The 245,986-nt window shown below is 32.6% G+C and overlaps 6 protein-coding genes across 11 annotated transcripts; 2 read left to right on the plus strand and 4 right to left on the minus strand.

The window, feature by feature from the left end:
* Positions 1-37,837: 37,837 nt before the first annotated feature.
* LOC124355847 (phosphomannomutase) lies at positions 37,838-62,915 on the plus strand. Its single transcript, XM_046807002.1, has 4 exons — positions 37,838-37,904; positions 53,432-53,595; positions 54,124-54,391; positions 62,349-62,915. The coding sequence occupies exons 1-4, from the start codon at positions 37,838-37,840 to the stop codon at positions 62,561-62,563; spliced, it is 714 nt and encodes a 237-aa protein (XP_046662958.1). The 3' UTR covers positions 62,564-62,915.
* A 15,894-nt stretch (positions 62,916-78,809) lies between these two features.
* Positions 78,810-136,920, minus strand: LOC124354886 (pregnancy zone protein-like). Of its 2 annotated transcripts, XM_046805660.1 has the most exons (29): positions 136,765-136,919; positions 134,905-135,090; positions 130,812-130,972; positions 129,272-129,504; positions 127,858-127,977; positions 123,303-123,460; positions 122,821-122,920; positions 117,681-117,908; positions 112,058-112,258; positions 110,779-111,000; positions 108,401-108,640; positions 105,786-106,005; positions 104,781-104,884; positions 104,491-104,560; positions 100,700-100,765; positions 100,462-100,570; positions 99,006-99,234; positions 97,240-97,436; positions 94,676-94,758; positions 93,822-93,940; positions 93,534-93,684; positions 91,222-91,460; positions 87,277-87,538; positions 86,110-86,261; positions 85,573-85,794; positions 84,654-84,876; positions 84,112-84,284; positions 82,583-82,664; positions 78,810-79,016 (listed from the first exon to the last, which is right to left on the minus strand). In XM_046805660.1, the coding sequence occupies exons 2-29, from the start codon at positions 134,967-134,969 to the stop codon at positions 78,901-78,903; spliced, it is 4,545 nt and encodes a 1,514-aa protein (XP_046661616.1). In that variant the 5' UTR covers positions 134,970-135,090; positions 136,765-136,919; the 3' UTR covers positions 78,810-78,900. The 2 variants fall into 2 exon arrangements, with proteins under 2 accessions (XP_046661616.1, XP_046661617.1); XM_046805661.1 differs by lacking the exon at positions 100,700-100,765 and having other exon boundaries at positions 136,765-136,920.
* Positions 135,142-182,975, plus strand: LOC124354887 (cytochrome P450 CYP12A2-like). 4 transcript variants are annotated; one of them, XM_046805663.1, is made up of 13 exons: positions 159,772-160,019; positions 164,142-164,296; positions 165,755-165,888; positions 166,451-166,560; positions 170,744-170,860; positions 171,823-171,899; positions 172,720-172,918; positions 173,309-173,462; positions 175,030-175,169; positions 176,333-176,411; positions 178,570-178,770; positions 181,946-182,085; positions 182,830-182,975. In XM_046805663.1, the coding sequence occupies exons 1-12, from the start codon at positions 159,976-159,978 to the stop codon at positions 182,060-182,062; spliced, it is 1,527 nt and encodes a 508-aa protein (XP_046661619.1). In that variant the 5' UTR covers positions 159,772-159,975; the 3' UTR covers positions 182,063-182,085; positions 182,830-182,975. The 4 variants fall into 4 exon arrangements, with proteins under 4 accessions (XP_046661620.1, XP_046661621.1, XP_046661619.1 ...); XM_046805664.1 differs by lacking the exon at positions 159,772-160,019 and adding an exon at positions 135,142-135,226 and having other exon boundaries at positions 181,946-182,975; XM_046805665.1 differs by lacking the exon at positions 159,772-160,019 and adding an exon at positions 159,664-159,756 and having other exon boundaries at positions 181,946-182,975.
* On the minus strand, positions 139,706-154,328 carry LOC124354888. The gene is made up of 6 exons (XM_046805666.1): positions 154,147-154,328; positions 152,681-152,830; positions 146,593-146,692; positions 145,545-145,766; positions 142,762-142,943; positions 139,706-139,843 (listed from the first exon to the last, which is right to left on the minus strand). The coding sequence occupies exons 2-6, from the start codon at positions 152,813-152,815 to the stop codon at positions 139,811-139,813; spliced, it is 672 nt and encodes a 223-aa protein (XP_046661622.1). The 5' UTR covers positions 152,816-152,830; positions 154,147-154,328; the 3' UTR covers positions 139,706-139,810.
* Positions 182,976-185,215: 2,240 nt separating the features above from the next.
* Positions 185,216-189,216, minus strand: LOC124354889 (facilitated trehalose transporter Tret1-like). 2 transcript variants are annotated; one of them, XM_046805668.1, is made up of 3 exons: positions 189,101-189,216; positions 188,652-188,786; positions 185,216-186,825 (listed from the first exon to the last, which is right to left on the minus strand). In XM_046805668.1, exons 2-3 carry the CDS (start codon positions 188,692-188,694, stop codon positions 185,525-185,527), a joined length of 1,344 nt encoding a protein of 447 aa, XP_046661624.1. In that variant the 5' UTR covers positions 188,695-188,786; positions 189,101-189,216; the 3' UTR covers positions 185,216-185,524. The 2 variants fall into 2 exon arrangements, with proteins under 2 accessions (XP_046661624.1, XP_046661623.1); XM_046805667.1 differs by lacking the exon at positions 189,101-189,216 and adding an exon at positions 189,030-189,096.
* A 1,245-nt stretch (positions 189,217-190,461) lies between these two features.
* LOC124354890 (ras GTPase-activating-like protein IQGAP1) lies at positions 190,462-242,606 on the minus strand. Its single transcript, XM_046805669.1, has 34 exons — positions 242,292-242,606; positions 238,390-238,486; positions 236,829-237,063; positions 235,670-235,814; positions 234,871-235,028; positions 234,149-234,283; positions 232,292-232,376; positions 231,004-231,098; positions 228,367-228,523; positions 227,333-227,517; positions 226,065-226,187; positions 223,312-223,468; positions 221,845-221,987; positions 219,641-219,740; positions 219,085-219,230; positions 218,092-218,238; positions 216,069-216,239; positions 214,930-215,091; positions 211,661-211,780; positions 209,742-209,855; positions 209,243-209,379; positions 205,947-206,099; positions 205,074-205,203; positions 204,877-204,971; positions 203,382-203,607; positions 202,154-202,318; positions 201,827-202,006; positions 201,615-201,741; positions 197,232-197,355; positions 195,534-195,707; positions 194,802-194,955; positions 192,143-192,267; positions 191,778-192,006; positions 190,462-190,947 (listed from the first exon to the last, which is right to left on the minus strand). The coding sequence occupies exons 1-34, from the start codon at positions 242,299-242,301 to the stop codon at positions 190,831-190,833; spliced, it is 4,821 nt and encodes a 1,606-aa protein (XP_046661625.1). The 5' UTR covers positions 242,302-242,606; the 3' UTR covers positions 190,462-190,830.
* Between the last annotated feature and the right edge of the window lie 3,380 nt (positions 242,607-245,986).

The following is a 245,986-nucleotide window of genomic DNA, read 5'->3' on the forward strand; positions in this document are numbered from 1 at the left end:
CATACTGAATGACTGGTGATTTAATCATTCTTCTATTGCACTAGTCCCTGAGTGAATCCTTTCATGCAAACTATTCAAGCCCTTTTTTATGGGTTGATAATCTCTTCAATAACTGATATGATTAGCTGAACAAATGTATATAAACGTACTAGATTTCAAACATATTTAAGTGATGATTTTAAAATCCATTGCACTTATTAGATTAATTTTTTGATGTACTGAAGACTCGACTGATGCAAAACCCTATCTGATGTAATGCAGATAAGGGAATCTATCAGCCAATCATGTCAACGCGTCCATATTGCATGCACACGTGGCAGTTGAAACCACTGTACTGCTACTGCTTGTATATCGACATTCCTATGTTGTATATGTATGTATTCGTTACAGAATATTAGGTACTAGTGAACCCTCATCTCTGTTATTTCGCATATGTCGTTGAATCATTCATTGAGCCCAATTTATTCCTTATTGCAACTCAGTGTACTGTATAAAGCACGGTCGCTCGTTTCAGTTGTCTGTATGTGTACATTACGTAGTATTTTCATATGAAGTGTTCAGCCTATGCGCCCATAGACTCTTTGGAGTTAGATGAAAAACTATGTCAAAAAATTGGGAAAGTTTTAGGGTTGTGTTTTATAGCTCATTTCCGGTTTTCTCTTTTATTCTAAGTCTGAAATAAGAAGTTAAATGTTAGAAAGGGTTTGATAACCTCTTTAATTATGGCATTTTTATGGCTTCATTAATTCATCTTAGTATTCATTAATTTCTTAAACTTGAGAGAGATTGGGGTTACTGCGTAGCTGATATATACTCAATGCCATTTTGATACTGAGTGCTAGTATATTTTAAATAATAACATGAGACAGAGAAGACAGAATTGTTTTAGTTTCACTGATTAGTTTTCACAAATATTTTGAGAGCAACAAAAAATAGATAACGTTCTATATTTACTGTGCTAAAGGTGATTAAACTGTCTAGGAATAGGCACAAGTTGGTACTGCTGAAATAACGGAAGAAACCTTGTACCTTTTGATGTGTAGTGCTAGTAAATTTATTATGGTTTGTATTTTAAGTACAAAATTTAGGAATAATCTGTGAAAAACATTTGAACGCATACGTAAAAGCACTCGTAAGTAATTTACGAATTAATTACGTAGTAATTAATAACTACAGTTAAAGTGGTGTATTTATTTCACGTTTTAGATTTACTGTTCAAAAAATTTCCCACATCAAAAACTAGATAAACGGGCGTTTAATTGTGTACTAACCCTCCCATGTTAAATAATATTGAAAATATGTCAGTGTCAGGAGAAATTTAATTAACAACATGCGTAGGACATTTGGTATTGGGATTTAGCGAGTATAGTTAGTTAAATTATTTATTTCAACAATATTACATAATTTTATTCATTATTGTTTGGCGTTGCATTGAAGTTTAATGTATAGTTTTTGCATATATTTTCGATCATCACAAAAGGAAACAATACTTATACTGTAGGCACAAAAAATAGTAACAATATTGTAATGATTCCATACTACATTATTTAACTAAAAAATTAATGATATTTTTAACATAAGTTGTTGTTTATTTCAGGTAAGGCTCATCAGTACGACTGGATATGATGCATTGTTGTAAGTTACGTTTTCACGTCTTAATATGTGTATTATTAATACCAATATTCGTTCTTTATTCAGATATTAGTGTAATATGTGAAAAGTTATAGTATCTAATGAATAGTTTTCTTTGAGGATTTGCTTCTAGAGATTCAGAGTTTATGATTGTAAATACGTATACACTAGTACTTTATAGTCACTAGACTTTATTTGAACCATGCAATTGTGAGTTAATTTGATATCCCTTAGAACGGATATAAATACTCTAAAGTAATTGTATTATACAGAAATAGAGTTAGTCTCTACTCTTACAATGTAATAGGAAGATTGAAGATGAAATATATAATACGATGAACTCTCTTTGATGAGATCATGATACCGGAGAGAATACATCTCTAGAGAGGAGACGATATTGATTGGTCGATGTTCGGTATTAATTACATAACTCAGATATTTGATGGTGACAAGTACTTGAGCCTCCTCAAAGCAGTGTTCTCTCAGACCGCAGAGTACGTGATCAAAGTTCACTGCATTCGTACCTTTTGTATACACAACCTTAAAAACATTTAATCCCTTTTACAAACGAAAGTACTATAACAAATATTTCAATATTTCATATATTTTAATATTTCAAAGGTTATCTTAAGTATTTTATACATGGAGGAAAGAAATATATTTTTAAAATAGGTGGAATACTTTAGAACACTCAGTCAGAGGTACGAACAATGAAACCTCTACGTTGAAATCTTTTTTTTCACATTAATTACATAGTATCAATAGTTGTAGAATAAAACACAGTAAATCTATCAGAAATGAAAAATCACAATTAATTATGTGTTACTTGACGACTGTACAACTGCTGAAGTATGCAGGTGCGTATAAAACAGTTAATATTATTTATCTAATATTATAGTTATCCGTAAACAGTTAACAATTAATTTCTGTTAGTTAAGCTTAATGCGTATGCTAGAGTGAGAGTTGTGCCAGTTCAAGATTGTGGAACTAACTTCAGACTACACGTTGTCTGTTTATTCACTGTACCTGTGTATTTAATACTGTTCTTGTCATATTTTACGCTTTGTAATGAGACATTCAATAATATTTTTGACGCGGGAAGAATAAACTACGTTATTTAATATATGACGGATAAGAAAAGGGAGTAAAAAACAAGAAAGTAAATTTAGATTTCAACAATTTTGGTACCTAGCAGAGTAGGATTATCTGAAATCCATGATAAGGAGAGTCCTAGTTGAGATGTAAATGATGTATTGAGGAGGGTTGGCGCAGTATATCTGGATCATATCTTGGGTGGTGTTGTCTTATATTTTGTTATCAGTACAGTACACAGCATGATTACAGTCTATTATCACTTCAAAAATCTTGGAACATAGCAAATTAGGATAAATTAAATCAATGATAGGAAGAGTCCTATTTCCTATGTAGATCATGTATTGAGGCAATATAACTGGATCGTCTTAGTACTGGTAGTGTTGTCTTATATTGTGTTATCAGTACAGTATACAGCATGATTACAGTCTATTATCACTTCAAAAATCTTGGAACATAGCAAATTAGGATAAATTAAATCAATTATATGAAGAGTCCTATTTCCTATGTAGATCATGTATTGAGGCAATATAACTGGATCGTCTTAGTACTGGTAGTGTTGTCTTATATTGTGTTATCAGTACAGTACACAGCATGATTACAGTCTATTATCACTTCAAAAATCTTGGAACATAGCAAATTAGGATAAATTGAATCAATGATAGGAAGAGTCTTATTTCCTATGTAGATCATGTATTGAGGCAATATAACTGGATCGTCTTAGTACTGGTAGTGTTGTCTTATATTGTGTTATCAGTACAGTACACAGCATGATTACAGTCTATTATCACTTCAAAAATCTTGGAACATAGCAAATTAGGATAAATTGAATCAATGATAGGAAGAGTCTTATTTCCTATGTAGATCATGTATTGAGGCAATATAACTGGATCGTCTTAGTACTGGTAGTGTTATCTTATATTGTGTTATCAGTACAGTACACAGCATGATTACAGTCTATTATCACTTCAAAAATCTTGTAACATAGCAAATTAGGATAAATTAAATCAATGATAGGAAGAGTCTTATTTCCTATGTAGATCATGTATTGAGGCAATATAACTGGATCGTCTTAGTACTGGTAGTGTTGTCTTATATTGTGTTATCAGTACAGTACACAGCATGATTACAGTCTATATGACTACATCAATGATTGTTATTGTATATAAACCTTACAATACTGAGGCTGTAAACTAATAAAGACTCTACGACTTCATATCAGTTTATTCTAGTGAACTTGTAAGTTTTAACTGACTACATGTGAATTCTATATATGAAAACAGAACTATATATCTAAATGTACACATGCATACAAGTTTTTTGGTTGGGATGAACTTTCTTCTATTATAGAATATGGCTTGTTATCTACACTTAAATAAACAAAGTTAGGTCTTGATTATTTCAGTCAGTTATTAATTTTTAACTTTCTACTATTTTACTAAATTTAGTTCTAGTTTTAGTCTTATTCTAGGTTAGTCTTATCGAATCGATTTCAGAGTTCATAAAATGTTTATGAAAGTGTAAAGTAAAACTTCATATTGTATGAGCCATATATGAATGTAATTTTGTTTATTTAGATTTGCAGGTTATTCTCCTATGAAGATTCGTATAAAATCCATATGACAAGTAAAAAATCTACGATATTAAGTGTAGTAAGTGTTAAAATACGATTGTGCATGAAGGTTTTCATTATCCATGCATAATGCACTTTTTATTCAATGTTGGGATCAAGATTACAGGTATGCAGGTAACATTTATAGGGGTCACAATCCAGATTAGTGACACGATATCGAACCCCTTCCTTCAAGTGTTACACTGGCTCTACAATAAGCTAACACTCTTAATGGAATAAGCTTCACTCACTTGTGTTCAATTGTAGAACTTAGTCACCTCTACGTGCTTGTTTTGCCAACCTTGTCGCTTGTGCTAAGGTACTAAAACATTTCAATAAATATGATATAGTTTTTGATCCTAAATATATGTAGTTTGAATAATATTTTGATGAATACAATTTGAAACATCTGATAATACGAATGTCGTATCGCGGAATCCATAGGATAATACGATCGCTGTTTGATATCAAGTCAAATTAATCATACCACTCAATCGTGGTTCGTAAAACAGATAAAGAATAAAATTAAGATAAACTTAAAGACATGACTTTGGTGTGGAAATTTGAAATAGAAATTTATATCTTATTTTTGAACTCATTTATGTCTCAAATATCAAGCTTCAGATAACAGACATTACTTATCTGATCCTTAATGTAATACACGACACCTAATCTCGTCAGGAAAGTGTTAAACTGGTTCGTAGATTAAGAAACCAATTATAATTGGAAAACTGGTCTCATTCACGTTCACCTAGGTAGGGCTTTCTGGTAGAATTAAAAAATCATTCATTAATTAAGTTTGTAATTTCCTCTGCTTGCTTCTTGTGTTAATACCTCTCGTAATTGTTGCTCCTGAACGTAGTTAGTTTCTATTTCTGATGTTCAATGCCTAAGCACTTCTTATGGTCAAAGAATATATGTAAATAAAAAAAAAATCAATAGTAAATAAACATAACTTCTAAATTATTAGAAACGTATATTCTATTAATTTACTGCAATACAATGACCCACATTTGTTGGGGTCGTATACACATTCAAAATAGTTTAAAATAGAACATTACAATTTTTAAAATATGCTAAATCTTTGATAGAAGAATGGAGTAGTACGAGTATGCATATTTAAAGTAGCATGAATGTGCACTTGAAATGTGCATACTCATGTATGCATCATAACATGTTACTAATATTTCAAATATAAGGAATGTTCAGTGAAATAGTTTTGAAACCTTATTAGTTACACGTGCTGAATGAATATTAAAGCATTTTTTATTCACTTATATTTTGGCATTAGCAATTAAAAATAGAAATTGCTTTATCAGTATAATAATTTTACAGTTTTATTGAACTGAGTACTTTTGATAAACTATTTACATACATACATACATACATACGTACATATATATAGTTTGTATATATATATATATATATATATATATATTTGTATATATATATGTATATATATATGTATATACATGTATGTATATATATATATATATATATATATATATATATATATGATTTTATTTATTACAGATACAACATGACTTATTTATAGATAGTAAAATTATCCAGTAAAGAATATTTATGATCTGATTTTCAAATCTTCAATTCAATGTTAAAGCTATCTTAATTCTTTAGCAATAACCTTCACAAAAATACGCCCTGAATACTCTTTCCATATTGCCAGAAAGATCACCTCCTAGTCGATTCACGGGTTAGAATGCACCTAGAGACATGTAAATAATCAAACTTTAGGCCATTTAGAAGGTAAAATCTGAGTTTTTAGTGGGGATTTATGTGATTCAGCTCCTGAATTTTTTTGACAAATTTATAATGTTAAATACTTTTCGTCTTTAAATACTTATAAGTATATTTTACGTGAAATTATATGCCAGATGATTATGAAATTGTATTAATATTATAAGTTCTGTTCTATAAAGAGTTTATCGGAACATTTATCGAATTATAAGATATTACAAAAAACTCATGTAGGGATGTAAATAAAAGTTATAGTTAGAGTTTAGTAATAGACCAATAATATTGTTGTCTAGGATATTAATACTGTCCCTGTCTCGAACAAAAACTATAATTTTTTCTTTATATTTTTTGCGTTGTCAATGAAGTGAATTGCCTCAATTAAAATTTGATTGATCAATTAATTAAGAGCTCTCTTCATCCAATCAGTCAACAATTAACCGTCACGCACGCAAATTAAAACATGAATGCCACGTAGCGAACTCATCAAAGTTAATGAACATCAGAGTAGGAATATTTTTCAAATTAAATTGCAATGTTACTAGCACGAACTTGAAAAACAGTGTTGCACATCATTTATGTGGGGGTTTTCATCTTTTAGTTCAGCTGTGTTGAGTAAGCACTTTAAATATAAGCTAATTGAAATATAATGGGTGTTTAGTTACATGGACATTTGGACAGATTTTTTTTGACACTGAAACAACTATTGTGGCATGATTATGCAATTATTCACAAGTGTTCTGGCTACTCAACAGTTAAACATTGCGTACAGTCTATTACTCTATACTTCGAAATTTTAGTACATACAGTCAGTTTCAATATCGTAACTTTTAAAATTACTAGAAACGATAATTAAGATAATTTGAAAATGAATTACATTATGAAATACTGTTACACAATAATACCAGAAGTCAGACCTTAAATGAACAGCCTTTGTACGCTACTTCATTCATTTTGTAAACAGAAAAACATGTTTGAAAGTAAAACAATACTTTTTAAATTTGTTAACGGATTGTTCTGTTCTGAAGAATATAAAGATCGAATAAAAACGTTATAAAACTGTTATTTTAATATAGTTAAAGAACTCGATACATTTTTGAATTTTAATTGAATATTTAATTAGACTCCAGCGATTACGGAGTTCCTTGCTATCAGGAATTAATGAGTGCGCTTAGTTTTTTGCGCTTGTTGAAACAAATTAAAAACTATAGATAACAGAAACAGTTTAAGATTATATCTGAGGCGTAGGCTGTGTTGGTGGGGGTGGGGGAAGGGGTGTTTTGTAGGCAAAAGAGAGGCAACACAAGCACTGTATAGTGAATAGAGTCTCTATCTAAAGTGAATCTTGTGTCACAACATGGCTCCTTTCTGTGCGTTACATGCAGGTGCTTGCTCCGTCTTGTAGCTTACTTAGTACTTTACTTTTGTAGTCGGCAGGAGTTTTTCAATTTACTTTGGCCAACATTGATATATTTTATTATATCCAGACGAAAAAGTCATATCATAGTTTATATTAATTAGAAAACAAACACTCCAATAATACAATTTTTATTTGAACTTTATGTATAATTTTTATTTTAAAACCATAGGGTTCATATTGTTTTAATTTGTCAACAATAAGGTGTGGATTATTACTGTGCAACTTAAAATACCTACACTGATTTAGGATGTAATGATTGCCTCAATGAATGATTACTATTCTCATGTATCCGGTTCTTGTTAGTAGCGAAATATTATCGAATGTGTTTCATAAAATTGTTGATTACATAATTTAGAGCGGTATGATCAAAGAGAATATTCTACACGAAACTTATCTGTTGACGTATCGTAAAAGAGTATTGATAAACATTAAGCTAAATACGAGCAGCGTTGTTTGCCTTTGAAATAAACCAATACATTAACACTGTGGAATGCATGTACAAAAGTGAAATCAGTATTACGTTGATGGAAATAAATCTTTAATCGGAAACTATAAAATAATGAACAACTTTTTTAATTGAGTTGTATTGAATATAACGTTTTTATGTAAAACGTGTGTTATATAGTAAACATTTATTATTCGTATAATAAATACAACAAATATAAAGTTACATCTACGTCTTAGTAACCGAGTATCAATAAAGAGAGATCATCTTTTATAAAGCCAATATTCCCCATGTTGACCCAATTAGAAAAAAGCTTTTGTCTATTGCCTCAGGCATTACCTTTTTTACACTATTTGGTGATTTGAGAAATGGACGTGCCAATTACGGAGCCCTAAGTATGACTAACCACCTGATAACAGAGCGGGTATTCTAAATCATCACTTCACCTGGGAAACTTTGATGAAGATGATATGTGCAAGACCTCTGCTGGATGTCTGGACACCGAGTTAGTTTCACAAAATTATTAATATTAAACTCAGTTTTTTAGAGCATCACGGTCAAAAACCTTGTTCTATACTAAACATTGAGGTTGGATATGAAAGAGTATAGGGAAGATAGGCAAATGGAGAGAATGTATTTCCAGCTGCTTTCTTGAGGAAATCTCTAAACTCGGCCTTACCATCTGAAAAAATTGCATTGCTTTTGATTAGAACGACAATGGAAAACTCTCAAATAATACTGTAATTTAAACAACGAACATTTATCTGTGAAAATATTGAATCTAGATCCTCGCCATACAAAGTTAATATTCCAGAGACTATACTCACTTTGGCATTTCTTAAATCATCTGTACTTCTTATTTCATCTCATTTAGTTGTGTTCTTTCATGATGGCCATGCACTCATAGTTTTAAAGGCTCTTGAGCATCAAAGTAAGCGAGATGTGAAGAAAATAAGGCAGGGATGGTATTTAGCGAAAAGCGTTCGGTCAAGACATTCGAAACCACCGTGCGGACACCTTTAAAACGTAATTTTCTTCCTACATAACTGGCCTAATCGATTACGAATGTGTTTGGGGGACATCATAGCAGCTACTGGCTGAGCCATCCATGTGACTGCCTAAGTCCATCAACTAGTATACATTTGTGTAGGGATGACAGAGGCGTAACCTTACCGGAAGACCGTATTACACAAAATTTTTGAAAGTATAATACAATTTTTACGTTTAATTGCATGGAGAATGTTAAGTTTTTATTGCCATAAAAATGTTTGAAGACGGTCATAGAACAATAACCTCATATAGCTATTGTTACTAAACCTCTCGTATGAAGAGTTACAAAAGTCAATATATACTAATGAGAATCGTCATGTGCAAACCAAATTTACGTTCAAATATAAAATACATTCTGATCGGTTTTACTTTATAAGGTATTGTGTTGTACAGTTAGAGGTAGGATAACGTGAGGTAAATACAGCACACAAACAATGTAGAGGATTTTTCCAAGTACATCCTCCACTCCAGGAGATCGTACCGTTTGTTTATTTTACGTCACACGGACAATCTCGAGGAAATATCTTGAATAAAACATATATCTCGGTTCTTTTTGACAGTAACAACACACAAAACTGTTGGTGATTAGGTTATATAGTTTAGAACTAGTTATTTATTACTCATTAGAATCCTATTATTTATTATAGAAATAGCCAACCCAGAGCCTTATCATTTGTAGAATTTTAGTTATAAAAAGAGTGTGACGGTTTGAGAAGGGCCTTCCTTCGAGAGCCCTAATTATAATTACGCGTCGGCCCTTCGTAGTTTCACCCTTCCGGAAATAATCTCAATTCACCTCACCCAAGTAAAGTAGATTAATAGTTGATCAGCCCTTATTGAGTTCTGAATAATTAGAACATTGGTCGGTAACGCAGGGGGTTGTGAGATAGATACAGATAAGTTCGTTCTGGTAAAAGAGTAGGCAAGTTTGGAAATTGGTTCTATTTAAAATGCATAGTGATTAAGTTATTTTGTTCAGTTTACTAAGAACTAATTTATGTTAGTTAAAACTGATGTAAACTGTGATTTAACACGGAAAACATTGATGTGTTTATTATAAAATAGAAATCTATTTTAAAATTTAAATTAGTTTTCTTCGTCTATAAACGAGTAGGCCTGTATAAAAGCTTTTTCAATCGCTGGGTAAGTTTAAACCATCATAGGTATAACGCAGTCACCAGAACATAATCAGCTGTTTCAAAGCGCAGCTGGTAACTTTATTACTGTGCTAGTTAGTGGCTTGTTATTCCTCCAATACGTTTATCTTCCTACTTTATATTAGTAAAATAATATAAACATAAATTTAGTTACCTATTTTATGTTGTAGATGCATTCCTTATATAATTTCCTAGGAAGTATTTCTATAAAACTTTTAATTCTAATATCTAGGAAGGTAACGAAAAAGTGCAATTCGTAATAGTGTTAGTTTATTAAAAATACACTGTGGTTGAAAATAAATCCAAAAAACTGATAGTAATATACATATATAACGAATAGTTATTTATTTATTTATTTATTAATACATACGGCAATCGCCATTTTACAAAAAATGTTTACAACATAGTGTTCGAAATATTGATAATACACTTTTCATGCATAGCCACTTACATGCGATATTAGTACTGCTGGACTAGCCATGGCTACAGAACAATTGAATATGGTATACATTTAAAGTTAATAAAGTAGAACATCAAAGACAAGATACAAAAAGAGATAACAATGGTCAACAAGATGATTACATAATAATGTACATGCTAAGTATATGCAACTTGTGCATCAAAGACAAATTGAAAACAAGGTAACAAGATAATAACTACATGCTTCATGCTAAGCGTGTGCTAACTCTAGTGCATGGGTCAAGCAATATACAAGACAAAAATCAACAAAACAACCACATGCTAATACAGTTAGATCATTAATTACCCGAAAAATCGTCATGCTTACTGACTCACTGATAGCCGTAACATGAAAAATTAAATGTCCAATTAAAAAAGGCTGCATAGAGTATACAAACACTATGGATCTTTCCAATAGTAAGTAGACTTACTAAGGAAAAAGACTTACTTTATACAGATTGCTAGAAAATACCTAAGGGTATAGCCAGATAGTACTACGTAAGTCATATCTAAGTGGCATATCTTAGTGGCTGTATGTAAAGAAGTAAGATGAATGATGACTTTCTATCATCTGATTTCTAGTACAATACAGAAATACTTGTGACTACGTTTTAAGCAATGTAAGTATAGCGTTGTATTAAATGTATAAAAAATATAAAAAACTAATTTAACTTAAATGCTACTTCATTAAAAAAATATTTTGTTTCACCTTCAACATTCCTTTTCCATGTACAAGGTAGAAATACGGCACACTGCGTAACAGGCGTCGCTGAAGTTGTATGCAAACTTTTAAATCTACTCGTATAGTCAACTTCTGTCTCGAGTCCTGCGGATAGATAGATGGAGGGACAATCATAAAGAAATTGTTATATTTTCTCCAGGCAGGCATGAAAAATAGAAAGTGTCAGATTACTGAGTCATAGCCTTCTATGACGCTTAGCCAAATTCCTTGGCTGGACATGATACACCATTATGGGACAAATTCTTGTGTATGTCGAAAGGTTCACCCAAAATTTAAAGCCAACAGATAAAATCCCTCTCAAGATATTTTACCAAATAATGCGTACCCATTTTTGTTCATTAAATTAGTTTTAATAGCTATGTTAAAACGATAAAATTTCCGGTGAGCTATGGAGGATACTACAACGCCCAAAGTGTGTTGAAATCAAATATTGTCACGGAGGTTTAACATTGAATTCCCACTCTCTTTCTTTCTACTCTACGAATAAAAGTCACACGTTGAAAATCGAAATGATTGGATTCAGTTTGTTTACACATTTATTTTTTTATAATTTTTCTAGTTCCGTTTATTCCGGTTACCCATAATACCAATATAAAAATATTCACATCACATGCACAATCATCGAACTTAGTGTTGCTAATTTATAAATGAAGATCCATTAACTTTTCAAGTCTATTCGTTTTAGATATATTGTCCGGAAAAACTGACAGAGAGACAGACAAGAGATTTCTCCAGCCCCACAGCTTTGCTAAAGCTCAGCCAGCATATTATATAAGCCTAGTTTAAAACTGAAAAAACATTTTTATATCATAGTCAATGAGGGCATATGTTGGCTAACCAACACCGCTTTAGTATGATTGCAACCCTGTGAATACATCTGTTTCTATCAATCCAATATTTATCACTCTGCAACGTTTGCCAACCTTTGCATATAGCGGCTGTTGTGTCAGCAAAACTGGGTTCAGTTGGCAGACTCTGTTTGCATTTCACATTCATACGTGTAGTCCTTTATGAAATAACAAACCTTTTGGTTTTCCAATACTTCGTTACATGGAAGAAGAATATTCTATTTAGTGATCTTTGCGCAATAGTTACTTTTGACAATATCTTAGGTTGAAGTTGAATATCCTGTTATATTACTTCTTTTAGTCATGAAATCTGACAGCTACTTTCTTAGGCGCATGCTCATTCTTGCTGTAGTTCACATAACGAGATGTTATTATGATTGTTATAAGACTCTTCAAAATGCTATTTTAAGAATTAGAATACGTATTTTATTTACTTAAAACAAATTCATAATATCTAATCTAATATGTCGGCTCTTGGAAATTTTATTGCGTAGTCTTAATATGTGGGACAACTATTCGGCATGCTTGCAAGTTTAGTTACTACTACTATGTGAGAAATTACAATTTTATGAGACAATGCTAATTGGGGTTTAGCAAGTAAGCGTTGGAGGGAGCCATGGCGTTCATTTTCAAGGAAACAGAAGTTTATTTCCCCGGGGCACCGCAGGATTCTGAGCGTTTTAGCCGAAAAACTTATTAAATTTTAAACTAGAACATACGAGTTTTCTGGTACTACATATTTTGTACTAAAGTAAGGTATTGTGTTTTAGTACAGAAAAAAATAACTACCTTTTTGAAAACATAAATACCTCGTATAAGAAATACTTACATAATGAGTTTATAGTTCGTAACTTTCGCTGTTCAACCTTTTTTCACTTAATTATGATACATAATTTCAAAAATACTCAGTAATCATGTACAGCTAGTCATACTTTCATTAAATATCAGTGTCTAGTCCTTCCGATCACTGTATTATAGGTATTGTTATAGATTTTCATATAGATTGAGCATTTAAAAATAATTTCAACTTGTCATCAGGGTGTTCGGCAAACAAATGTATGTATATAAACAGAAAAATATTAAATTATATTTATTATTTTTATATTTGTAACTGAAATATCTAGAACTTAGTAATTATCAATAAATTAGTTCTAAAATGTAATAACATTTTTTCAGGTTAGAATAAAGTAAATAGGTTACAACTTTTTACTGTGGAAACATGTTTAATTAGTTTTTGAGAATACAATTACATTCTCTGATACTCTATAATCTTATTTACGCAGTGCATAACTTTTGTTCTATAGAATGAACAAAGTCACAAAGTTATTTGATGTTTTAATGTGTTTGGTTTTACCCTTATTTGTAATTTTTATGAAATCAAATCTTATTTTCGTATATTATTAGACGGATACATGGCCTATCTTGATGGATAACGCTGATGAATTTAGTAAAACGATGCTAATGTTATTTTTTCTGACCAGATTCATTTGTGTTACTAGAAGAAAAGATAAAGTAGCTTTTTTCAATAGTATTCGTATATACTTATAAACAAAATTGAATATGTTTGATGAGAGTAGGCCGCACTATGTGTCACGTAACAGGCTGATGCAAATTTACAAGTCCGTAGCTGATTTCTCGAGTTGGTTATTTGGTGGACAGACGATCGGACATATACATGTTTGTAGCCCTACTGTAGGAATAATAGGATATCTGAAAGCCTACGGATTGAGAGGCTTTCTTTCTTGAGATATCCGGCGTAGAATAGGCGGATACACAAACAGATATACAGAAGTGGATTTTTTCCAGAACCCTTAAAGATAGCTAAGTAAAATATATATAAATTGAAGTTTATAGTTTAATTGATTCTTCATATATCGCCCTGGCTATAGGCTTTGTTACGCTCAGCCAAATCTCACGAAGAGGCATGCATCATACTTGAACTATCTTACCTACATACAAATACTCTGGTGCAATGGAGTATCAAAGAGCCAAATAGAATCTAAAGAAATTCTTACCAACCAATTTTAACATAACATTTTAAAATGGTATATGATTGTCAAGTAGTGTACAATTTTGTTTATTCTCTGATTTTATCGTTGCCATCTTGATTACATATGAGATCAACGTAACAGCCAAATCCATGGAGTGTCATATACCATTTAATTTGATGTTCCTTAAGAAGAACTAAAGCTTCATGTAAAATTTAAGCTCTATAGGTCTGAATATTGGGTGGACAAACAGACAGAAATGACATTTTTCCAATCCCTCAAGTGACAGGTTTGCTCAAACAAAAAGAGATTGGTTGAAAGAATAGTCTAGTAGCAGATACATAAAATAATTTGTGCTTTACTGCAACAAAATAGCAACTTATAGATTGTTAATTATTATATACTATAATTTGAATGACAGCCAGTGGATTATATTTGGTAAATACGAGCTACCAAAGCACGAAGGTATTTCTGAAATAACGAGATCGTCCGACTATCGTCGTCACACTGAATAAACATGCTAGTAATCTAGTTGGTACGTCACAGGTCTGCTGTGGTCACACGTCACTACAACGTAACATAGGATTATTCTATTGGGTAAACAAGTAAAGCCAACTACCAATTACTGGTAACATATTGTGTTCTGGATGTTATTGTCAGCTCATAATGAGGAGGTTCACTGCCGTTGTAATACTACATGAGTATATTCTGCTTATTAATTTATGTGTAGGAATGGAAATGTAATAATTCCAATTACCAACCACAACTTAAACAGATCTTCTATTTCATTCGTTTACGCTCCTCCGATACTTGCACAGTAAATCATCTCATAGCGCTGAAAAATGAAACACTCAACCCGACATTACTCGCGCTGTTAAGCTGCACCTAACACCAATCAAATATGTACAATATTACTATTCAAAATTACTATACTTTCTTGCTCTTCCGTCTATTCCTCGTTGAAGTGTCTTTAAGTTTTTTTTTCGTGGAAACGTGAATTCCTGTTGGAGGCTGTTGGAAGGAATGGAGTGAGGCCATGCGCAATCCGTTAGTCATAAGTGCCACCCTGCCACACGAGTAATGATGTTAGTGTTATGGTTGTCTTGTTGCATTTAATATTTTTTAAAGTTAAAATGAAGAAAAATATTTTGCGTTGATTGGAAGAAAAGATCAATTTTTGCATGATGACTAGTCGAATTTGGATGTATCAACTAAAATTAGTGACCACAAAAGCGACCCAGACATCGAGGATAAACCAAACACAGTTTCTGGAAGGACTTTTATTTGTGAACCCAGTGTTCCAAAATTTAAGCCTAATATACCAGTTGTTTCTATTTGTAACCTTTAATATTGGGGAAGAGATGAAAATTGCCAAAAGGAATGTGCATGAACCTCCCAGTTCCAGAACATATAGACAAAATACAACACTGCCTGGAGTAAAGGTTAAGGCACGTAATTCTACCACAGTTTATGACACGTGGAAATGGTGTTTTCTCGACAAGGTGTAATCGATGAAATAGTACGTTGTGTAAATAAATAGTTGTTAATCTTGAGCCAAAGAGTCATAAGCGGAAAACAATGGAGGACAAGACGAGAATAAAGACGGAAGAGCAATAGCAAACTAAGGACAATATAGAAACTACGCCTTCTGAAGCTACCTCAAAATCTGCCTGATGCATGCACCTGCAGTTGTCACTATATAGGAAACCGGATCTAGTAACTCACAAAAGAACGGGGTCCTAAAAACTGGAAACTTAAAAAATAATTAACCAACAATAAGACTGTCTGTTACAATAATATAACATAATACTCAATATATAGCAGAACTAACCTATAACCGGAGCGGCTGGACAAAACGCTCTACGTTTGGCAAAACGGCTCGGCCAAAGACTGTCACTGGTCACAAGGTGGAGCTTAACCAGGTAGCAGAAGAAAAATGGGCAGTACCCACACGCCAAAAAAGTATTATATCAGACACGGTGGATGTTACTATCCCACTGAAATTTATAATACCACTTAATTGATCAATTACAGCTTAGTATCCACGTTTTAAATTATCCCTAAAAATATTGAAATTTTCTTGCTCTTGATATTTCAACACCCTTCCATCTCAGATAAGTATTAACGAAACGAATGCGTGCCATTCGTTTATTTCCGCTGTAAATCGGATGGAGGCGAACGCTCCGCGAACTTCCGGAACATTCTGCACGATCGTCTAGTCTCGGTTAGGGCAGTCTCTTGTAACTATAAACTCCGTTCAGGATTATTTATTGGATTTTTTGATAACCAACTGGTAGGTGCAGCCTCATAATTTCAGTTGATTTGTAAAGTATGTACGTATTTATGATTACGGTTTTGTAACAAAATTTAGATGTAGAACTTGCAATATTTTATAATAAAAAGTTAAATAATATTGCATTTCTTAAAAAGACAATTACAATTAACACCAAATTTTATCTGATCAAATTATATGTGAACAGAGCTGTCCTTGTCTGCCTTGTAATGGTCTTTCATGGTCTTTTCATGGTCTTTGTTCATTTCTCATATCTACGACATGTCTACACCTAACGAAGCTGAGGTGGGAAGGGTTTATTCAATATTAATGTTGAGGTTAGCTCTATTTCACCTTCCCTCAGTGCGACGCGACGTCTGAAATCTTGACACTGGCATAGGCATGACTTTTGGAATCTAGAGTTCATGCCCATCTGATGAGACAATTAGAATACCTCTGCATATTTTTACCACTGGATGGGAGGTGACTAAACCAGGTAGAGCTCTTTTTTAGTCAGTCTCTGTGGTCGAAACGATGCAAAGAATCTTCACCGCCAACATTTTTTGGATCTTTTCAGACAAACGTGTACTTCCAGATCCCAGGAACCAAGCCTGTGACAGTCTCAGATTTCAGATGCTGCACTGAGCATACATTTCAATTAAATTAATATATGATATTACTATTAATACCTAATTTAATAGTTCGCTGGCCTTTTTTCTGATATAACGCAACTAGGCTGTACTCATATCACGATTGCCACCTTATAGTTACTTTCTTTGTGAGCTTTTCAAGCATTTATGTAATGATTATTCTTTTCAAATTCACAGTATAAATTGTTCAAAACCATTCAAATAAGATCCGTTTTGATGTTTTTTTGATTTCAATTAAGTTATTTAAGTTAACTAGTTAAGTTTCAATAGATCAGTCTGTTGTGATATAATGAAGAATGTGCTGCCAGACACACGCCTAAAGGAGGAAACTACAAAGCCATTCCTACCCACCATTCCATATTGCACACACGTCACTTGACACTGGTCTACTGCTACTGCACGTATATTGACATTTTGTGGTGCAATATGAGGCCTTTATGTGTTGCTGGTATATCTTTTTCTGTGTGCAGCTGACATCCACTGAGCATCGTTTATTACATCTTATGAACGTTATTTATATTATTATTTATCTTCTTTGTTATTATAATATATTATCAGTATCTATCTATTATATTCTCTTATTATTATTTATCTTCTATGTGGTTATGAATAAAGATGATTAATGAACAGAAAGTAATCGCTCTCGCGGAACCTGAACCCGAATCTCAGACTTGCCCAGTGAGAACACTTATTTTCCATAAATTATATTAAATTAAGTTTTTTATCTGTCACAAATGAGTTTAGCAAACTATACATGTGGTAATAAGCATTATAAACACAAGCAAACTAACATAAGTATGGAAGCCAATTATCATTCAAAAACGACTTTTAATAATTATTAATATTGTATAAAAACAAAAATTGCAAACGACTGATTAGGAATATTCAATATTGCATGGAGCAATAAAATACCTAGTAGAAGGTGAGTTGTACATTGGGTGTTGAGTGAAATTTTCCATTTAGTTTCTTTTTCTGAGTTTGACTATTTAATATTCCTACTGTGTAAAATGTATTTTTACGAAATCATGAATAACTAGCATAAGTATTTTAACTTTCAACAATTTTTTTACGAAACTTCTTATGGGAGGCGAAACTATTTTGTCAAATAATCCTAACGATTGATGATTTTGAATATTTCGGTTATGTAGAAATTGTATTCATAGCTACACTTTCGACAACAAAAAATTATTATGTGTGCTTGTGTGTTTTTATATATATATATATATATTATATATATATATATATATATATATATATATATACACACACGCACACGCCAATTTAGAGACACAACGTATATTTATGGCCATTCATATTTAGTATTCCTTCTATCTTAGTATTTTTCTTTTCCATTCTTCATTTAGCCTTGTTTACCGATCAAGAAAATAAATATACATACACAGATCTGAGAAGTCTACTTTTGTCAAAAGATTACTAAGATGGGTTTAATAGCAGTTTTTAAATATATTGTATATTGATAGAGATATAGTAACTTTGTCTTTGATATCTGCATTACAGCACTGATGAAGTACTAAGCACTTAATATTCGCTAAAATATACGGTAAAAAGTATATTTGTACTAACCCTTTTAATTTATTTTCGGGACGTTTACTTAGTCTATATTCAACTTACTCTATGGTTGCAGAACAGATTGAAATAAGAAGTGTCCTTACTATCAATCTTACCCTATGAATTTTCACTCTAAATGTAAAAAAAATTGAAAATTGTGATTATATTAATTAAACATATGGTTTTGCTGTCAAAAAACAATATTTAAACAGAACAGTATATAAAAATTTAACATACTCTTTTAATTAATACAGTTGGTTTACTGTAATGTAACTTTAGAGATCTGTGGGTCGGAGCCCGGAGGGATTTTATAAATAGGAGTATGCCCTAAAAATGACCATTTAATTACTCGTCAAAGTAAAATAAGCACACAAAGTCACTTTCACATTTATTATATTATTTTTAATGTTAAGCTAAACTGAATGTATCCTAGTATTATTATTATAATGATGTAGTGTTTCACAATTATCTTTATTGCTGTTGTGAACTTATTATTTCTTTCATATGTAAAGGTGGATTGAATTATTTGAGAGTCTGAATAGATTAATTAGCTAATTTTAATTTTATGAATTAACAATATTTTTCAATATATTTCATTGTTTCAGGTAAGTTTAAACAATGGGGCTGAATCTGCTGCATTGTCAAGTCTTGGTAAACATGTTCTAGTAATTTATTTTCTTAATAGTTAATTATTGTGCATTTTGCGTTACAGTATTAGTTTCTTCTTTAAAATGTATAGTATTATTTAAATTAATATGACTGTATAAGACTAAAGTGAACTCAAATTTTCATTATTTGAATATTTATAAGGTAATGCTTTAAAACATAATAATATAAGATTAATGTTTAAATAACTAAGAAATATCAATATGGTTTATATTAGATCAAATAAACCTAACTGTACTTGAGTTTACTAATACATGAAGAGGACATCACTGTCGAAGAAATCATACTGACTGATCATTATTTAGTTGTAATTATATATCTTATATTTTTGATCCTGACGATCACTTCGAACCTCCTCAAAGCAGTGTTCCCTCAGAACGCGGGAAAAGAGATTAAATATTACAATATTTTTATTTATATCCTTAATATTTAACTATTAGTTACCTATCATGTCTAGTTAAATGTATGAGTTTACTTTTTGGCAAAAAGCACTTCGTTATTAGTTATTCGTTTGATTTTCTGAAGTGTTCAATAGTACCCTAAATATAGCTCAAAACAAATACACGTTTACAAAACGTCCAGTACTTTAATATATTGTAAATAAATATGAAAATATTAAACATGCAATAAAAATTTAAATAATTTAAAAACAGTTGTTAATAGATAATTTACATAGAAATATTGTATTAACTAAGTACATACTCATCAATAACTATGAGTCATCACTTCCTTACAACGTTCTTGGCATCAATGAATATTTTACCATTAGAAATAATGGATATAAATAAAAATGAAACGTAGATTAAGAGTGTATGAGTTACGTAAGGACACTATATTTGTAGAATTATCATTTTTGTTTTAAATTTGTTAGAAAAAATAGGTTTGAAAAAATTTATAATGTTTTGTTTTTTGTTGCTATTGCATTTTGTACAAAATATTGAATGTTAACTAATCTTAAAAACGCCAACTTGTAGTAGAACATTGTAAGAAATACATGCCTGGCTAACCGCAATATCGCTCTGCTCTCTAGTCGGTAATGTGACATGTCAAGTGGTTGTGTAATATTCTACGTTCATACATTAACGTCTGTTTAGCCATTGTTTGGTTGAAATTATTCATGCAATGTTGTAAATTTTATTTCCATGTAGCCTATCTATTTTATACATTTTCATTGTGGGTATTAAAATAAATTTTAAATCCAAAGAACAGAAAGAGAAAAGATAATACATGAGAGATTTATGACACAATATTTGACCTAATAATTTAGGATTAACCTGAATCCGTAATGCGCGTGAAGCGGTCCTAGTTGTAGATGTAGAATGTAGATGATGTATTGAGGTGGGTTGAGGCAGTATAACTGGATCATCTCCCGGGGAGTGTCGGTACCGATTGTGTTATCAATACAATTCACAGCTCTCCCAGCACAATGACGGTCTGTAATCACTTCAATGGCTATTATTACAGATAAACTTTCCATAGTTATAAAGTAACAAAACGGGAAGGGTTCCACGAGTGTATTTCAATTTATACTGTCGAGATAGTTCGGTATATACTTTAAAAGCATTGCATTCGATTGTTATATTTCCTGATAGTAATACGTACATATATATATATATATATATATAGATTTGATTATTAATAACTGAAGAGGGTTTGAAACCAGTTGTATCTTCAAACCATTACATGTATAATTTAATAATATCTTTACTTTACGTGGTCTAGATTATATTCATTGTTCAATACAGGGTGCTTTACTAGAAGTTGGCACTACTTCATACAATAATAGTTGACACAGAGACAAGCAAAAAGTTCAAATGAAAGTTCATAGAATGGATTATTATTAAGTGCAGTGAATGGAAACCACTCCACTTTGTCAAGTGTCTGCCTGTTCGTATGTGTTAATTATTAGAAAATCATATCTTAGAAACGTATAATGTGAATACCTAGAAAGTTGTCAGTTATTACGCTGATCAAAGAGACATTAAGAGAAGTGAAGTAAATAACATAACTTTTTGTTTCAAACTGGCGCCCATTAAAAATGTTTCAAAATAAATATCTGGAAAACCTTTATTCCTACAAATGGTTTTGTATGATCAATTTTTTGTTACAAAAGTAATGCCAAATAAGGTGGTACTCTATTTCCCATTTGTAAAAATGTGTTGAGAAATAAATGAGCTACAGCAATGTTTGTGGTTTGATAATAGTTTATTCTGTCTGTACTAAGATTATTCATAGTTTAATTTTTTAAATTATTGGTTTCAGCACCATTAAAAGAGTTTAACTAAAACAGATTGTCAATGATCGGCTCTTAATTTTTACATACACCCAACCAAACAAAAACTCCTGATTTTTAACCAATTTAAATTAGATGGATACAATGGTTGGATTTGTCATTACATTTGCAAATGACACTAAATGAATGCACTGTATTGTTATTGGGCATATGTTAATATACACATTGTAGTTTTTTATGTCCACTGCCATCATTTGAAGTGGCGCCAACCTCTCGCGCGAAACACCCTGTATAAAGGGATGATAGTAAATATAACCGACATTAATCAATAATGCACTCTGTCTTAAAAAAAATAATATATTTTTTAAATTCAGTAAAAATAGTTTTGCGTATAATTATTTTAAGACATGAAATGTGCCATTACAATTTGATTTAGCTTTCATGAACTCGATATTAGTCTCATATTTTACGCTCTGCAGTTCCTGACCTCTACAGTTTGCTTAGTAATTAAATAACCACACTTCGAGCTAGCGCCAGTGATATTTAGTTGGAGAACTCAATACTCAGTAAAGTGCGCTTTTTATGAGACTCCTATTGAAATTTGATGTCAAAATAAGACCAAAATATTTCACTTAATTCAAACTGTCTAACAGTAAAATGTACGATAAGTCTGTCTCTGTTTGGATGTATGTCGCTTAGATAAACCAACAGCACACAATTATTTATAGACAGTAAAAACGTCCAGTTTTATTGGGATGGTTTCCAATTGTCACATACCCAACCTACCTTTAAATCAACCATGATTAGATGTGAGAAAATCAGTATACAATTAGGATATTCATTTTATGTACTCTTTCTATATTTGTCAGGAAGATGACATAAAGACCCAATAGAGCTTTGACCTACAAGTCTCTAGAGACATATAAATGGTGATAAAAGCTCGTTTTGGGAGTTAAATCATCTCGTTTTTTATATGAAAAATGAAGTAATTTTGGGTCCTGACTGGGTGTAACAATAATAATAATTACTTGATAATTTTAAAAATTTTTAAAATCTAATATTTAGGAAAACGTTTTTAAATAATTTTTGTACAAGATTTATTGAAATATATAGGTATTGGTACACTTAGTAGATTAACCACTAATAAATTTTTATTTATTTTAAAATCTTATTTTTTATTAATTAGCTTGATCCATCCGAAGCAGTTTACCATTAACCGTCACGTAACAAATTGATGTAGCGAAATGGAACATTGATGCTACATAGGCGAACTAATGAAAATAATTGAGCATGTAAATATGATAAATAATTAAATATTTGTTTGACTATAAAACTCTCTCAGCTTAAAGAGTACACGTGGTGTAATGGTATCCGACTGTATAATCAATTAGATGTAACGTACATTTCTCAAAAGGGCGTAATTTATCACTGATATTGTTTTCAAAAATTACGGAAGGATCACAATGAAAAACTACATCGAATTATTATTTTTTGTAAGGTGAATCACTCTGACGTCATGATTGTGTATAGGTAACAGGAGTGTTACAAAACAGGCATATTTGTTTTCTGGAAGTTGCATTAAATAAATACAATTTTGATTTGATGCGTTGAATACCTGTTTTTAGTTAATATAACGAAACCTTATGTTTTCAAAACTACCAATCAATTTTATATTATTCCTTTAAGAATTAATACATGGTCAGCTGTTGCTGAAATAAAATAAAATTAGAGATAACAGAAAAAGTTTAAGGATTAATATCTGAGACGTAGGTGGTGGTGTTGGGGGTGGAGGAAGGGGTGTTTTGTAGGCAAAAGAGAGGCAACACAAGCACTGTATAGTGAATAGAGTCTCTATCTAAAGTGAATCTTGTGTCACAACATGGCTCCTTTCTGTGCGTTACATGCAGGTGCTTGCTCCGTCTTGTAGCTTACTTAGTACTTTACTTTTGTAGTCGGCAGTTTTCTTCACTTTCAGTGACCTCAGCTGTAATCATGTGATATTGTGTTATAGTAATTTTAATTTTGGCTTAATTATTCAAAAGCATGTTCAATGTTTATCTTATATTTATCTTATGTGTGTTTATGTGTTTTGTCTAATGTGCGGAGCGGATATAGTGTAGTAAGGAAATAATTTTTGATGAATAGCAACTGATTTTAGCTTTTGAAATGGGACAAGCCTAGTAACATTGATGGTCGTTATGTACAAAAAAGACAGCGATATTATAATAAATGAAAGATTGTGATCATGTCAGGCCAGAAACGAAAACTACACCAAGTATTCCCAAAACAGCAGAGGTCGAGTTTTTTGTGCAGGGGTCGTGTGCTTCAATAATATTATTTCACCGAAACTATCGAAGGACTTTCAGAAATTTGTTGTGCGCGAACTTATATTATTAGCAGGTTTTATTTTTAAATAAAATTTAACCGGTCAAATTATTTTTTATTTTCCACGTCTACATAAAAAACACATGTGAAGTAATGCATTTCACAAATTATTTTTGATGAAATCCACATTTTTGTAAATAAATTTATTAACATAACCAAAAGTGGTCCAGTAGACAATCATTTTCATTTATTAATACAAAAGATACAATAATGAGGGTCATTATTTAATCTTGCCGTGTGGGTTCCACTGACCCAGTTTAAAATTTGCAAAGTTCATTATGTTACCTCAAGCATTAGCTTTGTTCGTTAAAGCGATAATTCAAAAGTTATAAAGTATTATGAACTCAAGCAAATTAAACAATATGTTTTTTATAATATAATTTGAATACAAATAAAAATGTGTTCAGAGGAACAAAGTAAAAGGAAGTCACCTAAACTAAGTTATTACCGTTATTGTGTTACGGCGGCCTTTAATCAATAACGTACATCTGATCCTGTCATAGTTCCCTCAGTCAGGAACGAATTAAGAATGTGACGTCTTTGATTCAAAGCAGGAAAGTCCCACTTAGTATTTAGCCTATTCCTGAGTTTATTAAAAACTAATTTCCTAACAATAAAGAGATATAGCATATAGTTTTTGGGCAATTTTTAAAAATTACTTTCCATTATCGTTATATTTGTGAACATTCCTGTAGTCCAGTAAAGATCTTTTTAACTTAAGGCATTTGAAATGAAAAATTGCTGTAGCGACAGTCCGCATAATTTATTCTTTCGTTAATACAAGAAATCTATACATCAAACACGGAAGTATCAAATTTTATGGAAATAAACAGACCACACAGTACAGAGGAATCGTTGTACGATTGTCACTCCACCAAAATGTTGTTGTGAAATTACACAAGTGCAGGGTTTCTGAACCGTAACCCATCCGTTGGTAAAGGGAGAGGAGATATTTATAGTTACTTTCCAGTTCCAAGTGACTGCCGTGATCGAGATTCTATACCAAGCCCTGTTCGGGACATTTCTAGCAGTGTCAAGGGAGACAGGATATTGATGCAATAAAAAGTAATGTATATTGTGCCACTGATGTCGGTGAGAAAATCTCCATCGTATTTTTCTTTAATTACAAAAGGGCTAACTGATAAAAGAAACCCCAATAAACGGCTTGGTACACCACCATATCCCATCCTATTTTGTCAACGAGGATATAGTTTTTATATTCATAGGAATGACATACCTGATGAACTGGTATATAGAATGACATACCTGAACGTATACATAAAACAAAGACGGTTTTTTGCTCAATCTCACAAAAATACAAAGTGCCAAATAAATCTGCGATATATTTAAAACGAAGTTCAGTACGCTCATCGTTAAGTACCTGAATAAATGTAAGTTTTCTTCATTGTCTTGAAAATTATTGGTGGAAATTTTATTGTCTTTATTCTTTATAGGCTTGGAAACGAGTATAGTTTGAAAAGTAAAAACTTTTTCCTATAACGTACTTTAATAAGGTTATAAATAGAAGAAGGAAAAAATTCGATTCCCTTTTAAGCCTTATTCTACCCTTCCCATGAGCAATTTAATTTGAATGGCCTTGTATAAACATGTTTCGCCCATCTAAGTTTAAATATAGAAATACCCATTTCTATCTAGAGGGGTGTTTGCCATTTATCAACCTTAGCTACATGCGCTTGCTTCACTTTTACCTAATCTCCTACTGAATTGTTTCGCTGAAAACACTGAAAATGATTTATTGTTTTTTATTTTACATTTACCTTAAACCTGTAATAAAACAACCTCTTCGCAACTAAATTTTAGATGCAAACATACCCTAGTTTAAATTCAGGTTGGTTGGCTGGTTAGTATAGTTAGAAAGGTTTGTTTTCCCTTCCATCAGCTTGAATACAAACACTTGCTTTACGTTTTAGCTCCACCCTTAATGAATTGTATATATTGCCGAAACTACTTGATAGTATTAAGTATAAACCTAACTTTAACTTAAAACAACATTTAAAAAACTATCTTTAAGTATAAATTTACGAATATATGCTGTATTGTAAAATAATAGTCTATCAAGGTGACTGAGTGTTTAACTGTGTAGATGAAACATAGTTTCCTGTTACTATCTATTCTCACAAGTTCCTAATCATAACCTGTTTAGATTTAGTGACTAATGTTATCGTTACATTCACGTCACTGTTAATACACATCTTGATACGTTGAAAGAAAAGCAAGATTAGGTTGTGCACAGGAGGCGGCCTCGTTGTGTTGTGGGTTTGAAGGAGGGGGTAAGCGCGAGGTAAATCCAGCCCACAAACAAATTGGTGGTGGCTCAAGAAACAGCTGGGTGCTTCCCAGTACTGCCTCTACTTTAGGCGAGCGTACCGCCTGTTTATTTCACATCACGCAAACAATTCCAGAGAAAAATGTCTTGAATAACAAAACATATCTTGAGAATGCCTTAATAATCCCAATAATCATAACATATGCCTATGGTATTAAGTAAATGATCGTTATTTGGATTGTATCAGTGATAAAGATCTTTAAGTAAATGTTTTCTTTATTTATTTATAATGATTCGATCCTATAAAAATTACAGTATATCCATTACTTGAAAAATTAATATCCTTTAAAAAACAATGTTCGCCTCATGAACGACATAAAACTTTCAGAATTAATTTGAAGGAAAATGTTTTAAGTTTTCTCCAATATTGAAATAAAAACGTAGCCTTAGGAAATGGGTTTGATATTGGATTCAACCTCCCTGTATACTACTCAATCTTCCTATACTTGAACGTGTGTATATAAAAAATAATGCATTTGGGGTTTTTGTAGGTTGAATGTATTTTTTCTGTCCTGTTACTTATTTTATATAATATAATATATATATATATATATAATATATATATATATATATATAATTTATAAGGAGGCGAAGAGATGGAATATGAGAGCCCTACCATGGTAAACTTTTGAAATGTTAACTTAAAAAACATAAATTATTTATTTGAAAAACTAAGAGAACCAAACATAATAACAATGTAATATAATAAAAGCCATATCAGGGGTAGTCAGAAGTCAGATTTTTTTTATGTGCGATTTACCCCTAAATTAAAAGCTTTGATGGTTAATTCATTCAAAATCAATGGTATGGTAACTTACGCTTCTCATAAAAATTAAAGCCCATCGTTTTGGAACCGTAAACGGTATCTAAATCTTATTGAGTACGAGTTGCTTTCAAAAATAAATTAAAAAACCCTTTTGAGTCACTTCATATTTGATTTACAGAGCACATAATGAGAATGAAGTTTGTATAAAAAAACTGTAAACACGTGTGAATTGAACACAATAGTATAAAGTGATAGCGTATATTGTGAGATAACAAATGCAAAACTTGAAATGGAAATACTAACAAATGCGTGCCAAGACTTTAATAGAAATGTATTGAGTGTATTTCTTCGGCCTTTCTTCTTGAAACCGGAGCTGCGAGTTTATGTACAAATTAAACTGTTGTAAATTGTTGTTAACTGTAGGTGGAAGGCTTCTGATAAAAGAGACGCAATATGTACACCCTAAATCTTCCCTGTTTCGACTGTTTAATTGATTATGGTATTTAAATCCAGATTTATGTGGTAGTAGATTAGGATATGCTTAAACTTTAGACCCCACAACAAATTAATCATAAGAATTTATTTACAGATTTATACAGAATCACAATAAATTATAAATTTTTCATATTAAATAAATTTGTTTCATTAAAAGAAAAAAATATCAAAAGCATATTAATATATCAATATCAAACTTTGGTTGCGACTCACATTCTTCAACAATATTAACCGTATATTCGCAAACATTGATCGTTCAATTTGAAATGTGAAAATTAATTGGTTCCACTAGAAATAGTTTATTTTCTTCTCGAGTTTCACAAAACAGTAAATTCACAAATGTGGACGTGACGTATAAACAGCTGATATAAGTCCATCATTGTCGCTGTTTATTTACCAGCAGTGTACGATAATTGTTACGAACATCATTATATTACTCCAACTGAGATAATGTGGGTGGGAAAATATCACTGAGAATGCATTCAACCCTGCGGTAACAGCGTGAATATTTTCATATCACCATAATGGTTTGATGGTATGAACTAAATACAAAACTTTTAATGAATAATGCATAATTTAATATTATTGTATGTATGAATATAGGAAAATTCATAATAAAAATAATTATAATAAAGTACTTCAAAATGTATTTCACATATCATATATCCACACTAATGATATGTTTAAATATGAAGCATACGTGTGTAAACGGTGAAAATAAAAAAAAACATAGTAAATGATTTTGTATAAAAATACTTTTTTTACCTTGTGTATAGACTACGCTTCAAGATATTTATATGTTACGTAATTTGACACAGAAAATTACCATCACCCAATAAGCTATTCAGATGCCTATTATTTAAAACTGGTATTTTTTAACTGGCACTCAAATACCTCGCATTATAATAACTGGTCATGGTTGTCACGAGAATTGACGAGTTTTGACCACACTAGTTCCGTTATTATTCATGGTGAAAATACTGGAGTACTGTATCAAATTAAAATTTACGTCACTCGAAATATCCCTGCAAATCGCTTGGAAAAAAGGTTAGTTCAAAGGAGAAAAGACAATTTCTGTTTAAGAACACTTGGAAATAGCGATGTGTTGTCTTTGTTGCCAGAAATGATGTGTTTTTAAAACACTTAATAAATATAATCTATCCGTATCAGGTTATATTTGTTACATAATTATATCTTGTAGAACGATTAGATTTTACTCTTTTATCTTCAAATATTAAACACAATGACACAATGCCTCTCTAGCATTGAAAACGCTTGTTTGATTAAAGATAAAATGCTAAAAATTTTAATACATCTATAAATACGACAAGTCTCAAAGTATGTAAAAATTATAATTTAATAAATCTTTTATCTGAATTTTTAAAGTAGTTTATAATTTTTTAATCAATCATATATTGTTTTGTAAATTTAAGTAATGTTAAGTAAATCTAAACGTAATAGATTTACTTACTCTCTTGTAGGTTATGAAATGTCCTCAATTACGCACATATTATAAGTTATTATAACAATTTATTTCTTGAATTATATTCATAAATTGGAGTAGGTATTTGGTAGACATTAATTTAATACTTTTTATAAAAATGCAGATAAAACAGTGTAATAGTTGAATTGCATTCCGTTTGAAGCAGTGGAATTAACCTACAAGAAAAATACCCAATTTTACGAAATACTAGGTTATAATTTTAACGTTATCAAAAATAAATTGTTCTCAGGATGAAAAAGCTCAATTGTTTTCTCTGCAATAACTGCATTTTTATCACATAGTTTGTTAAAGCACACGTAAACAAATCTCACAATAACATACTGACGTTGATTCCATACCCGTGTACACAGCTAGGTGTCCTTTGTGATACTTTAACAATTTTTCTGATTTTAAAACACACCCTTTCTGTTTCTCAGCTTGTAGAAAATATTATTAAAAAGCTTAGATATTCCTTAAATATTCACAACTAAATCACACGGAATACAAGTTTCTGAATTGCATTGTCTCCATTACACCCACAGAGCATATGGTGCAAAGTATAACAGTAGTGACTGTTTATCTCTCGTTGAAAATGACAAAATGCATGCAAAGCGTGAATGATGGAGACGCCTTTTCATAAGGACACTTCAGCATGAAAAGCTGTATACTCTGTTTACAAATAAACTCCATGCATGTTAGTGCTTCTCTTGCTGTGACCACTGCTACATTCACCTATGTGTTCTTTGTCTATAACATAGAGCTGCCCCTTTAATTGTTAGAGTTGTAATACATTAACCCAGTCTTTTTAATTAAAAATTCAATATAAGATAAAAACTTTTGAATACGTCTATGATCCAAATTATCATTAAAAAAATTACGACAAGAACGTTAATTAAAGCGTTCACTAAAATATAATATAATATAAACACATACAGTATAATTATTAAAAACTTTCTTGTAACTCAAAGTTTTAAATACCTCAAGGGTGCTCATGTGTTTGTAGACAGATATAACTACTCTTTTAAATACTATTGTAACTGGGATTTAATGAAGTAAAACTGTCAATCTTTTAAATGCTACGTTTTATAAACATGAAAGTTGATCTGAAACCAGTTGAAAACTTATATGAGGAATCTAGATTAAAGAATCATTATATCGTTATATCTTTGATATAGCATATGCCCACGTGGTTATAGATTAAATACAAAATTAAAACATCAGTAAAATTGAAGTATTGTCAGTTAAAACAGTAAAATACGAACCAGAATTTGAATGAAAGAAAAATAGTTTATATAATTTAGGTCACTTGGGAACGGTTTTTTCCTTCAGGCAATAAATACAGCTGGGTTTTTTAATCACTATCGATTATTTGTAATTAAAGACAATACATTAGTGCGAAACAGTAATACAAATTGTGTTCCACGTGCTCTTGTTGACTTTTTATTGCATAATTATGTTTTAAACAATCTCCTTTTTTATATAAAATGGTACAAAAATAGCTGACTTTATAAATTTGAACTGTAATCTTTAAATGTTATGTAACTAGTTAAAGGATTATGTTCGTAATTTAACATAGTTTTGATTTTCGGTTAGTGTAACATTAGTAACTAATTATTAATCACTGTCCTACTTTATTTTTTTTTAAATAGTTTATTATTATTATTTAATATGAATAATACACGTATTTAGATATTATATATAGGCATCAGTTTGAAAATTACAATATGCAAGTCTTATTTTTCCAAATTTCATCAATTTTAACATGGAAGTTTTACTATTCTGGTAATTGACTCCTAGATTATTATAGTATAATTCCATTAACGAGTGTTAATAAATGGCTATAAAAATAAACTTTTAGTTTATTTCGATTAGCCAAGTAAACTTTAGACTGCAAAAAAATAATTATAAAATCATTACATCCTAAAAGTTTAGTTACTAAATAATTAAATCTAACACTGGAGTAAATGAAATTAATTGTATTGTGCTTATTCTGAAGATTTATAATTTTCTAAAGTGCAATTTTACTTTTTACACAGCCGAATATATTTGTGTTTTATACAAGAAAATAAGACACACCATCGTCTCAGCTGTTAAGTTTTAAAAGTGCGTGCTAGTTTCGAGTTAAAATCGAAACATTATTTGTACTAAACTAAAATAATTTGGTGAAAAGATAAGATAGATTTGTATTTTCTTATTTTTAACGAGATAAGATATGTACAATTGTTTAATTTGACAATTTCGAGTTTGAGACCATAAATAATTGTATTGTTAAAAATGTTTTTGTATGAGGTGCAACATTAAATAAATTGTAAACGACTTTAGAACTTTAAAATATTATATAATTTACAATAGTTTTTTTGGGGGAAAAGGGTGGCAAAAAGGAGTGTCATTGGCTCAATGTAGATGTCATACCCGGATATAATGTTCTAGTACTTCCGTTAGTACGTATTTACGGTAAACGTTGCCTATCTGACACTAATTAAACAAAGTTAAGTTTTGTCGTAAACAGGTATAAAGTGTGTAAAGTTTAATTTAATTTAATCAAATGTTATTGTATGCAGATTTGTTGTATTGTATCGCGGGTAAAGTCATTAACGCCAATCGATAATTAATTGAAAATCATTCATCCACATTTTTGTCATAAAAAATGTCATTAATAACTGAATATCATTTTCAGCACTTGTAGTAAGCTCAGTTTCAACAGTTTTTAAGTAAATTTCTGTTGTTGCGGTTTAGTAACTTGACTGATAGGCAAACAACGGGAATTATAGCGTCTGACACTGAAGTGCCAAAACATTTGAATGTGAGTGATGTAATCCCTTCATTGTGTAATATTCCATTTAATTCCATCATTGTCTAATGCAACCATCTCCAATTAGCTGTAAAATATAAAATAAATTGTAAACAGATAGGCCTTAAAATACGTTCTTGCTTTTATAACTTTCGCTTAAAATTGTATTTACTGGACAAGATTTGTTATACGTGAATTTTTAGCAACTGCTTAGCTGTACAACAACTTAATGTATCGATTTGTATACATATTACTCAGTAATATAGGATAAACATATCAACTTGTTTTCCATCATAGGTGTCTCAAAACTACTAAATGTAAGGTAAAGTTCAAAATGGGGGTACTTTCACAATACTTTATTAATAAGTCGTCGACACGATTGTACAAAATATATAAGTATACTGTACAATGTAGTTTATCGGTCATGGTATTTCATTTATTTACACTTTGAATTGCATTTTTAAACTAATTAATTACACTTAAAATCATTAAAAATATTTTAATTTTAAATTTTTTAAATGTAAACTATGGTGAGAAGGGTTGTTTCAATGTGAATGCTAAAAATTAGCTCCAGTCCACCTTCCTCTCAGTGCAGAGTCTGGAATCTGACGCTATCATAGACCCGACTCCGTGGAATCTGGAGTCATTATCGTCTAAAGAATAAGTTTAGTGGATATTTAAACCGAGCTTTCTACGCACCACGTCCCTATGCGGGGGGTGGGGGGTTTAATCAGGTGAGAATGTTGGGTTTCGCTCCATTTAACTTTCCTGATAGTTAAGAATCTTCGTGAAGGGATTCTAGGGAAGTTCAAGTCTGAGTGACTGCGTCACATTCCAGACGCTGAGCACTCACTCAACGAGTAGTTTCTCTAAACGCAGTAAGATTAAAAGTAAAAATCTCAAGAGTAAAAAATAAGTTGAATGTTATGATAAAACTTGAAAGAAAAGATTAGGTTAGCCACACACAACAAAAAAGAATGGAAAAATATAATAAATTATTTCTAATGGTCTTTGACAGAGTTGGTGAATTCACCATCTATACATTAACTGTCAATTTAGTCGTCGTTTTAAAAGATATCGGTGGAGTAGCACAGTTTTAAATGAATACTGTTTATATATCTTTTCTTGTAGTAAAATTCACTTTTTGAACAAATTTGTTAAAACAGGTTTTTAAGAGCCGGTTATACTGTAAACCCTTGAGTTTTTACCCTTTAGGAAGCAATGAAAAACAAACCGTGAAGACTTATACAACCTTATTATTTATTCTATTAGAACTATTGGGAAGTGTTTAAGTTTAAAATAGTTACTCGTACTAATTCACACATTATTTAGTTTTTACTGGCAAAGTTTTAAACTTAAAACTTAAACTTACAGAATATTATGGAATATTCCCTTCCTAAATAACCAATGAAAGTATGATAAGGAAATTTATACGGCGTATAAAAATAATATCTTTAAATTGAGATACCTCTTAGTTTAACAATTAAAACAAGGGTGGGTAAACGTTGTTTTAATTTTAACATTGCCATTAAAGTTTAACATCCAGATAGCCACCAATAAATTCTGGATCTTAAACTATTTTAAAAAAATAACCTTGCCATTACCTTTTATGTATATATTTTGTTTTGTAATATTTTATGTGTAAATAACAAATGTACATTTGGTAATACTTGCAAACCATATTTTTAATAACAATTGCCTTAAGTAGGAAACGTGTTAATAAATATCTAATTGTGTCCTTGGTTTATTTACTGTAATCGTACTTGAAGGTTGGTGTTTCTAACGGGTTTAATAGACCTCTAAAGATGTTTTAACTTTGTATAATATAAGAGGAAAATATATATATTTTCCTGCGTGATTTGGTATTCCTCCATTAAGGTAAAACGTAAAAGGGAAGAAAGAAGCATCCTCGCCTTTATCCTGAGGGAACGCTGGGAACTCCACAGATGTTACTTACGCATCACAACTTTGTCTGTGGCCTGGATTTGCGTTACTTTTACGATTATTCTTAACTCAAAACACAGGAGAATCTTAAAAAAAATATTACGTCATTCTTCCAGGTTTGAAAGAAACCAAAGACATACATACACTAATCAAACTTTTTCAATATAAAATCATGAATTGAAACTCTTTCATTATTTTGATGTTAGGAGGGATTATATAAACAATATTACACATACTTTTGCTGCAAAATATATCACCGTACCTGTAATGTGTAAAGAAGTTTGGAATTTCTACAATTACGTGAATTGTTGCATTTAACTCACAGCAAAACCCCATCTTCTTATTACAATGAAAGCAGTGGAGGTTATACATTATTATTACCTTCGGAACTTCGGCTTCAGTTCTAAAGTAGGTCGGAGGGGTATACAGCATTGTCGATAACTAATACCAATTAAAGTTTATTGCTTCTTTGTAGTTTAGACAAGCTACTTGCATCTAATCTATGGTCCCTTGAGGAAAGTTAATTTAAAATGCTGCATTATCTGGAAAATTGGGAATAAACCACAGTAATATTGTAGCTCTGTCCAAACAACCGAATCAGTATATTAGGAGAGTTTGTATGTCCGTAACATCTGTTGTTGAAATAACTAGTAATCTAACAACCAACCACATTAAATCCTCACTGGGTATGGGAAAGCTAAGGGGTTAATGCGGTAAGATCCATATGTCGTATAATAATTGTATGGCTTAAGTCTGTAACGATAAGATAAAATCAATTTGTATGTATTGATAAATCAATAAGATTTAAAATCCGTAGTCAGTAATTAAAAATCACCGTTTATAAAAACCCAATCCGTTCTCTTAAATTCTCTTACTTTTAACGCACCTTAAATGTCATAGTAAAGACTATCAAAGTTTAGTATTGGATATAGCTGTGTTGTGTTTGGAATAATACAATTAGTGAAAAAACAATGAAGTAATTAACATTCCAGGCTTAATATTATACGCCTGAAATATTTCTTTAATTTTTTAAATTCTAAAATCTAATGTGAGAGCACAGGTTTGTATTTAATAGTACGTTGAATTTATTTTAAAAAATATTGTGCTATAATTTGTTTATAAAAAATTTTTGTTCTCTCTAACAATTTGTATTTTCAGAAGAATTATTATGATCCAAACCGTAAAACATAAAAATATACATTGGAAAAAAAATTACATTCCATCCTTTTGCCTTTAAATGTGGACGTTATTGTATTAATCAACTTTTGTGACGAGTGTAGTGTTGAGTTATAAAAATACAAGCTTAAACAATTTTCCCTCTCTTTAAATTAAGAACGTTTCAATGTTTTAATGTTTTAACAGAAAGAAAATGTCATTAGACGTGGAATTATAAAAAATTATTTTGCTTTTAATTTATAGTTTGGTGTTAAATTTAAACATGACGGTTAGAGTAATTTATGTATGCACCTTTTTTCAGGTTTTTAAAAAATCATAAAAATGCGTTGCGTACATAGTGTAAAAATAAAACAAATAGCGATAAACATACACGAGTGAACGGTGCCAGCATCACAAAGGTTGTACGTATAAAATTAAATACACTACTACTCAGTGAGACTCCTGTATAATAAAATTTTCACTAACATGTATAATTTATCAACTGTGTACATAAAATAACAAAATATGTTACGATATAAAGTACGTATATTACATATAACATTATATATATCCCTTTTATATATATATATCTGTATGTTATTGTGACTATTTAATACACCAATTTTAGTTTTAAAAATATTCTTTACATTCCAGATCACACAAAAGGACGTTATCCCCCATTCTGTAATATTTTATTACAATTTTAGGCAAATTATGATTAAAATAGTTGAATAAGATAGAAAAAATGCCAGTACGCATTAAAGTAAAACTTTTACGAGTATCTTTTTGATTCAGCTTTGAAAACTTCGTTAAAACTCCAAGCAATTGAACATAACGTTGAACAATACGTGCCAATACCCCTAATGTTTAAATTTTGAAATAATTTTCTGGTCCAGTCAACAATATCAAAACTCTCATCAAGAACGAAAAATAACCTCAGGCAAATATAGTTAGAGGAAGGTAAAATAAGTATGTAATGCACAAGAATCCATTCCTATAATACAGATTTAAAACCAGGACTGCGTGGTGATATTACATTTTGTTTGAATAGAGATGACACGACAATTTGAGGTGTTCTTCTGTCTCACTAGCTATGGACATCAAACCTTTATATACCCGATTGCATTTATAAATTAATATTAAAGAAGCTTTTAAAAAAATTCGCCTTCAATAGTTTATTTTAGATGGTTTTTGGTTCGCACAACTTCTGCCCATTTCCGCGTGATTTGCATTAAAAAACAGTGATTTATTATGATCATGATAATGGAGTCCAATCACCATTGTTCACTCAGTCCAGACCGATTTGAATAGATATTTTGAGTAATTAAAGTAAAAACAATCATAACGATCATATAGAACGTAATATAAAACAAATATCGCATCGTTTTCGGTCCCATATCGTATAATATTTGTATTACAATTTAAATTTTTGAGTATGTTTTTTTATATTATTACTGTTTAAAATCTTGTTTTAATTTTCATAGTCATCATAGGTTTTTCTTTTATTTTGATAGTTTAATAGAGAAATAAAAAAAACAACAAATGTAATTTACAATCTTGAAGCTCTTGTCTTATTGGACAATGATATATTAATATAAAACAAACTCTCCAATAATATAAAGTTTTTTTATTTTTGTGAGGCCTTTCGTACTCAATGAGTACATCTTAGGACTCATACAACTGATGTTTAAATGTAATGATATTTAAACAAATTATAGATACATAATAACAAGTTACAAAACTTCGTATTTAAACTTATTCTGACCTTCTGCTGGTAAACTTACTAACTTGCTGGAGAAACTTTAGTTTTTTAGAATTCTATGTAGTTTTAAAAATGCTTAGTGCTATGATGAGACAAGTAATATCTAGATTTCAATATCACTCATGGCCTGAGAATTGATAATTTGTTATATTTCACAGTTCAATAACAATATATGTAGAAAATTACTCTTTACAGTACTATTTTTAAGATGAGGAAGATCTACTAGGTGTATATTATCAGTGACAATAGGGAACCCATAAAAGGCAAGAAACACAATATGAAAGAAGGATGAGTCAGTAGCGAACAGATCAATAGGCGGTTGCAGTTATATCGGGCTTCCAGGACTGTTGCCCTGGGGTTAGTGGTTAGACGGAATGGGGGAGAGGTCAACAGGGGTAAATACGAGAAGGTCCTAAGTGTTTGAGGTTTGGCCTGAGTACAACTTTATATCAAATATAGATTTTCAGTAGATTAAGATTGCCTTACTGCTTAGTAAGATGTGTGAGTCTATTCACGAATGTAATAGTACACGAATATTGCAGTGAATTATTTCCCATCTGTTACATAATAGTTGTGGTGCTAATACTCTGTATAAAAGAAAGCTAATTTAGTCTGAATTGTTGTAAATATACACAAGTACAAAGAGGAAAAAAGGACGAAAATGGTAAATGAATGAATAATTTAGAGTGGTCCCTAAATTAAAAATCGTCCGTAATGCTGCTGACCTTCCATCTCTTCTGTAATTACTTAATGAAGAGGTAAAACTTCTCTTCTTCTCTTCTTACTCCTCTTCATTGTGAAATACCCATGAATTCAAAAATTCAAGTGATTTTAAAATCCTAATTCATTGGGAACGGGAAGCTTGTTTCTACTAATTATAGGTGAATACCAAGATTCTTCATTGTGGAAAATAACCCATGAATATCAAATTATCAAAGTGATTTTTGAATTCTAATTCATTCGGGAAAAGGGAAGATGTTCTACTAATTTATAGGTGAATACCAGATTTTTTAGTCTACCAAGGAATTCAAATAGCAACAGCCTAACATTCGTACTCCTAATAACAACAGCCAATTCTGTTGTTTTCAACAAGCCTTTTATTAACCGATAAAGATAAAAATGATGCCCCCACCAACCGTATTGGGTCCCAATCCAAACGGTCAAGTCCACGCGGAAGCAATGCTCTGTATCAGGAGCCGTATCTAGAAAAGCACACGACGGTGGGCCAAGATGTGTTTTGCCGGGCTCGAAAATATCTTAAATCTTATTTTTTTATCGGTCGATGCATGAGAAAAAACAATTGCAAGTAGCCCAATTGAAGGGGGTTTCTCTGTACCATCACCGTCTTTCCTTCTTGATCGCGAGTTTTCAGAACATCCTAGTTGCATACAAAAAGGGAAACTATCCAGCTCATTAAAAATATTACAATTAAAACAATTACTATTAAAACAATAAATGTTAATATATTTTTCCACTTAAAAATAAAAAAAAACAACAGACCATGAAGTAATTGTATGTAAACTTTACCTGACAGTTTGTGACTATGTAAAACATTGAATTTCTTATTAAATAGATTTTGCCTGTTAAATAACTTTGTGAAAAAAAAACTAAGTGTTAGTTTAAAATAATGACACCGGTGAAGGAAATCTGAAACAAAAGTGAAAACCCCCGTAACATACATACATGATCTCCACTTTGGTAACATTGGCAGACATTAAAAGTTTTTTAAACAGTTTTGGGAAATTATTTTATCAATTTTACAACCCAACTGCTGTTCCTGATCATCTATACTAAAATAGGGAGCCAAAAACTAATTAGATTTTTAAAAGTATACACACAAACCTCTATCAATTTTACGAAAGTCCTCTGCCTATAAAAAGCTATTTTAAATAAAAAAACATATTGAAAATGTGTGATAACTTAGAAAAAAATATCTTTATAAGATTTTGATTCAGGAACGGGAACATATTCACGTATAGGAGACGCCTTTTCCTTGGTCTTCTTAACAGTACGCCTTTCACAGTACATACTCGCTTAGACTAAATGCAAAATTCCAAGTGCACCTTCGTGTTGCTGTCAGATGTCCATGTGATTTAAACGCTGTTTTTTTTCTAAATATTTATTTATCAGTGACATTATCGTTGCCATCACTGTTATCAATCAGATCAGTGTAAAGTATGTTCACTAACGCTCAGCAAAATCCCATGGAGTGACATCCATATCATCGAACTTAACGTTTTCTAATATAGACACGGTCCTTCAAGCAAAATTTCAAATTGATAGCTGAAATTCGTTTTCGAGATACCTTGTGGAAAGATATTACATAAATACAGGCAGATAGACAGACAGACACACACATCACAACATTTTGCACATCCTCGATTATAGATTTCGCTAACGCTCAGCCAAATAAAATGAAAACTTTTAAAAAGAACCACAAGAGTAACACGTGGAAGTCAAGTACGAGTAACGCCCTCACGTGTAAGGTGGGAGTATCCCAGCCACATTCAGACAACATATTGACCCTGATTAGACGTTAATATTGCACAGCTTCTAGCCACAACCCGGGGTTCTGCCCCGCCTTGCCCGGTAAAAACCGGGGTTTTCTTATCTTGATGAAGAGATTTAATATTCTTACTTATCAGTAATATTTTTTATAGAATTTAGTACCATTCAACAAACTTATATTTTATTTCAATGGATTATAAGAGCTGCAGTATGGAGAAATACGTGGTGAAAAGGAAAAAGTCCTTTTTTGGTCAAACAATTTTTATTTGGAAGTCAGACCGTAACTTGAGTAAATATGCAAGATTATTCACTTATATAAATCTTTTTATATTATTAGGTTTAATAAATATAATAACAGAGAGATTTGAAAACTTCATTTATGATTACAGATTAATAATGAGTTTGATCTAACTTGTAAACAAATCTTAAATGTAGTGTGTGAGCTAAGGCGATGATACTCAATTGAGATCTAGAACAAATATGCGTGAATCCTATTCCTATGAGATCTGGGGACTAAAGTTATTTAACCTAAATAATAAAAAATCTTACAATAGCTTATAGACACTACTGGGACTATAATAAATAATGTTATAATAGACTGCGATGTGCATTTTTATGGTTACTATATCGTCTTGTTATAAGACAGTATTAGAGTATGAATACTTAAATTATTGTGGTAATCAAAACGTATGAATAGTAGTAAAATCAAAATAGGCTGAGCTTTAGTGAGACCTAACGACTCGTGGGATGTAAATGGAAACATTTTATTTTTGTCTGTCTTCTATGGTTTGGTTCACACGATATCTCGAAAACGAACTGACCTGTAGACTTGAAATTATGGCATGATTATTCTTCATTGACATATGATGAAACACCAGTGATTTGTGAATGGACTGTGCATGACACATCATTGGATTTGGCTGAGAGCGTTAGCAATTATGTTAGTTTACGTTTTAGCAATAACCAATAATGGCAACGAGAAATTATTAATAATTAATAAAATTTGTGTAAACAACCCTCAATACGCCCATAAAAGATCCAATCATGTGACGTATTAACACATTTCCCTAACAATGCCAGAATTACTTAAAAACACAAATTTTATAGTGACTAGGGTTTGTGGGATATACATATTATAGAACAATTTTCTACTGATTTACTTCCGTAATGGAATTTAAGTGATTTAATTATTTATAACCATTAGTGAAAAAAGAAATCCATTCCAAAATTATGAATTTGTCAAAACCAATAATTTTTTCTACAATAATTACTTTTATAATTTATTATATTTTTGGTCTTTACGGTTTAGTTTTAAATTTTTATTCTATTTGTACACATATGTGTTTTTCTGTAAACAATGTCCAAACTCATGATGCCTTAACCGAGCGAAAGCGCTTTTAAAAAAAAATTTAACGTAGAAGTATATAAAAAAAAATGTCTTTTTCATTTTATATAGACAAGAATTTAAATTTAAACAATAAAAGATGGAATGTATCACGTTAGCAAGTGTCGAAACAGATTTTCACATGTAGAAGCCTTTAAGTTTTGCATTAAAATGTCATTTCACTAAGAAAGAGTCTATATATGTGTTTATTTTTGTATAACTTTCTCTTTGTTTTGTATTTGAGTCTTGTCATCACTATCTGTCCACAGGACATCTCGATAGTTAAAATCAGCCCACAGATTTTCATGCAACCAAAGTGAAACCTCTTACGACACGTGGAGTGGCGCACTCAATATCTAAGTCACTTGTGGAGAGTGGAAACATTTTCATTTCTGTTATGTCTGTTTTAGCACGATATCGTTGAAAAAAAAAATAACCTATAGACATGAAATCGTGCATGGAGCTTTATTTTTCCTAATGAGGAAGCTTCGAGATTTTGGTCAATGTCACTCCCTGGGATTTGTAGCGCTAACCCAATACCCAATACGGTCAAAACATTATTTTTATGGAGACGTGGAGTGTAGCCTATTTGGTTGTTATTTAACACTTATTCATGTGACAAAATGTAACAAAAAATGCCTCAAAAGTATGAATGTGATAACTTGTGGCCCAAGAGATACTTCTGAAAGATTTCATCCATAGACTTGATATTTGGCCCTGGCAACCACTTAATTTCTTCATAGACAAGAATTAGTTCTATATTGTTTCGTGTCCAACTATGTAATTTCACCTAGCATTCATGTCCCCTCATTTACGCTGACAAATATTTCTCTTGTTTGCTACGGAATTTTTAAAAATTTATTTTCCATATCTGTCGTTACTATCTGAAATGAGTTTATCTGACTTGAAATTTTTGCAATCAACCTCTACGAGACCCTGTGTCTCAAAACACATTATTAATAATGAATATAAAATAATAAGAAAGTACCATGTAATAATTAAAACTATATTATTAATTTAATTAGTTAAATAGTTAATTATAATTAATCAACTTCACAGCGTATATTTTTATTTACTCAAATAATTGGTTTCGTTTTAAATACAGTGTTGTGAACGTAAACTTCGTAATGTTTAGTATGTTATCAACAAAGTACTAGCAGACAGTTGCCAAAGCTTTCTCTCGTCAAGATGTGCTTTCGGCCCGATGTTCATGTTTGTAAGAACACGTTTCTATGCCGTCATAAAGGATTGGCAAAGTGGTTCCGAACTATTTAAACAACTGACATTTCTTACGAAGTACATGTGTGTGTAGTAGTTTTTGTGTTTGACGTTGGTTTGTTTAATTTATTTATTTGGTAACAATTCATTGAGGTTTGAAAACTTTCTTTTTGCGTGTTATTTGATATAAAAATGTAAAATATAGTTAATAGAAAATAATTGAATAAAATAGCAAACTAAGACATTTTTATTACGCTATGGGAAGTAGAGATTTAGTATAGTAAACCTTGTTGGCTGAGCGTATTAGCGAATCCTTTTACATGTTCATTTTCTGAACCTGTAATATCAGGTGTCAGTCCTGTCGTCACGATAATATATCATTTGGACAAATTGACCCGTGGGATTTGAATTTAATTCATAAAGCTTCATTTCCTACATAGGCAACGCTAAGATTAATGTTAGTGTCATTTGATTCTACGGGGTTTGGCTGGAAAAAAAGAAAAAAAGAAAAAAAAAGAAAAAAAGGTTTGGATGTTAAAATTTTTATATTTATCTTAAGAGTAACCACAATGAAAATAAAATGAAAAATTTTATACAATACAGAAAATTTCCCAAACCAAAACTATGTACAACCGCTATATAAAAATTTTAACATTATGAAATGTAAGCAAAAAAAAAAAAACCTTACCCTTTAACCACATATTATCTTTACTGGCGACTTGGTGTGTCTAATAATGTTATTAATTTGTATTAAATACAAATTTAAATGCATCTCGTTTGAGTAGGATATCAACGAGAATCTATTTCATCCTATAATCTTGTCAATTTGGTCATGTTTCATATCAAGGGAATAGAAGGTGGGTGTCCATCCATGTTATATTGGCTGAGCGCCATTGAACCCTTATCCACTCGGTATATACTAGACACACCTTTTTTCCTTATGTCTGCACCCAGTGTTTGGGTTTGTAAAATGTTTTTTCTGTAAAACTGTTTTGATCTGTATCATAAGAATCTAAAAATGACAACATTTATAGTCTTTCAAAGCTGCCATGCATCATTCTACAAAGCTTGTTTGGCGGTGGACACTTGGGGTTTTGTTGTAACTACTTAACTTGTGTTTATAGCTAACTTAATACAGTTTATAAAGTACTTGTTTTTACCAGCTGACTGGGATATGAGCGAACAAATAATAATTTTAGCATAACACAGGTTGAGCTCCCAGTTAGAAAAAATATCTAGCTTCCACGGAAAGTTGCAGAAAACCCCCTTAAGTTGAATGCTTAAGATTAATTTTTAATTACTTTCTTTCCATTTGAAGAAACGTTAATACAGTAATTATTGAATATATAGAAGGGTCGTGTCCGTAGAACGCTATGAGATCCCATGACATTTCCTTGTTATGGTTTAAGCAGTTATTATTTACTTAGTTATTATTTCTAAGTGTTGTACTGCATCGATTATTAAGCCAATTAATTATGCATTGGAAGGGGGTAACCTAATTAGTACTAATTAGAGATGCTACAATACTGGCACACAACATTTACCTATATAGAATTGTAAAACAATTTATACCGTATCGACCAATCCTATTTGACATTTTTGTCACATGTAACTTATGTATTGATGATGAATGGAATATAAAATCTCTTTTTTACATCTCACTCATACAACAGAAATAAAAATGAAGTTGAAAAAAACGACATGAAATAAATAGTACTGCAAATGCAAACGTAGGCCGCTATGGAATACTCGATTACGAGTGTTTAAATATTAATCAAAAAGTATTGTTAATTATAAAACAATTAAAAACGTAGGTGAAATAACGAGGAATAATATATTATTAGTTTATAATAATGTGACAACGTTTAATATAATTTGTTGAACAAACAGGGACCTTTTGGGTGGAGTCCAAAGCCAACCTGTGTTACCGTCCCAATGTTGCCGATGCGGAGTACACAAAACATTGTTACGGACTGGTTGTGTGACACTCAGTGTTACGGACATTCGGACACCTCAAATAAATGTGTAGTTCAATAAACCCAATTGTGAAATCGTGTGATCGCTGACCCTCTGTAACCTTTATGTGAGTGCTCTTGTCAAGCATCACGACCAATTATACTTGCCTGAATTATATTCAGTTCTTTGGGTTGTATTTTAAATGTAATTTAGTATTCAACGAGGTCATGAAATTTTTGTAAAAATATTTAATTGTTTTCGTGCCTTGATTTTAATATATTAATATCTACAATGTGTGTTACGTAGAATCCTAACTAGGTGAGACTTGATTTTATGTAACAAATTTCTCCCTTTCTAAGTATTATATAAATATGTGATTGCATTGTAATTTTAGCGAAGAGGTTTTATATAATCTTAACTAAAATGTTTTTACATATTTTTCGTGTATTTTAACATATCTCTTGTTATTAGTAAAAAGTAGTCCAAAGTGGTTTAATTGTGAGTTATATGTATTAAGTATCAGGTTTTATTTCTTTTCAGTAATCAGTTTTCCAGTTGATTCTCACCTCTTATTCTTTACACATTCCTTATAGTACGCTCACCATTGTGTATGTGTATAGCCGCCTTTACGTTCGAAATATATCGCTTAATTTCCTTTACGCAAAATAGAAGGAAGAGCTAAATGGCCTGGATTCGTGGTTTTGGTTATTTTAGTATATCTACGGGTTATATCAACTGTTCATATAGTTAAGTCAGATATAAAATTAAAAATAACATTATTTTTATACATAAAATCCTTTATTTAATACAATAAATAATTACTGCTAAGCAAATTGAGCAAATGAGCAAGCGACTGAAAATAGAAAAAATGCTTTTGTTTAGAATCATTTAAAACATTCTTGAAGTATCATATAGAAAAATACCACTTCATAACAATCAGCATTCTTAAAAATATTTTTTCAGCTCAAACCCTTGAATTGAAAAATGGTTATACTTTAATAAATGTTATATAGAATCATGGTTTAATTGGTTTTATGAAATACACTGAAATCTATGTTAATGGTCAATCCTGTACTGAAAATAATCTTAAAAAAAAATAATACCAATTATTTGTTGTCAATAAGAATTAAATATTCACTTTTTCGTATTAAAAAATATAAATTAGTAAAACAATGTTATTTAGTTGTGTGTAATAATAATTTAATTTAGTTTATAATTACATATCAAATAAATGAGAAAAAAGTTATATAGTCACTAAATAATGTATATTCAAATTCTAGTGTATGTATTTCTGTAAGTTGTTACTGTAATAGCTTATGATATTTACTATGAAAATTCAAATAGCTTCAAAGCAATTTATCTCCTGCCTTTTAATTAGTCATAATTTTATGGCATAAACTCCGATCAGTAGTATTCGGCAATAGCTTCCATAACTCGAGATACATACACTGCCATTCCTGAAATGGGAATCAGTTTTTATTTCATCAAATATATATTTTAGAAAAACCAAATAGTAATATAGTTAATAATTATGTTATATTCGATATAACAATTTAAATGACTTACTTGCGTTCTTTAAATATCAAGGTTGAAAAATAGGATGATTTGTTTAAATAGTAAAATTAATTTTTTTAAAAGGTGCCACAGATTTATTTTGGGAATGTTTGAAACTTATTAAAAGTAAATGTTGTATATCCTTAAAACAATAATTTTTGCTTAATGTGATGAAGAAGAAATTTATCTTTGGGACATCAATTAAACGCCCGATTGGTGCATGAAATGGGGTTATAATCTACAGGGGATATTGACATTTCATCAACATATATAATATATTTAAAGTCACAATCTGTATTTACAACAGCAGTTATAAAAGACCTAAAGTTAAAAATGTTTTTATAGTGCAGTAAAAAGTTAGTTTTGTTTAATACAGGGAGTCCAGAAAGTCCCGGTCGGGTTTAAATATATTTTTCAAAATATTTTAAATAGAAACTATAAAAACCTTTCCACACAAAGTTTCTGGAAACTAAAAATCTAATTTATCACATATTCAGTGATCCACTCTTCCTCAGGGGGGGGCCCGCTAGGATCAAAAAAAAAAAAACTTAAATGTAACAAGGTTGATATGCATATCAAATGAAAGGCTTTATTTGTAAGTAAAAGCCCCCAAAAAACCCCAAACCCCAAACGGATGACCGAGTCAAAAAAGACAGCCGTTCAAAAATGGCTAGAGTTTTTCAACCCCCAAAGGTTTAAAGTTAAAAAAAAATACTTATGACTCAAAAAAAGAATATTTTAACATCTTTTCTATCCCCTATTGGGTTTCTTAGGTTTGGGGATGTGGTGTTTTTACTTAATACTGGATTCACCCCTTTCCCCTTTAACTACATTTTTCAAGCCTAACCCCATTAAAGGTAAAAAAAGGGGCATGGGTGTTTCCAAATGATTAAAGGTGGCTAGGGAATTTTTTCAACTTTAAGGGCATTTGAGAAACCCCCTCATGGGCCAATTTTTTTTCCAATAATGAGTTTTGGCTTTTTCCAAAATGTAGTTGAAGGGAAGGTGAAAACCAGTATTAAGTGAACACCACAACTCCCCTAAAATAACCAAGTATAGCAGATGTTAAAATATTCATTCCCTTTTTGGGTCATAAGTATAAAAAATTTTTTTTAAAATTAACCTAATTTCAAACTCTACCATCCTTTTTAACGGCTGTCCCTTTTTGACCGGGCACTGTTGAGGTCGGGTTTGCGGCTCTGTACTCTACTAATAAAGACATTTTATTTGATATGCATATCAACCCTTTGCTTTCATTTAAGATTTTCTTCTTTACCCTAGCGGGGCCCCCCCCCTGAGGAAGTAAACGGGTCACTGAAATGTGGGTAAAATAGGGTTCCCCTTTTTTCCCCGCCCCTTGTGTAAGGTTTTTTTAGCTCTATTTTTTTAAAAATTTTAAAAAATAAATTTTAAACCCACCCCCGGGGCTTTTTTGGGCACCCTTTATAAATCGTAAAATTTTCTACTCACTTTGCTGAACCCGGGTACAACAATAAAACACTTTTGTCAAATAAATTTTAAATAGTACTCATAGGAAGCTCAAGTTTTTAAAGAAAAGTTTTTTTTTCTTTTTTTTTTTTGTGCAAATTGGGTTTTTGGGTTTAAAAAAGTACATTTTTTTAAAACCCTTTTTTAAAAATACTTTTAACAAATTAAAAATAAACCTTGAAATTCTCTTGAAATGTAAATAAGTGGGGAAAACCAAAAAAAAATTGTCTTTTTTTCAAAAAAAACCCGGAAATTTTCCCTTTTTTTTTTAAATATAAAAATAAAATTTTTAAAATTCCCTTTATCTAACCCCCGAAATTTCATTAAAAAATAAATTGTTTAAAATGTTAAAAATCAAACCCTATATAAATAGAAATAATTTGTAGTAAAATGTGGGTATTTAAATTTTTAAATTTAAAAAAAAACCCAAATTTTTAAACCCCAAAAAATTTATCAACCTCTTTAACCCCCATTAATGGGAAATTTGTAAACACTGCATCATCAAATATCTTTTTAATCCCGGGGTTTTACATCCCTTTCAAAAAAAATTTTGGGAAATACAAAAAAAGTTAAAAATATTTTTTTCGTTTTCATTTCGTTTGTGTTCTTTTTTAATGATGTATTAATTATACCCCCTTTTCTATAAAAAATAATTTAAATATTTATTTTATATTCAAAAATTTATTTTATGTATGAATTTTATAAAATTCTTTCCAAAATAAATTTAAAAAAACAAAAATAAACAAGTAAAGAATGAAAAGAGTGCCCAATAAAATTCACCAAAATAACAAAAACACAAATTTTACCAAAGGGGGGCGTTGAACAAATTATTTGAGTGTTTGAATATCCCGTAACACTGAGTGTCAACGGTCCTTTACAATTTTTAAAGTACCCTTCCCAAACGGTACGCTCCATATCCCTAAGGGATAGTTCCCCTCAAAAAGTCACCCAAAAAGGGGGCGTTGAACTAACATTATTTGAGTGTCCCCAATATCGAAAAAACTGAAGGGCAAAGGGCCTTTTCAATGTTAACGTACTTCGTATCGGTACGTCCCTTAAACCCCAAGGGAGTAGTTTTTTCCCAAAATGGGTTTTTTATAAAATTTTTAATTTTTTTTAGTATAGTACCCTACTGCAGTTCCGAATTAAAATAATGCCAAAAGGACTAATGGGTTGTATATGTGTAGGGAAAGAGTTTTGGAGAAAAAAAATACATTTGAAAGGTTAAAAAACCGATAATCTTTAAAAACCGGGTTTTTTATTTAAAAATTACATTAAATTAGTCTACAAAAAGGGTCTTCCAAAGGGATTACATAAATAAACAAATGTACCTTGATATTAGACAGTAAAAAAAAACTGTGGAAAAAACAAAATTTTGGGAGTGTTTTAAACCAAAACCTTTTTAATATTTTTGGGGTAAACCAAAAATATAAGAGTTTTAAATTTAAAATTTAAACCTTTTTTCGTCATCTATCACCCTTTACCTTAACCTTTGGGTTTTTATCTTTTTTTGTATATCAATAGCATTTTTTAAAAGGTCAAAAAAAACGTGTTGCTATATTGGCTATATTTACTTTAAATTTTTATTGATGCAGTATTAAAATCCCCTATTCAGTTCGTTTTCGAGATATCGTTTTGGACATACAGACAGAAATAATATTTTCCCATCCCTCCCAAATAGTAGTCCCAAAATTTAAAAACAAGTTTAGTCTGAAATTTTTTCATTTTTTTTTGGGTAATAAATTTTATTTGCGGGAATAAACTAACGTTTTTTCCCTTTTTAAATTTTTTAATTTTAAATGATTAAACTAATTTTTAAATAACGATAAAACACATTTTTATTTTTAAAAAAAAAAAAAAAGGGGTAAAAAAAAAGAACTAGGGAATTTTCCTACATAGTTCAATTTTCAAAATAAGTACTGTTTCAACATAACCCAATAACAAGTGCAAAATTTTCTAATACAAATTTTTTGTGCAAGGTCTCCCCCCCCAAAAACAAAGATTTTTAATATTCAGGCCCACTTTCCAAAAAAAACTACATTTTTAAGTTTAAATTGAATTAAAATTTTTCTAATTAATATAAGGTATTATCATTTTAAGTTTTTTTATTTTTTAAAATAAAAAAATAAACTTGCACAATCAAACTTTGATTGAACGAAAACCAATCTAGAATAATTTTACAGATACTTTTAAAGACGAAAAAAACAAGATAATACACGATGTCCTGTTATAAAACCCGGGGGCAATACAGGGGGCCCTCGACCCTGAATGTCACGAGGTCAGGATCACAAAGTCCAAAGGGGTTTGGGTTGGGGCCCACCCGGAAATGTCGTCCATCTGTAACAAAGTTTTTTTGAAGTTCGTATCCTCCGGGGGTCACAAATTGGGGGTTTAAAAGAAGCTGGCTTTTTACTAAAAGATCATGTCAACATAAATAATAAAGCATTATCTCTTTTTATTTACTGTGAATAGTTTTAAACAATCAAACCCATTAACAGTCACCCCCTGTTTTTTGATTATATAAATTATCATTCCTTTTCATTACATTGTGACAATCTAAATTTTTATTTTTTTTTCACATTTTTAGTGTTTTAAAAAACCCAAATTTTCCAAAACGTTTTTACATGTTTTTACTTTTAATAAAGTTTTCCCCGACAAAAGTCTTATACCAATACTAAATACTGACTTAGAAAACTTTCTAATAAAAGTAATGATAAAAATAACATTAAAAAAAAACGATTGTAACCAAAAAAACAATTTGAATAACCCAAAAGTATAAAAAGAAAAACTAGCAAATAAAAATAATAACAGCTAAATTAGTAAAAAATAAAAAAAAATGGGGTAAAATTCGTAACAGCCCAAAGGGAAGAAGGGAAAAACGGTATTTGCCCAACCTAACAACCCAAAAAGAATAAAAAAAAATGATGAAAAAAATTTTTTAAAAATTAATATTTAAACCCCCACCCTTACAAAGATCCCAAAAATAAAAATTTTCACAAAAATGTAAAAAACAACACTGGGTGGGCGAATCAAAACAGCGGTGGAAAAGCATATTTGGCCCTTTTTCAAACGATGTTTTATCTAATCAAAACACTGGGGAGGCCCCGTATACCTTTTTACTTTTGGGTTTTATAACTTTATTTTAAGATATCATTTTTGCAATGCTTAAAAACAGGTAAAAATCTAGTTGTTGATTATTTTAATTTTGTGGGTTAAATTAAATTTTGGGGTTTAAAGGTTTTTTAAATTAAAATCCGCATGAGGATAATCCCCTTTTCAAAGAAAAACTATCTAAATTAAAAGTGGGTAAACATTTCTTTTAGTATTAAAAAAAACAAAACTAGACGCGTGGGTTTTATTGTTTGTCAAGGACCCCCTTCACTTCATATTAAACAATGGGGGTCCACTGTGCATTCAGCTCGTTTTGCCGGGTGTTTTCCCCTTTTTCGCGCTTAGCTTTGATATTGTTTTAAAATTTCCCCATCCCTTTAAAAAATTCAAACCATACAGCGTAAAACCATTGTTTTTCCCACAAAATTTGTTTTGCACAATACTGGTTCAAAGTTGTTACTTTATCCCAAATCAACCCGGGCTCATACAACTCCCGTTCTCCAAGAAATAATTCAAAAAATAATTCCGTGATTTGAACCACCCCCCCCCCCCCCCTCAGCAATTTTAGTATTTAAGTAATTAACGTTATAAAAGTTACAATAATACTTAATTTTTAAAATTTTAAAACCCACCCATGGGTTTTCTTTGTTGGCTTATTGTGAAATCAATCTTCAAAGCTTTTTTTTGGCTTTTTCCCTTTTTGGTTTAATTTTAAAAAGTCGTTTTAAACAAAGCCCAAAACTTGTTTGCTTCAGTGGTGAAAGAAAAAATTCCCTTTTTTCATATTAAAAGTTACACCCAAAACCGCTGAGTCTTTCAAAAGAGAACTACCGGAAATTTAAACTACTTGGGGAGGGTTTAATTTTTCTCATAAGGCAATTTCCAGCCATCAAAGGAAAGTAAGAATAACGGGATCAGCAAGAACTGTTTATACGGCCCGATTTTACCACTAACCACATAATTAAAATATTTTTGGTTTTCTAAAAACTCCTTTTTTCCCTGAAGTTTAAAATTTTTTATAAGGGGGAATATTGCCCCTAATAACAATATTTAGAGGGCATTATGTTGATAACAAATACGAGTAAATGTAAAAGTATTTAAATTTTTCAACACTGAAAACCTTTTTTAAAACGATACTAACCCCCATAAAATAAGGGAAATTTTTTTTATTATCAAAATAAAAACCCCAAAGAAACGTAGCACAAAAATGAAATATTCCTCTTTTTTTTTTATTTAAGGTTTTCCCAAATTATATATTTTCCGAAATATTTTTTTTTAAATATGGAAACTACAATCCATATAAAAAAACCCCCCAATGAATCAGAGTGTTAATGTCAATTTTGTCTTCTGATAAACCCTTTTAACAAAAATGTGGGGATAAGATGAAAGGTTTTTTATCCCATTTGCGTAAGCGTTGGGTTTTGCAATTTTCAAATAGTCGTAGTAACTAATATGTGGGAAAGGTTTTACACCAAAGGTTTTTCAACCCCCCCAATATAATTTTGAAGGTTAGATTTATCCACTCGGCCCCTATCAATTGAAAACAATGGGGCCCAATGACCCCTGATTTTGTAAAGGGGGTTTAGACTACAGAGAAGTCGATAAGGGAAAAGTTTGTAAACCACTGTATACGGCTTGAAGTAGTAATTTTATGAACTTTTATAATGAATTTAGTTTGGGTTTTTTTCCCCCACGAAATCTAACCAGGGCCCCAAAAACAATTTTTTTTAAAAATAACAAATTCGTTTTTTAAAAAACCGCGGCCCCCCTTCAGATAACAAAAAATTTACTGTGGATTTTTTTGTCTACATAAAATAAAAGGGTGGCCAAAATTTTTAGACTAAACTGTTTTTTTTGGGGAAAAATTTTTTTTTTAAATCGTTTTTAAATAACTGTGTACATCAAATTTTTATAACTAATAATTGTGTGTATAAACCCCCTTTTTCTTTATCAAATTTCAAAACTCCCTTTTGGGATGCCCCTGGACCAATTTTTTAAAAGTTCCTTTGATTTCTTCAAGTGGGAACCACACTTTTAAATTTAAATTAAAAAAATTCCCCAAGCCCCTTTACGTGTGGGCCCCCTTCTTCTTTTCTTCTTTTCTTGACAATTTTACCACAAATTATCATCTGGATTCAAAGTCAGGGGTTTACCTGGTCAAGGGAAACACACTGGTCCCGATTCACTGAAAATCTTGTTACGTCTTGGCTTTATTGGGAAAGGATCACCATCATTCTTTAAAAAAAAACCCCCCCCATTTGGGAAAACCCAAACTTTTTGTCTTTTGGGAATTTGTCTCCTTTGCAAACACATAGATATTTTATGACTTAATTTTTTTTCCCAAAAACTCTGTTTTTCCAATGGGCAAGCCTTCCCCCTCTAAACGCTTCTTTTTTCCATTTTTGGGGGGAAACGTGATCTTCGGGTTTTTCCTTTGTCCTGGCGTTAAGGGCCTTCGTGTTTAACAATTTTTTCTCATACTTTAGGTGAAATATTGGGGGCCAACTTTTTTATTTGTCCCCCATTTGGTTTTTTGGGAAGTCTCCTGTTTGTTGAAAAAATATTCCCTTTTGTTTCCTGACCAAAAACCCATCATTCCTTTTGGGCTTGCGGCCACAAATTTTTCCCAAATCGATGTTTTTCGATTACTTAGGTTTTGGGCACAGGTTCACTTGATCCCCCCACCCCCCCCCCCCCCCACCCCCCCCCCCCCCCACCCCCCCCCCCCCCCACCCCCCCCCCCCCCCACCCCCCCCCCCCCCCACCCCCCCCCCCCCAAAGGACTGAGTGGACAATCTATTGTTTACTTTTAAAGTACCTCATATTCTTCCATAATTTTACCAATGTATATTGTATTGTAGAATATATATGTAATGTCTAATGTCATTCCAATAATATTTCATACAATGTAACTTGTTTTTGATAAGCTTAAGATATTGGGACGGCTGTTGTGTCTTCTTTTGTTGTTTTTGTTCACTTGTCTCCCTAATTGATAGGCATTTTTGTTCACCCTTGTTTCTTAGTTGGCAAAAACTGCTATCCTTACTTTGAGTTTGCTTTATAATGTTAAGTTACTTTGTATAATGTCATAGTGCAAGTAGTAAGTGTGTTAGTAGAGAAAACATTGCAGATCATGGTTGTTAAGTATAATATTGTGAATTATTGCACATTTTGTTACAAATTCACTCAATTATTGTTTTATTATGTAGTAGATAATATTGTTATTACAATGTTTGTTTTTCAGACACAATGTGACAAAAACTAGTAAATATATAAATACAAATTTATTAGTCTAAGATCCCGCTGTATACACGGACCTCTCATTATTTTACCGGATGAAATAATTTTTTTTATTTTAAAATTAATAAATAATCACAAACCCGGTCAGTAGCCATATCATATCCTATATCCTATATCATATCATATATTAAAAATTATTTAATTAAAATTTTTACGTGGACACCATCATTATTTTCCATTTTAAACTACTGCAGTAATAATAAGTAAATACTTAAACTTTTATGTAATATATTATTTTTATGTATGCGTGAGTTTTGCTGAACTTTATGCTTTTGTTTTAGTCATAGACAAGTTTGATTATGTCTTCTCTGAAAATGGTCTGGTTGCAAAGACAAAAGGAATGGAAATTGAAAGAACTGTAAGTGTAATTATGTTTTAATAATGTTTAAATTGTTATAACTGTAATAAAGATTCATAGCTGAACTAATTGCATGATTATTAACCATGGTTGTAGTCTTTGAGCTCTGGGAAATATACATAAAACTAGATTACTTACATACCATTATTACATATCAAATATTCCTTGTATTTAGTAATTGAACCTGTGCCATCAGTGGCTCAACCCCATTCTTAACCAACTCTTCCCATCATCCACCAGCCAGCCCCGTACAGTAACAAATGCTTAACTAGAAAAGGTTCAATTATACATATTTTATGATTTCCAATTTAAACCAATTAAATTATCTATTTCCAATGTATTAAGCTATCATGATTAACCTGCAAAGTGATCCACTGCCTGTAAACTAAGATCTTGCTTAATTTCCAGGCCTACATTCAAAAATAATTTTAATTTTATAAATATTTTTCTTTTGTAAACAATTTCCTCAGAAATTGGTGCTGTACGTTACTTTTGGTTTGGTATTGATTCAATGTTATGTACTTTCAGTCGATTTTGAGCTACATGGGTGAAGAAAAACTGCAAACTTTCATCAATTTCGCTTTAAAATGTCTCTCAGAATTAAGACTGCCTGCTAAGAGAGGAACATTTATTGAGTTCAGGACGGGGCTGATAAATGTGTGTCCTGTGGGTCGGTCTTGTAGCCAGCAGGAGCGAGATGAGTTTGGGGAATACGATAAAGTTCATAAGATAAGAGAGAGTCTAGTCCAGAAATTCAAAAACCAGTTTCCTGACTTTGGCCTGAACTATGTCATTGGTAAGTTTGACTTTCAAAGAATCAACAGTCATAAATAATATGGTTTATTATTATACATTTAGCCTTGTGTATATGTTAACCAGAAACGTAAAATTAGGAGTCTCTGTCTGGTATTTTAAAGTTATTTTATATTTCACATTTTCTATGTAATTACATCAAAGTTTTGTTGTTCTACAACAGATCTTTGCTGTTTGGAGTTCTCTTATGGGCATATTCTGTTTCTCTTATTCATCACTCAATTGTCTACAATTTAACATACAAGCCCAGATGGCGTTATGAACATGATAACACATCCAGTTACAATGACAATATATTATATGTCACATGCATGTTTGTTAATACTGCAAAATCTTGACTATTTAATATAATATTTATATTTTAAACAAGTAATGTCTAGTGAAAGAATAGTAGGGATTGAGGCAATTGCAATCTTTTTTACCATATGTATAAAAAAGATTGCAAATGCCTCAATCCCTACTATATATACTGGTATATAAAGCAATGGAAATGTCCAAAATCTTATAATCCTTTCAAATCATCCATCATCAATAACAAGCTTAATGTATAGTAATTTATCAGTAGTTGCTTTTTTTACAAGTTACTTAACGATTTGACCAACCATGACAAAAGTGAGTATATATGTAAATTACTGTAAAGTTACTTACCAGTGCATGTTTTCATTGATAAGTTGCTGTGTAATATGGAATTGTATGTAATAATGTGTTGAGTAACTAATGAATTTTCATAATGTGGTATGAAGATGATAATATAATGATGTATTCTTTTATTTATTTTTTTACAACTTCAGATCACACGAGATTATTAAGACTGACTAACCATGCTACCAGTAATGTGGAAAGTTGAATGTACATTAAAATTAAATTTAGAGTTATATTATAAAACAATTCCAGCAAATTACAAAATTACAGATTTTATGAGCTCAGTTCATATTATACAACTTAATACAATTTGCTACATGTCACTCTCTGGGTGTCTGCCAAATTAAAATGTAGTTAGAGCTTGTAACAACAATAAACATCACAGAATAGAACAATAATAACATAAAAAAAATCCGCTAACAAAAACAATACTACTACAAAACAGGATTTTTCCGGACATTTGCCGTCGTTCAGTGAAACAATAAATCAGTAACACTACGTTTCGAGAAAAAGTTGAATCGGATCTCAGAAACAATGGATACCCTCAATTAGTAATAAATAAGTGCAAAAGAACCAGAAGAATCATTCCTGAGTCAGAAAAACAGAATTGTGATAAATTTGCGTTTATGTCAATCCCTTATGTGCCGGGATTATCGGAGAAAATTAGAAGAGTAGGTAGAAAGTACAACATTAGAACCGCGTTTAAAACACACAACACTCTTAGACAAAGTCTCGTAAAAACAAAACCAAAAAATGGCACACAGGATTCCAAAAACTGTGTTTACAGTATAAAATGTAGTTGCAATAGGGAAATACATAGGCGAGACAAAAAGACCACTAAACGTAAGGATAAAAGAGCACAAAGAAAACACGAGAAAGGGTCTAACAGAAAAGTCAAAAATTGCACACCATTGTTGGTCCGAAGACCATCATATGAATTGGGATGATGCCAACATAATACATCGGGAACCACATTTCTTCAAAAGGAAATTAATTGAGGCAACATACATTAAATTGGCAGACCAACCTATCAGTCAACCATCAGTCGAGATTAGGCCGCTTTGGTTGCCAATTCTAAAAAATGAACTAAAGAGAAAACCAAAAGTATCAAACGGATCAGATATTTGTAATAAACCAATGCGGTCACAATATGGTTTTAAGAAGTTCATCTCGCATGAACCAATAATAACGAAAGGGCCCATTCCTGTCCCCCTTCCTTTTTATTTCCGCCATCTTGTTTTAGTCTGCCGTCACGATTACCATTGGTTAGTCCCTTTGGTTAGTCGTAGGTGGTTAGTAGACGAATGAAGACGCATTGTGACCTGTATTCCGTAGTTCAGTTTTAATGATTAGTGTTCTGTATAGTTGTTTATTAAGTGCATGTTTATAGAATTAGTGAAGTTGACAAACAACATGTAGGTTGTGATTCCTGACTTAGGCGTGCCACAACGCTTTGGTAAGATTTGTTTATTTTAACCTAGTTTGTAATATTATGTATTAGGTTAGTTCTTTACCTGAAGAAGAGATCAGATTGCAGATCTCGAAACGTAGTGTTACTGATTTATTGTTTCACTGAACAATGGCAAATGTCCGGAAAAATCCTGTATCCTTCACAATCCTTCCATCGTCAAAAATAACCTTCAAACAAAGAACTACAAAACAGCAAAAATACAATCAAGCAAATATCAAAAGACCAATATGAGAAAAATTACATTTTTTTTACTTCGCAGTTCTATAGGACAGAAAACATACCAGAGCACATTATTTTTAAAAATCTGTATTTTGCTTTTCAAAAATAATTTTTTCAGTCTGGTCAGGAATAATTTAAAATTATTAATGTGTTTAATTTCCGTTGGTAGACCATTTACAAACTTTGGCCCAAAATAGAGGAAACACTGTCTAAAATATTCTTTACTGACTCTGGGAACTCTAAATCATTTACAACTTACGTTTCTTGTGCCATGCATTAAGGAGTGTATTTCAATCATTTCCGCTTCTCAAATAAAATAATTTAAGAACCTTGAAAACATAAAGATGTTGTATAGGCAAATTTTTGAATTGGTAATATAATTGAAACAAACTTTTCCTTTTTTATATAATATTATAGGTATTACTTAATTTTTAAGTACTCTTGGCTTATCTGTATTATTTAATTGTTAAATACTCTTAGCTTATCTATTAACACTATATGCACCCCCCTCACTCCAACAAATTAATCCGTACTGCAATCTTAAAAAGTTCTTAACTTAGGTCTCAGTTTTCAAAGAAGGTTCAAATTATGCTCGCTCAAATTTAATTTTTCATCGATAAATAAGCAGATATTGAAATTCAAAATTCCTATTGCCAAAATTGATGTTATTGTCTTTTTACGTCAATTTCCATTATATTATAGCTACACCAGTTCTGTAATAAATGTAAATCATAGTTGATTGTGCATTATCGTTTGAATAGAAAAGTGTGATGTCATCTGCAAACACATTAGCTAGTCGCAATAGCAAAGGAATTTATCAAATGGAACAGAAAAGGAGCCGTGTCTAGTTGAACGTTTTCAAACATATTATTGTAGATATAACTTTTAATTCTGTTGTAGAATAAAGGATGAATATCGAAAATACCGAGATAGATGTGGTCTGTTGCTAATCACAGATGTTGTTTGATCTTGAACAACAAGGTCATAGATACTGACACAATGTACATATTTATTTATTCTGTTTATTTATACCTTAATCTATTTTTTTCCGTTATACTGTTTCATTTTTCCTTATTCACAGTTAATCCCAATGGATTCACTGGAGCAGCCCGCACCAAAATAGTCTTAAATAGACATTTAATGCGGTCTTGTCATATCGCTGCTGACACCAACTGTTTCCACTCTGATATAAATCTATGGCCATTAAGCCGCGTTTACACTGGAAACAAAACATGTTTATAAACAGTTTTTCAGAACAATGTTCCTCAAATCGAAGAATAACTACTTGGAACAATGTTTATAAACAATGTTTCAGAACAGAAATTCGGTGTTTCTTCACATGTTTCTTGTTTCCCGTAGAAAGCGGTAAGATCAAAGGGTGTTTATAAACATTGTGGAATGTTTCGGAAACACAAGACGTTTAGATATAGGAACATTGTTGAGAAACGTAAAACATCAGGTCTACCAATAATTTTTTATGGGTTTTGTTGGTAGAACAAGTTGTCAGTATGTTTTGTTTCAATGGAATAAAAACAATGGTTTCATACAAAGTCAAGAATTCCAAAAATGTGTAGCTTCTATCGACTTGTCATGAAAAGCCATCAATTGAAAAGGACTCTAAAAAACCTCTAATCATTGAGACATACAACGCAACCAAAGGTGCAGTTGATACTTTGGATCAAATGTGCCATCAAATGACGTGCATCCGAAAGACGAGGCGGTGGCCATCATGTGTATTTTTTGACATGATAAATATCATGCTAGTAAATTCCTATGTTATTTACACTAGTAACATGGTGAAAATGGGCCCGAAACCGCTTTCAAGGAGATACTTTGCAATGCAAATCCAATATGATCTCATCACACCATGGCTTCAGCACCGTATGAATTACTCAAACTTGTCAAGAAAACTCCGCCAATCAATTGCTGAAATAATTAAGGCACCTGTTCAAACAAACAAAGTTAATGTCTCTCAACACCCCCGTTGAACAATTTGTGGAATATGTCCATCAGCAAAACGGAGGATGACGTCAATCTTTTGCTGCCGATGTGCCAAGCCAATCTGTGCCGAGCATCGCGGAAGATGCTGTGTCCATTGTATAGATGAGATTTAACTATAGACTTAGTTTTAAAAAGGTTTACTAAGCTGTATTATAAGTGTTTATACGCAATTAAATGGCATTTTTGTCAAATAAAATGTATTTGTACATTTTTTGAATCGTGTCGTAATTTTTACGATTCGTTAGCTTTAACGTAACTTTTTGAACAGCTCTCTAGGGTCTTTGAATAGGTCACTTCCACTATAAACACCTTGTGACGCAAGTGAAGGCCTTACCCAGAACCTCCTGGGTTCTCTGTCACATAACAAAACACAGGTAGCGGCAGCTAGAAGAAGAACATCCTCCTCGTCAGACGACATCTTCAAGAGTGGCTGTCCTAAAATGTTTAGGAACATTGTGTGCAAAATATTTCATGATAGTAGCAAAATATAAACAAAGTTCCAGGAACATTGTTTCTGGAACGAAAGTTCCAAAAACAATGTTTATAAACATGTTTTGTTTCCAGTGTAAACGCGGCTTTACAGTCGGTTTGATTTTCATCTTGTCTGCAAAATATATGAATGAAATCCAACAGTAATGAATGTTTATTTACGGTAACAGCTGATGATGTTTGTTTATTATAACATATGAGACTGATCAGTAACTTCATACACATAACACTGGCAACAGTGTTGGCCACAGGATATGAGGCTAAATTAAATATACTGTCAGACTATTTTGATGTGGCTGCTGTAGTGATTTTACTAGTATTTTAAAAATATTTTAAACTTATTTAGTCTTAGATAATTACTTTATTATTTTAAATGTAAACCAATTGCTATAGTTTAGTCCTTACATGTAGTATTATTTATTGTTGTTTTTATTTATTTATTTAATTGCAGGGTGAACAACTTTTTACAATAATTAACATAAACAGTATAATTAATAAACTCAACTCAGGAGGTACAGGAAAATACCCCTATGCAGACATAATAGTTTCATACTATAATGTACTACATATATCATTCTCTATGTCTATGTTGGTGTCACCAATAAATATCAGATCATTGTACAAACAAAACGGGATCAATATTGTTTCAAGTTCAACTAATATAGTATTTATCGGATAGACTACGCAAACAAATATAAATACAATAAGAATAAATTTTTATATAGACCTAAGACTATAATTATTTGGTAAGAAAGAAAAAGCTAGGATCGTTTCAGTCCGATCTCTTTTAAGTTTACAATTGCTAAGAAAATGTGAAAAAATGTATTCTTACCTTTATGAAAACGATTTTACTATTGAATATACTAGACTTAATTTCTTAAGACATTTCTTATGTTAAAGACTATTTCTTATCACTGTAATGTTCTTGTCACGCTTTCTTTTCCTAACCAACACACGGCCACCCTGACATGTAATCTAGTCTTTTTCTTGGTGTCTGTAAGTAGGGCTCGATAGAATGGACACAAGTTCTCGTTAAAGAAGACTCCCTGTATTCTCTCCCTTCTTTCAGCCTTCAACCAAACATCTCTCACTTCATCTTAGGCTTACCGTTCTTTCTGGCCTGCAGCCAGTGTACACAATGTATTATGTTCTTATCATAGGGCACTTTGATAGAGTCACCCACTTTTGCACACAGTTTCCTCAATGTCTTATGTTTTCTTTTCTCTATTACATCCAAGTCCGTGGATCTCCAAATTAAATCGTCGCCCATACTGATCCATTTCTGCAATCTCTGTTTCAAAGCTTCTCACTTATGGGGCTGGAAAAATTTCATTTCAATCTGTCTCTTCACACGATATTTTGAAAACAACTGACCTATATGTACACTTGAAAATGTACATAAAGCTTCATTTATATAATAGCAACACTGAGTTCGATAATGGTACATGTTACTCCATTGGATTTGGCTGAGCATTTGGAAATATTTAATAAACAAAAATATGAATTTTCTGATAATATTGATGAAAGAAAAGCCACAATTATCTAATAATTTTATTTTTATTGGATAATTGTGACTTTTCTTTCATAAATTATTACAAAATAGTGTATCCCAATAAGAAGAGCTCCTCCTTCAACAAAAAATATGAATGTTTCATGTGGCAAAATATCTCAATAAAAATCATTTGCTATATTTAAATGTTGTATCAAACCTCATTTCTACATGAACAAAAACAATTTCTATTATGGTGTACTGTATGTGATAAGCTGAGCACCATTTAAGCCTATCGCATACAGTGTAGGTTGACACAATTTCTTTTTGTCTGCCGGGGAGATGTAAAAATTTCTTTTCTGTATGTCTGTCTATCTGACCACAGGACATCTTGAGAATGAAATGAACTATATAGGCTTGAAATTTTTTATGCAACCTTAGTGAAGCTTGTTAGATGAATCGTGGTATTCTACCTTGTGTATTTATTTTGAATAATCATTCATATATTATAGTGTGAATACAGCATTTGCAATTTTGCTCTATGCCACATGAGACTAAATAACTTTCACCAGGCAAAACATTTAAACCATAATTGTTTTATTTAAATTTGAGTTCCCCCCCCCCAAAAAAAATTAACAAAATTAAAATGAGAAAATAGAAAAATTAGTTTGTGTATTCTTTTAAATCAAATTAAAGTTCTAGTCCAAAATAAATTCAAATTTTCCAGCAAAATTTCAATAAATGTGCTGTACTAGTATGTAGACTTTTCATATAGTCTACATACTAGTACAGTACATTAATTAATTAAATTATATCTACTACTATTATTATTATTATTAGTATTATATACTCTTTAATATAACTCTTTTCTTGATCAAACAAAAACCATAAATAAGTATCTTCTACAAGTCGAGCAAAATTAAATAAGTCCAAATCTAATTATAAAGTTCACTAAAATATTTGCTGTATGACAATTTTATTCAAATATTCAATTGTAAAAATTTCAGTAGAAGAATATTAAAATGTAATATAGATGTATGATGCTTTGTTCTTCTAGCATTCAACTCGTTCAATCAAGTATTTTATTATTAAAATCTTCAGTAATAAAATTCTTCAATATTGAATAAAAAAATACAATTTCTCTGAAGAAATCACTTTAACATTTCAAATACATGTTTTGAAAACATTGTACATACACTTTACCAGAAAAACTTGGTAGCATCGGCAGTCCTAGGAATAATATCCTACTCTCCTCCCCCTTCACACAAGACTCAACAGCTTTATTGGTTTCTCCTGACCAGTGAAACTTGTTTGAAACTGTAAAATCTAAGGCTCTTACCTAAGGCGTTGACTGTGACAGATGCCGCTCTAGTATCATCGTTAAAGAGACCTTAGTATAGAGCTGCTGTAAAAGGTGTTAAAAGAATGAATTGGAACAGCTAATCTTGTTCCACAATAAGTGACTTTAACCACTTCATAGTAGAAATCACAGAATTGCATTTTTACATTCTCACTTATATTTTTATAAAAAATTAGCTTTTATATCTTTATTATTATTAATAAATGGCACATATGTGTACAATTTATAGTGTATTAATATTTTTTTAAATTATTTTGTTGGCTGTCCAGGAGGCCAGATCAGTATTGATGTCTTTCCTCAAGGATGGGACAAAACCTATTGTCTGAAATTCATCAACGGGTTTGATGAAATTCACTTCTTTGGAGATAAAACCCAACCGGGTGGTAATGACTATGAGCTTTTCATCGACTCCAGGACCAAGGGATATACCGTTTCTGGACCAGATGACACTAAGAGACAACTTGAAAAATTGTTTGGATTATGATGATAGAAGCAAGAATATTAATCCAATCAAAAACGTATTAATTATAACATTTTGTTGATGACAATGTAAGTGATATCAGAGAGGTCAATAATAAATTATCTGAAGATTGGTCTATCTAATTAAAAATATACTATTTTGCATGAGATTGCATTTGCATCTTTGAACGTTAGACTTAATTAATTATGATTTATTTCAGTAAATGTTCAGTAGACCTTATGAATTCTATAAAATACATTGTACATGTCAAATTGTAGGTAATTGTTAAACAAGTCTGCATTGTATTAAAATGTGAAAACAAATGTATGAATGTATATAATAATATAATAAAGGGAATTGTCTCTATATTAACATATATTGTTCAGATTTTTTCCCTATTTCTTACAAAACACAGTAAATACATAGTATATCCAAAATGACACAGATGTCCACAAAGACATGCCACACGTTTAAATAATTTTATTTATTAAGTATATATAGCATAAGAATGAGATTAATATAAAATTAAAAAGAAAAGTACTTTAAACAGTTTTATGCCAATTTATCTGAGCTTGTCATGAGCACCATGAAACAAACCCTGCAGACATCCAAGCAAACTTTGATCTCATCTCCTTTTTCATCAGGACTTCTGAAGTAATTGTTTTTAACATTAGTAATATTTTATTACGCATTTCAGTTATTATATTAAATTTAAAATCTTCACAAAAGTTTTCAAAGTGACCTTCAAAAGTATATATTTGTTTTATTTATTGTAATACTAAAACAGCAAATCTTTACCTAAGAATAGTATTTTTATATAAGAATCATGTCATAAGTCATATATTTGGCCATTAAATACATATTTGTACAATAGGCTACGTCATACAGATACATACAAATAAAAGCAATTAACATATACAGATAAAACTACCTACAGACTAACTTTGGAAGACTAGACTAGATTATATCACTTTTAAAGGACTCGTCAATTTTGTAAAAAGGATTGTTCAACAGCCAATTGTATAAAATATTCCTAAAACTATTGAAGCTACTATAATGAGCAGAAATGTGCAGTCTATTAAATAGCCTTATGCTAACAATTTCATAAGAGAATTTAGTTTTACTTAACCTAGCAAAAGGTACATGAATTTGGTGATAATTTCTAGTAGCATAAGAGTGAACATGCTCATTGAGGACATAATTTTATTAACATTATTTTTTGCAAAAAGTAGACAAGATAAAATGTATAGATTTACAACAGTGAGTATTTTACTGCAAATAAAGAAGGGTCTACAGTGCTCAAGACAATGGGCGTTGTTGAGAATTCTGACTGCTTTCTTTTGAATAATCAATACTTCATTTATACTGCTACAGTTACCCCATAATAATAGACCATATGTAATTATTACACCTTGAAAAAGGGCAAAGTAAACCATTCTAAGATAGTGTTTGTCTACACAGTGCCTCAAATGGTACAAGAGATATATGACCCTGCTCAATCTTTTACATACATTATTTATATGAGAATGCCAGGTCAACTTTGAATCCAGATTGATAAGTCAAAGTCAAAGTCAAATCATTTATTGCCACAAACAATACAAGGATTGCACAGGCAGAGGTCAAATTAAAGTAAAATTATCTAAATTACTAAATTTAACATTACATACAGAACCAAAACATAACATACTAAAACTAGTCTTTCTTCTCAAGTAAGTAATCCTGGACACTGTAATATTCCTTTTGAATTAAAAATTCTTTCAATTGGCTTTTGAATTTGTTGGGCTCCTTAACATTCTTTAGATACTGTGGTAGAGAATTAAACAATGATATGCAGGAGGAATATGTTTTATTTCTGAAAAAAGTGGTGCTATGGCGAGGTAGGGTTATGTTATTGTTGTGACGGAGTTGGTATCTATGAGTATGTGTAATATGAGAAGTAAATAAACCAAAATTCTTGATTAGAAATGTCAGGCTGTTGAGGATGTATATTGATGGAAAAGTGAGTATGCCTTTCCCTCGAAATAGCGATCTGCATGACTGATTTCCGGCCAAGTGAAAAACTATCCGAACAGCTCTCTTCTGCAACCTGAAAACATACTGCGTCTTGGTGCTTTCATGGCCCCAAATTGGTACTGCATAAGATAAATAAGGGTAAAAACAACCATGATAAGCCAACAAGAGGATGTCAGCACTTTTGAAACAGGCAAGTCGAGACAATAAAAAAATACTGCTACTTAGCTTACCTGTAACTTTCTCAATATGGTTTGAGAAGTTCAGATTATGGTCAAAAACAACACCAAGATAATTGACAGTGGCTGACGGACTAAACTCGGTATCACCTATGATAATATTCAAACATTCATTATCCAACTGGTTTCTGATTGCAAAATCAACTAGCTTGGTCTTTGCTGTATTAATACATAAAGAGTTTTCCTCCAGCCACTGAAATAATGAGCTCCCGTCTATGAAAATTTGATTCTCCAGCTGTGGTTTACTCTTACTGGAGACTACGAGGGATGTGTCATCAGCAAATAAGTACAAGTGAGAGTCCGAAATACACCCGGCTATGTCATTTACAAAGAGGAGAAAAAATACAGGACCAAGGACCGATCCCTGGGGCACCCCGGTTCTGACAATTAGTTCTTGAGAAAGTTTTTTTTTTTAGCAGTCCGTCAGCATCCATATAGGGAATCTCAACCATCTGTTTTCGACCAGTCACATAAGAATGTATCCATTCAAACACATTGCCTCTCACCCCAAGATACTCCAGTTTCTTCAAAAGCAAAGTATGATCTACCACATCGAAGGCTTTAGATAGGTCTAAAAAGAGCCCATGCACATGTTCCTTGTTATCTAGAGCCTTTGTTACGTCTGATATAAGACTAAACATTGCGTTTGTTGTAGACAGACCCTCTCTAAAGCCATACTGATGTGCATAAAGAATATTGTTTGAAATCAGAAAAGAAGATAACCTTGCAAGAAAGAGCTTCTCGAATACCTTTGAAAACGTGGATAAAATAGCTATAGGACAAAAATTATTTATGTCATGATCACTGCCATTCTTTTTATAGAGGGATTTTACGATAGATAATTTAAGAGCTGTAGGGAATATTCCCTCCTCAAAAGAGCAATTAATCAAATATGTCAGTGGCCCAACAAGAAGATCAGCACAATTCTTCAAGAGATTAGATGATATTCCATCAAATCCCGCAGAGCTACCAGGCTTCAGCGATTTGATTACTTTAAGGACTTCTCCTCGATTTGCAGGAAAAAGAACCATCGACGAACACACTCTTTCAGCTGGGGAATAACGATAAGACATAGACCCAGATGAGTCAGCATGACTTTGAACTCTTTTGCCCACCTCAACGAAGAACGTGTTGAATCTGTCTGACACAGCCACTGGGTCCCTCAACAGTTTACCCTGCTCGTCTTTAACAAAAAGTTCTTTGAAAGCCTTTACTCTTTTTCCAGGAATCATGTCATTAACAATATTCCAAGATGCTTTTTGTTTGTTGGTGGCTTTTTGTAAATGGCTAGTAATTGCAGCAGCCTTGGCAGAGTGGACACGTCTTCTAAATTCCTTTCTAAGATCAATGAAAGATCTCTTGAGGGGATGAGTTGAGTCTAAATCCCTAGACAATGAGTAGAGGAATAACATTCTATCACGGAGGTTCTTAAGATCCTCATCAAGTTTTATCCTGCCACAATATTTCCTTGTCCTAACTTTGGATGTTTCTTCTGGGAAGGCAATGCTGAAGCTGAACTCCACAGCAGATAGGAAACCATCAAACTTCTCGCTCACATCCCTTCCAGCCACCATTTCTTTCCAGGATTCTCTTCGAAGAAGATTTGTGAAGATGCTGATGTTATTACTGGAAAAGAATCTACAGGTTTTAAACTTTAAATTAGTGTGCTGAGGTGAAACCGATAAAGAGATGCTCTCCAATTGTGCGTGATGATCAGAAATCCCAGTGACAAGGACAGTGGATGAAGCCTGCTGTCTAGGGATATTTGTAAATATGTTCTCAATAATAGAGCATGAACCGCCGTATTCTCTAGTGAACGAAGTAATTTCACTATAAAGGCCAAAAGATGAGACAAGTTCCACAACCTTTCCAGCACTCTCCCGCCGACAACTGAAAAATCCACATTGAAATCTCCGGTCAGAACCATCCACTCACCGCGCCGATTTACATGCTCCAAACAACGCTGCAATGACAGCAGAAAAGAATCATAATCAGCAGAGCCTCCACCGGGAGGTCTGTACAGACAGATCACTACCGAGGCATGATGACCGATCCCAATCCTCACTGCAGACAACTCGCACACACCCTCAACAGCAAAACCCGACACATCAAGAGGTGATACCTTGCACGAATCACGTGTTAAGATACAAACACCTCCCCTCTCCATATTGGCTCTACAAAATCCACCAGAGACACTATATCCAGGGAGACAAAATGAATCAAGTTCCGATTTTTTTAGGAAGTGCTCAGATAAGCATAGAATCTCCGGAGAGTAGAGTTCCAGCAATACTTCAATCTGGCACAGCTTGCTCTTCAATCCCTGAACGTTCTAGTGAATGATTCTGAAGCATATAGAAGGATTACTTAGGTCACCATTTCGTTTGCAGCACTCTTCTCTAAAAAAGGCTTGTCGGTTCTGGATGGGATGCGAGGGAGAGGCAAGGTATCCGAGTCATGGGAAGCCAGCTGGGGGGAGTTGGCCGAGGGGAGACAAGAGTTCTGGCCACTAATTGATACCGGAGTAGGGAGAGGCTGGGATACAACCTGACATTGAGTTGAATGTAAAGCATCTTGAGTACCCACATGTGTGGCAACAGAGGAAGTGGAGAAGCCCAGCTCAAGGACCTCTTGGATAGATTTGAAAAGAAGCTGGACGAACACTCTTTTACCAGTCAAATTGAAGTGTAGGCCCATTCTAGAGTAATAGGATGGTCCTCTGATAGGAGTGAGGGATAAGAAAGTTATAGTTTTCAGGGAGGAGACAAGGTTCTGAATCTGGGTGTTCAGAGATGAAATTAGATCATTCAAAGAAGGCTTATCATGTCTATATGGTAAACCCACTAAGACAATGTTAGTCTTTTCAGCCACCTTTAACATAGATTTGACACAGTCAAGGAGCCCAACGATATTTGTCTCTACATCATTTGTTCCTGCAAATAATATCAGGAAGTCATTAAAATCCATATCATCAGACACCCTGTCTATCTCCTCAATAACATCACACATCCTACCACTGGGCTTAACATAGCATAACAAATCAACAACATCATACAATCTGTCGTGTAACAAGCCACTCAAAGAGCGACCATGGCTGTCTGAGAAGACCCTGATTTTTCGTCTCACATTAAGATTAGATGTCAACTTGAGGCCAGCTGGTACAGAGAGAAAAGATTTATTAGAGATAGGCCTTTCAGTGGATGACTTAGGTTTAGTTTTAGTAAGAAGAGGCTTAGTCCCAGCATCAGTCTGTAAGGAAAAAGACTTCACCCTTGGACTGGGTCGAGAGTACCTGTGGCTGTTAACACTTTTGTGGTTACTAGTACCAGCCTTAGACATGCTTTTCTGACTTTGGTTCGAGTGTTTAATCCATTTACCAGAAGGGTTTTTGAAAGCATGTGCAGAGTTCAGATCAGAGTCCTTAAGCTCAGCCAATACATCAAATCCATTACTAATGTTTACAGTAGGCTTAGTTACAGAGAGTGCATTACTAGATGTCTTATGACGTTTCCCTTTACCCTGCACCACAGTCCACAACGGCACCATATTATGGTCCACCTCAGTCAGGTCCGTCTGGCTTGAAACAGTTCTACATGTTTGAGACTCAGCACTGGATTTTTTGGGTTGCTGGATGGTTTTACAAATAGAGGGTGGGTCACTGATGGGCTTAGGAGATAGCAAGCCAACAAACCAATCTCTGAGTGACAAGCCATCATACAAACGGGTTTTACAATAGCCCTCAACAATGAGTTTAACGTTTGTTAGGACATCAATACCACATTCAAAGCTATTCAGTTGCTTAAAGCATGGCATATCAATCAGATTGTACCCAATTTTAGCTCTTGACAAAAATATTTCTGCACTTCTCAAATTCATACCAGTAACAGAATCAAAATGGAGAGCATATTGGCTGAGCTTATCAAGAACTAAAAGGCTCCAATGCGATCCGGAGTCCTCCTTGCTAGCATCCAGGCTATCGCTAATACAACAGAAAGCAAATCTAAAACTAGAGAACTTAATAAATTCAAGTTCATGGTCCACATCTTTCTGGACTCCCTGCTTGATGAATTGAGTTATGGCTGGTCCGAGAAAAAGCACCAAGTTCTGGAGAGCAGGATCATTCCCAAAGGAGTTGAGGTACCCATCAATGATCGAATCACCAATCCATAAGTCCTTGGTTGAGGGGGTATGGTTCCTCGAATTAGGGCTGACCTGCTGAATCTCGTTGGCAATGGTCTGGGTTGAGACAGAAGAGCCGACTCTTGAAGAGAGGAAATCATCAAGTTGACTTCTCAAAACTTGTTTTTCCTTCAAAAGTTTAATGGCATCCGATTTTAGGCAGGCAACCTGATCGTTCAGGACCCTAAGCTCATCCTCGAGTTCAAGCCGTTGGAAGTCAGAAGTAGTTCTTGAGAGCTTAAGATCGTCCACCAATTTTAAAAGGGTTTCGTTACCAGCCCTCAACTCGCTCACCAGAAGATTGAGCGAGGCTATCTTCTCAGTGTACTTGTCTTCGACAGATTCCTCCATCAGAGAATAGCTGTTTCTAAGAACATGCAGTTCCTGCTTCAAGCTCTCATTTTCTGCAGTGACATTAAGCAGTTCAGGCATTGAGTCATTAGGGCTGACAATCAAAGAGTTCCCCTCAGAGACCACGGCACAAGGAAGACTGTCAGAAGAAGAGCAAACAAAATCTGGTATCTCCGGAGGTGTTATATTCGATTGTTCAGGCTCATCTCCAGTTGGTTTGGTAGAGACACCATTACAATAGTTTTCAGCCTCCGTTAGAGCGGCATTAAATGGCTTATTTCTAGCTTTCGGAATGCCATAAAGATGCCTAGTTCCATCGAAAGAAAACATACAGCGTGAGCTGCAGGTTGCAACTTCTCCCGTTCCAAAGAATTCAACCTCATATCGTGAATTTCCTCTGTCTGTCGCAACACAGTCATCAACTCTAGCGGGCCAATGGGGATAACCCTTGATCTTGACGAAAACAATTTCTCCGGTGGTAAAGAAGACAACAGGATTAATGTTCATCGTGAATTGAGTGCCCAAAGTATAATAATAAATAATACTGTCAGTTACAAGAACAGAACAATTCCATGGAAGTATCCATAAAATTATTTTAATGTCCAAGTGACAATAAATAAGAGTATTTTATTATGAAGAAAAAAAAATGCAGGTATTATTGTAAATAAAATACGGTGTCAGCATTTATTAAATAAATATGGAAACACTATTAGTGGCTGAGAAAGTCTTAATGTTATCTGCTGCACAACAATGAGGTTCAAAGTACACCAGTTGAGTCATTAACAGCTGATGACAAGCTGTACAGGTTATCCCTTCACTGCCTGTGTATGCTTGAAAATCCAATTGCTGAAGTATTGCAGGAAACAACCACTGTAGTCAAATTTCTGAGTTTATCTTTGTGAAATAAAATAATTTTTGATCACAAAACGTCTTCTTAGGTCACAGTCAGAAATACTTATTGAAAAAGAGTGCTTATCTTGGAGTTTAAAATGTGTTTTGCAAAGAAACAAATGAAAATGTGCAGTGATAAAAACATGTGCTTTTAGAAATTCTGTTACAGGTAATATTTATAATTAATTATTTGTTTGAAACTAGAATAAATGTTAACTTTTAACTGTTTCAAAAGTTAAGGATACTTTACCACAGATTTTCCCACAACTTCAGCACTGTTTTACTAAAATGTTCACTAAATAATAAAAAAGTTCTTATAGTGCTAAAACAGCTATATCACTGCATCACTAGAGCGTCAGTAGCTCTCCCCCCTAATGATACCTAATAAATTAACCACATTATCATTACAATCAGCTTGAAGTCTTAAGGAGAAAACCATATTTTGAGTTTTTTCTAAATTCAACAACAGAACATTTGACTTAGGACTGAGGACTGACTTAGGCGTGCCACAACGCTTTAGTAAGATTTGTTTGTTTTAACCTAGTTTGTAATTATGTATTAGGTTAGTTCTTTACCTGAAGAAGAGATCAGATTGCAGATCTCGAAACGTAGTGTTACTGTTTTCTTGTTTCACTGAACGATGGCAAATGTCCGGAAAAATCCTGTTTCCTTCAGAACATTTGATTTGTACCATTCATCTGCTTCATCAATCATACATCTTAGTTTAAGCTCTCTTTCATTCTGATTATTTACTGTTGTAAAAGAAGTGACATCATCAGCAAACATTACTGATTTATAACTCACATTGTACTCAAGATCGTTAACCATAATGAGAAATAAAGTAGGGCTCAGAACTGATCCCTGTGGCACGCCAAACTTTACCTCAGAAGATTTGGAAAGATTGCCATTAGTAAAAATGTTTTGTCGCCGATAACTGAGGTAGGATTTAAACAAAGAATTTTAAATGCCTGTTACACCATAGAATTTAAGTTTTCTCAACAGGATGTCGTGATCGACACAGTCGAAGGCCTTGGAGAGGTCGCATAGAACTGCAAAGGTGTCAAAGCCTGTATCGAAACCAGCCAAGACGCCCGAAACAAGTCCCTCAACTGCATCGGTTGTCGACATCCCGGCTCTAAAACCAAACTGACTACAACTAAAGAGATTATTTGTTTCAAAATATAAGTTAACCTGGGTTTTAATGATGGCTTCAAAGACTTTAGAAAAAACTGGTACCAGAGAGATAGGCCTATACGATTTAACACTTCTATGATCACCCTTCTTAAAGATTGGCACAACCTTTGACACTTTTAATTTATTAGGAAAGATTCCCTCTTTAAGCATTGCATTTAGACACATGGTGAGAGGGACATTCACTCCACTGCACACCAATTTCACTAAATTATTTGAAACATTATAAATATTACAGCTTTTGGAACTTTTTAACTTTAAAATTACTTTCACAATATCACTATACTCTATAGGCTACCAGGCGAGAGGCTGATGTGAGGGTAAGTGTTGCACCTCGAGGAGCTCATCTGGCTTTGTATTTCATCCACTACCGAAATGAAGTATTCGTTGAAAGAATCAGCATCCGGAGTAGCATGTTGTTGTTGTTTCGGTTGAGTCACGTTTTATAATTTGCCACGCAGCTTTGCAAGTGTTGCTTGAGGACTGAATAAATTCTTGGCTAGCATGAAATTTAGCTTGTTTTGCAGCACCCTTGTAATTGATCTTGGCCAATTTATAATTTTTAGCATCCCTGGGATCTTCAGTCGCTTGTGAAATATTAAAAAGTGACATAACCATTTCTTTCATTTTTGCCAACTGAGGAGTGAACTAGTTGCGCAGACCTTTAGGTTTATGGTAATTCTTGAAGTTATTTGTTCTTGAGTTCCTTATTGGCAAATAAATATTCATCCAGCCTATAAACACATTGTGAAACTTGTTATACATTTCTTCAGCACTTAATCCTTTAAGAGTTACACCCCAGTCAATATTCTGTAGACAAAGTTTAAAATCTTCAACTGCAGGCCCAGGTAATGGTCTGAAAGGTCTTTCAAGTCGTTGAACCTGTGTAACTTCTTTTGAAGCTGCCATTAGCTGGTCATAAATGTTAAAGGATAAAAAACTGTGGTCAGGTATATTAAAAGATCAAGGACATTAACATTGTAGTCTGATGGTCTAATGTTTGTTATTGTGTAGTCAATGCAGGCTAAGCCTCTTGTTGGCCTAAACTTGGAACAATAAAGGCCGGCAGTTCTCAAGAGATTATGAAGCTTTATAGTTGTAGTATTGTTCCCATTTGCTTCTATATTCAGGTCGCCACACAGCACTATGTCAATCTTAAATTTAATCAAATAATCCATTAGATTTTCCAATTTAAAAAAAATTGTATTGTTTCCACCACTGGGCCTATACAAGGATACTATTAATAACTTTTGGTCACTGAGTTTGACTGCAGAAACTTCGAATTGTCTCTCAACACAAAATTCTTTAACATCAACTTCTTTTACTTTTAGATCTTCTTTTACATAAATACCAGAACCTCCGTGACTACTGGAGACTCTGTAAAATATTGTAGCGAGTTTGTAACCTGTGAAGTTAAGGAGTTCAAAATTGTCTTCACTAACCCAGTGCTCCACCATGCACAGTACCGAGTAATTTATATCTTTTAAACACATTTCTATTTCTAGGACTTTGTTAGTTAAGCATTGAACATATCCAAATAAGATATTTAATGAATTTCTTGAGATCTTGTCATTATTTGGGGGTGCTAATATTAAATTGTGAACATCATTACTTAAAGTTCTTACATAGGTTGAATTGGCCGAGTTTAGGTTTCTTTCATCTTGTTGGCTACAGTTTCTAAAAAAGTTGTGGTGTACTCGCTGTAATGACTGGACTGGTGGACGATGGTAGGGGTGATGATGTAGGCGCTTCTCTGAGTACCTCTTTAATAGTCACTGGGCTGCTGCTGATAGGTGTTGAAATTTCCCCATGTACTTCCACAACAGCGTCACAAATTTGCTTGGCTAGCCATTTTTTCCCCTTTGAATTTAGATGTAATCCATGACGAGTGTGCAGCTGTCTCATTGCTTTGCTTACTTCCACAATAGATACATTATCATATTTACTGCATAGCTCTTTTATTGCAATATTAGTTTTCTTTTGCAGTTTGTTAACACTTGACCACAACGGGAGGTCACATCTAATTGGCAAGTCAACCAGAATAATTTTATTGTGCCCAGTTTTCTTAATTGTATTATCTATTGCAACATCAGCCTCATTTTTAGAGATGTCATTAGAGCCACAAACAATCACCAGGACATCATTCTTGGTTTTTAACTCATTTGTAATATTTCTGTGATTTAGAATTTCACTGCTCCTGCCTCCTGGCCTCACAAACCCAACAGCAGTTCGGGTTCTTTGATTCTTGTTAATGTACCAAGCCAAATCTCTCCCATGACTGTCAGAACAAATCAAAAATTTACTTTGGTCATTCATACTAACTCTATTTAGTGTATCGTCCATATTTGCTTGATAGTTACTATCAGTGCACTTCCTCGAAGGTACTTTGTTTTCCCTTGTACTTTTGTTTGAAGAAAGGATGTCTCTTGCCTCTTTCGCAGGCACCACAGTATTTTTTATGGCCTTGTGTTTGGAAGCTACTGCCCTGATAACATTTGGGATTAGTTTATTTTGTTGCGGCTTTCTGGAGATGAACTTAGGGGTTTGTAGAGGAGGGTAATCACTTTCTTGATAATCATAAACCATAAGAATCATAAACCTTCTGTTATAAAATATTATAAATTTCAAAATAGCATTACTTTACAGATGTATGGTTTATTATTGTATATAAATCAGTGGTACATAAAGGGTTTCAAAATATATGAGTTGGTACGGTACCAAAAATGTTTGGGAACTGCTGCTCTAAAGGTATCAAAAGACCCAGTAAATACCTTAACCGGGAGGTCTACTGAAAAAGAAAGTGTAGAGGCCAAGGTAAGACCAACATGCTCCTTTTTAAGAAGGGCCTTGGAAGGACCGTTGGTTTTAGCCAGGGGAAGGAAAGGGAGCACAGTCCCCAAGCACTTTAAAAGAACTTATAGGAGTGGACTATCTGGGAAGGTTCGAACTTAAGGCGGGAGCAGAGATGAACGTGGCATACAGGATTTCAATCTACTAACTGAAGAGGATATATAGAGAGACCCTAGCGGAAGAGTTATTAGAAATAGAACCCTACCAGAAAATCGAGTTTAAACTGGAAAGGTCAGCCCAAATGGTAGAAAATGCCATAATAAAAGCCAATGACCAAAACTGTTCTCTCAGAAACAATAGGCTAGAGAATGATGTGCCTTGGTGGACAAGGAGGCTAGAAACACTTAAAAACAAAACGAGAAAATTCTTTAAAAGGGCAAGAAGGATAGACGAATGGTTTTTATATTATAATGCTCTAAATGAATATAAGAAAGAAATCAGGAAAAACAACAGAGCCTGGAGAAACTTTGATCTTCACAGCAGAAAGAATTAAATGGGCTATTACATCCTTCAAGCCCATTTACAACAGGGGTTGGATATTTTCTTAAATAACCTTATAACACTGTTCAGATCAGCTATGCTTTTGGATTTATTCCAATGAACTGAAGGACGGCACTTGTGGTGTTTGTGCGGAAAAAAGGCAGAGACTCATAAAGGGCGATCAGCTCACCCTCCTTCATAGTGAAAATTATGGAAAAAATAATAGAAACATAAGGGATGAAACCTTATTGGCACACCAACTTAGTCTATATCAACATGCATATGTTCAAGGTAACTCAGTCACTACTGCTCTCCGCAGTTTAGTGGAGGTGGTGGAAGACACCTTTAAAGAAAAGGAAGCCCTAGTCAGTGCTTTTATGAACATTGAAGAAGCTTTCGGCCGAGTAGCATACGAATCCATGGAGGCAGCACTGAAAAGGTTTGAAGTTCCAACATATGCTGTCAAGTGGATTGTAGCCCTCTTTTATTTTAGGAAGAAAATCATTATAGTAATATTTATATGAAACGGAATATAAAATGAAACCTTGTTTAGATATAAACTTTTTTATTAGTTTACAAGAAAATTCAAAGAACACAAAAAAAAATTTACTTTCAGACAATGGAATGCAATGTAAAAAGTATAAAATCAAATGGAATCTTCATATTGAAAATAAAGGGTGGGGCAGAGTGGACTCCCTGATTTGATCGGTTAACTGTATAAAAACCATACAAGATTATTACAAAAGCTTTTTATTTCTGAAATCTACATACAATGCCATTTATTTTTTTATTAAGTTTTTAAAATGATATCGTCCAGGTGACGACCTTGACGAGCGATGCACATATTCAGCCGTTCAATTAAGTTTTCAAAAACTCTACGCAGCATATCTGGCGTTATTCCAGCGATAACATCAACAATTGCTTCCTTAAGGGCTTCCAAGGTCCTTGGTCGAACTTTGTAAAACCTCAGATTTGAGGTAACCCCAAAGAAAATAATCGCATGGGCTTAGATCGGGTGAGCGAGGGGGCCATGAAACATCCCCTCGTAATGAGACCAAGCGGCCGGGAAACCGTTCTTGCAGAAGATGGCGAGAGCGACGGGCAGTATGAGCCGTGGGGCACCATCCTGTTGAAACCAAAAGGCTTCCATATTATTTTCCTCACCATACTCTTCAATTCTGGAGAAGAAAAAAGTTCTCCAACATCTCACAATAGCGTACAGCGTTCACAGTAACGCACCTTCAGATTCAAAAAAGTAGGGGCCAATTATGCCTATGGAGGACACAGCACACCACACAGTCACTTTTGGTGAATGAAGAGGTTTTTGATGAAGAGTTCGTGGGTTTTCAGCTGCCCAGTAACGAAAGTTTTGCTTATTTACTGTGCCCGAGAGGTGAAAATGTGCCTCATCACTAGACCACAGAATAGTGCCGGGTTGTAAAGAAGCCAGTATTATTGCATTGCAAGCATCTGTACGTTTAACAAAATCTGCTTGCATCAATTCTTGAACAACCATCATCTTATACGGGTGTAAATGAAGGTCTGAGTGTAAAATTCGCCTCACCGTTCTGGCCGCCATTCCAAGAGCAGCAGCATGTTTCTGCGCAGAGCGCGATGGAGATTGATCAATAGACGCTCTCACCGCCATTATGTTCTCTGGTGTCCTCACACTCTTTGGTTGTCCGACTGGTTTTCTAGGCAGTGCAGATCCTGTCGCCCGTACACTTTTTAATCCATTTCCTTATGGTTTTAGCATCAGGAACACTATCATGACGATTCAAACCAAACCGTCTACGAAATGCACGCTGGGTCGCCACCACACTATCCTTATTTTTAAAGAACGTTTCGACTACAAAACCACGATGCTCGCCAGTCCACTGCATGGTGACTACTAAAAATGGCGTCTTTCCCCCCACCAAATGAAACCACTCCCACTCCGCTACCTCACGCGTGCGCTCTTCGGCGACTGATTGAAACTAGGGAGTCCACTCTCTGCCCCACCCTTTATTATATTCAAAGCAATAGACTCTTAGGGCCTGCAAGAGAATCTGGATATAAAGGGACTAAACCTAAGATTATACATTGGATCTTTGAAGCCATAATAAAACCAATGGTCACATATGCAGCTCTTATGTGGTAACTAAAATTAGAACAAAGTACATCAGCCAAGAGGCTATAGAGTCTGTAAAGACTGCTTGCATAAGCATTACCAGGGCAATGAGCTTCAACTCTAGCACGAATTGGTACTGGGATACAGTCCTCTGAGACTGGAGGTGAAGAATGAGGCTGCATTAAGTGCAATGAAGCTTCTGAGTAGAAATGTGACTAAGCCTACTTCCTAAGAAGGACATATAGTAATAACCCTGGAGTAATAACCCAGGAATTACCCTGAAGCAGAAATGATAACCTACATTTGAAAAACCATACCTCATCTCTATTGAAAATAGAGATAAATGAAGTAAAAAGGTATTCTGAAGTATTACTCTTATGGATCATGGGCCATCTTATGGAGTATATGCGCCAGGTGCAAAATTAGCAGTGCCCCTGGGAAAACATGCCACGGTCTTCCAAGCGGAAGTCATGGCAATAAAATCATGCACCAGAAGGATCAAATAAATTATGCCCAAAGGAGCAGAATATTTAATCTTTCAGGCAGCATTAAAAACACTCGCTGCCTGCTCCTTTGAATCAAAAGCAGTATGGAAATGTAAGAATGCACCAGTGGAACTGGCAAAGAGGAACAAACTTACCCTCAGTTGGGTGCCGTGCCACGAAGGTATTCAGGGGATTGAAACAGCAAACACCCTTGCCAGGTACTTTCTGATTCTGAGGGCCAAAATCTAAGTATGGGAGATGCAAAGGTCATTTCAGAACTACACTTGTCTCTTTCCCCCTAATAAAAACTAGTAAAAATTACAATAGATTATATTTCTTGGTGCTATCCTAAAATAAGTGCAATGTACATTTTACACTATATTATAATGGTTTTGTTTTTGTTGCACAGTAGAATGGCTGTTGAAAGAAGAAACCTTATAACATCTTCCTTTTCATAGATTCAGAAATTATATAGTTAATATGTATCTCATTTTTAAGTACTGATTCCATATAAGTTTCACTTCAATGAGGCCACTGATAAAAATAATGTTGTCTTCATAGTTAATTTCCCTAAAAACATCAATCAGGCTCTGGAAGAAAAGCCTGAAAGTTCAGCCTATCTTCTAACTTTTTTTAAATGGAACATTTTTAACCATATTACCTCGTTCCCTAAATTGTAGTCCAAGACACTTTGGTGTATCTTTATACCATTATCAATCACAGGGTGTAGCTGAAAGGCCAGTCATGTCACCCCTCACACACACACACACACACACACACACACACACACACACACACACACAGACACCCACATGAGTCCAAATGATTGGGGCCAGCTCAGTTCCTGCCCGAATCCATCCCACTAGGTGGGCCACTTGAAGCAGCAATTCAGTGTATTGTATACTACATAAGCCTATAATGGCTCAATCAAATATGGCTTTGAGGCACATCTAAATAATTTCCCCTCATCTGTCTGAATATTGCAATTACTCATTCAAACCATAACGTACTTACTAGTCTTTGTACAATTGGTGCATACATACGAAGTGCTTGTAACTGTAACTTTAATTTGAAGTTTATTTATAAACAGCTTGTTGCAAATGTTACATATTGAACATACACCAGTGACTGTCACACAATTGGATCAACATTAGTAATGTGACCCAGCAGAGTAGTGTTGTTATAAGAAGATATTGGTACTGCTTCAGATACCTTGTCTTTTTCTTCTGTTTCCTAAATGCGTGAAGCTGTATATCGTCACACAAACATTCTAATGTTTCCTCCTTTTAAAATTTATTTTCTATCACATAGTTTAATCAAGCACATACACAAACATACATAGCACATTATAAAAAACTCAACAATTTATTCTTTTAAATATAAATTTATTTGATAATTTACACTGTAAATATTTTATTTGTCATATTTAATGTTTATAATATTCAACATTAATACTAAAATCTTGTTATTAAATAACATAAACTATATTATGTCGCCTTTCCAATTTCTTTTAATCTGGAATTATAAAACATTAATTTGTATTTTAGAAACCAAATGATGACAAATAGCAAATTGAGACTAAGGTTTACAGTTGAGCAGAGTTGAATTTGGTGGGCAAGCATACACTGGTCGTGGACCTTCCACTCCTTCCGGAGTGTGAAGATCAAAGTCTACATTGTGGAAGTTACTGAATCCTGGAAAACAAAACATACAGGACGGTTTAAGGTTGAGCAGAGTTGAATTTGGCAGGCAAGCATACACTGGTTAAGGACTTTTATCTTCTTCAGGGGAGTCAAAGTCCAAGTTTACATTATGGAAGTCACTGAATTTAGGAAAACAAAACATACGGCTTGACATGGATCAAATTATTGTAGAATAGAGCCTCAAGTTGGTGGTGTTAAATTACATGGATCAAGTTAAATTTTGTAGAATATGTTGGAGTTCAAATTTATAGTTGGATGTATAAACACCCCGGGCCATGTGGATTGCATTAGGGTTGTAAGTCAGGTTATTTCAATAAGTCACAGCTTGGTGGTAGTGCAAAGTTTTGAAGATCAAATATGTAGGTTAAGTATGTTAAAAAATGTATCAAGTCGATTGCACTATTTGTCATAGATTAATACATTATATATAACCTACATTGTCTGTATTTTATACAGAATAAATTTAAAATAAAAAAAATTAAATTCAAGTACATTGCTATTAGTCAAAAGGAAGAACAACAATTTGAAAAGAAATGTATTTAGAGGATTGAATCTATGTTTGTAATTAAATGCTTATTTTATTATGTTCATTTTTAATCTTTATTAAAACAATTAAATGGCCTACTACAACATTGTTATTTTGCTATTATATTGTCCACATATTCTTTTAAAATCTGAATATATTAAGAAAAAACAAATTTGTTCGAAACTCAACCAAAACTCTCCATTCTTAAATAAACTGGACTCACTCCATTCTGTAAAACCGATCTGGCTAACCCAGAGATCCAGATAATCGAGGTTGTACTATACTTACTTTATTATACCCATCTAGAGGAAAAATTACAGTTTCCAGTTTAATTTGACTTTATTATAATAATATTGGTTATTATAACACTGTTATACTGCTGAAAACATTGATTGAAATTGGTTCTTTGGTTCCGAGTTAATTAAGTTATTCATTTTCTGCTTTGCATTCTTGGTGGAAGTAAGTAGGTTTTAATGGAAAAGACATTTTTTATACTTCCACATTAAAAATGTGACTTACTCCACTTTTAAAGCAGCTGCCACTGATATTGGATGATGTAGAATGGCAGGCTTTAGAAGAGGCTTCTTTCTTTCAAATGCCATATCAGCTTAGACAGTTATTTGCCTACATATGCATATCTCAGAGTTCATCACATGCCTTAAATTTATGGAATCTCTTTAGAAAGGCAATGTCTCAAGATTTCCTTATCTCTTACATGGCCGAGGTAGCCCATCATGGTTACTCTCTGCCATCCTTTGATTTACCTACTATTGACAATTTACCTCAAACTATGTAGGAAACTACGGAGGAGATTCAAGTTGATGAACTAAAGCAAATGATGGCTTGAGCAAATGAAGAACAACAATTGGTTATAGATTAAGTTCTCAACTTAATCCACAACACAAACAATTCTACAAGTGTTTGCAGGGCATATTTTATAGATGGGCCAGTTGGCACTGGAAAAACATTCGTGTATTGATGTTTCATCCAGAATTGTATGAGGTACACCTAAGAATGAGCACTGTGATGAGATCAATAAAGGGTTTTAGATCTCGTTTCAGCTTCATCCAGAACTTACATTAGTGTTTACAAATACTTTAGTAACGGAAGATGAGAGTGAATTACTACAATTTCCTACTGAGTTCTTAAACAACCTTAAAATGACTGGCTTACCATCCCATGAGTTGACTTTGAAGGAAGGTGCAGTTTTAATGCTGTTGAAAATCCTTAATTCAATGAAAGGATTACTAAATGGCACAAGACTAATTGTCAAAAAAAAGTGTTTGAAAACTGTTTGGATTTGGGAATTATTACTGGTTGAGAGGTTGAACAATGAGTATTATTACCTCACATTGACTTATAACCATCTGACACTACTGTTCCATTTTAATCAAAGCGAAGACAATTCCCTACCAAGTGGCATTATGCACGACAATTAATAAGGCACAAGGACAAAAAATCAACTGATTATGAGTATAATTACTTGTTGTTAGAATAGAGAAACAATTACTAACATGCGTGCCCTCCTCCCCACTAATTACAACATCAAGTAACGCTATGGAGCAGAACTTGTCCACTAGTAATTTATAACTAAATTCCTCAGAAGAAGAGTGGTGATGGTGTATAAATTAAGAACAGACTGATATTTACAAGATGTTTTGTTTAGTAAGGGCCATGTTTTTGTACACAGGAGTATAGTTTACACAAGCACTAGAATGAGCTGTTGGGAGCATCTCATTGCAGATCTGTAGCTAACTTTTACGGTCTGTTCTGTGTTTTTAAAATGTTCCAAGATTATGAAATTGCCCATTCTGTGCAAAGAACAGTCAGTGGTACAGTTTTTGTTGGCAATAAATCTATATTCTGCTGCAGTAAATTTCTGGTAGATTTATAAATTTTACAATGTTAATACCATGAGTGCAAGAAAAGTGAATACGTGTCAAAGACTTTAAAGAAGACCATGATAACATCCATGAGGTCCGCTATGATTGCCTATTTGATCACAGACAATTTGGTGGTTCAGTTGAATCAAAAATTAGAGGAACAAACACTTTAAAATAACCACTATTTAAAAACAAAGTTTTCTAAACAAGTAGGGCAGTGCTGTACAAAATTGTTTTGAAAATCTTAAACTTTGGTAATTGTGCTCCAATTAGGTCTTTTAATTCCTAACAGAAGTTCACATATAAAAAAGGCTAGATTTTTTGACATTTTATGATGAAGAAAGTGATGTGTTTAGTTAGATCATAGCTGGAGATAAAATGTGGATTTCACATTTCATGCCAACAAAACATAGAATGGACAATCTCCCATAACTTGATTAAGACCAAGCAGACTCTGCCCAAGCACTAAATTATGGTGTTTGTGTTTTGGGATACGCATGGTATTTGACTTCATTGAGCAACAGAATTTAAATCTATTTGGAGTTAGATTAGAAATAGATTTTTGTTTCAATATATGATTTTTTTCTCTGTATTTTACTGATCTTGCTTGTGAACATGAATGAAAAAGAACAAAATAGCAAGCATTTTTAAACACTTAAATTCTAATCATTCATTTAATCCTGATCATTATTACTCATGAGTAAGAGATCATGGCTGACAGATCATCTCTACTCCTGAGCTTTTCACTAAAAAATATTGTTATCACTTTGAAAACATAATTTTTGTCCTAAGCCAGCTTGTTAACTTGAAGTGTGTTCAAAAAGGTTCTGTGAGGAATTTTTTGAACACTTATATTTTGTTTTATGTTTAAATATTTAAAGGCAATAAGATGTTATGCACGAAAATAAAAATTTACAATATCGTTAAAGTATATTAGGTTTTGAATTCAAGTTAGTTTTAGGTTTCAAATCTTGAATGCAAGTAATATATTACTGCAACATACAATTAGTCACCTAAACAAAAAACCAAGTGTAGGATGAATTAATAATCAGTAATACTTATTTTAAAAAGAGGTGGGTTTAGTAATAGTTCCTCTGTTAAAAACCTTCTCATAGCTAACTATTACAAACTGATATCAGGTTTCTTACTGTCATCATTGTTTACTGGACTATCAGATAGCATCTCAGGATCTTCTAAAGGAGTAACAGAACTGCACTCCATGGAATAGCTCTGAAACAGAAACATGTGTTTGTAGTTAGTTTTCACTACACATGAATTAACTTCAGCTAATGTTTGTTATTGGTAGGTTAAGTGATGAAAGAATAAACTTGAATCCCAAGTCATTCCAGCAATGTATTTATCAGAGTCTTTAAATTAACAATTAATATTAAGAGCCAGTTGCTATGGTAACCAGCTCAAGCTTTGGTCAATAAAAACAGTGTTAGAACTATGAACCATTTATCTCCCACACTTTTGGTAGTAGACATGTCTTGTTTAACAGCAATACTTTATATACAACCTAGTAGCTTTTATTTTCCTTAATTGCCTTCCTTTCTATACAGGAACATTAAATTTGATGCAGTAAATGCCACTCAATGGGATTTGGCTGAGCATTAGCAAACACTTTTACATTGGTCTTATGGGTAACCATAAATGATATGTTGAGAAAGATTTCAATTTTGCACTTTTTTGCATTTTTAGAAAATTTTGCATGAAACTCTATCTCTACTTAGACAAGAATGAGTTCTATGATGGTGCATGTCCAACCAAGGGGTTTGGCTGAATTTCATTGAAGCCTATCATTCAGTACGCTAGCACAATTTCTCTTTTGTCTGCCGGAGGGATGTAAGAATTTCTTTCCTATATGATTGTTTAAACATCCACCGAACGAACATCTCGAGAATGAAATGAGCTATACACTTATTTTGCATGTAATCTCAATAATTGGTGTATTGCTGTCTCCTGTTTTCTATTACTTCTAGTCATTAAAGAAAAAGGCAAATCTCAAAGGTAATTGTATTTTTTATATTTACAAAATAGATGCAATATGAAATCAATGCACATACACCTAATTTATACACATTTTATAACAACTCCACAAAAGCATTTGGACAAATACAACATTATCTTTAAAATACAAAATATTGAAAAACTACAACCAAAAATGAGAGAGAAAAACAGTTTATTGTTTCAATATTGATCTTATATTACAAAACAAGCTTGTTTCAGTACAATCAACTCTTCTAGACAAACACTGAGTTAAACACATTTTCTCAATTCAACTGATGCATACCAACATCGAAACACTCTTAATGTTATAAAATAGCCCTAACCTACCACGTAAAATATACTTTATATAATACAATGTCAAAGATTATAATAATTGTCCAATGTGTTTGTCTCTTATGGTACAGAATTTTTTGGACAGCAAATTTAATGTGTGGCTTCACAACTCTCAGAAAGAGAGTGTGTGTAGAAGTTTGTCAAAGTACATGAATAAGGGGGCAGACACTTTCGGAATGGTACAGCATTTGGCCAAAGTACCTGAGTACAGAGAGCCTTCCCTTTTCTACATTACAGCATATCAAAGTTTCCTAATTCAGTAAATTTAATAATTAAACACTAATACTTTTCTAATATAAATATAGTAAGACATCAAAATGCTAGAAAGACAAACCTTAGAATTGGACACATCTGGATGGTAATAGTCAATCACTGTGACTTCAGCTGGGAGTGGATCTTCCACTTTGAACTTACGGTTCAGCAGCATAGTGAAGCATATCGGCAGATTGCTCACTTCTGTCAAGTAAAATGTTATCTGGTCATCCTCTTCCTCCCACTTCTTTATCTCTGCAAGTGAATCATAATTTTATAATTACAATTTATTCAAGTAATGTTGTTCTACATTACTTAAATAGAACATACACTGTTATGAATATTTATATACAATGGTCAGAAAATCCCATTGATTGTCCTCTTTGATGAATTGTGACTACTGTATTACTATGTCAAAATGTTATAAAGCTAAATAAAACAGTGTGGTTTATTAAAATTATTTAGTATACAGCTGAATTGTGTGATAAAATAGTTCATTGGCTTGGCTCAGTATACCAGTCATAGGAATAAAATCATCACTTATATTTTAAAAACTCACACCATTCTACTATTTAATTTAAAATACTTTTAAGTTTCATGGCCAATTTGTCAGAAACAACATACGTGGATGAGAGATCTTCCTGAGTTGCACTTGATCAGGAGTAAAGCCAGTGACCATGAGAACAGAGAGGAGAGCCATGTGAGTGACTGTGTTCGTATCTGCGTGGACACACAGTTGCAGCTCCCGTACACTACAAGGGTCTACAGTGGAAACAGGAGCAGTTGACACCTGCAACTCCAACTGGCTGCCCGGATTTGGCCTCAGTACGTGGTACTTCAGTACACTCTGTAGAACAAGAGTCCATTAATCAGATTTATAAATAATTTTAAAATTACACATATTCAGGGTTAACCAGACCACCTGTGCCACTGATTTTAGCGATATAACAAATAAAGATAGAAACTTCATTATAACTGAACCCCCACCCCATTTTGTAACCAAATTATTTTGAACCAATCAAAAAATCTGTAAGGGGTGTTTTTAGGTGGTAAGGGATTGTTTCTGGAAACTTAAATGTAAAGGTGGGGCATGTGGTACCTCATTTTAAAGGTCTTTTTACGCAGGTCAATAAAAGAAATTGTTCAATTTATCTTGCTATACATGTACAGGGTGTCAAAAATCTTTAAAAAAAGCTTTAGCAAGTTTTTTATTGAATAACTTATGAAACTCCAAATGTTACCCCAAAAAATAGCAATTTCAATTGATTTTTTTTTTCAAACCATCAACACTCTCTAAACAATACCCTTATAAAACTCGTACAATTGTTGCAGGTCCTCAAAGTCTTATTATTCTCTAATACAAAGTCCACCAGTCCAATTTCAATATCTGTCCATGAGATTGCAAGGCAATTTGTCTTTATGCTCTTAAGTTTTTAGCTTCTATGGAATTTTACCCTCAATCTTTGTCAGCTGATAAGGTTTTTTTAAAAAAAGGAGAAGTTGATCTCTCCCGTCCCTAATTCCCTTTATACGTCTTACATACCTGTACAGAAGCACAGCCCTTGCCCATCACGGTGGCTGTCAGACGTCTCGGTATGTCACTGGTGACGAGCTGTTGTTGGATTAACCTGTTGTTATTGTTTATGTAGAATGTTTTAGATAGAAATTCTCTAAAGCCAGTCACTACAACCATCAATTCCGTCTGATTCACTTGAGGCAATGAACTCATGTACTTCGATAGTGCCTCCAATGCTACAACTGTGTCCTGAAACAGTACATTTAAAACTTTAATGAATTTTTCTAGCTGAAATAATCACTTCTACTATATGTAAGTGTAAACTCATTTATTATCAAACAAAAATATTGTTGTGCTTATTTAGCTAACATATTTTTCAGTACAAAAATGGATTTGGTTTGTCTAATTGTTCCTAATGTGGGACGTATGTGACCATCACTTCTGGGGAGCATCTTCAATCACTCCAAGAGCTACCTACTAATAACTATACCCGAAGTAGGCTGTTAATCTAGTTTTGTCTTAGAAAAGTATTATTCAACAGAAAATACGCTAAACAAAGTTTACCTGTGTTGAAATAAATCCACCATTTTCATTACGGTGAGTAGCAATCCATCGGACAGCTTTCTGGGCAGTTATTAAATTCTGTGGAGTTTCCATCTCCACAAGACACAGCACTGCGTAGCTTGTAGTTACTATGTTGTGAGAAATTGAAGAGTCTGTGGAGGATATAAATGCATTAGATTTGAGTTTTGCTGTGATATGTGTTACAACAGTTCAGAGGACATCTGATGTATTGTCTCATCTATTTAATTAAAATTAAAACTGCATCACCAATCAATGAATTTCACTATAATTTCCTTAAGATATATGTACTACAAGGAGTCTTTTAGTAAGGGTTATCTTTTCAATAAACACCAAATACCTGCTCTAACAACAGTTCACAGCATTCACTTCCAGGATGTGTTAAGTCCTGGAAAAAGGTGGAAATGGCTTGGAGCAAGGTCAGGGATATAAGACGGGTGGATGGTTCATAACTTCCCAGTCAAAAGGGTAAACCATTTCCAAAGTCTGGACAGCAGTAAGACGCCTTGCATTGCCGTGGAGGAGCAAGATTCCCTTTATTATCAGGCAGCATTTTTTGTTATGAACTTCTTTGTTTGTGATGGTTTCTTGTGATATAAAGACCACCAACAAACCACCACGCCTTTACCAAACACACATACACACATGCCATGATCGCATGAGACAGCATTTGTTTCGCTTTGACCTTGAATATGTAATGTAGTAGAGGTTTATTCAACATCACTTTTTCCATCTGCAACCTAATTTATATCTGATAATCTGTTTACTGTTTTGTCTAAACTAAAAGGTTATTATTAAAAAAGAACACAAATTTTAGACTATAATACCGAGGCTATAAATGTGGATGATACACAAATACTTAATTTAGCTAAGATACAAACATTTTAAAAGTCTAATTTCTATAATGATATTATATTGAATATGAAATAAATATATATCTAGATAAAGCTGTGCACTCACATATTATCCATTCAGTACTTTAATCTTTGCATGTACTTAAATTCAGCACAGAAAGCTATTTAATATGTTTATTACGCAATATTTACATTTGGTGAAGATTCTTTATGAAATATGTGACCATTGGACAACATGTGTTAACATTATCGCCAACCACGTACAGTACTTATGTTATTGCCTGCAAATAACTACCTGGTGTTCCCCAGTAGACCACATCACTGCTGTAGACAGCCAGACTAAGTAGTGACTGTAGAGCCTGCTCTGCCTTCTGCCGCAAGTCCAAGCGTGCCAGAGCCAGTGTGGCAAGTGCCAATGTGTAAGGTTTGGTAGAGCTAATAGCAGAAGCAAGACAGAACTCCGCGTTTGTCCGCAGCGCTGGAGGCAGTACCAAACCTGAAGAAGCCAGGTTGGCAAGTACTAGAGCTGACAGAGTTAGTGTGGACCCATCTTCCTCCTGGGATCAAGGTGAGAAATTACTTATTAAATGTGTGTTCCTATCATGTTTTACTTTTGTACAAATTATAAGGAGAGTGTTTTATATTTTCAAATTTTCATGGCTAAAGGCAGTAGAAACGATAATATACTCTTCCCTCAAAATTAGCTGGAGTTTGAGATAAGGAAAAAGAAATGATCTAATGAAGAAGTACTAAAGGTTTGTGTATAAAATCACCAACCCTAGAATCAATTCTGCCTATACTTACCTTGTCTTTTTTGTTTGTATTTTGTTATAAAGTTAATACTAAGTCATACTAGGTTGATTATAGATTAATCCTAAATAATTTGATGTCTAATTATAGATTTCATAGCAGATACTTGTGGCTTTGCACCAATTTTGTAATTATTGTACCTGTATGATCACTTCTAGTTTGCATGAATTACGGTATATTTCCTGATTCCAATGTTGAGTTTTCCTTGTTGCCACGACCAATAAAATATGTAAAAAAGTGTATATTTATGACCATTTTAATTTACTCCAGTCTTAGTATTTTTTGTACCATATTCGACTTTGCTAAAAGTTAGATAGCAACTTTGTCTTTTAGTATTTGTTAAAAATGAACAGTTAAAATAGCATTGACAATGACACAATTTACTTGTTTGTTTCTTTAGAGACTGAAAATTATTTTTGATAGTTCAGAACATTTATCAATTGTGCAGCACACTCACCACCTCGACTATCCGTGACTCTCCTGTGAATTCTTAGGCTCAGTCATCTCGTCTTTGAATCTGCCCCAACGTTATGAACAACTGCCAAGGCCTTCTACGGCCCGCCCACTGATATCGATGAAAAGTGTCTTTTTTAAAGGCTACAACACTGTTTCTAACTCTGCTCAGCAGACCGCTGCCCACCTCCTTGGGCAAGTATTGGGGGAACTATAAAAAATTACTGTTCTGCTCCAGAATCTCTCAGGCTTTCTCATGCCCACTCGCCATGTCGACACTTTCGTCTCATTACTTAGAACTGCAGCTCAATCAGAAATAGACATCATGAACTTATCCATTTCCTTCATTACTATGATGTTGACATTATCTTTGTTCAGGAAACTCACCTTTCTCCTCGAAATTCCTTTACTATTCCAAATTTTGTTTTTTACAGTTATGATGGGCCAATTGAACCTGGTGCGCTTCCATCTGGTGGGACAGTTATTCTTGTTCATCATTGAGTTTTGCACCGCCACGTCTCTCACCTAAATTTTGTTAGAGAAGTCACTACGGTTGCTGATTCTTTCAGCGGATCTGAAATCCTTCTATCCTCAATTTATAACCTTCCTTGTTTACGGATTCCTCCTGCTGGACTTGATCAGCTTCTTCCTCCTGGAAGGTTATTTTAATAGAAAACATGTTGTTTGGAGCTGCAACCTGACAACCTTGGACACTTTCTAACAACCTGGAAGCTGGCTAAGCTCATACTTTTCCCAAAGCTGGTAAGGACTTGGTCCAACCTGAGAACTACAGGCCGATTTCCCTACTTACGACTCTCTCTAAGGCTTTCCTCCACCATCAGATACACAGTGGTAAGTACGGCTATCATCGGGGGCTCTCTACCACCCCCCAGCTTGCTAGAGTTGTCACTACCCTTGTTGACAACTTTAATAACCACTGCAGTTAGCCTGAATATTAGTAACCTCCTAACTGGACGCCACTTCTTGGTCTCTGTTGGAACGTCCACTTCCTCTGTGCTGGTGTGTCACAGGGATCGGTTCTTGGGCCGTTCCTCTTTTTGTGATATATCAATGACATGCCTCTCTCACGAATGATCTCGTGGGGAGGGGCGTCAAAGGGCAATTTAGATAAATTACTTGTAAAGCAAAAAAGAGCAATTAGATGCCTAGCCAACTTAAACTACAGGGACAGCTGCAGGGAGTCATTTAAGGACCTAAAAATACTCACAATAGTATCACTTTATATAAGGGAAGTCATCATTCACACAATTACAACAACACAGCCAAGACACCGAGACCTACATCAGCACAACACCAGACACGCAGCAAACTTCACCATCCCACAGCATTGCCTGAGCCTGTTCGAGCAAAAACCATCTTACAAAGGTGCCCTCTATTACAACAACCTTCCAGAGCACCTCAAGAGAGAACAGCCAAAAAACTTCAAGAGGCAACTCACAGCATGGCTTCTGGAACGGCCGTTCTACTCAGAGAATGAGTTTATGGACTTGCTCCAGTGAATTGCTGAAATTTATTATAATTTTATTTATTGACCATTTGACGTGTAACTGTTCTCAAAGAATATGTTAATAAAGAAATTGTCTAATTGTCTAATTGTCTAATCTCCACTGCACATTCTGTGATACCTCAGGGCATTGCTGGACGACCCTCCCTAGGAGCTTCACTCATCTAGACTTGCCATCTATCCTCAAACTTCACCACCCACTTACATCTTCTTCATTGTTCATCTGATTGTTATCGACGACTCCATTAACTACACTTCACCACTATACCATTCTCCCCTAGCACTAAAGTGTATGCTGTAATACACAGATACTTATGCTCTCCAGCAGACATTTGTTTCAGAAGCTGCTCTAAGGAGAACCTCACCGTCTTCCACGGTTCGTATCACACTATGAATGTAAACAAATTGAAAATGACAGTTTGAAAAGGGACGTAAGAATGTCCATGAAAACTTCAGTACAATCGACTGAATAGTTCACGAGTGAAAACAAAATATAAAAAGAAGGCACTTTCGCATTATTTTATATTATTATGGTACAAACATAATTTTTATTTGTAAATTCCCAGAATGGACATTTTCATTCAAAATTAAATAATTTTATATTTTTTTCATAATAGGCATAATAGAGGAAGTACAAAGTTGAAGTAAAAATTGAATTAAACAAATGGTTTACATTGTCACTGTGGTACAAGAGGGAGGAATCAGAATCAGAAATTTATTGTCACATAACGTTACATAATTGTAGTAGATAAAATCTACAATGATCAGGTGACTCGTCAATATAGTTTATAGAGGAAGAACCTTGCTCTGATCTCTGTACCTTAATTTATAATAGGCTTACCAACGATAAATGTGAAGAAAGCGGGTTTTTTTTAGAACAAAGATGAAAGAGTTTTTTGTCAATAAATGTTTTGAATGTGTTGAGATAATGTAAATAATATAACCTGACACATTATTTCATAATTAACAAACAACAAAACAAAATTTATTCACTTTATTAAAAAATCCCATTTGGCATATTCTACAGAAAATTATACGCGAAATAAAGAGATTGATTTATGTAAAAGTAAACTGGAAGCAAAAAACACATTTAAAAGTAATCCACTTCATATTAATTGGTTTTAAGATTCATAACACAGGAATACTCCCTAATCGTACAAGAATAACTTCCTATGTCTAAGGATAGTAAAGACTAGAAGATATATTAATTTGCAAGAATTCTTATTATGGCTTGAATAATGTCTTATAAAAAAGCCTTTACGAGAAAAAATAATATTTCCCTTTTTATTATATGGTATGTACTATGTAAACTTATTATTACATTACGATTTCATTTATTCACTGTAACTATCAATAAATAATAACGATTTGTCTAATACCTAAACTCAAATATTTCCTAGTATAAATATTGATTTAAAGTATATAGATAGCTTTGACATATATATCTCTTACCTCAATATCAGTGTGGAACACCTGGCCGATGATGGGAAAGCAACCATTCTCCAGTTGTCTTTGAGTTATCCATTTGACACTGTCTTGCAGCAGATCCTGATCCACATCTATAACAGACCTAGCCTCTCCGAGGATTTTCAACACAGCTGCTGTCAGCCACAGAGACCCACTCTCGTCACTGTCGCCAAACGCAGAAAATGAACCATCACTACGCTGAAAGGTCAGTTGCCTTTGGTAACCTAAAGCAAACACTCAGTTGTTCATGTTTATGTTTCAGAAAGGAAAGTATCTATATTTCCATCACAAAGGGCAAATTTATCATGACACTTTTATATTTGAATAAGAACATTTTTTATTTCCTTTCCCTATACATACGTAATCTACCAATACCCCACACCACTTTTTTTAGCCAAACACTATATATTCATTAAAATTATATATAGCCTATATATATATATATATATATATATATATAAAATTAAATTATTTAAATTCGTTAAAATTATATATATATATATATATAAAACATCTCGAAAAAGTTTAACCCCTTCACGATTTTTGATGTAATATTATGTTCATAGCGTAATTAATAATTAATAAAAGCAATAATTGTGTAAAAGTATGCTACTGAGTTAATATTATACATTGTTATACTTTTCCTGTTTTGTTCTGTTTGTCAGTTGTAATATTGCGCAAGAGGCATTTTTATGACAACCATGCATAACGCAAGTAGTTATGGCATTTTCTGCTAGATGTCAGCACTTCCTTGGTCCTCTGTCATGAATGTTGGACGTTGGTTAGTTTACTGTAATAGTACAGTGTCTAGCCACAACAACATGTTGTTGCATATCACCCGTCTTGAGTATTTTATGGTTTTATTTCTAGTGTTTATTGCACCATAAAAATATACGTTTGGCTTCACTGTGATGATGACATAACACAGATAGTGAAAATGACTTATTATACAATATATTTAAAATAACAAAAATTTTAAAAGGCACTACAATTTTTAGTATATATCTAAACTCCTAGAAACCTGTTTCTTTTTCAAATCAGCAAAACAACATAAAACTAAAATACAAAAATAAAACAATAATTAAGGTGATAATGAAATCCTACAGTGTGTAGCTAATTAGATGACAAAAAAGCACATGATTCATGAAAATTCTAGATCAAAAGTTTAAAAAATCTTTTATGAACACTAAGATTTGTTTGTTAAAAGTTTAAAAATACCAATTTAATTAACTACCTAAACTTTCTTAACTTGCAGTTGTGAATAAAAATTATATTAAATCACCTTTGTGTCTTTGTTCTAAAAACTGTTTTGCAACAATAATGATTTTTCTGTGACATTATTTTTTTATTAATCTAGAGTATCTATATACCAGTGGTTAAAGAATTAAATTCCCTTCACAATACAAATAACGTTTTGTACTTTCCTTTACGTTTCCATACAGTATTGAGTGTAAAAACATCTTGGTGATATTGATGGCCTTGGTGTGCGTACGCTCATTTTATATATCAGTGAAATTACTTTAGTGTTTCTTTATTGCTCAATATATTTTAAATTTTCAGGATCTGTTCATAATTATATTAACCTTTTAGATATTCAACTATCAACATAAAAAATAAATAAAGAAAATATTTTTTATGACTACAAACTAAAAACATTATAAATATACATAAACATGTAATAAATTTACCCATTTTTTATGCTTGAAAATTTGTTTCTGAGAGACAATTTTATTAGCTGAAGAACAAGACCAATTCAAAGCAAATGTAATAATGTAAAAAGTTACAAATTTTTAGGTAAAATACAGCAAAAAAGTCAGTTTGATCTGAACATTTATGGATGCAAAATGTTTTGTAATTGTTTGTGAATCATTACTGCTAGATAAAACAATATGTTACATACGAGTTCAGAATTAATATAATCTATCACTATTAGTCATATAATAATTCCAGGTTATAACAAAAACATTTCAACAAACTTCAAAAAATTAATCTGAACCATCACCAACCAAGTAATTTAAGGTTTTGAGCCTAGTATCTGGAATCAATTATTACAATAGAAATTATACTAAGTTATGGAGCTGGAATTGTGCAGTTAGCCTCTCACACAGGCTCTAGTCGTTTTTGATTGGTCAAGGCCAGAGAGATATTAGTTCACAATATTAAAAACTTGAACATTTTGAATTTGAATTCTGAATTTTCTGTTTAAATTAAAAAATAAAACTGTTATATGGTTCTTAACCTTGAATTTAAGATATCATAAAATCCTTTATCGTGACCATTAAAAATATAAAACATACCTTTTTGTATATTTTTCAATGCAGTAGCCCTTAGTTGCTGATTGACTTGCCCTGACGCATCTATGTATCGGAGTACATACAGGTTGGGAGCTAGTCGAGCCAAGTTCTGCTCTCCACACCCCATTGGCAGCAGTACCAGACTGTCCAAGTTCTGGGGCATTGATTTATATGTTTTATTGATGAACTTTTTCATTTCAAAAATCCAATTTCAGTATATTGCGGATGATTTATCTAAGGTAATAAAGCAGTAAAAAAGGTATTTTAAAGGTCACCAAGACCTGATCTTACCTCAAGAGCAGGTCCAAACAAGTCAGCCACCACAGTGAACTTAAGCTGAGCTGATGCTTCTACTAAATTGTTCACTTGAGGCAGCTCCAACTCCCATGATATTGAGGGATCTGAATCAACTGTAATCAAAAATTGTATTGCTCTTATTATTAAATAAAATTGGTTAATTTTTTATAATATGTAAATCATTTTATCCAATTAACGTTTATGAATGTGAAAGTATAATTGCAATTTATTTCTTAAATTAGTGGACTTCTTAAATTAGATTTGATAAATGATTGTTTAAATGAAGATATGCAAAGTGGAGGAAGTCAGTGGACACTACTGGTTTGTATCAGAGCAATGAACTCCTACCTCTACGCATTATGACTCTATGACAGGATATAATAGTGCACATGCCAGGCAGTTTGCCTCAAAGCTATCCCCCACTGTCTCAGTAATGAGGAGTGTGCAAATGTGGTGGAGATGTGATGCTGGCTACAGTAAGGTAATGTGGAATGTGGTGCTCATACATCAGAAAATGTTTTCTTTATAAATTAGTATATCTTACACAGAACACTAAAGCAGCTGTCAATATGGTTTAGTACACAATGCTAGAATGCTTGATATTTTATCTGTAATGATGTCTTATAACTCATATAATACCAATAGTATTGTTTTATTTTTGTAATTGGTTTCATTACATTCATTTCAATATTTACAGTTGACGACTATTCGTTACACTAAATATAAAGATAACCCTGCAATGTGGAGTTAATAACACAGTAAATCCAGTTATGTAAGTACTGAGTATGTTAGGTACAGTAACTTACAAAAAAGTTATTTAAAACACAGAGATTAGCATAAACACTTACCTGATGGGCATATAAAGGCAGAATGACTTTTTTGTTGCAAATATCCCTCATTTCTCACCAACAGTGACTTGACCACAGTATCACTGCAAAAGTACAGTTATGTCACTAAAGCCATTGCTATTCATCTTATAAACGAAAATTTAAAATACATGCACATCATAATAAGACATGCAAATATGCACAATTACAGTGCTGTAACTTAAACCATTTCTGAGTTATGATTTTTTAAATTTAATAACTGACAGACTTTAAATGAAGTGAATAGTGTTAGGGAATTTTTTTCATCAATTAAACCACATCCCTATATGTTTTTTCACGTGTTTTAAAAATCCTGTATATTTTTTTGATCAGGGTGGCAAAGTAAAATCAAATATGGTGTTGGAAATACAATTCATTCTATCCAGAAATGCTTCTTCAGATATAAAACTTGATATAAGAGCAGTCGCAATATTGCTAACCCTGAACTGTGAACACTGTAATAATATGTATCTGATATATGCCTATTTCTGTTTGAAAAATAACATCCAGCTCCATCATATACTATTCAAAAGTTAGGTTATTATAGAGTAGAGGACAGGAAGCTATCTCTATTCATCTCCTATCTGTTTTACAGATACAAGTTTATTAAAATAGGTGAAAAGAGGTCCGATCTTAGGCAGGTGGCAAGCGGGGTTCCCCAGAGTTGTGTCCTGGGCCATTTTTTTCACAGTCTTTACCAATGACCTTCAAAATTTTATGCCAAAGAAGTGTGTTTTGATACCACATAATTGCTATAGTAGATCTCCTGAAACTAATACTGTCATTCATAACAAGCTATATGAGGGAAAGATCTGACCTCTGGTTCTCTGCTAACAGCTTACATGTTAATGAAGATAAAACTAAACTAATTGTTTTTAGCCTACGTACCAACTCTGTACTCAAGTCGGTGAAGTTGCTTAGAATCTATCTGCACTCTAAACTCATCTGGAGAAGCCATACTGATGCTCTTTGTAGTAGATTAAGTAGAGTTATTTTTCTGTTAAACAAACTTAAATCTTGTACTAGCACTAGTTTAGCTATGAAGGCATATTTTACTCTTATTTATTCGCACCTATTATATAGTAATCTTTTATGCGGAAATTCTAGTGGTGTTAAAGAAGTTTTCATATGTCAAAAACTAAGCTATACACACTATCTTTATTATAAATATCAGAGACTCTTGTAAGCCTTATTTGTTGAATATGGTATACTTACTCTACATTCAATGTAAGAGGCATTACTCATGAATACAGAACTAGATACTGTAAACAAATTGATCTAAGATATGTTAGGCTAACTAAAACTCAGCACACAAACCTGTATATTAGAGTACAACTTTTCAATAGGCTACCTTTAAGTGTTAGAAATAATAATCTGGAAAACTTAAAAAATGTTATGCTAAATTGGTTAAAAGAAAAGCTTTTTATTCAGTTGAAGAAATGTTTTCCAATTTCATATTAGAATAGTGGCATGTAATTTGCAGTATAAGTATGCACTGGACACTAACGACTTTGTCAACACATTGTAATGTGGGACAATAAAATTATTCTTGATTCTTGATATTAAATCATAAATGCTTTTTCACTAAAAAGGCTTTGATACCATTTAGAAAATTGCGTGCAAATCCATAATGAAATAGTCTCTCAATAAAAATTGTACCACCTGAAAACTATCATGCCTATTCATTATATATAGTATTATCAGAAAACATACTCAACAGATGAATCTGGACACATTATATATTTGTTGGAGGTATTTGTTATGTTGACTGATATGGAGAGTAATGTATTTTACAAGTTGATATTCTTATGCCAATATTTGAAAATAGTGAAAACAAAAACCAAATACGTTGAGTTTTTTTCATGACACAATAGCATATAAGAGATTTTCTGTGCCTGATGATTTTGTGTTATCAGTAAACTTCTCAGTTAGTAATACATTTGCATCACCACCATATAGGCAAATACAAATTTTCATTTTTTCTCGGTTAACTCTCAATAAACCTTTAATATAACTTAAAAATAAAAAGAATTAAAAATTGTGCTTTTTTGGTACACCATATTTGATGATTTTTAATTTGGATTGGGTTTTTATGAGTGATTATAGACTATTGACATGAGTAATTTATACACATTGTTTCCTGTTTGTTTAATATAATTTATGGACATTTAAATTATATTAAACAATGGTTTTTTCCTAATTGTGAGGGTTTATTTATTACTTTATAATATGTGAGGCACTATTGAAAGTTTTAGTTAGATCCATAAAAACTTCTTATAATAGATCCATAAACACTCCTAGCACTTTATCACCCTTAACCATTGAGAATGTGGTAAGTAAAGTGCTTTTAATTTATGCTTACTACTATTAAGTAATTTACATAACTATGAACTGTTACAAAATATAATACATAACATTTAAAATTATTACCAGTCTGAAGGTTACAATTTATTATACGTTTTATTGTTACTAAAGCAACATCAAATTATATAGGTAAACGTTTTAAACAGAAACTCCTTCACTCATCGGTGGTGCAATGGACGCACCTTCTAGCAGGGATGTCAGAAGGACTACAGCCTGCCAATGGCTCCACCCGAGCCTGGACAGTGAGGTTGACATTGCCAGATATCTGGGCTGTGACTATCACAGAGTGGGAGTAGGGAGACAGTTGCCGCACACAAACCCTCACATCCTCTTGGTGAGCTATGTACAGACCTTCATTAACTGGAAAGCTCAACACCACCTGGAAACAACATCATGCTGTAGGTATTGACGACTGGGCTGTGACCACCACACACAGTGGGAGAAAGGAGATAGCTGCTGCACACAAATCCTCACACCCTCTTGGTTAGCTGTGTACATAGAGGTATAATTAGGCAAATGATGGTAACATATATAACACTAGTAGCCAATGCAATGTAATAACATAATTAAAAATTTTGTTTTGTTGCTCTGAGGTGTTGGTATGACACTAAATTATCACGTTTTGTTGACACTATGTTGGCTATCAAGTTTTGATAGATTATTCAATAGGAATAATTATTGTGAATATAATCCAATTCGTGTTCCACATCTTCAACAGCTATTTTTGTTTCAATAGTCAGACTAAATAAAAAATTTATGAATTAATTAATCTTAAAAATTAAATAAAAGTTAAATTCAAATTCAATTTGAATTTTTGAAATAGTCTATGAATTCATCCACATCATAAAACACATTACATTATTGGTTAAAAGTTATTTTAATTTAGATTTAAACAATCAAGAACTTTGATGTTGACAATCATTCTTAATGTTTTCTGGAAAAGCATTAAAAAGACATCCTTCAGAATAAGATAGAAGGTTTTCTTATAGGTTCAGTCTATGCTGATGTGGCCTAACATGTCCATTAAATCTAGTATTATGTGAATGCACATACCTGCCTGTTGTCAGCTCAAATAAGATCTAAGATAGAAAAAACACTATATTCAGTATGTACATTTCCTGTCATATGGATGAGCCTTCTATATCCCAACATTCAGACTGGTTAGATACTCCCATCACTCAGTGATTACTTACTTACTCTTACTCCCATGGCCATGGATACCCTAGGTGGTATTTGGCCTCGCCAACCAGCTGCCTCCATCTCTCCCTGTCTTCACAATCCCCCTGACCCGCTCTCAATTTCCGCAAGTCCTTCTCCACCTGGTCCTTCCAGCGATTTTTGGGTCTACCTCGAGGTCTTCTTCCAACTGGATTGTGTTTAGAAACCTCTTTAATCAATTTAACATCCTCCCTCCTCATCACATGGCCTGCCCACCGAAGTCTCTTGCTCTTTGCCTCTCCTACAACGTCTGGAGATTGAAACATCTCTCTGATTTCTTGGTTGTGCCTGATTCTCCATCCATCTCCATCTCTAATAGGTCCGAAAATTTTCCTCAAAATTTTATTCTTAAATGTAACCAATCTCTTTTTTGCCTGTTTATCTATAATCCATGTCTCTGCTCCATAGAGAAGAACTGTTCTTATAACAGCTACAGTGATTAACCATGAAAATAAAAATTTCAGATTTTATTTAACTCGACCTCATTGACAGGAATTTTACAAACATTTGACTTTTGAAGAAAAACTTGCTTCTAATTGTCATAAATCAGAATTTTGTTTCATGTTTGAATAAAACCTTTGAAGAAACAAAATAAGTGTTTTTATAATGTTAACTAATCTATAATAGAGTTTATAGCTGATCAAAGCATGTCACAGGACATTTTACAACAATGGATTAAAAAAGTGAATGATAAACCTTACAGCTTAATCAGCTTACAGATTAAATTTACCGGTAATGAATGATGCATGTAGTTGTAAACAACTACTTTGACTGGAACACTCTCTCCCTTCTTGATCGAGTATGGAGCCTCGATGTGGAGGAAGAAAGGCATAAAGACAGTGATCGCTGTGGGGGTCGAAATGCCCAGGCCATCTCTCTCGGACACACAGACTACTCGAGAGTCCCAGGAGGTGATTGTGTCAGGTGCCGGCGAGTCTATTGTCACCTCCCCCTCCTTCCTGAAACACTGACCAGTTATTGTTGTAGCTTATGATGTGTAAAAACTGCATTAAATGTGAATATATGAGAAATAAAATTACAACAGGGAATTTGCAAACACTAAACCCATAGGGACATATCGGAAAGCAAATTTAGGTGTTTTGGATATGATAAATACACTTTTTTTAATGAATGGCGTTTATGAGGATTAAAACTAAAAGATGATAGTAATAATATCCTTTATTGCATAAACAATTCAATTGAATGTGTCAATACTACTATAGTATTTAATTACAACACCATTTAATTACAATAAAGATTTGGACATCGCTTTCAAATATCAGAACTGGGATTTCCCTTTCATTATCAATTATAATATTCTAATATTTCCTACCCAGTGAGTGGCCCATCGTCAAGATATAGACCAAAAGTGGACTAAAATGTAATTGTAACTTAAAAATAAGCAGAAGACACAAACTATTATAGTATAGGACTATTATAGTATTTTAGGTTAACCAAAACATTGGGTACTAGAAGCAATATGTAGTTCTAAGTCAAATACACAAGAAGTTAATATAGTTAAATACGTGACAGTTAATAATTAACTGAATTTCATAGCCTACTCAGTATAACCCTTGATCACTCACGTTTTTGCTTATCCAGAAAGTAAGTGTACTGAGGGTCTCATGACCAGAGAGATTTTTATTTCGACATGTTGGTCTGCACTGCCATGTAACCTGATTCCTTCTCTCCGCAACAAAACCGGTTCGAGGTCAGTACGTTGAAAACTGTTGATTCGTTCGTAAGTTTGGTGAACAGTCTAATCTAATCTGAATCTAATCCTCCGCCAAGTGCAAAATACACGGCATCATCCGTTATCTTGTTTGAACAGGATAAGCTGTAGTTGAGGTTTATAATAAGGTAAAAACTGCATACGATAATAAAGCTATGAATCATATAAGTGTAACAGGACTTCGGACATTTGCCATCATTATAAAAGGTAAAATACAACGTTTTGAGGATTGGAATCTATCCTCTTCGTCAGGTGGGGAAGGTATTAATACATACAAAAATAACGAACAGAAAGAAGTAAAGAAGGGAAAGAAAAGGGTTCAAACATACCCAAGCGCTGTCACTGCACAGGATGCAAGTCCCGAACACAAATCATAAGTACGAGGATAATAACCTCTACTACTGCAGTCTGTGCTAGTGTGGTGTGTGATTGTTTATAAACACAACTAACTCACCCTGTGCCAACTAGACTCCATATCCATGTATCGGGAAAGTAATCTCTGACAATTGACTGACTCAAATCTTCTGAAGGCTCTTTCTCTATTGATAGCACCAAGTTGTCAACTATAACAGATACCAATATCTTGGACATTTACTGAAGTAAATATAAACTTTTAAAAATATTTCTTAATTTCTAGTAAATGAAAAAAGAGTTTACAGTTGCATAATTCAAGAATAATAATGATATCTTACCCATAAAGAGAGATCGGTCAGCAACCTCATCTGGCGAGTATCTCCAACTTCTGTGGTAGAATGGAGCTGGAAAAGTTTTTTTTTTTAAGAGAAAAATGTTTTTGGCTTTAATCTTGTTACAATTAATTGTGATTATCTATCAATCATGATTGATTGATTTTGCCACCCAAAATGCGAGTGCCTCCGGCCATCAGTGCGGGCTTCGGCAGCACCGCTGATGTCAACGAAAGAAAAACATCCCTCGAGATAGTACCTATCAGTAAAATATCAAATTCTAGAGGGGCTGATCAGAAATATAAACTGAATTGTAATGGAAAGGCGATTATGTGCCGTGCAAAAAACTTATATAATTGTGTGATGCCGCGCAGCCTGCCGTAATCGGGATTCTCGAGAAAGATAAGATTGCAGCAACAACAATACCGATCACAGTACCTGAAAATGCTTGTTTATTGATGGAATGTTAGTTCTGTTACTCAACTACATCGTTTTATAATGTTCTAAGTTCATTGAAAAAAGTTTAAGCGTTGGGGGCATATAACGGAATCTGACCCCATTAACAATTGATAATCGTTGTAAGTTTGTAATTTTGTAACTAAAGAGTTGGTTTTTCGTTCTATCATGTTTGTTTCTATAAATATGAATAGGTGGGTAAGACATCGCCCTTCCTCTGGAACATCTTAGGAAGGAGATTTCCTTCTCCATGGACAAACTTTATATTCAGGTATCATACTAGACTAAATCTTTAACCCTGTAATAAGACAATTCCTGTTTTATTTTGACGAAATATTGTTCTACTCTAATCTAGTAATCAGTAGAAGCAAAATGTCAAATAACGATTCATGTCTGGGTGTGGTCGGTATAATCCCAAAGTACCGGGGAATAATTATCCCTCTTCAACTTACATTTTCACAATGAATAAAGGCTATTGCCAAATAATACCCTACATAAATATTAACATTCTACAGTTGAATACAGACATATAGATCCAAACCAATCACTGTGTTATCCACATACAAGTTAAAACATATTTTCCTGATCAACTGGACAATTATAAATGACCAGAATATTCATTTTGAGACTACAGTACAACCTCATCCATCCAGATTACTGGAAGTCATCTGGATAATTGAAAATCCTGATACCCAAGAATAAAGTTAAAGTACAAAAAACTACATGCAATAAGGAATTTTTGTTACACATTTAACAGTAAAAAAGACCTAATTTATTACTTTGTTTTACAGAAATTAACTATAGAAAAATTAATTAAATTAAATTTTGTCCAAAGTTTCACAAAAAAACAGTCTTGTTTGTTTAACTTTGATAAACTTCATCCAGGAAGCAGGACCATAGACGTTCAAGGTCATCATTTTTGATGACAAATCGTCAAATTGTCTTTAAAAATAAACCAACAGCCAATCTAGCTGTACTGTGGCATCAGTTTAAGTCATGATAGCTAAAATTGGAAATTGTTTTTCACAGGAACATGACATAACATCAGGGGTGCCTCAGGGAAGTATTTTGGGACCACTTTTGTATATAATTTATGTAAATAGTGTAGCAAGTATAATGAAAAAGTGTAAAATTTATATGTACGCTGATGACACAATTTTGGTAACTTCTCATAAAAACATAACAGAGGCAAAGGAAAACATGCAAATGGATTTTAATAGTCTCATATGCTGGTGCCATGACAATGGGTTAATTATAAATGCCGCTAAATCAAAATTAATGCATATACACTCACCATCATTTGAATGTAAAATTGTTGAAATTAAACATCATGATTATAATTGTTTACATGCTAAAACATATATTGTTGATAATTGTCAGTGTAGTATTTTAGAAAATGTTAAAGTTTTTAAATATTTAGGGGTACTGGTTGATCACAATTTCAAGTGGGATAGGCATATAGAAAGTGTCTGTCAAAAGGTCAGAGTCTACTCTTGTAAACTATACTACTAAAAGCAATATCTGCCCTGTAAAACACTGTTAACAATATATGATGCACTGTGTGAATCTGTTATAAGATATGGGCTCAGAGCTTGGGGCAATGCATCCAACTATCATTTAAAAAGTATAGAAAGCATACAAAGACAGACACTTAAATGTATTATGCCAAATAATTTGAAAGTTTTACCAGATGCTGATGTTTTCCAAAACTTAAATAGATTACAAGTAGACAAATTGTTTAAATTTGTAATAATTAATGATTATTTAAGAGTTGACACTTATAAAATAAAGAACACACATCCTTACTCGGTCAGAAAAAACTATCTTGTTGTACCTAAATTCAGTAACAAATATGGAAGTAGAACTCTGGAAGTTTATGTGCCTACAGTTTTTAACATGCTTCCAAGCAATGTTAAAAATGCTAAGAGCTGTAAATTGTTTAAAGTTGCATTAAAAGAGTTGTTATGGAAAAATGAAATTTAATATTACTGGTTCTTGTTGTGTTGTTGATTGTTGATGGTTTTGTTACAAGTGTTGTTATAAATGTTATTGAAAATAATTTTCAAATACAATTAAGGTAACTTATATATATTTATTTATTTGTTATTATTTGAATGATTTTATCTGAGCTTTAAACATGTTTTTGGGAATATTGTTATGAGTTAAATTATGCATATTTTATATTTGTTTCTTCTGTTTGTCGTTTTTGTTATTGTTATCCTTGAATATTTATTTATTGTTGTTAGGATTAATTTAAAGCATAAAATAAGTAATAGTATATTTAGTGAAATGCAGACAAACCCAATAGGGTTTTTGCATTTAAGTATAAAATGATTTGTAATTGTTGTCATTTCAGAGAATAAATAAATAATAAAAAAAAAAATAAAAATAAATTATATCTTCCGGTTATTCATTGTCAGAATTGTTTCCACTGTCTTCTGTTACTGTTGAAGAAAAAGCTGCTGATAAGATAAAAGATGCTTGGTTACTGCACCAATGCTTCAGCACCATCGATCTGAAGCCAATCATTTACATGCTTCAAATTTTAAATTATTAACCTATCATGGCCTATTACAACACTTCAAATTCAAAATTATATTGTAAATATCATTCTAAACACTGAAGATGTGTCCCTCCTCTATGTAAAACCAATCAGGATAACCCTGAACTTCGGATACAAGAGGTCCGGATAATCAAGGTTGTACTGTACATTCAACATACCACTGAGTTTCTGAACTTTCAAACAGTTATTTTTTAACAAAACAAATTATAGATATTACTTATTTAACTAAAGCTAATGTTGAAACAGTAATAAATAGGTTAACACATTACTGCGGTGGATGCACGTTACTACTATCCCAGATGTCCTAAAATCGGTACATGTTGAAGGTGTTAGCATATTGGTATTGTTGTAGAACCTTCTTTCATCTTTTTTTGTAACAGTGAATTCTTTAGTTTGTCTATTTACCATGCAAGAGTTAAGTTTTGTCACAACGTAAATAAAAACAGACACATGAAACAAATAATTTGTAACCACATTTTACTTGCTTATGGATACAAAATCTCAGTTTTACATTTACAAAATCAACGTCTTGTGTCGGTAAGCAAATAAAAACCATGGGCCATCAATTTACTTTGAGTGTTTGTTAAATATACAAAACAAACTAATGATAGATAGACTTAAAGAAGTGCAAAGTGACACGTTAACCAGCCAATCCCATAAACAATAGATTGGTCTTCATATCCAAATCAAAATTTATAACATGAACATACTTTTATATGTGAACTAATGGGTGCTAGTTACCTTAAAGCCGACTCAACAAGTAAGATCTTTCACTTACGTGGAATCAAAGGCTTGTTGCAGGGTCTTGATTCCAGGACAAAGTTACTCATTACAGACACACCCTGGTCCTAAACAATTATAAACATCACCATTGTGTTATATAATTGAACAAAACTTTTCAAGTATAATTTCAAAGTATTTTTCAGTTAATTAAGTACTTATAAAACTAAACAGTCTAATTAATTGTGTTTGATTCTTTTTTATTACATTTTTTTGCAATAAGCAATAAACCCTTAAGTGTTGAACAGATAAGTTTTCATACATATGATTAAACAGTATCATACTTACATCAAACGCTGTAATAGCATCTACATGGTCTGAATAATCAACTGGAAGCATATACAAAGAGCGCTTTCTCCTCAAGTCATAATTTGGTGGTGATTCCTCCTCTTCTGCAACAATACAATACCATGGATATTCAGTTTGAGTGTTTTGTTATAATAGATATCATCCATCAATATCTTTAGTACAAAACAATGTTCACTTTCTTATTCTACTAACTGTAATAAGAAGCCACATATTACAAATTAATGACTTAACACTTTAATGGTGCAAAATTTTATAACTGGCAATAGCCCATTTTAATGTTTATTTAGGTTACCAAGCATGCTATCAGACAGTTTTCAAACACCTAAATGGCATCCTATATTTGTTCCTTTCTTGTAGGAAGACATCTGTTTGAGTGTGGACAAACTGACCAGGGATCTTAAGAGTCCGCCCAAGTTGCTAAAGCATTATTTGAAATTGCTCAAAAAAGTTCAAAACTGGCCGTCAAACAGTAAAATGCTCCGGTGGCTAACCATGATTTATGGAGATACTTATAGTTCTTTTCCATTATCCAGAGTAAAGGCATTCTGAACTCAAGCAATTATTAACTTCTCAACCCATTTTGAACTAGAGTACATTGGTTTTTTTAATACACTGTAAAATTCGATTGATTTATTTACTAAATATACTTGCCATTTCTTTTTTGATAAGTGCGTAACCACTCTAAGGTTACTGTTTCAAACCATTGTGAAAAATGTTTTTAACATTTCAAATTCTGAAATATTTTAGTGCTGCTATGAAGAGCCATTATCAGTCAACAATTACATACCCATTATCATTTTCAGCCACCTTCACCCATCTTTTCCTATTTCATTTTTTAATAACAGATGATATGACAATGGATTATTTTTAATGGAAGATTTCATGACGTGTTTCAAAATTCATATAATTAGCATTAGTTTAACAATAGTCTGTGTATCAACATTAAATGTAAGAGATCAATGAAGGATTCTAAAATAGACTTACTATTTGAACAATAGAGTCTCTGATCTCGAGGAGGTTTTTGAATGGTAAACTTGTTGACAAGATCCCACACCTGGTCAGCATCAGCAGAGGTGTGAGAGGAGTTGAACAAGAGCTGTCTGTCAACTACAGAGACACCACAAACTGAGTGAGGACTGGCTCGGACACAGAGGTGGGCCTTCTGTCCAGGGGCTATCTGAGGCTCATCCCATCTAACTCGTACCTAAAACAGCATCAGCAGAGGTGTGAGAGGAGTTGAACAAGAGCTGTCTGTCAACTACAGCTCTTGTTGATTTATTTATCCGATTGGTACAAATGGTTAAATTCTTCCAAATATTCTCCTCTTGCATCAATACACCTGCAGAGTCAATTCTGTCATGCCTGGAAAGCACTCTGAAACTCCTCGACTGGAATGCCTCTCAGGAACCTTGTGACTTGGATGTTCTCCACCGACTCTCAGTTCTTTCCCTTCAGCTCTCTTTTCAGTCAGAGAACAAAAAATGTTACAAGTCAGAGCTGTAAGGAAGCTGGGGCAACAAGGGGGTCTTGTTCTGGGTCAGGTAGTTGGTAACGATGAAGGCCGTATGGCTGAGGACGTTGTCGTGGTTGAGCTTGAAGACATCTTTGATTTCAGGTCTGATGTGTACGACCTGGTGTTTCAGTCTCTTGAGCACCTTCAGGTAAAAGGCTGTGTTGACAGTTTGTCGTTGCAGTACAAACCCAAAATGGAAAATTCCTCCGACATCAAAGAAGACAAAGAGCTTTGTAATGATGCAAGATTTGCTCATGCATGATTTTTTGGTTTTAGGAGAAGACTGTGTGTGCCACTCGGAGCTCTGCTTGTTAGGTTCTGGATCGTACTTGAACATTCAAGATTCGTCCTCTGTATATACCTGGTACATATGGACCAGGAGTAAACTTAGCAGTGCCCCTGGGAAAACACGCCACAGTCTTCCAAGGGGAAGTCATGGCAATAGAATCATGCACCATAAGATTCATACAAATGAGGCCAAAAGGGGCAGAATACTTCATCTTTTCTGATAGCCAAGCTGCACTAAAGGCACTTGATACTTGGTCTTTTAACTTTAAAGTAGTATGGGAATGTAAGAATGTTCTAGTGGAACTGGCAAAGAAGAACAGAGTTACATTCAGTTGGGTGCCAGACCATGGAAACAAAAAAGGAGATACCCTACCCAAAATAGGTAAAAATCCCTTATGGTAGAGCCTGAGCCAGGCTGTAAAGTAAATTCAAGAGAGCTACTCCTACAGCAAATCTCTTGTAAAAGACTGGGGAAAGATTATTAGATCCTTTCATTGGACTAAGACAATCTAAAATATTTATCTCTCCTTATGCTAAAGGGTGGGCAGCTCTCCTAGAACAAATTAAGGAGGATATAAGGTTGGTATTAGGGATGTTGACAGAACATGGCCCCCTTAGAAAACATCTGATGGTGTTTCAGTCTTATTCAGACTGATGAATGCAGACTCTGCAGAGAAGCAGAAGAATCAGTGGAACACATATGGCTAAACTGTCCTGCCACATCTAAAAGTAGGACATAATTCCTAGAGGCTTATCTTCTCAGCCCCAAGGATATCAGAGAACAGGAGCCCTCAAATTTGATTTCCTTCTGTAAAAGTTTAAGGACTACGTGCAGAGGCAACAGTCTCTTTCCTTCGAGACAAAAAAAAATTAAACATAGATTCGTCCCTGGTTAGAGTAGAGTTTAAAAAGCCTGGATCATTTCTAATCAATTCCAACAATTCTTCACTGTGTGAAACTTAAACTTCTTTCTGAGCCTCCGTCAACACCTTTGGCGCTTGCTTTGCATAGACCTTACGAATTTGCAAATCCTCTGTCACTACATCCCACTTGTCTGAACTCACAACTTCACGCACACGTTGGACGTTTTCATGGGTTTGGATTGTTGTTGGGAGTCCAGAACAGGGCCTTCGTCAGTGACCTTTTCCCGGCTCGCTTGTAGGCCTTGAGCCTCCTTCCGCATTGAGATAAGTTTTCGTTGGATTATTCTCAAGCCAAAAATTTATTGTATACCGCTGTTTTAGCAAGCCTTAAATTGCACCAGGAATGTTTCGAAGAGTAGAACCCTCACTGCATCATCTGACCAGTTCGAGCGGATAGCCACCAAAGGTATGTTTGGTAACTTTAATTAGCAACCAAATTTGATTGAGTAACATTAAATACCTCTAGTTTCTGCCATTCTTCTTCTTTTTATAATACCTTTAAAATGATATGTTCTTGCTAGGGGTTCATATTTAAAAATGTTGACATGCCCAAAATACTCCATTTTTGGAGAGGGGGTCCAAAATTATTTATATGCATATATATAAATCAGTAACACTGCTCAACATAGCAAAAAAGTTATATTACAAACAAATAAATTCAGAATTTATATCCATTTATTTTTTAAAAGTATAAATTACTATTTTATTTACAATTGAAAAAAATCTGTTTGAAGACTGTACATTGATTTTTTTTATCCAAATTGGTTTATTTTACTGTAATCCATTAGTACCCTAAAAACATCTAGGAGCCAATTTAAACAAAAATTTGTATCTAAAGTCAATAACTGATGAACATGATTGACTCCAAACCCTACCTTGTTCTGAAAACATCGATCCACCACAAGGTTGGTACTACCAGCCACCACTTCCCCATCTGCCCTGATGTAGTACACTGTGAGTCTGCTAAGAGGAGACATCTCCGGGGTGACATGTAGCTTCAGGCTCCAGGTCCTTACTTGGGCGAGAGATAGTGAGCCCACCTCGTTACTGTAAAGCAGCGACTCTTTCTCAGGGATTGTGGAGTTCAGCAGGAGGAGATCACCTCTGGCTTCTATCTGTCAAACATGTCAAAATGTTGCTGACCGAGTTTATTTTTGGTCATAAGGGAACAGATCAACTGTATTCCAGTTTGAAGTAGGTTGATGTTCTCTTAGAAATAGATATTCTACAGGTTTAACTATGGACACTTAATAAAACAAATTAATAAATACCAAATTTTTAAACTCCATTAAACTGTTGAGACTACAAAATCTTTTTCTCTGTTCCTAACCTCATTTGATAGTACCAGATTTTTATTTTGGTTACAAATAATTCAAGATGTGCCAACTTGTTTTATCAGTGATCATTCAAGGGATTGCTAACCCTCCTGTAGAATATCCATCCTGTAGATGTACCCCTGGTGCTGAAAAATAACACCAGCCTGTGGCACTGTAATGGTTATTATGGATTTCTCTTTTTGTATTTATTTCATTATGCGAGTATTTGTTATATTTATTTAAAAATAAAAATGTCAGCTCTAAAACAAGTCAATGATTAGAGGTTGAAAACCTCAGACCGCATAAATATATGAATTACGTAAATAATAAGACAACAAATCAAATGTTGTATGGCAAATAATTAAAAATGCAAAGAATAAAAACTTTGACTAAATATATAGGGTTGTTTAATAAACAACACCAAAAGAGTACCAATTCATCTCAACTCTTATTGTGTTAGTGTTACTGAAGGTATAATTAAAAAACATAGCAAACCAAATCAAGTACATTTAATAACTAATCTAATGCTCATAATTTTAACAACATCACTGATATTAAAAACAAAATTATCTTCAATTTAAAGCCCAAAGATTCTGCAGGCAGTGATGCAATATCTCATAAAAGTAGGTTACTCACTGTATGCTGTATTTGTTGTAATTCTAAATAATATATATTCTTTTTTTGTAATATTAACTGAATTAAATCAAGTTAGTTGCAATTTTTTAGCAATTATCAACTATTTTGCACTAGTTATCGGCAATTTTACAGATTTTCATGTGAAATTCACTTTCCCGCAGTATCTATACCTGTCAGTTTCACAGATAATCGTAAATAATTTAGAATGTTTAATTTAATTGCTATTATAATGAGTAAATTTTCCCAAAATATGAGCATTAAGACATACTGACCCTCAAACATTTAATTGATCCATGCAGTTGAAGCAACTATTTGGAATCTAATGCAATTAGAGCTCCACCTATATTTCTGACCTTTCATTTTGTAGAAAAACAATTTAGAGAGAAGCCTGAGAACTCAAGAATTATCTCTTTAAATAGCAAGTTTACAAAATGAAAAAATACATGAAAACTTTAAACTTTTATAAATAAAGCTCTAAAATCCCTCTCACTTTAATCCGATCAAATAGATTCAAATTTTAGAGGACAAAACATTAAAGTCATTAAGCAACATAAAAGTCAACATGATGCATTACTTCAACAAATGATGCATTACTTAAGCACTTTTTCAAATGTAATTAAATAAAAACTTCTTATGATTTTAAATTAAATCAGTTAAGTTTGCAATGAATTAGGAGAAATTAACAATGTTACAACAACCAAAAATGTAAATGGATATTTTAAAATTTAGGTATTAAAATTCTTGAGAATATACTGATGTTGATTTTAAAACATGAATAGAGTAGTTTCTGAAACCCAGTAGGCTATAAAAGTAACAAGTCTGAACAATAAAAAATAAATAACCCGTTAGTCCATCTTTAAATGTTCCTCACAGTTTGTGTACATCATCATTTATAAAAATTGCACCATATATTTAACTGATTCTTCAATGAATATGTGTCAAATGATATCTTTCTGCCTATAGGAACTGAATTGCTCCACTTTTCCAAATGCACTTTGTAGGAGAATCAATCAAAATAGCCATATTAACTAATTGTTCATGTCACTTCAATTCAAGAGTGACAGAGGCTGTGGTTTAGGAATTCACAGTTGCCTGGCAGGCAGCACTGATCCCACTGCTCAACAGGTAGTATCATGACACAACTACCGAAGAAATCGAAAAATTCACCATGGTATTTGTCTTATTAGTGTACTAATATGTGAAACCAAACGCTCAAACCCATTATCCGTGGAAGGCAATCCTTCCCAAAGTAAAACAGAATTAAACGTATCATCTATGAAACTCTACCACTTTTAAATCACCAGATAGAAGAATAATGGAGTTTCAGATGCAGTAGAGGGTACAGTGTAGTAGATAGGGATGACGGCTGTAGAGAAGCAGGCAAGTGTGTTCCGGGTCCAGACATCCAGGAAGGACTGGCTGGGGGAGAACCAGGGCTTGACATTGTGAGAGACTGAAGGTTGCAGCATCATCACCTCATTTGAGCTTGGGTACAGTTTGGTGGGGTAATCACTAGCAGAAGCCTGCATAGTACACCAAACACACATTTATTAGACTACACATACAATAGGAGTCACATAGATTTTGTTAAAAATATTTTCAATTGACAAGATTTTTTTTATTCTATATCTAATTGCGATTAAAAAATTATATAAAAGGTTATTTTAGTAATCTTGCTCCTTTTAACACTATAAATAATATATACAATAAAAATAATAGCTAATACTGTGTTAAGTTTAGTTTAGTTAAACCTATTCAATTCCTATATTTTTAACAAGAATTACTAACAACTCTAAAATAATATTCTAATAAAAAGTAAGTATTGTACATATTGATAATTTATACCATCACTTAATTAAAAATAACTCTGCTATTGTAAAACTTTGCTTTCTGAAATTATAGGGCAGAAGAAAATACCATATAGTTTTTACTCCCCAATTTTAGAAGGAACTATAATTTCCCGGAAAATTTAGTTCTGATTTCAAAAAGCACAATTGCCCATCCCTAATTGTAACAATTTCTAAACAGCATATTTTATAGAAAGACCCCCCTCCCAAACTTGGCTTTTGACCAGTAGAGGTTTCTCAAACCTCCTTTGGAGATATGTAATGATATCACTTAAGGATCTTTCGAGTACATTTGAAAATTACCTACCTCTTCTCCAGAATGGGAGGCAACTAAAATGTTTTAAATGGGAAAAAACTAATGATACACAGAGCATCCATTTCTTATCACTTTTTCCAAAATAAATAATTCAATAACAACAAATTTCACTCTTCAATTGGCCCCTATATTATGGTGTATTATACTAGCTGTATGGAGTCATTTAAATTTAATCCACTCATATTTTTGGTATGAACTTTAAAAGGGGGTCACAGATGGGGCTACTTTTGCTTACCCGCAAAAAATCCTACTTTTTTGCAGTTAAAACGCTCCATCTTATCCGGGTCTTCTAAGTATACAAATATACACTTATATTTGTATATTTTTATTACCAGTTCATAATTTATGTGAATCTTACAGCTTCTCTATCTATAGTTTTCACTAACTGATAAATTGTACAGAGATAAAAATGCTTACAATGATAGTGATCAGCTCCAAATTAAAAGGATCATCAATTTCAGGAAGTGCAAACACAACATGAGAGCTGAAGTCAGTTGTGTAGTTGTGGCATTGAAGTAACCTCATGCCCAACTCTCCACGATGTCTCACTCTCACACATATCTGTATCTTCTCTCCAACTATCGGTCTTGGCCGTCCCTCCATAGTCTTCATCACCACCTGGCCATTACATTGTTGCTATATGAGCATATCCACACACTCTAAATGTTAGAGCCTATCTGATAATTAACCGATGCAAATAAATATATTATACGAGTAAAGAGGAATTACCCTTGATTGTTAAAATATACATTCCAAATAAAATTATCTTATATCATTATTTACAATCATAAAAATCACTTGTTAGTCTCATAGTTATACGAGAATAATATATAAAACCATATTTATTTTCAAATATTTAATACTTGTGGTTAATAATAAACAAACAAAAGAATCACTAGAATACAATTTATTACAACTTGAGAACACTGGAATTCCAGATGTGAGTGATCCAAGGCATTGGTCATAAAAAAAGGTAAAAGTATGTAACATCATGTATCATGTAACAGGTTTTGTTGGGGTTGCATGCAAACTTTCAAGTCTATAGCTCAATTCATTCTTGAGATATCCTGTGGACAGACTCACATACAGGTGGACAACCATACAGAAAAGAAACTTTTAAACCCTCCCCCCCTGGTAGAAAAAAACATTAATGTTGCTTATATAGAAATGAAGTTTTATGCAAAATTTCAAAGTCTATAGGCGAGTTATTTCTTAAGATATTGTATGAACAGACAGCCAGAAATTTAATTTGTCTTGCCCCTTGAGATTCAGATTCAGATTGTTTATTAGCTATTAAGTAAAACAAATTATAATAAGCTTCGTCAAGTTAATACAGCTAAGTCATAATATTACAACAGCAATATGACCTATTGCTTAAATGCCCCTCCAGCGTACAACTTGAGATTTGGGATATCAACATATCATATATTTATAGAACATATATGACTAACCTACCTATAGGCTGGAACTTTTTGCTTGATAAATTATTGCATCATAATTTATTTATTCATTGTAAACAAAGCATTGCTCACGTCAAAAAACGTTTCAAAAACCGCATGGGCCATCATCAACAATAAAAAACCACTGTCTGACAAACCAATTGAACTGCACATAAAAAATAAACTCATCAACGACCCTTCAAGGATAGCTGATGAGTTTAACAAATTCTTTTCCTCGGTTGGAGCTGACCAAGGACTTCGTCCACCACATAGTCAGCCTGCTCCTCCCTTAGTACCGAGTCCGGTGGCTTCAATGGCACTGGTCCCGGTATCAGAGGAGGAGATTGCCAGAGTGATAAGAGATTTTCCAACAAAACGGTCAAATGACTCGAATCACGTGTCAACGTGGCTCCTACAACAGTGTTCTAAGCATTTATTGGGGCCACTTGAACATCTCATTAACCTCTCTTTTCACGCTGGAACCTTTCCCTCCTCTCTCAAAAAGGCCAAAGTCAGGCCAATTTTCAAGAAGGGCGACCCTTTCTCTATTCAAAATTACCGCCCAATCTCAATGCTGCCGGTTTTCAGCAAAATCTTTGAGAAGCTTTTTCTTTCCCGATGTCTAAATTTTCTGGATAAGCACCACCTGCTATCTGCAAACCAATTCGGATTCCGAAGCGGTAAATCGACAGTAGACGCAGTCGCCCGTTTAGTCGATGCAGTGGTAGAGGGAATTGAAGGTCGAGGGAATACTTTTAGTATATTCCTTGACTTATCAAAAGCTTTTGACTGTGTCGACCACCAAATCCTCACTCACAAACTGGAGTATTACGGGATACGAGGAAGGTCACTCAAGTGGCTTGAATCGTATCTTAGTAATCGAACACAATTCGTAGGCATTTCAGGTGTTAGGTCGGAGGAGTATTCATTAAGTATTCATTTATTGAGAACATAGTGAAAAAGTATAGAGATATAGTGAAATATCCATGTGGAAAATGGTTTCAAATGTTTCTAAAAATGCAAAACCAGTTTTCTGTGTTGGAGAATGCAATAAATGGCACCATTAAAATTTCCAGATTTAAGTGAGAGTGAATACAAAGACCTCATGCAGTTAAAAACTAAATGGGCTTGTATCCTGTGTGTTTCAAAAACTGAATTATTATTTCTTAATGATTCATCAGAGGAACCCAATACACCATCTTCAATATTAAAAGAGCTTAAATAAGTCTCTGAGATGGAAGAATACCTTGTGACCAATGAAATAAATACAACTTTAACTGGAGAAGTCGAAAATTTAAACTGTATTATATGTTCTCTTAATGATGAACTACAAGAAGCTGAAGGGAAATAGATTGTCTGAAAACTCACTCTCCAATGCTATAAACTATTGTTTTGAAAAAAGGTGAAGAATATATCAATTTCGAAGGAAAGTTCAATAAGATTAAGACTAATGATTTCTATATTTTTCTTGGCTTATGCATGTAAATATACAAGGAGGAATATGTTATAAAATAAGAGACCTCAAAATATTTTTGGAAAAACTTACATTGGTGTCATTTGTTTACATGAACATTGGTTACAGACTGATCAAATTACTATTCTAAATAGTATACCTAATTTTAATATAGCAACATATTATTGTAGAAAGATTAGCCAAGATAATTGTATTTTGTTAAGGGATAGTTTAAATTTTGTTGAATGAAGTTATTTGAGTATTTACTTTCAGAATTCAATTTTTGGAGGATAAATTATAGAACTAACTGATTCAAATTCAATTATTATTTCAATTTGTAGAGTTCCTAATACCGTTAAGGAGATATTCCACGATTTTTTAAATAAACTTAAATCTTTGTTGGTTTTATTAGAAAAGGAAACTAAATTTATGACTACATTACAATGGATGTAAATATATATTTACTTGAATGTAGTAGAGAGTGCCTAACCTCAGGGACAGGTTTTTAAATTTCAGTAGGGTACATGGGTATGTTGAGTGTTTTCTACAGCCCACAAGAATAACTTCTTCTTAAACAGGTATTGATAACATCCTCAGCAATCAATTATTAACCGACTACAAAAAACTTAATTATGACCTAGGGATATCAGATCATCAAGCTCTCTTTCTTGCAGTGATGGAGACTAACAAATATTGTAAAAATGAGAAAGTGAATCAAGCCCCTACTGTTAACAGATATTTTTCAACCAAAAATCCAAAAACATTTTAAATGCTCTTAGTGAAGTTGGTTGGAAATTTCATGAGTGCACGCAAAGCTAGTTTTAATAGCTTCTTTGTACAATTTAAGTGGACCTTTGAAAATTCTTTTCCTTTAAAACACATTCTAAAAAGAGTAACATTAAAACTAAAAAAACATGGATAACTTTAGGCATTAAAATTCATAGAGCAAGGGACTCTATAAAATACTCAATAAAATTTCCAAAATAACTTCTGATCAATATTTTACAAAGTATCTTATTACAATTAAAAAACTTAAAAACAAAAATCCATCAGGTTGGGATGAAATTCCTATGGATTTCATGACTTCGTCCCTTTGTATCATAATAAACAAATCATTTGAGACTAGTTATGTTCCAGTCCAGAAAATAGGTTTTATATGCAGAAATAAAATCCAGGAAACTACAGGCCAGTATCAATTTTGACTTCTTATTTCACAAAAAATCATGACATATCAAATAATACCTCATTTTGAACACAATAACATGTTTGCAGATGAGCAATATGGTTTTAAAGCTGGACGAAACAAAGTTCAGGCTATTGCAGTTTTTGTGTATAGAGTGGCAGAGGGCCTGGAAAGGTTGCGGGGCGCAGTTGCTGTGTTCGCAACTTGTCCAGGGCCTTTGATTGAGTAGTACATGAAATTCTCTTAGATAAAATTCTCTATTACCTTTTGTCTTGATTCTGTTGTACGGTTCTATCAAAAAATAATATGTTATTCAAGTTAGAATGGAAATTATTTAATTGTTGTTTCACAAGGATCAATTCTACTTCCTGTACTATTAATGTATGTTAATGATCTCCCAGAAAATACAAATTCTAGTTTGTGCAGATGACACAACAATTCTCAAATCCACTTCTAGTATTGGCCTTCATATGTTGATTCAAGACTCTCTTTTGAATGATTAAGATGGTTTACAGCAAATGGTCTAACATAGAATTCTACTAAAACTCAATTGGTTGTTTTCCAAACTGTTCAAAGCCAGAACCATCTTGAATTTAACATCAAGTTAGAGAGTCAACGTAATGAAGTTTTTATTTTAACCCAGCAAATTTTTTAGGGATCTACATAGAATCACATCTAAAATGGACAGAATATTTTCAAATTTTGGGAAGAAAGTTTAACTCTTCTTGTTTCCAGATGTCAATCTTAAGAAATGTTGTTCTCTTAAAAACAAAACTTGTGGTTTATCATGCTATGTTTGCTTTAGTCGTGCAATATGGTACTGAGGTTTGGGGAAGATCTAGTAAGCTGGAAGACATTTTCAAAATCCAAAAGAAATATTTAAGGATAAAAACATTTTCCAAAAACAGAAATTCATGCAAAGGAATATTAAAAGATTTAAATCTGTTAACCTGTCCATCGGTGTATGTTTGGAGATGTTTATTGTATGTAACACAGAATTTCGAGCTCTTTTTTACAAGAAATAGAGACATGTTACACTTTCCAATTCATATACTTTGTTTTTTTTTTTTTTTACTACCACAGTAACTTGGAAGAAAATTATACAATAAGTTGCCTACTAGATTCAAATCAATCCAAAAAGACAATGAACTTAAAATAAAAGTTTTCAGATATATTAAAAGAAAAAAATTATTACTCTATTGAAGAATGTCTATGTGATACAATAATTTAATATCATTATAAATATAAATACATAAATTTATACATTTTATTTTTATGACTGTTTTATAATTTATAACATTATACATATTTCATTCATACATTTTACTTTGACGATGTTGTATAAATGATATTAATATTAAGTTCCATTTTAGACCTTGACAATGTCACCTGTTTTTCCAGCTTTACTGGTTTAAAAGAACATATACTATTTAAATTGTGACAATACAGAATTTGAATTTGAACAATAAATTGTAAATTAAAATTACAACATTCAAATTATCCATAAAAATTCTTCAGTGGCATAAAAACATTTTCTCTTTAACAAACTTCATATAACACTTTTGTATTTATTACAAGGTAATTAATTGCCTTACTGCTAATGGTAAATTGTTAAAAAATATGTGTTGCTGAATTTTGAAATTTTATGAGTCTTGTCCAACCTAACATTTGGGATCACTAAATTAAGGCGTTGTCAGGTCTCATAGCTAAGATAAATACAGAAGCTATTAAACATGCCAAAATGTTCTTTAACATGTAGAAAATTACATATACACATGCAACTTCACTGATAGGCTTTGTTAATGTTTACCGAAGTATAAAAATTTTTTCATGAACATAAAAGAAATTGTTACTTCTTCAGTCAACAAATTTGAAAAGAACTTTGTGCTACTGAGTTTACCAGTCATTGTTCTAAGGTAAACAGTTGATTTATTTAAGACTGGGTATTTATCATGCAATACTTACATTGCCAGTGTAGGGCAAGCCAGGCTTGTAGTAACGGGAGCACAGAAAGTGTATGGAGAACCGCTGGATATGGATGGAAGACAGGACAGAGCTGGTGTGGGAGATGCCAGAACCCTGTTCCGTGACAGTGGCCACCACCTGGACTGCCGATGGCTGCACCAGGGGATCAGACAAGCCTAGCTCTGCAGCTTCCACTGTCAAGACCACACAGCCCGAGTACGGATTAAGCTGTGACAAGTACACAACAGTGCAGTTCACATTTTCTAGTTCTTTTCATATAACTTCTAAAGTCTTCCATTTTCACTGCTATAATTTATATATTCCTTAAATGATCATAATAACTTACAGTTTTTATATCTTTATCCTCTTAATATTTTGTTTAACGATAGGAAAATATTTGAAAATTGAATGGTGTAAATTATCTTTGCAAAAACAAAAATTAATTTCTATGTAAATTATTGAACTCTGGAAAGGACTGGTTGAGTCAAAAGTTTAATACCAATACGAATAATATACCTCACCCATAAAACCACTTGGTTATAAGAATTGTTCAATGATTTCTCTGTGCTATGACAGTAACACTATTTTCGTAAACCATAGAATAAAGAATTAAAAACTAGAATGGGAAGTTCAAATTTAAAGTCAATGCCTACTTTTAAAGACCACCACTTATTATGTGATGGTACCCTCCTTGGTTCACTGGAGGGAGGATGTCATAGTCTGCAACACCTACCACTCACTCACAACAATTTCAAATTCATCAATACTGATTCTACTCCAATTACTAATTTGTCAGTACTGATTTCACCAGAAAATAATTATTTTGCTGACTGGGTTACAAAACTTTAATATCAATGTTTTAAATGTGTACAGTTCCTTTTTTATTGAGATTTAGCGCATTTCCATACAACATATACTTAGTTACAGAGCGGTAACCCCTGACCCAAGCGCTATCAACTGTGCACTCAAAAACACACACACATATATATTTATATATATATATATACAGGGTGATTCATGAAGTTCTCCCCCCACTTCTACAGCACATTGTACTAGTAAAAATAATGAAAAAATGTTATATAAACATAGGTCGAAAACGCTTCGTTAGCGAGTTACAGCTAGCGAAAGATTTCGCCTGAATTCCTGGGTAAAGAGTAAAATAAAGCCATACTGAACTTTTGGAAAAGTTAATTAGGTAAGAAATATCGTGGATTCTTATTTGTTTTTACCTGATAAAGCTTAATAAAATAGGTTTCAGAACTGTACCTGTAGTAGTTTTTGAGGGATTCAGGGTTAAATTCAAAAAATTGGGGCACGAAACAATGTTTTTTTAAGTTTGATGTACAATAACTTTGTTAAATTGGTAATAAATACATAAAATAAACAAACATTAATTGTAGAGAATTTAATTCTGAGAAAATTTATATAATCAAAGTCCAAAATAAAACAGAAATAAGTACAAAAAAATCGATTTTATTCAGTATAATACATTACTAGTTTTAAGCAAAATTAATCAGGTTGGGCCAACCGTACGCACCTTTTTCTAATAGATGTTCGAAAATGAGGCCATCATTATCAATACATTTTGCAGCACGTTTGTGTATTGCTTTTGTTGCGTTTCTTAATTTTTCAGCACTTCCCTGTATCTGCACAGCCAATCCATAATACGGGCAATTAATTCATCACGAGAATTCACTTTTGTCTTGTATACAATGTCTTTCATCCATCCCAGATGCAATAATCCAATGGAGATAGATCTGGTGATCTTGGTGGCCAAGGGTGAGGCCCTCCACGGACCAATCCAGTGTCCAGGAAATTGATGATTTAAGTAAGCAGAAACGGCACGTGAAAAGTGGAGAGGTGCTCCGTCATGCTGGAAGTACAAATTTTGTCTGAGATGTAAAGGAACATTCTCTAACAGCTGCGGCAACTCTTCTTGAAGGAAATGCAAATAGAACTCAGCATTTAGGCGTCCAGGTAATATGAAAGGTCCAATCAGCCGATTGTGCAAAAGGCCAACCAGACATTGACGCTTAAATCGGTTGTGATTGAAAGTTCTGTTCCACTACCTCATGTGGATTTTCTTCTGCCCATGAGTGTTCATTGTGCAAGTTATTGACACCATCCCGAGTGAATTGTGCCTCATCCGTTAAACAAAATACGCTTGTAGAGTTGATTTTTAATATTCAAAAAGTTGCAAAACTCCAAGCAAAGCGGACCATCCCCTAGCTGTAGATGTTGAACCTTTTGTTTATGAAACGGATAAAATTTGTTTCGATTAAGTGACCTCCACACCGTTGACTGCGAAACTTCCTATCCGCCTAGAAATACGTCGTTGTACTTACACTGGACTGCGGATGAACAGCATTAATAACAATACCATCATCAAGTTGGACATAATTGGTTCTAGTACTTGGTAGTGATCCTGTTTCCCAAAGAGTACGAAAAGTTCCTGAAATTGTTTTGGTATCTGGAATCCTCCTATTAGGGTAACGTAGTTCATATTCTTCTTACAGCAGCTCTAGCATTACCATTACAGTAACCCAAAATAAAAAACCATATCAGCGTTATTCCTCTGATGTAAATAAGTAAGGCATTTTTTCGCTGAATAAAACAATCGAATTATAACTCACAGAAAAATTGCATTTAATAACACGATTCACAGAACCCGATCTCCTGCTGTAGCTTGCAAAACACCACTAATACACAGTTCTAACGTAACAGTACAGAATACCATTGTTGATCAGCTGTTATTCGTGCGTTTACCAACTTAGAAATTAATAAAACAAAAAAACTGCATTTCGATGATTAGTAAACAATAATGGGAAAATGTTTGCTTCATTTATTTTCGAACATTTTAATGTAAAATTTTTATTTAAAAAAAAAATACAACGTAATAAAAACATGATATTTTTATTTACAAACAAATTTATTTTGAGAAACAGTTAATCTTGTTTTCTCAATTTATCTAATCATTAAGAAACAAACATTTTGTTTTTGTTTTATTTTAACTAAATACCGTACGGTATTTCTTTGCAGCTAGTAATGTATTTATACTGAATAAATCGATTTTTTGGTACTTATTTCTGTTTTATTTTAGACTTTGATTATATAAATTTTCTCAGAATTAAATTCTCTACAATTAATGTTTGTTGATTTTATGTATTTATTACCAATTTAACAAAGTTATTGTACATCAAACTTAAAAAACATTGTTTCGTGCCCCAATTTTTTGCATTTAACCCTGAATCCCTCAAAAAAACTACTACAGGTACAGTTCTGAAACCTATTTTATTAGCTTTATCAGGTAAAAACACATAAGAATCCACGATATTTCTTACCTAATTAACTTTTCCAAAAGTTCAGTATGGCTTTTATTTTACTCTTTACCCAGGAATTCAGGCGAAATCTTTCGCTAGCTGTAACTCGCTAACGAAGCGTTTTCGGACCTATGTTTATATAACATTTTTTCATTATTTTTACTAGTACAATGTGCTGTAGAAGTGGGGGGAGAACTTCATGAATCACCCTGTATATGTATATTTCATTATATATACTTACTCTTACTCTTACTCTTACTCCTGTGGCCACTCGAAAACCCAGATGGTTTTTGACCTCACCAACAATGTCTCTTCAACTTCCTCTATCTTGAGCCACTTCCAGTGTAGCGCCAATCGTTCTTAAATCCTTCTCCACCTGATCTCTCCATCGCATCCTAGGTCTGCCCAATGGCCTCACTCCCTCTGGTTCCCCTCGCCACACCTTCTTTATCATTTTAATCTTCTCCCCTACGGGCAACATGGCCCATTCCATCTCATTCTTTTACTCCTGATCAGTGCAATCACATCGGGATCTTGGTATATTTCTCTTAATTCTCTGTTCTTCCTGATCCGCCATATGTCTCCTTCTTGAACTGGTCAAAAAATTCTTCTTAGTATTTTGTTTTCAAAGTTTATTAACTTTTTTTGGGATTTCTTTGTGAGTGCCCATACTTCTGACCGTACATCAAGACTGGCAAGATCATGGTTTTGTAAATTCTTAATTTAACTTTCCTCATTAATAGTTTGCTTTTGAGAAGTTTTGCAAGGCTCCAGTATGTTCTATCTGCTGCTGCTAATCTCCTCCATATATATATTTTTTGTATATTTCATATATTTTTGTATATTTGAGGTAGTGAAAAGTTAAAAACTTGATTTATGGTGGCCACTTTTATTTTAGCTCCATAAGAACAATGTTACAGCTCAAACACTTTTACACCCTTATTTTGTGGTGTTGGTTATGGTAGATGTCTTATTTAAAAGATATACTTAAAAACATACCACAAACTTTTCACATTTTTTAATTGGTTATACAGAAAAACCTATAACTATTTCAACTTTATTGTTTAAAAAGGTATGTATTTTAGAAAAAAAACTAAAAAAAAAACCCTTTCACATCTTTAAAGTAATACATCTTCATCATTATATGACCTAAAATAAGAATTCTTCATGGAGAGTTTGACATTGTTCTCATAAGATAAAATTCAAGGTTGTTCTGCTCGAACCATCTCTTAACAGAATATAACTTTATTACATTATATTATCTACTTTGTTTACAATATTAATTTTGTAAAAAATTCGATGATTTTATAAAACTCAATTTCCCACAGCACAGCAAATAACTTATTACCGAATAAATAATCTGATATGTCACATAATTAAATACTCTATTTTGAAGTTTAATTTTTAATTATCTAGTGTATTATCCAGTAAATATAGAACATTTCTTAATTCTGGCCTTAAAAGTAACCTACTCTCTCTCAGGTTAAGGTGGTATCATTTTACTTTAGAGAATGTAGATCAAATATATACCATGAATCAGATGTCAGATGGCATAAAAAGTTAATAGTGTACTTCAATTTAAATCCACCACTTAAACTTAAAAATTAACAGAAAGTCTGGGAAGATTTTGTAAAGTTCTGTTCTTTTAATTTTATTAGTCATCTTCTCTATTTTTCTTAAATAAATCTGTTATTGACTAACTGAAAAAGCTTCACAAATTAAACATGTACAACAATCACAATTGCCAAACCAATTTTATTCTACAACTTCTACAACACATCCTACGTTCCTTAAAATATTACTGAATATTAATTACTTACTTTGACTGCATTGTTGATACTTGGCTGATCAACAGACCGAGATCCTTGTAGTTTGATTTCAACGTGGGCATCCCCTTGAACAACTTGCCCATAGCTGTACCTACAAAATCATTCTCATTATTTATGTGTCCAGTTTTCATGCAGCATATCCTTGCTAAAAAGAATAACAATAACAATAACAATCAATAACAATTCCTTTCCATGATGCAACTAATTGCATAGTTAGCTTTCTAACATTAAGTATTTTATAAGAATTTGACAATTTAAAAAAAATTAACTAAAAAGAGTTTGAAGGATATGCAGGCACACAATACAAATATCTAATAAAGTATACAGTTCAAAAGACAAAGAAAATACAAAATACTATGAGGATTAAAAATGAACTTAAAGTTCTTGCAATACATCTTGAAACATCCTTAAAAACAATAAATAACAATATAGGTAACTAGGCTTATCAAAATAGATACCACTGTGATACATACTTTGCACAAATATGCCAAGAAACATTCTCTGAATCTAGAAAGATTTCAGTAGGAGCATCAACAGTAACTTCAAATTTAGCAGGAATATACTCCTTAACAAAAAACCGGGTCTCAGTGATCTTTGAAGATGTGTGTTGAACCTTAATTTTCCACTGCCCCTAGAAAAAACAGCAAAATTTCAAAGTTTAATTATGAATTACAATACATACAATTAGAATGTTCTACAGTTTTGGTAAACTAATTAGCTACAAGAGATTTTACTATATGTATATAAAACCGTTTTTGTTGTAATTAATAAAAAACACAACTGATGCTTGTACTAACTGCTTGAAACTATGTGTTTAACACTGGAATGTAAAGACTAACTCAAATCAACTCAGACATTCTAAATATTCCAAAGCAGCCAACTTAAGTTACCTTATACACATATACATTTTTGTTTATGTTTAAAGTAAATCAGAATTAGATCATGAGTATCATATAAGTTTGACACAAAGTGTTTGGTTTAAAGTCTGTTGACTGAATGTAGTACTCCCCAGTGAGGCCAAATGTCTTTAAATGTTATTGTGTTTGCAATATTTAGATTCAGTGTGAACTGGAAAGTTTAGATGATAAATCAGAATTAGATCATTATTATAATACATTGGAAGGTTACACATGACTGTACATCTTATTGGAATAAATGGTTGTAAACAAGCCTTCCCAGCAGTGTTGACACCTCATTTGATCCACAGAGGTTTGGATTAAACTAAATATTTTAGAAGTCAAACAGTAGTATAAACAACTTTTAATTTGATTCTTAGTAAATACGTAATACAAATAATTCTTTTTAGTAAAAGTTATATTTAATAAAATACACAAATTAATTGCTAAATGTTGCTAAGTTCTAATCTCAAGAAAGGCTAAACCAATACAGCTATTTTTTTTTTTTTTTTTGTTATTTTTTTAAAGTCCAAGATAAGATTTATAAAGAGATAGATCCTAGACAATTTTTCTGGATAAGTTCAGAAAAATAATGATAACCTTTTCGAAACATAATTTAACTGAAACTATATACTGGACATCAGCTGTAAAAAGGTTTAATTTGGCTAATAAACTTGATACAGGAACAACAAGTTTACGAATTGAACCATTTTAGTAGAACATTTGAAGACAGTTGTGAAGTAAATATGAAGATTGCTGGAGAGGTCTACAAAAAATACTGTACCGAGTACGGTCATTCTCTCTGTAAAAGGCTTATAAGTAACTTATGGGGGTATGGCTGGGTCGAATGCATGGCTGGCATGTGTCTGACGAGCCTTCCCTCTCCTGATCATGCTCACATCTGTTTTAAGATCGTGAACAGATGCTGGAAAAAGTTCAGTATAGGAATCCGAGGAACACAAACTGGGTATCATACAAGGAAAACCTCAGGGCAAAGCGGCTGGATTCTGATTCCACTAATGGAAACGGATTCACAGCGCGGCGCAGCTTGACGAATCTGCTGACGGTCTGACTTCTGCGATTGTCGGCTCCTTCGATCTCAGCTGCCCGATTATAAACAAAAACAGATTCTAAGGTAGCCTGGTGGAGCTCTGAATTGACCTCTTTGAGGAAGAGGGTCAGGGCTCTATTAAGGAGAGCCAAAACTTGGGGTACTTGGGACACCTACCACGAGGCTCTTGCACTGTACAACCGCAAGGTTCGTACGGCTAAGAGGTTAGCCTGGAAGAAGCTCTGCACCGATATTGACAGTGTGCAGGGCAGTGCAAGGCTGCAAAAGCTATTGGCAAAGAATCCCATCTCGCCGCTTGGTGGTCCTCAAGGACGATCAAGGTGTTTACATTACTGAGCCGGAAGGAGTTCTGAAAGTCATGATGGGAACACACTTCCCGACTGTATTGTTCATGAGGGTGAACAACCACCCGAAAGTGAGGGGAGACATGCGGGTCGCGCCACTCATTCGCAGTGGAGTCTGGCGCACCGTATTGTTACCTTCAGTAGGATTGAGTGGGCTATTAACTCATTCAGTCCCTTACAAGGCTCCTGGGGCGACGGGGTGAGACCGGTTTGCTTGCAGCGGGGATTGGACATTCTCCTTCCACAGCTGTGCAGACTGTTTCAGAGCCTCCGTGGCTCTCAGTACATCCCACTACCCTGGAGAGTGTCCAGAGTGTGTTCAAACCGAAGCAGGGAGGGCGGGCATGGGATCGGCCGTAGTCTTTCAGGCCGATATGCCTGTCCTCCTTCCTTCTCAAAACCATGGAGAAAATGGTTTGCCAGGTTTGTTTGGGAGGGAGCTCTTCTGGAGCGACCTTTGCATCCTAACCAGCATGCCTACACTCCAGGAAAGTCATGCGACCTCGGCCCTGCAATCAATTGGTATGCAGGATTGAGAAGACGCTGGCGGCAAAAGAGGTAGCCATAGGAGTCTTTTTAGACATTGAAGGTGCCTTTGATAATACAGCCACTCAGGCGATTATCAATGCGGTCTCGGGACGTGGCGTTGATGGTCAGGTGTGTGACTGGATAGGGGACTTGCTCACGGACAGGGTTGTTGTTTCAACCCTCATGGGAGCAAGTGTTAGTGCAAAGGCTACGAGGGCTGTCCCGCAGGGCGGCGTTCTCTCTCCCTCTTCTGTGGAACCCTGGTTGTGGATGACCTGCAGAATTCTTGAATACTTTGCACAAACCGTGGTTGCCCTTTACCAGGAGGCGACCAGATGGAGTCAACCCCCACCAATTGTCCTTTTCTTTTCATTTCTATTAAAGGCTCACCCGTTTGAGCTGAAGCCTGAGTCAAGTACCTGGGCGTGATCCTAGATAGGGTTTCTAAACTTGGGAACCTCATCTAGAAAGGGTCATTGCCAGGGGTAAGTGGTCTCTAATGCAATGCAGACGTGTGATAGGTGGGCCCTGGGACTGAAGCCGAGGCTCTTGTACTGGGCTTTATGTTTCCGTGGTCAGACCTGCACTAATGTACGGAGCTGTCGTATGGTGGCCAAAAATGGAAGCCAAAAACGGTTGGTAGCACGTCTGGCAGGTATCCAAAGGATGGCCTGCCTCGCTATCACAGGGGCCTTTCCTAGTGCGCCAGGCGCGGCTCTGGACTGTTGTCTTTTAATCTCGCCCCCCTGGACATTGTCATTCGAGCTATGGCCAGGAAGAGTTGCCTACTGTCTTTCAGCAGACGGGATTCTGGTCGGGCTGCAGCGTGGGCACTGCAGAATTAGCACTCTGATACAGGAGAGGATGTTTTTGCATATGATCTCTGATCAGATGCCACAAAAGTTTTTCCTTTGACAAACCCTTTAGGATTATTTTTTGCCCTCAAGGGATGATTGGTCAGAGGGAAGCAACCTCTTCCACCATCGGAGCTCGAATGGTACACAGACGGCTCTAAAACAAAAAGCGGCACAGGTGCTGGAATTCTGGGAGTGAGACCATGTAGGAGCTGGTGGTTTCTTATGGGTCCGTATCCGACAGTCTTTCAAGCGGAGGTCGCAGCCATTATGGAATGTGCTCGTGAGAATCTTCGTCTGCGATATAGGGGCAAGACGATTAACATTTTCACGGACAGTCAGGCAGCGCTGATGGCGCTGGATTCTTGCGCAATCAAATCCAAACTGGTTTGGGATTGCTATCAGACCGTTTCCTCCCTTGCCAGAATCAACAATGTAACCGTTTGTTGGGTTCCTGGTCATGAGGGGATTTCTGGGAACGAAAGAGCTGATGCCCTGGCCAACCAGGGCTCAGCAACAATTATGACGGGCCCTCAAACCATTCTGCGGTGTTCCAAGGTGTGAATCCTCTAGGGTTGTCTCGAAATGGATTCGCGCGGAGCATGGGAGAAGGTGGAGGTTGCATCCGGTTTGAGAGTGAGTAGAAATGGTATTACAGTCCACCTTCCTCCAAGATGGCCTCGGAGCTTCTCTCAATTAAACAGATCAATGTCTTCCAAGGTCATTGGTCCTCATTACGGGCATGGTCACCTGAAGAAGCATCTACACAGAGTTGGTATCCTTCAGGAGGATCCGCTCTGTGGAAGGTGTAATGAGCAGGAGGAGACTGCTGAGCACCTGCTCTTTGATTGCCCAGCAATAGCAAGAGAGCGGTATGCCATCTTTGGTAGCTTGAACAGGGTGGCGAGTTTTCCCAGGAGGACTTGATAGGTTTGTTTTTCGGCGGTTTGTTGAACTGCTGAAGTTGTAGACTGGTAGTCCTCATGGTGTTTTCGGGGTGCGCAAAAGGCCCTTGAGGCTTAAGTGCATGGCAGTAGGCCGCCCCAAGGAAGAAGAAAAAAAAAAAAAAAAAAAAAAAAAAAAACTTATAAGGAGCACCTTTGTTTCAAATGAATTATGTGTTGGTGCAACAAGTTTAGGCTATATATGTTCTATAAAGTTTAAGAACCCCCTTGGTCAAAAACATCCCTTTTTGCCCTTCCAATGTACTTCCAGTCTAAGGAATGAAGTGGAAAATCTTAACTTCAATTTTACTTAACCTTGACACTTTTTTCGGCCTGATCTAGTATCTATCTAATAATAATATTATAGTAATAGGATTTGCCTAAACTGACCAGAAGAGGTTCCTTATCTAAGGTAAACTGTTGCTGTATCAGTCCAAGCTGGTTGACCTTCACCTCCCTCCACTGTTGGACCTGGACTCCACTTGGGGTCTCTATCCAGATTCTCGGAATCTGAAATATTACCAGGGAAAATATTCTTACCATTCATGAAGATTAATAGACTTAAACACACAAACACACACACACATATGATTTTTGTTTTATTTCAAAGACAAGTCACCTAAATCTGCTGATGATAATAATTTATGTTACATGGGAAATACCCAGAAGGCTGAACAATAAATAACAATATAGGCAATAACTGAAACATAGATTTAGAATCATTCAAATGGTGATTTATCAAAAATTATCTATTTATAAGTATACAATGTACAGTGTTTAGTTTGAGTTTTTCTTTATGAAAAAAGTTAATTGGAACTAAAATTATATAAAAGTGTATACTTATAAATCCATATGATTTACTTTTAGTTCCTTTTGATTCTTAGAGAAGTTATTAATTTTATTATTATTTTATATCTACTCTAACTAATTTTATACTATTATTTAAAAAGTATTGAACCCCTGCACTAGTTTCAGAAATAGGAATCTTATATTTCCTATATAAACTGTTTAGTTATTGTTTGATGATTTTTTAATTAGGTGTGGTATGATCGTTAGCCGGCCTGGTAATATTTTTGAACCATACCTATAGCAATACTGTAGTATATGTTTAGCAAATGGATCACACTATTTATTTATGAAATGTTGACATTATATTCCATTAACTGTTATAAAATGACACACTGTTAATGTTATCACAGTATTATTTAACAATACTGCCAATAATTTAAAGCAGAAACAATTCTAAACAAGCATTCACATCTTATCATTGAAGCTTTGAATATATTGGAGCATTATATTTAGGGCATATATAGGGAGTGAATCACACTTGTAAATTCAGGGTGACTCGTATTTTTTCCTTTTATTCCACAGGATAAATTTCTTATAAGGGTGCATTCTTTTTATTTCCACTTGTCAATGTTAACTGGTACAAAGTTTAAAAAAAGATTATGACTTTTTTTTATTTTAAATGTGAATTATCACAATTTTAGAGCCATACGATCCTCCCTACCACCATAGGATATATTAAAATAAACTAATATATAAGATAAACCGCAAACTAAATTTTAATATACTTAGTTCTACACAAGGGTTGGTTATTGTCGTTTTCCAGTTTCCTGCATAAAAATCAATTAACAAATGTGTGCATGTAATTTAATTTTTATTCTTTCTGATCAAGATTATTTACACATGCATCTGAATTATCTATCCTAAGCAAACAATAATTTTGTAAAGAAAACATTTTCGTATACAAATTGTTTTAATATAAAAACTAGATTAATTTAGCAAAATAAACATCCAAAACCTGTTTGCTATGAGGTTTAAGCTTGTGGTTAAGAGAGAGCACCCTGAAGTTGACTTGTTGCCCAGCCTTGTACAGAGGCTTGTCTGTAGACACAAGTACTAACAATGGATTCCTCTGCAGGCGGACTTCCACCTGAGCATTACTAGTCAGCTGAGGGTCTGGAGACTGAAGGCGGGCTTCGAGTCGTGCCAACCGTTCCTCTGTGTCAGGCACTGTTAGCTCCACACATCCGGCTGTAATAACCCACAACATGAACAGTTATCATTACAATTTAATTACTTTGCTAGAACAGAACAATTTATTAAACCATATTTGAGTGATTGAAAAGTGTTTGTCCATATTCTAACAGCTCAAAAACAATGCAAATTCACTAAACGTTACTGTTTTATAACATCTGCAACTCATACTGATGTGGATTGATACATATTTAATCTCCTGTTTTATGTCATGTTTCTCTTGTTTTCAAAATTAAGCAACAATAACAGATTGGTCTGTGTAAAGTGTCATGTTTTTGTAAAACCAGTTGCTACTTTGAATTTCAAATAGAAACTCGATATGCAAACACATTTTCAACAAGTAAATCATCATTGGAGTATGTCTTGAGCTTGAGTTGCTGTGTTTTTGTCCTGAATTGAGTATATTCTACACTGATTCCAATTATTTACTAATACAGCTACGTAAGACAGTATGGCGGTTTGCACATTCGAAGGAGCAGGGACTGGTTGTGGTAAATTAAGAAAGCCAGCTTGATTAAATCTGGTTTTAAAATTAAACGTTTTAAATAGTTGTTAACAAAATTAAATGCCACAAATAATGACTTTAAGAGCTCCCACAACGTGACCACTGCCAATTTTTTTAACCGCCCAGTCAAGAATAGGGTAACATGGTAATTCAAAAACAACTTCTTTATATTATTCTAAAATTTTACTCTCGAAAACAATAGACTTATCTTGAAAAATCTAGTCTTAATCGGATTACTAATGTCCTAGTTATAAATTTTCAAAGTTGCATATTGGTAAGAAAGCGTCAAAAACTGATATAGTTTTTCATTCTGACCAACATCAACACTGGAAGTTAATGTTTGTAAATAATTTGCTTTATATCTCTTAACGTAGAACTAAACAAGGTATGTTTTAATGAAACTCCCTTTATTAAAGGTCTACTAGTTAGTTTGTGATAAACGTTTAAACTCCGGTATCTATAATTTTCGATCCGACAGTAATCCACACTTTAAATGTTGATATCCGTATTGGATACAGCCGCAGTGCATTGACGGAAAGAAAATTGAAATAAAATATTTTTTTTCTTATGAACAGGCTAGGGGTTAAGACCACAACATATGACAAAACAGATTTTTTTACATTGTATGAAAAATTAACATTTCATTATATTGTATTTTTCATATTTGTCAGAATATAAGGGTTTTTTTCAATTTTAATAGTGCTACTATAGCTTCCATTGCTAAACATTAACTGAAACTAGCAAGCAGTAGTACCTCTGTCTGGCATTATTAATAACAAAAAAGGCAAAATTGACTAACCAGAGGCGATGGTGAGGGAGGTGCTTGCCAGGACATGATTGTCTGATGTGGCCAGGAGACTGAGAGATATGTAAACACGTCCTGTGTTGTTGTGAAGAGAGACACAAACCAGCTCCTGGCTGCCAGTCAAAAGAGAACTGGGCACTGTTAACAGGAACCCTCTGGAAAAATGTGCAAATGTGTATTACATGAATATTTCTTTACCAGAAATCACTGGATTAGCACATAAATAATTGTTTTATATTTATTTGCTTGCTTTAATAGTCTACAACTTGAATAAAGGTTACACTATTTCTAAAATGTGAAAAAAGTATAATGCCTTGAATGAGTCAAGTTTTGAACCTACAAAATTGAAGAAGAAGGAGGGTTGCTTCACAATTTAATTATAACTATTATCATAAAAGCATAAATAATCCTTAAGTGACAACTAAGGAGAGTTTTCTTAAATCTGAAAAAATATAATTATTCTCATAGCATAATTGCCCTAACTAGATTTAAAGATCTTGATATAACTATATCAAGATCTTTAAACCTTACTAGCAAATGATTCAACAATAAATCATTGTTATCTGTACATTTCGCAAGGAGCAGCACAATAGACAATACTCTTTATTTACAAATTCATGGAGAAATGTAACAGCTGTAATTAAACAATAAAAATTGATATTTACAAAGTTTATACTGGTCTTCAGGTTTCTTAATATCATACAATATCTCTTCCAAGATACTCTTCAATAGTGTACAAGGGATTTTGTAGCAGCCATATCTTTACTCCATTCTTAAAACTTTTTGCCTTACACTTCTTGACGTCTTCTGGTAAGTGGTTTCACAGCTTTATTCCCATATATGAGGGCTTCTCCTCAAACAGAGCTAGTTGGTGCACAGGAAGATAGAAGTTTACTGCACCTCAACAAGTGTTATAGTAATGGATAGTTCAACCTCTGGTAGTACACCCTTGTAAACAAATGTTACCGCCTGCAGAATATACAGAGCTACAACCGTTAATATTGATAAATTGATACATAGATTGTCAATATGTGATGTCCACCTAACTTCTCTACCTATTATCACTCCCAAGTATTTTTCCTCTGTTGCTACCTTAACACTAGGTAATTGAGTTGTTTGTTCTATTTTGCTGCTCATTATGATTTGCTGGGTCTTATATTGGCAGTATTGCACAGCCATGTTCATCACAATATATGACTGGATCTCTAATTGTTCTGCAGATTTTTCAGACAGAAGTAAGGCATACATAAAGGTTGTGGTAAATTCTTCCAGATACTTACGGAGATCTTTAGTAAAAAGTATGAAAAGAACAGACCCCAGGGCTCTGTGGACCACCCCTTAGAACTGGCCACCCCTTGTAAATAATTAGTTCTTTTCATTCAACTGAGACCTTTGTTCCTGCTTCATTGTTTATAACTGCCCATACAGTTTTAGTCTTATTATCTGAATGAGCTATTTGATTATTCTTTTTGTACAGTTTTTTATTAACGACGGAAGGTTTGGAAGGATAACAAGATTTCATACATTTGCCATCGTTATAGGTTACAAGAGGGATAACATAATGTTTTAAGGACTGGAATTTATCATCTTTGTCAGGAGTAGAAGGTATTAATAAATATAAAAATAAGGAGCAGAAAAAAAGCTTCACACATAAAATTAGCAGACCAACCACTGTCAATCTTCGGTTGGAGTTAGACCACTTTGAGTACCAATATTAAGAAAAAGAACTAACTAGGAAACAATTATAAAAAGATAATAACAATTAAACAAAACAAACAAAATTCGTACACTCACCATTACAATAAGACCTAGGACCAAAACTTAGAGCCAGAAACGGCTTGCCTTTACCCTTTCTCCCCCTGACTATCGCCTTCCTGTCCCATTGTTTCAGATGACCATACATGATGCCGATGAAAGAGCCAACATCAACATTCTTGTTAGTATCCCACTGTAGCCTGTGCTAGTGTGATGTGTGATTGTGGTCCTAGTACTTGTGATTTGTGCTCGGGACTTGCATCCTGTGTAGTGACAACGCCTGAACTGGAATCCAAGCAGCTTTTGAGTATTTTTGAACCCTTTTCTTCCTTCTGTTCTTTACTTTTCTATGTATTAATACCTTCCCCACCAGACAAAGAGAATAGATTCCAATTCTCAAAAAATTGTGTTATACCTTTTGTAACCTATAACGATGGCAAATGTCCGAAATCCTGTTATCCTATTTGATTAGCTGTAGCATACCCTCTAAGTTTTTTCAGTTCCAGGTCATAAGTCTTTTTCCTTTTAGCTGCAGCCTCCTTGTGCTCCATTAAGTTTGTCAAAAAATATATATTTTGTGTTCTTTTAGAAATGTTTTCTTATCTTTTCAGTTTCCATATTGCACATTTTTTCATTTTCTTGCACTGTTTGTTGGTTTGATATGATATGATTTATTTAATGCTGAAGCTATGGTGTTGGAAAAATGGTCATAAGCTAAAACAATACCTTTGGTGTTGCGGATATTAGGCCAATTCTTGTTTGCTAAGATATTTTTTTAATACTGTATGTTGTCTTTGCTACAATTTTTTTTGTCCAGAATACTTACTGAAATTTATTCTGTTCTAGTTTCATTCAAACACAGTCAATGGATGATTTTTACTCATGAGTAATTCTAGTAGGAGGGAGAAGAATTCTGTTCATGTTGTAGCTAAGAAGTTCACTGAGGAGGATTTGGTCATGTTCCAGTTTAAGGCAGTCTATTTTGATGTTTCCATCAACAAGCTGGACTCTTCCAGGTCAGAATCTTATCTAGTATTGATGAGATAACATCCAAGGCAATTTAACAATATGTTCTTAGGTCGGTAGACACCAATTATGTATGCATATTGATTGTTAGTCTTCATTCACACCATAGCCACTTCACATACAAGATTTTTTCTGAGATGTTGTACAGGTATTATGGAAATAAAACTCCACATGAGGTCTTATGGACTTCTTACAGTAAATTGCAACACCTTTGTTCAGATAGTTTTCCTACTGTATTCAGTTACAAGGCAATAGTTGTCAAGACAAGTGTAAATAATACAGTCTTGCCTCAATCCATAATCTGTAAGCACAACTATGTGAGTGTTAATGATTTGCAGTAGGTGGTTTAAAATTTAAATTTTATTTCTGATTCTGTCAACATTTTGGTGCAAGACTGTTAACAGCGCAGAGAAATCATCTGCAGAATCGTGAGAAGTTATTTTCTTTATTTGTCTTAGTTGTTTTCATTTTGCTGTTCATCACATTGTTCTAGCTGAAAAAAAACATACATAAGATTTTTTCTGCAATTTTTTTATGTAAAGAAAGGTGATTGAAGTGGCAAAGAAATATACAGGTGGTGTTGTCAGTTGATACAAAGTTATTACAGACTGCTGAGTACCTGTAGTGCTACTTCCATGTGCTCCCTGTAGAAGACAATATTGCTTTAGGAAAATGTCCATAACTTTCATCTCTTGCCTTTAGTTTTGTGTTCAAGGGTGGTTTCTTGATTTGTTATGACACCAATATAGCTTGTATAGGTTAAATTATAAAAGACTAATGTATTTTTGACTCATCAGTGTGTTTTTTATATTTTATTACTTGTAGCGAGACACTGAAAACTTTATTTTTTCAATTATACAACTTAGGAAATGATAGTATATGTAAAAACAAACAAAACATATCATATGAATATATGTCCAACCTAACTTTGTTTGATGTTTGTCTCTCTGTGTTTTTTACTTTAAAATCGTGTCTCAAAATTAATATCAACTTAAACAAATAATATGACTTTAATTTAAAAATAGCAACATTTTTTTAATATTTAAAAATTAAACAATAAAAAAAAACAATTATATAAACACTTTTCAATAATAACGTTTTGTTAATGATTTCTTGTTTTGTCGACATCTAACAATTATTTCTACTAAATTTGTAATAGAACTTGTAAAGTTTTTTTTTTGTTGAGTGAAAGTACAAATGATGTCAACAAGAAAAAAAATTCAAGGCCAAAGAAAATACTGTGATATTACTAACTTACACCTAAACTACACATTAAGCTACAAAATAAAACACTATAGTAACTTACTTTTTCTGTTCTGGAATCGCACACACAGTGTGGCAGGCTAACAGAAAAATGATAATTGTCCACATTCTAGAAAGTAAATATGCTAACCTAAATTAACAGCACATTCGGCCCCTGCATACTGACTGCTGTTGGCTGGCTGACTGTCTGTAATCTCTGACCCATGACACCACCATTCTTATCTCACTCCTTTAAGAAACAAAACAACTTAATAGAAATCATCATCACTGGCATCCAAGATATTGGGTTTTTTGTGACACAATTCCACTTAGTTGATCCCATTATTCCAGAAAGAATCATATTTTCCATTCCACATGAACTTTTTGTAAGTTTTACAAAATATTTACGTATCCAATTATTGTAATATTTAAAAAGTAAATAAATACAATTAATCTAACTAATTTGTGTGATTTAAAAACAGGAACCTGTTATAGATAAAAGGAATGAAAGAAACAAAATATTACTTGATCACATAAATTACAAAAAGTATTTTTTTTTTTTTTTTACATAAAGAACAAAAAGATAATTCCACTAATACAAGCACCTTATTGGGAAAAATAAAATGAACACTAATGAAGATGTGCCAAATGAAAAGAAAGTGTTTCAAAATTCATGCTGACTAGCTTTAATGAGTAGGGATAAATTAATAGTTCCACCTATCCATCTTATTAGCCATGGAAAATCTAAACATAGTGAAGTGAATGAAATTGAACTTTCAAATGACACAATAAAAAACACAATAGCAAAAGACAAAAATTAATAGGAATATTTTTCTAATTAGAAAGTGACAGTTACATGGTACAGATAATTTACTTTTCAATTATGAATGTTGAGATTGAAATAAACATGTACATTAGATAGCTAAGAGTATGAATACACAAACAGCGACATGAAGTAATATGTTCCATATGTTAACTATGTTTATCATTAAGTATGTTTGATAATTTCAGGGAGTTGTCTATGTATTCGTGCCCAATTAAGGCAGTAGAACAATAAACTGTTGTTTCCACCACCCCACTTCCAATAATTTACTATGGATGTAGATCATTAAGTGTTTTTCCTTAGTAAATGTTTTTGAAAAGTTATTAGTCTATTTATGTCCTCATGATAATCAAAATCAAACTTAAAAATAAGAGATAAATTTTATGCATTGTAGGTGTACTGAAAGTAACTTTTGCACACCCACGTGTAGTTTCAGTTATTTTAGAGAAACTTTCAGGAATTATTCACAAAAGTAGTATATAGTTGAAAATGTATATTTAAAATATATTAAATTAAGAAATTTATGTGCAATTAATACACAAAAATGTGTTTCCTTGAAAAGAATTATACCACTCCATACAGTTTATCATAGATTGTTGTTGAAAAGATTGTCTATAAAATCTAACCTTTGATTTAAATTTAAATGTATCTTATACTTTTTAACATTCTTAAGGGTAGTCCCTATTAAATTATATAAGATTATTAATCCTCCTTGAAGCTTTTGTATAAGAAGGTGAACATTTTTTAAGTTACTTTACTTAAAATATACCTCTCAACTATGCATACTTTTTTGACATTTAAAGGAAATTTGCCTTAAATATACAACACTATTTCTGAGTAAATGCTACCCAAGAGTGTGCACAATTCAAGTTTCGGTATGCCTAAAATCCATAAAGTTGATTTTGAATGTAAAAAAGATGAAAATATATCTTTACTAAACTTACTTTATTTATAGAAAAAACAATTAGATTTCTCATTGGAATAGTGCTTTAACAATTATTTCTCAACAGTCATTTGGCATATCTGAGGCCTGGTTTAACGCATTAAAAGGGTTGTAAATATTAAAGCTAAAGGAAATATTTATTTCCTGTAAGTACTTACTGTAAGATTAGCCGCAATCTGCCCATATCCCAATCTCTTGAAGTTAAATAAAATCACCAATTGTTTCAAAAGTAAGTATTTATGACCTTTAACAGACGATACTGATTCTGTAAATATTAGAAATCACATACAACTAAACCGGCTCATTCTGCTATTAAATGTTATACCAAAACAATCATATAGATTTCTTTAATTCACCAAAATCAAACTTTGCTATCCTATGTAATCCTATGTAGTCCTCGAATTAGAACATTATTATTATGTGCATGATGAGGGTTCCATGGGCAAAAATCTAGTTCCTTATGCAACACCATTCACTTGTTGTTCACTTTGACTGCCTGATGTGTTGATGTTTTTGGGCTACGAGTAAAAATGTCCTGAACTATTACCACATTTTCCTTGATGTGCATGGGCGGCCACTTCTTACGTCTTTCACATAACCCACGGTCATCAGCTTGCATGACAGTTCCATATTGTCTCTGGATGTATACAAGCATTTACTCCCTTCTCTCTATACCATTTCTTTGCACTAAAATAATATATTTCCACACTTCATAACGCAAAACAACTTAACTTGCTCATAAACAGACAACTTCTCAGCCATGTTTGTTTACAATGCATCAGCTGTTTCTAAAGGACAACAATGAACTAGGTTAAGTAGGCAGTAAAAATGTTAATGCATACACTAAATTATTACCAGTTTTTCCAACATGTAATCAGTATTTTAACAAATTTTATATCAGTTTTATAATAACTAATTACTTTTCAACCACCTATTGTTGTAATAATAATTTCAATTAATTTATAACATAATGATACTGAGCAAAATCTAATTTTAAGCTTCAAAACACTTTGAATAAATGCATGAAAATTCTTTTTTGGAAACACCAACTTGATTCAATATTTTTTGTGTTTATTTTTGAACCTCTGAAACTGATGAAAGGAATTAAAACAAAAGTTTATGTCACCCAAAATGCTGCCAAAACAGTAGTAATACAGTCCATGAATTAATTTCAACCATTGCCATAAGTCATTGTCAAACAGGTAATATACAATAAAACATAAGTAGAAACATTGTCAGAATGTGACAATTCCAATGTGACAATGAGTGTTGTGTTGATTTACCAGTTTACATTATGTTTTTTGTCTCTTAAAGCAGTGAAGAATATTTTGCCTGGATTTAGAGATTTTATTTTTAATGTTTGTTGTTACCAAAGATTAATTGATTTTCTTTTTCTGAAACATGAAATAATAAAAAAAAAATATTTGTTTATGAAAACTCAGCTGTGACTCGTAGCCTATGGGTACACCACACCATACAATAATATCTGCATCCCATGCCACACATCACCAGATAAAGGAATGCAAAAAAAAAAACAATTTTATGGATTTTAGACATATGAAAAGTGTGCTTATCAAAACTGGTAACTCTTAGTGCACAAATAACTGTTTGAATAAAGATTTAAATGATTTAACCATTTATAAAACAATTTTTGTGACTAAACACTAAATTTGAATTAGTCTTTTTGCTAAATCTGTTGTATAAAATTATAAAGCCTATCAGTACATAAAAACATTAAATAAATATTTTTAAAAAACCATATTTTTTAATATTAAAATATATTTGATGAACACCAATGTTTGCAGAATATTCTGAATTCAATGTGTTACATATCATTATTTATAATTCATCAAGACATTAAAATTGTTGTGAAACTTGATCTGGGTTTATATTTATTATTTCACATAGACTACTCACTGACCATCCCTCAGAGGAGTGAAACATTGCCAAGAGTAAAAACATTGAGTTTTAGACCCTAAATTGATATGGACTAATTATTAATTTATATAAGTTTTTCCTTCAAATGTATTACACTGTTGTACGTATACTACTTCATTCTCTGAATGCCAGAGACTGCATATGGTTTTATTATCCTTGGAGGGATAGTACTCAAAGGTGTATAACTTCTAAACACATTGTTTTCCATCAATTCAAAGTTATGAGACAGTCTCGCCATAAAACTTTCACTACAAAGTTGCACTTGAAGCAATGAAACCTAAATATTGCTTGTCTAGATCATTATAAATAATGAAAATAATACTGTCTTTCAAAAAATCTTTTCGAGGTAACATGCAGTACCTACATTTCACAAGGGTACATATAAATAAATACATTCAAAGGTTGTTTTTTTCAACCACCGATCTCATGCCGTGACAGCCAGACACGTGGTAGGTCTGCGGTGTGCACATTAGTTGATCATGCATTTTCCCCGCTACAACATTTGTCACTGTCGGGTTCAAATAGTCAATTTGTGCCGAGCTGGAGTCATATAAACATGGTTGCTTCTATTGATTCTCCCACCAAATTTAAATTGAGGAGTGTTATTCATTTTCTGTAAGCAGAAAGGAATAGTACAGCAGAAATCCATTGGAGAATATGCTGTTTTTACAGCAAAAACATTATGAGTGATGGTGTTGTGCGTGAATCGTGTCAAAAGTTAAAGGAAACAAATAAAAGTCCTCAATTCACATTTGGCGAGAGAATTAATAGGGGCGACCATGTTTATGCAACTGCTACTCAGAGCAAACTAGCTACTTGAACTCGGCAGTGAAAAATGTAACGGGGAATATGTATGATCAACTACTACCCACACCATGGATCTGCCTCGTATCTGGCCATGATGGTGTAAGATCAGAGGTTGGAAAAAATCGGCCCTTCTGTGTGTGTGTGTGTGTTCCATTATATACTGTATTTAAAACAAAAAATGTTATTAGGTGAAGTTTCAAAACTATATATCCTGCAGTTACTGCAATTTGTTTGTAAAATCAGCCAAACCATAAAAAATAGAAACTTAAGGCCACTAAATTTCCATTACAAATCACTGAGAATAACACACTATTAGTTCATAAATTATTTCAGAGAAAACTATCAAATACCATATTGTTTTATAATGATTTTATATTAAAAAATATGAAAATAACACAACTCAATAATTATATACAGCTTTTTTCAATAAAGAAGGACAACGGACACTATACTTGATCTTCACTGGTTCCTCACAATAGTGGCATTTCTGATCTGAAATAAAATTAATGTATATTACACTACATTATAGCTTACAAACATTATCAAAATTTAACAGTGTAATTAAATAATTTATATTTTACAACGCAATTTGTATAAATTTATTTATTTCATTATCAGTGCCATGCTTAAAATTTAGTAGTTAGTCCTTAATTTCATAGTGATAGGAACAATGTATTTAAATTATTGCGTAATACCAAGTAATACATATAATGGATTTCTTCAATACAAGAACTTATACATATAATAACTGTCGCAGTTTTTTAATTAATTCAGGCCAATCTTGTTATTGGAATAGTAAGTACTATTGTGTGTGTGCCATACATGATGCCTTAGATAATGTTGTTAAGCAGAATATTTGATAAAGTTTCAAAACAGCTGCCATTTACATTTTGTAAAATGTTTATTTCAGTCATTAAAAATATGGTTTAACCCTTTGGATGCCAAGCAAATTTCAAGATTAGTTTTGAGTAGGATGCCATGCATGTGAGCTGTGGGTGTTTCCTGAGTGCCAGTGGTAAATGGCCTATAACAGCCAAGTGTGCCAAGCACAAAACAGCTATTTTGTTATGTTAGACTAAAAATTGTATAACTCCTATCCTAATACTGATAAATGGACAATTCTTTTTTTGTTTTGTAGGTTATGAAATATACTGTTATGTTATAACAAATTTTTATGATAATATCCAAAAATATAAATAAGTAAACTAAAAAAAAATAAAAATAAAATTTTTTTTTTTTATTTTATTTTTTTTAAATTAGAAAACTTATATTATTTTACTATTTATGTAAACATATTTTACATTTTACATTAGTATGTATAATTATGAACCAGTATAGAAAATTTCAGAAAGAAATATTGAGAAATAAAAGTTTTTATAAGATTTTTAATAAAACTTTACATTTGGACTAAAATTCTAAAAATATTGACAATGTAATGTAAGGGAATGTTATTGTAAGGGCTTTTCTAAACAAAACTATATTTATTAAACTAGCATTGAGATGGTTGAAAAACATTGGTTAGGACCCTAATGCATGTTCACAAAAAATAAAAATCATGACAAATAGCCTATTTTTTATATTATTTGCTTTTACTCACCCTCAGTTATTGAAAGGCAGAAAAAGTCCAATCTTCAATCACTCATTATTTTTTTGTGCCTATAGTCTATAGCATAGGCCTATTGAAAAATGTTACTAAGTCTATAAAAAACTATGCCAAGAAATGTCTCTATATACAATATATACATTGTTACATAAACGTTCAGTCTATTTACACTCGTGGCGGGGAGACAGTCAAGGTGGCAACCCCGGGTGCACTTGACACATACTGTCCTGGACCGTTATATATTTATCCTGTCCGACAAATTATATATTAATTTGTTAAGTAACTCTTCCCCTTTCGTTTGATGTATCTGTTATGAAGATTCGCTTACTATATGATTTAAAAAAATAATATAATCGCAAAGCCGAAAATATCGGCCCGCGGCACACTTCGGTTAAACGTAATCGGCCGAAAATATCGGCTCTCGGCACACTTCGGTTAAACGTAACGGGCCGAAAATATCGGCTCTCGGCACGCTTTGGTTAAATATAGTGAGCCGATAATATCGGCCCTTGGCACCCAAAGGGTTAAAGGTTAAACTGTTTTAAATTAATTTTTAAACAATTGTCTATTCCTGTTTATATATATAATTATATAATGGTATTCCTAAGTGGGTTCATTCGACGTTTCTGAGGGAAGTTATACTCTTGTACAAGCTATGAAAGTATTATAGAGCAAAACTCAAAATTATATTTTAATTCTCAAATACACAATAGTGAGTTTTATTTTTTCCCAGTTGTGAGAAGTATGCAATATTATAATGATTAAAATCAAAACCTACTGTAATTTCAAACATGCCTTAAACTATTATGAGCACATGATAAACTTATTAACCAACCTAATTGCATAGAGAACTTCAATATGGTGGCCATTTGCATTTGTATGGAAATTTTACCTTGACTATTACACAATGTAAACTACAGTAGAAACATTTCTTAGAAACTTTAAATAATTTACAATATCTTTATTCCATGTTCATTTTTTTACATTCACAAGATAACTGTTGTTTAATATTTTGAAAGTGAAAGTTTCAGCTATTAACCATTCTATAGTAACACTGAAAAGAAGTTTAGAATTCTCTGGCAATTTCTTATGCATTTGGTGTTTATTCTGGCTATTGTTCTTATGCAATTTTTGGAATCTTGTAAGGTTTCAAGACTACGGTTCAGTTATACAAATTTTTGAGAAGTAAACAATAACATACCGATAGTAATAACTACATTAATTTCAAACACACACATTCTGGAAATTGTATCAATGATTACTTTCAAATCATGTACTTCTCTGTAAAGTGATCTTGAAAAAAATAATCCCAGTTTGTTTTCACCTAATTTGATGTAAATTTGGCATTAATAAAATATATTAAAATAAATAATGATGTAATGTGTCTGAAAGTTTGATGAATATTCTTTTGAATGTTATTTCTCAGGCTTACAAGAACGATGTCATAGCTACCATTTATGTTTCCGGTTCATACCATATTAAACATTGTGGAAAACATTTCTCTACAAAAAAGCCGAAATATTTTTCCTGTGATACCTTTCATTGTTGAAGATAACACAGCATTATTTGTTTCAACCCAACTCTGGTCCCATAATGTGGAGAATCACACAGTATAATACTGGTCAAATTATATTAATTGTCAAATAACAGTGGTTTAAAAGACCTCTTTACATTTTGTTTTCATTAGAACAGAATCCAAATTTTTTCTCTTAATCCACTACTATCAATATTACTTCGATTGTCAAATAATACTTTAGCACAAAATACTCGATATTTTACTGTCACTTAACTATTATTTTGCAATTACCTGTGGTTTTGTATAAGGAGAGAGAGCTATTCCTCCATTTATTTTTCCAAAATGTTTTCCATAGGATCTATCTTTGAATTGCAAGGGGAAAGGGACTGGTTTTTCAACCCTTTCAAACACCAGTCCATTGGCCTGCCGAGATACATCAGTATCAGGGAAGTGACAGCCTCTTGTCATTTCATCTTAAACAAAAACTTTTATTTATTTAGTTATATGTTAAAAATTCTCTCACTCTTCTCCGTGGTACATCCATCATTGAGAATTAAACACTAAAGCTTGTAATATTATCTGTATTCCTTTCAAAATAATAATGATGTGCTTGATGTATGTAAGGATGTTGGCATACAACAGTCAACATGAATATAAATAAAGGACGCTTGTGATGGATGAGTGAAAAGTAGCGTTGTATAACTAAGCAAGATCAACTGTTTTTTTTATTGGTGAGTTAAAATATAATTAATTAATAACAGCATCTTAAATGAAAAATATCATCAATTTAAAAGACCAATGAAACTAAAATTTCATATTGAGTCTGAACGAGTGTGATTGTAATAAAATTGGAGACTGGTATCCCACTTTCACTTAAATTCCATTCTTTCATCACCAGAACATAACCTCGTAAACTTTTGGTGGTTCCATAGCAATTAACCTCTAAGTGCTGGGGGTGTATATCTAACTAAGTCTGCAGCCAAATATTGCCTAAATGCTGATGACGTGTTTACTCCTTGTGTTTTCCCAGTAAAAACGAAGATCGTATTGTCGTGTCTGATTTTTGAGGTGATTCTAACATCTTTGTCTATTGACTTCGTGCCAACTAGCCCATTGTTATTGGGACAGAGTGGGGGTGAGGAAGGGGAAAAGACTGTTCCACCATTCCCGCCATGTACCGTCCGTTGCCACTTAGTCACTTATTCTGTTTAAATAGCCAAACTAACATATGATCGGAAGACCAAATACCAGTCAATCGACTATTTATTTACATTCAATAAGTTTATATGAAAGGCAATAGCCTAATTTAATTTAAATAAAGATTGAATCACAAAAAGTATTTGCTCCGCCGGGTCTCCAACCCAGATTTCACACACCCAGCAAAGTGTGAGATCCGGGTTCAAGTCCCGGTGGAGCAAGTCTTGTTGTGATTCAACCTTTATTGAAATTATATCCATAATACAACAGTGGTTGATCAGATAAGTTTCACAATAGGACATAGGACTCACATGGGCAGAACATGTAAATAACATTGGCAATAGCAATACATCACTGGTGTGTATATTGTTAAACACATGAAATGGGTTGGCACTCTGGACACAGCAAATATGGCCTACTATGCTCTAATACAATCTCATATTAGACATGGTCTTATAATCTGGGGAAATCTCAAGAGAGAACTTGTACAACAAAAGAAGGCAATTAGGACCGTTATGAACCTGAAGTCCCAGCAAAGTTATCAATAAGCCTATCAGACCCTAAGCATAGAGTACCTGCGATCTATATATAAATCCATTTTATGTGTAGAGAAACTAAACCTGCAGATTCACATGTACCTTCATAACTATACCACACACCATGCCTCCAGATACATCCTACCCAAACATAGAGCAGCCCTCTATTAGAAAAACCATTATACAATAGGCCAAAAGCTAAAAAACCTCCTTTAAGACCTCAGGAGATTCAGATGACTACAAACAGACTGAAGAGCTCGCTTAAAGAATTCCTGCTGAAGTATCCTATGTACACTATTGATAAATATATAAGAATTCTTGAACTCTATGAACAATACAAATTCTTGATTATACTTATTGTGATTTGACAACCTACTGTTCTTAATGTTCTTGTAGTAAATTTATTTATTTAAAAAATTAAGTATTTATATACATTACAGGAATTCTTGCACAGTTGAATTTGCTCAAAATGCACTTGACGGAAAATCTTGTAATTAAAGTTTTTGTTTTTTTTCATGAATTGTAGTTGCAAATTGCATTAGAATGTTGACTGAACCTTAGACAACACTTCTGCTTCATTAACTGTTTTTGGTTACCTGTTATCGATTGGAAACTGTTTTTGGTTACCTGTTATCGATTGGAAACTGTTTTTGTAGCTACTGACCGCTATATTGGACTGTACGCTGGTGTGTTTCAAGGGTTTATCTATATGGGAAGAGTGCCAGTTTAACTCTTGAGACCGACATGTAAGCTTTGTTCATGTCTAATGTTGAGATTAATAAACATTTTATTTCTTTAAAATATTAATTGTATCTGTGTTTGCAGTGAATTTTTAGCTCTATATTAAACTAATTATAAGAATGGCTGATGTAGATGATGAAAACTTTGATCAATTTGTCAGTTAGATAATAAAACATATAAAAAAATGTATAAATCTTAACAAAATTCAAGTTTATATTACATTTCTACAACTTTAGAAACCTAAATTCAAGTAGAACTTCAAACAAGGTAATTTTTTTATTGTACTAGCTTGCTAGGGGAAGTACAGAAATCTATATTCAATCATTTTATTATGTTCTTAATACTACAGTAAAACAAAATTATTTTGTGAGGGAAAATGTTGTTTGTCTTGAAAAAGTTAATTTTCTTGTCACACACCAGACCGATACAGCAAGTTTATACAAACAAAGCCACCACTTTAAGGACTACTTTAACTAGAAACTCTTGTTTTTTATTTGGAGCCATACTAAAAAATGTATACAAATAAATGCAACCATTTTTTAAATAAGCATACTCATTTGAAAATTTTCAAACTATTAACAAGATGCATAATACAATTACCTTTTCTCTGGCCCTGCACTGCATTCTTTGATTTGCTCTTGTATGTGCGCAATGGCACTTTTATTGAATGAACTGAATCATACACTGACAAATCTCCAGACGACGGCCCTGTGTATGGTCTTCCAGGCTTTCCATCTCTATTCTGATTCTCAAATGTATTCCAACGAGCATTGTGATATTCAGACCTTTCCTTGTCAACGTCATTCCCACGCAAAATCAATCCTGCATTTGAAGAATACTTTATAGTATAGGATTATAGAATTAATATCTTAGCACAGTATCGGAACAAGTTTAACCTAACGTAGACAAGTGGATAACATGATTACAAATTGCTGTAATTTAAAATTATTACAGATATCAGAAACCCTACATTTCAGAATCTATAGACTGAATCTTTTATATACAAGAATAATCTAACATAAAGGAGAAATAATACCAATACCAATGAGCAACAAATTTTTTTTTTTTTTAGCACAGCACACAAATTTTATTCCGACTCAACAGTTAATATCCTCAACTGAGACATGCACATACTATTTAGAACACACTATACATATCTTCTGTAATACCAATCGGCTTCAATACTCTTCCAAGTAGTTTAAACTACTATATATATAATGTAGTAAAATACCCGCTAGAAAAATTCAATAACTTAATTTTTTTAAGCATATAATTATTTGTCATGATGATGCAAAAATTTTCTCAAACCCTCATATGACATTATCCGGCCTTGCTTGGTTTCTAAATTCCATTATTAGTATTTCCGAATACTTGTTTCCTGATCATTCAAAAGTTCTTAAAAAACATTGCTGAATCTCCATACAAGCTATGAGACCAGATTGTAAGAAGACCATATGGTTAGGAGTTATATTTGAGTGACAATGATGTACATCAAGGACTTATTGAAGAACAATATATTGTTACTACAAAAGTAAATAGATCATTTTACTCTTAACAATACTGGTAGAACTTAGGGTATAGTTTAAGTTCAGTGCTTCAAAAGCGATGTAATAAATAGTAACAGATTTTATATTTCTGTTATGCTTACCCAGATTCTTGTTTGCTTGAAATGATTGTGACATATGGTTTATATATGATTCAACAGATGTCTCAAGTTCAGTATAAATTTTCTCTTCATCCAATAAGTTCTATAACAAGAAGAAAACAGTAGCCACAAATATTGAGATGCAAATAATGAAGCATAGATATATAACATTCATTTTGATTAAGCTTAATTACATGGCCTTATCGATTATATAAACCTAAACAAAATAACACTTCTGAATTTTGGAATAGCCTTTTTTCAAAACTTGTAGTTTTTGCATAATTTTGTTACTTTTATGTTGGTTTTGGACATTTTTTAATTTTTTAATTAAACTTTTAAAACTTGATTATCACTTATTGCTTAACTCTTGCTAATATTTAACAAATTCTTCTCTCTTATTGCTCAAATTTACATTTTTTCTTACCTTTTGACATGTTATTTACATTTAAAGAGACATGTTTTGTTTTCAAATTATATGGCCTGTAAGTTCTGAGAACCTAACAAGGTTAAATCTTCATCCAGTAAGAGACAGTTCATCCAACTTAATATCAGCTGATTGCTTATAATTTTATTTTAATGATTATATCACACTTTTACTCAACCAAAAAATATGAGTTATGATCAATACATTTTAAGAAAATGGAATATATTAATTTGTTTAACTCATTTAGAAAATGTCTTAAACATTCCCCAGGATGGAGATGACTGTTGGAGTTGGTGGGGTTCGTTCCCTGAGTATCAAAGGTTCTTGCTAGCCTCAACAAGGGTGTGCTACCCCATGCCTGCTTTGACTGGAGAGGCTGGTTCAGAGCTGGCCTATCCTACCGGGGAGACATGACTTTGAGATTAGTGCCCTAATTCTTCCTGATGGATCTCGATAGGAGGTGGCCCCTACCCTCAACCTTACTCATCCTGAATATCCTGTCACTCCAGGAGCAGCGCTAAGGTTCTTATAGGACTAAGTGCAATTTATAAGCTTCTTGTCCTAAGAGACAAAAAAAACCTGGCACTCGGTTGTCGCTGTGAATCCAGGAACACAGCAGTTAAAGGGTTAAAAAATACAATATACTTAGAATAATTTTTTACTTGTGACCATTCCCACATTTGAAACTACACTCTGCAATGTGTGTTTCATCTTTTCTTACTAGTACTGGATTCCAACTCTTTCTCTAAAACTTCTTGAACCTCTCCCCGGTTCAAGAACATTTTGGAGATTCTGAATCCAGCCACTCTTAAGGGTTGTCTTCCTGAATACATGAAATTGATTGGGTATGTTTTCTTTTTGGTTAATTTTAACTCTTTTTAGTCCCTGTGATCAGTTTGCTAACTTTTGAATCATTTTACCCTTTGCCAGAACTATTACCAGTAGGTTGCACCAATTACGTCTCAACATTAAGTTTGTTAATGTAATTTTCTCTCCATAATCTGCTCTAAGATTTGTGGATATTTTTACTGGGTTGTTATGTTCAAATTTGTATGTCAATGACATGAGAAACAAATTTTAATGTATTAATGCATGTATTCTTCTTTTACTCCATGAGTTTAAATACTGAACTGTCACCACCACATATAAAAATAGACAGCCTTCAAGTTTTACTGTTCTACTTCTGAAGATTGTCTAGTGGGTTATCTTATTCATGTGGCACTGGAATCATTAACTTGATTTTCTTATTGTGAATTATATGCAGGAGAGGGATAGCAACAGTATAGTGACAGTGGAAAATACATATAGGAGTAGTTCTGTGTTGTCTATAATTTTTCCTTCATCGTGTTTTAACATATTGTGGTATTGTATAATTAGGTTATGCACATAATAGGTAGGTGATATTAGCATTTAATTTTTGTCTAAGATTTTATGAATAAGTTTAAATTTTTGTCTAAAGCCTGTGATTGAATGGTAAACTTTATTTATTGGAATTTTTAATCACACTACGGGTAAAAGTTTGAAGTATGTATTGATAAGATGATGTCATCTCATAGATGTGGGCAATTACCTGGAAGAAGAATCTCAAGAGTGCCAGTCAAAATAGTTGTTATGTGAATTGGTGGATATTCAGCATGAGACGAAGTAAATTTGTTTTTATCACGAAAAGTTTACTAGGAAGACTTTGAATGATGAAATATACTAGTAATTTGTTTTGGTATGTAAAGATGTATTAATCTCTGATGCTGCTGTGTTGACTTTCTCTATATGCTTTGTAAACATTTCAGATTCTAATAACTGCTGAAACAACTAACTAGCTGCTGAGACTTCGCTCTCTTGCTACTCAATATATAGAGGAAAATTAATTGTGGTTGCAGCTTTCTTTAGGGGACAATAGTTATTGTAATATAATTTCTCCTGACAATAATGCCTTTCTTTTGTTACATATTCAATTCAATTCAATAATATCTTTATTCACACATTCATCGAGAATGGTTACAGAGTCAACACATGCAGTAAAAATTGATGTCATCAAGAAGTAGGTAAACTAGTTTAAAACTATTATAAATGCAAAGAGAAAATATCTTTAAAATTTGATATCAACATAACAGCTAGTCTTTTTATTGGAGTGCTATAGTGATGATTTAGTAGGTTTTTTTTAGATTAGGTTGCTTTTAAAGAGTAATTTAAAGTTCTACTCAATATAATCTGGTAAGAATGTACAGGAGGAAATTTTTATATTAACGGTCAACTTTAGAAGCATAAATTGCAAAGGTAAGATGTTTCCCCAGAGACACACTTTAAGTATATGAGATGTTCTGGAGGATTGCCCTTCAGTATAATGTTTTCTGGTTGACTGTACTGCCACTTCTAAAAAATACTAGAATGATTGTTGTTCAAATATTTTTGTGTATAGAGTAATAAATCTTGATATGCTCCTGAATGTCCATTCTTCTTACAAGTCATTATCTTCTACCATTTAGTTTATTTTAGGGATTCAATACTTTTATATATAAATTTGGAGGTTCATTTTTTATTTTATCAAAATATTTATGTCAAGATAACATGTTGTCAAATACAACGTAAATTATGATATCATTGATTTTCTAGTTATGTATAATGACTGAAAGTTTTTTACTCTGCGATCATTAGTTTTACTTGGAATCTTAAAGTTAGTAAAATTTACTACTGAATAGAAAAGCAGTCCCATTCTTAAATTTACTTTCATACTTGATATCATATGTTTTTTAATATTGTTTTACTGTTTTGTAACAAATAACAAAGTTCACAGTTTTTAATAAAACTTATTTTTTTCATTAATTTAGGACATTATTTTAGCTGGCTGACAAGGTAAACGTTAATTTCCGTTAATTAAATTTATAAGTACAAATAATTACATTTAACATTATTTAATATGTATTTGTAAGAGTTTAAAACTCCTTTCTAAAAATGAAAAAGCCACTAATAGTTTGTTTACACAATAAACATTTAGTGTAACATTACTTTATTTTACCATAATTTAACCATTTAACAATAATTAAGAAGCTTCAAAAATACTAAGAAAGATTTCAGACTTATTTTGAAGAAAGATTTTTGTAGTGAAGAAGCTATAATACAGCTTTTAGATTATATTTTTACATCTCCCACCCCAGTATAGGGGTAATCATCTCCTCTCCTACCCTAAAATATAGCATATACAGTATATGCTGTATTGTTACTCAGAAGTGTTTATATAGTCGGTGAAAGATACAGGGTGATAAAGCGGATTTAGTAGGATTATTATGCTTATTATTGCATATTGCATAAAGAAGTAGAATCGGAGAATCAACATATTAACCCCAAAGCTACCACTTGACGATAGGTCTGATGTGGCATGATTATTCTCTCCAAAGCTGATGGTGTAGATTGTTCTATCTTTGATTGTATTACACAGTTACACAGGAGATAAATCATTCATACAGATGTAGTGTGCCGAGATCCAGGGAATTATCCAGATTATTTCCACTAGTTCTGAGATCTGATGCTAACACTGCACCCCGTAACTATTATTGTACCTGTTCAAATATTTGTTACCTGATCTCTCACTCCACAAATGGTAGTCCGAGTTTACACTTCTGCTGTGCCTCAATTTAAAGCATTGGATGAGCTAACTCTTGTTTAACTAATACAACCTAAGGTTCTATCACGTTAGCTCCATGTTCTCTGTCTAAGTGAGGCATTTTCAATAGTAATATCCAATATTTATACAACTCAAGGATTCACTTGATTTTTCCAGCTGGTCAGATGTCACTAGCCTGTGAGGTGTGCTAGTGAGAGGGAAACTCACTAAAATCCATTTCAAAAATCATCCAAGTATGGCAACCAACTGTCTTTCTTATAATAGTCATGTTAAGTATGTTAGAGATTTTGAGTAAATATACAACAAAAACCAACACATGTTTTGAATAATATATAGAAAACCATAACACAAAAGTTGTGATTATTTATAAAAATCAGAAATCAACTATTTGGAATTCTGGAGCCAAATGTACAATTTATGGAATTTAATAATGGTCTGCATTTTAATTTCAAAGATAGATATTTTTCTTTGTATAAAGAAGTATAACTGTAGACATAAACTATAGTCAAAATTGCTGTTACTAACTTAACCTATTTTGAAGATATAGCAATGGTAGGCCTGTTAAATTTTATTAACATTCAAATTATCGGTTTTTGTCCTTAAAATGAATAATTTAAATATTTGTCTGTATTGTGGCAATTTTAATAGAAATCCCTCATTACCTCTTTGTAAGAACATTAACTGTTTGTTTATTTAAATCTGTTGGAAGTTTATTATGCACTTTACTCTAAGTATTGGAGATGACTAGTTGAGATGGATTACAAACCTTTTGAAAATGTATGGATTATTTGAATCTGTATAAATCCATTGAGTCAAATTGTCTTATATTTCCAACTTATTAACTATGACCAAGTAAAATTCTCCTATGGTGATTTTAAAATGATCATAGGAAATAGGTATAACACTCCTTTTGAGATCGCCACAATACATCTGTAGAATAGATTACTATGAATAGGAGGAACTGGCTCAGATATTGTATAAGTAATCCAGATTTGGAAAGATTCTCACTGTCTCAGCTGTCACTATTCACAATGAGCTGTACCAACTTATTCAACTGTGCTCTGATCAATCTTTTGCGAGTACTTTGTTTATTATTTACAGAGTGCAAAAATAGCAATCAAGCTACTACTGTTGATCAGTTACTTACATTCAGCTATTTTTTAAGACCATATTTTTTAAGTCTGTTTTGGACACATGATTCTTTCATAACAGGAGTGGTTGTATGGTAAGGATGTATGACTGAAAATTGATTAAAGTTACAGAAAGTATAAAAATTCTCCACAATGCTGTCTTTAACAGCTTGGTCTTCCACAGCCGAGTGTTAATTATAATTCTTTCAAACATAGACACCATAACTTCATTACAATAAATGATCTATCTTAATTGGTAGTTATGGAATTTGCGATCATAGAATACATTGGCAATATGGTTATAAAACCTTCACGGCAGAATTATATTTGCGATCAAGTAGACAAACAACTCACACAAACTGCGTCTGCTGTAGTCAACATGTTAAAGTACTGTACAATAAATATATAGCTAAATTACATTTAGTTAACACCTTAACTGACGATCTATACTAAGTATTCTTAGGTAAACTCACACTGTAATATGCACACTACAGCGTCTGCACAGTTAAATTGTTAAAAGAACCAATCATAACTACCATATATTCTTAATGAGAAAATGTAAAGTGTCGTTTGTAACATTTCAATTTAATGTCATCCATTTTTATTATTCCATAGACTTCCATTCTTTACTTTTCAAAAATTATACTTTTTTAAACAGGATATGTAACTTACTGAAATTTGTTGCATTATATATACACTATGTTGCAAAAATACTGGAACACCTAACTTTGTGAAATTAAAAAGGCTGTAGGTTAAAAATGTATTGAAGAATAGTAAAACACAACTGAGGCAAAATTAACCAGGCAATGGTTATTGGAACTTTAAAAAGTGTATAACTAATCAAATAAATAATTATAAAATAACAAGTGTCCCAATTTATTTGCAATGCAATTTATACATAAGAATGAAAGTACATACCACTATAGTAATTGGAGCCAAACTGTAAGTATCTGGGAACTTCGACTTGTAGTGATACTGAATTTCCTCACAAGACTCAGAACAAAAATGATGACAAGAAGAGTCTAGATCTGGTTCATCAATTACTTTCTCCATAATTATTGTAAAGTCCTATAAACAGGAAATAGTCCACATCATATTAAAGTTTTGAATATTTTTAGAATTCGTTATAGTTGAAAAACATAGATGGAACAATGTTGGACCTAATCATGTGATAAAATAAGTATTTTACCCATATTCTATTTATCTATTGAGTTATAATGAGCCATCATATACATACATAAAAAAATTAAGTCTCAAAACAAGGTTAAATTCAACAAAAACAATACAGTAAAATTGACAGTAGATGAGCTTCTATCTAAATAGATAATGAAATAAAAAAATCAACTCAGACCTTTAAATCAACCAATTCCTTACCTATCAGTTTTACTGAAAACAGCAAATTGTGAAGTTAAGATGAAATTGAGAAAATTGTGTAGCGTTTCGCTGTTGCATCTTGAGTATTTTATTTTTTTTATTTTCTATTAGTTTTGTCTCTTGTCAAATTGTAAATAATATAATGTTGTATAAAATCGTTTTAATTTATATTTCACAAACTATTATAATATTTATATTATACAATTGATAATTATTTTGTTTTTGTTGATATTAACAATTGCTTGTTTTACTAGCGTCTTAAGGAACTGCAGGATTTGTAATTCAAATTCACAAGTTATGGAATAAACCTATACCTAGAACAATTTTTAAGCTACATCACTAATCAGCCTAATCCTACCTAGATGTTTATTTTGATTTTAAATACTATACACCTACCTCCAATGGCAAGGTTGTTAATGCTTACAGAGCCATTGACATTAATTCAGCACTTTGTAATGGTGATATCAACGTTTCTCCTCAAACTGTTGCTAATTTTACTGAGGATTTTGCAGGAAGTTACTACAATATCTCAGCAGCTATAATACACATGATTAACCCAGTAGTGATAGCAGCCACAAATGAAACTATTGCTAGTCTTCATATGAGTTATATCACTGTGATAAATGGTTAGTATATATCAACCATAACCTAAACTAATTTAATGTACCTTTCTAAACTAGGCCTAAACAGCCATCTAATTGGCTATCAATCACTTACCTTGTTATTATTCATATACAATTTACAACGTTTTATGTTACTGACAGGTACTAAAATGTTTTTTTTTTTTATTTTTATCCAAACAATGTTGTTTGTTAATTTTAAACAGAGATAAGATATAAATCTTTAGCGTTGTGAAACAAAGCACACACTATAAAATCTAAACTATAAATTTTACTTGTCATTTTATAACGTATAGGCTAGTCTACTTTACTTCTGACAATATTATGCTGAAACATAATTTTGAATGGATTATCCAAAAAACCTTGAATATTTTAAGCTAAAACACTTACCAATTAACTTCTTGGGCTTAACCTTCTTGAATACTGAGAGCGTTTTATATCAAATCAATTTAAATGTAAATTTAAACTGTCCTATGATAGAGAACAGTAGCAAATTTCGACGATGCGGCAGTTAACGTTAACTCATAGACGTTCATGTACTCCCTTGCTAACCGCGTTGCCGCTCTCGGCTCTACTCCTATCACAAACCACAGCCTCTGTCAAAAACAGCTGGTGTCACTAACTGACAGTGACAGTATGAAGGGAGGGACCAGTGTTCTTTTTTTTATTGTTTTAGGCTTGGGAATGACATCATGCAATCTGAAAGTTGTCTATTGGTATGTTATCTTGCAATTCTGTACAACACAGTTTTTAATTCAACCAAACATTATAGGTAAAATCAGTTGTTATGTCGAATATGTTTACTTGAACACACTTTTACAAGCATAGTAATTAAATTTGATAAGAAAGATAAATTGTATTTATATTTTGCTTCCAAGTTATTGTGGGTAGGTATGAAAAACCCCAAATATAGAATGCAATGCTATTGCTTCTGAAAGTGCTATACAACCAATCTCGGAAGTATGACTTATCATCTTTCTTATTGATGTATTATATTATTTATATGAACGGTTTCCTCATTTTACAATAATTAATGTAGCAGTAAACATTTATAAAATTCAGTTCAAGATATCGTGCACTACAGCACAAGAGAGTTGCCTTGTATAACTAATAATTACCCAATAAACATAATCAATTTAACGATAGTAATCTAACAACAATACTCTACTTAACAATAATTAGAACAAAAACGTGCACAGTTATATCACGACTGATTTAAATTAAAAAACAACAACTTGTAAACAAATGAATTTAACATATAAATAAAACAATACAGCAACGGTAATATTAGTAAAACATAACAATAAAACAAAAACAGTGTTATATATTCACAAAATAATATTTGGCAGTATGAATCAGTGTGCATGTTCAAGTTCAAGTTCAAAATCACTTTATTCAAGAAAATACAATACAATTTTATACATACAATTGGGGCCGCAGTTGATGCCTAGATCCTTATTTAAAGTAACTAATCATTACTACATGCCGTAAAATTTATAGCAAAAGTACACATATTACATTTCATGCATAATTATCCTAATTCATAATTTTACAAATAATTATATTAACAATGCATACTAATTAATATATTAATAACTTTGATAAATACATATAATAACAATTCATATAAGCAAACAAAATGTATATATTAAGAACTCATATAAATAAATATAATAGCAATTAATATAATCAAAAACATATTAACAATTTAAATAAATAAATACATTAAGAATCTATATAAATAAATAAATTCATACATTTACAGAGCAAACAAACAGTGCATGACATAATACTAAATCAATAAAAACAAACTATAAGACAGATACAGAGCGTCAACCAGGCCAGACTCAGTGATAATATGAGTGCAATAAATAGCTATATAACAAATAAATACATATACACATTACAATAAGATAACATTCACAACTATATACTATATAACAAAGACAAGACATTTCGTTACACCAATTATTTTATCAATCAAGAGGCAAGTTTTTGACATATTCCAGAGCTTTTAATTTTACCTTAGGTTTCCTTTCAAAAATAACGCTCTGCTTACAATGTAGCAAGAAATTGTTGTATATTTTAAGACCCATATAACAAAATTGATGCAGACTCGATTCCTTGGTTACAAACGGAATTTTTAGTACTAAGTTCTGATTAGATCTTGTCACTATTATTTTCCCTACATTCAAATTGACCAATAAACTTTTGAACAAACAATATTACAGAGTATTGGTATACTTGTTTAAAGGTTAAAATATTATTTTCTGAAAAAAGGTAGCTCATCCTGTCCATGCGTCTTACATCGTATATTAATCAAGTACAGTGTCGTCACCATAGGCATACATGGATGAATACATTTCTAAGTCTAACAGGTCATTTATATAAACATGTGTTTGCGTGCGTGCGTGCGTGCGTGCGTGCGCGCGCGCGTGTGTGTGTGTGTGTGATGGGAGTTATGTACGCGTGTATGGATATGAGTATGTATGGGTAAAATTATATATATATATATATATATATATATATATATATATATATATATATATATATATATATATATATATATATATATATACGTTATGCTGAACTGTATTAGTTACACGTTCAAGTTCTTTTCAAATTTTGACTATATAATGAAGAGACGTTCTCATTAGGGAATGGATAGATTCTGGAAACAAATTTAAGTCAGCAGCATCACTCCCCTCTTTTAGTAGTCTTGAAATACCGTGGTTTGATTCGTAATTTGTGGACGCAAATCTTCTCCAAAAAAGTGTCTTTGATATGGTTCCTCTTGGTACAGAAAAGTCAATGTCACCAAAACACCAAACAGTCCAGGAGTCCATCCTCTATCCTGAATATAGAAGCAACTGGTGTGTCCATATACCAAACTTAATTCTCAGAAGCCTAACAAAACGCACTTGAATCCTATTGAGCAATATCACCAGCTTGATAAAAGGACCAAGTCGCTAACCAGTACTCGACCACGTATGGGACGTACTAGAATTGTATAACGTCACAAGTGTGTGGAAAGATTTGAAACCCCTACGTGAACGAGATAATAATATATAGCTCAGCATATAAGACGCTTTGTTCGTGGTGTGGACTATATGTTCATAAGGACTTAGAGAGGCTGTCATTATCAATCCCAAATCCATAATGCTTCTACAATCGTGAAAGGTGTTTCATTAATGACAATCAAAGTTATTTCCATTATAACTTCATCTGTATATGGTACAACAAACATTTAGTTCCATTGCATTATGCCATCAAAAGATCTCTTAAGAACTTCATGCTTCTATCTCGTATCCACCTTATTGGAAAACACAATGCCATTAGCAACAAGATACAATTTTGATGCAACTGCTTGAGTAATTTCTTTTATGACAAGGTTGGAAAACATTGGTCCACAGTATGATCCCCAAGTCATTCCTAATCGTACAGTAAAGGGAATAGACAAAAAGCCATCACATCTGACACTGAGGTCGACTACTGTAGCAAAGACCCACAAATCCCATAGCCACCGAATTTTGAGCTAAGCACTGTGTGTTTAATTTTATCAAATGGTTTACTAAAGTCAAGGTAAACGGTCACTGGTTACGGTAGAGCAACCCGTTATGAAACCATGCTATTCTGGAAAAATACTTTTCTTAGATTGTCTTCTTAACATGACTCATTCCACCGTCCCATCAACAGTTATGGCATGCTTCAGTTGTGCCACTATCGATTTTACTTCTTCAGGAGAGAGTTCTACGTTTTATTGCTGGCCGTGGACTTTGCAAAATTTTAATCGGCCTTATTTCAAAAACTGGATATACTAACAGTCCAAAACAAGTTTATACATGATAATGTATAAGGTTCACTACAAGAGCTGTAGTACACGGGAGGGCCTTAAGAGGTGAGATAACCTCGATCTAGATATATGTTGTAAAAACATGAGAACATTTTCTTTCTTGGGCTATCAAAATGTACAAATGCCTGCAAGATTGTTAGTCACTCTGCCTCAGGCAGGGTGACTAATAGGCGCCCTGCCTATCAGTCAGGGTGCAATGACTAGTTTTTGGAACAAATACAAGATGGACTTTTCACACTATAATATTTGTTATTCTTTACCTTTGAGTGTACAACCAGTCAGTCTTTACTCTATACAGATAATTTAACAGGCCTACGACATTCAAGTTACAACAAATCTGCTGACAGTCAAAACCGAATTGGGTTGGCTTTTACCACCATCGATGTATCGATTATTAACTTAGAGAAAGTAGTAAAGTACATAACCTAAGTATACCCTAGATAGACTAAGACATTGCACCAAAATGGAACTTAACAAAATGGATATCATACTAAATCAACTCCCATTGTTGTTCTACATACTAAAGCATGAAGCAACAAGAATGCCATTAAATTTTAGAAGACGCTTTTTACAGGTGGATTAGTTTATAAGATCATACCAGATAACCACCCAGTCAACTACAGTTGTGTCTTAATGCAATTCATAGTGACATGCAATATTGGGTATACAAAAAAGCCTTTATTTACGTAAAAATCAATGAGATTTGAACTAACCCCTATTTGTGGTATAAGTAATGAAGAAACCCCTATTTTGCAATGCCTTTATAATGGAAAACTAATGTAAAATGTCTAAGAAATTACATAATGAAGAAATAACGAAACAAATGGCAAGAAACACAATTAACATAACATAGGACTAAAACATTGTTTATATTGATAGTTCGAAATCAAAACGTGGAGTGGGCTGAGTCTTTTAATTTCCATATATCATGGTTATCGTAAAATACTCTCTGAATATGTATTTATCTAGATATACTGCAGAATTAATTGAAATTCTGTAAAACATTCAGTTTATTAATGATAATACCTTTGACAGCACTGACGTTTTTAACAGATTCTCAAGCAGCTGTAATAGCCGTGGAAAATAGTTTATGGACTTACAACCAAGATATTTGAAATATATCTAAAAATCCTTAAATCTAAGAAAAAAAATAGTTTTGCAATGGATACCCAGACATCGGATAGGTATAACTTTAGTCAGACTAGCAGAAGAGGCAATTTCGCGCCCCATTAAACGTCTTTAAGGCATCCTAAAAATGTTATACCACTCCAAATTTAATGATTATTTTCTAACCGTGAATAAGGCAGGGTGGTATAAATAAATAGTAAACTCAATTCCAAAATGCATGTGGTTTTAAAATGTTAAATTAAAGGATGGGGAATAATTATCATACTGAGTATAAGATTTGGATATGAAAAATAAATAGCAACCTTTTAACCATCAGCCATTATTTTAAACGATTGTATGTAAAATGTACTTTAAGTCACAATGAGACGCTAGAACATATTTGATTACGACAAAAACAAAATATGAAAATTAATTAAGGAAAAGTATGAAATCAATCCTCAGAAATTTTGTTATATGTTAAAATTCAACAATTTAGAAATTTACAAAGGATTGCATAGTTGTATAGTTGCAATTAGTAAGTTAATTTAAAGGGAAAATATATTTCATCATATCATGTTACATACGTGTATCCTGGAAAAGTCACTTCAACTTGGTCCACATTTAGAGATAGAAATGCTTGATGGGTTCCTAGCGAGATATACCCTAATAATAACCCTCAACAGATATACTTTCCCATATTAATTTAGATTCCGGAATTACTAACTGACAAGTAAATTATAATACACCACACATCAGGTTAATCTCTTGTAAATATTTGTCATACCTATTAATACATTTTACCACTTCTACTTGGTATAAAATTAATTTTCCTTTTTGGTTAATTAATGGCACACACAGGGCAACCACAGTAAATTTTATCGGACTTTGAAGCTGCAGGGGTTTTCCCAAAGCCTGTTTTATAGTATTTACTAACGAGCAAAAGAAACAGAAAATATAAATAAATACATAACCAAGTAACTAACCAATCAAATAAAACTAAGCAATCAGTAATGCTAGATTTGTTTTGTTGTTAGGTTAAGGTAAATATTGTAGATAACACAATATGTGTTTGTTGATATTGCTAAGCATAGTTACTTATTGAGTGTTTAGGTTTTGTAAATCTATATACATATTAAGTAGGAACTGAAATAGTATTTTTCAAACAAAAGATACATACTATTGGTTACAACGTACATCCCCAAAACAGGTGGACTTTGTCATGGGGGATTTTGAAAAATCTTTCAGCATTTTAAAATAAAATGTCACTTGTTTGTCATAGGTTTTCTTCTATATGCTTGTTATGGTATGGTAATGTATACAAATAAATTGTCACATTTAAAAATCTTTTATATTGAGATATGGTATTCATAAAGGAAGAAAGGATCATATTTCTGAGAAATTAATTAAGTGGAGAATCAATTTACAGAACCATTCCATGTAAACCTAAAATGTAAATGGCTTGGTTGCAAATAATCTTGCAGACCAGTATATTTTACTTATTATAAAGTGGTAAATGAAGGTGCTGCCACATCCTGCACTGCCAGTCAGAGATGAGATAACCGGCCAGACCTGGAAAGTTCCAGAAGATTTATCACAAATGCCCCCAGCCAGCACTTCACAGTGCTGTGAAGTAAAATAACATATCTCAATGTAGCCTAGTACCTGTGAGATAATAAATAAAAAAATCCATAGGGCCAAGGATCTTATCTTAATTGTCTTCAGCAGTGGGAAAATTCCTAAACTGATTTAAAGACTATTTAAAAATAGGAAATTTATAGTAAAAGTACGAGATTGGTTACCAAGTCAGGTGAATCTAAGGACTTTTTTCGGAACAAATATTGTATATAATTTATGTTAGCAAGTTTAATTAAATCAACTCAAAGTTATATGTTAACACCAATGACACAAACATATAAAACATTTAAGACAAGACAAGGATTTCTTTATTTTCACATTCATCAAGAAGGAAATGGCGTCAAATACATAGTATCTTAAAAATTTTTCCCAGGTTTGTTGTCATTAGTTGCCTAGGTTTTCACATTCTCTGCGAGTCGGCTCTCCAATTCAAGAATTCTTTTACTGAGTAAAAGGGTCTCTCTTGGAACCAGGAGTGCAGGCTTTTCTTCAACTTCCTTTCTTCAATTTTCTTCAGCTCATCAGGGAGATTATTGAAAAAATTTGCTGCAGCATAGGTTGGTTTTGTTTCAGAGAGAGTTAACTTGTGGATCGGCAAAGTAAAGTTATTGGCATGCCTAGTATTGTAAGAGTGAATGTCTTGGTGCTGTTGGACATTATGAGTTGTAGCTATCACAATACACTCTACAATATAAAGGCTGACTACTGTTGATAACCTCCACTCTTTGAATACCCCTCTACAGCTCTCTCTAAATCCCAAGCCGGCCATGATTCTTAGAGCCTTTTTTTGAAGAATGAAGATTTGTTGGAGATTTCTTTCAGTTGAACCACCCCAAACTGCTAAGCCATATCTCATATGGCTTTCAAACAGAGCATGATAGGCTGTTATTGTGGCTTTTGTCGTGCTTATAGCTTTCGTCCTTTTTATGGCATAAATTGCTGAGCTAAGCTTAAGGCATATATTATCAATATGATTTAGCCAAGAGAGTTTGTCATCAACAATGATTCCATGATAATTGGTTGAGCTGACAGATTGAAGATTTGGTAGATCTGAAATGTCATCCTCCTTGTTCCCAAATGAACATTGTTTCGTCTTTGATTCATTGAAAACCAAGTCATTGTTTCTACAGTAGTCCATAGCAAAGTTAACAGCAATGTATGAATTTATTTCTAGATTTTCCACTGAGCTATTCGCAATTAATAGCATAGAATCGTCAGCATGCATGACTAAATTACTGAATGAATGTAAAACCTTAGGAAAATCATTAGTAAATAATATAAAAAGTACAGGCCCCAACACAGATCCTTGCGGTACACCACGGTCCACTGACAGGACCTCAGATCTTGAAATGGTAGTAACTCTTTTTATGGTCTGAGTCACTTCTACAACCTGGTGTCTTCCTTCAAGGTATGCTGAGAACCATGAAAGTGCTGTTCCTTGGATTCCTAGATGAAAAAGTTTTCTTCTAATCAAGTTATGGCTTAGACAATCAAATGCCTTACTCAAGTCAAGTTGCACTCCCACTACACTATTCCCAGCCTCGATATTGTCAACAATGTGCTCAAACAGATCAACTATTGCAGTCATGGTGGATCATCCCTTAATAAAACCATGCTGTTTCTCTGTTAAAAGGTTGTTTAGTTGAAGATGCTTGAAAAGTCTAGAGAGTACAATTTTCTCAATGATTTTGGATTCAGTTGGAATCAAAGATATTGGCCTAAGATATTTTATGTGGTGTTTGCTGGATTTTTTGTGAAGAGGGATAACTTTGGAAATTTTCATGCTTGAGGGGAAAGTACCATGCAGAAGAGATAGTTGTGTGATATGAAAAAGCGGTACCGCTACTTCATTTTTACAAAATTTTAGAATTTTTGAGGATATTTCATTTAAGCCAAAAGAGGATTTTGTTTTCAGTGAGTCTATTACTTTACTTATTTCTTCAATTGACGTGGGTTCCATAGAGGTCAGTGGCATTTCAACAGGTAGGTTCTGAACAAATTGCATTGTTAGGTTGATGCACAGGTTCTGTTTGAGAGTTTCATCAGCAATAGTTGAGAAATAGTTGTTAAAATGGTTGGCTATATCTATAGGGTCGTCAATTTTGTCTCCGTTTTTAATTATGAAGTCAAATCCAGGAATTGTGTCCTTGTGCTGATGATTTTTCTCGCTGTTTATGATGTCCCAAACAGCCTTATTTTTGTTAGCAGCATTGTCAATATGAGCAGCACTAGCCTCTTGTCTTAAGGTCCTTAGTTTTAAGTCGTAAGCCTTCTTTAGCCTTTAGCTGCGTAGAAGTTTGTTTATCCTCTTGGCCTGCCAGAAAGACAATATCTCTCATTTGCTTTAAGAAAATCTTTCTTTAAGCGGAGAGCTTCTTCGTCATACGAGTAGTAATATTTTTAAAAAAGCTTTGTAGCTTAAAGCATGCAAATGAATCTTGGTAAATGTGAAATTAATGGCTGGAGTGGTAAAATACGAGTTTTGCATTATTAACCTATTGTTGTGGTCCCCTGAAACAAAACAATAAAAGGCTTCACGATGTGGAAATCACAAATAACGAAATTAAAGAGCATTAAAAGTTGAACTACTCACAAGTAACAACTCAACAACCGTGAGTCAACTTCATGTTGGTTGCTGTTGATATCAGCCATTGTTCCATCTTGGATACATTAAATAACAATAATACTGAGGATTTTGAAGCAAATAAACAATATGTTTAAATGGTAATTTAGAACTTGGTGATACTGATAAATAGCTTAAAATCAAGATTAATGTATATATTTACCATCGTATAAGTGTAAAACAATTAAAATTAAGTCATGTGTACAATTATTTACATACTAATTTTCTTATTTCAAATGACTGCAATTGTAATATTTTAGAAAATATTTGGTTTTTTAAATATTTAGTTATTCAAGTTGAAATATTTAGGTGTTATAATTTCAATGATATAAGCATATAAAAATTATTTGTAATAAAGTTAGAGTGTGTTCATATAAATTGTATTATATAAAACAGTTTGTGCCTTATAACACATTGTTTTTTTTATATTTCATTATGTGAATTAGTTATTAGATATGGTCTAAGAGCATGGGGGAATGCATGGTTTGAAAACTGGTTTGAATGTACAAAAAAAGGTGCAAAAAGGTGGAATGTATTGTACCTAAAAAAATAAAAGTCATACCAAATGAATACATTTTTGATACTTAAGAAGTTACAAGTAGATAAACTGTTTAAACTCTTTATCATATTTGATAATTTACAGAATAGTAATTATAAAGTAAAAAAGACAAATAGCTACTGGAATTATCTAATTGTACCGAAGTAACTAATAAATGTAGAAGACGAGCCCTGGAAGTTTATGTGCCTGCAGTATTTAACAAACTTCCTGTTATTGGTTTTACGAAATGGAGGGAGTTCCATTTTTTTAAGAACAAATTGTTTTTGTTAATATGCAGAATAATTTGTTTTTCTATGTGAAACAAAATAATATGAAACCACCCAAATAATGAATTAACTCTCTTACCATTATATTTGCAACAATTCCTTATCATCATAATCATGTTTCTCTGTATTCCCGGTTTGTCAGGATTTTTGTTTATTTGGATCACTTCTGGTCCCAATATTAATTAATCCGGATAAACAAGGTTGTAATAGTCATATGAAGTTCCACAAGCTAAAGAAAATTAAATAATACAACATATGTAGATAGTTTAAAGTTCAGTGAAGTCTATGTCAGTAACAGTATTCTCTTTTTATATATTGATTAGACTGTTCCTTTTCTTTTAGGATGGCTGCTGGTATTACGAATTTCCAAATATTCCCAAGAAGAACTGTTACTACAAGATATTCTGAGTGGGAGAATGCTTTACCCTTTGAACAAGTACCAGGCCCTAAAAGTTTTCCATTAATAGGAAACGTTTGGCGTTTTCTGCCCATAATCGGTTTGTATTTCACACCAATTGCTCAACCTGTATTAAGTTAAGATATCAGAAACACCAAGAGAATATAATATAAAACATCTGGGAATGTCAGAAAATTTCATTCTATCCCACCAAGCTCACAATTAGTATGCTATGAAGTATAATGAAATTGTTAATGTATCTTATTTATTCAACACCATAAGACACAGTTAAGTAAAAGGTTGTTTTAGGGCAGAGACTTGTATATATAATTTGTTGTATGTAACTTTGGTTGTTGATTTTAAACTATTAATAAACATGACATACATCAATGCTGCACAAGTACAGCATATTATTGATACAAGATAAACCAGCTATGCTCACAAAAGTGTTTTAATGTGATGTATTGGGCATGAAATGGGTGAAGATGTTGAATATACACATGAGGAGGAAGGTAATTGACAGTGAATGGAGTGCTTCTCTCACAGCATTTTGTCAGCTTCACCAACCATTAAGCTTAACACTAGGAGTGCAGGTGATGGACTAGATAAACTTACTTAGCAGACGAACCGGATTATTGATGTATTGAGCATGAAATGGGTGAAGATGTTGAATATACAGATGAGGAGAGAGATAGTTGACAGTGAATGGAGTTCTCCTCTCACGGCATTTTGTCAGCTTCACCAACCATTAAGACGAATTGGATTATAATAACTGTACCATGCTCTGAGGGGTAAAAGTTATATTTTATATTAGTCTAAGTACCTATTTATTTTATTACATATGTTATTGACAACCCATACACCTATCTACTGGTGGCGAGAGAAAAGAAGAGACCTGGCCCGTGCCGGCGCACAGCTGTGTACTAGTGTGTTGCCGCGCGGTAATTTCAGGCGCTTCGCCCCACAGCCAACCCTGCGAATTGTTTATCCTAGCAATGGAGTTATTTGTTTTCAGTAATGTGGCATTCCTGCAGAGTGTGACTCATCTTAAATGTTAAATTTTATATACATAAAAGCACTACATTTACATTAGTAATTGTTATCTTAAAAATACAAAAATTTTCAATTTCAGCAATTCATTCCTTTAATTATTGTTTGTTACAACCACTGTAGAGCCTAATTATTAGAATTTATTACAAACATAAATTTTGCTCAATTTTAATTGATCAAAACAGTACCGTCATTTAAATTATCTTATAAAATATAACAATTAGGCCGCAAATCAATAAAAACAGTGAAACAATAATGGAATTACGAAACAAGGCGCGGCAACATACTAGTAGTAGTGCCTGCAATTTTCAGATAGGCCAGAATCCAGGTCTCTTCTTTTCTCTCGCCATCAGTAAGCTATACTTATTTAATATAAATTTAATAAATAAATAATATGCCACTACATATTATAGCATTTCTGTTATACAAAGTAATTTACATTCTTTATTTACAACACTTTATGGTATTTTGAGCCTTGCAATAATACTGATTTTTATTGCTGATCCAGGAGACTTGTACAAACTGGACACAACTGAACTACACGTGGAATTAAACAGAAAATTTGGTGATATTGTTAAACTCGATGGTATTCCAGGGAAAGGACCACTAGTGTTTCTTTCAGATCCAAGGGATCTAGCTAAGGTAGGTTTCAACTTACTAAGGTTGCTAAATATATCTGTGAAATGAATACTTTCAATGTATCTAAAATAATAACAGTATAGTAAATTATGTGATCTTATTTCTATAAATGTGTGAATGATTTGAATTTTAATTAAACTCGCTAGTATTTATTTAGGTAAAACATTGATGATGGAAATGGTTATCTATCAATTTCAGTGAAATTCTAGGATATGCATGATCCAAAATGATTGAAACTAAGATGTTATAAACTAAGGTTATAAACTAATAGATGAAAGCTGCACTATTTATTATACTCATGTGTATATTATGAATAATCATATTTTGATTTTGACCTTCCCTATTCATTATTATGTAATTTTAAACGTAAATTTTCTTTATTTGCACTTTATAGACAGGGTACATGATTTGGCTTGTACATTGTGGCAGGTTGGTGTCAATAAAGAAAATTTGAAGAGACTCTGTTAGTATGAGAATTTTAGATATGGAAATTTTAACTGTTCTAAATAAATTACTCAAAATTCTAACGAATTCTGTATTAGTTATTACAGAAGTATTTTACTAGGTATTCCATTCAGAGGGAGAATATCCAGTGAGAGATGCAATGCAGTCGACTAAGTATTACCGAGAACATGTCCATCCGTATCCTTACACAAAAGTGGGTCACTTGGTCGAGTAAGTGTTGATTATTGTCTCATTCTATATAAAACTTATGAAAGTGTGTGCAATGTAACATTTTCCAAATAAAATAATAGAGCATAAACAGTAGATGGACAAGATTTTTCTGATTTTTAGTGCCTTCTGATACATCTGGTACATTTCTAATGTTATGGAGAAATATGTAATAGCCTCTCTCTTAACCGGCTACAGTTTTAACCAGTCTCTGTTTTCATAACATTGACATTATTTTAACCGGCCACTTTTTTATAAAGATATCATGTTAACCAGATGTGATCAGCTGAAAATGAATGGTGACTATGTTTCATCTAAACTCTACGACTCATACAGACCTGTTTCCATGAATCTTTAGCCTTATTCATGTACAATTTTAAATTATTTTTTTAGTCTGTCTAGAGTTTTTGAGTTGTGTTGACATTTGATGTTTTATGCATGTTTTTGTAAATGTATACATACATATTGTGTTACATTTTTCTTAGAAAGGAACTTAGTGTAGGTTAAACACATCTTTATCCAGTCGGGCTTTCATTTCCAAGTTAGCCAGGTAAGAGGAATGCTACTGTACATTATGTTTTTTTCTAATGTATCAGAGAAATTTATAAAATAAAAAATGACTGATGAGGTTACCGATGAGACTTTATTGCAATATGATCTAGATATGTGTCAGAGTGTGCCAGAGTCAAATGATATGGATAATGTAAATTAATTGTTGTGGCAATATAATGAATTATTGTGTTAAATTATAGTATTTGTGTTGTTATGTTAGATTTAATTTACCTCCATCCTATAGAGTAATATACAGAAATCAGAACATCTTTTTGTACAAAATCTTAAAGAAATGTAATAGCGTAAAGTTTACAATAAAATTGATTGAATTCTTGATTTACATTGTCAGGGTGAAGAACTCTTGAATTATGTAGATTGGTCGTTCCACAAGCCAGTTGTCGTCAAAGCGTTGTTCCTTGTAGGCGTTTCAGGTTCTCTGGTAGTGAGTTTTCTGTCCTGCATAAGATGGTTTTTTTTTGTATATAGTAGTATGATGAGGAAGTTTTGTATATAGTAGTATGATAGTAGTAGTATGATGAGGAAGTTTTGTATATAGTAGTATGATGAGGAAGTTTTGTATATAGTAGTATGATGAGGAAGATGTGGTAGTCAGCAGCTCTTCGAGTGTTGTGGGCATGGATGTCCTCACCTCTTGGTAATTCCAGTTGATCAATAAGCATAACCACTGCATGAATATACAGAGCCGCGACTGTTAAGATTTTGAGAGTTTGGTAAGCCTCTCTACAGGAGAGGCTGGCAATTTATTGCTCTTATGGTTCTTTTATGAAGGACAAGTATTCTTTTGAGGTTGTGCTCGGAGGTTCCTCCCCACACAATCAGGCCATGTCTGATGTGGAATTCACCAAGGCATGACACACTGTCTTTGCTGCCACCAGCCCTCTTATCCATTTCATTATACAGGGTCCGTCAAAAAAACCTCCCTGATTTCAATAGGCATTTGCAAAAAGAATAAGAAACATACAGAACAATTACGTATATTTGAGAATAGTCTATATGATGCCATTTTACATCACTTACTACACTTTACTTGGTTTTGAAAATTATGTCCGATAAATGATGTCCCCCATTGTTAAGACATTCACGAAGTCTGTCCCTGAAGTTGTCCATAGTTCTTTGTGTAACTTCCCTTGGAATGGCTGCCACTTACTGCCTAATGGCATCTTTTAGTTCTTGCAGAGTTCTGGGACGATGTTTGTACACTTCAGCCTTTAGGTAGCCCCACAGAAAGAAATCACAAGGTGATAAGTCGGGTGACCTTGGGAGCCAGGAAATGTCTCCTCTTAAAGAAACAAGACGTCCAGGGAACATTTCCATGGACCGCCGAGCAGTGTGAGCTGTGGCTCCGTCCTGTTGGAACCAAACTTCTTCTTCCTCATGGTCTAAAACAAACAGGTTGATCTTGGGTCGGAGAGATGTCTCTATATGTGACAATAGCGATCGGCATTGACCATTACTGTTTGTCCATCTTCTTCAAAAAAGTACGGTCCCCACACACCAAATTCCGCAACGGCGCACCAAATTGTGACCTTTGGGCTGTGTAGTGGTTGTTGATGGAGTTCTAGGATTTTCTGCAGCCCAGTAGCGGAAATTCTGTTTGTTAAAAGTTCCACACAAGTGGAAGTGGGCTTCATCAGAAGAAATGAAGACAGCATCTGGGGGAATGTTTTGCAAAATGTCATCACATGCAGCCCTGCGAGTTTCATAATCTTCTTCAGACAACTTTTGGGCAACCATTATTTTGTAGGGATGCAGATGAAGTTCCTTATGCAGAATTCTCCATACACTCCTTTCTGACAATCCCAGGGCAGCTGCATGTTTAAACCGCTGAACGCTTTGGAGACTGTTGGATGGATGTTCTCACTCGCGCCTCATTCTCCGGTGTTATTGCAGTACGGGGTCGGCCAGTTGGTTTTCTTTTTAGTGCTGACCCTGTTTGTCTAAAGTTTGACACCCACAGTCTAATCGTTTTCGTATCAGGAACACTATCACATCGGCCAAGTTCGAATCGAATCCGAAACGCTTGTTGAGTAGAAATCACAGAACCGCCATTTTTAATAAACTCTTCCACAACAAACGCCCGATGCTCACCGAGCCAAACCATGGCGAACACTGAAAATTGCACGTACACTGCTACGGAACAATACCCCCTCCACATCTCTACCCCCACTACAACTCATGCGGTGGCTCGCTCAAACCGGGGAGGTTTTTTTGCCGAACCCTGTACAAATCACATAGACTCCTAAGCTGAGTTTCTTACTTAATACGTCAACATGAGCGGTCCAGGAAAGGTCAGCATCTTGGTACAAACATTGATATGGAAATATGACATTGTGATATTGTCACAGTGTGGTTTGGGTATTAACAATTTTTTCAATGAATATTCAGCAATTTGTAGATAGGTTGCACTTGCACAGTTCCTTAGTGGTAATCGTGCAGATTGTCAGGGTCGATAAAAGCAGATTTTTCAATCCCTGGCCAACACATGATTATTTTCAATAAGAGTTGTGTGAAATAGAGACATAATTCATCGTAACATACAATGAATGTTATAGTGGATTTCTCTTTGTAGTAGGGTATTTGACTTGTTAATTAGCTTTCTTGTATCTGAATAATACAGTCATAATCTATTTATAAAAAGGCCTTTAACATTACTGTATGTATTCAAGACCTATGAGAATTACCGATGATAAGTTTTTTTTTTACAGTACTATAGGTTTATTAATAATGGTTGTGTGTCTATTTGTCATGATGTTTTGAGCTATGTTCATGTGTTGTACTCATAAATTACTGTAGAAGAATATATTTATTTAAATATCAATATGTATTTAAATACAATGCTTGTGTTTAAAATATAAAGAAGAAAATAATTTACTAACTGATCTCAAAATAGATACCCAGGGTATTTTATTTGTTGTTGGTATTGTAGTAGAACAACAGTATGTGCTTGAAGTGATGTTCATGAGTTCTACATCCATCACTCACTTGCCCAGTAGGGTTTGCTTCTAGCTGGTTTATACCTTCCAATTGAACCTAAACAGAGTACAGCAAAAACCAATGTCTCGCTTTCATCTGGTCCCAGGAGCGGCACGGAACAGCAAATGTCAAGATATTTATTAAAACGGTGGATCAATAGGTCTACTAGTCTACTGCCGAGGATGACTGTTGGAGTAGGTGTAGCTCCCTTAGTATTTTCCTGTTAATTGTTTAACTTGACTTACATTGGCAGAATTTATTTATTTTCCTCTTAAAAGTCATAAGTTATCTACTAAAAAAAACATCCCACACAAGTATATTTTTATTACTACCAAAATAATCATGACTTCTTTTAACAATGAGCCCAAAATCAATAGGCTTTTTAAATTATTGTATAAAAAAACTATTTGAATTGTTCAGCTAATAGAAAGGATGCTAATCTCATAATTTATTATAAGGTAGCAAACATGTTATTTTAGTACATACGAAAAGAAAGGTTTTATAATATTGTATATGCTTTGTTTTTGCTCTGTCATTGTTTAAATGTTTATATGGAAATGTTTGTTATTAAGTTTAGAAATATTGTAATATTATTAATAGTTTTATACTGGTATCAGGGTTAATTGTTTCAATGCCATAGTCAGGGTTGTAAGTGGAAGAAGTTCCGTACAAGAGTCAATCAGCTGATGATGAAGCAGAGCAACATTGATATGTACCAAGAAGCAGTGACAGAAGTTACCAATGATTTTGTTCACAGGTATTTAATACAACATGTACAAGTTTATAGAATAAATAACAGTAACATAATACTAAACTGTAGTAACATTGAATGTAAATTTTGACTAAAAATCTTAGAGAAGAGCTCATGCAGACAGATTAGTGAATTTTCAAAAGGAAAATGAGCTATTTCAGTTTCTTATATAGCACACCAAAGTCAGAATTGGTGAAATATGAACTGGTTCTAGTCTTCAGAACTCATTTTGAGATTTAATAAAATGTATTTGTGTGCACACATATATGTATATAGCATTTTTGTATATTCTGCATTTTAAACAATTTTCCTGAAAGTTCACAAAACCTATCTTTTTTAAACTTTCTTGGAGTGATCATTAACTATTGAAGGAGATGAAGGAATGTTAGTACATGTAAATTGTAGCTTATGGACATTTTGATACATTTTTTAACAAAAGTTGTTTTTATACTGGAGCCTTGAAAGTTTATCTACATGAAACCATATTCGGAAAAAAAAATTTAATTTTAAATTGGCAATATGTATAATGTTTTAATTTTTTTCACTGTGATGAATTAAAAAAATATCTTCAGTTTTTGTACCTAATTAAGTCTGAGAAACTAACCAAACCAAACATACATTCGTGGTACCATATAGATAGTTTATTGACTTTGAGGTTCTGAGTCAGTGGCCTAAAAATTCAATGACTCCGAAGTAAGCCTGGATAAGGGATATGTTCTGATGGCCATTCTCAGAAATACTGCAATGATATTTATAAAGATTTTGATTATGCCCTTTATAACGATTCCCATGTTGCTCTTTTTTACCATGGAGAAGTGCATGCAATACTGTAGGTAACACAGTTCAGAAGTTCATTTTAGTCTCAGTTGCTGGAGAAATTGATTTAGTATAACATAATTCCTATTGTAACAATAAATTACTATTAAACTAGTATGAACATTATTTTTTATTTCCTTTCTTATTTTTAGAATACTGCAAGTAAGAAACTGTAGCAATGAAACTGATAAAGATTTCATCGGAGAATTACGAAAATGGGCTCTTGAAGGTATATTCAGCATTTTTTAACTTTAGGATTTGTGCTATTTTCAGATGTTTAAAAAGTTTTTGGGTCAATACAAAAATTTGCACTCAAATTTAAATTAAATTAATGGATTTAACTGTCAATTTCTATTGATGACTTTTAACTCTAAATTTTTGAGGAAAAAACTGAGAATAGATTGTGTAAGTATAGTAGGCATACTGTATTTTGTAACACTTCACCAGAAACATAAATAGAAACAAATAGGCAAAGAGTCAATAATGTGGGAAGAAACGAACTATAAGATTGATCCTGATACCTAGTACTGGGCCCATTTAATTCATTCAATTTCCACATATGGGTTGGTTCATGCTCGTAGACAACCAGATCCCTCACCAAGTAATCATTCAGAACTAGAAGATATTATCAGCTTTGAAATCGTACCTTTCATACACAACCAGCCTCAATGGTTGGTTATTTTATGACTTGTCCTTTCCTTTGGAGGAATTGTAGCTTCCTAGAGGTCTGGAATATATGGAATACCTCCTATCAGAAAGGTTAGTCTGGGAGCCCCTTCCCAAAATTTTAAAATATGAGGTCTCAAAACAGTGTTCTTATGCATTTTTGAGTTGTAGGGGAATGTTTTCCGCACAAATCAATAGTGCTTATTTTCCTGAGAGAGTTACTGGAACATTGTTTAATGCTGCATTGTTATATGCACACACTGTATTTTATATTTTATATTTTACTATTATTATTTAATGACAATATCTTGTGTTTTAGTACTTTACAAGTGAAATTGTTGTTCACATGTAATATATTGTTCACTGACCTACTCAACTTGCAGTTTTAGGAGTGGTAGCTCTTGATCACAGATTTGGATGTCTCCAAGGCACATTGAGCAGGGAAGCACAGGAGATAATGAAGGCAGTGGAGAACTTTCACCAGGTTACATATAGTTTGGACACACAGCCTCTACCTCTGTGGCAGTATTTCTCTACCTCTGACTTCAGTACAATGGTGTCAGCATTGGATCATCTGCATGGGTACATATGTTTCTTTTTTATACTTTTTTCCACACAGTTTGTATTTTAATTTGAGAAATCTATTTTTAAAGGATGCTATCCAAACCCATTTCTAAATTTGTATTAATCCTTCCTAGGAATTGAACACATTACCTCTTGATAGAGAGCTATTGCCTTTTAACTAGGCTAGGGTTGAACTTTTTATAAGAGAAGGTTTATTGTTGTCATTAGTTGAACCTCATGAGCTTCAGGATTTGTTTACTATTTATGAAGTCTGGTTGCCAGATCAATAGTAAAAGCCGCTACATGAGTGGTGTGGTGTGATTCACTTATTTAAGTAATCTTACTAATCTTGGAAAGATGTGAAACTAGTATTACACTAGTTTATTTTGATTGTAACTAAAAGGTTAGTGTTTCAGAGGAATATGTGGCACGTGCAGAACGGAGACTGCAAACAAAAGAGGAGATCAGGAGTATTCTGGAGAAGTTGGTGGGACAGGGAGCAGATGGGAAAGATGTAGCAGTGGTCCTGGCAGTGGACATGTTCTTGGCAGGAGTGGAAATTGTGAGTGTAAACCAACTTGCATAGAAGAACCTGATTATGTAAAAAACACCTATATTTACTTTTTGTATAGTAATGGAAATGAGAACCAATTGACCCTCTCCTACTTGTAAGACTTGAATCAACTTGTGAATCTCATTGCCATTGCATATCAAACTAATCAGATTGGTTACACCACTTTACTGATTTGAGTTGATGAGTTCTGGTCTTTACTGGTAATATATGTAATTACTATGGGTGGTTTACTACCAGGAGAATATTTTATAGCCTTCTATGTTATTCTTAATGTTATTTTCAATTTATGTAGTCATTAGTGAGATAAAAACATGACATGGTACAGTCACTTGACTGTAAGATTGATAAATTTGGTAATAGTCAAAATAAGCAACAAACAGACAATAGACAAACATTTTTTTTATTTTCACTAAGAACAGTATTAGCATCATACTAAAAAATAAAAGTGTGTACAAAATGTACATCTTATTAATTATTTTTTGTCATCAATAGATCCTGTCATTTCATATTTACGAAGAACTTTCAGGTATGTGTCTTTTAGCCGATTGGCTTCACAGTCAGTAAAGTATTTAGGTTTTAGTTTTTAATTTAAATTTTATCTGTGGGTATGCTGCATCCATGACAAGTCTTATAGTATAGCTTAATCTTTCAAAAGCTTTATTAGCTTCCTCAGTTTGTAGAATGTTGACCTCACATCTTTGAACAGTATGGTCTGAGATGCCAGCATGGATAGGAAACCTATGTATTAAGCTTCTTTATATCTATGTTAGAGCATATCTAATCGATAGAGAATTTTGTAGTTGGAGTGATTGTAGACGCTGGCAGTTGTACCCTTTTGCTGTTATGAGAGGTCAGAATCTTATCTCTCTTTCTATCATGATTTAAAATGTTAACATTTCTTTTCCCCATCCAAAGAATAGTTGCCTGTTCTTATGCCTGTGATTATATTGGTTAGTGTGTGTAACGCTGAATCAAAATGTCTATTTGGGATCTGTATGTAGTGTAGTTAATGTAGTGTCTTGTATGTAGTGGATATCTCAGTGCTTAGGCATTTTGACAATATACCTCTAAGAGAACAAGTGGAAGTGAGAGAGGTAGTGAATCAAAAATATTTTATTTCATTTACTGGACATTATTTTTTATATTAATTATATTGTACATTTTGTGTCACATGTATTTAAGATCAAATCTAAAGAAAGTACTTATTAGGAGTCCCATACATTTCCATAATCCTAGATTTGTCAATTATTTAATTTACACCAAGTAGGCTTCAAAAAAGTGAAAAAGTGTTTAACTATTTTAAGTAGGTCAAGGAATAAACTACCTGGTAAGGTAACACAATTAGATTATCAGAATTCTGAAACTTATTTAACAAAATTTCTGTTAAATAAGCCTTTTTACAACTTATTAGAATTTTTAACAGTAAAATAGACAGATAGCAATTGTGAATTGTAAAACTAATATAATGTATATTTTGGCCAACCTATGCATTTATGGAATACCTTTGGGCTAATAAGTCTATTTTATTCTTTTAATTTCACTTTTGTTTCCACAGATAGCGGCAATGTCAGCCACACTGTTGTATGCCTTGGCTAAACACCCGGAGAGTCAACAGTGGCTGTTTGAACATATCAGCTTCAGAACTCATCAACAGGCTTTACCGTTCCTGCAAGCTTTCATCAAGGAGACTATGAGGTTAGTTGTAGGTTCTTACTGCCTTATATTGTTTGATGAAAAAATTAATGAAGTAAAAAGTAAAAAGAAAAAATGTATTAACTATGTGCATTATTGATTATTTTATAATTTTATCAAAACAAAAAATAATTATCTCTTTATATAGTACTTTAAGATATATGTATGTATATATACTTAATATATCTCATACCTTCCTATGTTGTCATTTTTTTATTGATTAGTAGTCATCCAGGTTATTTGTTTAGTTTTATATTACTAGTAGTAATGCTTCATTTACCCCTCAACATGGTTTGATTAATGAAGGTCATCGATGATTATGACCTAGAGACTCTTTCTTGCAATGATGGAGACTAACAAATCTGGTAAAAATGAGAAACTGAATCAAGCCCCTACTGTTAATATAATGTTTTCCAAAACAATTTTAAATGCTCTTATTGAAATTCAGTGGAATCTTCATGAGTTCATACACTCTCAAGATAGTTTAAATAGCTTCTTTTTACAATTTAAAGTTGACCTTTGAACATTCTTTTCTTTTAAATTTATTTCATTCCAAAAAAATTAACAACAATAGTGAAAAAAATGGATAACTTTAGGCATTAAAATTTCTAGCACAAGAAAGAGACAACTTACCAAAATTTTCAAACAAATTTCTGATCCATTATTTCTACAGTACTTAAAGAACTACAGAAAAATATTTAGATCTGTTTGTAATAAAGCTAAGCAACTAGTTAATTGTAAGTTTATTGAATCCTCAGAAAATATAAGTAATGCAGCATGGTCAATTTTTAAATCTGAACTAGATAGCCATAAGCTGACTTTCTCTGAACTTAAATGTAATAATGATATAATACCTGGACAGAAAATTTCTATTTTAAAAACAACAGGGACATTTTGACAGGGATGTGTTTCAGTTTGTGTGTTCAGGCAATAGATAAATTAGAATACTAGACATAAAACTAAACTATCATAGATATTTTTGTTGGGTACTGACCGAAAAGAAGTCATGTGAAATCTTACTGTTCAATCATAGCTTACTTTGAATAATGTTTTTCTTATCCTCATTGATGGAAAGCAGTCAGCACTTCATGAGTTTTTATTTTTTTTTTATTCATCAGAGTAAACATGTTCCCTCTGATTGCTAAGTTAATGTCCTTTATGTCTAGATTGTGGCCCGTGGCTATTGGCACCTTACGAACCCCTGATAAAGATTTGGTACTCTCAGGATACAGGATCCCAAAAGGGGTAAGAAACATTGCAGATTTAGAGATTGTTAGTAGCCATATTATTGCAAGTACTGGTCATATCGTTGCTTGTGATTTAGACTGTTTAAATTTAGTTATGAAGTACGTCAAAATTATAAGAAATTAGATTAAAATACATTATTTAAAGATAATTAATTTTTGGTAACAATTATTAGGCATGAATTTGAATATGAATCCAAATATTTGGGTGTTAACAGGAAGTTGTTTTCTTTAGATGTACCTATATTAAGTCTAAAATAAAGTAGCCACATTGTTGGATCATTATTAGATCAAAGAAAGTACTGCCTAAAAGACCACAAGAAATTACATAAACTACTTTTTAACCAAAACTTCAGTCTCCAGAAATATAATCTCCCAGTGCAATAATCTTCTATCCCTCTTGCACGTGTGTTGGTTTGTTTTTCACGGATTTCTAAACTCTAGATTATTTTTTTACAGAAGAGGCTAGCACATCAGTTGAGAAACTTTTTTTGTGACATTTTTAAACAGCTAGTGGGCATTTCACGTCATTAGCATCCGTTTCGGTGTCAACATTGGAAGTATGGACTAACAGTTCAGTTTGTACATGCTCATTTACTAAAGTTTCTTTCTTACAAAAATGTTTTGACTAATTTTTATATATTAATATCCACATTCACATTTGTGTTCACATTTTAATTCTTTGAGCACTTAACTAATGAGGAAAACTGGACATTAAATATTACAAGTTATATCGAAAAACTTTATCACATAAAGATATTTATAACAATTTAGTTATAAACTTTAAAAGTAGAAAGATTTTTAGCGACAATCTATATATAATAGGTTGTATAATAATCTACTTTAAAAAATTTATTGAATCTTTATAATTCTGATTTTATAATTTCAAACAACTTAAATAATTGGTACAATTTACTCTTAATTAAATTTTATCACAACTTGAAATCATGGGTAATATTCATTAGATGATGCCCGAATGAAGGGTAAATTTATTCAAGATTTTCCAAAATTATTATTTACCTGTAATAGACTTACAGCTAATACGGAGCTAGCCAAACCTTATCAAAATTATTATTTGATCTTCATCAGTTTCTTTTATTGTGTTTCTAACTATCCTGATAGCTTAACCCTTTTGATCATATGCTGTCATCAATATAAACCCGTAAAGGATAGTAATAGAAGGAAAGATTGATAGGAGCAACCACTGGTACTTAGAATACTGACCTTTTAATTCGTTCGTATGTGGGCTGGTGGATGGGACAAACTGCCTACCACCACATGTGGATGGGTGGATGACAAACCGTCTACCACCACATGTGGGATGGGTGGATGACAAACCGTCTACTACCACATGTGGATGGGACAAACTCCGTGCCACCACATAACTCCACAGTTCTAGCGGTCAGCTATAAAAATTAAACTTGCCTTGTCTCAGAGGATCTCCTAGATGTTGTGGTACCCTTAGCAGTTAAGTTGTGGGAATTAACCTTATTCTGAGACAACAAGATCTTATACCAAGTGATACTGATGTTATATCCTAACTCAACAGTATCCTGTTGCTAGGGGTACAGATGGTTATATCAAAAGCACTTGAGGAGTATGTACATTTCTAGGTTGGTGAAAGCAATTTATTAGCCAGGAAGAAAGTACATTGGCTAAATTCCCAATAGGCAAAACGCTGTACTATGAAGTTACATTTCTGATGGGGCATTTTTTCTCCAGATCATGGAATCATGAACACTGCCAGGCCACTCCGCTGAGACACTTGTAATTTTTTTGGCTTACACTTTAGTTCAACATTTAGACTTGGATAACCTTTCCTATTTATATATTATTTATCGACAAACTTTGTATGTATTTTATTTCAATATGAGAACAGTCTAAGGCACCAATAACTAAAAGTAAGTGAAATCGGCCATAAAAGACTTGTATCATTCATTTCCTCTAAAGTTGAAAGAAATGTAATCCATCCGTTGGAATTTCCAATAACGTTATACATTATGTAATGAATGATTTATGTAACTGTGCTTCAATGAACACCTACGGTGTTAGCCACTCCAATCTGAAAGCCTTTGAAATATATGTTTTAATTGCATGCAAATTCGTACTATTGTTTGTTTCCAATGTTTGCATTATGTTTTAATATATATATTTTCCAGAGTTTGTTGCTGACCAGTAATTACATAATGTGTCGCAATCCTAAGTATTTCAAAAATCCACTACACTTCAGGCCTGAGCGTTGGCTGAGTTCTGAACGACTCGAGTACAGTCAGTTTGCATTTGCTCCTTTCGGGATTGGAGTTCGTTCTTGTGTTGGGAGGAGAATAGCCATGCTGGAACTTGAAACCTTTCTCCTGAACGTGAGTAATAGTTCAATAGATTTAGAGCTTATTTTTGTTTCCACTTTAAGTCTTGAACAGCAGAAACTGTCCAAAGTGGATGCTGGAATTAGCAGCCTTCTTGGTTAGAGAGTGTGACTAAATATGCAATGAGGTTCCTTTATAAAACATTACTGGGCTCTAAAATGTAAACATAAAAGCTACTGCATGATGCTCTGAATGGAAATTATTAAACAGCATTAAATATACTTATACTGGGTGGGGCAGAGTGGACTCCCTGATTTGATCGGTTAACTGCATAAAAACCATACAAGATTATTACAAAAGCTTTTTATTTCTGAAATCTACATACAATGCCATTTATTTTTTATTAAGTTTTAAAAATGATATCGTCCAGGTGACGATCTTGATGAGCGATGCACATATTTAGCCGTTCAATGAAGTTTTCAAAAACTCTACTCAGCATATCTGGCGTTATTCCAGTGATAACATCAACAATTGCTTCCTTAAGGGCTTCCAAGGTCCTTGGTCGAACTTTGTAAACCTCAGATTTGAGGTAACCCCAAAGAAAATAATCGCAATGGGCTTAGATCGGGGGAGCGAGGGGGCCATGAAACATCCCCTCGTAATGAGACCAAGTGGCCGGGAAACTGTTCTTGCAGAAGGTGGCGAGAGCGACGGGCGGTATGAGCCGTGGCACCATCCTGTTGAAACCAAAAGGCTTCCATATTATTTTCCACACCATACTCTTCAATTCTGGGTAAGAAAAAGTTCTCCAACATCTCACAATAGCGTACAGTGTTCACAGTAACGGTTGCACCTTCCGATTAAAAAAAGTAAGGGCCAATTATGCCTATGGAGGACACAGCACACCACACAGTCACTTTGAATGAAGAGGTTTTTGATGAAGAGTTCGTGGGTTTTCAGCTGCCCAGTAACGAAAGTTTTGCTTATTGACTGTGCCCGAGAGATGAAAATGTGCCTCATCACTAGACCACAGAATAGTGCCGGGTTGTAAAGAAGCCAGTATTACTTTGCAAGCATCTGTACGTTTAACGAAATCTGCTGGCATCAATTCTTGAACAACCATCATCTTATACGGGTGTAAATGAAGGTCTGAGTGTAAAATTCGCCTCACCGTTCTGGCCGACATTCCAAGAGCAGCAGCATGTTTCCGCGCAGAGCGCGATGGAGATTGTTCAATAGACGCTCTCACTGCCATTATGTTCTCTGGTGTCCTCACACTCTTTGGTTGTCCGACTGGTTTTCTAGGCAGTGCAGATCCTGTCGCCCGTACACTTGTAATCCATTTCCTTATGGTTTTATCATCAGGAACACTATCATGACGATTCAAACCAAACCGTCTACGAAATGCACGCTGGGTCGCCACCACACTATCCTTATTTTTAAAGAACGTTTCAACTACAAAACCACGATGCTCGCCAGTCCACGGCATGGTGACTACTAAAAATGGCGTCTTTCCCCCACCAAATGAAACCACTCCGACTCCGCTAGCTCGCGCGCGCGCGCTCTTCGGCGACTGATTGAAACTAGGGAGTCCACTCTTCCCCACCCTGTATTATATCTCCATATATAATATAAGTATAATTTAATGTCTCTCTATATCCATAAAACATAGATCTCCATTGTGGTTTTGGTTTAGCAGTAAAATGTATGTAAAAACAGTTAATTACAAGTTTTTGTTTGCATTGTAGTATGTCTTATCAATGTACTTATCTAAAGTGAAATCACAGAATTGGATGATTTTGTCATTCTTAGCATTGTGTACAATAAATCTATCTTCGGTTCAGTTTTCTTTAGTGAATTATTTTGCAATATAATCCAAAACTCATCAGTCTTAATTTTTTTAGAAAATAAAAGGCATTTAAAGTTTTATAGAGGACTTTTCTTTTTCAGATGGCTCTTCATGAACAACTAGATTAGTCTTGAGAAAGAACTATGCAAAAGAAGAGCCAACTCCTTTAACCTTTTTAAAATACCAGATGTTTTAGCCAGAATGCTTGACATCAATAATGTTACATATCTGCAGTTATATATTTACAGGCTTTTGTACTGTCCAAATATCAATAAAGTTCTATACTAAGCTATTCAACAGTGTAAACTGCTAGTTTCATGATATTTTGTTCCTCATTATTATGTTAATTGTCCACTTCACATTTATATATTTCTTATATTAGTAGTTTATTAGTTATATATTTCTTGTCCTTGTTGATCTACCCAACTGTTTACAGATGATAAACCAAGAAAATGCTATATTTGTTTTGTTATCTGTATTAACTGACCTTATTATAAGTTTTCACTTCACACCGTATTGAAACATTGCTGAATTTAATTGTGTAAGCAATGTTTCGACAAAGTGTGAACCTGAAGACAGATACTAGTTATGACACCAGCCACATAAGCTTAAAAAAAAATAACCTTACTATGTGTAACACTAAAGTATTTTTAATTGTTCTAATATAAACTACAAATAAAAAAATAAATTTCAAGTTGCTGTAAAATAACATGTTTTATAGTTTATTTTACTATCATAAATTATCATTGAGATGAGTAAAATTAAATTATTTAACAATAACGTTTTCTCAGGCTAATAGAATGTCTTTATACCAACTTAAAAATTTCTCTCAAATCAACTCCTAGTATAGAGTCTAAAAATGCTACATTGTAATACTTTGATCCACCACAGTAGCAAAATTTTTATTTATTTATTTTTTATTTTGTGTACTTAAATTGCAGCATACTGTAATTAAATATTGTAGCTACGGGTGTTTTCACTGCATGTCCAGTAATGACAATAAACAAGTGCACAAAGATTACCAAGGCATTATTGGATCTCTTATCAAAATGTGGATGTTATCGCCAGTTCTTATTTCACAGTCCGTTAAAGATTTGTATTACTTTATCAATTTACAAGGCAGTGTCATTTTATTTATGTGTAGGTTAACTTCTCTGCAATGTGAAATTCATTTAGTTTGGTTCATTAGTTCATCGATCCCTGTTTATTGACTAGTCAGTATTACCATAATGAAAAGTCTAAATGGCCTTTGTCGTGTAATAATTTGAAAGATTTTGTTTACAGATCTCATAGATAGTAATATTTAAAGAGAAAATAAATATTTAAGAATGTAATACCTTTAAAATTGTATGTGTAATAATTAAAGAATTATTTTTCCAGATTGTTAACAACTTTAAAATAGAATACAATTATGAAGATGTGAAATTCGAGTCGAAGTTCTTGAATGTTATCAGCTCACCCCTGCAACTGACGTTTATAGACAGAGCTTCAATCTAGGCTAAAACTGTCTACAACAACAAGTAGGAGAAACACAGATATGTGAATAACCCTTTCAAAGCTAAGATCATAATTTTATTATGTATATACAAGTACACGAATGTTATTATAGTTTTTAGTAATAGTGCTGCTAAAATAAAGCTGAAATTGTGTACACTTCTTTCGTGAGATGAATGTCTCGCAAACTTTTCTAAGTTTAGTGCTGTCAATGTCCACAGTTTCACTTTTATCATGTCTTTTGGGTTTTCATTTCTTCTATATCGTTAAAATGATCAAGGTCAGATGATTAAGGTGAAGATATAATGTTGATTAATATGCAAAAAAATCAACGCACTAAGATAGTTGTTTTTTAATTTGTTTTGAAGTTGAAAGAAATGTTAAAGCTCAAATTCCTCAACGATGATTTTTATTTACAAATTTCACTACAAATCTAAATAAACTGATCATAAAGCTATGTAAATTTTCTATAATGGTAATGGCTTTCTGGTTTGGTGTAATGGTTTCCGTTGTATATCAATCTTTAAGTACAATTTTTTCAACTTGGAAATGGTTTATTATTAAACAACATGTTATTTTTAAAACAAAAAAACCAATTCTAAGCTTATGGTTTTCCTGTAGCACTATCCTTTTAAGCCATCTTCAACACAGAACAGTTAAAAAATACTTGCAGCAACCTCAATAAAAATATCTACTAAAATCTATCACAACAAGGAGGAAATAAATGATTTCTTAATAAGACTGACTTTGGGTGGACATAACCTTCCCAGGGCAATGCTGTTTACTACATTGGACTCAGAACCAGTTGTGTGACAGTTGCATACCAGGATAATCAGCCGTCGACGCTATTCCAGGATCTGTCGAGTAACATTTTATACATAATCTATCCAAATAAATGTTATTTTTATAATAAGTAATTTTATTACTTCATTTCCTTTGTTTTATATCCTTTATAATTTTCTCAAGTAATTTTAGTAGGTGAAACAGTTATGAATTTGTCTAAAACATTTTTGGGATAAAAATCACAATATTTATTTTGATAATTTTTTTACACCAGTCGGAGTGTGCAATTTACATTGAAAAAAGACACTTAAGGCTGTCCTAGTGCCAGTTATGCACTGTCTGGCCGCCAGCTTGGATTAGCATGAACATTTCCTCTTTCTATGGAGCTGCGATAATACAAGCTGCTCGCCCTCCTCCCCCTCCAATACCGAATCAAGTTCTAGGAAATGGCTATCTTCATCCCACCTGCTCCACATAATATATATATATATATATATATATATATACATATCTATATCTCGCAATCCTCCCCAACTAACATCCGCTCATATCATGTGGTTTGTAAATTACATCTTCTGTAAGTAGTGATTTATAGTCTGTATTTTTACATTGAACAAATCACATATTCATCATTATATCTTAGGATTCCTAAAAACATATGTTAAATTGTTGAAATTTGTATACTTTTCCATAACACAGAAAGAATTCAAAGTTTAATGCTTAAGCTGAGTTTTTCAACTACATTACAATATAATACAAATAAAATAATGATACGATTCTCTTCCAAAAATAGGTCAGTACTTCAAAATTTGAACCAAGGCTATAGCAAGCCTCTGAGATGGTATAATATATGAGTCCAGTTCTCCAATATGTAAATCTTGATATCTTATTCCGTCTCATTGCTTCATATCTTCATTGTTTCAAAGTACTCCTAAAGGAATGTTTTGTGGAACCCTGATGCAGACTAGATAACTTCCCTCAATATATGTGAGATAAGTTATAGTTATTTGGAAACTATAACTTAGTTCTTATTTTTTAACCCTGCCTCATTACTTCAGGACAGTTTTTTTTATATTGCCTCCAATAGGAATGTCAGTCAAAGCCAAACATGAAAAATTGTTTCCTAGTAGTTATGTGGCAAGATGTAGTAATTGTAAGAAAACCACATCTCAGCAAATTGCTTTGTCTAGCTTCATATGGTTCTATAGGTGAAATTTCCAAAGTAATTTCTTGGTCAGATACTTGTCTAATCGATAAAAAAACTTAAGTTAATCCAAATCAGTTCAATAGTTTCTTAAATCGGTGGATATACATAAAAAAAGAATCCTTCATTTGAAGTTGGTTAAAAATCATATCAATTTTAATTATCATCTTAAATCTTTGTTTTTTATTTTAAGAAAATTAGTTTTAGAAACAGTATAAAAATGCATTACATCATAACTTAAAAATAAAAAACAAAGTATTTTTGCTCTGAAATCTTTTTTAGTTTGACTTAGTACAGAATATTGAAGATCCAATGTAATATATTCTCCAAATTCACTCAATACCTTTCTGAACCAATAAAAAATCGACATGGAAATAAGACACATTTTGTGGGTGTTTTTATGGAGTAGTGTACAAATGTACAAATAATTACATGCTAATAACAAATCTTTTTCACAAAAATAATTCAATCTTGGACATTATAAATTAAAAATGGATTTGTATTACTGTCAAAATTGAATATAATAGAATACTAAAATGTATAGTTTATTTTAAATTTATTGGCATTGGAAGTTTATGCTGAAATGTTAGATTTTTGTGGAAGCTCACAATTTATATGTAGTTTTTATACGTTTTAGAATTGGACATTGACAGTAAAGAATAAATCATGTTCTTTCTGGGAATGATCATTCCATCAGTCTCATGAAACTTAATTTTATTTTTGAAAATTTCAATTAAATACAAGTATTTTCATGGGGAAAGACTGTTATTTGTATAATGTAGTTATATTGGTTCCAATCTATTTTATTTTATTAGGATTTTTAAAATTTCTTTTACTTAAATTTGATCTATTTTGACAGTTTTATTTGACAATTTGTTAACACAATTTTTTTTATTACTTTCATGATAACTTGTAAGAGACAATGCAATTTATGGGTAACAAATCATTAATTTACTATTTGATAAAAAACTAATTAATAGCTCATTTCAATAACTGAGTGTATTTTTAATGTATTTATTTTACTTTGTTTCTACAGTCTTTAAATTGGTTACTTTAGTATCAACTTGTGAAAATATACTGTTGCTTCAAACATTATAACAATGCACAATTTTAACATTTAAATTATCATAGTAATTACTTTCACTTTGGTTTTCAAATAAAATAGTGAATGTAGTAAAACAGATTTATTTTCTTCACTACATAGTACTTAATAATAAAATAACGTACAATAAAACTTAGAGATTAGTATTTAAAGTTATTTGTGTTATAAAAATAGTCTTACAATGAATTACGTTTTCTTATCACAGGTTTATCACAAAAGTATTTAAAGAGCACTGAATGTTATCACAGGTATTGAAGGTTATGATACTTGAGTCTTATGATCTATCAATCTACATTTAAGAAGAATTAGAACCACAAGTGGCATATAGTATTACAACATGTTAGTCAAATCAAGTACATATTTAACCTAAGTAATCCTACCCACTCTGAATCTCAAGGAGGGTTTTTCCTTTTGTCTCTGGCATAACAAAGAAAGCAAACACAGAACCAAACAGACAGCTGAGCGAGAAAAAAGAAAAACTAACATAAACACCAAATTTGTCAGAAATGATCTGATAACATTTAGTAACCAAACTGCCAGAACCAGCATGCACAATGGTTACTATGGAAGCTGCAAGACCTTTAACATTCGGTGGGAACAGTTCACCTTGTATAGTTGTTACTATTGGACCCATGCCTATTGAGTAAAACCCTGCATACATGGATATTGTTGCAAACGGAATCCATGTGATATGGGTTGTGTTCACAATCGAGTTTTGAGATAAGTAAAAGTACAATGCTGTTAACAGTTCTACCACGAAGCTTCCGAAACATGAAGTAATTGTTAGAACCCTTCGTCCAGATCTGTCCATTAGTGCTGCTGACACAAAGGTAAAAAGAAGTGTAATAGCTCCAAACAAGATTGTGTATGAACTGGAAGACAGACCTCCAATTGTGGAAGGGAAAATGAAGGAAGCATAGGCTACAACGGCTGACATGCCACTGAATCGTTGAACTATCGCAAGAACTAAAACGATCATTAGACATCTGCGATAGTTTCGGCTCCCAAACAAATCTCTCAAACTTCCAATTTTCTTTTCATTAATGTGTTCCTCGATTTTAGCCAGATAGTCCACCAATATGTGTTCATCCTCAATTCCTGATAAATCGGAATATGATTTCCTCGCGTCTAAATATTTACCCCTCTTTATCAAATAATAAGGAGACTCTACCATCCAGAGAGAAAGTATCAAAAAGCCAACTGGAATCGTGATTGATATTACAGCAAGCATATTGTAAGAAACGTAAGGACCTACAGTAAATTCAATCAGGTGTCCTAAGTACAACATAGTTTCAAATCCTGTGCTTAAAGCACCTCGAATTTCAGGATTTGATATTTCAGCGATGTACAATGGTGTTACAGTGAACACTATTCCCATGGAGATGCCAAAGAGGAAACGTACAAGATACAAAATGGGGACAGATCGCGTAATGATTATAAGGATCCACCCCGCACTTTGGATAACAGCTGATGCAATGAGGCATGCTTTTGGTCCCACTTTGCCGACAAGAAATCCTGTGGGAATGGGGCTGAGTATGTGTCCTGCCTCGTGGAATGATGCAATCCAAGACCCCTCCGAGGGTGTGATCGGAATTTCGCTGCCTGGGGAGCGTAGTTTCTTGAGTGCCACAGTTGTCCATCCTGTAGTACAGCCCACTGCTAGTACTGTCAGGCCAGCTGGTGCATGAGAGAATAAATTAGTCACATAGTTAGAACTGCAATAATTAACTTATTGGAAACAAGAACACTTGTGCATTCTTTTGTAGATAGAAGGGAGGTGTGGAGAATGAAATCAGCTGTATTTATAGTTTACAAAACTAGTATTTCCATTGACTTATTGACACTAATGTTGTGTAGTAGATAACTATATTCTAATATTGTTTTAGAGACACTGTGTCTACAGCGAGGACAAAATGTTGCATTAACATGACTGATGCTTGCACCAATAGACACTTTGCATATAGACTAGCTTTGTGTATGCATGGGTGCCTGCCTGTTGGGGCTTCATCTATCGTAATTTATATTGTTTTCTTGTAGCTCAGAGTTTTTTTTTACTCAAAAATATAAATATGTTTCATGGGTTTCTGAGTGTTATAATTCATTTTTGTTTTTGGTTTATACGTTTGTCTAGTAATGAACTTTTTATACAAAATAAGCTGGTTGTTGTAGTGGATATCATTATGAACAAACTGTATAAGCAGCAGGATGTGTGGGAGTATAATTTTTTTGTATAATTAAATAGATGTTCTATTTCCGTGTTCCTTTATTTTGCATTCTTAAAGTAAAACCAGGAGAGGTTTGTCTACATAAACTAGGATTATGCCTCGAGCCTTGTTTTCAATTACTTTTAGTGTTATTATTTCTGTCATTTAGTTTTTGATAAGATGATTATTTTTACTGTGAAAAATCCCTTATTATAAAATGTCAAATATTTGTTGATACAGTAATTGCTAAATTTTAAATTGGGGTTGTAACAGTACATACTGTAGTGATAATTTCCTGAAAATTTGATTTAAATACCTGAAACAATATTTTGAGTTAGCCATATAAAAGTTTGCTCAAAATCAACTCTTAACTAAGTCTATAACCCATATTTGTCTTAATTCAATTGTTGGTTTAACAAGGATAAAAATAAAGAAATTTTGATTAAAAGGATTGATTAAAGAGGAAGGAAGATGTAGAACTAAAAGTATTGAATCAAGTTCAGTCTAACAATTACAATGTAATTATAAATTTTACAAAGCTTATAAGAGATTTGAAAATTAACTGGTGATATTTTTAGCCTAGTTCTCTTAAGTAAATAAAACATAAACATAGTTCGTAAAATTAAGTTGGTACTAATATCAAATTTTAATTTTTTTTTTTTTAATATAGGTAGATAACACTTGGAAGGAATGATTTATTGCTATATAAATTAACCAATAAGTATTCATAACAACATTTTTCTTGTGTTTTTGTAATTGGTGATTAAAGGCATGAAATGAATATTTTTAACTTATATTTTACAGATATTGAATTGATATATTCAATTAGAATCAAGAATTGCCCCTTGCATGATTTTAATTCCATTTCATCCCAAAATCAAATCTCGTATAAGCTTTAGAATGAAAATTTTCTGTAGAGTGTGATTTGTTAGATGTTAACAATAACAATAAACTGTAGGGTTTTTTATATTGTACTAAACCCGTAAAATCGAAAAAATGTTAACATTTTATCAATTTCATTTATATTTCCATCAAACAAATTGTAAGCTATTAAATTTATGGACCTTACAATCTAAATATTGAAAATACAGTCCAGAAGTTATATGAGCTCATGCATACAAACCTATAAACAATAAATTTTGAATACAATTCTTCTTTAATGAGTCTTAAAAATGTAAATATAAGTTTAAAAGATATTAGCTAGTTTTGTGAAGGTATTATGAAATTTCCATAAATGTTCCTTCTGTCCTACAAATAAAAGAAAAAGCTCATGTTTGAGGACAAATTCAGCTAACTTACCTGCTAACCCAGCAATGTATTGGCACAGAGTATATCTCCCCATTGTCCAAAGCTCAGTAACAGCTGACTAATATCTTATCACCAGTTGTACACATGTGGCCTGCTTCACACTATTCCTTATGGACACTCTTATCACTGAAAATGACAATGGGACTATCAACTCTACTATACACTATAAGAGTGATTCTCTTTACTCTAACAGTCTGTTAATCGTGTTACAATAAGCATGACTTCTTCGCAGTTGTGGAGTTTACAATTAAATGTATATTAATATGTGGTAGAAATATTGGATTATATAGAGCTAACAATAAGTAATCAGTTACAGTAAAAATGTAGAAAAAAGTGTAATTTTAACATCCATTCAAGAAAATTACTTACTTCACAATGCCATTTGAGGTGTACAAAATAAACTATAGAAGTGGCTATGTTAATAAGTGGGTCTGACTAACCTGTTTGTTGTTGACACAGAAGATGCAAAACACTTCCCCGACCTTGATCTTCACTCTCAGTAGCCATGTTATGCAACATTAAATTCAGTGAACCAATTCCTTTACAAATATTAGATGTGAATTTCTATTTTATGACATTGGACATTGACCACATCGTATTCTTTTTGAATTCAACAAATGTGAAATTTATTACATAAATTTGATATCTTTTAAAACTGACATCTCCTACAAGAGATAATAAATAACACAAGACACAATCCATTACAAATTTGCTACACCAAAGTGCAACAAAATAGATCCAGTATAAATTGATGTGAACAAGTTGTGTGCGACATTCTGACATTGTATACAAATTGACTACACACACATCTTTTAAATTTGCTTCATCCGAACTATTACAAATTAGCGATACCAATGTGAGCGAATATGACCCATAACATTGTTTGGCAGTAATGTAATTGTGTGATTTCCATGTAGTATAATTCATCCCTTTATTATTTAACAATTATTTGTTTTATACGCTAAACAATGGTCTAACCTCTGAAATTTCTCAATAGTTTTGTTAGTTAATTGGTTCGTTATTTACAGTATAAATAGCTTTGCATTCAAATATCTAACTGACACTCATTCATTATATGTAATTGTATACTATTAAATGTTTTTAGTCTGCACAGAAACATTTAAAAATAAAATAACAACAGTTGGGGTTTTTTGTAATCAATGTTTCTTAAAATTTGAAAAATATGTTTATGTAGCCAACAAATATATTATACAAAATAATTTAAAAAATATATAAGGAACAGGAAAAATACTTTATGACAGTATATTACATTAGCCGGGCATGTATTTATTATATCATAAAGACTCCACCTTAACACTTGAAGCAAAACAAGTTACTTTATCTCACAATAATGTCTGCTTCCTCCGTAAGCTCCCTAAAGTGAATAATCACAATTCTTAGAATGGACTATCAAAAACTACTTTTGAAAACTGAAAACTATAGAAAATAATTTGTCTACAAACAAAGTTTTTACCAAGGAAAATAACACAATAAGTTATTTGGTTAAAATAATTGTATTAAGTAATGATCATCATTGCAGTGTGCAAAAGTACATTATAAGATGTTTAAGAGTAAAATTATTGTAGTATAGATATTAATCATTATTAAAGATAGTAACAATCATGGCTTTTGCTTTGTAATAATAAACTTATAACAAATTAAAACCTATGCTACTTACATTTAACTTACTTCAATATAAACGTGTTCCATGACAAACCAAATTAGCATTTTAAGAAGATATTTATACACTTTATTAAAAGAAATTCAATATAGATCAAAAGATTCAGGTAAAAACAATATATTTGAATTTATACAGTTTATTTTTTTATTTAGTATAAAATACAACAACATTACAATATTTTTGTATAATTGGGTCTTAAAATATAAAATTTATAGTACAGAACAATTAAATGGTGTTATAATTAGTAACTTAACTATTATTAGTAGGTAAAAAGGATACAGTAAATAATTATTTTAAATTAATATATAAATACAAATTGTTAAATGATCTATACACACGTGCTTAAGATATGAAAAACATCACAACTCTTCCTTGATGATAGCTACAAATTTACATAAATATACTTTTCCTTATTAGTCTATTAGACATTAACAATGGTGCTTAAACAATAATCATGCAATGATATTTTGAATAATAACAATACTACAACTAATGGTGTTTATAAAACTTTGTGTTTAACAGGTACAGAAGAAGATTAACATTGACTTTGGCTTTATTAAAAATATCCATGACAGATACTCCTTCAAACTGGAGTTGCAGAAGATTCTGAAACAAAGAAAAGACATTATAAGATTAAAATAAGAGATTCAATTAATTTGATCCCACAGACAAGGTTAGTAATCCTGGAAAACTACAGAAATAAAAAATTTATTGTTATGTAACATCACATAATTCTAGTAGAAAAGATCTACAATGAACAGGTGGCTCGTAAATATAATTTAAAATATACTTATCATAAAAAAAATGTATAAACATAAATTAATAATGATCCAAACAGTGATCCAGTAAGTATACATATATAAGCACCCATGAAGCATTAAATTCTAAAGGTACAGGTATAGGTTATAGCAACCAAAGACTGGGTTATGAAAGTGTCCTGTTGAAATATATCATTTTTGTGTGTTCTTCTTAATGTCTCTATAAAGAAGAAAAAGATTATTCTTCCAAACTAGGAAAGGTAAACCTGCTATTCCTATCCTATAAAAACTCTTATTATAACCTGGCTTTTTGCCCTCTTTTATCGTAAAAAATGTGTTTATTCTATTTTAACTATTTCTATGAGTAATATATTACAACAAACTAATTACAACGCAAACAAAATATTGTAAGTCAGTATAGTTATCAATTTAGAATTTAGGATCAATAAACTCTGGATACTAGGATAAAGTAACAACCTGTAAACAAACATTTTTTTAAAGTAAATTTAATAAAATTGAGGCAAATCAGATGAAAGTACCAATTGATAGATGATTTGTATAACAATCTATGTGAAACTCAATTTTTCATTATTTTAACACACTCTATTTCCACAGTTTCAGACCAATATTAATTTTTTTTACATAACTATGGAGCATAATTTAAAATATGACTCTAACCTGAATATTTATTTCAATCGTCTCCATTTCAACTCCCATGAATTTACCGCACACTGAGAAGATGCCAATGTTCTCAGTCGGCCGTATCTCGAACATGACGTTCTTGTACTGCTGCTGTGAGAGGCCCTCGATGGACACTAGCACACCTTTGTCGTGCAGTTTGGCTCCACTGTACTTGACACACTGCGTCTTCACCTTACGTCCATCCTCTGTCTTCTTGTGGATACTTCTGTTTAACACAATTTCACTTTGGATTAAAGAAAAAATAGGTTTAAACCTATACATTATTCTTTACGGTCTATACTATCCCAGGCAAGCTGAGCACAATAAAATATGGATATAACTGAGTGAAAAATTTAACTCACCTCTTTCCGGCATTTAAACTTTCAAGACAAGTTTTAATGTAGGTATTGTAATATTCAACTTGCTCTTCGTAAAATTTTGTTTTCTCTTCTAACCTCTGTTTGGTAACTTTCACTTTGTGTAGCTCCTGAAAAATACAGAGTATTCAGAAAATATGTTTTAGTAAGGTGCATAACGAGTTCTATATGCTGCAAACATTTACTGTAGGAGTGTTATTGCTGAGTTAGATCAGCATATTGTACTGAAAACTTAAGTACTAGTTTAGTTATGAAGTGTCAACATAGTTTTACTAAAGGCAGCTCTATCACCACTGCAATAATCAAATGGTAGAGTCTCTTATAAGCTAGATAGTATTGAAGAAGGTAATTCTACAACTGGAATATTTCTAAACTTTAGTAAAACTTTTGACTGTCTCAGCCATGATCTCATCATCCAGAAACTGAAAATGTTGGGAATAGCAGGATCAGCTAAACATTGGTTCCAAAGTTACCCCAAAGGAAAACAACTGGTTGAGCTATGACAAAAGGAAAATGGAATATCTAATTAAGTAAAATCCACTCTCCTACCTGTAAGCCGCGGCATCCTTTCAACCGGCAAGGAACCGTTCTTGGACCAGTACTCTTCATCATCTTTACTAATGTCTTGCCTCAAATACATTGCAGATGCACGCTTAATCGTGATGTATGCTGACAACACAACCCTGGTATTTAGTAGAACCTCAACTGAGAATCTGGCAATCACATCCTACATATCCCTCAACATGGCCTACCAGTAATGTTATAACACGACTTAGCAGTGAACACCATCAAAACTGTCCAAATTGCTCGTGGAAGGAGATCTGAATGTGTGTCATGTATACCAGAAGTCGCAATGAATGATGAGGTCACCTTTATGGGCATAACTCTTGATAAAAACCTATCATGGCCTTCTCATGTAGACATACTCTGTACAAAGTTGTTCCAACTTCTTTGTAATCAATACATTAAAGCTTCTACTGACAAAAAAACTACAAGAGCTGCTTATTTTGCTTTATTTGAGGCTCATATCTGTTTAGTAGCATGCAGAGGAACCTCAGCTGGTCAAATTCAAAGGATTCTCAAAAAACAAAAACTCACGGTCAGAATACATGCAGGATTGCAACCACTTGACAGCTGTAGAGAAGCCTTTAAAACCCATAAGATCCTCACTATCGTGTCACTATACATTCAAGAAACTGTAATGCACGCAGTAAGAGAGAGCCTACCAAAGCGGGGTGAAGTTCATCAGTACAACCTCAGAGACACTACTTTGTATGACCTTCCAGCACATTGATTGCCACATACGAAAAGAAGCCCACATACATAGGAAGGAAGCTTCACAACAACCTGTCATCAGAGCTGATAGAGAAAGAAGAGAAGGAACTCAAACCAGCACTACACAAATGGCTTGCTGACCGCCCCTACTACTCCAAAGAATAATTTTTTCAAAAAGCATTTGACATTTGAATTTTTCAATGTAACCTTTTGTATCATTACAAAACATTGTATTTTTGTAAAAGACACTTGTATTGCTTACTATGATACTGTTCTTAATGAACATGTTAATAACGAATTTTTGTCTATTGTCTACTATCTAAGGTAATAAAATAAAATTTTAACATGTTATGGTAGTTTAATACTTTTAATTGACCCTAATCACCCCACATAACAATCCCCATTGCAAAATAAAAAATTAATTCAGTACCTACGAGTAAAAATATTTGAATTTTGGTAGTCAATGGTTTAAATAATGAATATTAGCTTATGTTCAGGATAGATTTCTGTGGATTTGTTATATAAAAATTCTGGATGAAAGCTTGTAATTTTTTGCTCTAATGCAAATTTAAAAATCGTGTTATACTAAATCCTAAAAAAATAGGTTTAAACTAACAAAATGTATATCAATTTAATTATTTTTATATGTGTGTAAACATTACACAAGTCTTATATTATTTATTTATACTATAATTAGCAACTAAGAAAACTATCCCATATGTGTAAGCATATCATTTTTGAAAATGGTTATGGATAACAGAGAAAATGAAACGAGGGTATAGTAGCATTAATAAAATTTTTATAAATATAACAAGAAATCTAAAATCTACGTATCAAGTTTTCAAAGTTTAACTTTTACAGCAATAACATACAAATGTCACATATTTTATACAACTGTCAAAAACACTGAACACTAGAGTAATACAAATGCAAAGTAATGAGAGATTCGCATAAATGTTGGGTATTTTATGTTAAGAAAATAATGCAATTTTAGCAAAAAGTTTAACTAAATACTATAATAAGAAGTTATTCTTTTTATTTCTCCTTGATCATTTATATTAAATGTTACATGTGTAGCTTAGTTTTAATTCTAAATTACTTGAATGAGTTAGCATTGGAGTCCTAAAATCTATCAATTTCCATAAAAAAAGGACAATCAATTACTTGTTCAAATTCCAAATATTTCTTTGATAGTTGTGATTTTCAAAAGCCTGAAATCTTACTGATCCAATGTCAATGTTATGTGAACAATCACCAATTCTAGAATTGTAGCATAGCCATGACACCTTTAGAGTGTTAAGAATGTGTACAATATTCACAAGCCATTGTAAACATTTTTAAATGAAAATGTTTACTGACTCTACCTTACCTCTTTCTGTATCTGTCTGTATTTGCCTTTGTTTGAAATGTCCTCAGCTATAGCCGACAGGATGGTTTGGTATCCATCTTCTCTGTTAACCAAACCAGCCTCCTCCAATTTGGCCAGGTATTTTCGTAACCTTGCTTTACAATCCTTCAGTGTACTAAAACATGAGGAAATGGATTTAGTAGACCATCAAAAGTAATACATTAGTGTAACCAAAATAAGCCTAAGTATTTTCAATTAAAAATATCCAACTAAGGTCTAAACTAAAGTCCTAGATATAAAGAGAGAGAGAGAAAAGAAGTAGAGCTCCTACCAAGTAAGTATGCTGGTAACCAATGCGAGTAAGAATGTGTTACTGCTGGGTATTCTGGACAGATCTCACTGACTAACTTATTTGGAACGCTCCATAAACACAAACGTTCAATTTACAAAAATAGTTTTACGCACAACTTTAGATATATTCTATTATAAGGTAATACTTATAATTTACCTCTCTCATGATAGTGATTTAATTTCTTACATAGTGTTACACGCCAATCATAACTAATACAGGAATAACACAATAGTTATTTGACTCATTGAACAAAATATTGATCTGAAGTGCAACTCAATTAACAATGTAAATGTTACAGTTTGATTGCTTTAATATGTGATCAATCCTTAGGCAATAGGTGTACACAACAAACTACATGGTTAAAAATATACGTGCTGCACTAGTTTAGAATGTAAACAGACCAAGTTTTGGTGTCCAGGATGTCGTGCAAGGAACAGTTGGCTGCGTCTGCAACATTGTCAGCCTGTCTCTGGGAAAATGCTTCCTCCTGAGCAGCGGTGGCTTCTACCCTGAGTGCACCAGGCAGGTTGTGTCCACTCAGGTACGGCATCACGCTCACCGTCAGTTCCTTGGTCCTGCACAGTCACACTTTTACTCTCCCCTGTTTGCATTCATAAACAAAAAAGGTCCTAGTGTTGGGCCCACATATCTTATAAACCTTATAATGGGTTCAAGCTCAGGCGGAGTAACAATTTAATAATCAGCAATTTTTATTGGAATTAAAATTATGCTTATCTATATCATTAAAAGAATTTCTTAATGTTTATATGGTAATTTTAGATATTTAAAAATATTGTTTTAAATACATATTTAGTATCAAACTCTCACATTCTGTGCCTTTTTTTATGGATTTGAAATTACATATATTTAACAACAGGGCCCTGCCCCACAAGCTTCCAAAGTTCCAGTGTTAATCTTATGAGAGTATTTTTGTTTAGTTTAAAACAGCTGATTACACACTTGTTGCTCAGGCATTTATTCTCAATCCACTAACGAACTTTGTATCTCCTAATTTCTTCATGATAGTTTACACTCATTCCGTATTTACAAAAACTTTATTAATATCAAAATAAAACACTACTTGTACTAATTTGGCACTGTCTTTTAAAACTCTAAAAGTAGAATAATGAACATTGAACACGTACCAAACTTTAAGTGGGGTTTAACTTTTTCACTGAGATGATACTGATAACATTAAGCTTACAGATAATTTCTAAATATAATAACAAAAAACAAAACAATTTTATGCTGTACAAATTTTTATTAGCTTATTAAAAATTCAAATTATTTTCAATTTTCATCCTATTACAAATTTTTGCCCTGGTTCTCAAAGGGTTTATGATAACTGAGATCACAGTGATGGAGCTAAATTGCATTGTTTAAATTATCTGGATTTATTTACATAAAATACAGAAATTAAATTAAATTATAGTTTATTTGTTTTAAACAGAAAATTCTTTTAAAACCTCACTTAAAAAGTTATTTACATAAATTATCCTTTCAGTGAAGTGCAAAGGTGTTGTCCTAATACTACATTGTATGTTTAACAGTGGTTTTCAAGACACACTAATATTTCTATTGCTTATTTGATTTAGTTATGGTGTAAAGGGACAGGAACAAGTTGCTGTATTGGGAGATGAGGATTATGAAGAATAGTGTTAGATTGTCTTAAAGAAACAGAATAAGAAATTAAGCCACTTAAGGAGTGTCAGGAAATAAAATATGTTAAAAAAATTCTAGAATGTGCGTTAAGATGGTTGAACATATTAAGAGAGTGGAGGAACATTGGTTGCCAAATATACTGTATGGAATAAGAGTGAAAGGAAAAGCAACATGAAGTTATTAGGTTAAATGGAGTTTAATAAAGGCATGAATAATATTAAGAAGGAATGAATGAGAGTGCTGGAAGAAAAAAGATGTATAGATTGAAGGGAAAGTTTAAAGCGAGTTTATGCCAAGTGAAGTGGTGCTGGGAAACAAAGTATAAAGGTTTTGGTGCTTCATATGGATTTTGATTTTTTTAATTGCCATTTATGTCTTCGATAAAGACTTTAACCTTGATAACAGAATTTCACTATTCTTTTAAGAAATATACTCACTTAATAAAGAGCTTGGTGAGGTCAGTATTGTCTGTGGGCACTTCAAACTTGTCTTTGAGACTTAGACAAAGTTCCGCCATGCCCATATTCTTGATTGCTACCACAGTCAAATCTTCCCCATCACCTACAATGAAAATTATACATGTGTTAATAATCATTATCATGGAACAGCTGTTTCAACAAAATTCCAAAATAAAAAGTCATGTTGGTAAACTACATCACTTGCAGGTTCAGTCACCACAGTTGGGCCAAGCTTGCTGGATTATTCTCTCTCTGTCACTTGCTCCACTGGACCGTCCACTCCCCAGATAAGCATGCTAACTACTACATCACAAAGACTATACTATGTCTACATGAATCTCGCTCTTTCTGACACATGTGTTTTAAAAGCCAAACATGTGTGATCAGAAGACCAAAATAAAGTTATTAGATATCAATCATATGATATACAAGTATCAGCAATTTGTAAAAGATCAAATCATTTTTTCTAATTAAAATTAAAAAAAAAAAAAACATTTATCTGTCCCTTAACACATTCATTACCACAATGTTAAAAATCTTCCATAAATATAGACTAGGCGCCGCAATTGTGCGGCGGCTGGATTCCACCGATAGACTGCCGCCGCACATTTGCGGCGCTGTTCTCCTATAATGCAATAGTTGACAAAAAGTAGCAGTCTATTTTAAAGCCTTGATCATTTCGTAACAGTCTACAGGGATGTCTGCCGCATATGTGAGGCACTTGGTCTGTGGATCTGACAATTAGTGACGTCATACAACAGCTGACTAAACTACCATATGTTTTACATTAAAAACGCCAAACAGGCTTAACCTCAATGTTTGTAGTCGCCAAACTGTGTTTGTGAGTTGTTTATTTGTTTATCTTGACAATGAAGCGTAACAGAGATAGATCGTTTATTAGCACAAACAGTGAAATCGATCGTTTTCTGAGTGACAGTGAATCTAGTTTGTTTTCTTCAGGAGGTGAGAGTGATTATATTCCCTCTGATTGTTCTGATACAGAATCAAGTTCGGTTGAGATAAACGAAAATGGTGATGATGTTGAAGGTGAAGTAGAATTGCCTTATGTGCAAGAGGATGTTCACATGGAACTAGTTGATGGATATAATAATAATGAAGGTAACGTAATAAATCTCGATCCTAATGTACAGTTTGTTGTCAACGCTGTTCATGACCGTTACGATAATGTGCAAGGTATCTGGAAAGATACAAACAATCATCCACACGTGTTTGAATTTACAGGTAGGGAGCAAATCAACCTACAAACTAATGATCCAGTAGAAGTTTTTAGCAGCATTTTTGACGATTGTCTTCTAGATAAAATTGTCCATTGGACGAACAAACGAGCTGTAGTCTACCGAGGAAACCCTCTTCCTAAATATTCACTTCTTAACAAATGGGTCAATGTTACCAAAGATGAACTAAAAAAGTTCTTAGGCCTAACCATGCTTATGGGCAATTTAGGCTTTCCCACACTGAAACACTATTGGTCAAATGACCCATTATACGGACATACCATATTTGGCAATACAATGTCTCACAATAGATATGAAACCATTCTACAATGTTTGTGTTTTTATGATTCTGAAACAGATCCTACTGATGGCAGAATGCACAAAATTAGCCAAGTGTTACATCACCTCTTACAAAATATTAACGATACTTACAAACCCGGAAAATCACTGTCCCTCGATGAAGCGATGGTTTTGTTTCGGGGAAGGTTATCATTCCGGCAGTACATAAAAAACAAGGCTCACAAATATGGAGTTAAATTGTATGAACTATGTACATCAGACGGATTCATTCTAAACGTAATCATTTATGAAGGCAAAGGAACCTTACAACACCAAAGAAAGGGTCACACATATGAGGTGGTGATGAAACTAATGCAAAACTTTCTTCACAAAGGCCATATTGTCTACTTAGACAATTTTTACAATAGCGTTGAGCTAGCTGAAGACCTGTTCAAAAACCAAACCAACATATGTGGGAACCTGCAAGCTGGCAGGTCAGGTAACCCACAAGAAGTTATTCAGGCTAACTTGAAGAGGGGTGAATTTATCAGCCGGCAAAAAAGCGAAGTAACCGTCATGAAATGGCGGGACAAACGTAATGTGCTAAGTATTTCTACATCACATGGGCCTGACATGACAGACACCACAAACAAAAGAGGAACAGTTACGAAGAAGCCTTCTATGATCGTAGCTTATAACAAAGGAATGGGCGGCATTGACAAAAGCGATCAAATGCTATCTTACTATTCCAGTCCAAGGAAATCCCTACGCTGGTATATGAAGATATTCTTTCATCTCATGGATATCGCACTCTGGAACAGTGCCTACATCTTTTCGAAGCTAAGTGGCAAGATGACATACCTCAGCTTTAGGGACGTGATAATTAAACATTTTATTCAAGTGGAACAAGTGCAACGTCCTTTCCGTGCTAGCTCCTCAGGAGGTCACTTACCCGTAAAAGTTCAAAAAAGACTGAGATGCAAAATTTGCCGAGTTGAACAACAGAAGAGAAAGGACACTTTCTACGCTTGTTCTGTTTGCAAGGACAAAGACAACAAACTAATTGGCCTATGTATGCCAATTTGTTTCAACAAATTTCATGAAAAGTAGGCCCAAACAATTTATGAGATGCATAAACTAATTGTCAGTTTAGTATTAATTTGGGCGTAATAGGCTAATAACATTACTTTTGTAAATGTACACATTTGTAACAGTGTCGCCTACTTTTTATACAATTGATTGTCCAATTATAGCCTATGCTTTATATTGTAAAAAGTTTGGTATTTTTGCCTTTGTTCTTTTCACTAGAATGTTCTACACTTTTGTAATAGGAAGTGCATATAGATATCTGTCTGAGGAAAGATACCACTTACCATCAAACTTAGGTTTACTTTATAAATATTGCCTTGAACTTACAATAAATGTGAATATATGCATTGTCATCGCGCTTGGTTCTCAAAAAACCTAGAGTTTTTAATGCCATGGACCGAGCGCCGCTCATCTGCGGCGCCGTAAAAAGGCTCAAAACATTTTAAAAACCTGTAGAATCACAAAGGTATGTTAAATTAAGGTTATTTTAAAGTGTATTATATGGATTTAAATTAAAATTTCTTGTGGTCTGTGGTGGAAGTCACACACATTATTCTCAGTCTTCTAGTAAAGATCCGTATTTTACCGATAGTCTATCGGAATGACCGCGGCGCCGCACATATGCGGCGCTAGGTAGCGAACGTGTTAAAAACATGCCTCATGTGTTTTTACATATATATGGAGTTATATAATATTATAGTACAATCAGAAACAAAACAGGTTGATAGATTAAATCAGTTTGTTATATACAAAATAAAAATGTAAAATCTTAAATAAATATTAATAAATCTTATATTTATTATAATAAATATTATAAAATCTATTATTAATAATAATAATAAATCTTAATAAAATGTAAAATTTTAAAAGTTTAAAGTTTTGCTTCTATAGAATCAATTCTGTTTAAACTACAAAAATCTCATATGGTTATAAAATGTTGATTTAATTAGAATGTGTGTCTAATTCACATATATCTCTTAAATTTTCATTATTTTTGTTTAATTTTCATGATGGTTGAACCATAATAGATTCTGAGCTTTGAGATTGGTTAAAGTTAAATCGGAAATAAAATTACATATCGGCTAAAACATTATAAAGTTTAGAACAAATTTACTTCATAAATATGAATTATGTAGTGGTTAGCGGAAAAAAGACCACTAGGCTATAGTTAAATGCCAAGGTAAATAGGTGATGAATAATAAAAATCTCTAAGTATTAACAAACTAGAATTTAAAATTATATAATAAAATCCAAAATACAACTGAACAATCAATACTTATTACAATGACATAAATGAACATAGTAATTGGGTGAATTACATGTATATAACTAACAACATGAGATATAAATATCGTAAGCTGAGAAGCAAGACCAGATGTCTATCAGTCTATGAATGGCAGATAATCCCTAAATGACAAATAAGTGATAATGTTAGTCATGCAAGAAAATTATTAAGAATAAATTTCAATAAATAAACCACTTTATAATAATATAAAATTATGAAATTACATAAATTATTTATTAAAGTGTACTAACATGTTTAACCCTTATAAACCCAAGATCTAAAGGAACTTACTAGATACAGGCAACTCTCTGGAGTTACGTCCTAATATTGGTACTGTGGGTTATGAGAGAGTACTACTAGCATGTTTTTAGTTTTTGTCATATTTAGAAACTGTACATTGGATTTGTCACTGATTTCAAGGTTATGAAATTAAGTCATCCAACATACTAACAGATATTCTGTAAGTCTACTTACGCCCCATGAGTTGAGGAACAGTTGGAACATCCTTACAGTCTTCCAAAAGTTCATGTAGAGGGTCCATTGGATCAGGCGCAATCTCAGATGCATAATCATGCACAAACCTATGCATGTTGCACACTTCCTGCAATCAACATTTCCCAAGATAAGTACAATACATACACTTACTTATCAGATTCAGTTGGAAACAATAACTGTATACTTCATACCTCAGCGGTTATGATGATACTCGGTCTGGAGATGAGTGAAGCTTCCGTGAACTCTGAGACATTGAAGTACGTCTCCAGGTCCTCAACCTCACAACAGCTTCTGAAGAACGCCTTGAGTCTCTCATGACAATTGATTAGGAAAGGATTGAGAACCATCAGGTGTTTTGATTCTTCCCCAAACTAAACATGTACATGGTGTCAATTTGGATGTATAAATAAAAATGTATTAACATCTTTATGTGAGTAGACACTTATCTTAATGATTTCCTGCATATTCATTTCATCTTTCCTAATCTGAATAAACTGACACAATGAATTATAACTCACCCCTTTTTTGGCAGCAGCAAACTGCAATATTTTGGCAATGCTGGCCAAAGTGTGACGCTGCTCCGTGGTGAGGGTTTTACCAACCGGAAGTGAGATTATATCATATGTTTCCGGAGCAATAATAGATGGATTGATGAACTTATAGTAGAGGAAGTTTCCAACCACCTGACAACAGAAAAAATATGTTATAACAGGACTAAACATCACTTTATTGAAGTTTTCCATAAAGAAAGTCAAGTTTCATACTTCAATGTTTTCCATTAAATAATGATTGCAGTTGCAAAATTTTAATTTAACCTTGAAAAATTTTACATAGGAGCTCAACTATCTTGTCATAAACTATACTGAGCTATAAAAGTGGCTAATAATGCTCTATTGGTAAGAATAGGTGTACCACACCACCTCTCTCTATTCCAGAAGCCTTCCCTACAGAGGAGCTGTCTACTATGACACACTGCCAGAACCCCTCAAGAAACCAGCAGAAATAATCCGAAGAAAGCACTGACAAACTAGATGCTAAAGAGGTCTGTATATATGATTTGAAAGCTTATTTTTTTGGATATTGTATATTTTAAAGTAATTGCTGTAAGATAGGAGAAATCTTAATCTTTCAAAAGAAATTAGTTAGAATAATGTAATATAGAAAAAATTGATGCTTCAATTAATTTTTATAGGCATTAAAACTTTAAATAGTCATATTGGCATGTCAATTAAAATCTACAATAAATTAGTAACCGTAATATTAAATACCCTATCAATACTTTTCAATTGAAGAATGTCTTTTTTTGAAGAAACTTTTTTTATCCACTTACATCAAAATCAAACAAGTTATTTATCTTTTGATCAAAATCGTTTAGGTAAAACAATAAACAGCTAAATAACAATAATCAGGCCTAAACAAGGAACTAACTGTACACACAATTCATCCCAGTATTACTACTCTATTCCAGTAAACGCTCTATAGATATTATCTTAACGTGCATTACATTTTTAAACACATTAGTTTGACCAATAGAGGTCCTGCAAGTAATGCTTGTGCTAACTATAATGATCAAAATTACCTACAGTACCCATCTATAAAAATTAAAACTCACTAAAATTCATATATAATTAAAATTAAAAAGTAAACCCACTTTACAACTGATTCAGATTTCTTTCAAATTTTGAAACATGGGAGTATAGAATTACAAAATAAGCTGTCTAATAAGAACAAATTCAATTAAAACACCTTCAATATCTCCTTTTCATGTGCATCAGGAAACTTCTGGAGCAGTGCAGCTCTGAGTTCCTTCGCCATGAAGAGAAGACCATACGGAAACAGCTGTTTGGACTCAGTGATCTTCTGTAGGAATTGGAGTGTTGTTGTCTCCAAGGTCTTTATGGCAGTGGCCAGTCTGTCCTGGACCTCCTGGTAGCCAAGAGCCTGCTCCTGGGTCACACATGGTGGCAATTCTCTGCAACAGTGATTGTATCATTGAAGTAGTTAGTTTAAAATTTTAAGGGTGGTTTTTTTGTCATAACCACTTACAAGGCAGGTACATAACTCATAACTGACTTCTAATGAATGATAATAACGGTTGTATGAACCATTACATTTGACCAATACCCACATTAAAACTATTCTTATACAAAACATAGAAATGTCCTAAATATCTAATAATTCATTATTATTATCATTTAGGCTTGAATCCTAGCAAGCTCAAACTATTATATTACACAGTTGTTTATATTGATCAATCAAGTTTAATGGTATTTGAATTGATCATGTTTAGTATAAATTTAATAGAACATTGATAACATTATAATATTAACTACTATTAACAATTTATTTTACCAACCTTATTTTAATTAAAAGACATATAAAGGGGCAATTTATGTTCAAAAGGAACACGGTGCAAATTTCAGTGATTAGAGGACCATCCATGCTGCTAGCGGAAAATATTTTATGGTTAGAAAAGTAATGATATACGTAAAAAATGTACGAGGCAATTTTTTTTTTTTTTTTTTTTTTATGATAGGAAAATGCATTATGCACCGTCAGGGACAGGTGTTTGCCCTGGTGTGTGGGACTCTCACCCACTAAAAACCTACCGGTCCAGGCATTGGAAACCCTCTCGGGAACGCATCTCTGCAACTACTTCAAGAGGGTGCCATCGTTCGCCCAATGGGCATTACTTCATTCTAAAATCCACCAGCATGAGCTATTCTGGTGCTTTATAGCTGCTCTCTTCTTTTTTGCCTTAGCACCCTTTTGCAGAACGCAGCGACAGCGTTCCACGATTCGAGACTGGACAACATCTCTTCTATAAGAGTCTCCGGCGAAACATGCCCGATAGCTGCCTCCAGCTCCCTTCTCTCCGTTTCCAACCTTCTACATTTGAAGAAGGTGTGCAAGGCATCGTCCACATCCGAATCCCCGTACTGGCATTCCGGACTCGGGATCTTCCCCATTCTGTTAAGGTAGAAGCCGAAACAACCGTGCCCAGTGAGAAGCTGGGTAAGGTAGAAGTCTACATCTCCATGCTCTCTTTCGGTCCATCCCCTCAGATCACCTATGAGCCTAAAAGACCAACGTCCTCGACTCTCCGTCTCCCATCGAGTTTGCCACTCATCCATTGTGTGCGAACGGGCAGTAGCACGACTGACAGTGCCAGTCCCATCGTATACACGCTTCCGCTCAAGAGCAAGAAGATCTATGGGAATTACGAGGCAATATTACTTACGAAACTTTTCCTGTAGTAGTCTCCTGATGATTTCTCCACTGGTTGTATATTGACACTGGATTTGTATCAATCGTAATATGTTTGTCAGCCAGAATCTACAAAAAATAAAAAGGGTATGAACTACTGTAATATGGTAATAAACATGTATAGATGTTCTACTGCACTAATTGTTCATGACAAACAAATCTAAATAGCACCTTTTCAATGAGTGGACCCAAAATAAACTGAAGTGCGTTCTGACCAGAACGTTCACGGGCATAATTCACAACCATCTTCAACACCATCGAGTCTAGGGTCTTCACGTCACTTAGCTGGCTGAATTTACACCTGCAACATTTAAAATGTTGTTTACTGTAATATTCTTCACTGGTATTTTCATATGCTTATAATGTGCTTATATAATTCTTCACTTACAACGATCTTTAAAGAGTACATGATGTAAAAATAATAAACAAAACTTGTATTACATGTAGCATATTTTGTATTATTGCTCCACACTTTACTTGCTAGGTGTCCTGTGATTGTGAATGGTATTAGACTTGCATTCTACTGTAAACTTGACTGGCAAATTAATAGCCAGCTGATAGATTGATCAACCCACTTTAACCTGTAATCCATGTTAATTGGACAGCAGGTACAATCTACCTTGTGTTGTTAACTTTCTCACTAATTCAACTAAGGGACACTATTAGTACTACATGAAATATAAATCTTACTGGTTTTCCATCAATTCTCAATCAAATTTTCATGATATGAAAACTAATAATCTCCACAACTTTAAACAGATTTATGGAATCTCCAATTCCAGCTGCAATTAAAAAAAGTAAAGAATGTCTTATTTTACCAGGCGAAGTTAGGGCTAAGATGCCCTCTCTAACACTTAACCTGGGGACCAACGGCTTAAAGGTGGCTTCCGAACCACCACCAAAGGCCGGGCAGGCGGGCTGCTTGCAAGGACAGGATCGCTCGGCAGTCACCCATCCAGGCAGAAGCCTCGCTCGACGTTGCTTGATCTGGTTATCTTGTGATAACCGCCGTACCCGCTACACTACGCCATTGGCTACAATTACCTGATCTCCTCCTGAAGAGCGAACTGGAAGAGCCTTAGCATCAGATATTCCTCCCTGGGGTGAGACCCAAAGTTGAACAGAGTAAGAATAACGTTGCTGAGGAACCGGTGAGTCCATCTCTCTGGCAGGCAGAAAATCAGCTTGGCCAGGTATCTAAAACAGTTTTAATAAGGCAGGGTGGCTACACTTCTGAAAATTTGAAATTCTATGACTTTTCAATGTTTTCCAGACTGGTTTGAGTAAAAATCTAGGTCTTTGTAGAGCCTGTTTTGGCATTACGATATGAGGATATATAACTGTATTATAACTTGTAACTAAGACAAGACTTACCAAACCGCTTAAATCTCCAAATTATAAATGAACTTAAGATTTGAGACAAATAAGGTTTATTTATGCTAAAACTTCAACATAAAGTGAAATAAATTATGTATTTTAACAATCATTCAATCTGCAAGAAACATTTTTATTAACACCTAAAATAACAGTCGGCATGATAAGACAAAATCCTTTGGGAATCACAATTTGTCAAAAAACCTAAAATGGTACTGTTATTCTTATCTAATTAAGAAATTAAGACAGCCATTTCTTGTATAACTTGACTATCTACAACTTTAATTGTATTTTTTAATTTTCAATTTTCCACCAGCTCTCTTGATCCCCTCATAGACTAAGCACTGGGAAATAAGCAACCTCTCTAAAAGGTTGCCATCTAAGATTTCTTTATTAATTAAGAAATCTCGCTCCACAAAAGCATTTCCATGACTTAAAATTAGAATCTTCTTGATTCTAATGTTAAATCAAAGCTTTGAACAGAGTAAGAATAACATCGCTGAAAAACCGGTGAGTCCACCTCTCTAGCAGACAGAAGACAGCTTGGCCAGGTACCTAGAACTGTCTTAATAATATTTACAACTGATTTTTAGTAAAAAATATAATTTCTTTGCTACATTAATTTGGTTTAAATTTTTATTTTTATTTCTAATACTCAATAAGGCTGCCTGCACTGACTGTATAGACATTGACGTACAATCAGGCAATTGCTCGCCGTTGGCCAAGGCAATTTAAAATACCCCTCTACATTGTAATAACATCATGTGATGAGTACGTCGTCTCTAGTTCGCTTCGCCCCCAGCCACTATTCCAAAATATGATTCAGTGTCTGGTGGATCTCTTCTTGTTCCTCATTTGGGCCAGGCACATGCTGCTTCACAGCCTTTTTAATTGTATTCTCCTTTAAAAGCATTCAATAATGTAACTCTGTAACATGCAAATTCTGGGTATTTTCTAGAACCCCTTGATTCGTGTTGAATTTAATTTATGGAGAGTGTCTTTCACGACTCTGGACAGATGTGGTTTTCTACTGGAATTTCCTGACTGGACGGATGTGTAACTATTTGTTTCCCCTGATGCAAGTGACTCTTGGTGTGAACTGTATACTCCATATCTACTTTCATCTGTAAATTTACCTATAGACAGTGTGTCCATCATGTGGGACATCTCATTATTATGGTAGGATGAGACATCTCAGCCATACTGTGCTGTTTGTGTGACAGGTGAAGACGACTTCTGTGAGTGACATAATTCCTCTATTCAATTCCCTTTCTTTCTATGTACACTTCCCCTTCCTATCCACATTTGCTTCAAATTAATTTAAATTACTCAACACTATTCAAGGACACTCACAGTCATGTGCTCCGTTTAAACTAAATCTTTGCTGTTAGCAGTTTGACCACAAGACATTTATGACGGTTGGTATGAAGCAGCTGTATAGTTCGAAAAATGTAATAAATTAAAAACTATGAAAGTAGATTTCACAAACATTAGTTTATTTTAAGTATCAGCTCCTCATCGCTCATTCTTCATTTAAAAAAAAGGCAAATGTTAACCAAAGTAAAAATGAGAAACACAATGACACAGCCAAATAACACTGTACTAACCATATCATAAATAAACTTAAATATATCTTAAGGAAATATGGTGAAAGAATGAAGCTGTACAAGACTCAAGCATCCAAAACACACAGGCTAACCTAACACTAAGCTCACATTTGCGCCCTCACCATGATTATGGCCACACTCACACAATTTGTATGAGAACAGAAAAGCAGGATAATATTTAAATAGGTGAAAGCACATTTGACGACTTGCAAACATCAGCAACTTAAACAACCCATGTAAGCATACTCCCCTACCTGCCGTCAGTGTGGAGTTACTATAGTTTTGTATTTGACACCTCGCTTGGTGACAGATAGGAGAAATTCCATCTGAAATAGTGAGATAATTTAAGGTAAACTAATATTACTAAATCAGACCAAATCACACAAGCAATATGGTCAAAAATTTAGAAAATTCTGTAAAGAGTATAAAAATCCTCAAGCAAACCATATTAGAAGAAAAATATAAATGAAAAATCCACCTGCTATTGGAACCCATGTTTTTAAATGTTTATACTTGGGAAGAGAAATATATTCTTGATTCTAATGTTGGTTCTAATAAAATGCTTTATCCATTGTTCAGAGGCACAAAAAAGAAGCTTGGGCCAAAGACAAGTGGGAAAGAAATTTCACAAAAAACAGAGGACCAACAAGTCCTTAAGCCATTAAATGCGCCACAAGCAAATGGGTTTGTTACTTGTTTTACAAAAAGGGGCAGATGTAATGTTACTCTTAAATTACGACCTTTAGAATAAGTTTCTATTTAGAGTACATAACAAAGTCGCGGAGAAGAGCCTTAGAAAAAGAGTTCCTCTCCAGTACTTCCAGGGCTGATAAATACCTTCCTTAATTAAATAATGAATAAATTCAGAATGAGTATGGGACGGACGATATAATCAGTAACTCACCATTATATACCAATAAGCAGAAGAAACTAGTAAAATACAATCTGGTAACACTTGTATCGATCTCAGCCAAAAAGGCTTTAACTAAGGGAAATGAAGAGATCCCTCTCTCTCTAGTCTTCTCCCTAATATCTTGTCTTTCGACTCCCTGACATGAAGTAGATCCAGTTCCTCTTAACAGGTATGGAATCTCGAGTTGATGTCTCCTTGATTTCAGGGAGAGAGTTGTAAGAAGTGGGAATGGTAAGCCACAACCTAATTATACATGGAAAATCTACTTACTAAAACAGTCTAAGCTATTCATCAACCTATGTGGCAATAAACAATGTACCTGCTTTGCACTTTTAACATGAAAGGAGTACAGGTATCTGCATGAAGAAAGGATGAGAGAATTACTATCATGATTACAGGTAGACTGTTACATTATTTAGTTATAAAAATAGTTGTCTACAACTAACCTCGGTCGTGTCTGCAGAAAGTAGAAGAGATGCTGGTAGGCCTCCAATCTGTGGTGGGACGTTGCAGAGAGAGCCTTCAAGCCTGTACCTTGACTGAGCGTGGCTGCATTCATAGACTTGCCTTGTTTCACAGCATCCTTAAAGGACAAATAAATTATACAGTGATTTTACCTCAATAAAACTGTTTGACTATACCAGTGTCATTGGACTTAAGGTTAATGTCTTTGTTAATCTCTCTAGATGAAATTTCTAGGATTATAACAGTTAAAAAGAAATCATAAATATATTTTATTATATTAACTTTGGAAACCAAAATTGTTAATGTTCCAGGTTTTAAATTTATTGGTTATTATTTTTTTGCTTATCTAATATTTTGAAATGTTAAAAAGTAGTACCAATTTAGATTTAAATGGTTTTTTTAGTAAAAAAAATTAAATTAGTACACACAAATAAATAAATAAAAGATTCATAATGTAACAACAATGTCAGGATAGTGTACCTGAATGGAAATCCGGTTCTGGACCAGGAGACCTATGGTAACATCCATCTTGTCAATCTGCTGAGACAACTGTTTGTTGTGACGTATCGCTTGCACCACCTGCTCCTTCAGTGTCTGTCAAACAAGGAAATAAATCCATTTAATCTAAACACGTGACTTGTTCATATATATATATATATATATATATATATATATATTTCTGGACCAGGAGACCTATGGTAACATCCATCTTGTCAATCTGCTGAGACAACTGTTTGTTGTGACGTATCGCTTGCACCACCTGCTCCTTCAGTGTCTGTCACACAAGGAAATAAATCCATTTAATCTAAACACGTGACTTGTTCATATACATAAAACATACTTTAAAGAGCCAAGAGAAGAGAAGAGAGCCAAATGGCTGTTTATAATTTAGACCTGTCATATAGGGTTATTATTAGATTGATCTCTTCACAATCCAGGCTCCTCAACATAAGACATATTTTCAAAAAGTAATTTCTCAAACTTCTCTACTAGCATATACTGCTTGTTAACCCCCTTGGCACAGCATGTGTGTCCTACCTCTCAGTGAACCAGAGGCTGAGAGTTACACACGCTTCTGTTCTGCGTTTAGCAATAACCATTGTATTTCTGGAATTTTCTGCTAGAATGTGTGTTTGGATGCCAATTAATCCAAACAATGTAATTAAATACCATTAAAATGTAATGTTAATACAATGTAATTCTCTAAGAATGTACAAATAAAGAATATTGTCTATTAATATATGGAAGAATGAGTTGTATACTTTGGTTACTTCAGAGCTGCAAATAAATGTGAATAAATATTTTGCTTTCCTATTTATTAGTTCAGATTTATTTATATAAGAAATATATAAACAATGAATAAAAATATATTTTAGAATAACAATTAGTGAAATAAAAAACTATCACGAGTAAATTGTGTACGTTTCACGGACTGTCTGCTGCCGCCAAACTATCTGATACTGCAAATAGCTCAGGTCTTTCACCAATTGCAAGGAGTAATGGAGAAGTAATTATTTTGGAAGGTAATTTGACTCTGTACACTTTAAGTTTTACATTATTCAATTCATAATTTCTTTCAGGTATATTTTATTAACATAATCCGCCAATTGGTTGCGCCTAAGAAAAATGTTTGTGTAACTTCACCGAACATGACTCCAGAGCCCAAAACCACCCTCTGTTAAAAGTGTTTTATATACATTGTGTGTTAAAAGTATGGATACACTCTGTTTAGCTTTTCATGGATAAAGATGGAGGGAGGAAACTCAGGATATTTTTCTAGGGAATAGAAAAACTTAGAAGTGAACTTTTTATTCACTGTCACAAATTTGCCTATTTCCCCAAGATGGGGGCGGCTCAAAAACTAAAGAGTGTATCCATACTTTTAACTCACACTGTATATGCTATATAATATAGCTTGAGGAAATACTAACTGTCCCAAAGAAAGCGCAATCAAGTTAAAACTTTGTACAAAAATTAATCTTATAAATTTCTTGATTAAATTCGTTGTCCCGTTATTTATGAACCTGAGAAAAAATGTTCTGGAATGATTGTAACATTTCCTACACTTTTTGTTATTAACATCATTAATATCATTAACATCATTATTATTGTTATTAACATCATTACATTCATGGTTTTATCACGAACAGTTTTTGAGATATTGAGTACATGTAAATCCCATGATAATAAATTAATAATATTTCAGTTGTCGCAAGATCTACCTACTTCTTCTGACTAGCCCGGAAGGACTATTTAAATGGGAATGATAGGGTTGTAAAGAATTCAATACAAAAGTCAATTTTGTAAGAATGGAAGGGAGTGAAAATAAAAAAGTGGGAATGTAGACATAGGTTTATGATAAATCTAAGTGCATGAAAATGTCAATATTATCAGCATACCTGAAGTTGCAGTTCCCTGTGATAGTCCTCGATGCTGAAGTCTAGCAGGTGGAGGAAGAGTCGCACAACCTTGAAAGATGGAGTCATGGTTCTGAATAGCTGAACAAATGCCTTGCGAGACTGTAAAAGTGTTTGTCTTGTTAACAATTATTGCAAGCAAATTTTTTATGTAAATTGTTGTAGAGTAAAATAATGAAGATATTTATGTTATTTACACTGATAAATTTCCACTAAATCTCTCAGTATATGAAAGTTACCTAATAATAATATGTATAACTAAAATTAAAGTTAACTAATGTTAGTCTGTAGATATAATTATTGTTGTACCTGAACTTAGTTTTAAAAAAATTGAGATGAAACTAACAAAACTCTTCTAAACATTTTTAACACAGATCCAAAAAAAGTAAAATTTGCATACAACAATGCAGCATTACAGTGAAATGCTGCTAATTTGTATTTCCATTTTTTGGTTTAGATATGTGGATGATATATTATGTCTTTTCAATGGAGATGAGAACCAGGCAGAACACTTTTTAACATTTCTCAATTCTATATCACCAACAATTAAGTTTTCTAAAGAAATCCAAAAAGTCAAAATTAACTTTCTTGATATAAGTATTTCTAATCTTAATGGAAAGCACTCATTTGAAATTTATAGAAAAACAACCCAAACAGATCTTCTAATACCATCATCCTCTAACCATCCTTGGAAATACAAATTAGCAGCATTTCACTCAATGGTAAACAGAATGTTAAATATACCAATGAGTGATGGAGATAAAAATAAAGAAATAAAAATAATAAAATACCTAGCTGTCAAAAATGGATATCAACCCCAAATTGTAGACAAAATGATTAAGAAGAAAACAAGAAAAATTAATAAAACCAACAAAATACTACCTAATCATAATACTACAGAAATTCAAAAATATATTTGTGTACCATTCAATACTAAATTAAACAAAGCTGTTCGAAAAACCTTTCAAAATTCAAAATTCTCCATCAGTCACCAAACAAGAAATAATACATTTAAACTTATTGAAAACAAAGTCAACCAAAATGATGACAAACAGGAATTATACAAACAATCTGGAGTATACAAAATTAACTGTAGTACCTGTGAAAGCTATTATATTGGGCAAACTGGAAGAAATTTTAATAAAAGGTTTAAAGAACACATACAAGCTTTAAAAACAAATAACATGTCTACAATAAAATCAAATTTTGCTGAACACCTATTGGAGACTGACCATAACTACACAAATATTGAAAAGAACATGGAAATTTTAGATATCGAAAGGAAAGGAGAGAAATTAAACACAAAAGAAGAATTACACATTTATCTAAATTATAATAAAGATCCTCATAACATTTTAAATAGTAATCTGAAAAATAAGACAAATCCAATTTTTGAAAAAATTAAAATATTAAATACAGATTACTAATAAGAAAATTACAACTGTGTCATTTAAATTTAACATATGTTTAAAAGGTCCACATGTGTATATCTAATTGTTTATTATATATATATATATATATATATATATATATATATATATATATATATATATATATATATAAATATATATATACCACAAACAGGAACAATGAAATGTACACACTATACATGTTTTATGTAAGAAACTTTTTATATTGCAATAAAAAAAACTTTATTTATGAACATAAATTATATGAGGAACATTATCAAACAGAGTCAACATTAATACATAAACATTTGTTACACCATGGCACCAGATATTGAATCTCCTTACAAAAAACTCTTGTCTTTCGACCGTTACACTAGTCAGAAACAGTATCCTTCAATACATCATCACTTTTCCTTACACAAATAAATTCCACAAGTTTCAGAAAAGATAAAAATCAGATGGTGGGCTGTAAGGTAAATGGTCCAGTAATTCGCAACAAAAGTTGTTCAAATGCACCGTTGTTCTTGCTTTAACTCAATGCCTGGCATTATCGTGAAACAGGACATTGTTGAAGAGCAGTTACCACTAGTGGCTTAAAGTAGTGGCATGTTAAAACTTGAATTTTTAAAATATCTTTCATTATTTATTGTTGTTCCTCTTACCAGAAAGTCTATCACAAAAAGTGTCTTTTAGGTACCAAAAAACTGTGACCATATAATTTCCGGGTTTGTATGTCGTGATTTCATAATTAGCCAACTCACTGGATTGAAGTTTAGTCTCTACAGTTTATAAACAGTCCATATTTCATCACAGGTCACAATGTGACTCAAGAACTTATCACCATCCTTGACTTGAGTGTTCCAAAAAAGAGAAAAAATGTGCCAAACATTTTTTGCATTTCAGTCAACACTTTTGGTACCCACCACAATTTCGTAGAGAAGATTGTCAGTAACAATTTGATAAATTACTGACTGACATTGAAACTTTTGGGAATTTCTGATGGAGCTTGTATTCGACTAGCACTATTGTGCAGCACCTGTTTTGGAGTTTTCTCATCAATCTTTGTTGTCTTTATCCGTGATAGCTGATCCCTCATTATGAACATTTGTCCTTCTTTCATTAAGTAGAAGCACACACTGTTTTTGTTTAAGAACTGTATAACAGTGCACTTCACTATCAACAGAACTTATAGCAATAAACAAAGCAGTATAACTACACAACCAATACCATGCCATAGGCATAAAATGCACTGTAATGTCAGCATAATGAGGAACTTCCAAGAATTGCTAACTCTGAACGAACAAGGCACACTTAGTTCTTACTTTCAGAATTATCCTCGTATTTCCCAAATGAGAATGATAGGATTCTTTTACGATAAAAAACAAAATAGAACTTAGGAAGAAGGCCACTAGGTCAGCCAAAATGTAAATGGTAGGATAAGAATGAGGTAAAGTAAACTGGTTGAGAACAAACTTTGAAGACGCAACTGTTGGGACATCTGTAGTATAATAATGTGCTTTTCAAAACTTTATATAACTGCCATCCTTAGATTTTAAAGAAGATATTAATAGAGAGCATAAAATAATAAATGTTTTACAGTTTTATGAGGAATCCAAAGGTCCTTTGCTAACAATAAATTTCAACAAATAGAAAAAAGCACCTAAATATAAAAGGATATAAGCTTGAAAAGTTACAATCAATATGCTACGTTATAAATCTGCCCATGAATATAATTATGTTTATCTCACACCAAATGTAATTTAGACGTCTCAGGTTTTGACAAAAAGTTAAAGAATAATATTTATAACAAAAATCAAAACCTAAATTATGGTTTAAGGTTACCTGTCGCCCCCGCCACAAGGCTTGGATTTTGACGATTTTGTCTTCATGGGCCTTGTAGTAGTGGGCCAGCACATCTGTCCACCTCTGCCTTGGCGTTTGCGGACCTCTGTCTATCTTCTCAGCCTTCTTCCGCTTCAACTCTCTTTGTGCTCTCCACCATCTCTATATTATTAACACATCCAAACTTTTAAGAGTATTGCTAAAAGTGTTAGCAAAACAATTTCAAATTTTATGTGGTAAAACTCAATATTACATATTGCAATTAATTTGTGTTAGTTAAAATGTTTAAAGCTTTCATTTAATAGAAGAAAATGTTAATGTTGTTAGCCTTATTCTACCTGTATTTACATCTTATAAAACGACTTGAATATCTAGTTATAACAGTGCAAATTAACCCTTTGACAAGTTTCGAGATACCCAGTATGTTCGTCTCTTTCCATTTTGTCTGTGTTTTGACATAATCAGTACGTTCATGACACTCGATAGAAAGAAGTAATAATAAGTATATTTTCTAAGTAATTTTAAGTTTTAGTAATTCGAATCGCATTTTAAGTTGTATGAGCAATTGATTTTTAGGAATGAAACAAAACTGAAATAAAATTGAAACAATAAAAACAATAGTTCATCGGGCATGATAGCAATACAGCTTTGAGCTGATAATGTTGTCAGCGAGTCAGTTGACCACCTGGCCATTGAATTGTGACAAATCATGTTTATATAATCATAAATATATATATATATATATATATATATATATATATATATATATATATTATTTTTAAGAATAGATTAAAAATTATAATATTGGAATTTTATCCATAGAACAAATAGTTTAACATTATATGCACCAAACTAAAACTAGATTCTATACGTTATAGGTTATAGTAGATCTCCAGAATCATGTAGTTGCTTATGTTGTTCAGCCGGTCATTGCGTTCAGTCGTTCTTTCATTTAGCCGATCATTTTGATCACTCATTCATTTCGTTCAGTCGTTCTTTCATTCACTGCTGACCGGTTAAGAATAAAACCATAACCGTAATACTCTCCGGGGGGAGTAGGGAGCCTGGGTATCATGAAAAGTGGTGGGAATGTTATTTTATTTAAAAAGATATGTACTAAGTATAAGAATTACATGTACCTGAATCAAGCGAACTTGATGCTCATGATCTCTGAAGTATTGAATTCTATCAGAGAGATGTTTGCGGGTCAAGAAACCACGGCACCGAGCCTGCAGTGATACCACACTTCCCTCCACCGCTCTGAGCCTTTGAGCCTCCAGTACTGACTCTTCGTAGCTGCTTATAGCATTCTGAACATTGATAAAGGCTCACAATTAGAAATGATCACCCACATACTTTGTATAACACTATACACATTTATTTAGTATTGTAGATTTCAAATGTCAACTAAAAAATAAAACGATAATGAAATATTTAAGTTTGATACATTTATTAACTACAGTGTGAATCAGAATTCAATAGAATTATCAGTTAAACAAGAAAAGCAATGAAGATTCTTGGAGCATTGGAAAGATATTAATTAATTATAACTAGTAAATTATTACACATTTTCCAATATAAATTATAAATTATTTGATACCTGATGAAAAGAACAGATTCTAATTCCTGAAACATAGTATTCTATATTTATAACATTAGCACTGGGAAATTTCCAAATATCTGTTATTCTATCAAATCATCCATCGTCAACAATAAACTTTAAACAAGAATCGATTAGATTTTTTTTTAACTGCTAACCAATCAATTACACACACAATACATTTTAAATGGTTGATTGAATCAATGTACAAATTATAACTGATTCAGTTTGATATTTTTTTCTATAGATGAATAAATTAAAATTCCATCCAATGTTATAAAACCTTCAAGTAAAGATTGGTATTAAAATTACACAACCAAATTTACAAGATGAAGTAATGATCAGATTAAAGCATTATTAAGAAACCTATAACTTTCTAAAAGATGATGTTGAAGAGTGTAAATTGCATTGGCTGAGCTGACAATCACAAACCAATGGTAACACCAAGGACAATAAGTCTATATGAGAAGCAGTGATTTTGTTACAACAATAAATAGTTTTAGTAACATCAATTAAAAATTAAGTGAGATTTTAAATTAAAATAAATTTAAAAAAAACAATTCAAAGCAAATTTTATTTTGATATATTTGAAAAGAAATAAAAGTTAAAAACCTGTAGTTTTGATACAGATTAAAGAGTTGTTTAGATATCCTGTAAAAATTCCATATAAAAATAATAAAATTCTGTTCAAGTAAATAATTATTTAGATTTTGTTCATTAAACAAGGTAATATTTCATATTTAAACATGAGTTTTAACTCATTGCAGATCAATTTGTTTGGCCATGCATGTCCCAGCAGATGGAAATAAATTTGTTTGCCGGCAGCACAACAGTAATGCTTGCAGCATCGAATCACCAGCAGTTTATACTCAACTCAGATGTATGTTGAACTGGATTCACAAAATTACTTGCCATTAAACTCAGTCACCTGTTTCATCTGAACACCAACATAGATATAAACACACTATAGCTTCATTGTCATTATCGAGGCCCCTTCTGATACTAACAATTTCTGATAAATAACAATCCAATTTGAATGATTATAATTTTTTATTTTGAACAGCACATAAAAAATGCATAACTGTTGTAAGAACATCTAAGGGAAAAGATATATCAATAGTGCTACATAGTGGAGAGTAACACCAGCTTATTCTTCAACTTAAACATACAACTGCAATGTTTATTTACAAACTTGTTTGAGAAAAATAAAAGAAGGCATTTGTTAAAAACATTCAGTAGACTTTAATGGTGCTCATGCATTATTAGAATAATTAGGAGGTAAAATTATAAGCAGATAACATTTACGATCTGAGCTCGACACTGGCTAGGCCCAATTACTGACAAGATATTTCATTACTGACCCGCAATGGATTAATGGAATCGGAGCAGGATTACCTTTAACATAGTGAAAGATTATTCTTATTCTATTTTTAATTGTCAACATGAGCACTTATCTAGTCAAGAAACAAAAAGTAAAGTAATTTATAAGTTTTATATAGCTTTCTCAAAGTGTAAGATTTTGGAAAGGACCTTATTGTTTATACACAAAAATACACTCTTACCACAATTTCTGCATAGTTGAGATGACAGGACTGGTTGTTGTATCCATAGGGTCGGTTCCAAGCATACTGAAGAGTGTTGAGGTTCAGGAAAACATTGCGCCCACTTTCCAGTGTGTGAGATACCCAGGTACATTTTGACTGGACCGTCTAAATCAGAACAGCAGTCAGAAATTATGTTGAGATTTGCAAATAACCAGGGAGAACTGGGATGTCTGGAGACTGAAGAAGGAAGAAGGGAAATCACAATGGAATGATCACAGCTCAGGATGTTAGGCGAAAATGCTGTACTTGAGAAGAAAAATTAAATATAAAGACAAAAAAGAGATATGATTAAGACAGAATTTTCTATTTTATACACTATAAAAATTAAGACCAAAAATATTAATGTCTAACGTTTTTGTAAATAATGGGAATTAGATTACATTATATAGTTCAAGGAAGTATTTTTGCATTGTACTTTTTAAGGCAAAGTGAAAAAGATTCATAATATATTATAACAAAGAAACTGTAAAAAAATTATACATTAAGAATTGATTGAGTATACAGATTTGTAATCAATATCATAAATATTTTATATATCTAATAAGTTTATTAATATTAGATTATATGATATCAATAATAAATAAAAAATACTATTTTTGGCAGGTTAAATGTAGAATGTCTAATATGTATTTCACTGATAGTAAATATAACATTAAAGTATATATTGTACTTAATATTATTACATAAATATTTGTTATTTAAGTTTCAGTTTTTGCAAAATCTGAAAATTCACACCAACTGAAGAACAATTGAGGACCAGTCGGGAAACTTGCATATAAGTAATATTACTATCTTAACTTTCTTCGTCTTGTAACAACTCAAACTGTAAAATATATAAGAACAACTTTAATCCTAGAAACAGATCTGTTTGTACACACAGTTAAAACTCATTGTTTGTAACATTAGTTGTAACTACATGATTTAAAAATTACGAGACAGAAGCCTGCTGACCTTCTTTGCCTTCAGAGAGAGCAACTGTAGATAGCACTGGGATGGCTCCAGGACCTGGTATCCTGGCATGTTACATAGGGCATCCACAACCTTGTGTCGGTTCTTGTGTTGTAGACCATTGTTGATTTCACTGAGCCACCTGCAAGCTGTCACCAACAATTTGTCACCATAGTCAAATATATTATATTTTTACACTACTAAATGTGACACCGTCAGTTAACAATAGATACACACGTGACATCACTATAAATAAACTAAGACTGTTTGGCTTTTTTCTTTACATATACTGGAAAAAGTAGATAATTATTGACCTATCTCACTTATAACAACTTTAAAAAAAACTAATTAGAACAATAAAATTACTATTTTATAAACAGTTAAACTTCTACTGCCAAATCAATTTTTATGATTCATCAAAACATGCTTTACGAGAAGTGAATGAATATTATATTTTTGTGTGATAAAACTTCTTTCAGCATACTTTACTTCCTTTGGAATCATTGTAAATAATCTTTGATAATTTCCGAGAGAGAGTTTTGATCAGAGATCAACATACCTGATTGTGCTTCATCGATCAAAGATAAGCTCTCTCTAATGACTGCCTTCACGTCTTCTAGCCACAGCTCCACACCTTCTGCCTGCTCATGGAGTCGGTTCTGTGAGAGTTTTAGAACTATTATTTTAGTTACATACCGGACTACTGCCATACTCTTATAAATGTGTTAGTGTTGATAAAATTATAGTGATTGAATCAGTATTTTTGAAACATCTTTCCAATTAATAATTACTATTTCATAAATAACTAAAACAAGCACCACCATTATGTTAAGAAGTTCTTCTTTAACTGCAATCAAATTTAAGAACACCTGTTAATCTTCAGCAATTTTTTATTAGAAAGGTGTAAATCATGTGATGCTGTGCAAATGGAGCATATTGTATACATTTATATCAGCAATTGTTTAATGAAGAGGTATACATAAAACGTCCTAATTCAATCAGTTGAAAATGATAGGACAATGTTTATCATCATTAATCATTCTTATGTTGTAGCAAAGCCCAAATCAAAAGCAACCGAATTTGTATACACAACTTTTTTGCTGCTACCTACCTTATTGTCTACCTAAACATGTCCATAACTGAGAGAAAAACACTTAGATTTTTGGCTCAGGCTAAGTTTTATAATACTAAATCAGGAAACATATTCTTTGATCGATTTGTGAATTATAACTGGAGTAAAGAGCCGGTGGTATTGAAACAACCTTGAGTTTTTTCCCGTAAGAACAATGTTAAACCTTTCTTTTTTATTGTAACATTAGATGTCTCAGTTTAAAGATATAATTAATATGCATTCAAACACATTTTAGTTTATTTTTATGTTTATAATTTTTAAATATTTCAAAGATGAAGTACAATTTGTTCTGATTAATACATAAAATATTGCAAAAAAAGCATTTGGATGTATATTGATTAAAATTAGACACCTCCTATAATCTTATGGCTAGTTTAACAATTAAAACTACAATGAAGATGGCCATTAGTGCAACCTTCTCTTAAGGTTGATGTTTCATTTCAAATTGATTTAGAAACTTAAAAAAAAAGAAATTACACCACTGCTATGTTTCACTATCATCTAAACAAAACTGTTGTGTTTTTAGATACGAACTTGGGTTATAATTCATTATACACTATTATTGTGTATTTTCAAAAGATGTTATTCCAACATTGTTTTTATATTTCTAGGTCTTAACCTTCATCTGTTTGTTTCATTTTTACAGAAAAAGAAATAGGTTACCAATTCCTTTCTTTTAAATAGCAACACTTCTTTATATAGCTTTTTAGGTGGAAATAGTCACTACGTAATTAACTACGCATTTGTTTGTTATTCTTAGTTGACACAATATTCCAGCTAAGGTTTCTTGTACAATAGGGGTCTTCCTAACATATTCAAGAGAACCAGATTCGGACAAGTCCAACTGATGCTTAATACTATTTACTATATTTACAAATGGAATTTTCAGGTGCTATGTTGATTGTTTTGTACTTGTTACAAGAATGTGAATCATTTTCTTTAATCACAAACCATGCAGCTTTACTTGTATGTACAATACACTTTCACAATAAGTTACATATTACATTCATATTTTGCCTTCTTTATTGTAATTCATTCTTTACATTCATGCTTGTTTCAAAAATGTTTCCTTAATGTTTAGGTTGCCAGAACTTTGACACTGGCTACTGTTATTACTTTATAAATGTTGACAATGTATTGAGCCCTATATTAAATATATCTATGCAAACTGTTAGCCTGCTGAAGATAATGGAGGGAGGGACTTGCCTCAGGTTCATGTTTGGAGGATTTCTTTAAAATCAACAGTGTCTATAAAATGTTAATTGGCAACACTGCTTCCCACATTGATTCTGCAACCCAAAGTGAATAGACAGCTAGAATGTTCTCTACTGGTTGAGGAAGATTTGTAGTGCAATCGAAAATTTCTAATTATGTGTACTTTTACGTGTTCTTTCAATCATTGGACCTTAGAAGACCAAAATGGTTTTCAAGGTAAGTATGTTGATTTTTCTACCAACTAGTAACATGAAACTCATATTTATTACATGTTTCAGTGGTGTATAATATAGGTCGACACAGTCAGTTTGAGGGGTTAACAATATTGGGTTCTTTTTAACTAGAACAACCAAAGTTGTTGTTGGAGTTCAAGTGTGAATGAAATTAAAACGAATAAGTAGAAACAAGCCACTGACCTGGAACAAGTTGAGTACAAGCGGCATATCATTGCTGCTTACATTGTCCACTAAGTGTAGGGCTGGATCTTGCAGGCATTGCATCAGGGCTGTCTGAGACCTATCTCTCACTGCTGTATTCAGTTTCTGCAGGCAGTTCACCACTGTACAAGAGTTTAACTTATTATGCCATATGAGGTGGTAGTTTAGAATATTGATACTTGGTTTGGTAAAGTATGAAAACTTCACATTACAATTGGGTAAAAGTGTATTATGACTGGATATTTTATTGTGTTCTATTTTGCAAAATGTCAAACAAACAAGTTCACTTTCTTCTCTTTAGCATATTCCTATGTTCATTTACAGGTCAACCACATAGTACACAAACCTATTTGAACTATTTTTAATAGACAAGTAAAAAACTATTTAAATAACATTTATTATTTATAAAGACAGATCAAATTTATTATTATTTATTCAGTGTTAGGGCTGATAAAGACAAATTAATGATGGCTTAACAGCTGCAACATGAAAGTGCTGGCTGAAATGGCTTATTAGAAAATAGCGAATTTTCACACATTAGTTGTGTCTCGTAGGCAGGAAAGAAAGATTAAACAATTTTGAGGAAAACAGGCTACAGGACTGAGAAAAGTATGTATGGAAATTATAAATCAATGCATAAAGTTTTGTTTATAAAACACTACAAAATATTGTTGTCACTAAAAATAAAACTTTATCAGACTAATGAAAAATTAGTGTATTGCAATTGTCCTTACCAAAAAATGTCATCATAACTTTACTGAAGATGATCCCAGAGCCCAAAGTCACCCCCTAATTAAAAGTAGATATGTATAATGTATGTATATATACTATGTATACTATATAACACGGTTTGTAAAAATGATAAATGTCCCAAAAAAAGTTAACTTAGTACAAATATTGATCTTATAAATATCTCGGCTAAATTCGTTGACCAGCTTGCAGCTTGGCATGCCATTTCATTTCATTATGGCATCCATTTAAATTTTAAAATAATTCACAACTCCGTTGTTTACAAACTTACAGAAAAAAAATCAAGTGATCTGGAATATTTATAACATATCCTCAATGTGTTGTTAAAAACAACTTTTGTTGTATCTTGAACACTTTTCGAGTATTGAGTACATAAAATCTCATGAGAAATCAATCAATATTTTCAGTAGCCATAAAATAAATTTATTTCTTCTGACTGAGCTGGAAGGACTATTATTTTTAAATTACTTCAATAAAGGAAACCAGGTGACCTGTTTCTATGTAACATTTTTTAAATAATACCTAGTAGATTTTATTAAATAATATCTAAATTGAACAAAAATAAATTAGTATTAAACAGTAATATAGTTCAAATACACCATTCAGGGTCACATCAAAATGGTTCATGAGTTCCATTAACATGTATCTAATTTAGAAGAACATAAAAACACACCAACTCCAATCTAAATAACTTACCTCGATTGTTTTCTTCATATTTCGCATTTACGAGATTGATGCAATCCTGAATGTCTGCTGAATTGAGAATGGTGCAGTCGACATCCTCCAGCAGCTTGTAGCTACGACAGGCCATCAGTCCACTACAGTACTGTGTCTGTAGACCAGGCTCCAGCCCCTGCAAACCGGATACTGTACCATGCTGATGCTAATGGCTAAGTGAGGCTAATCAGAGGTGACATACTTGGGAATTTTAGTTAAAATTCTCATGTGTAAGCTAGAAACTGCATGTTATTCATGTTCATTTGAGCACTACCAGAGAAGTTCTAGCAAAGCTTGTCTCTCAAGGGGCTGGAAAAATTTAATTTCTGTCTGTCTGTCTATCTGTCCACTTGATACTGACCTATAGACCTAAACTTTTGTATAACTCTTCATTTCTATATAGGCAACATTGAGTTTAATATTATGGTATATGTCATTCCATAGGATTTACCTGAGCGTTGGCAAGAATTTTTAGATTATTCTTATGGGTGACCATTATGGCAATGAGAAACTAGCAGAATAAATAAATTTGTAAACAAATTGAGTGAGTACAATCACAAGAGACATTAACTTGTGACTAATCAACACTTGAAGCTTACTCATGTAGTAAAAATAAAAAAATGGGGGGTGGAAATTCAACGTTAAAAGTCATTGCTAAGATTTGATTTCAGCGCATACTTGTGTTGTAGTACCCTTCCTACCTCATTAAGAATTTTATTATTTAATTATTGCTATAAAACCTACCTTAATGAACAAAAATGTTAATGTATCATGGATAATATAACAAGAAAGACTTCATTTGTAAACTTTAAATTTGGTATGAAACTTCAATTCTATATATATATACAAGAATGAGTTCTATGACAATGTATGTCCAAACATGGAATTTGGCTGAGCATCATTGTAGTCTATCATTCAGTAGGCTGACAAAATTTCTCTTTTGTTTGCCAGGGGGTGTAAAAATTTCATTTTTTATTATTATGGTATGTGTATCTGCCCGCAGGACATCCTAAGAATGGAATGAGCTATTTGAATTTTCCATGCAACAACAGTGAAGCCTTATGCAACGCAAAGTGAAGTGTATTCTTACCTGTTTAACATACAATAACAACGGCACCAACCAGGCTGGCAAGAATAAAAAAACAATAACAATTACTTTTAAATTCTGCATCATTTAGTTAAAGAAGTAAAATACTATAATTTCCAAGTACATATATCAATTACAGACAACCAAAAAATCAACTCCCAATAGGTCCATGATCCTTGCCATCGACACTTTGTGAGCCAATGACTATTTTTCATAATACAGTCAATGTACAAACGTTCACAATGGAGTCGTCGGCCTTCTATTGTCAACAATGATCTTAAAGAACACTAAGGGGTGCTTATTCATAAACAAACATAGGGGAATCCTCAGTAAATGAATTGTGTTACTACATTAAATGACAATGCATGGTCCTATACTGCTGGTGATAATCAAACAGTGACTTGACAGTTTCGTTGTGACCAGTTCAGTTACTCATGGTACATTCCGGATTTGACACCATATGATTAACACTTGAGTTAATCCCACACAGAAAGTGCGAGCTAGGCAGCAAGTGCTTTAGATCCGACAATGAGGGGGAAAATACTGTGGAGTTATGGCTACAATCATTGGCAGAAATTTTCTATGAAGAAGGTATAGAAAAGCTGGTCACCCAATATGATAAGAGTTAAAAAAAAAAAGTTTAAAGTATGCTCTTTTATGTAAGGATAAAATTAGCTTGACTAAATAATAAAAATTGTTTTACTAGTTTTTTTTTTTAAATGGTACTTACTTTCCGAATACACCTTGTATATAAAACACATAGCAAATGAAATATATGAAGAACAATCAACACAATTTATAATGTATGTGCATGTTCTCACCATCATTAAGAGTAGTGATTTTTATAATAATATATTTTTATGTATTATAAAATTTATAGAACGATTGATGACAGTAAGAATACTATCAAGAGTACCTAAAAATAGCTAAGAATACCTAATGAAAATTGGGTTAGTCCTTTGGAATCTAATCAGTGATATTCACAAGAACAAACTTTCTGTAAGCATATTATGTTGTTATTACTATAAATTTTGAAATTTTGTAGTTACATACATGTTATAATGAAACGCTACGTCAAATTAACAACGTGTTAAAGAATTATTAATAATATTATATTATTGATCTTAAATATATTAAGGTATTGTTGTATTTAACAGATACCCTGCAGTCAAGCCATTGTTTTAAAAGGGTTAACAGTACCAAGCAATTCGAGATGGCTCAAAGCCAGTGAGCCATTACATCAAAATAAAATTGTATTGGTTTAGTAATTCTTAAATACAAATTTTTATTCCATGAACAGAGTCAATTAAAGGGAATTTAAAAGCTATCCAGGATTACTAAAATGATACATTTCTGTTACATTTTATAGTAAATAGTGGATAGCATAAAATATAACAATATTCATTTAAGCCTGATTCAATCCAAATTGTATTGTTTTGTTTAGTTTAAAATAATTTTAGTTTACAGTAAATCTAATTCCAAAAATGACAATTTAAAATATACAAGTAAAGCTGTTTACCCAAAAATAAAACATAAGGATCAAGAGCTAATATCTACTACGTATTTACACCTAAAGATTTCATTAGCTTGATCAGCAGTTTTTATGTCATGGTTACCTGTGTCATGTTATTTGAACAGAACCTACCTCAAACCTGAGCAAAGCAGATAGTTCCATAAGAGCAGTCCAAATATTTTCATGGTTTCCTGAGTCTATGGCACTGGTCAGACGTGCTATTTGAGATAATACTCCCACACTGGTTTTGATGTCCTGAAATGTCCTGTACAGTTACTAAGGATCTGGATTTTTAAGAATTTTACTTAAATGTACAATAATCTAAAGTTTTCTTGAGAACTTGAAAATGTTCTCAAATATTAGGCCATAAATAAATAGATTCCTCTATTATATTTTAATTCAATTTACAGTTGCATTTAAATTTATTTCCAAAACCATCAATTATGACAGTTTCTGATTAATATTTTAAATGTAGACTTTAACCCTTTGCATGCCAAGTAATTACGTATATATTTTGCCCTAGCGCCAAATTACTGAATATTAAAATTTTTTGAAAACTGTAAAGTCATTTTTTTATTTGTTTAAGTAATTGATTTAAAGAATAAAAAACCATGAAATGCTTTTATGGGCATTTTTTAAAACGAAATATAGATATTTTTCTATTTTAAGGACCAGTAGGTATGAAATGAATAAAAAAGTTATTTTGATAAAACTGTATAATTTTTACAAACGTATACCGGTACATGAAGTAGATATGATGTGTGATAAGTAAATAAATACACATTTTGGAAAAAATATCTTACAAACTGTTTTCTGTTTTTTTTTACGAATAATCGTCCAAAGTATGTAACCCCAAGAACGAAATCGTCAAAGTCCGGATCGTCTGCGTTATGGCAATATATTCACAAGTTACGTCAAAATAATAAATAACAGTTGTTACTATAGTAATAATTTTAATAGTTCACAAGCACTAAACGTAATATAAACTAATAAAACTGTAAAAACATAAACTGTCAGTGAGCAGGAACACTAGAGATAGAACTTCACGAAATGGCGTAGATAGTATATCGCTTTGGGCGTTTCGAGAAGTACGGGAAACAAACATGAATAGAAAGAAACAGCTGTTACCGATCGATACTCCTCAAACGTTCATTTGGCACGTTAGCTAATGCACTAGGCAGCAAAAGTGACTTTCTCTGCCATCTAGCGGCAAATTCGACAACTATAAAACTATCTAATGTTGTAAAATGTAGTTCGCGATATAACTCGCTATGGGCGCTGTACGGACTTTTATGCATGCGAAATAACTCGCTTATGGCGTGCAAAGGGTTAAAATAACTTATTGATATCCTTATATACTATTGAATTGATGTTTTTTGTTGAAACACAAAGGGACTAACTGTGAGCGTGAGATCTCTGCCACAGTCAAGGCGGTCAGCCACCATCTCGTCCCAGTAGAGGGGAGCTGCGAAGGTTGTCAACAGTTCAGGGTCGATTTCCAAGCAAGGACTACGTAGGGCTTCTAACAGACCCGACAGACTTCCGCAGGCCAGCTGTTGGTTGACTATCTTTACAGCTGATGACTCTATAATATTAAGATAATTAGTGGGAGGAATATAAAAATATAGATAAAAATATAACAGAAAAATAATCACATTTTCAAATAATTCACAATAACATATACCACTTTTGTACATGCAATGGTTGATGAAACTGCACAACATTTTATGGTTGTTGGTGCACCAAAAGTATGCAATTAAGTGTGTAAGCAGTTCAAATTGTCATCAACAGTTAACCTTAATTATTAGGCGTACACAGTCGGTGTAAAAATTCTTTATGAGATGCCAAAACTTTGTAATTTTTGTTGAAACAACTTGTGACGAGAGTTTTTTTTAATATTAGTTATGAAAGTGATTTCTGTTGGTGATGAAGTACCAGTGACCCAGTGAGAGTTGACACACGTGGTGATCGCAATACAAATAATTATTAAATTCCCCAAGAGACCATGTTTGGTATTTATTTGCAAGATAATAAAATAAAATAATTACTAACACTCACAGAATACCCATACTGCGACAAGAGTTGGAGAGCGGGCACGACCAGAATGATTGCCTCACTACATGTCCGTTCTGGCAAAAAATACATCCACCTACAAACGGACTGATTGCAAACAGTCTTGATTCTTTTACACTGACCAATCTGATTACAGTGGTGGTCATACACCACAAACTAGTAAAATCAAATCAAATAAGAGAACATCTTAAAACTATTTTCTCTTGAATGACTAATCACTGAATAATATTTTTCTTTTACTATAATTTTCCTATGTAAACCATTCTCAATTAACATTGAGTGTAATACTTCGCCAAACAAGTAATAATCTTGCAGCCTCTGTTTTAAGGGTTTAATTAATTAAAGTGGACTGAGGACTAACTTTTCTGGTACAGTTCTGCGCCGGTGTTCCCTTCAGAGACAATGTGTTGCATGACCTTCCGCCACTCAGAACTCTCCTCATACTCGATCCACTTGCCACTATCTACCAGCCTCCGTAACATCTCCTCATACCAGCTCCCATTGTCTCTCTCCACATCCTGTGGCACAATAAATAGCATACACAATTAGTATTCAATTAGGTTCAGTATTTTATGTACATTGGTACTGTAAAACTATATAATATTTTCCAAATATATGTGTATTATTTTTGGAAGCAAATAATAAAAATGTTAGAAAAATAATTTGAATGTTTCAGTTAGTGTAAAATATACAATGGAACCTTTACAATTATTTTGGTAAAAGCTATATTTTTGGCATGAAAAATTCAAAAATTCAGACTCCTAAAAAGCTTAATTTATTTACCATGCAATTATAATACAAAAGAGAACATTTGGTGAGGGGGAGTTTTGCTTAGCCACTATTAATCAAGCAAAAAAATATATGAAGCCATAGAACACAAATTTTTAAATTGATATTATTTCAACTTTGAGCACAAATTATGTCAATACTTTTTCTATAATCAAAAACGCAAAATCATAAATAAAAATAATCTAAAAAGGTACACAAAGAAAAATGAATTGTGAAATCACTCACTTCATCTCCCCTTTCCCATTTTTGTTCTTAGCTTGGTTTTTATTTTTTTAAGTATGTATTGTTCGTTAACTAGGTAAATTGTCATAGCCCTCAGGTAACTGATTCCACAAGATAAAGGCAATAAAAGATTATAGAGGTCAAATGCATCCACCAAAGAGGAGATAACCTATTGATTCGTTTAAACAAAATATTATAATTCAAAATTATTCTGTGTTCACAAAACAACGTAAAAACTTTCATTTATTTAAAAGTATAAATACAAAGAAAATCAATTAAACAAACTTTAAAAAATTGAACTCGTTATTAAAAGAGTAATCATACATCTATTTTTAATAGCCATCTTTTATACGTAACAAAATTTAAAAGAAAATGCACAGTCCCAATGAAAACAGATCTATGGTCTCATGTAACTACTGTTGGCAAAGTGAGGTTAACTGTGGTTTCGTATTATGTCCACAGTGATGTCAGTGGATCTCTAATGTACTCTCTTATGGATTCTCTTATTCACATTACTAAATTCGATCATCACTTCAATTCTTCTGACACACCACAGTCCATAATTTGGAGGCCCCTGTTCTATAAAAACAAAACCTTACTAAATTTATCCAGAGAGTGATGTAGCTGCAAATGAAAGTGTGAAATTGTAAAGGTTCTCTATGAATAGACCTCTAAAGACCCACACCAACCATGTGAAATGATGGATTGGGCCTCTACATGGCCACAGTGCAAACTTATTAACCCTTTCCACTCGGAGCAGTAATGTTAGAATGTCCACAGAGATCGGATGGGCAGCAGTGTTGGCCACCGCCATTTATTTTTAGAGTTGCCGTCCTCAGAGATCGGATGGTCAGCTGTGCTGTCCGTTGAGTAATCCTACTAGCGCTCAGATGGACAGCAGCGTTGACCACAAGTTATAAACTCTTTTTTTTTATTCTGACATATTTTTTTATAATACAATGCATTAAGATCAATCAACTGTTTCATTACAAAGCTTGGAAATTGATCATCTGGTCAATATTGCATTCTAGGCTTTCGTTTTAGCGCGCTTTTAACCACATTGTTCACTAGTGAGTTAACCTACACGCATTATTAGAAAGGATTGTTTATTATTCTTAGTATTGTGCAATTTTATTAAATATTAGTGTAAATGAAGTATTGTAGATATCAGTGTAAATATAACTGTAAATAAAAGTGTAAATATATCAGTATTAATACCTGGTTTTACTGGTATTATTATTAATTACTGGTATTAGAGCTTGTTGGCAATGTAAGGAACACGAATAAAAAAGGAAGACCATCCCAATTGCAAGACATTTCCCGAGTAAATGGGAAACTTCATCTACCATATCCTCTTGAAGGTAGAAAAGTGAAGGATTGCGTCGTGTGTAGCAGCAGAGCACAAGGCGGCACCAGGAAAAGAGTGAAGTTTTATTGCAAAACTTGTGAAAATGAGCCCGGTCTTCACATCAGTGTTTGTTTTGAAAAGTACCATTCATCTCAGATATTTCAACAACAAGATGACAACTAGCCTGCAGTTAAATTTGTATTTGGAACAATAATAAGCAGTTCAATTTTATTTTTTAACATGTTATAATTATTTACTGTCACATTATTAATACTCATTGTAACTCATGTTAGTTTATAGAAATATAACATTTCCATCATAATACTTTTCGACTACATTATTATTATTTACCTTTAAATCCATTTAACTTTTTAAAAGGCACAGTATCAATGACGCACTGAAAATAAATCCGAGCTGGTGGGGACGCAACAATGACATGGTTGCTGTGTGCACGCAGGCGCCATGGTGGACAGCGCCGCTGCCCATCCGATCTGAGTGGACAGTATGCGCTAAAATAATACAAGCCTACGAGAAGCCATATTTGGTCAGCACTGCTGCCCATCCGAGCGGAAAGGGTTAAGAGGTTTAAAGATTTTGTCGAGTGTATCTTATGAGCTTCTATAATACTTTAAAACTTACAGAGAGTTGTAAGCATGGTGACGCTAATACAGCAGCCATTTTGTCAGAGTTATGTTGAGCGGCAACATCCAAAACTTCATTCCATTTTTGGCCCACTGAAAGAAAAAAAGCACTTGCAGTTTTATAGGATTCTAATTAAAAATTTAAAATATGAGTGACTTATTCAAAATCCTATTAATATTATTAAAGCGAAAGATTGAGAAGATATTTGGATGTTTGATACTCAATCATCCACAACTTAGTGAAAAGACTTGAACGTAATTTGACACATTAAGACAAAAATTAAAAATACATATTTTAATTCTGAAACACCACCCACTAATACTCTTAATAGTAATTTAAAGAAAATATATTTACTGTCAAGACTGGCAATAAAGTTGTAAAAAAAAAATAATAATTTACTTTACTTTACTTTTAAAGTTGTTGACAGTTTGTTGACAAATTGTTCAAGTCACACGACGCAACATGCCATGCAGTGTCCAGACTTAAAATTTGTTTAGCTATATATATTATGTTATGATGCAAACAGTAATAACAAGTATTATCTAACTTTGACAATAGATGACTTTACCTTAGAAATAGGTAACAAAAATATGAATATGTACATGTAAGGTACTTGAAATTGTTTCGCTTTATATTGTACAATGGCTTATTTACGACTGAAGGAACAAAAATGGAGGGACCAGGCAACTAACATGATTCAATGAACCATTCGCAATCCAAATATAATCACAAAGCAATACACCATACTCTAATTGCATTTTTAAGGTAGAAAATCAACAAGGATACATTGTGCCAGTTTTTTGCTGATGAAGGATACAATACTGACTATGTATATAAAAATGTACATAATCACTAGAATGAATCAAGGAAACAGGGTAATATAGCTGACAGGGGTTGGGAATCAAGAACATATGTTGCACTGTATCTGATTCACAGATATGGGTTACCTATGAAGAACAAATATGGAGAGTATAAAAAAAAAGATAACAAGGCAGGTGGTCCATAAAGTGGGCATACTAAACCTTTTAGTGAATCAAATTAATCATAAATATTATTTGTAAATTGTGAATCTTGAAACCATTATGACATACAGAGAAGACTTCTAAATTCTACAGATATATACATATTTTCTTGATCATTCAGTTGACAATTGTGTGTAAAGCCGTGAGTAATTGATAGTAATTTTAAAAACATAGCACCACAAAGAGAGAAAAATGTATAATAAATTCAAAATAAATTAACTTTAGTCAAACTTATAGTTACAGTTGTTAATGTTTTAACTTACCATTTACTGAATTTATGTGACCCTGTATCTCAGCCTGTGTCAGAAGATCATCATAGACATCTGCCACATAGCTGTCGTTCAGTGACTGAAATTACAATTTTAAAAATTACAATTAAAGATATAATTTTATTTCATATTTCACAGGCTACATTAGAAGTTATAAGAAACTTAATTTTTGAATATTTTATATTAAATGTCAAAAGTTTGTTTTTATTTGTATATTATACAAATTTAAGAGTTATACCATAGTGATTAGTCTGATTTCCTATTACGTTACTTTAATATTGTACTTAAACTAATCAAGATCTTTTAGTTCAATGGCCATACGATTAACGTAGATTTGTATTGTAATTCATAAGAGACCTGGTATTTTAACTTCTAAGCACTGAACTACCTGGTCATTGAAAGACTTTTGACTATGAATTCATTCAACAGCATCCTTATGGCATTCTAACCTCTATAACTGGTTAACAAACAGTTAAAATACTATTCTATCTATGAGCACACATTTGAATTGTCTCATGAGATCCGAGAGCATATCAGTATTCCCTCCAAGCCTGGATATTTTCCCACAAAATAGTGGTTTTTAGCATTTTAAATACATAACTGTTATAATGGCTTAACACTTGTGCTTTGTCACTGTCACTTCCGCTTCAGTAAATCTAAGTTTGTAACAATATTCTTCAACTACATGTCTACCATTAAGAACTTGTTTCTGACATGATTACGACACAAATAGTGCATTTATTTACAAACAACTAACAGCCGGTTAAATGTTTTATTAAATCTAAGCAGGTTTTAACAATCGCTTACATCAGAATGCACCAACAAACCACTAGTGTGTCATTGGATACGATGCTCCAGGACACCCAAGAGACTAAAAGGGTTTATTCTGCAAAGCTCGTGCATGTATTAGGTACTTATGTATCTACTCTACTTTCCTAATGATAATGGATAATCTGAAATGGTTAAAGTACTACAGATATTTGTCACTATAAAGTGTTATAAAATAATACAGTACATTTCAAAAACAGGAATTGTTTGTGAAACTTAATAAAATAAATGCTCAATAATGCATGAAAGATCAAAATAAAATGCTGGCACAGAACACAACAAAGTCAGTGTCAAATTTCAATGTTATGTCAAACTAATTTCCTTTAACAAAACACCAAAAAGTATCAAAATATCAATACAAAACACTATTTCTATGACTTTTTCTGTGTAACAAAAGAAAAAGAACCTGCAGATAAATATTTTTTTTTAATATTTGTCCACATATTTTTTATTCTCAACAGCGTACACATATATGCACTTGCAGTGTTGAGTGGTATGCACAGGGACAGTCACGTGATATGCAGCACATCTCTAAACTACTGAAACTTACTTCCTGCATACTCTAACAGACTAACTCAGAACTACCATCACAAAACCAAGCACATAATTGTTTTGCGTGTATACACGCTTACACCGTTCAGAGCATGGTTATTGGTCAGCCCTTACGGTGCTGTAAAGGTTAATGAAGTGTCATTACATGATACCCCCAAACTTTAAATGTCTACAATTCCCCATGGAAAGACATTCCTAGATATTTCAGTTTTTCTTGTCTTCAGAAAAGGTACTTTGGGTTGACATACATTGTTGTATTAATATATATATATAATATATATATATATATATATATATATATATATATATATATATATATATATATTATATATATATATATATATATATATATATATATATATATATATATTAATACAACAATGTATGTCATTCTTCTATGTATTTAAAATATATCAAATCAAGAATATTTGTTACAATAAATAAGTGAATTATCAGTCTAACAGTATTTACCCGATTCATAGCAGCCTCCACTTTAGCAGCCTTGGCAGTTTTCAGTGTTTTGGCATAATACTCCAGATACTCCTCCAGGACAAAATTCAGTCTGACATTTCTATTCTGTAGACTTTTGAGCAATGCCTCTTGATCCTGTGTTATGGCAAAAAGTTTATTTTTAAAGAGAACAATTTTTTTTAAAGCATTGTGAAATACTAGTAGAGTAATTAACAAATCACAAAAAGACCACATGTGTATTGTGACAAGACGTTTAACGTTTGCTAAATGTAGACAATTTCTATAAAACAATTTAAAATTTCTAGTATAATTGATTTCTCAAATGATATCCGCTTTGTTGTTGTGTTTTTTTTTTTTTTTTTTTTTTTTTTTTTTTTTTTTTTTTTTTTTTTTTTTTTTTATTGAATTTGTCAAGCCTAAAATATAGCATAATTCCATACACTATAAAAATTAGATAAGATTAACAAAGCATTACTCATAGAAAACTATATTTTCATTTAAGAATATTAAGTGTAACAATTCACTGCTTTTCCTTCCTGAAAAAGTCTCATATATTAAAATATTAGATATGAAATATTACATATATGTATACTATGTGAATATAATGTATGACTTTATATTGAAATCCATGACAATTCTCTATGCACACAATGTATTGACTGAGAAATAAAAATCATTTTATACAGAGAATCTTCGCAACAAAACCAATACCACCAACTTACCTCAGAATCAAGAGCATGGTTTACTGCAATCACAGCTGCATGAAGGGCTGCAGTGTCCCCAGGCAGATCTGTGGCAAGCAACCCTCCGATCTTCTGGAATGCTGGCAACTGTACACCATACTTCTGCAGCTCAGAACTCATAACTGTGATCTCCTCGTCTGTGGACAGTATGAAGAGACCATAACAACCACACATAAGAGCAAATTACATTGAAGCACTCCTGAAAATATAGGTTCTCCCTCTCTAATCACCTGACTATAACAATCAGCTGTTATCTTGGATCAGATAGTCGTAGATTTTAGCATAAAGAGGAGAGTTTTTACACCAACTACACAAGAGCAGTTTTTTTTTTTTTTCAAATTCAAGCTTTTTAGGAGGCTTCATACATGAAATTAGCCAACCAATTGCTAAGTCAACCTCCGGATGATGTGTTAGGCACATTAGCTGCTAATATTTAGAAAAGAATTAACAAGGAACCTAAAAATATTTAAACTACCAAACAAATCTCAATCAATAAAATTTGTAAAGACAATATGGACATTGAGGTCAGTTACTATAACATTAGGCCATAGGCATCTGGCCTTTACCCCTTCCTTCCTGACCATCACATTCCTGTTCTTTTCGATTATTGTGCCACAATACCATAGAAAATGCTGACAATTTATTTCCCTGTCAGTGTTCCACCTTCACTAATGTGTGACAGGTTGTGTGTGTGCTCTTGGCTCCTGTGCAGTTATATCACTTGGGTTTATTCTACTTAGGTATATTTCAAATCTTGAGATTTTAACTGTTTAAACACCTGTAAAAGTGACTTTTCCATACAGGTCTTGGATCTGTGGTGTTTTCCCCAACTTGAACAGATGTGAGCTGAGAGCATGGATGCAGTAGATGACTCGAGGCATGTTCTTCTTGTCATAGACATCAGTTGTCTCCGGATGAAATGTCTGGAATTGGAAGAAAACATATTTTGTATGTAGAATTACAAATAGTGTTCAAACCTAAACTAGTTTCAAATATATTTTAAACTAAATAAAAAAGTCTTTATCTGGCTAGGTATATCTGGCATAGAATTCACTGTCAAACATCTATATACTGGCAAGCACTTTTTACAGTTTTACAAGCTTTAGTTCAAGAATTTAAATGCTTTTGTTTTTATATCTATCACCTCATCAAGTTCCATACTGTGTTTTTGTTAGGAACACTACAATTTCCATATTCTTACATGAGTTTATACAGTTTTAGGTGAACTTATTTGTGTAGAATAAAAAATAAACTTGATAATTAATATGATAGACGTTTTAAACCATATTCACAAAACAGAGAACAGTGATGACGTTACATTATTAGAGTGAGTTAATATACTTTCCTCAAGAACAACAGCTAAACCTTCCATTGATTTTTTAATTCATATTAAGAGGAAACCAACTTTGTTTGCACACCATTTTATAAGAGGTTATTTTCTGAATAGATGTTTTGACGTGCTTGTTCTAATAGTTGCAGCCATGCAGGATTCAAGTTTGAAGTACAATGATTTCACTTTACCAGCATCTTTACTACACACTCATATAAATAGTTTTATTCATACTAAGAATAAAAAAGTGAACAATTAACACAAACTCTCTAAAGAAGGTTTAGAAGAAATTTTAATGGAACGCTACCATCACTGTCCTCTTCTTTATCTTGCGTATTTGTATATAGATAATTTTAATGCGCACATACGATCCTTGTTTCTCTTTGATAATTTAAAGTTTACAATAAAAATATCCACAAGTATAATTTGAAAATTTTTTGCAGCAGTATGTCTGATACTATCGTGTTGACAATTCTTTAAACTCGAGGAGAAACTGTTATGTATAATCAACAAAATCTATTTTGTATTTAATTGCACACTAATTTCCACAAATTACTTAAACAGTAAAATTATACTTGTTAACATTACTTTAACAAAACCTACATACCAAGGGTAATTTTATGGCTTTTAAAGATTTAAGCCAAAAATTTATGTTATCTGTGTGTCGGAATTGCAGACCAGCCGCACGATATCGTTTAAGGTCCAAGTCATAGATGTGACTCTTGGGTATAACATCAGGTACCACTACGTTCCCTATCTTGGCCAGAATCACTCCGTTACGAAGATACTCTTCCAATTCTGTGCAAGGAGGCAGATCTTCGTGTAGAACACTCTCAAGCCATCTAGAATTTATTTTTCAAATATAATAATCAATAAAAATAGAACCATATTATTCAGTAATATTACAACAAAGCTAATTAATTATACATATTATAATCTGAAAAGTAAAATCAAGAGAAAATCAATTTTACTAACACTTATTGATCCCATAAAACAAGAGGAGCAAAATAAAACAACTGGTTTTGTAACAAAACTTTAAAATGCTACATTAAGTTTAAGCAAAATAATCGTATACCAAACAACTTCAAAGTTTAATTTAATGAAATTTTACAATAACAGCTTCAGAATTAAAGAAAAGAATCTTAAGAAATAATGACAGTAAAGCAAACAGAATCTTATAACTTTGTTGACAATAAAGCATCTTGGCATCTTTATTTATATATAAATACCTCTAGTGATAATCTTTAGAAACTTTTTGAGGTGTACACATTTAAGAATATCAGGAAAATTATGCAAATATGTTCTATGTAATCTATTTTAAGTAGATATCCAGAAAGCGGAATACCTCTATAAACTGTTCCAATTAACATTCATCAGAAACAATGTTACGATTAGAAATAAAAAATACAGTAAAACCTGTTGTGTCTGGCATAATGTGGCAGCAGTGTAAGCTAAATATTATTAAAGCCAGATTTACAATTGTATTATGAAGAGCAAAAATTATCCATAACAAATGCACTACTGATGATGTCACAGTTTACATTTTGAAGGGATAATTATGAGTGTTGTAACTGTTTCCTGACAAAATTTTATAAATTTACAAAAAATAATTTACTTTATATGTAGCATTAATAATAAACTAATCCACTGAACATTTTTAACTTTTGTGGGTATGTATGTACCATAATATCAAATTTAAAAAATACACAATAAAATAACTACTTAATAATTAAATACAGAACTTACTACTTAAAAAATACTCTTCAGACACCATAATGGTATTTAAATGAGAACTCTCCAAGTTCTCAAATCTGGATCATACACAACATGATCTTCATTACAAATCGGAAAAAATAAGCAAACTCTTAGCTCATGATAAAATTCCATGGCAGAAAACTCAAGTATAAAGTAAATTCACACTAAAAACTGCAGTTGCAAGAAAAGTTGTGAAGCATGCAAAGAATCATTAGACTTAAATCACAGCATGATACTGATACGTCCTTCCTTCACACTGCATTAAGGAACCAAAATTTTAGTTTGTTGAGTAATGCTCTTGCTAATGAATTATAACAGCATCCGTCCTCATTAGATACCTTACAAAACGGTCCATATCAGGTTAAACTGTTAGCAGTATTTATATAACATAGAAACGTGTTAACTGAACTCACTTTCTTGCCTCCTCCAAATGGCAAAGATACTCGTATGCCACTTGCTTTTGCCTGATGATGTCCATCTCCTCCGCAGAATGTCGAGAATCTTCATTTCCTTCAACAACAGACACAGAAACATTTGAAAGTGCATATCCATGAATGGGATTTGGCTGAGCATTAGTGAAGTCTTGCCAAAGTTATCATTTGGCACGCAACACATGATGATATACCTATTTTGTATTTATACAAATATGATGGGAACAATCAACCATTAACATTTTGTTGTGATATGTGACTGTGAGCACAACATTATCTCTGTATCATTAGGTCTTTATTGAACCAGTTTTGGTCAAACATATGTTATTGGAAGATGGCTCTTCACAAGCAAACTTTGGTAAATATAAATACTTTTTGATAAATTTTGATTCGACTTGGAAAGACCTTAGTCCTGTTATTAAAAATAGATTTGAAAGTTGTAGACCTATTAGAAAACTGTAAAAGAAGGGTGTATTACTTTATTTGACTTTACACAAAGTGAATCAATGTGAGTTTCTGCAATCCAAGAAACCCTACTGTTAACTTTATGTAAAGTTTACAAACAAGTGATTCTAAAATTGTTCACTACCCCATCTTAGACTTTATAACATTTGTACAGTAAAAGTTAGGATAAAGCTAAGGAATTTAAATGTTTCAAAGTGTTACTTTTGTAATCAACAATAATGAATAAAACAATAAATTTATGACCAAAAAGTTTATTTTTCATAGATCAATAGAAAAAGTCATATTTTCAATAAAATTGCACAGTTTATTTCATAAAGGCCAGCTTAAATTCTTCCCTAGACTATATTTTTGTTTTATTTTATTAGATAATTTTAAAAACAATCTAAAACAAAGTGTTAAAATTTTTACTTTAGTAAATTGTTTAAGATTGTTCAACTAAACCCATACATTTTTATGCTAAAAACATAAACACTACCCATGTATTCCACTCCAATCAATTCCAGCATTTAGCAATGTTTTTCCTTACAGCATTCAAAAGGTTAAAATCATTTTTATCTGCAAAATAAATAAGTAATAATTTTTTATGGGTCACAAAATGCATTGCATACAATTATTATTAAACCTTCTAATGGTGTTTAATTCAAATACATAAAGTTAAAGATTTTATCTAAGTTAATATATTTAGTACAATTAAAATTAAAAATATATCAACTTTAATAATAATGTAACATCTGAAAATAGACCCCCATAATATGTTGTGAGATGTTTTAAAGAAACATATTTATCTTATTCCTAAAAAACGGACCTATGGCTACTTTGAAAGACCTGATCAGTCAATAATAAATAGTTTGAAATACTTATATGGAGGTAACTAATTAAAAAGTAAAACATCAGAAAAAATTAGGTAAATCTTTAGAAAATTACAAAATGTTAATAGTTTTTCAATTTAGCCTAATCAGCCTACCATATACAAACAAACAAAATTATAATTTAATTATTAACAAAAAAGTTATTGTTATTTGAAAATATACAAATATAAAATTTCAAATGGGCTAATTAAGCATATGTAACAGCCCATTTAAATTTTGCCTAGAGACATTTGGATAAATAATGAGTAAAAGCTAATTTTTAATAAGAAACCAGCTTTTACCCGTGGCTTTGCACAAAATTTCATAGGCTTTGCACATTTAAGACCACTTCTGGTTCGAGTGAATTTCTGACGCCAATGTTGTGCTACAACCAAGAAAATATGTAAAAAAGCCTATATTTATAGCCCTTCTACTTTACTCCGGTCACAGTATTTATTGTGCCACAGTTGATTTTGTATAAATTTTTTCCCCCGATCAATAATATATATATATATACATACAAGTCTGAAAAGCCTATTTCTGTCAAAACACAACTTTGATGGGTTTTGTAATCAGTATAAATTTATATTAAAAGTTAGATAGGTCTCTGATAATCACATTATCAAGCACTGCAAACTTACTTAATATTTACTTAAATATACAGTTAAAAGTATATTTTCACTGTCTATTAATTTTATATCTGGATATTTTCTTTACTCTCTACTCCACAGCAGAAAAAACTGAAATAAGAAGTTTTTTACTATGAAACTTACTCTATGATATGATAAATGTAAACAAATTGAAAATAGTGGTTAAATTAATTGAATGTATAGTTATGCAAAACAATAAATAATAATAATACAACAGTTGATTGATTATTTAACAGGCTCTTTCACTTGATAAAATTCGTTTGGTTTAATGCAGCTTTGGAGACCAGTTGGGTGTATTCATGAGGGATTTTCTAAATAAGAATAGACCTATATGTTAAATCAACAGACTGCGTAAGATATGTGTTGTACAAGCAGTCTTATAACATTTTCAAACATGTTTTCTAATGTTGGTGATATTTAATGAAATTTGTATCATAACTATATTACACTGGCAATTAAAATTTGTTTATGTAATTGATTGATTAGGTTGATTAATTTTTAGTCCAACCCATTAGGTCATATGGCATACATTGCAATACTGTGTCAATCCACATGAAATGATCCAATGATAGTTGATTGATTAATTTTAAACATTTTAAATATATTTTTAACATATTAATAAGAGGTTCAAAAAGTATTTTAAAGAATTTTATCTTTCACCAATTACGTGTAGTGGCCATTTTTGTTCATGAATATCCAGCAATTTTTGGCTTTGCAGACATTGGCATTAAATTGATTATGTCTGGATTGGATTGCACTAGACCTTCAAACCGCTATTTTTTCAGAAAGATCTCTTCTACAATATTTGTTTTCTTATTTATAGCTCTAAATGTAAAGTTTTATTCCAAAAATAGCCTCCAAAGTTTGGTGTTAAAAATCAGGAAATCAAACTTTTTGGAAGTTTAAAAAAACAAAGAAGGGGTGATATATCATAATTAAAACTTTTTGTTGAGTTAGAAGGCATAGCTTGGGTAGAGTACGATAAGCGGACCCAGTGTTTTTGTATAAAAATTATCAAACGATATTTGATTATTACACCCATTGATATAATCAACCAATAGTAATTAATTTGAACAATAACTAAATCATCTACACCTACAAACATTTTCATATTCTAAATACAATTTTTTAATGTAGCAATTATAATGTAAACAATAAACAGCAAGAAGTAACTAATATTTTGAGACTGAAAATGGTGATGAATATGAGGAAAATATGTGAGATATTTCTCACAAGTGACGAGATTAGTTTAAGTGGCTTCAGCATGTACGTTTGGCTCCTGGTAACCGATGGGGAGAATTCTTTCCTTCATTTCACAAAAGCTGTTACTCATTGCTAACAAGCTGGGCAAGTTATGAATATTGTAAGGTTTCTTTGATCTGTAAGTCTAGGCCTTAGTTGGTTTTGTAATGTTACTGTTAAATTTATGTTTTTAAAATTTTAATAAACGAAATTCTTGTTACGGTAATTTATTATAACTCTTATTGTGTACTATTTTTTCATAATATCGAAGTTGGATAATATATCGAACATTTCGACAAAACAACCAAATAACGAGTGTAGGCTGCTTATTAAAGTCTCCCCATTTACCCAAGTAGAGAACACCAAAACCACTTGATGGGAGTCTGATTGTTATGTAAAAATCTAACCTTTGTGACTTATTAAATCGAATTCAAATAGATTGAAGGTGTGGAAATCTAAATTTAAAGTTCCTTATCAAGAATGGTCTGAAAATAAAACGAAGAAAGATTATTAAACAGTTATGTTTGCTGCTGATGGTAATATTTGTTAATTTCAAAGTTATATGTGTTTTAATAGCTTTTAAATAGATGAATACTAGGCCTACTTGAAAATGATTACAGTAGTATATAAGGTTCTATACTAACATGCTTAGTTATGAAAGACTGTTGATTGTACTCACCTGATGCCATTTTAATTAAGTTAATTATCAAGTTCAATCAAGGAGGACAAACTTATATTATTCCTTCTCAACTAAAAAGCTGGTGGTGATTAACCATCATTCAAGGAAATTGAATAGATGAAATCACTATCTTTTAATTTTCAGATTTACAATTACATCAACTAAGTAACAGTGTAGCGGAGTAAAACAATTCTAAAAGTCTAACTTATAAATCTCAAAATATTGACTATTCCGATTAAACTTATATAATTTTACCACAGCTGACAGGAATACAAGAACAAGTAAGGTTAGTTTCAATTCAATTCAATTTGGCAGTTTGCGCCAAACACAAACTGTCAAAGTACGATAAGTTGCCGCCCTTTTGCACCATCATCTGTAGAAGAAAAGACATAGAGAATAATAAATAGGTTAACCATTAATAAAATCATGATAAATATATACGTATGTACAAAAGAAAAAACTTCATATAATCCTTTAATATTTCGACGAATGCCGTTCTGAAAATGGATATAAATATAATGTATACAAACAAAGAATAAAAATAAAGAAATAATGAGGTTTTAGTATCAGCTGAAATGTTCTAATCTAAATTTACAGTATAATGTTTTTTACTCCTTAGTATCCTTGGTATATTATAAGAAATTTTGGGAAGTGGCTTTATATTAAAATTAACATTAGTAAATATAAAGAGGGTGGGTACTTTGGGATTATACCGACCACACCCAGACATGAATCGTTATTTCACATTTCGTTTTCTACTGATTACTAGATTAGCGTAGAACAATATTTCGTCAATATAAAACAGGAATTGTCTTATCGCAAACACCTCCCCATCCTCAGACAGAGGTCAAAGTCGAGCGTCTAGTAGATAACGTGATTGCAGAGTCTCGCCGCCCGTTCAGCTGGTGCATCGCTTTGTTGTACTTCCGTGTTTTACCTCTACATTTCTCCAAACACAAAAATTCAACAAAAACAAACATTTACCAAACTAAACTTTTTATTAAAAAAACACTCAAAACTTGTTTTTATTCTTGATCACATTCCGCCACCCAAAATGCGAGTGCCTCCGGCCATCAGCGCGGGCTTCGGCAGCACCTTCGGTGCTGCCCCGCGCTGATGTCGACGAAAGAAAAACATCCCTCGAGATAGTACCTATCAGTAAAATATCAAATTCTAGAGGGGCTAATCAGAAATATAAATTGAATTGTAATGGAAAGGCAATGATGTACCGTGCAAATCACGTGATGCCGCGCGGCCTGCCGTAATCAGGATTCTCGAGAAAGATAAGATAACAGCGACAACAATACCGATCACAATACCTGGAAATGCTTGTAAGTTTGTAATTTTGTAATTGAAGAGTTGTTTTTTCGTTCTATCATGTTTGTTTCTATAAATTTCTATTTTTGTGTTCTTCATACTGGTGTGGTCGGTATAATCCCAAAGTACCAGAGGGTGTTCTACCAGCTTCAAATTAAATTAAAATATAATATAATATAAACAATTTTGTTGCTTTTTAGTTGTACATTCATAACAAAAAAAAATAGACAATACATTTTGTTAAACATTTATTAGTCTATTTTTAACAGATCGTTTCTTATTTAAACCAAAAGGTAATTTTGACTTAGTGACTAATTGATACGCTTGTTCTAAATTTTCTAATTGAACTTTGGAAGGATCTTCTGGTACTTTACAAATCCTTTTTAATGAGTAACAGTTATTAAATATTTCGTTATGAGTGAATGCGTGTTGTGAAACCAATTTGTCGTCTTTTCTGTAGGATGAAGACCATGTTTATTCATCCTAATATGTAAGGGATTTGTCGTTAAACCAATATAGTCCTTAGGGCAATATTTGTATGACAATATTATATATATTACATGATAAACTACACATTCTTTGATTTATCGTTAATGTTGTTTGAAATTGTATATGTTTTATTAGTTAGTTGTGCTACTTGTAAAGATTTCAGAAGGATTTAGTATTTTGCATGTAGCACAACGCTTGTCCTCGCAAGAATGGCAACCTGCAAATTTTTATTAGCATCTGAATTTAGAATTTAGTTATGCAATAATTTAGATATTACCAGAAGGTTCTTCAGATTAGAGGCTTTACTTTAAACAATTCTCGGAAGGTTTGAAAACGAACTGTTTGTCAAGGGAGATAATTCTAAAATTTTGTAGGCCGATTTTAATATTATTAGCTTTATGTAGCCCCGGAAAATATTGCGTAATCAATTTTGGATCAACTTTATAATTTGTCTTGTTGCTGCCGTTGATTTTATTACTTTTAGACTCGTGAATTTGATTTTTAATAATCTTGGGAGGGTATTTCCTAGCAGTAAATTCTTTAGATAGTGTTTCAATATAATGATGGTAATTCGAGTTGTTTGAACGTTAATGTTTTGCTCGGATTGATAGGCTTTTTGGTATGGACTATTTAGCATTAAAATGTGGACAGGGTGGCAACTGTTATAGTGTAGATAATGCTTGGTATTAGTTTCTTTTACACGGATCTTTGTTTTTAGATAGTCTTGTTGTATAAAAATGTCTAAGTTCTAGGTCTAGATTAACAATGTTTCTGATGCTATAATTTCTTTTGATTTCCCCTATCAATAAAATATACGTATACATAAACTTAAAAAGATTCATTTGATCAATAAGTATCTGCTTTCGTTGCTTTTATTCTGCTACTGGTATAAGGGGAAGAATGGAAAATCAGTGAAGTAAGTTAATTCAACATTTCAAAATAACCGATTATAATAAGCTTTGCATGAGATAAGTCTTGTTGATTTTTGAACCGCAATCTGAGAAATACACACACATGCTCGTTGTGTATACAATCACATTAAAATTACATACACAATTTTAAGGGAACAACCCAGTTTTTGGTACATTAGGTGCAAATATCACAGCTTCGTTCATTGAGGTGACTTTTGCGACATAGTTGAAATAGTATTTCTAATGCGTTAGATGGTTCTAATTCGTTACTTATGCAATCTGCAGTAAACATCCTAATCCTAATAGTATAGGATAAATGCGAGTGCATTTGTTTGTTTTGTTGCCAAACGTAAACTATTCAACCAAGTGTATAGCTATTTTATATGAATATTCTTAGGATCCCTGGTAGGAATATAAACCTATTCTTATTTCAAAAATTCCTTCGGGCTACGCCCCACTGGTCTATAAAGGTGCGAAAAATCCAATTTTGGTCTAAGATTGTGGAATATTAATTAAAAGATCCTGTTAATACAATAAAATTTTTGTGTAAACTTTGTTTTATAACAGAACAACCATATATTTAATTAAATTAATCACGATTATAATTTTGTGTTTCATAATCCAAAAATTAGTTGAAGCCAAACAGCTGTTGACCCTTGTAAACTTTCTTAGATGTTTCAGCTTAAGTATACAAAAGAGGCTAAAACATTTATTTAATTTTTAATACTAGTAGTATAATTCAGATAAGAAAAAGACAAATTGTGACAAATTAAAAACATCTAATGAATTGGAAATACTTGATTTAAAGTTTGTTTTTGTAAATACTTATAAATTACTGTTATAAGACCCACCTTAATGAGGAAAACCTGATGTGAATGTTTGGGTTTAAGAATGTCTAGATTCTCAAGACTAATTGGCTTCCTTCAAATTGTGATGTGGCACTTTTACATTTTCATGCTTCAATGAGCTATTCTTTCC

The sequence above is a fragment of the Homalodisca vitripennis genome, chromosome 2 (genome assembly GCF_021130785.1).
Source record: "Homalodisca vitripennis isolate AUS2020 chromosome 2, UT_GWSS_2.1, whole genome shotgun sequence".
Lineage (NCBI taxonomy): Eukaryota > Metazoa > Arthropoda > Insecta > Hemiptera > Cicadellidae > Homalodisca > Homalodisca vitripennis.

What these genes read in the sequence shown, in the direction of transcription:
- LOC124355847 (XM_046807002.1), top strand. Translation starts at nt 37,838, where the DNA reads ATGATGCCCCCACCAACCGTATTGGGTCCCAATCCAAACGGTCAAGTC. An exon ending in CCACGCGGAAGCAATGCTCT is followed by an intron (nt 37,905 to 53,431) that starts GTATCAGGAGCC and finishes AAACTACTGCAG; the next exon opens with TAATAATAAGTAAATACTTA. An exon ending in TGGCCTGAACTATGTCATTG is followed by an intron (nt 54,392 to 62,348) that starts GTAAGTTTGACT and finishes TTGGCTGTCCAG; the next exon opens with GAGGCCAGATCAGTATTGAT.
- LOC124354886 (XM_046805660.1), bottom strand. Translation starts at nt 134,969, where the DNA reads ATGTGGACAATTATCATTTTTCTGTTAGCCTGCCACACTGTGTGTGCG. An exon ending in GTGGATTTATTTCAACACAG is followed by an intron (nt 85,795 to 86,109) that starts GTAAACTTTGTT and finishes GTACTGTTTCAG; the next exon opens with GACACAGTTGTAGCATTGGA. An exon ending in TCCAGTAAACAATGATGACA is followed by an intron (nt 79,017 to 82,582) that starts GTAAGAAACCTG and finishes TTTGTTTTCCAG; the next exon opens with GATTCAGTAACTTCCACAAT.
- LOC124354888 (XM_046805666.1), bottom strand. Translation starts at nt 152,815, where the DNA reads ATGGAGAAAGTAATTGATGAACCAGATCTAGACTCTTCTTGTCATCAT. An exon ending in AGTGCAGGGCCAGAGAAAAG is followed by an intron (nt 142,944 to 145,544) that starts GTAATTGTATTA and finishes TTTTTGTTTAAG; the next exon opens with ATGAAATGACAAGAGGCTGT. An exon ending in CTCCTTATACAAAACCACAG is followed by an intron (nt 139,844 to 142,761) that starts GTAATTGCAAAA and finishes ATTTTATTTCAG; the next exon opens with ATCAGAAATGCCACTATTGT.
- LOC124354887 (XM_046805662.1), top strand. Translation starts at nt 159,976, where the DNA reads ATGTCACTTGTTTGTCATAGGTTTTCTTCTATATGCTTGTTATG. An exon ending in GCATTGGATCATCTGCATGG is followed by an intron (nt 172,919 to 173,308) that starts GTACATATGTTT and finishes CTAAAAGGTTAG; the next exon opens with TGTTTCAGAGGAATATGTGG. An exon ending in TTGAAACCTTTCTCCTGAAC is followed by an intron (nt 178,771 to 181,945) that starts GTGAGTAATAGT and finishes TTATTTTTCCAG; the next exon opens with ATTGTTAACAACTTTAAAAT.
- LOC124354889 (XM_046805668.1), bottom strand. Translation starts at nt 188,694, where the DNA reads ATGGGGAGATATACTCTGTGCCAATACATTGCTGGGTTAGCAG. An exon ending in ATACATTGCTGGGTTAGCAG is followed by an intron (nt 186,826 to 188,651) that starts GTAAGTTAGCTG and finishes CTCATGCACCAG; the next exon opens with CTGGCCTGACAGTACTAGCA.
- LOC124354890 (XM_046805669.1), bottom strand. An exon ending in TGGAGGCTGCTATGAATCGG is followed by an intron (nt 232,377 to 234,148) that starts GTAAATACTGTT and finishes TTGTAATTTCAG; the next exon opens with TCACTGAACGACAGCTATGT. An exon ending in GTATCATCATAACCGCTGAG is followed by an intron (nt 201,742 to 201,826) that starts GTATGAAGTATA and finishes TGTTGATTGCAG; the next exon opens with GAAGTGTGCAACATGCATAG.